The sequence below is a fragment of the Meriones unguiculatus genome, chromosome 3, assembly GCF_030254825.1.
Source record: "Meriones unguiculatus strain TT.TT164.6M chromosome 3, Bangor_MerUng_6.1, whole genome shotgun sequence".
NCBI lineage: Eukaryota > Metazoa > Chordata > Mammalia > Rodentia > Muridae > Meriones > Meriones unguiculatus.
The window spans coordinates 146900580-147169255 of record NC_083351.1 but is presented as its reverse complement, the minus strand read 5'-3'; the positions used below and the strand labels follow the sequence as shown (position 1 = coordinate 147169255).

The 268676-nt window shown below is 44.4% G+C and overlaps 3 protein-coding genes and 1 long non-coding RNA gene across 19 annotated transcripts; 1 reads left to right on the top strand and 3 right to left on the bottom strand.

Moving 5' to 3' along the window:
* The first annotated feature begins 27046 nt into the window (after window positions 1-27046).
* Fryl (FRY like transcription coactivator) lies at window positions 27047-249965 on the top strand. 12 transcript variants are annotated; one of them, XM_021653945.2, is made up of 66 exons: window positions 27047-27185; window positions 64898-65073; window positions 90475-90602; window positions 136409-136608; window positions 145935-145988; window positions 149009-149148; window positions 150085-150181; window positions 154600-154679; window positions 155379-155459; window positions 157280-157448; window positions 157703-157795; window positions 159657-159755; window positions 161041-161142; window positions 164194-164238; window positions 166756-166859; window positions 167144-167252; window positions 167671-167757; window positions 169636-169807; window positions 170170-170302; window positions 173414-173521; window positions 177813-178050; window positions 179160-179345; window positions 179630-179716; window positions 181059-181327; window positions 181905-182100; window positions 183022-183146; window positions 183926-183983; window positions 186154-186245; window positions 188844-189016; window positions 191258-191418; window positions 192069-192179; window positions 193230-193384; window positions 193677-193776; window positions 194693-194861; window positions 196759-197018; window positions 197331-197471; window positions 199059-199227; window positions 201457-201541; window positions 202239-202351; window positions 203501-203651; window positions 204260-204363; window positions 205853-206038; window positions 207146-207347; window positions 208351-208472; window positions 209443-209633; window positions 210980-211074; window positions 212014-212621; window positions 213020-213117; window positions 217814-217984; window positions 219446-219586; window positions 221907-222104; window positions 222720-222881; window positions 222991-223065; window positions 223374-223550; window positions 227200-227403; window positions 229916-230080; window positions 231654-231770; window positions 235753-236000; window positions 238205-238412; window positions 239538-239687; window positions 240503-240601; window positions 243246-243314; window positions 245689-245706; window positions 246485-246595; window positions 247491-247681; window positions 247823-249965. In XM_021653945.2, the coding sequence occupies exons 4-66, from the start codon at window positions 136489-136491 to the stop codon at window positions 248079-248081; spliced, it is 9201 nt and encodes a 3066-aa protein (XP_021509620.2). In that variant the 5' UTR covers window positions 27047-27185; window positions 64898-65073; window positions 90475-90602; window positions 136409-136488; the 3' UTR covers window positions 248082-249965. The 12 variants fall into 12 exon arrangements, with proteins under 12 accessions (XP_021509620.2, XP_060236726.1, XP_021509619.2 ...); XM_060380743.1 differs by lacking the exon at window positions 90475-90602 and adding an exon at window positions 73599-73663; XM_060380744.1 differs by lacking the exons at window positions 27047-27185; window positions 90475-90602 and adding exons at window positions 28015-28238; window positions 73599-73663.
* Window positions 114364-128706, bottom strand: LOC132653169 (uncharacterized). Of its 3 annotated transcripts, XR_009590913.1 has the most exons (6): window positions 128557-128706; window positions 121919-122134; window positions 121122-121382; window positions 120954-120998; window positions 117690-118974; window positions 114366-116636 (listed from the first exon to the last, which is right to left on the bottom strand). It is a non-coding gene; the product is annotated as an uncharacterized LOC132653169 (long non-coding RNA). The 3 variants fall into 3 exon arrangements; XR_009590912.1 differs by having other exon boundaries at window positions 114364-116636; window positions 117690-120998; XR_009590911.1 differs by lacking the exons at window positions 114366-116636; window positions 117690-118974; window positions 120954-120998; window positions 121122-121382; window positions 121919-122134 and adding an exon at window positions 127786-128301.
* Window positions 246547-256741, bottom strand: Zar1 (zygote arrest 1). 3 transcript variants are annotated; one of them, XM_021653941.2, is made up of 4 exons: window positions 255862-256724; window positions 254111-254203; window positions 253959-254033; window positions 252776-253131 (listed from the first exon to the last, which is right to left on the bottom strand). In XM_021653941.2, exons 1-4 carry the CDS (start codon window positions 256624-256626, stop codon window positions 252982-252984), a joined length of 1083 nt encoding a protein of 360 aa, XP_021509616.2. In that variant the 5' UTR covers window positions 256627-256724; the 3' UTR covers window positions 252776-252981. The 3 variants fall into 3 exon arrangements, with proteins under 3 accessions (XP_060236730.1, XP_060236731.1, XP_021509616.2); XM_060380747.1 differs by lacking the exons at window positions 252776-253131; window positions 253959-254033 and adding an exon at window positions 246547-246840 and having other exon boundaries at window positions 255862-256741; XM_060380748.1 differs by lacking the exon at window positions 253959-254033 and having other exon boundaries at window positions 252734-253131; window positions 255862-256731.
* A 459-nt stretch (window positions 256742-257200) lies between these two features.
* Window positions 257201-262773, bottom strand: Slc10a4 (solute carrier family 10 member 4). The gene is made up of 3 exons (XM_060380746.1): window positions 262009-262773; window positions 261171-261381; window positions 257201-258311 (listed from the first exon to the last, which is right to left on the bottom strand). Exons 1-3 carry the CDS (start codon window positions 262581-262583, stop codon window positions 257799-257801), a joined length of 1299 nt encoding a protein of 432 aa, XP_060236729.1. The 5' UTR covers window positions 262584-262773; the 3' UTR covers window positions 257201-257798.
* Between the last annotated feature and the right edge of the window lie 5903 nt (window positions 262774-268676).

Below are 268676 nucleotides of genomic sequence, written 5' to 3'. Positions count from 1 at the left end.
ATCCCTGTTTTGTAAACCTGCCTAAGACATTATACCTGATTGGTTGATTAAAGGCCTATACCTGGGCAGTGCAGAATGGGGTAGGTGTGGCTAAGGTTCCTAGGTTTTAGAGAACAGGAGAATTACAGAAGAGAGATAGAAAGAGAGGAGGTAGGAGGACATCATGATGGGTACTGTGGAGAAGAAAATATGTGGCTTAGGAGGAAGGACTCCAATAATGGTGTGAAAAAGCCCAGATAAAGAATACAAGCAAGTATTTATAAGATTATGGGTGGAAGATATCCCAGGTGAGGATGGATAAGGTGGATGGCATTGGATGGGGGCTGAGACAGCATAGGTGAGATATCTGCCCGGGCCCAAGGTAATCAGGCAATTATAAAACCTACCAGATGTCTGTGTCTTATTGTTTGTGATGGCAGGTTAAAGAATACCACCGCAATAATTACAGGGCTAATAAATAATTTATAGCCCAACCCTCATTTTTATTTTGTACAGCACAAATTCTATTAGCTATAGTCAGAAGCAACTGGCTCTTCTCAGTGTCTACCTCTGTAACTGGCCTGTTTATTGTTTCTTCCTGTTACTGTGTGCAGCTCTCCTGCAAGTGAAGGGTCCATCCCAACTTCTCCCATTGCTCAAGTTTTACTCCCTCCCTCCCTGTGGTTGTTGATGTTGTTGTTTTTTAATCTCTTTTCACTGTTGGAAGTTTTCCGCCAGTTTATACCTGAGCTATATTTACACAAACATGCCTGGTGCCTCTGAGGGTTAGATGAGGGGTTGGGGCTTCTGGAACTGGAGTGACAGAAGGTTGCTCACAACCTTACCATGGGTGCTGGGAACTGGACCTCGGTCCTCTGAAGAACAAGCCCCAAACTCTTTGTACTTGTATAGTTCTATTTATTTTCTTTTTTTTATGGTAAAATTCAATCAAATAATTTTTGTACTTTCTGTGTACAAGCACTCTCCTAGTCCTCTTCACCCTGAGTTAAGTAACACACATATGGAGAACTGAGCAAGGGACTTATCGGAGATTCTTTTTCAAGGGGCAAAGCTGACTTGGAGTAGGCCCAGAAGGACAAAAATAATAGACAGGAAAGTTTCTAGTAAACTTTATACATCCTTTTCAAACAAACCCAGTGTAAGCTAAAAAGGTAGTTGGATAAGGATTGAAGTCATTTATGATCTAAACAGTCCCCTCAGGTGGTGGAACAGTTTGGGAAGGAGTAGGAGGTATGGCCCTGTTGGAGGTATGTCACTAGGCGCGTTGGTGCTTTTGCAAGTTCAAAAGCCTCCGACATCCCAAGTTTGCTCTCTCTCTCTCTTTATACTTATGAATCAAATGTAAGCTCTCAAATATTTCTCTAGCACCAGGCCTGCCTGCCCCTGCCGCGCTCCCTACCATGACAGTCACGGTCTCTAACTGTCTCGAATCATGATCCCCAAATTAAATGCTTTCTTTTATAAAGTTCTTTAGTCATGATGTTTTGTCACAGCAGTAGAAAAGTAAAAACATCTCATTTTCTCCCATCTTATTTGGAGGGTTGGGGCTGTGGGAGTGAGCTAGGTCCTGGCTCAGGGTCTCCTAAGAGGCTGTGTGGAGATGCAAGCTGGGGTTTCAGTCATCTAAGATCATCTATTGAGCTGTGTGGTCCTCTTGCAGAGCTGCTACTCAGAGGTTCATGTCAGGGCTTAGGTTCCTCCCCTTAAAGATGCTTGGTGCTCTTCTTGATCAAGCGTAGACAGGGGGTGAACAAACAGACTGAGGGGGAACCATCAGTGACCCTCACAGTCTGCTAGTAGAGGTCACTTCATATAATCAGAAGCCAATCACTAAGTCCCCCCACATTCAAAATGGAGGGGAAAAGAGTAAAGCTCTCTTTCTTCTTTTCTTTAAAAACTATTTTTGTTAGTTATTTGAGAATTTTGTATAATGTATTTCCATTACATTCACCCTAGCTCCTCCCAGATGCACCTTCCCATTCCTCCCAATTTTATTTTTCTCTTTTTAAAAAATTAGTATTGTTACATATCTATATATACATATATACATACATGTACATGTATATATATAACAATGTTAATTTTAATGCATGCACATAAATATACAAATAAGACATGCTGAGTCCACTTGGTGTTTAGGGCTGACCACTTGGTATTAGATAACTGATCAAGGGGCTCATCTCTGGGGAAGACTAATTCTCCCTGTCTCAGTCATTAATTACCTGGAGTTCTTCATCTATGGGTGGGTTCTTGTGAAAATTTCCCCATCCATGTTGGCATATCAACTGCCGTTCTCATTGCTCAGGTCTTGTTTGGATAACGGTCATGTTGAGATTTCATGGGGTAAAGCTTCCCTGTTCTATGTAGAAGACACAATCTGCTCTTACAGTCTTTTGGCCTTCTCTTCTGAGATGTTCCCAAAATCTTAGGCATTAACAACACAGTCTGATTACCCCACAGTCAAGGTTTTCTCTGCATTTTGACCAGTTATGCATTTGTAATGTCTCTTCTGCTACAAAATGAAACTTCTTGGAAGAGGGGTAAGAACTACAGTTATCTGTGGGTTTAAGCATAAGAATTAATGCTTAATGAGTTCAGGAAAATGGCAGTAGCAAGTTCTCTAGGCTCCATGGCCTTACTATGGGTAGTGGGTTAGGTTTGCAGTAGCAAGCATGAATTACCTGCTACTGAGAGGGGAAGACTATCAAAGGCTTGGTGAGGATGTTTCTCTGGCTTCCATGTGCCCCACTGTAGGCCTGGGGCTGTCTTAAGCTGTCTTCTGCCTGTTCATCTCTTGTCCAAATTTCTTTCTGTTTTTTTCAAGTGAGAATTTAAGGTTTATCAGATTAGAACACACCCTAATGGCTTAATTTCAGTTTGATTACTAGATTAATGTAGTCATTTAATTTTAAATGATGTGTCTGTGAAGACATCATTTCCAAATAAGATCATATTCTGAGGCTTTTGGAGGGTATACTTTAATCCATAACAGATAGCATATGCACTTTCCTGAAAGGCACTGCCAAATGTTGTAGGATATTTAATCCAATTGTGAACCCGAAGACTGTGAAGTGTAAAAACCTGTTTTCTTGTTTGGTGTGGCTCAGCCCTAACATACACCTTTAACCCAAGAGCTTTCTGTACACAAGATTTAATAAAGTTAACCCTAGGTCAAGAGGCAAACAAGTAACCAGCTGACAGGGATTAAACGGAAAGGAGGGACATTGAGAGAAAGGTATTTAAGACAAAGTGGACAAGAAGAAGGGCTTTTTTCCTTCTGGGACACGGGCTGAGTAGGAAGGCCAGCTGGTGTCTTCCCTGCCTCTCTGAGCTATTAGACGTTCACCCCAGCATTTGGCTCCTGAATCTTTATTGGTAAAGTCGAACCATTTGACATTTTTTTTTAAACAACAGCCACATGAATGAGAAAGCATGATAAATTGGAAATAATAAAGTGATGCTATGAGAGGCTACTTCACAAATCAAGAAGCAGTTGAACATTAATGATGCTAAAATTAATATGTATATATATATATATACACATTAACATAAAATATACTAATTCCAAATATTTTTAAAAAGTTAGCATATTCTATGAGAGAATCTGCTGCACCATAGCAAACAATTATGTTGCTCCACTTGCCAGACCCATTTCTTCCTTATTTTGGTAGCAATGTCTAGAGCTTCCTTTGTTCAGTTTGCTTTTGTGGGGAGCAGGAAGCTAATCCCACTCTCAAGCACCTTTACCTGTGGAGCCATCTTGTCAGTCTTCTTTCTTCCTGAGGGTGAAAAGTAAAAACAAGGAACAGTCCTTAACAATAAATAAATCCTTAATAAAAACAAGAAGAAAATATGTGTTCATATTTGTAAGTTTTTATTTTGTGATTTCAACCATGAGAGGAAATAAGACTTTAAAGAAAATAGGCCCTAAACATGTACATACTTTTTGTTATGTCACCTTCCCCTAGATAATGCAGCATAACAACTACTTGTCTAAGTTTTGTATCTTAACAGACATTCCAAATAATCTAGGGATATTTAAGCATAGAGGAAGATGTGCATTGGTTCTGTGCAAATACTTTGCTGTTCTATAAATAGGAGTCTCTGAGCCCCCATGGATTTTGGTATCCAGGAAGGCCAGATTCATGTACTAGAATCTACTGCATTCTTGGCCATTTGTTACCCAACAGCCATTGCTGGGCTAGCCAGACCATAGCTTGTAAGCTGCTCTGGTAAATCTGCTAGCCTGGAACCAAGGTCCTGCAGATACCAAGGGATGACTGTGATGATGCATTCAGCAGTATTGCTCAACTGCTCTGAGAGTCTTAGCCATTTCACACTGAGATTTGGCCCCAGCTAGCATGCGTGGGAGCCAGAGTGAGGGCTCCGTGGGTAAGGTGTTTGTCATGTAAGCCTGATGACCTGAGTTCAAATCCCAGAACTCACATAAAAAGTGCAATCTGAGATTCCATCACTCCTGTCATGAAATGGGAGGTAGAGACAGAAGAATCTCTTGAAGCTGGTGGGCTAACTGGCCAGACCTATGCAGTTCAGCAAGAGAAACAGGAAAAAACCTGCCTCAAAGCAGGGTGGAAAAAGACCCCTGGAGAGTTGGTCCCTGACTTCCATGTGCATATGGTTCACACACCCCAACTGCCCTGAACAATTAAAAACAATTTTAGAGAATGGTGCATTAGCTACTTTTCTGTTGCAGTGATGAAACACAGGGACTGTGGTGGCCAGTGTTGACCACGTCTGGAATCAAATAAAACCCAAGCAGCTAAGCATATTCTTGAGGGATTATTCTTGATTGGATCATTTGAGGTCGAATACCTGCCCTAAATCTGGGTCAGACCTTCTGGTGGCAGCCCACATAACAGGACATGGAAGAGGAAAACTTACTAGCTTGTTCTCACTTCTGATGTGAGGTCATCTCTCCTGCCACTGAGGAATTCCTTAACTGCCCTTAGAACCTCCTTCTTCAGGATCGCCACACAGACTGAAGACCAACTGAGACATCAAGTTTCATGTACTGGAATTTACTGGATTCTTGGCCATTTGTTACTCAGCAGCCATTGTTGGACTAGCCAGACCATTGCTTGTAAGCTGCTCTGATAAATCTGATACATGGCTCCAGAGGAACAGTCTGTGTCAGGAGGCATAGTAATAGGCAGGCAAGCAGGAAGTTGAGATAGCCCAAAACATGAAACAGAAATAGCAAATTAGACGTGGGGTATATAAACTCTCAAAGCCTGTTCCCAGTGATGTACTTCCTCCAGAAAGGCTACACCCCTTCCCCAAACAATATCATGAAATGGGGACCAAGTGTTCAAGTAATTGAGCCTATGAGAGATATTCCTCATTCCTTAACCAAAACTACCACATAATGGAAAGGGGAAATGCTGGGAAAGCACTCAGACAAAGGGAACATTTTAAAACAAGAAACATCAATCCTGTGTCCAGATAGCACCCTTTACTTTATGAATGCTGCTGGATTGTCAGAACTCTTATGGGTATGGTTGGCAACTTTTTCCAAACAAGGTAATGCTTAGGGAAATTAAAGAACAGGAATAAAATGATCATAGAATTTGCAAATAACCAAGCTTGCTCTGGAAATGAGATGTTGGAGAGGCCATAAAAGAAGAGCAGATTATTTTGGGCAGGGAGGAAAGTGAGCAGAAAAAGTATGCAGGAGGACAATGGGGGAGGATAACAAATAAAGGATGGAGTACAATGGCTTATATAAATGAAAATACCATTACATCTTTATGTTAATTTAAAAACATTTAAAAGAAGAAATTAAAAAAGGAGAGAACTGGGTGTAGTGGTAAATACTAGTAAACTAAGCACTTCAAAGAACGGGGATTGTAAGTTCAAGGCATGGGATATAAAAGGAGCTCAAAGCAGGCTAGAGAGATGGCTCAGGAGTTAAGAACACTGTCTGCTCTTCCAGAGGTCCTAAGTTCGATTCCCAGCAGCCACATGGTGGTTCCCCGCCATCTATACTGGGATCTCATGCCTTCTTCTGGCAATCACGTATACTTAGCACTCATATATGTTAAATAAATAAATATATCTAAAAAAAAAAAAGAAAAAAAAAAGGAACTCAAAGTTTTGGCTACAAAGTGAGACTCTACTCAAATAAGTAAAGCAAAATGAACACACTGAACCAAACCAACAAAACAAAAAAACCATACAACTGTTCAGAATGCAGAGAAGCTTTTCCTAGAAGTTGCCTTGATAATAATAATATTAGATGTTTTTCCCTCTGACTCATTCTGCAGTCTTTTCATTCCTTAGGGAAATTCCACAGTATTATTTTTGCCCTTTAGGAGTATTTCAGTTTTGACGTTGTTCAGTTTTTATTAGACAGAAAATTTAAATGTGATGTTTACTTGTGAAGTTCTTTAAAAATAACCACAATTCAGGGGACATATAAATAAGACAATTCTAGATTCACATGTGAATTATTATTATTTTATTTTTTTTGGTTTTGTTTGAGGGTGGAAAGGAGCGGGGGAGGGGGGAGGTATTAAAAATATGAAGAACTCTTATTGACCAAAACTGAATAAAATATTTATGACTGAAACATCAATAACGCAAAGAAGTGAAGAAGATGGGGGGGGGGGAGTCTGTGTACACAGAGAGGAGAATGGCCTGTGGCTCTGCAAAAATGGGCAACAGACAGCTGTAAGTAAACCTGGGTGGGAATTGTGTGTTTGTCCTAAAGGCAGGGCAAGAAGGCTGCCTCCAGCACAAAGAGCAGCAGAGGCCATTAAAGGGAATGTTAGGAAGGGAGTGACATTGTTACAATGGCAACAGAGGAAGTTGATTTTGGCAGCAGCTTTGGGAAGGACTTGAGGAGGGAAAAAAATGCAGAAAGGAGGCTTTTCTCAAGGGGAGACAAGTCTGTACAACATACTTAGGTGGAGTCACAGGAACAGAAAAGATAGGGCATGCAAGAGTTGTGTGTTTTCAACTTAGCTGAAAACTTTCTCGTCAAGTCCTCTTCATCAAATTCTGTTTGTCAGCCATCTTCCCACTGTGCTTTGACTTCAGCTTTCATTAAGACTTACTGACTGTCATGATGACAAGAGCACACTTCTTAGACAGACTGGTTTTGCCACCTGCGCAAACTTTACCTTGTGTTGGGACAAGACTCGAGGGGAGCTGATCAGTTTTCAAGTATAAGGATCTAGGCTTTCCAAACTCCAGTCATGTCGCTCACACCTTGAGCTTGAAAGGGTAAGATAAAACAGCCATTCTTCCTGATGCCATTCTGTGTTATGAGTAAATGTTAAAAGGTTGGCATGGTACGAGACTCTTGCTCAGTCTCTCTGATAGCATTAAGCTTGTTGGGACATGAGTTTCAATTCTTTGAACCCTCCTCCTCCTGTTTGTCTAGCACAGTTCATTGTTGGATAAACACTTAGTAGCCTGTAAGTTTTCTCTCCTTTGTGCTTTGTTTCGGTTTTTTTGAAGCTGTTGCTAATTTCATCTCTGCTGGCTGCTTTGTATTTTTAAACTATATTCGGACAAAATGTGAAATGTTAATATGTCTTTGACAGCAATTTCTGGAAATTAAGATGACAACTGTCAAGAAGAAAATAAAATAATACATACACATAGTTATTTTTATGCATGCTTTTTTAATCATGGAATTTAACAAGTTTAACAAACATCAATTGTGAGACTTTTTTTTTTTTTTTTAATCTGGTGACTTTGGTCTGTTAGGGACAGAGCCATTATCACATGAGTTTTTACTGGTGTCATGCAGGAAAGAAAAATATCATCTCTAGGCTGGTGCTTTTCATCTCAACTGAGGATTTCTAGGAGAAGAAGCTATTGTAGATCACATCGCACCACTGGGTGCGGTGCCCAGGAGCCACAGCTTATGTCTCTAAACACTGAAAGCAGCTAATGCAGTGACCCAGTGTTTCTTTTCTGACCCTCTGTGCGGTATGACACTGCCTTTCCAGCTTATTGCAACCAGCCATTCTTTACCATACTTCTTTAAACACCTCCCTCGACCTTCCATCTTACTCATTAAGACATCTGACCCTGGGTGAAATATAAATGCCACCTGCTTCCCAGCATCACCAAGCTGTTGAACATGGCTCGAGATTAGGCTTAGCCACAAATTGCAAGTCAGTCCTTTCTGTTTACTATCAGCCCTATTGTTTTCCACCCTCTTAGAGTCCAAGATTCTTACCTTTCTTCAGATTCAGCCGTTCCTACCTCAGGTCTCGACTTTAGATAATGACCTTCTTTCTTATTTAAGGAAATAAGAGTATTTGGAAGAAAACGGCATCATGTTTCCTCCACTTAATCTGCTAGGCTATGTGCATTTCTTCTGTCTTTGTGTATGCCATCAGTACTAACCTCTGAAGCCAATATCTGCTCATGTACATCACATCTGTCATTTTGCCTCTTCACCTGTTACCATCCTGCAATATCCATGTATTTGTAGTGTTTCCTTCTTGATTATGCCCACCAACACAGCTGGATATAAATCATCTTTGGTGTCTTTTGTTAAATGCTTCATTTTGCTACTTGTTTTTATTGAAATAATATATTGAAATGTCTGTTGTTAATGCTTCAGCTCAGTTTACTTCACCTCCAGCCTTCCAGCATCTTACCTCACTCACTGTATTGCATCATTTCAGCAGCTGGATGCCGGGACAGACAATATCTCCAAGACCATCCCTATTAAGCTCTAACAGGAATCTCTGTGTTGGCTGAGTGGCCAGGTATCAGCTCTCATCCTGCTTGACTTCTTAGCAGCATCCAATTGGATCATTGTTGTTTCCTTAAACATTACTTCACTTTACTTCTGGATCATTGTTCTTCCTGCTTCTTGTACTTCATGGCCATTCTTTCTAAGATCCTTAAATGTTGGAACACAGTATGCCTCAGTCCTTACCTTGTACTCTCTTGCCCTCCCTCTTACCCTTCCTCCCTCTCCGTTCTTGCCTCCTTTCTTTTCTTTTCTCCTTTTTTTGACAGGGTCTTAGGCACTGATACAGCTAGCCCTGATATAGTGTTCAGGATGACCTTGAATTCTGATCCTCCTCCCTCTGCGACCTAAGAGCTGGGATTACAGGCCTGTGTTACCATGCCTATACGCTACTTAGGATCAAACCCAGGGCTTTGTTGAAGCAAGAGAGTTATTCTACTAACTGAGCTCCACCCCTAGCCTGGAACCTTTTCTTTATTGGAGCCATTTATGTTGTCTCCATGATGTTGTCATCTAATACTCACAGCTTTCAATACCATAATACATTGAAGCCTCCCAGATTATATCTCTGGCATGAACCATTCCTTTGAACTCTGGACACATGTCCCAGCTCCTACTTGATAATTTATAGGATATATCTGTTTGACATCTCCAACCTTGACTATTGATTTTCTTCCCCACATTTGCTCCTTACCGTCTGTTCTCAGTGATTTGGACTCACCCTCTTTCTACTGACCTGGGAGTCATCCAGCACTACTCTCTTTTGCTCAGATTAAATCCATCTGAGGCCATTAAAATGTAACTCCAGAATGGTAATGTTTTCTCCAGCCATTTGTATTATTGTTCTCACAGGTTTGTCTGGTTCATCTACTCTATTCTTCACTCAGAATCCAAAATGATCTTTTTTAAATAGCTAAGTCACATCTTCTCATTCACCACAGGAGATCTCTGCCATGGTTTCCTACTGAATTACAATTACAAAGCAAACCTTCCATGTTTTCAAGGCTCTCATGAACTGGTCCACCTCTCTGGCCTCATCACATTACCTCTTTTGCTCCATTAGTCTGACTTCAAAACTTGAGTTTCCTGCTATTCTGTGATGGTACCAAACTTGTTCCAGTCACAGTGGTCTGGGGGGAATTGGGCTATTAAGGAATCTGAGTGTGCTTTTAAGATAAACAAAAACATAGTCTCCTGGCTAATTAAGCATGCTGAGAGTGCCAATGCATCTACCAGTTCAACTACATTGAATTTTTTTATAGGTGATATATATATATATATATGTTTGTGGATTGGTTGAGAGGAGGATGAATTCCATGGATGTGGCAGAAATCTCATCATTATGTATAGCTCTTTAATTGTTGGTAACTCTAGTTAGCATCCATCCAGTCAGCTTTGTTTTGGGTTATTTATGCCACAGTGTGCTGCTTTTTCTCCAGCTGGTTGTGTGAGGAAGACATTGCTCTCACGATTAACACATTAATAAGCACTATGTTAACCAACTCAGGATGCTACTTTTGTCCTCCTCTTTATCTAAAACAATAAGCCATGTAACCTTTCCCATTCTTTCTCTTTTTTTTATTATCACTCTTCTCCAAAACTTATATGTCTGTGTTTTCTATCTAGTTTAGTCTCTAAACAACCTGGGGGTGGTGTTACAGCTACATTCACAGAAACTAGTGCATTTGCTGGCAAACAATTGATATTGAAAAATAAACGTGGGATAAGAGTACAGATAGAAAGCAAAAATTCCAAAGTTGCACTCATGCTCTCAAGACTTCCTAAAGAAAAGAGCCAGTCTGAGCAGAAGTATACTGGTGCAGCCAGAGAGGCCTGTTATGTTTAGAAAACCCAGGAATCTGCCTTAGGAAGCTTCCCAGAAGTGAGTGATATGTCAAAGGTGTAATTTCCCATCATTGTGTCCGTCACTGTGGGCCTTGGCTTCAACTTGACAGGTCTGAATTGTATTTGCCATCATGCTAATAACAGAAGATCCACTGCTCAGGACTGTCCTGATGAACTGGAATTTGTAATAATGGTATATAAACCAGAATGCCAACTTACTGGTTTATAATGAGAACTCAGATCATCACAGGAATCAGTGCATGTGAAGAATATATAATTAGTCCCTGCCTGTAGGTAGACTTTATAAGAAGCTATATCAAATAATAAGGGTTCTTGCTAAGTAGAGATTGGAGACTTACCATAGCATGGCGATTAAGACAAGACAGACCTGAACTTCAGAGCCTGAGTCTGCCAGTGACTTTCTGTAGAATAGGAACTTTGAGAGTCCCTACTTGTAGCTGATGGCTATGGAGATGTCTTCAAGGACACACAAGTTCGATTCTAAGAATAACCACTTTCCCTGCTTCTCTCTCTTAGAAATGTGGATCTAGTGTCCCTGTTTTATTATCAGGACCTTGCACCACTATTCACCAGTACAGTGAGGGCTAGACACCTAATTTAGGTAGAAGCAATCAGATACTCTGTCATAGGAATTTGTGATTTATTTGGTTCTAATTAATTAGTTAATTAAATTTATTTTTCAGTGCTGGGGATTAGATTTTGGGCCTCATGCATCATAGCAAGTGCTCTACCACTGAGCTATACTGTAAGCCCAGAGCTTGAGGTTTAAGACATAATAGTTCAACCTCTTCTGTTTGTCTGAATAAACTGATGTGAGCTTGGGACCAGTGGCTCTCTCTGTAGAGAGAGGATACCAAATCATGAACAGCCATTTAGTTGAAACTGTGCCAGCAGAGAAGAGGAGAGATCAATGAAGCAGAATTATCCAGAGTAGCAGAGACTGAGACCAGCCTGGATAGCACCTGGAAAGACAGCCTGGATAGCACCTGTCGCCATCCTGTTCCAAGCCCTTCAGAGGCTCATCAGCTTCACTTTTCATTGAGACATCTCTGTGTTTTCCCATGAAGTGGCCCTCCTTGCTTAAGCTAACCACGCTCCATTTCTGCCATTTGGAAAAAAAAAAAAAAAAAAAGACCTTGGACAACAGCCTACCACTGTATTTTTAAGTGAGTAGGTAGAGAGACACAGATGATAGTCTTACCTAGGATGATGGATTGATATTTTCAATGAAGACATCCTAAGGGCACCTAATGGTTTGGATGAGGGTCACCAAAGTATTCTGTGACTTAAAAAAAAAAAAAAGAAAAAAGGAAATCCTTTGCCTAATTCATCAATCACCTCCTTTTTGATGGACCGTATTGCCTTCTGATATATAGCAGCACAGTTACTTTTTCAGACATGTGGGGTAGGGAGCTATTCTGTCCCTGCTGTGACTGGATTTCTCTGTGCATGATTCTGAGATGATTTTTGACCTTGCTAATTCCCATAACCCTTAAAGACACTCCAGTAGAATCCATATGCAGTAAAGTCAGTTATGTTACAGTTGCCCCACACATTCATGAGAGTGTAATTGGAGGCTCTCTGTGACCTAGTCTTCCTCCCTTGACTGCATTTTAGGCTTCATAGGGCCTCTCACAGGGTTCAGCCAGACTCCTCTATCTCCCCAGTGCTACCATTGTTAAATATTACTCACTTGCTTTCTGGAATTCTCCTCTAACCTTCTTAGACTCCACTCTGCTGAGACTTCCTGAGGCAGGCAAAGAGATTGTAGAACCCTGGTGGAGAGCATTGGGACCACTCTGATTAAAATACCAGAAAACAATGGGAGATTATGCTAGAAAAAACAGGCTGAGGCATACGCTGTAGTGCCATCAGACAACAATACAACAGCCATGACCAGCCAGACCCTCTGGGGTTAGAAGACCAGGAAGGGGAGATTAGCGTGGAGCCCCTTGGAATAGCTCAGCGGTGACTTCTGTCTCCTTTGTGCTGGCCACAAAGAACGGCTGCTTTCCTATTAGCCCTGCCACTTAGGTGGCATTTGCTTGCTATTGTGACCGTTCTTTTCACTGTGTTTACTGGAACCTCCTTAGTCACAAGTTCTCCAACGTGAAGGACACTTCTGATGTCAATACCATTTTGGAGGCTAGCACAAATTGTTTTCTTACTTGCATGAAAATTACCAGGCTGACATTGTACAGGCTAAAAATGTTCACATAGCAGAACCTCTAAAAATAGATCCAAGATACCAAATTGTGTCGAGTAGGACTTCATAACAGCCACCAGATACATACATAAGGTTGTAAAATCTGTCTGTGAAAAATGTGACCTGTTAAAGTACGGGGAGGCCCAAAGAGAAATCTTTTTCAGAGGAGGCTCAAAACAAAACAAAACATCAAAACTTACAGATAAGCATTTAATTGCTTCACCAAAAGACAGAATGATAATAATTCCCTAAAGGCAATGTGTCTCGATGGAGGCCAATTTAGAATACTGTTCAGTTGCTGTGAAATTTTTTCCTCATCCTGTGTCACAGGATAGTTTACTGGAAGGGGGTTTTTATCTTTTCAGTTGGTTAATAAAATATTTGCTATGTTGGGACTCCAACAAATGTAGCAGATAAACAATTTTTAATGTGGCAAACACCTGGAAAATGATAAAACAATTCCATGTAGTTTTGTTACTTGAACTTGAGCCTCTGTCTTGTTAACATGTCACTGGAGTGGCTACTATGTTATTAACATGTTTATCATCTGCATAACTAATATATGGGGCATTTATGTATGGTTCAGGAAAGGTGAAACATGAAGGCTTTATTTTTATTAAACTTATTTATCCTATTATTTGTGTGTGTATGCGCACACACTTGCAGGCATGTGGAGGGCAGAGAACAACTCATACCAGTTAATTCTCTCATTCTGTCTTGTGAGTTTCAGAGATTGAACTCAGGCTGTCAGGCTGGGTGGCAGCTATGCTGTCTGAGGGGTCATCTTATTCGTCCTATGAAGTTTTCATTTGAATATTTAAAAAAAATAAGCACTACTCAACAATTGACTCTATTGCTAAGAATTCTGACATAATTATGGAAAGATGTTTTTAAGAGTTTCTGACTCACCAGGTATGGTGGTGAGTGCCTTTATTCCCAGCACTTGGAAGGCAGAGGCAGGTGGGTCGCTGAGTTTGAAGCCAGCCGGGTCTACAGAGTCTAACAGCCAGGGCTGTTACACAGAGAAACCCTGCTTTGGGGGAAAAAAGGTTTCTGAATCAAAATTACTGGCGAAATTCACTTTTCCACTTTGCTACAGCTTACTTCGCACAGGTAGTTGTTCACCTATTCTGTTTGTGTAGTGATTATTCTAGTGAGCTGACAGCAAGGCTAGACCCACCTTCTGCAGAGTGCTTCTACTATGGCATGTTCACCTAAACCTTTCCCTTCCTTAACAAAAGCAATTATCTTCAGTTTTGACCTAGACTTAAGGGCAAAATAATTAAGCAAGAACTACCTGGAAAGCCGAATAATCCTGAATAATTATCCTGCAGTTATTTGAGGTAAATTTGTAGGATAAATGAAAGGTAGTGGATTAGGGTCCTGCAGAGCCCAGCTTTAAATGTCTTCCAGACTTCTTCACTCTTACTTCAGGAGATGGATCCATCCACGTGTGTGTGTGTGTGTGTGTGTGTGTGAGAGAGAGAGAGAGAGAGAGAGAGAGAGAGCAGGTGTGATTTTGGGCATGGGCATGCTGTGATGCTTATATGGAGGTCGGAGGACAACTCTCCAGAGTTGGTCTCGTCTTCCACCGTGCTGAGGAGGGGTCTCTCTTATATCTGTGTCTCTTGCTCCTGAGCGGTGAGTTGGTCCTCCTGCTCCCACCTCCTAATTTGAGGTAGAAGTAATGAGATTACAGATGGCCGCCACAGCACCTGGCTCTTCACAGGAGTTCTGGGGGTCAAGCTCAGGTCATCAGGCTTTGTTTTGCAAGTGCTTCAGTGAGCCATAGTTCTGGCCCTATTTATTATTTGCTTCCACTGGGACTCAACCCCCAAACTTCTCACATGCTAGGAAAGCACTCTCTTATTACTTACTGTTTAAAGAACAGCAATGCTTCTTTTTTATAAGGGTGGTCAGCCTTACTTTTTGAGCTAGATTTAAAGGCAGAAAAAAATAAGCCAATATATTTATCTGAAATCAATAATATAATCTAAAATGATACCTACTAGTATAATTTTTGAACTATTAATGTCCCTTTTTATAGGGAAAATGTAGTTGAACTTCCCTTAAAAAAAACCTGATAGATGCCAGGCATGATAGAGCATACTCCTTTAATTCCAACACTTGGGAGGCAGAGGCAGGCAATCTCTTGAGTTTGAGGCCAGTCTGGTTTCCAGAGCAAGTTTCAGGATGGTTGGGCCTACACAGAGAAACCCTATTTTGATTAAAAAAAAAAAAAAAGAATATGCTGATGGAAGTTGTAGAGATGGTTCCAGCAGTTAAGAGAGCTTGCTGAGGGCTGAAGCGGTGGCTCAGCAGTTAAAAGCACTGGCTCCTCCTCTTCCAGAGGACCCAGGTTCAATTCCTAGTACCCACAAGGCAGTTCACAACTCTCTGAAACTCTTGTTGGGGATCTGATACCCTTACACAGACATACATGCAGGCAAAACACTAATGTACATAAAATAAAAATGAGACAGAAAAACAGAGAGAGAGAGAGAGAGAGAGAGAGAGAGAGAGCTTGCTGCTTTCTAAGAGGAACCAAGTTAGGTTGCCTTCACCCACATCTGGTGTTCACAAGCTTCCGAGGAACTGAGACCACTTACCTCTGGTGGTACCTGCACTCATGTGCTTAGACTCACACATAGATCAACACATTCACATCATTAAAAATAATAACAATAGGCTGGAGAATTGGCTCAATGATTAAGTGCACTTGTTACCTTTGCAGAGGACCCCAATTAAATTCCCAGCATCCATGTGGTAGCTCACAGCTGTCTGTAGCTCTAGTCCCAGGGGACCCCAAATCTTCTTCTGACATTCAAGGGCACTGGGCATGTATGAAGTGCACAGACATGCATACATGGAAACATATGCATACAATAATAAACTGAATACATTTAAAAAGATAATAAAATAAATCTTAAAAAAGGACTATGCTGCTGTATGCAGTTATGAACAGGTCATGATGAAACCCAATTATTCTTTACAATAATCAAAAAAGAGAGGAACAGAAATAAGATGATGTCACTGGTAAAACTGGCTATGGTGGATATGACAAAAAAAGATTCCCTGGCTGTTTTACTAGGTAGAGCAGACTGGCCTTGAACTTAGAAAGATTCATCTATCCATGCTTCTGAGTGCTGGCATTCATAACCACACCTGGATGTTACCTTTTTTTTTTTCATTCTGGCAAAAGAAATGGATACCACTGCCAAACAACAATGTTTTTTTTCTCAACTGTTGGCGTCTCCACTCTTCTTTGGGAGACTCTCAGCTTGTATTTGTTTGGAAAAACGACTCAATAAGCAGTTGAGACCATTAGATGTCAACTGATGAAAAGCTTCTGAGAGGAACTCAAAACTGCTGACCTTGGGAATTTGCTCTAGAGGAGAGAAATTCTTGGCCACTGAGAGAATGTTGGAAAGACGAGGAGAGAAAAGGATGTGTCAACAGAGTGAGCCAAGCCCAGGGGACATGGCAGAGCGCCACAAGAAAGCTCATGAAAGAACTCTACAGATGAGAATGTACAAAATATGGTCATCCCTCATTGCCAGGATTAGTTCTAGGACCCTTCCCTAGGGCACCAAAATCTTGGATTGCTTAAGTCTCTTTATTTTTTATTATTTATTTATTTATTTCTGAGACAGAGTTTCTCTGTGTAGCCTTGGCTGTCCTGGACTCGTTTTGTAGACCAGCCTGCCTCAAACTCATAGAGATTCCCCAGCCTCTGCCTCCCCAGTGCTGGGATTACAGGCGTGTGCCACTGTGCCTGGCTTCAAGCCCCTTTTATAAAAACAGCAAAGTGGACTAGGGGTGCTCAGTTGTATTGAATGTGCTAAGCATGCAAGGTTCAGTACCCAGCCCTAGATAAGGGACAAAATAGAACAGTATAATATATACATATAACCTAACATACGTGCCCAGATTACTATTTTAATATCTGATATAACGTAAGTGATATACAAATAGTTATTTGTGTTGTTTAAGAGGTAATAAGAAAAAAGTGAGAGATGATGTCATAAATGTGGGCTGGTCTTCTACTTGGGGAGTCAAGCACGTCCCAGGGGTGGGATCACAGGCACATAGGCTTATGCAGTGCTGGGATCCACCCCAGGGCTTTCTCTATGCTGGGTGAGCACTCTATCCAGTGAGCTACACCGCAAGCCCTTTCCTGAATATTTGAGCTGGTTAAGTCAGTGGGAGCATCAGTCACAGATAGAGATGCTAAATTGTATGTCAGACAAGGCTCTGAGCTGTCTGGAAGGCTGAACCTGACGGGACACGGTCCTTTCACTTCCTAGCTCTCCTGTGAAATCCACTCCACTCACCCTATGTACATTTGTTACTTTTCCAGGTGGGAAAGTGTGAGAAGTGAGTCTTGAGGGTGAGAGCATGAGTTTGAAGGCAAAGGGGAAAACTGAGTGCTCCATTTTGTCTCCGTGGTTCCCAGCATTTCCCCTCGGACCTTTTAGATTTGTATACTCTATTCACCCCAAGTTTCTGATTCTCCAAGGGCCAGGTGTCTCCAGCTGGCACCCAGAGATTTACGGGAAGGAATGTTTGCTTCTTTGAGGTTGCCAGATAAAACGCAGGATGCCCAGTGAAGTCTGAATCTAGATAAAGAGAGGATAAATACACACTAAATATTGCACTGGGTGTATTTGTGTTGTAATGAGTTCTCTCATAAGAGCTTCTACAGATGCCCAAAGCAGCTGCTTGGCTGCATTTGGGCCTCATTCCCAGAAAACAATGTGATTTCCTACCAGGGTGTAGCAGAAGTGCAAGCCCTGTAGAATGCCTCTCTGTCATTTTCTTCTCCCTCTTCTACCTGTTTCTTATCTTTCTTTGTCTGCTCCCTCCACCCCGATCCTATAGACTGACTTGCAAGCCATATGAATTTAACTCCTTAAAAGGCAGGTAACAGTGCCTACCGACGACCCTTGGAGGAGTTGTGTGAAATGTCGGTGAGTTGGTATATGTGAGTCATTATGAATCATGCACCAGCCACCAAAGCAACGGCCTGAGTTTGGTGCTTCTGAGCACCAAATGGTTAAAGGAGAGAGTAGACTCATGTAAGTTGTCCTGTGAGAGTACCTGGTGTAGGTAAAATAGTAACATCTGGCCTATCAACTATAGTGCAGAGTCTAGAGTCTAGATGTCTTTGAGAGAATTTGATCACTGTAGCCATCACTTCTTTCACTCACTAACTCATGATCTCATACATGTTTGTGTTCTTTGGAAATTTTGTACAATGTGTTTTGATCCTATCTACTTCTCCCTGACCCCCTACTCTACAAAACCTACCCTCTTCAGTGACCTTTAACACTGCAAATCTGACCCATGATTTAAAGCTTTCAATGGCTTTCTACGGCTCTGAGTAAGATCTCCTGGGCACTGAACATGTTTCTTTTACCCAATGCCACAGTTTCTCTGCTTGCCCCTTTTCCCTTCACTTTGTATTTTCCAGGCACACAGGCCTCTGAGGACCACCACAGCACCCCAGGTGCTAGACTTCCTATCTACAGTTTTCTTCCTGCTCACCTCTTTAATGTCAGTGCAGTTTTCAGTTTTCAATCTGTGTCAAAGACTCCTTCCTCAGAGAGGCTGTTCCTGACATCCTGGTCTAGATCACAATTCAGAGTTTAGACCTCTACTTCTTTAAGGCCATTAAGCATATAATAAGATATTTGTCTGACCATTCTACTGTAAGGGATACAGTATAATGGGGGTCCATAAGGACAGGGGTCATGTTTGTCTTATTAGGCATGATAGTTGGAGATCCACAGTCTTGGTCACTGTTTTGTTGCTGTGAAGAGGCACTATGACCATGGCAACTCTAAGGAAAGAAAGTATTTACTTGCAGCTTGCTTACAGTTTTAGAAACCTCAAAGCCCACCCTTGTAGAGGGTGGCATATTAGACTCTAGAGGGCTTCTCTACCCCAGCTAGTTCCCAAATCACCAAGATAGAGACCTTTTTAGATTTACAAAAAGCTTTGAGACAAAACAAAACAAAAAACAAAAAATCTCAAAAAGCCCAAAATAATAACAACAACAAAACTGAGCAGATACCAACCCTCTAAGCTATTTTGTTCTTTCCCAGCTCTACACCCCAAGTTACTGCCATAATTGTTCCTGCCTGGCCTACTTCTGTTCCATTAGGCCAGCCCTCATGGTCACGTGCTCATGGTTCATACAGCCCCATGGCGACTTCCTTCTCTCCGATTTCTCTCCAGTTTCTTTCTCCTGCCTTGTGGTCCTCATCTGACCCCAAGTCCAGGAACCTAAGCTCTGCCTGCTTCTCTTCTGCCCAGCTATAGGTTGTCAGCAACTTTACTAATCAACCAACTTTAAATTGTGGGGCAAGGTTTACACAACATCACTTGGTATACATAAAACTCTCTTTAATTAATTGTCTGGATAGCAACCAGATCTTGGGGTCCAGTATTTAGCATTTGAATACCCAGCAACAGACAAACTCTCAACACACCCCCAGCAACACAATTCCTCCAAGTCCACACTAATTCCAATATGGCCATACTTGTGAATCCTCAAGTAGTGCCATTCCCTGATGACAAAGCATTCAACTTTAAGAACCTATGGAAGCCATTCCTATCTAGCACTTAACAAAAGGAATAAACCAAACCAAAAAAGTTTAAGAAGAGGTTTATTTTAAATATGCATATGAGCATATGTATGTGTATTTGTGGGTGTGTACATGTGAGCGCAGCCTATGGAGGACAGAAGATGTTGGATTCTTGGGAGCTGGAGTTACACACAGTTGTGAGATGCCCAGTATAGGTGCTGGGAATTGAACCTGGGTCTTCTGGAAGTACAATAAGTGCTCGTAACTTCTGAGGCCTCATTTTAGTCTCCAAACTGGTTAATTTTGTTAGTTTTGTCCGTTTTGAGGCAGGCTTTCTTTAGCATAGGCTGACCTTGAGCTTGTTATGTGGTCAACAATGACTTTGAATCCTTGACTATCTTCTTCTACCTCCAAAGTGTTAGAAAATACTGGGGTTTTTTGTTTGTTTGTTTGTTTGTTTTAGTGAACTAGTTAGATGAAGGACAACCCAATCCACTTTATCACCTGAATTCGTAAGAATGATACGCTAAAATAGGTTGTTTTTTTTTTTTAACATTTTTTAATTCCTGGGGAGAAAAAAAAAACAACAAAAGAATAATAATATTCTATGGCATAAAAATGAAATTTTGTAAGAAAATTTAATTTTAGCATAGGTGAAGTTTTATTGTAATAGAACCTGTGTTCTGGTCTACTTCATCGGTTTTGGTCGCTTTTGCTCTCCAGCAGTAGAGTCTAGCTGCAGCGGAGGTCATACATCCTGCAAAGCTCAACACGTCTACACTCAGATCTTACGTGAAGGCCTTGTCAGTCCCTATGTGGGACAACAGTATTTGAGATCTCTGGGTACCCTGTGTTGAAAAGTCTCTTGCAGGTGGCATCGCTCAGTTGTCAACTGTTTTCTTCTGTTGCTGAAACAAGTGTTCTATTTATTTTTCCTTAGCTGGTGGGATTAATTAAAGAGAGTTTCATTTGTTCTTTGTTTTTCTTTTTCTCTATCCACAGACACCACCCCCACTGTGGCACATACACACACAAAGGAGATCAGTGTTTTGGCCATGTAACTATCCACCCACCCCCGATCATATTTCCTAGCTCTCTGGTTAATCCATGAAATCCTATTCAAGATGAAAAATTGATAGGTGGTAGCAGTCCCTTAAAATAAGATGCCTGTGTTTTCCTATTGACTCTCCTGTAATTAACACACTGGGAACAGACTGAATATTGCTTCTTGCCATCTTTTAAGTATTCTGTCTCTTCCGTACAAAATCATACCTAGCATGGTACTTGAAAGTACCTGTTGAAGCCTAGCAAGATTTTTGAGCTCATTTCAAAGTGAGCACTAATAACCATCAACATAGTGACAGAGGAGCCAGGTGTGGGACACACAACCTCAGGAGTTGAAAGGGGGAAGGGAGCAAGTTCAAGTTCAACCTGTCTGAGAGCTGTTCCGGATGGGTGGGTGGGTGGGACATGTGAGCTGACAGTACAGCTCTTGTCTTGAATACATGAGATTGGAAGGTCAATCCTCAGTCCTGCCAAAAAGAAAAACAAATAAACAACAACAAAAACTAGTCACAGGAAAGCAAGCCATTCAGTCTTTCAAGTAATTTAATTAAAAAAAAAAATCCAAAAATGACCTACAGCGTGTGATTTGGGTTGCTGGATTCAGTGGTACTCTCATGGCAGGGTAGACAACAGGGACTGAACTGCATCTGTGTGTCTTTTCTATGATACTTTCTTTAGATGCTTTCTTTAATTCCCTCTGTGATGGAAAAACAACAACAACAATAACAAAATCACAACATATTAGAACAACCAGCAGTAAAATACTTTGGATAAAGTTACAATATTATTGGTAAAGGCACCTCAATTAATAATCATGCTTTTGTTTGTTTGTTTGTTTGTTTGGGGGGTGTTTTGAGACATGATTTCTTTTTGTAGCCCTGGCTATCCTGGAACTAGCTTTGTAGACCAGGTTCTCCTCAAACTCAGAGATCTATCTGCCTCTGCCTCCTGAGTGCTGGGATAATAGACTTGTTTTTGTTTATTTGGCTGGCTGCTTTTGTTTCAGACAGGGCCTCTTGTAGCCCAGGCTGGTCCTGGAACTTATGTAGGTAAGATGACCTTGAACACCTTATCTTCCTGCCTTTACCGTCAGAATACTGGGATTATGGGTGTATGCTACCATTCATGACTTTGGAAAGGGCACTAAAATATGTAATCTATAAATGATCTAAAAAAGATATAAAGGGCTGGAGAGATGACTCAGTGGTTAAGAGCACTACTGATCTTCCAGAGGACCCAGGTTCAATGTCCAGCACCCATGTAGCAGCTCACAACTGTCTGTAACTCCTGTCCCAGAGGATCTGACACCCTCACACTGGCATACATGCTGTCAAACACCAGTACACACAAAATAAAAATAAATTAATTAAAAAATATATATAAGAGCTGAAGTAGGACAAAATACATGCTATTTTAGTAATTGAAGACAGTCTTATCTGCATTTATCATGTACTCCAGTTTAGAATATAATGTTTCCAGACTTCATCATGGTGTTGGGAGTTTCTTTACTGGTTGGTTAGCCATTATAAACTATCCTACCATGAAGAACTTATATCTGCTTGGTTTGTCTCATTGCAAAATGATTTGTATTTATATCACCCAGACATTCCTTCACATGCTTCAGCGTGGTTGGCATTATCATACCATCATCCTGTTACATAGGATAGACAGACATGGGGCAGGAACCTAAGTGATTAAATGTTGAAGGAAAGAGTGTGCCGTGTACTTAAGATGTTATTTATTTACACTTCATTTGTGAGTGTGTGTGTGGGGGAGCAGGGATGTGCATACTCATGGGTGGAGATGAGAGGAGACAGCTTTGGGGAGTTCTCTCCAAAGCCTTGCTGAGATGGAGTCTCTTGTTTCTGCCTTACTGCATACTTCCGACTCCTGCAAGCTTCCACTAGTCCTGATTCACCTGTTTCTGCCTCCCTGCTCACTTTAGTAGTACTGGGATCATAGATTTGTGCTACTACATTTTTTTTTCATATGGGTTCTAGGGATTGAAGGTTGTTGGGCTTTTGTGGCAACTACTGTCACCCACTGAGCCATCTTGCTGGCTCTAAAAATATTTCTTAAAAAGAACAGAAATATTTATTATATTCCTCCTTGACAAACAACAGGGAAATCCCCTAAGGATTCAAAAATTGTTTTTAAGAGCATCAAGGTTTCCCAAGAGGAGGAACTCTACGAAACATTGCAGATGAAAAAGGAATCCAAGACTTACTTGCAAAAACCTCAGAAGCAGGGGTTAGAGAGATGCCTCGGCAGTTAAGAGCACTGGCTGTTCCTACAGAGACCGGGGTTCAGTTCCCAGCTCAAGTTTCATGGATCCAAGGGATTTCTACACACATGCACATGCAAAATGCATGGGCATACATGTACAATCATGTATATACACATGCTCACACAAACGCATGCACACACACACCCGAATAAACATAAAAGGCTCCAGAAGAAATATGATTTTTCTCATATATTCTGAGAGGAAGCAAACAGTATAATTGTGATGATTCAGTAATATTTACTTACAATAGGGCAAAATAAAATAAAATTTTTCTCCTTATAAATATTATAAGGAAATATTTTTTCTTATTTTTCAAGTAATTTCTTTTGTCCTTCTGAATACTATGGGGGAAAATGCTAAGAATATATTAATTTCCAACCAACTTTTTAGATAGGTCAAAAGAGCCATAGAAATGGCTCAGGAATTAGAATGCTTTTTGTGCTGGGCATGGTGGCTCACACCATTTGTCCCAGCACAAGGTAGGAAGAAGCAGGTGGGCCACTGAGTTGGAGGGTAGCCTGCTCTTCAGAGTGAGGTCCAGGTCAGCCAGGCCTAGCCAGAGTGAGGCCCTGTTTTTGTTTTCTTTGTTTTAAAGATTCTTCTGAGTTAGGATCTTCAGTATCCATGTAAAAATCCAGGTGCATACTTGTAATCCTAACACCCAGGAAGTGAAGACAGGAGGATGCCTGGGGCTCACTGGCCATGCAGTCTGGGTTCACTGAGGACTTGGTTTCAAAGAATGAGGTGCACAGAGATAAAGGATCACATTTAACTTCTGTCTCTGGCCTTTACATGAACACACATGCATCTGTATCTGTACATATGTGGAGATACATGAACATTCCCCACACAGAGGCACACACACACACACACACACACACACACAAATGCACACAAAACAGATGAAAGGGAGGCTTTGAAAAAGTAGTGTAAAATGCAAAGAATATTCTACAGTCACCCAGAGATCCCTGAAAGTTCACCGTAATATTAGCACATTCAATTAAAAACTCATTGATTCTAAAGAAACAACTTTCTTAATTTTTGTTATTAAAATGTGTTTATTGCCATGCCTTTAATCCCAGCATTCAGGAGGCAAAGGCAGGCAGATCTCTGAATTTAAGGCCAACCTGGTCTACAGAGCTAGTTCTTAGGCAGATGGGGCTTGTCTTGAAAAACCTTAAAAACAAAAGTTCTTATGTGAAATAATGTGAAGAATGGGACAGAAGTTTTATGTGTATTTACGAAGAGTTGATCTGCTTTCTGTTAGTACCGTAATAATATCTTTGGATACTTTACAAGTGTCTGAAATAAAAGGATATGGGAGGATAACTTGGGTAACACATTTAGACCAAAGCTAGATTTACAATAAAATATTATGAAATTGCATTGTTCTTAGGATGATATTCAGGCCTAGAAGGTATTTCGCTTGTGGGATAGCTTTTGTTGCTCATCATTTCAGTTTGCTGGGCATTCAGTGAAAGCCTTCAGTTAGGCCAGATATCAGGTTAAATGGTGTGGAAGCAAAGACACATGCGCATGGCCTTGAGCTTCCAGAGCAAATAAGGGTTGCACAAGAGACAGAAAAGAAACATCTAGCTTCTGTCTTCAGTGTGATGCCTGTCATCAGAATAGTACACAGTCAGTAAGAAAGGAGCACAAAGGAAAAATTGGGGAGGGGGTGCAGCCAGGGAGGGCCTGGTAAGGAAAGTGAACACCTGTGTTGGGCCAGCCACTTGGATGGCTAGGAAAGTCCTCCAGGAAGGAAAGAAGGGAAGGTCAGACTTACAAAGGCCACCGTATGGCTGAAGGCACAGAGGCTTGACTGTCAGGTGAAGAATGATCAGTGAAGAAACTTGAGAGGTAGCCTGGAGTCAGTTTAAGAAGGGACTTCTTTGTTTAGTCAGAGTGTTTAGGCGATACTCAGCTCGTGCCTAAAGAAACCCTTGAAGTATCATATGTAAGACAGAGTTGGAAATCGTTCTAGAAAGTCCAGGCCTGCCCTTTTTTTTTTTTTTTTTTTTTTTTTGTCTCAGTAAGATAGATGAAACTGTTTTTAAACTGGTAAGTGCCACGTTTTAATGGTGCTGTCAATGACTGTCAGCTATTTTACAGGGAAACACATTTAAATGTGGAAAGTGGAGGACTCGGGCCTTCTTTAAGAAACCAAGGAACTCTTTCCAGAGGTTTTGTTCTTATGCTATTTTCAAAATATGTATTTTAATTTTAAATTTAAAGATAGTAACTACACTTATTTTCAGCTGTGTTTATAATATATTAAGATCCACCTATGGTGATTGGATGGAAAATATTGGGAGGATGGGCCATTGAAATTATTGCTGGTATGTACTGTGTAGTAAGCTCCACCCTGACTGTGTCTGTACTGGACATGTACAGACTTTTTTTTTTTTTTTGTCATCACTAAATGATTACCATGGCACTGACGTTGTATTAGGTATTAGAAACACTCCAGAGATTATTTACAATATGTGAGAGGATACAGCATGCTACATGACAAGGGCATGTGATTTTATATGAGACTTAAATAGTGGAAGATTAGGGTACCCTGGGGGAGGGAGGCTCTTCAAAGCAATTCCCTTGCAGATATGGAAAGGAGGAATGACTTTCTAGAGGAGTAGGTTGGATAGAGGATTAGTTAAAGGTATTTATTAGGCACCTGTATTTGTGAAGGCCTTAGAAACTAGCTAATTTCCCGTCTCTTGTTTTGGCTTGTGACACCTGTAAGGGCTGAAGCTTTAGTTCAGTGGTAGAGGGCTCACCTTGCATGAACGAGTCCCTTGAATAAATCCCCACTACTGCAAAAATGTACACAACTCAAAACCACCCTCAGACCCAACCATGTCCCCCTCTGTTATTGCTCCTCGGGATTCATAGCTCCCGTCCCTGAGCGAGAGATAAAGTCTTATCTCTCAACTCTCTACGCTTATTTCTCTTTCTGAGCTGGATTGGCTTCTAGGGTGTCGCTGAGCACAACCACGTTTTTGGCATCACTGGATTCCACTGTGGGATCTCTGCACCTTTACGGATGCCCTGAAGTCCAGAGTATCCCAATGACCATCGCAAATAAGGGGAGAACACTTGACTAACCCGTTCGTTAACATTTCTTGGCGGGTCCCAAAGCCATAACCAGGCTCAGTTTTTCTGGAAATAACTTTCGCTTCTTACATCTGGGGTGGGAACCTGGTCCTACGCTAATGCAGACCCCGAGGCTGTCGCAGGGTCCCTCTGCTTTAATGTGCAGGGGGTCTGCCACAAGGTCCGCTTTTCCTGACAGACGTCTCCCTCTTCCTTTGGGTAGACATGCTTTTCCCTGAAAGGTGCCACTGGCCTCTCGTGTCCGCATTTGTAACAAGAGGGAATTTGAGAACATCACCAGAGAGAACAAGCTGTTTAATCTTAAAAATTATATATATATCGTAGCTCCCGCGCAAACGCCAGTACGACACACAGGACGTGACCTAAACGGAACTTCTATTGGAAAGGACTTGCTTTTCTGTATGTCTGATTGCAAGACAAACAAGGAAACTTCTAGGTTTGCAGACACCTTCGTAAACTCTTCCGGGTGCACAAAGCCAGAAAATCAAGCGTGAGAGCAGAGTGGACAGGGGGTGCGAACTTGCTTAATTCGCAGGAGCTAGTACTAGGATTTCAGGTGCTCTCACTCCTGGAGACAGCAGGGTTGGGTTCTCAGGACCCCACAGCTAGTGTGATGTGCTCCTCATCTGAAGATTTTTGCATCCTTTCCATCTCCATTTCCCGCCTTCCTTAGTATAGGCTGTTTGTGCTCGACCCCTACCAACATTTAAAGGGAAAGAGGCTTAGAGGATGCCAAAGTGGGGAAGACTCCACGGCTGTCTTTCAGCCGTCCAGGGAGAGTGATAATAGGTAAGAGGCGTGCAGACTTGCCCTTTCCTGCCCAATCAGGTGCACAGGAAGATGTCTTTCTACCAATAAAAATAAAGTTCGCTTTCCGGAGGCGGGAGGGTGAGCCTTGACTGCCAGTTCTCCAAAGCAACGTTGGAGGCGAGGAAAGAGAGTGATTAGAGGTACGTCCAACCCGGGGAGGGGGGCGGGGCGAAGGTGGGGAAACTCTGAGCGGCGGGGGGGCCGGCCAGTGGAGGACGAGGATCGCTGTTCCTGGTGTAGCGTCCCTCGCCAATCAGGAAGGCCAGAGGGTGGGCGGGGCAGGGAAGGGGTGGGCAGAGCTCGCAGCACCGCCGGGCGCCCGTCGGGCTCTGTGAGAGACAGAAATCCGGTTAAAATCAGAGTCGGAGGGAGGTTTAACCACGGATCGGTCCCGATCGGATTATTCCTTAAAGGGGACGCGCCATTGTCAAAGAGAACGGAGCCTGGGGCCCGAGGGCGGGGACCGGCGGCGCTGGAGGAGCGAGGCAGCTGCACGGGACTGGGGACCTGGTAGGTGCTGCCTGGGGAAAGGCGCTTCATTTCACTTTCTCTTCCAGCGCCGGGGCAGGCGCCGGGATGCGCGTCGGCCGTGGGATTCCGGGTCTCCGGGCTTGGTCCGGTTGCCCTTCTTGCTGCAAGCCGCGAAGGAGGCGGACCGGGATGGGCGGCTGCGTCGCCGGCTGGGGAGGCTCCTAACGGACGCGGGCGCGGCGCTGAGCCGGGGTCAACCGAAAGCCCGTCGGAGCTGCGGTAGACCCGTGGGGAGCACCGCGCGCCCCGCTCTGCTGCGCGCCTCCTTCCCCGCCCGTGCCCGGCTCTGCCCGCGCGCCCGGCCGCCCTGGGCGCGCGCCGTCGTCTCCACGCGCGCTCCGCTCCTCCCGCGCGCCCGGCTGCCCTGAGCGCGCGCCCTGCGCCGCCCGGCGTGCCGGCTGGGTTCACACGCCGAGGGGGCACGGAGGCCCCGGGAACCGCCCGGCGAGGAAGCGGGCGGCGGGGCGGTGGCGGCAGGCGCTGCGGCGGCGTCGCGCTCCCGGCCGGGTTGAGCGCGCCGGCGGGCGGCCTCGGGAGGAGAGGCGGCGGGCCCGCGCGGCGCGCCGAGCTGCCGGCCGGGCCGGGCATTGTCCGCGGTCCTCCGCCGCGTCTCTCCGCCCACCGCCTGCGGCGCTGGGAGGGGTGCGGACCCGGGCGCCGAGCCCGCTCCGCCCGAAGCGACGGCGCACCCCCGGACCCGAGCCTTCCGGAGCCGGGGTCGGCCCGGCAGACGCCGCAGCCACCGCCCGCGGTCGGGCCTGCGCAGCCCGGGCCACCCGCTTCGCCGACACCGGCGCAGGCTGTCCGCGGGGCCGAGCTCTGCCGTGCAACTTTTCTTTGCCTTTTTTGATGGGAGTTGTTGCTTCCGGGCGGCAGGTTCTGCGGGCCCGGCCGAGCCTCGTTTCTTGCGTCTGCAGAGGCGACCTGGGGCCTGAATGCTGTCGGTCTTTATTATCGGTCCAGCTTTGTTCCTCGCCACCTACAGTCGCTCTTCTTGTGGAATTTTGAGGATATGGGACCACTAAGCCCCAGGTTGCGGTCTTAAAAGAATAAATGAGGGGTGACCGGCTGAGGGGCAAGTGCTCCAGACACAGCTAAATTTGCCTTAACCTTTGAACTAGGGAAAGTGTTACCTGGACTCTAGGCCAGAAGCTCTTTGGGGAGGGTAGAGATAAAATACAGTAAAAGCAGGTTACCAGGGTCTGTAGGATTGGGGGCGTGGGAGAGGGGTGGCAAACGCTGTGAACAACTTTTGATGGAAATAAAAGTTGGTTTTATAAACTGCTCTTCTGCCTAGCAGGTGCCTTTCATAAAGTTGATATCCCTGCTGAATGCAGGCATTGTAACGACAGGAAGGCAAGCACTCTTTCTACTGGTAAATCAAATAAGAGGTCTTTGCACTGTGAACATTATACCCGGTGTTGAACTTGTCAATACTTGCAGCAGAAATCATAGCTAGAAACAACACATCCCCTGTTAGAGTCCTTATTTAGAAAAGAATGTTTTCATAAGCCTTCATTTTGACAGTTTCTTGAGCAATGCTTTGTAGAGTAGTCGGAGGCAGCAAGTTGCAACCTTATAAAGGAAGTAGCATCCGGCGTGTTATTCTTTGGGCTTATTTTTGTTACTTTATTTTCAAAAGTAGCATCTGATTCCGGTTGCCTTGCTCTCTGATACAATACTTTGTAAGACACCTTGCAGGAGCGAATTTTGTTGAGACAGCGGCCTGGTTTTTTGTTTGTTTGTGTTCCCCCTTCAAGGCAATGTAGATTTTAAAATTTGTTTATCATTAAGCTGTCAAATAACTTTTGAATGTTTGAATGAATGTTGAAAGTTCTCAATCTCAACAGTAACAACAGAGAAACTGTATTTGGGAAACAACTTCAGCCATTGATACTTGAGAGAGAATTCTTTGCTCTGTTACAGAGGCTTGGAAATAAAGTTTCAAAACCTTACCTTCATTTTGATAATCAGTCATTGTTCCACCTTATTATTTTAAATCTGTGCTAAAAATATTGGGCAATATCTGGGCATAATTTCCTTGCTTATCATAGGAAGTAGGTATTTAAAACAAATGTAAAATTTCCTATTTTTATTTATTTAGTGGCATATCTAGACAATGGACTTTCTAATCTTTAAAAAGAGCACACAAGAAGAAAATATTCAGGAAGAATTGTCTCCGCAATGTCTATGCTCTCTGTCCTTAGTAGCATGTGTTTTTCTGTATTTTCTGGGTACTGCATACATATTTCTAGATAAATTTGAGCCTTAGAGTGTGTTTAGAGATTCTTGGGAGAGCTGGATTGTCCCCTCTCTGCAGATCCAGGGTGTACCTGCATACCTGATAGACACACTGTTTTAGGTCTTTCTGACAGAAAAAGATTCTGTCTTACAAAGGCTGTGGAAGATACTTTTTCCTCTGACACATGCCATGCAAATATGCTGTCCCACTGAGCTATATCCCTAGACCTGATGGGATAGTTAATAACAGGCACAATTCCTGCAGTAGGCATTGAACCCAGGCCTTCTTGAATGTTAGGCAAGACTGGACCACTGAGCCCCAACCCTCACCTCGCCCTATCCCCACTGAAAAAAATACCTACACAAAATACTTGTTTTTGAACAAGATTATATCAATGCGCAAAAGTGGTTCCATGTTGGACAACGCTCTCTTAGTTTCAATATTCTTCGTTAGTGTATAAAATTGTGACTTAATTATATAATATCCGTTAGATCTCTTCTATGATGGCAGTCACTTATCACAACATTTAGAACTAGGCTTGATCTACCATCAGTGTATTTTAAGTGCCTACATTGTTTAAGTATGAGGAGATAAAATAGAAATAGGTGACAGTCTTATTCAGAACATTATTGGAGACAGTCAAAATTACTCTCCGTGGGAGAAAGACGGGTGTCCAGAGTATCAGTGACTAGGAACCATGGGTAAAGAAAAATTAATGGAAGTAACCCAAATGATGTGGGAATGTACTTGGGGCTTTAGCAGATTTCATTGTGTGTGTTAAGTATTTTACATAGACTATTTTTAGATGTGGACTGGGTATGTATGTTACTGTTTTAACTGTAAATCTCTTAAGTATTTGGGGGTGCCAGAGCTTGAGCTGTGAATTCAGCTGTTGTTACCCTTCAGGATAGGCAGGTCCCTTCCATCTCAGGCCGAGCACATCACCTTGTCTGCAAGTTTGCTCTCTGTAGAGGAATTTTAGTCCAACAACATGGCTACTCTGGCTGGAACAGAGACACACCTTTAATCCCAGGAGACAGAGGCATGTAGGTCACTTCTACTCAGTGCTATTCAGTCAGTTTGGTTGAGTCAGTGAGTTGAGAGGCAGTGCAGGGGAATTGAGTCCTGGGCAGTTCAGTTCGTGGAATCCAGAGGCAGTTTTTACTGGGAGAGTTTTACAGAGAGAAGTTGAAGGGAGAATAAACTAGACACAGGTGAAGAAAAAACAAAACAAAACAACAACAACAAAAAAAATGAGCCAGAGAATGAGAAAGAGGCAGATGATTAGAACAGATTGTTAGAGTTAGTTTGAGGCCAGGCTGGGCAATTCAGTCAAGAGGATGAGAGAGAGGCCAGATTGAAATCAGTCAGCTTGGAGAGCAGTTTGAGCCAGAACAGCTGAGTTGAAACAGCCAGCCCGAGTTCAGAAAGAGGTAGAAAGGGGTACGCATATTAGTTTTAAGTCTCAGAGGCTGAAAACATTCTAGGCCTAGATTAAATGGCATGAAGGCTGGAAGCTTTCAGAACTAGGCCTAAGTTAGCAGACTAGCAGACAGAGGCAGTAAGCCTTCGAGACAACAGTTACAACAGGCCGATAAGCGTTAACTGTCCTCTTCGTCAGAAGTGATTCTCTTTACTTTGGAGCCTAAAAAGTGCTCTTACAGAACAAGCCTTTTTCTTGTCTGTTGGTTCAGTATGGCTGGCTGTATATTTCCATCATTAGATAGTAGAGGTTGGCTGAAGTTGGAGCCTTAACATATTTACTGCTTCCCAAAATACCCAGGCAGTTTTATTAGCCCGCCAATATTCTATAAACCAGGAAGTGTAAAGAAGCCCCAATACTTGCTTATATTTGGAGGAAAGTATTTATGTGAGTTTAAAGGAAGCACTTTTTCTTTTCTTTTTTTTTATTTTTTATTTTTCCAGAACTGAAGACTGAACTCAGGCAGAGCACTTGCCTACCAAGCGCTCTACCACTGAGCTAAATCACCAACCCCAAATAATTTATTTAATTTTATTTTATGTGCATTGGTGTAGAGATTTCAGATCACCTAGAACTAGAGTCACAGACAGTTACAAGCTACCATGTGGGTGCTGGGAATTGAACCTGAGTTCTTTGGAAGAGCAGCCAGTGCTCTTAAACAGTGAGCCATCCTTCTGGCCCGGAAACACTTTTTCTTATCACTAAAGTTCCACAAGCCCATTGATAAGAAAGAAATGTCTCGACATTCAGAATGTCCCATAACACTGCTCACCCTCTACTCTGCAACCCATGTTAGGATGTTACTGTCTTCTTTTTCCAACCTTTGTTCTTAGATGACAACCTCAGGACCATCTTAAATGATTTTTCTTGAAAATTTTAGCAAGTTGTTATTATTGTGAATGAAAGAAAATAATATTTATTTAATTCTTATTAATTCTCCAGGTTCTGTAAGTTCTTCTCCCCACCCCTTTTCATTCAATAGAAGATAGAAGGCTTCCATCAGTCAGTTTGTTGTGTTCAAGGTGTTCAAGAATTTAAAGAAAAAAAGAAAGAGAAAGCGATCAACTACAGTGTGCTGGAACATTTACCTTTCTCTGCCCTGTATTTGTTTTAATATAACAGAAAGCGTTTCATTTATTTATTTGTTTGTTTGAGTACAGGCTAAGCATAGTTTCTTGGTATTTTTTGATTCATGCAATCTCGAGTGAGAACTTTAAAAAATTGCTTTCGAGCCCCCAGATTGAAATGCGGATTTGTTCCTCATCAGATCACAGAAAGGGTTCTGCTCTTAACTTCAGGTGGCCCGTTACAGACGGGGAGCTATGGTGTAGGCCGATGTACTAGGTGAGTCTATTGTTCTAGGTGCTGCTCTGTGTGGCTCCACAGAAGTTGTCCATGAGGTTTCAAAATAGAAAACACCGCTGCTGGCTGTCAGGTGGCCTCATCACAGGCCGGTCTCCATTCATTAGTAAATTTGGGGAATTATGCCTGCTGTGGAGGCTGGGGGGTGGGGTGCTGGCACAGAGGGTTAGGTTAAGTCCTTCAGTCACCTGTTTGGGTATTGCTGTGAGTGGCCTCTCTCAGGTTATCCTGGTGGCCCCACCCCGCCCTCCTAGGAGGTGGGTTCAGGTGTGTGGTGCTTGGTGAAGTAAACCTGTGAGCCCTCAATTTGGTTTCTGGCATTTCAAACACTGCTGTTCCCCGTAGACAGGATTTCTCTGAAATCCTGCATAGACCATGTCTTTCCATTTATTCAGAGAACACGATGGTGTAAATATGTCTGTACCTAAACAGGTTCTTCATATTTTGCTGATGGAGTAGCAACACATTTCTTTGTAAGCTGAGACACTAAAGTAAATCAGTTCTTTTGCTACAATTGGTGGATTATTTTTTTCTGTGAAAAAACATTTTTGAAAAATCACTTGTGAAGTGTTTGACTTACACAGGGGCCTTCCTTGCCAGCTTCCCTTGACCTTTCTGTTCATGAGGGAAAGAGTTGAACTGTTCAGAAACAAGGGACCTTGAAAGTGTGAAAATTGGGTCAGTCTGTCCAGGCAACCATCTGAGGGAGGGTAGACTCCTATGGCGCTTGATTATTAAGGTAGCAATTTTGATTAGTCAAGGTTTCTGAGGGTGAGCTGGAAAGGGTGCTTCAGTTGTTAAAAGCATTTGCTGCTCATGTAAATCACCCAGGGTTGATTCCCAGCATGCTCATGGTCGCCCACAACCATCTGTAACTCTTGTTCCAGGGGATCCAACACCCTCTTCTGGCCTCCATAGGCACTGACTACTGGCAAGCCAACATTCACATAAAATAAAAGCAAAATCTTAAAGAGAAAAATATGTGCAGAGTTACAAAAATTTTTAAAAATTAAAAAACATTTTCGACAGCTATTCATTTATTTCATGTGTGCATATATGGAGGTCAGAGGACTACATGTGGGAATATGTTACTGTTTTTTGTTTGTTTGTTTGTTTGTTTTGAGACAGGGTTTCTCTGTGTAGCCTTGGAGGTCCTGGACTTGCTTTGTAGACCAGGCTGGCCTGGAACTCACAGAGATCAGCCTGCCTCTGCCTCCCTGAGTGCGGGGGTGCTGGAGTTAAAGGTATGCCCCGCCACACCTGGCAATATGTTACATTTTTGTACCGTGTGGGTTTGTAGGCTCAGTAAAAAACACTTTCAAGCAGTGAGCTATGTCACTGGCCCAGGAATTACAAAATTTATGCAACAGCTTTACTGAAATTTCATTCACATGCCATGTTCACCTATTTAAAATTCAGCACTTTTAGCGTATCCCCCAGATTTGTACACCATTACCACATTTAGCCTGAGAACTTTCTGGAATCCCGTTTTGCTTCTGTTCTCCAGCCCTAGGCAACCTTGATCTACAGTGTGTCTTTATACTTTTGGTTCTTCTGAATATTTTGTCTCCATAAAAAGTAACAGTGTATTCTGTTTGTTTAGTGCGTTTAAACCTTGGGAGTAGAACCATGTCAGTGCTTGTTGTGATGTGTGTAGCGCAAAGACTTGCTCTAAAAAGAAACTATCCAAACCCTAATTGTGTCAGAGACTTGAGAATAATGGGAAAAGATATTCCGCTTAGACAAATCAGTGGATTCAGTTTGGTAATACTTTTTCCTACCAAACAAACTGTGTTGGTCTCACATTCTCTAGATGGGGCTTATAGGACAGTCCTTCAGTGTGTTCTAATCCTGCTGCATGTGTGGCCTGTGGATAGTTCAGAACTCTGCTTCAGAGCTTGATCGAGCCCTGCTCTTCATGTTGGGATGATCTGGGCTGCCCTTAATAACTTTTGGGTTACTGATCACTGTGATCCACAGATGAATTACTATTTTTTAATTGAAAATAATTTTTATATATTCTAATCTTAGTTTCCCTCCCTTTTTTTCTCTCTAATCCTTCCCACCGGTCCCTCCTCCATGCCTTCTTTGTCTCTTCTGAACACATACTCCCCCCATAAAAACACAAAATTGGAAACCATAATGTACAAACAAAAGATTAAGAAGGTAAAAAAAAAAATGCCCAAACAAAGGAATATGAGCCAAATATTCTTCAAAAACACCATTGGGTCTGTTTGTGTTGGCCGTCTACCGCTGGGCATGGGACCTGCCCGTAAGTGGGTCTACAGATATTACTAATCCCTCCTGGTTCTTGTTTTCTGACTTACACAACTCATTGGCTGTTTACTCAGTGGCATGGTCGCTGTTTTGTACATACTGGCTGGGAAGGCAAAAGGCATGCATGATATTTTGGGGGAGTTTTTATCTTCCCCATTGATTGTCGTTTCATAGCTTTCTGTTCATTTCTTTGCCCAGTTCTAAGCTGTGCTGAGGATCAAACCCAGGGCTGGGCAATCTCTCTGCCAACTGAGCTGCCTCTGAAGCCCATTGCTTTGTCATTTGGGGATTACTTAGAATGATCCTTTTTGATGAAGCCCAGGTCTTCCAGGCTGTTGTTTGCCACATCTTTCCAGTTACAGGCAGAAGCTTCTCAGCAGCTGCATCGTACATGCCAGCCATTGTCAGACACATGTCTATTTCAGAACACCCTCACTGAAGAGGTGTTGAAGTATTGGTTTGTTTGAAGGCTGTCTAAAAGTTGATTTAAAAAAATTGCATTAGTTTGTTCACTTAAATGCAGTCTCATATTTTATTATTCATTCATTTGTTTATTTTACACTTAATTTGTGTCCGTGTGCTTACATGTTTGTCATGGTACGTGTGTGACGGTCATAGGATAATAACCTGTGGGAGTTGGTTCTATCCTTCTATCATTGTAGGTCTTGGGGAGTGAAGCCAGGTTGTCAGGCTGTGGCCATAAGTGCCCTTGCCTGCTGAGCCACCTTACTGGCTTCAGTATCATATTTCACATTGTAAATATTCATACATACTTCTTGCTGCATAAATGGATTTCCCTGTACTATTTCAACCTCTTAGAACTTGTTCTAATGTGTTTTGTTCTTTTGTTAGGCTATCTTTATTTCATGGTGATATTCATGTATGAATTTAGTTCAGTATGAAGGACGCTGGGATCATAAGTGTAGTTTATAGTTTTCCATTTTGTTTTATTTTTAAAAAATGTTTATTTTTATTCTTCCGTGGATGAGTGTTGTGCCTGCACACATGTCTGTGCATCTGTATACACAGTGTCTGCTGAGGCCAAGAGGAGGGTGTCAGATTCTCTGGAACTGGAGTTACAGACTGTCTGGGTTCTGTGAGCTGAATCTGGGTCTTCTGCAAGAACAACAAGAGCTCAAAGACTTCATGCCCATCAATTCCTGACACTCTGTATCACTGTCAGATGCTGGAAAGCAGTTGTCCTTAGAGCTTCTAGCGGCATGTCTCTCTGGACATCCTGACTTTAAGCCCCGTGAGACCCATTTTGGGATCTAGAGTGGTGAGATGCATTCCTGTTGTTTAAGATACTAGTTCGGTGATGATTTCACAGTATTGTCATTGGAAACTGATTTGGCTCTGCACACACACTAGGAGCTGAGCCTGCATTTTATTTTTTTCCTAAGAACCTGTTCCAAACACACTTGGTCCTTCCTCTCCAGAGAGCTGGGGGAATGCCCTTTATCTTTTGCTCACTTGAGTGCCAAAATCCCATTCCAGTCTCTGGCTCTGTATGTACCTGCATCTCTATTGTGCTGTGTTGGGGGTACTCACAGAGCCGTCATATTTGGCGAAACCTTTGCTTGATCCTGCTTTCAGTACCCACACTTGGCGTCCCTCTGACGAAGTGGATAGCCTTGTGTGTCTGTGGGAGCTGACAGCTGCAGTGCTTCATAACTTTTGGTCCAGCTTGGCTTTTCGTGGTACTCAGTACTGTAAGCAGCATCACTGCTTGTGATGACAGAAAGGGGGAAGGGGGACTCATTCCCTGAAGGATCTTGATGTCAACAGCAAGTAAATAATTAAGGCGTCTAAGGGTAGGAAGTGTCTCATGACTGAGCTAGCTGTGGAGACGGTAGCAGGTTTCCTGAAAAGGCCATTTCCAACTAGACCGATGCCTGAATATCTTGTGAAAGGGATGACTGAGCGAGGCTTTTACAGCCAAAGGAACTGGGGAAATGGGTTTCAGTGAAAGGGTACCCGTTACGAGGAACACAGATGCTTGCCACTAGGTTGCCTTACATTTTGTAAACACATGGGAGAAAGATTTGTCAGCGGTCATGTGTAGGTGCTGGAGCACAACTCAGGCCTTCTATGAGAGCAGCAGGTGCTCCTAACTGTTGATTTGTCCTCTCAAACCCCAACATTAATTATTCCCCCCTGTGTAGCCCTGGGTGTTTTGGAACTCCCTCTGTATACCAGGCTGGCCTCGAACTCACAGAGGCCCACCTGCCTCTGTTGGGATTAAAGGCATGCTCCACCACTACCTGGCTAGCATTAAAGCACTTATTCTTACTCAAGTGCCTTTGCAACTGAGTCATGTCACTGGCCCTTAATTACAATAAAAAAGGATTTCTTTATTATGTGTACAGCGTTCTGTCTGCATGTACACCTGCACACCCGAAGAGGGCACCAGATCTCATGATAGATGGTTGGGAGCCACCCTGTGGTTGCTGGGAATTGAACTCAGGACCTTCTGGAAGAGCAGCCGGTCCTCTTAACCTCTGAGCCACCTCTCCAGACCCCTTAATTACATTTTTAAATGAAAGTACTACATGAGCCAGTTAGACAGTTGTGTCAAATTAACTTGCTTTTTTTCTTCTTTTTTTGGAGAGAATATTAAAGTCCAGACAGGAGGATGTACAGTGTACTCTCTCTCTGGAGACAGGAGAAGAGACAGTGTAACTGGCCTTCAGCCAGACAGTCAACACTATTTCTCTGTTGTTGGTAGGGTTATTGGCTAGAACACTGACCATATAATTAAGTAGATAATGTGGTTAGTTGAGTCATACTTGTAAAAGTTCACTAGTAATAAACCAGTGACAAGTGGGTGGAAATCTCTACAGTGTCATGCTGAAATAAATAATGTGTATTTGTGTCACACACACACACAAAATGAGCACTACGCCTATCAAAATGTTTGGGTGAAATGAATTTTATGGGGTTAACTTAACTGAAAATAGCAGCCGTGGCCGAAATGTCAAAGGCTACATGCTGTTTTGATGGGACAGGATGTAAAGTCACATGCATGGGTTCAGAAACCAGCTGCTCGGTTACAGGGGTGAGGGAGATGGGGCTGAGTGCAAACAGCGCTGGTATTTTAATTACCGTAATAAGCTCAGTGCAGACAGAGAAAGCAGAGCGGCTGCGGGTGGGTTCACAGCATGGCAATCTGGTTGATCTGGTGATCTAGTGTTACATTGCTCTTGGATCGCAAACAGCTCGGGACACGGTTGGCACACTGCGCAGTGTAGAGGCAACATCTCCAAATGGGCCAGGAAACACAAAACAACGTGTTGATGAGGAGACAGAGAAGTTAAACCGGCATCCATTGCTGTGGAGATGTAGGACGCCACAGCTAGCTGCTGTGGGGAAACAGCTCTGAGTTCTCTCCGACAGCTCACGTGGAGTGCCCATAGGCCTCAGACCCCCCCATTCCTAGGTATAACCATCAAAAATGCCAAGCTATTCACAAATGCTTTGGTCAGTAGGCACCAAATGTAGTTAGCAAGGTGATAACTCATTGGCACAGCTGTTAGCAAAAGCCACGTGATGTGGCTACGGTGATGAGGAAGGAGAATCTCAGGCACTACAGGTGGGGATGTATTTGAGCCTTAATGGGAAACATTATGGGATGGCCTCTAAAAACTGGGTATGTGTTTTTGGTTTTGGGAAGAAGTATTTTGGTTTTGGGAAGAAGTATGTACTCTCTCTTGTTGGGAAATAGTTTAGCTGTCCATCCACAGATGTGCATTTTACCTCAGTGTAGTACAATTCATCACTAAATAGAGATCAGTTAAATGGTATTGAGAGTCTGGAAACACAGCCCAGCATTTATGGACCTTTTTTATTTTTTTGTTTTGTTTTTTTTAAACAAGGGTTCCACATAGGGAGGGAATGTATAGTAGTCTCCATCAAATGGCGCAGGATACCTGGATTTCCACATCATAAACATGCTATAAACTATTAGTGAACTGGTGATCTCAGTGTGAAATATTGAAATTCCTTGGGTGGGGGGAAACAAACAAAGCATGACCTGTAATGACCTCGTGCCAGGCAAAGCCATTTTGACTAAGGCCCAAGCCACGAGCAACAAAATATTAGTTTCCGTCGAAATGAAAGGGTGCTATCAAAGTGAAAAATGATGCACCGTATGGGAAGCGGTGTTTGCAAGCCGTCACTCGTAAGGGACCTGGTCCAGAAGATAGAGGGCCTTGCACTGGTTCAAGCCAGACGAGATCTTACAGACAGGGAAGTGGGCACCGGCTCACGCCCGTAACCAGAAAGCTATACACGATTGGTATCCGCTTATAAAGGAAAAATTAGGCTCCTTCAGTGGAGTCTCACTTATATTACCCACACTTCAGTCACACTTCAGGGCAGGCCCCATGCCCAGGAGTAGAGGGCCAACCCAAAACAAACCCAGTGATATTTCTGTAGTTTTTTTTTTTTTTTTTTTTTTTGATGCATGTTGCTTTATTTGGAAAAACATTTTATTGGTCTTTTGCTTGTATATTTTGGTTTCCTATTTTATGTCTTTGTGGTTCTGTGTGTGCTAGTGTTTGGTTTTTCTAAATTTTTATTTGTTTTTTAAAGAGAGAGAAGGAAAGTGCTTGGAGTTAGGCCAGTAGGGAGGAGCTGGGGGAAGAAAGAAAAGCATGATCAGAATATATTGTATGAAAAAAAATTTCTCAATAAAAAAGGCAGCTGGGCCTCGTGGCACACACCTTTAATCCTACCATGGGGAGGCAGAGGCAGAGGCAGGCAGATCTCTGTGAGTTCCAGGCCAGCCTGCTCTACAAAACAAGTCCAGGACATCCAGGACTACACAGAGAAACCCTGTCTTGAAACAAAACAAAACAAAAACAAACAAACAAAAAGCCCCCCGAAGAAACAAATAAAAAGGGGGAAGGTACCTGGATTTAAAATGATTAATAAATTCCATGGAAGAAGAATCCTCAGGAAAGACTGTTAAACAGATGAGTCTGGTAGGGTATTCAGAGATTTCTAGTCTCATGATGGAATTGAGAATTGAAATCCTCCTCTCCCTCTCCAACTTCCCTCAGCAAGCCGCAGGCAGTCATTCCTCAGTTCTATACTCTTAATGAAGTCTTCGGGGCTTTGCCTCCCTGCCAAGCGTGTTTGTTTCTTTAAATAAGCACACAAGTACTTATTTCCGACCAGTGAGTTGCCGTTACAGTTCCATGCCAATAACGTGTCTAGCCTCGGCGTTGAGCAGGCTTTCCCTTTCTTTTCCAGGTTTCATGTGTTTGTAGGGTGTGCACTTATGTGTATGTGGGCACACATCTGTGGATGCAGGTGCACACACACGTAGCATGACCTGAGGCGGATGTGGGGAGTCATTCTTGATGGCCTTTCTGCTTTGTTCATTGACTCAGGGTCTCTCAGTCACACCCAGAGCTTGCTCCCTGTCCCCCGTTTCTGAGATGGAATTACTGGCAGACTGCCATGCCTTCCTGCATTTACCTGGGTCCTGGGGATTGGAGCTCCCTCCATTCCTCACAGTGCCCGTTACCCCTGAGCCATCACCTGGGTCCTCAGAGGCATCCTCTTATTTGTAGTCATCAGGTAGTTCTCTCTCTCTCTCTCTCTCTCTCTCTCTCTCTCATCACCTGGGTCCTCAGAGGCATCCTCTTATTTGTAGTCATCAGGTAGTTCTCTCTCTCTTTCTCTCTCTCTCTCTCTCTCTCTCTCTCTCACACACACACACACACACACACACACTTTTCCATACCTGCCACTGTGTCCCATCTTTCCCCACCTATGGTTTGGGTATTTGGACCGTTTTCACCAGATTGTTGACCTGTATGTAGGTCACTTGTGACTTCCTGACTTTTCTCTTATTGCCAGTGGCTTCTGAGGACCCAAGCATCCCTTTCTTGGTTAATGTGTGGAAGGGTGGGCGTGTGGATAGGGTAAATGATATGTTTTGGATCTTTTCTCCCCACCCTGACTCCCCACCGCAGACCCCTGTCCCTCTTTCCCTGCTTCCCCAGTGCTGGGATCACAGAGCCGTGTGTTTTGTGGTGCCAGACTTTTTACATGGACTTCAGGGATCTGAACTCAGGCCCTTATGCTTACACATTGCAAGCTCTTTACCAACTGAGCCACCTCCCCAGTGCGTCTTCTCCCTTTACAAATGATTTCCCACAGATAGAGTAGTGGATGTCTGTAGTTAACTCTAGCACCTAAAAGGCAGCTGGATTGCTACCCATTTGAGGCCAGCCCAGGTTATGTAGCCAGACCCTATTTTAAAAGATTAAACAGAAAACAAACAAACAAAATGTTTCAAATTTAAAGACAGGTTGTGAGGTGGGTGATGTGCATTGCCGTCTGGATGCTATTTAGATTCATTTGTCCAGAGCATTAATCATGTGAACTTCTTGCTTTTTTGACCTTTGAGTATCTAAACACATCTACAAGTTTTGATTTTGGTCAGTCTTTTTCTGAGGTGCACTAGTTTGATGGTCTTCATTATGACTTTCATATATATGTATATATTTACTTGTAATATAAGACATATATGTATATATATACCTATCATATATAATATATATAAAATGCATATATGTATGTATACTGCCCTTTATTCTCTTACGTTCCCCCTTCTCTCCTCAGTCCTAGGATCTTTTCTCTTTCTGTTTCCAAATGCTTTTTTTTATGTCTATATGTTTTTAAATCTAGATTCTAATGTGAGAGAAAATACACTTTTTGAGTTTGTTTTGTTTTGCTTCACATGTTAATCTCTAGTTCTATCCATTTTCCTGCAGGTGACATGATTTCATTGTTCTTTATGGTTGAATAAAATTCAGCAAGTGTTTTGAGAGAAACTTACAAATACCATGTGTCTTAGTCAGTGTTCTGTTGCTGTGAAGAGACACCATGACCATGGTGACCCTTATAAAACATTTAATCAGGGCTGCCTTACAGTTCAGAGGTTTAGTCCATTGTCACCATGGCAGGAAACGTGGCATGCAGGCAGGCAGTCACAGTGCTGGGGAGTTACTTGAGAGTACTACTCTGCATTGGTAGGTAGCAGGGAGAGAGAGAGAGAGAGAGAGAGAGAGAGAGAGAGAGAGAGAGGCAGACAGACACTGGGCCTGGCTTCAGCACTTGAACCCTCAAAGCCCACCCTCAGTGACACACTTTCTCCAACGAGGACACATTCCTAATAGTGCCACTCTCTATAAGGCTGTGGGTGCGTTTTCATGTAAACCACCATTCCCTGATTCTTTGCACTTAAATATTTCATCATATATCACTCCAAAACAAAGATTCCCTCAAGTGATCTAAAGCAATGATTCAATCCTGAGCAGGATTGATGTCCTGAATTTGTTTTTTTCTCTGAGCACCATGTCTTATACAGAACAGGCTGGCACAGGTGAAGCTGCCAGACTGTGGTCACCTTCAGTCCACTGGCACCAGGGGCTGCCCTGAATCAAGATGGTGCTAGGGGTTTCTCATCCCGAACCTCCTTCTTTCTGAGGACTGAGCTGGAGCTGGCAGTCTGGAGAACAGTGCTAGTCTCTTGAAAACCAAGTTCAGGTTGGGCACAGTCAGTGGCTAGCAGCCCCAGTTAACCACACTGCCCTCATGTAGCAGTGGGTATTTCAGATGTGAGTGGTACCTCCATGCAGCCCATTTTTAAACCCAGTGACAGCCAGAGGACGACCTCCACAACATTCTACCCTTCATCATTTGTGCAGTTCTTCCAAGGTTCTCCCCAGCTGGCTTTCCTATGTGTTTCCACTGGATGGGAGAAGCTGGGTCACTATCAGTCCATCACTGTGGAAGGAAAGCCAGAGTAGCAGGGTTAATTAGCTCTCTAGTACCTCATCCCATGCGTCTGAGGGACCCCAGTCACACATCTGTCATCTGACACCCGATCAAGAAGAGTGGAAAACTGAGTTCCTTAATACAAATAAGAGTGGAATGGCTGTGGCTAGCCAGCCAGCAGCATTCTTGTGGAGTTCTCTGTGCACATCTTTTTATTCCTTAATTGAGAAAAGAAGCTGAATTTTTGTCCTTAAGCCAGCCTCCTAATTATTCTGTCTTTTGAACAGAATCCATTCCATTCTTCTTCCGTGGAGTTCACCAAATTTCTGATTTAATAGGATGAATTGTCTCTCCTGCCTCCCAGCTGCCATCCTGGGACTTGTTTCTCATTTTGTTCTTGGATCGTGGCCACTGTTCCTTGTGTATCTCAGATCAAGCTTTATTCTTTTTCACCCCAGTTTTGCTCAAGGACACCTTCAAGGAAATGCATTTATTCCTCCTCCTCCTTTGACTGACGGTTTAGATAGAAAAGTCTATGTGCAAATAATTTCATTTGGATTCTGAGACTTTGTCCTCAGCAATGGTCTGATTTGAAATTTGGTGTATTTTTATTTTATGTGAATGGGTGTTTTGCCTGCATGTGTGTCTGTGCACAGTGTGTGTGTAGTGCCTGTGGAGGCCGGAAGGGGAAGTAGGATCGTCTAGGATTGCAGTTATAGACAGTTATAAGCCACCATGTGGGTACTGGGAAGTTGGTCCTCTGGAAGAGCAGGCCAGTGTTGTGTCCATCATTTCAGCACTGTGAAATTGTGCTGTTGATCGCCCTCTCCTCTCAGATTACTTACGGTTGCCCTGGTTTTGTTTACTGCGAACATTTCACAGAAGCCCACCCTCATGGTCGTCTTATTTTGTACCTCTCCTTACTACTGGTCTTGTAATCTGGGTGATTTTTCTGGCCTGTGGTTGGTCTGTAGGATACCCTTGACCTAGGTGACAGCTGCCTCATGAGTCCATTCCTCTTTGCGCCTGAGCGGGGAAACGTTGAGGTGTGTAGGGCTCATGTGTTTCCCAGGCTTCTTCTTGGCCTAGAGGCACAAGGTCAAGTGTTGTGTAGCCATGTCGATGTGCTTCATTTTCCTGGCAGTGGACAGTCCTGTGTGACATGCGCAGAAGCATGCTGGGAGCTGGGTTTTCCTGAATTAATGAAGGCACACTGACCGGTCTTGAATGTTGTCTGGTGAGCCTGTAGTCCTTGGAGCTGCTGCAGCCTTGTGTTTTTAAAGGAGATGGTAAAGACAATGAAAAAAATAATACTGCTCAAAACTGTCAAATGCGGACCTCAGACTAGCTCTGTGCGTATTATTTTTCTGTGGCTGTAATACACAGATATTGTGACTTAGGAAGAGTTTAGTTTGGTTTACCATTCCAGAAGGAGAGTCACTAGCGGCAGGGAAGGCTTGGCATGGGAACAGGAAGCCAACTGATCACAGTTCATCCATGCATAGAAAGAAGACAGGCCGGGAAATGACAGAAGGCTGTAAGGCCCGCCCCCAGTGGCACACTTTCTCCAGCAAGGCTCCACCTCGTAAAGGCTCCATAACTTCCCTGGACAGTGCCATCAACCATGTGCTTAATTAACATGGCCCTATCTCTAACTTCCGTATTTTACATTCTGTTCATTAGAAGGTCTTGTAGGCTCATCCTTAGTCTTTTCAACCCTGTGCAGTATCTTCTATTTTGCTCTTTCTGCTGCTACCACCCAGGTGCAGGGCACTCTCTCTGACTGCCTGGGCCACTTCAGTAGCACTTGGGAGGGTACAGCACATGCTGGTGGCAGATTTATTTTAGGATATTCCATTCCCAGCCTTCTTTCTCCTTAAGGGTCCTAATCACAGACTGTACAGGTTCACCCTAAACAGCACACAGAGAGCATGTGTGCTCACTTCTCCCTCAGTCTCCCTCAGTCGAAGCTTGAGGGGAGAGAATGAAGGTCACCTAGGTTGGCTTATGCTTAAGGGGCATGAGAAATATATACATACATGCATATATATAAACTTCATAGATATAATGTTTTTATTTTTATTTGTTTGCCTGTTTATTTATTTATTTATTGAGAAATGATCTCTCCGTGTAGCCCTGGCTATATTGGAACTTGCTACGTAGACTAGGCTGGCCTCAAACTCAGAGATTTGCCCGCCTAACTGTGTGCGTCACATGCCCTGCTGAAGTCATGGTCCTAAATGACGGTCCATGAGCGTTCCTTCAGGACTGCAGCTGACGAGCCCGTACACTTCACTGGTGGGTCATTTGGGCAGCCCTGCCCCGGGCACACACCTGTAAGTTTTCAGGCAATAGTCTGCATAGTGGGGCTGACTGAATCGGAGAGCCGTTTCTTATACTGAAAGGCAAGAGCTGTGCTCACACTTCAGTCACAAATGACCTCCTGACTGCAGATCTGCCCGCCATGTGTTTCTGTCCCGCTCCTCAGCTTTCCCACAGCTGAGCCTAAAGATCATGGCAGGTTATGGCAGTAGTATGACTTGTTTCTCCACACTAAAATGTCCTTATTCTTGCCTCAAACATCACCTTCCCTGAGAGGTTGACTGCAGCTCCTGCTTGCTATGGATCTTTCCTACTTTCTCTCTCTCTGTGTCTGTCTGTCTCTCTCTGTCTCCCAGTTTCTTACACTCCAGTTATTTACCTGTGATTCACTGTCTCCTGCCTGTAGAGTGCTGGCTACAGGAAGTCTAGGGTTCTTTGTTTCCTGTGCTCCTGCTACATGTCTACTCCTGGGGCAGTGCTTGACACCTATCTGATGTGACATATGTGTTACATGTGTGTGTGGTTTGAATAGATGGGCATGTGTTTTCCACATATGCATATGCCTGGGCCAGACCTGGTGGGCTGACTCCGCCTTCCTTGCCTGGGATATTCTAGTGTTCAGTGAGGGAAAAGGAAAAAGGCCAGGGCTGTGAACACACACATGCAGCCTGTCACTATTAGTTTTTATCAACTTGACAGAAACCTAGGCACACCTTGGAAGAAGGAAGAAATTGCCTCCGTCAGGTTGGCCTGAGCCTTCAGAGGACATTTTCTTGATTGCTCATTGGTATGGGGGGACCCAGCCTACTGTGTGAGTGGTGTGCCACTCCTGAGGCCTGGTCTCTCTAAGAAAGGTAGGTTGGCCTGAGGTGGCGCACACCTTTAAGCTCAGAGCTTGGGAGGCAGAGGCGGGCAGAACTCTGTGAGTTTGAGGCCAGCTTGGGCTACATATCCAGTTCCAGGACAGCCTGGACTACAAAGAGAAACCTTGTCTCGAAGCAACAATAAAAGAAAAGAAGACCGTGAGACTGGGAGCAAGCTAGTGAGCAGCTTTTTCTCCATGGTGTTGTTGATTATTAATATTTATTATTGATTTATCTTTTAGTTAAACAGTGGTTATTCCTATATAACCAGCTGTATACCCAAATCACCACACAGAGATTAGGATTTATTTAATTAACCTAGAGCACAATGCTGGGCGATAGTTACTCCATCCTAAACCTCCAAGCCTGCCTAATCTCCTACCATTCAGATTTCCCACATTATACTTGCTTATAGTCTTATCTTAGGTCCGGTTCATTGCTCCTCATGTTTCCAGGTCCTCTCCTGCCGATCTCTGCTCTCCCACTCACTTCTTTCTCTTCCTCTCCAGGCCAGGATGCCCCACCCTATTCTCTCCCTTGCTCAGCATTGGCTAGTTGTTTCATTGAAACACAGAGAACAAAAGGTAGTGTGTTTACACAAATTTGAGACTGGTAATGCTTAGAATAAACACCATAATGCAATGCCTGGATTGAAACCAGATAGTAGGGCAGAGAAATCAGCATTTGAATGAACAAGGGCAAATTGTATACTTTCCATAAGAACATTATACTAACAATGGTCTCTGCTTTAGTTCCTGCCTCCTGGTTCCTGCACTCACCTCCCTCAATGTTGGACTACAAAATGGAAGATGAAATAAACCCTTTCCTCCCTGAATTGCTTTTGGCCAGTGTTTTGTCACAGTAATAGAAACCATTCTAGGACATATGCCTTCCTAGAATGGCCAACCTTATTTCTCATATCCTTTTGGCTAGGAGATGGTCAGACTATCATATCCAGTTAGAGATGAAGCTGGGCAATGTAGCATGTGGGTAGATGGCCATGTCTACACAAAAACTCAAGTGTCCTATTGCTAAAGAAGGGAGAGTAGCTATCAGGATAATTTGGTGGGTAATAATGTAAATAAGTGGATACTCGGTGCTTCCTCTGTGTGGTCTTTAAAAATACCCACATGTTCCCAAGAACTTCTGTAGAAAGTCCTTTATTTGAAGGGGTGGAATGAAAGTGAATCTGGTGCACACACATGCATGGTGTGCGATTGGAAGGCCGAGAACAACTTCAGGGGGTGGTCCTTGCCTCCTTACTTGCGTTTTGGGGACAGGGTCTTTGTTGTGCTACTGTATACATCAGGTTAACTAGCCATGCGGAGAAAGGATTCTCCTGTCTCTGCCAGGATACCATGTCTCCATAGAAGTTCTGCGATTGCAGGTGTTCATGCTATGTGTTCAGCTTTAAGATGAGTTCAGAGATTTGAACTCAGGTCCTCAAACATTTGGAGCAAGCGCTTTTACCCACTGAGCCATCGCTCTAGCCTTTAGCATCTCCTTTTGATAAGTACAGATTTTACAAGTCACTAATTAGTGGGAAGACTAGTGTTAGATTGTTTCATCGTCTTTGAAACACAATAGAATGCAAGTTTTACAAGATTTGAAACAGTGTTTCCCTATTGCTTGAATGGCAGCCCAAGATGTAACTATGACTGGTACCTGGCCAGTGGTGTATGCCTTTAATCCCAGTACTTGGGAGGCAGAGGCAGGCAGATTTCTGAGTTTTAAGCCAGCCTGATCTACAGCATGAGGTCCAGGACAGCCAGGGCTACACAAAAACACCCTCTTTTGAAAAATAACAAGCAAGCAAGCAAGCAAACAAAAAAGATGGGGTGGAAAGAGCTGAAATTTGAGGCAGATGAGGGACTCCTGCTTCTTTGCAAGAACTTCAGCACAGGGGAAAATTCTGCTCAGAGGATGATTCTTCATTGACTCATGTGTCTTATTGGCCGGTTAATGATATAGATGATTTAGGTAACAGCCTTATCTAAATGTCAGGAAGAATGATAGGACCTTACAGATTTTTTTTTTTTTAAATCTGAAAATGTAGAAATTTGAATAAACTAAAAGAAATCGTCAGGTTTTTGGTGAATTTTGCAACTCCACATGTGATTTACAAATCAAGGATGCCATTACCCAACTTTCTCCCTTGAATTAAAAAAAAATTTTTTTTTGGGGGGGGAGGGTGTATTTGTGTGAGGAAACTCAGTCTCCTTTCTCCTTGACTTTTTCTTGAGCTCCCCCACTGACCTCCCCTCTCCCCACTGCCATTTTCCGTCACCCTTTCTGTTCCTAACTGATCTCCTCTCACCAACTTTCTCCCCACTGTTGAGTCAGGGGAGGATTTTTACTTTGTTCAGTAGTTGACCTTTCGGTGCTATCAGTACCGCTGTGTGATAAACCACCCAAAAGTGGTGGTTTGAAACCAAAACAGTCATTTATTTTGCTCACAGATACAGGGTCTGCGTCGGCTCAGGCAGGCTTTCCTCTTTTAGGTTCGCTTTGGGGCTGCCTGCAGGGCAGAAGGCCGGGGGATTCACAGGGCTGGGACTTGGGAGCGTTCCCTTCACAGGGTCCCTACACAGGGTGGCCTCAGGAAAGCAGGACTCCCACGGAGGCGCTTGGCTTCCAGGGCGGTGCCCAGTGAGACCTTCACTGCTGGTAGCTGAGTGTGGCCTTTCTGGTATGCCTCTGTTCAGACCTCACTCAAGCCTTGTTTGTGGAGCCTTGGTGAAGGGGAGGGGACATGGGTCCCCCTCCTTCCCAGGCACATCAGAAAATTTGCAGACCTATTTTAAAACCTCTGCCTGGCTCTTCCTCTGTTCTTTGTTCAAATTAGACCAGTCAGGACTGGAGTCATCCAGTTCCTTTTGCTGTGCCGCCTAACTCTGGGGACCCACAGTGCGGGGGGGGGGGGGGGGTAACAGTATTGTATGTCTGTGCCTTTGCTTTATTTAAAAATTTCCTCCGTGACTTAAAATCCATTTAAGGCAGATGCACTGGTGCACTTCTGAAAGGCCAGCACTTGGGAAGCTGAAGCAAGAGGCTTGTGAGTTTGAGACCAGCCTAGTTTAATTAAAAAAAAAAAAAAAAGGGAAAAGTTAGGCCTGGTGGCACGTTCGTGAGACTAAGGTAGGAAGATGGTAAATTGGAGGTCGGCCTGAAGTACACATTGAGATCCTGTCTCAAGAAAATGATCAAAGGAAACAAACCTATTTCCTTAAAACGTAATGACTGTGCTGCTGAGATGGCTCAGTGGGTAGGGGGCATAGCGACCTAAGTGCGGTCCCCAGGAGCCACACGATGGAAGACCAGAACCATCCTCTGCAAGTTGTCCCCTGACCTTCACATGTGTGCTGTGCCACATACACGCCCCATACATGTATGTGTGCACCCACAAAAATAAAGTGAAGATAAATTAAATAAAAAGTAATTGCATGTATTTGTTGAGGTGCCCTGTGTCATTTCACTGTATAGTTAACGTGTAGTGGTCAGCTCAGGCTAGCTGGCATATCCATCAACCCAGACACAGTTTCTTTGTGCTGAGATCATTCAAAGCCTTTTAAACTATTTTTTTCCACAATTTCTAATACATTTAATTCTCTTCAGTCCTTCCAGTTTCTAGTTGAAACTGGAAATAGTTTCAACTATTAATAGTTTATAGTTGGCTCAAATCTTGTAGGGATCCAAGATGGCTTCCTTTTAGCCACTGTAATTCTTAGTCCACTCTCAGACACTGAGAAGTCTGTGAACCAGTTATCTTTTAATTGATCGTCTCTGGGCCTCTCGGTCTGTCTCCCTCCCCTGCCACTCCAGCATCACTTAGGGCGCCAAACCACCATCCATCCTACAGCTGTTCCTTTCTCTGATACCTGCTGTTTTAGTGTGGCTTTCTAAAAGTTGATCATAACTGGTCTTGCTGTCCTAACTAAAAGCTCCCTGACGCTGTTGGTCCAGATTCCCGAACATACACACACATTCCAATTTTATTATGATTTACTTCTAGAAAAACCAGATCTTAATTCTCACCATTCTCCACTAGCTTTTTTTTTTTTTTTTTTTTTTTTTTTTTTTTTTTTTTGGTGTCACCACACCGGATTTCTCACAGTGCTTTTAGCTTCCTGTTTCTTCTGTTATCCATTGTCTCCATTTTGTATTGTATATCTGTATGTATTGAGTGTATATAGGAGTCTGTGTGCACTATTTGTAATGTCGTCTTGTTAAAAAAGTATTTCTTGGAAGGCAGCTCTGTTACCCCTATTCCCCTAGCACACCACAAAAGTATTTCTTTATATTGTGTGTCACGTAATTTCTTGCTCTGAAGGTGTGAGCTATTGAGGATTTTGACAACACATTAATATCTTAATCTTTTGCAAATAGCAACATTGTGGTAAATATAGTGAGAAGCTTTCATTATTTGAAATGATCCCTGTAATTAGACTGAGTGTGGGACAGTTTTGAATTTGTTAGTTATTGCAAGTCAAAGATTTTAAGTCCTGTAGTTTGTTTCACTGTTCGATAAAGACACATCCCCTTAATGTATGTAGTGTGTCTGTGTGTATGCTGTGCTTTCACTATTAGACACATGCCCTTAAAGTAGGTGTGTGTAATACTTTATTTTGTATTCATACAGTTTGGGGGTGGGCAGCCCATGTAGTCCAGGTTGGTTTCCCATGGTTTACCCGTCTTATCCTCTTCTTCATGTTGGGGTCCAGTTGTGTATCTCTATGCTGGGCTGGCCCATTGCAGCTGATCTGTCAGATGTCATAGCTTTTATTTCATGGCTTGTTCTGCAGCCTTTGATTTTTTTTTTTTTTCTAAACCAAGCACATGTAACTAATTTGTTGGCTTTCTTTGCTATTCTATCCAGTAAGATTCTTTGAGGCTCTCTATATAACTTAATGACTTTGAACATGTAAACACTAATTAACTTATGAAGGGGCTGACATTTTGCCACTGTTATTTATGATGTTTCTAAGTTTCACAGGCCTGTCTCCCCCCTCCCTCCCACCTCTCTTGTATTTAGCAACTTTATTTATAATTCATGTGCCATAAAATCTACCCTTTAAAAGGATGTCATCCAGGACTGGAAAGATGGCTCAGCAGTTAAAAGCATTCACTGCGCTTACAGAGAACCTGGGATTTGGGGTTCCCAGCACTCGTATGGCGCCTCAGCCGTTTGTAACTCCAGGCCTAGTGGATCCGACACCCAGTCCTCACCACCTGGGCCCTGCATGTATGTGGTGCACATGCAGGGCCAACACTCATGCACACAAAAATAACCAAACTTTTAAAAAAGAACACCATAGAATGGTTCTTGGCATGTTTACAGAGTTGTATAACATTACCCTTAAATTGGAAAACATTTTAGAACATTTTTTCACCCCCCCAAAGGAATCCCTTACTCATTAGCAGTTATCTTTTCTACTAATATCCTATACTGTGTTTCAATAGGTTGAGTCACAGGCTCTCTTCATATTCTTAGTGTACTTATTACTAGTCAATTGCAAAAGTCCTTCTTAAGTGCTCATTTGGATTATATTAGTGAGAGTTTGCTAGAGCAAACTCTAAAACCGTGAGTGTGTGTGTGAGTGTGACTATGTGTGAGTGTTTATGAGTATATGTGAGTGTATGTGTGTGATTGTGTGTGTGTGTTTATGTGTGTGTTTTTAAGTGTGTGAGTGTGTGTGAGTATATGTGAGTGTGTGTGAGTATATGTGAGTGTGTGTGTGTGATTGTGTGCGTGTGTTTATGTGTGTGTTTGTAAGTGTGTGTGTGTGTGAGTATATGTGTGTGTGTGTGTATGTGAGTGTGTGTCTGAGTGTGTAGATTAAGGCAGACGTGAGGGTGTATGAGAGACCTTCAGCTTTTAAAGAACCGTTTCCATAGAGACTAGCACGCCTGCAGTCTGCAGAGTAGGCTGGCAGGCTGGGGACCCAGAGACTAGTTTCAATTTGGTCTGCTGGCAAAATTTACCAGTGTTCTGGAAAGATCAGTGTTTTTCCATTCAGGTATTCTCCTGACAGGAGGATGAGCACCCACAATTCCCACAGTTCCCACAGTTCCCAGGCTGTTGGGGTTTTTTGGTTGTTGTTGTTGTTTGTTTTGTCTTGAGATGAGGGCCCCTTACATTGTCTAGACTGGCCTTAAAACTTTCGGATACTCTGACTCAGCCTCCTGAGTAACTAGAGTTACATGCACCACTGTGCCTGGCTTGGAGGGCAGTTAGTTTTCCTTAGTCTACTAATTTAAATATTAATCTCACATTAAAAATGTGTTTAATCACCTTGCCACCATGCCTAGCCAAAAACCAACACATAAATCAGCCGCCATACAGGTAGTTATGGAGATGTTTAAAAGAGACAAGGTGGAAGAATCAGTGGCACAGAGCATGTCATTGTGCTTTCACCCCTCCAGGAGGAAGCCTTGACCACAGACCAGCCTCTTTCTTTTCTGAACCATAAGCTTTCCTGTCTGTCAGATGGACTGTGTGAATTTGGATTCTTCCCACCAGATAATCAAGATAATCAGCCACAGTCGCAATCAGAGACTAACCTAGCCAGACCCTTCCAGGTGTGCCTTGTGACTCGGCTCCTAGGTGATTTTTAGATCCCGTCAAATTAACAAACACTAGCCGAATTAGCTGGAAATAAGGCTTCCAGGGTACCACGCTGTCAAGGTGTGCGTGTGACTGTGACCTTCACTGGCCCGTCCTCAGCTTTCTTCCCTAGTTCTGTTCTTCATCATGCTGGGTGCCTGAGGACTTGGCACCCAGACCACCTTTCTGTCTAAAATACTGTCTTTATGACAATTGATATAGATGGAGATTCTGTTATTGCCCACTATGGTCCAAGTTGAGTTTCCTAGTAAGGGGAACAAGGACTGTCTCTGACATGAACTCAGTGACTGGCTCTTTGATCACCTCTCCCTGATGGGGAAGCAGCCTTACCAGGCCACAGAGGAAGACAATGCAGTCACTCCTGATGAGACCTAATAGACTAGGATCAGAGGGAAGGAGAGGAGGACCTCCTGTATCAGTGGACTTGGGGAGGGGCATGTGTGGAGAAGGGGGAGGGAGGGAGGGATTGGGAAAAGAGGAGGGAAGGAACTACAGGGGGATACAAAGTGAATAAAGTGTAATAAATAAAAATTTAAAAAAAGAAATGAAAAGATACAAAAATAGAAAGTAAATCATTAAAAAAACTCAAACTAAGAAAAAACTGGAAATGAAAGAATCTAGGAACTCAAACAGAAAATCTTAGGCATTGAAATAAGATAGAAAAATGTATACCTCAGTCAAAGAAAATATTAAATCTAAAAAATTTCAGGAACAAAATTTCAGGTCGGCTTGGTACTCCTAGCCGACCTTAGTGTTGTATGCAGGCCACCACAATCCATTTATTAGTATCTGTATATGAGTGTGGATACTATCCACTATGTCAGTGAAATAAAACCCTCCCATAGACCAATATTGGGTGTCTTTCCCAGTTGTTCTCGACCTTGTTTTTTGAGACAGGGTTGCTCACAGAACCCAGGGCTCACCAATTTGCCTGGCCTGGCTGGCCAGTGAGCTCCAGGACCTGTTTGTTTCCACCTCCCCAGAACTGGGATTAGACTGGATTAGAGCCACATTACCTATCTTTTTAGGTAACTCTAGCCCTCGTGTGTGTGTGACCAGCACTTTACTGATGACTGAGCCGTCCTCAGGCCTTGATGTTTGCATAGCAATTGCTCTTGCCCTCCTGAGCCACTTCCCAGCCCTCATTTGTTTGTGTGTCTTTATGTATTTTAAAAATGTATTCATTTTAATCTTCTGTATACGGATGTTTTCCGTGCATCTATGGCTGAGCACCATGTGTATGCCTGGTGTCTGAGGGGGTCAGAAGAGGGTGTTGGGGTCCCCTGGTACTGGAGTTATGAGCCACAGTGTTTGTGTGCTGGACTGTGACAGGTCCGCTAGCAGAGCAGTCCTGTGCTCTTAACCACTGAGCTGTCTCTCTAGCTCCCTTATCTGCATTTTTAATCACTTCTCTGATCATCCCCCAAAGGAACAGCTATCTTAGAAAGCAAGTGGTTTTCTTGGCCTTCACACCTTTGGTTCAGAAACTTGCTAGGGCCACTTCTGTTGGTGTTACCCATTTGCTGGTCTTTCTCTCTACCAGCTCTCCTCACATAGGGAGTGATGCCCTTACACACATTATCTCATGCTGGGGAATTGCCCCAGCTGTGGCATTGCCTGGCTGGGGCAGAGTTTGTATTACTTCTCTCCTTTCTCTCAGGGATAGAGTCAGTTGAAGATTGCAGTCTATATTTATCTTAACAAATGGTGGAGGGAGGGGTTGAGTGTGGTCTGTTATCTTCGGGGGCTCATCTTCGCGAGATGTGAACTGGCAGGAGGCTATCAGACCATAGCAGATAATAACTGGTCTGCAAGGTGAGAAGGCTGCCTCTGTCTCTCTTTCATTCTCTCTCCTTTCTTTCTTTCTAACTTCCTTCCTTCCTGTATTCTTACCTTAAAGTACTACTGTAGAAAGTCATGATTTGGGGTCAGGGCGGTGACTTAGCAGCTCAGGGCACGTGCTGACAAGCCTGTGGACTTGAGTTGGATCTGCAGACCTGTCTGGGTGGAAGGAGAGAACCCCCTCCCCAAAGCTGCTCTCTGACCACTACATCTATGCCATGGCATGCATGTGCCTTGACCCCTAAACAAACAAAAAACCAAAACCAACAGACTCAAGTTGAGGTGCCGAGAGTGGTGTTATCCCTTTCTAATTTGTAAACTGCTGTTCTCTTCTGTGATGGTCAGCTGTGGCTGGCGTTAGAACAGGGAGCACGCTTATCTGAGATTGCCCTCCAAAGCTTGATTACATGTAGCTTGACTCAGTTACTTCAGAGGAAGAAGAGAGGATCCAGTTTAAAACCCACCGTTTTCTGGAGAGTTCGGGTTGCCTCTCAGCATGGAAGAAAAGCCACACAAAGGCATTGGCTTCAGCAGTGAAGATTTCAAGCAAGCTCAGCTCTCTTGCAGTCGCTCTGCTGATTAACATGCTTCAAAAGCAGCCAAATGGAAAAATGTAGGGCATTGCTAATAGTCAGTATTCATTTTATTGAGTGAAATGTTGGCAAGACACTGAATGTTTTTAAAGTTAGTATTATCACGGGCATGGTTTGCCTAAGCAACAAGTGGTTATTGAGCGTGGGAGTAAGGAGATGTGCCCGTGATGGTAAAGGGCTGTTCTGGGAGCTCCTGCTTCGTCAGCCGGACAAGTGTTGACATTGGATATAGAATGCAGAGTCAAGTTATTGGGAGCAGGTCGAGCAGCAGTTAGTTTTGGGTGGGGTGACGGCATTTGCACTGGTCTAGATGCAGGGAGGGACCTTGCGCACAGGCTCTCTGGGAACTTTGTTCTAACTGGAAAGCTGGTGTGACTAGAGTAGGGGAAAAGAGAGCTCATGTATTTCCTCATGGATACAGAACAGCAGGCCAACAGGGTGGTAAGCATGGGCTTGAGCCAGAGAAGACACTGCGGCTGACTGAAGCGGCAGCAGATGTGGAGAGGCGTGATCAGATTTGGGGAAGATGCTCCTTCAGTGACACAGCTAAGAGAAGAAATGTTGACAGGTTGCTGGTGGGAGCATGTCTGGGGTACCTGGCTGCAGCAATTTGAAGAACCATGGTGGTGTTGGCGAAGGCACCGCCCTAGGGACAGGCAAAGATGTAGGTATATTTAGAGTTGAGTTTGGGATCATTTAGTCGAGTCCAAATGAATAGCTGTGTTTGCAAGGCTGTTGGTTAGAGGAGAGGCCGGCCTTGGTCAGAGATACCAGCTCTGTGCTGGCATAGTCAGATCTGAATGTAAGTTCTCCTGGCAGGTGGTCACGGAGGGGTAATGTCGGTGGGCAGGATGTTGGAGGCTGACCTCTGGCTGTCCTGTCAATCAGAGTTGGAGAAGAAGCAGAGGAGGGGTACTTGGGGGGTTGAAGAAATCTAGGAGGGCTGGTGTGTGTTGAGGTGGCAGGATGGACTATGAAGCCAGCACAATCTACATCAAAGGATCCTTGTCTCATAAAACAAGAAAAAAATTAAATAAATAAAGCCAGGATAGGGTGTGACATTTTGCAGTCCAAGTGAAGGAAGCATTTTTAAATATGGAGAGAGACATGCTGCCTTTGAGTACACTGAAGATCTGGGCTTATGAACTGTAGAGGGCTTTGAGAATATTGATTCCGGTGGAGCACAGGTGGGATGGGGGAAGGAGAATGAGGAGGAGGAAAGCCAGGGGAATACTAAACAGAGACCAGTGTTGGGAGGGCAAAATGCCCCAAGTGTCAGAGAGATTTCCCTCTGCTCCTTTGTGGCAGAGGGGATGTTGGTAAACTATGTGGACATGCTTATGGCTGTGACCCCTCCCTAGGGAGGAAGAAAGAAATGAGTTTTTGTCACCTTGAAACCTCCATGGTCGGCCTCAAACAGTAGCCAGGAGATGTTTGTGTTGGCTTGGTAGTTTTGACTCTCCTCACCTTCTTCAGGGAGCCGTTGCGATTTGCTTTTCTTCTTCTCTTTTTGGCTTGCTCAGTCTCATTGTGTATCGTGATAGATTTTTATCTCTCTCATTTCTGGTAAGTGGCGATTATTAGGAAGTTGAACCAATTGTGTGTGGAAAATGCAAAGGCATTTAGCTGGAATGTGTTTCTCAAGGCCCATTGTTTCCCACAGAAAGGAAACTGCTGGCTTCTTGGCTGCATGGCTGAGGATAAAGTTATTTTCTGAACACAGTACTTTTTTTTTAAACTAGCATTTTTCATACTGTGATCAAAAGAAATTACTTTCTGAAAACAACAGTTTAATAAGACATGTAGACTTTGATTCTAAGTAGGGATTTATTAGAAGCCCTTAAAAGAACCCCATTTCTTTCCACACTATTTTATATTCTTCTAACTGTAGAGGTAGTTTGCATCTTTAACTTGGGAAGAAAAATATCTTAAGAAGGTTAGGAATATGTACTTATTTTTTCTTTGTTTTCATTTCTGTTTTTTGTTTGTTTGTTTTTCCTTGAAACCTCACTATGTAGCTCTGCCTGCCCTGGAATTTACTCTAGACCAGGCTGGCCTTGAACTCCCAGAGATTCATCTGCCTCTTTCCTTGAATGCTGGGATTAAAGGTATGTACCACTATACCCAGTTGTATTTAGTTTTTAATAACTTCAAAGCATAATAGTTTCAACCAGCCAGAAGGGAGAAAATGAGCAATGTAGGATGCTTCAGTCCAAAGGAAAAGGTAGTAATGCATATTTGTGTATATGCAGCTTTTATTTGTACCAGTTACTTTTACGTTGCTGTGACCACAATATGGGGCAGAAACATTTATTTTTGGCTCACAGATTCAGAGGATTGCAGTCCATCACAGTGCAGGAGGCAGGGAGGAACAGCTCAATTGATGGTGCTGGAGGCTGTGGCAGGGACAGATCAGGTCACAGTGGAGCAGACATCAGAGAGCTTGATAGGGGCCAGAGGCCAGGTTATGACCTCCTGAGGCCCACCTCTAGTGACTTATTTCTACAAGTTAGACCTCGTCTCCTAGTGACCTCACAACCTCCCCGAATAACACCACCCACTGGAGAGCAGAAGCCCCAAACTTGAGCTCATGGGAGCCATTTCAGATTCAAACCATAACGATATAAGAAACGTATTGGGATGTATATACTCTTTTTCAGCCTTAGTCACAAAAAGAGAGTCTTCAGGTGGTTTAAAAACGAAGAATAGAAAACAAGGACGCGATAGGTTTATGTTTGCTTTTCTGAAATATTGGATTTCTGAATTAGGTTTTTATCGTCTGTCTCTGTGTTTTACAGTCTGTTTCTGTATCTAGGAACGAACCCTAAGGGTAACCATGCCTTTTGCTTTCTGAGCATCCAAGAAAATCATCCATGGGCAAGAGTTTCAGAAGGGCCGATGATGTTTGGGTTGTAAGCTGTGTAGTCCATGGGTAATTGTGGGTGGAGTAGTGATGTGTGGATGCGAAGAGCTCCCGTGTGTGACTGGCACGCGGCACGGTCCCCTTGTGACGTTTGCACTTACCTGTCTTCCCCCTTCCAACCTCCACTCTGTCCACCTTGGGTGGGTTGAAGTAACAGCGGCTTCTGATACAGACACTTAAGGGACTGAAGACACAAAATACATACAAGTTTGTGTCAGCCAGTGAGAAAGTTCTATGATGAGAACAAAGTGGACACAGGGTGTGAAAGATTGGCCCAGTTCACACCGAGAGCTCTTCAGAACCGCTTTTCTCATCTTGGTTGGGAGTCACAGTAAGTACCTCCTTAGAGCTGTGTGGGCTCGATTAAAAGGTGTGAGAAACGCACCCCATGGAGTACCTGGCATGTTGCCAAGTGAGGGGTGTGTGTCCGCCCCCTTTCTGAGTCACCCAAACCTTCAGGGCAGTGCCAGTAACGTACGTGAGTTACAGTGTACTCAAGCCCCGTCCTTGAGTAGTCTTGAAGATCTTGTTGAAAACTGAAATAACACACATAAATCTTGAAGACGCTGTGCTTGGTGAAATAAGCCAGAGCCCCCGGAGGGCAAGTAGCTGTGATTCCAGTGGTATGAGGTACCCCAAGTCAGTGCTTCATTGCAACCGCCAAGTGGGTAGGTGTCTGTAAGAGGCCAGGGCAGGGTGACGGGGCATCACTGTGTCATGGGTACTGAGTTTTGCAAGATTAAGAGGGTTCTGGAGACAGATGGTGGTGGTGGCGGCTGGACAAGAGTGTGAATAGGCTCTGTGCACTGAGAAACAGACATGATGGCAAAGGACATGTTGAATGTCCATCATAGTTAAAAAATATATATGCACATACATAAATGCACATACATATATATATATATATATACACATATAGGTAAATGTATGTAGAGTGAAACGACTCCATTTTGTCCCTATCCTTCTTTTGCATATGTACTAGTGAATCAAGCAACTGACCATCAAGTAGTGGTCTCTGTTCTGCCATCGTGTGTTAGTGAGACTCCCATAAAATGAAAGCTCTGTTGGAAATTCCCTTTCCTTCTCAGAGGTGTCAAACCTCTGAGACTGTTCTTTGTGGAGAGCAAAGAGTACAGCATGGCTGGAAAAGGCATTTTCCATTGTTACGTGGATAGAGAAAATATTTCTTGGATTCTCATTGTGTTCATGGGACAGAACTGTTGAGTGACACCTGCCAGCTATTGTTCTAAGTTCACACTGAACAATACTCGGGATCCTTTGATAGTCCTTGGAAAGCTTTATGAACTAGCCCCTGAAAGCATTGTTCTCATTTTGCAGCTGAGAAGCCCGAGGCTCTTGAGTGGGTAAGTGGCTTTCTAGTTTAAAAACATTTTTACAAGTGTTTCAGTTGATAGACACAAAGGCAGGACATTCCAGATAGCAGAAAGGGGCCGGCAGATGTGGGTGGGGGAGTGTGTGGGGTGCCCTTGTCCAGAGCAGAGTCTAGAGAACACAGGTTGGTGGTTTTGTCTCTCTTCTTACAGCCTTGACTCCAGGACAGTGAGGCTCCCAGCTGTTTGGCAGGCAGAACTGTGCCTTGGGAAACAATGGCTGAGATACAGTGAAGTCCCCAAAGAAGAGAGGGCGGAGACTCCATGGGACTCCCACATAGCCTTCTGTTGTGGTCAAGTGGAGGACCATGTTCTATTTGAGGGCTCCAGGGCCTGGGAGTCATAGCTGGAGACAGGTGGCTAAGCTGGGTGACAAGAAAGGCAGGTTGCTGAATGGCTCAGCAGGTAAAGGGACTTGTTGCCCAGCCTGAAGACCCATCTTGGAACCCATATGATGGAAGGAGAGAGTGCCTTTCTTAATAACAGCAACCCAACGATACTAAGTGTGAGGTTTTTGTTTTTTTTTTTAAAGGTGAGTTGGAGATGTGTGGTCCTGGGCAGGACATGGGCGCCCGTGGAGCATATACATGGGTGTAAATGAGTGAGGAAGACTTTTCCAGGGCTCTGGGCCTTTTCTTTTTGTCACCTGAACACAGACCTGAGATGCAGTTTAGCTTTGCAAAAGGAGGCTTAGAGGTCAGTGAGAAATGTCTAGAAACTGAAGTGCCCAGGAAGGGGATACTTGAGTGGTCTGAGTTAAGCCTGCAGAGTTGACACCAGGCCACGGTTTCATTTCTGCTCGAGGAGATGGGGTGTCATCGAGATGGTGGGGATGCAGTTGGCGTGGAGACCTGATGGGCTCAGAGTCTCAGGAGGGTGCTCAGTAGGGTCAGGCCCTTCCTCTAGTAACACGATTCTGTGCCACTCCTTTTAAAGCAAGATTTCTTTCCTTTTTTTATATGCATGTGTGTGTTTTGCCTTCACATATATCTGTACACCATGTGCCTGAATCCAGAAGAGGTTCTGGAATTCTCTAGGTTACAGACAGTTGTTAGCTGCCGTGTGGCTGCTGCGGATTGAACCTGGGTCTTTTGCAAGATAAGGCAGTGTTCTTAACTCCTGAGTCATCACATTTAGTCCCTATATTAGTCTCTGAGAAAAATAACTTACATAGCCAGGCATGGTGATGATCCTAGTACTTTGTAGGTGAAAACAGGAGGATTTAGGGATTCAAGGCCAAGGGCACATGACTTAGGTGAAACAAACAAGCAAACAACCCACTCCCACACCTTCAATAACTCCAGAGGCTTCTTACACAGCATTTGCTGTATGATATACTGGCAGTTGGTTAATTTAATAGAGAACTTGTTAAGGGGCCTGGGGAGATGGCTCAGATAATAAAGTACTTGTCAGGCAAGCATGAGGGCCACGATTGGATCTCAGCACTCATTTCAAAGTGGGGCAGGCGTGTGGGCCACCTGTAACCCCAGTGCTTGGGGGGCAAAGACAGAGAAGGCTGGCCAGCTAGTGTAGGCAGAAGCGATGAGCTCCTGATTCAGGGGGACCTCATGTCAGTGAACAAATTGCAGAGAGACCAAGGGAGCCATGTGAACAACTTCAGGTCTCTACCAGCACATGTGTGACGAGACATGCACAGACACTACACACACACACACACACACACACACACACACACACACACACACACACAGAATAGGAAGGAAAACTTGTTTGAAATAAGGTAGAAAGTACATTAAACATTCTATAAATGTGTTAAATTTGTCAGTCTTTTGAAATACATTTAAGGCATTTTCTCTACAATGCTTTTGAGAGTGATTTCCCTTAGATCATAAAAAGTTCATTTTTAGAGACAAAGCAGTTTCTTTTCACATTCCTTCTTGATGTAATACTTGACCAAATTGCATAATTATATTAAATGCAACTGACCTCAGCAGATTTTAGAACAAATTTTATTTATGGCTGGCATGTAGCTGTGTTAGGAGAAAAATAAGATTGGCTCCTCTGATTCCAGTGGCCTGTATGGAAGCTGAAATCTAGAAGCCATGGCCTCTCCATGCTTCTAGGGTTCACAGGTGTCTCGTCTTATGTTTAGACCCAAGGCCTTCCCATTCTACAGAGGTCCACAGTAATAAATGATGTGGATGTAGGGTTATTGGTAAAAAATTTGAGTAGAGCTATTTTTTTGAAAGAGCTGTTTTTTGAAAGAAGCAGTTTCATTGAAATATAGTTCACACAACGCTATGAATTACCAACTTAAAGTGTACAACTTGTGGCGGCTGCGTATTCACAGGCTTGAACACCCATCTCCACAGCCGATTGTTACATTTTTATCACTCCCCTCTTTTCTTCTGTTCCTCAGCATCTGCTTATCTACTTTCTGCGTAAAGGCCTGTCTCTTTTAGACGTCAGCTTGTTTCACTTAGTATACTTTACAGATCATCCCTTGTGTGCTGCCTATCAATACATGATTTCTTTTTGTGGTAGTGTGATAACCAGTGCCAGTTTTAGCTCTCCATTCATTGGTAGGCAACATTTGGGTTATTTCTACCATTTGGTTATTATATAAAATGGTGCAATGACCATGAAATTTTTTTTTGAGGGGTGTGTATATTTTCATTGTGTTTGTCTTTTTTTTTTCCCTTTTTTATTTTTTTATTTTTTTTATTTTTTTTATAAGTTACATTTTATTAACTCTGTATCCCAGCCGTGTCCTGATCCCTCATTCCCTCCCAGTCCCTCCCTCCTGTGTTTGTCTTTTGAGGAACATGTAGAATTTTCTGGAATGGCTCCCTGACTTTTTGTTCCCATGAGCAGTGTGTGAGGGTTTTAGCCACGCTCTTGTTACCTGGCGCAATCAGCCTTAGCCGGCTCAGGCTATGGCAATGTCATACCTTAGGATGATGAGGCCAGTTAGTTTCTCACCATTGGGAGGTGGAGAAGTCCACGGTGAAGGCCAGTCAGGAGGCTGGTGAGAGCCCACTTCCTGTTTCCATAGTTAGAGGAAGCAACCTCTCCTGAACTTTTAGTAGCGGTGTCATTCCCATTCTGGGGACCACGCCCTCAGGACCTGACTTCCCCTGAAAGTCCCCATCTCCTCTACTGCAGTCATCGTGTCAGAACGTGAATTTAGGGATGGGGCAAGTACATTCACCCGTAATGCCATCCTTTTGAGGTTTTACTTTTAAAAGTGGTTTTTCTGATCATCACAATAACAAATGTTTGGGAAAAAGTGTAAGAGAAATCTCACTTACTTAAAACTGCTGTCTAGGAATAAAAGTATTTTCCCTCCATATTTTAAATTTAGTTTGGCATTGTGTATCTCTGGCCGCCCCTGAGAAGAACCCTTCCCTTGCTACTGGTAGCAATTCAGTGTAGATTGAGTGCATACTAGTTCTATGTACGTTAGTGAAGAAACCAATTTTTAGGTCTTGTTTTTTTGTTGTTGTTGTTTTTGTTGTTTACTAACATTTTTGCACATTATCTTTGAAACTATTTTAAGTTTACCCTATTAAAGAATGGCTCTTTCATTCTGTCTCTCTCTCTCTCTCTTTTTTTTTTAAATTTATACTCTGTTAGAACAGTCCAGGCACAGAGTAGAAACAGAGAAGTTTCTGTTTGCAGTAGATGGCAGTTACCACAGACCCACACTTTGCTAGGGCACTGAAAACATTAGACTGTAGACTGCTCAGCCTTAAAGGAACATGTATACTGACTCCTTCCTTGCAGGGCTCAGGGATCACTGTGAACGAGGAGTAGATAGTATAAGAGCCTGAGGCAGGCATGACCACGAGGAGACAATGCCTCTGGACACAGCAGGGCAGCTGCACATGTGAACTTGCAGGAGTTGTGACTGTATAGACAAGATCTGTGCAGACCCAAGCCAGCCCAGATCCCAGCATGGAGAGGGGAGCCGGGCCTGAGAGCCCACGAGTAGCCGTAGAGCTATGGGCAGCTGTTAGGTGCTGGGCGAGGGAGAGGGTAGCCCTGGCAGGTTGACCATAATCCAACGGAAGGCACCATGTTAAAACACAAATTGGGCTTGATGAGTTTAAAAAACAAAAAGGACTCAAAGTTGGGTAGGTGGGGAAGCCTGGAAAGAGTTGGGAGGGAGGTGACTATGTATCAAAACACATTATGCACATTTCTCAAGGAATTGATAAAAATGACAACTCCCTCCCCCCAAAAAAATGTGTGGTGAATCTATCATGTTCAGCTGCAAACTCTAGGTTAAGAGTAGGCTGGTGTGTCTTCCCAGAAAACCATAATTTATTTTTTTCGTAATCCAGATGTTCACATTTCCTGCTCCATTTTTTTTTTTTTTTTTGGTGGGGGGTAATATAAGCAGCATTTGCATGTAGAATTCTGCAAGCCTTCTGAGTCCTCGAGTCAGAGCTGTGAACATTTTAGAGAACATGTCACATGCTGACGTGTTGGTTGTCGGTCCCAGAAGTGTGCCTTGGCGCCTCCCTAAACCTTCCCCAGCAGCTAGGACATGGACAGCATGGGGGTTTAGGGTACCCAGAATAGAGCTTGCAATTTCACTCAATGCCTGGAGGGCTGGCATCCAATCGGCACTCGGTATGCTGGATTGCTACCAACAGCAAGGGGATTCCCCCTCCCCCATGAGGAGGGAAGTGGCCCTTGGTGTTTTGTTTTGTTTTGTGTTCAGAAAAGTGAACCTGGGGTACCTGACTCTATGAAACTGGAAGACTCTTCTTTTGGGGACTCCTTTTGATAATAAAAGACTATTAACTGCTCCAGTCCCTAGGTCTTTACCATCCTCTGTGGTGATCATTTGACCCACTTCTAATGAAACTTTAAGTGCTATAGAGACCACCAACCCCATTTTTTGAGACAGGGTCTCCGCAGCCTGAGCTGGTGTCTTAACGCGTTGTATGGGGCTTCTGACTCTCCTGCCTCCACCCCCGATATGCTAGAATTACAGGCATGCGCCGCTGCGCCCAGCCTAACAGGCTGTTTTCTTAAACAGGGAATATGACATAGTGTTCTGTAGCTTGCTTCTTTAATGTAGCCAGGTGGTCTTCGTGGCTTTTCACAGCGCATCTGCATTTCGCAGCTGTGTGGAATGCGTAGGCAATTTTTATTTTTTTTAATGCATCCTTCTGGGTTGTTTTCTGTTTTACTTTTACAAATGACCCTACACTAATCTTGCCACCCAGCTGTCACTCTGCATGTGTGGTTTTATGGGTAGGATGGTATTTCCGAGGTCACTGGTTAATTGCAGACCCCACGGTGAGCATATGGACACCACCTCCAGCATCTCCAAGCACCTGTGCCTCCAGGGGCCCTGCATAGGAAGAAAGGTAGCCCCAGGTCATTGCCCTAAGTCCCCACATGCTGTGTCCTCAAGCCAAAGAAATACTATTATGACCCCATTTCCTCAAGAAACAAGTAACTATGACTGGCATTTCCTTTAAGATTGTAACACTCGGGAAAGATGGTAGCAGTGGAAAAGTAACATTGAAGTTAGAGCCCCGGAAGGTTAATGCTCATTGTTCCATATCTCCATAGAGATAGTTGGAATACTTTTTGTTTTTGTTTTTGAGACAGGCTCTTACTGTGTAGCCCCGGCTGTTCCGGAACTGGCTATGGGGACTAGACTGGCGTGGAACTCACACTGAGCTGCTTGCCTCTGCCTCCTGAGTGCTGGCACCAAAGGCGTGGGCTACCACACCCGGCCTTGAGATGCTTTTTTAAAATTTCACGTTTATGCTGTTGGAGATAGAAGCTTTGAGGATGCCTGCTGGGCGAGTGCAGTCCTGCGGTGATTTTTCCTTTTCTTTCTTTCTTTTTAAACAAGCAAGTTCTTGATCAAATTGCAATGTTAATCTTATTAGTGATATGTTATTCAGCAACTGCTAAAGTGCTGTGAGCTTTGTTTCAGACCTGGCTGTCAGGAGTAACCGACTCCGCGCTCTTTCTTGTCTTCCAGCCTTTGACATTTCTCACTCGGCTGCAAACATGGAGCATCACTGCTGCTTTTTCCCAGTGTGCCCTCTTCAGTGCCTGTAAAGTACAAGCTCCAGGTTGAAGAAGCTTCTAGATGGATCCTTTCCAAATTTGGTGTCTTTTCTACAAACTCTGTGCCTCAACATCAATTTCTAAGTGGTAAGGATATGTACTTTTAAAAAAAGAGATTGAAGTTCACTTACTCTGTGAGTGTGTATGTGAGTGGGGCCGTGCGAGCATGAGGGTGGTGTGGGAGTCAGTATGTCCTTCCATCATGTGGGTCTTGGGGATGGAACTCAGGCTGGCAGGCTTGGTGCCTGCCCCTTTCTGGGATGATGGAATTGTTCTTTAGGCTGCCTTTTCTAGGTCTTCTCTTTTTATATATAAGTCAGTTATTTTTGATAATTTCTTCTGAACTATATCTAGAAGTAGCAGTAACATAGGGTTTTAAAACAGCCTTTAAAAGCTTTAAAACAGCTTTTCTGTACTACCTTACTGATAGAATGTGAAACCCAACATCAGTAAATAATACATATAAAAATAGTTGCATTGGAAAAAAAATAGTTGCACTGGTCACTTTTCATTGCTATGACAAAATACTTCAGCAAGCCAATTTAAAAAGAGGAAAGATTTCTTTGGGCTCATGGTTTCGGGAGCCTGTGGCAGAACCATCTAGGCAGAAAGGCATGAGAAAGGGAAGTAGCTGGGAAGCAGGGAAAGTGTGAGCCCGGAATGGCCACTTTTTTCTCCAATTGTTCCACTGAAGTCCTCAGTTTACTGGACAGTACCCCTCATATTCTGGGCAGGCCTTGCATCCTTGGTTGCTATCAAGTCATGTGACTCTGGAAACCTCCCCCCTCCCCCACACACCTTAAGAATGCTTTAATGATTTCCCAGGGGAGAGACTCAGTGTGATCACCCTGAAAGCCCAGAGTAACAGTCAAACACACGAACCTGATGTGTTGAGAGGCTTTGGTTCTCCATGATTCCTGAGTCCTGGTGATGGGAAATTATGCACACGCTCATCAGAGAGGTGTTGTGATATCTGTCTTTTCAATGCTTGGCCCTGCATGTGCCTTTTCATATGTGCACATCTTTGGGCAGAAAGGGCAGGGGGGAAGATTGAGCAGAACACATTGCTGAAATGAGAAAAATGAACTGGTTTGAAACAGGCCCCCTTTGTGGCAGTTAACACATTTACCAAATGCTTGCTGTTTATGAATGAAGATGCACAGAGACTTTTAGCATAATAAAGAAGTCACCATATTGGAAGCCTGGCATTAGATAGGATCCTCAGCAGCAGAGTGGAGAAGGGTCCATGTGGTTCAGCTCTAGTTGTTACCATCAACTACATAGGGTTTGTAAAAAGTGCAAACTAATTAGCCTTAGACATCACTTTTCTCATCCATACAATGAGTCAATTAAATTATTTGTGAGTTTACTTTTTAATATATTTTATATAGTTACTTGTTACTTAATTGAATGAAATAAAAGTTTTGATTTTTTTTAATTGAGGATATGTTTTCTTCCCTCTTTCATCTGTTTAGATGGCTTTGATCTATTTTGTTAGTAAGTTATGAGAGAAGCATAAGGTACCTGCTTGTCTTAGTCAGTGTTCTATTGCTGTGAAGAGACATCATGACCACAGCAACTCTTATAAAGGAAAACATTTAATTGGGGCTGCCTTACAGTTTCAGAGGTTAGTCCATTATCATCATGGCAGGAAGCAAGGTTGTGTAGGAGCAGACATGGAGCAGGAGAAGGAACTGAGAGTTCTACCTCCTGATAGGCATGCAGCAGGAAGGGAATGCCACACTGGGACTGGCTTGAGCATCTGAGACCTCAAAGCCCGCCTCCTAGTGACACACCTCCTCCAACAAAACTGCACTTCTCTAACAAGGCCACAGCTCCTAATAGTGCCACTCCCTATGGGCCTGTGGGGGCCACTATTTCTCAAACCACCACATTGCTGTTAGAGTATATTTCACTTGAGCCTCTCTTTGCAGGTTGGTGCTTTTCATCTTTTTCTTCCTTCGTTCTAAGTCTTCTTTTCTATTGGCTTCTAGGCCTCTCCTTATTTGAAACCCATATGTTCTTTCTTTCCCCTTTCCTACTGCTCTCTACTGCATTAGCGGTGCTTGGATTTCCTGGGCTTGCCTGGTATCTATTATTTTCACTTTAGTTGTTTTTCAGGGTCAGTATATCTTAGATCAGTGGTTTCAGCCCTAGAACCCTTAAAAATACATTTGTCTTCTGAAGGCTAGGAATGGCTGAAAGCAACTACCCCACCAATGTTCGTGCTCTGGGACTGAGCCCCACATTGGTACCCTTTTCACTCCCCCTCTTCTGTCTTCCTCCTCATTATTTCTTGGGACTCCGGACTATTCCTATGGTATCAAAATCAAGGTCTTCATTTTTAGAAAAACAATTTATTTTTATTTTATGTGCATTGATATGAGAGTGTCAGATCACATGGAACTGGAGTTACAGACAGTTGTGAGCTGACATGTGAGTGCTAGGAGTTGAACCCGGGTCCTTTGGGAGGGCAGACAGTGCTCTTAACCACTGAGCCATCTCTCCAGCCCAAGGTCTTCATTTTAGTTCAGGTTTGTTTTTCCTTATATCTGAGGAAATTTTTTTTTTCTTACACTATTTTAAAATCTCCAGTAGTGAAAAATTAAACTGTACATGAAAGTAGACTGAGAGACGGGTACCCTTTGAGTCCACCATCCAGGGTAGGTAATTATCAGTCATAGGTAAATTTGTTTCTCTTCATCAACTCTTCTTTCCTTCCTGTATTATTTTAAAGCAAACCCCAGGCATTTGCATTTCAGTGTGAATCCTTAAGTCTCTGTCTTTCAATACCTGAGACTGCAACACTGAGGTTACACTGTCATGATTGAGTCCTGAGTTCTTTCCTACTGTTGTAAAAACAGGTGGTCTGATTGGGTCAGGACTGGCAAGCTCCTCCTCCTCATCGAACTTGTTTGATCCTCGCTCCTCTTTAGATGTGGAGGTTCCTGACAACATCCTGTGGGCAGATGTGATAGTCTTACCCTTCCTTTGTGTCCCCTGGTAACCGGAACAGAGCCTGGGTCGTGGCATGGTGTGGTTACTTTTTTCAGGTCTGTGTCAGCCTAGGGCTTATGCCGAATGTCGAATCTCCACCTCCACCCTAAAGCATTTCCTACCAAGGGCAATCAGGTCAGGGGTTGGAAGATTTTTTTTTTCCCCCAGTCAGGTTAGTTTGTATTTGAAGACCTTAACCTTCCCTCTGCTTGTGGCTTAGACAGCTGCTAAGGTAAAAGGAAAGCAACTAGACAATGTAAATGAATGGCCACAACTATGTTTCAATAAAACTTTATTTACAAAAATTGGTTTTGACACCCTGTTTCAGGAGCACCTGACCAGGGGTTACAGAACAGTAGTCTTGAACACTGTAGTTGTATTAGATAGAGCTGTATTTGCTACCACCAGTAGGGATAGCTTCTTCAATAGCTTATCTGGGGTGACATTTCCTCCTCATTTCTGGTGTCAGCAGTCTCTCCGAGGAATCCTAATTTTTTTTTTTTTTGTATAGTGGCGTGCTTTAGGGGTTCTCATACAAACTAGTACTTTCTGTTTAGTTTTAGCATCCTAATTTATTTTTCATTGTATATTAATTCCTCTCAGCTAAATATCTGGCTCTTAGTGGCATCAGGAATAATATGACTAGAACATTAAACAATTATCTATATACAGCAGTCTCAGCAATAATAGAGTCACAGTCTGGCATTTTTTTCTTCTTCTTAATAATGTATCTGTGACTTTGGACACGGTGACTCATTAACATTATACTTGAGAAGCTGAGGCAGGAGTGGGTTTAAGGCCAGTCAGGCGCATGTAGCAAGACCCTATCTCAAAGCAAACTAGCTGGGTGTGGTGGTGCATGCTTTAGTCTCAGTACTTCAGAATCGGAGGCAGTTGGATCTCTGTGAGTTGGAGCCAGGTTGAGCTATTGTGAGTTCCTAGACAGCCAGCCCTGAGCTACATAGTAAGACCCTGTCTCAAAAACCAGACATACACCTCCAACCAACCAACCAAACAAACAAACAAACAAAACCCTACCGAAATTAACAAACGATGCAAGTGGCTCTGAAATACCCCATTGTGTGAACGGTCTGTGGGATGGATTCCCCCTGCTGACATGGATAAGAACGACAGTTCTTTATCCATGTAGACTATTTCATTGTGTGAAATGCCACCATTTGTTTATCCACTCTCCAGCTGATGGAACAAAGTTGCCCCAGATTCCTTTGGTAGACGTTATGTGCTTTATTTTCTCAAACATGTACTCCGTCGTGGAGTTAGTAAATCGTTTTTGGAAGTAGGGCACATGCCCCTAAGAATACTTAGCAAAAGTACCGAGTGCATCTGTTATCTGCTGGTCTGTAAGTACCTCTCCTCAAGTGTCCCAGCTTACCACAGTCAACACCGTTATGGCACAGTTGGTGTCAGTCTGGTTTTTCGGCGGGTGCAGCTTTGCTGAGTGTTTCTATCCAGGGCCTCTTACCGACTGCCCTGGTGATATTTCCTGGGGCCACCATCATTTCAGTGGGGGTCACAGAGCCTTCTGTGCTGTGCGCCTGCTCACTCTTGTGTCTTGGCAGGATTGAAACCCTCTGTGGATCTTGGTCAGAATTTCATTTCTTCTTCAGCGCCGGGGTTCGACCCAGGGCCCCACTGGCCAGGCCCGCGCTTGCAGTCTTCCATTGCACACAGAACAGCAGCTTCCCACCTTGACCGTATGTACGTGTACAGGGCAATGACAATAAGGTGCATTCTTGCTGCTGCAGCTCAGTCATCGTCCTCTCCATCATCTGCAGAACGTCCCACAGTCGAGCTGACTGAACGGACTGGACTCACCCCTCGCCCATACCTGCCCCACACAGCCGTGGCTCGACTCTCTCTTGAGCGTCTGAGTGCTTCGTAAGTGGAATCATAGCAGCGTTTCTCCTCCAGTGGCTGGCTTTTTCCCCTCAGCATAATGTTATCAAGGTCATTTATGTTCTGGTGTGCATCAGAACTTTTTTTTTTTTTAAGGCTGAATGGCTGCATTGTGCTCAGATACCATTAAAATAAAACCCTCTGCAGGGACTGAGCTGTTGCCTTTTTGTTTTGGTTTTGTTTTGTTACTGTTGTGTTGCTTTTCTGTGAACACTGGCATTCTCCTGCATTCTGTGTTCACAGAAAAGTCTCCAAAACCACTCCACGCTAAAGAAGGGGGATTGTATAGGGGTGTGAATACTGAGAGGTGGGGGCCGTTGGCATGCCTCTCAGACATCCCATAATATTCTCTGTGTAGCTTAGCTAACACAACTGGTTATGCTTCTTTTATTTTGAAACATAACTTCTAAGACATAACGTTATTTTACAGTCATCAATAACAGTTTCATGGGTCCAAAGACAGAGCCACAAAACAAGGTATAATGAAACGAGTTACTTCCTATTTTTTTTTCCCTCTTATAAGAAACTATTTGAAAATTTCCGTTGATTTGCTCAAGTATAACCAGGTGGGGCTGGAAGATGGCTTAGCAGTTAAGAGTCCTTGCTGCTCTTTCGTCCCACCACAGGGCAGTTCCCACAAGTAGCAGTTGGTTCGCAACCCAGCTTCAGGGTATCCAAGACCTTCTTCTGGCCTCTGTGGGCAGGAGAGCATGCGAGTGCACACATGCGCGTGTACACACACACACACACACACACACACACAAATACACACAAATAAATTTAAACAGGCTCTGTTCTTATCTCTGTTTTTAATATAAATTATAATGTCTTATACACCTTGCTTTCTACATTCTGAACATCATTCCTTACCAATTTTCATTTATCTTTTCTACAGCAGTATAACACCTCATTGAATGTACCCGAATCTGGGTTGTTCCTGTTCTTTTGCTAATATAAAGTGTGCTGCAGGGAGTTTTTATAGTCTCACACTTTAGGCAGGTGCATAGAGGTGGGTTAGCAAGGTGTGAGGCTAAGTGAATTTGCGGTTTTATTACATATTGCCAGATGTGTCCTGAGAGTTAGATTGGTGTTCTCACCAGTGCAGTGGGTGCCTGCTTGTGTGTACCCAGCCATGTCAGAAAACATGCTTTCAAACCTTTGCAGCTTTTGTTAAGTTGATTTCCACCCTCCTTTTGAATGAGATGGATTTCGAGTGGTAAAGATGTGTTTGTATTTCTGCTTCGTAACTGTCCATTCCCTTAGCCCTCCTTTCTTTGGGTTTCTGGTGTGGTTTCTTTTTCTTTTTTTGCTTTATAGGCTCCTTTATTATTAGGAATATCAACCCTTTGTTTCCTTCCTGACAACAGAGATATTCTCTAATCTACTTCCTGCCTGCTTCATTTCTTTCTTGTCCTTTCCCCATTGGTGGTACACTTATTTTTCTGATCATTTGATGGTTGATAGTTCCTCTTTATATAGCCCAGACTCCAACTATTTCTTTAGATATTCCCCAGGTAGAATTTGACTTGATCCACAGAACCAATATTCCAGCATCCCCTTTATCAGTTAATGGTGTGGGTGTCTTCCTAGATGAGAAAACAAAGGTCCTTTGTGGCTGTCTTTAAAATGAGTGCAGTGAGTATTGGTGGAATACTTGCCGAAGTTTGAAGCCCTGCAGCTTGGCACTAGGTAGCAAGTCATAATCCCAGCCCTCAGGCAGTGGTCTCCTGGGGGAGTCCATACTAAAGACAGCTCTAGACGTGTGGTTAATGTGTCAGGAGGGAATTCAAGGGTCGGAACATTATTAGATTGGGGAGGTTATGGGTTTCAGTTCGATGAACTGATGTTTAAGCTGAGATTTGAGGGATGCTTAGGCTTAACCTGATGAAAAAAGTCCGGGTAGCAGTTTGCAGACACAGGAAACAGTAGGGAAGCTTGCTGAGTCAGAAGTGAATTGTCCAGCAAACCCCTGGCTAGCTTGAAGGAGTTATCGCATTTGCTTTTTTTTTTTTAAATATATCTTCTTCTCCCACATTCCCCGACCCCAAGAAACTGAGGCTCAAGGCTGGGGCAGAGAGTGAAATGTGAGGTCAACCTTCTGTGGCCCTGTGATAGAGAGTTCATCGTCATTATCAACCTGACTGGACAAGGATGGCACACATCTCCAAGTGCCTGAGCATGTTTCCAGGGTGATTAATCAAGGAGAAGAGACCTCTCAGGCCACCATCTCATGTGCTGAAGGCCCGGACTGAATAGCAGAGTAGAAAAGGAGAAAGTGAACTTGAACTGAGTACCAGCAGCTCCCCCTTTTTCCTGGGCTGTAGAAATGTGAGGAAGTCACACTTGTGAGCTTCCACCCAGTGTGGGCCATAGACCTTACTTCTGTCACGTTGCTTGTCACAGCACCGAAGAGAAAAGTCACCAAGGCAACCTGTACGACAGCTGGGAAAAATACCCTGCCAAGAAACTTAAAGAATGTACAGTCCATTGCAGTGGGGAAGTAGAGGCAGCAGGAGCTTAAAGCGGCTGGTTGCATTGGGCCTGAGACCTGTTGGTCAGCTAGCTCACTTTCTCTTTTTTTAGAGTCTATTTTCCCAGCACAGGGAATGGCTGCCCACAAGGGCAGGTCTTCTTTAACAACCTTTATAAAGATTCCCCACAGGCTTGCTCACCTGCCAGGTGATCCTGGATCTTGTCAAGGTGACTGTGATGATCACATCCCACATTTATGTACTGTTTTGGAAAATAGGCGAAGGTCAAATATAAGGGAGAAAAGGCACCAGGTCCCTGCAGCCACGTGGGTCGTCTTTGGGAAGATGTCAGTGGTGGTTTAGGCCAGTAGCCGTAGAGACTGTCGTAGCATTTGTGCAGTGATGGCTCCTGCTTGATCAGTTGTGAAGTTCTCTTAGTTCTGCCTCAGGACCAGGTCTTCAGAAAGAACTCTCTAGACTAGTCAGATTTAAAACAAACAACAATCAAACATTTGTTTTAGTCCTTTACCATCTAATCAGCTTCAGAAAATAACTTAGAAGTGACAGGTCATTTAATGGCTAGGTCTGTAGCTTCTTGGTAGCTTGCTTGCCTGGAATGTCTTGGGTTTGATCCCCAGTAACACATGAACAGGGTGTAGTCTTGTATCTCTGTAATTAATCCCAGCACTTGGAAGGTGGAGTGAGGAGGATCAGCAGTTCAAGGCCAGGGGCTCTACGTGAGACCCTATTTTTTCTTTTCTTTTCTTTTTCTTTTTTTTTTTTAATACAGCAAAACAAGAACATAACAATAAAACCTGTTCTTTTCATTTAATGCTTCCTTTCTCAACAACTCCGGGTAGCTCCTTCACTGGGGCAGAATGGTGTCCTGCCTGGGACTGAGGCATCCTGTATTTTAGGTCCCTGATGCTCCCTTCTTGTGGGTGGCCAAAGGCCCGTCATGTTTCCCCTCCCTCCTTAGCGTCTCCCATCACTGCGTGTCTGCCTGTAGACTGTGCACTCCCTTTTTTCTTGTTTCGTAGAGGCTCCCTCCTAACTGTTCCCCTAATCTGCTTAAGATCCCGTCAGTCAGACTGATTTATTTTTGACCTACATACCCTCTTTTCCTTTGTTACTAACGTCAAGCCTAAGATCACCGCGGTCTTTGTTGTGTGAGAGACACTCCTGGGTTTATTTGGAGTGAAAAGAGCTGTGTATTTTTCATTTCAGAGCTGAGCTGTGTGAGATTAGGAGAATGAGTCAAGGGAATCTCTCTAAGAAGAGGCACGTCTCAGGTACAGTGCTGCAGGCGCCTTGAACAGAACCTTCAGGAAGTGACCTTATTCCAGACAAGCCTTGCTTGCTTTTTGAAGCCGTCTTTCCACCTCAGCACACATCACATAACGCTTGACTCTCCACACTGATTTGACAAAGTATGTTTCTGTGGCAGTATCGGCATTTTGGGGAGCAGTATCCAGTGTTCCTGGTGGCAGAGATTGGCCAATAAGGTTGTAAATATGCAGTATATTTAAATGTACCTGTGGACCTGTGGTCCCCCCCCCCCCGCCACTGTCCCCAGTCATCATGTAGAGGCAGTGTCCTCCTGGCTGATTTCTAGATGAAGAGTGATCATTTGCATATTGACAAGCTTAGTTTGCTCAGTGCTCACACTGGATTTTGTTTGTATATCAGTCAGCAGGCTGCTTTTGTGAAGAGACGGTATGGTTGCCCCTTCTAGGTTTCTTCTGGTTCACATCTTATTCCTCTCCTTGTCTCCCCTTCCCCGCCCCTTTTCTTCTTTTAAATGAGGGTGTTGCTTTGATTGGGTTGCGTCTTAGTATTCTGTAACTGTACCACTTATGCACAGCTATGTCAGATGAGGCTATTTCTCTGAAATCATAAAGGAATTTGTTGTTGTTGTGTAGGGGTGATGTTTGCTGATTTATTTTATACCAAAAATTTCAGATATTAATCATTTTGTTTCTTTGGCCCTTCTATTGAATTAAAGAACTGCTTTTTGTTGTTGTTTTGTTTTGTTCTTTTTAGTATTGCTGGATGTAACAAAAGGGTTGTGTGGTTGTAAAAATTTTGGTTCTTTACCAGATGAGACTTTATTTTTGGGACCTGAAATGTAGGAGAACATAAACCTTTTTCAACCCATTTAAAAAGCGAATTCCCTAAAGACATATTATAGTTTTTGTTTTTTGTTTTTTTTAATGTTCCAACAATGTTAACAATAGTGTCTTTCTTATATTAAGTTCAAGTATTATAATGGAAGTTTTAAATGAACTTGCTAAAAATGAAATTAGGATTTTGAGGCTTAGTTTCTGGATTTTAGAGTTTTGAAAAATAATTTCGAAGTATTCGGTGTTCACAGGTAAGAAACAAATTACCATGTGCTACTGATCATCAGTAACAAAAGCTTTAGAGTGGATGGAGAGTCTGCAAAACCAGCAAGCTGTGTGTAGCTCCTGGCTTGATGGGTTTATGAACGGCTTATAAGGTAATGTTGTCATAGAGATTGCAGTCCACGTAGGCCTTATGTAACTGGCAGCCTCTCTGAAGAAGCCTGCCAAGGTGGGAGACATGACTCAGGGCCTCACTTGGCCCTTTCCAAGTCTCCCTTCCTCCCCCAATTTTAGATCCACGTGAGAATTAGCTTTTAGCATAAGCACAGTGTGACTTCAGAAGCATGGTATATTAAAAGATAGCGTTTGTCTTTTGCTTTTCCAACAACCACATTTGCACAATTTCCTTAACCCATCCCACAAATAGGTTAAGAAGGATGGTCTGAGAGCCGGGCGGGTCACACACACTCAGGCACACCTCTGTACAGACCCCATCCCACTCTATATTTGCATGTTTTCTGTGTAGGGCTTGGTGGACAGGCGGACTGCTTCCGTGCCTTCTTCTGTTCCTGGTGCCCAGTTTCTAGATGGCTTTAACAGCATCTTCCAGTTAATGATTAATGTGGCCTTACTGGGATTTCAGCGTATGTTAAAGTCTTCGGTGACAAGAGCAACGTAAGCTGGATAGCAGGGCTGGTCCAGAGGCCATGCTCCCGGGAAGGGGTTTATTCAGATGACTGGGGTAAAGCAGAGGGGGCCTGAGGAGAGAAACAGTGACCCCAGTGGAGAGATTTACATATAACGCACAGGGACCACAGTTGGTCCTTTCCATACCTGTCAGGCCCTCTCTCTAAGGCGGGCACAGCTGACATGCGGACAGTATCCTTCTTCAGGAAGTACGTGCTTTAGACTGGAGGTTATTTTTAGGAGTCATGGCTGAAATGAGGCTCTTGTTTCCCCTTCATGAAGCTGTTCACCAGACTTGAATAATTAGACCTCCACAAAAAGGATTGGATGTGGTCTATGAAATATAAGATAATCTGATTCGTTGGTCATAACATGGTTTCGTTTAGTTTGATATGGTGAATTGGTCCATTTCACAAAGTATTTGGTAGAAATTTTGTTTCAATTATGTTTAATTATCTTATTTTGAGAGTTCCGAAGCACAGCCCACGTTAAGAATGTGTTGGAATCGCAGTGTCTGATGTAACTCCATACGGCAGCTTGTTTTTTCTGTTAAAGGAACCAGGTGCTCGGTACCCCAGGGCCCATCCACCAGCCTTTTCAGTTCCCCGTCTGTGAAGTTGAACATGTACACGGGTTGTGGTTATTGGGTTAAAATGAGGTGTGCATACGGAGCCCCAACTGTAGCTAGCCCCACCTAGTGGGCCGTCAGTGACCCGGCTGCTGGTGTCGTTGTTATTTTTGGATTCTTAATAGGCTTGAATTTCTAGGGTGTCATTTCTTCGGGTGCAGTGAACCAACTCTGAATTCTCCCCTCCTATATTTGTAATTTTCTTAGACCAAAGTTAACCACCATGAAGAGTCCAGCCTGCTTGTGGGCGGAGTCGGCTGGTGGGTGTTGCTGACTTCCCCTACGGGGGTTCTCTGGGTTTCTGGTTGTGCTCCCCAAGGGGAGGACTAAGTTTTGTGGCGTGTTTGTTCTATATGGTCATATGTAGTGACCAAACCGACTTGGAATGTCTTGTTACTAACTTTGAAGAGCGTTGTTTTCTGCACAGGGGATGTTGATCTGAATAAATTACTTATTATCTTTTACAAATTTCTAGGGAGGGACCATCAGTCAGTACCCAACACAATACTTTCTTTCATAAATGTGGGAAGGAGGCAGTAAGCAGATAGCCACTTCAGAGGGCAGAGCCAAGAGCTGTTATGTAACTTGGGTACATGATAGCATCTGGCTGTAGGGCCAGGCACCCTGGGAGTTGTGTTGGGAAGACTTACAGTGAGGCCACACTGTGTTTATTGAGCCTGAGAGTGTCACTTAAAAGGCTTCTAAAGAATCAACCTCTTGGAGTGGAGATGAATGCGGGAGGAGTTAGGGGGAGGAGTGGGAGTTGAAACATTGTATGCATATGTGAAATCTTCAGGGAACTAAAGAATTAATCTCATTCTCAGCTCTCCACCTAGAAGCAAGAAGCATTCGGAGCTATACGTTGTTTCCCCTGTTAGTCTTTGAATAGGGAAGGCTGTCCCCTCCTCCACTCAAACTGAAGCCTATCTTTGTACATGACTGCTCATCTCAGATGTAGCCATAACTTCTGCCAAAGCACCTGAATTAAATGCATGTCTACTATTATCTGCAGACCCTTTAAAGGTGGCTCGTGTGGCTAAATGCCATTTGCTGTAGATTGTAGGAGCTGTTTGATGGCTAATGCCTGGGAGACACACTGCTCCTGGCTGTGGCAATAACCAGGTCAGAGACACCCTTGAAAACAAACAAACAAACAACAAAACAGGTTCTCAAGCAGCCTGGATGACCTTGATGTGGCCATGGATGACCTTGGATTCCTGAGCCTCTTGCCTCCACCTTTCAAATATGCTGGGCCACACACGGACTTGCTCAGTTTATTAGGTCCCTTGGACCAATCAAGCCAGGGACTTTGTGCTTGCTGGCAAGCGTTCTGCTCCAAAGATAGCTTTTCCCTTCAACAGTCCTTGATACTGGTTTCTTCCATCTTCAGGCCATCCTATTATTCTTATCTTTCTTTTCTTGCCAATGCAAAGTTTCTATTTCTTTTCTTTCGTCTTTTTTTTTTTTGAGTCAGAGTCTCTCCCCCTCCCCCTTCCCTCCTTCCTCATAACCCAGTATGTCCTGGAATTCACTCTGTAGACCAGGCTGGCCTCAAACTCACAGAGATCCACCTGCCTCTGCCTCCTGCTGGGATCAAAGGTGTGCACCCAGTTTCTCTTTCTTGAAGTGCTTCTCTATGAGGCTTTTAAAAGTCTGTTTCATGTTAGTGGCAACTCCCGTTTAGAAAGGGAGACTGAATTGAAGCAGGCTGTTTGGAAGTTGCAGAAGCATCTTCATTTGAAAACCAGAAATCACATTTTTTGTTGTTGTTGTTGTTGGCAAATTCTAGATATTTCCAGGTAAGTTAATTAAAAATATCAAGTTCATAGAAAGGTAAATTTGTGTTGTAACTTTCAGGAGATGATGAAAAATGTTATTATTATAGTGTCATAAAACTATAAAGAATCACCTTATTATTTTTATCAAATGCATGATTGTGGCCCTATGTCAATTAGATCCTAATGAAGTATTGAGAGTTAATGCATATAGGAAGAACTCTAATGCCATTGAGGATTTTTGTTTGCTTTTGAACAGCTGTTGTTTCTGAGAGGAAAAGTAGAGGGGGCTGTGCAGCTAAGGGCAGCTTGACTGGGGTCTCATGTAGGTCACAACTGGATTGTGACACTTACTATTGTGTTCCTTTGTCAGAGACATGGGTTTCTTTTTTTTTTAATTTTTAGAAATTTTATGTGTATTAGTATGACGGCATTACAGACAGTTGTGAGCTGCCATGTGGGTGCTGGGAATTGAACCCTGGTCCTTTGCAAGGGCAGACAGCACTACTTAACCACTGAGCCATCTCTCCAGCGCCTGTTGTGTTCCTTTGTATGGGGCCTATGACCTTGTTAAGTTTTTTTTAAAGTCATGAACAATGAATTTCATTAAATAAACAAGAAAAAAAATAGTATCATAAAAACTGAAAGCTGGTAATTTGAGTGAACTTGGAATAGAGTTAAGTGAATTCATTGTTCTTACTTCTTTTATGGACACATTTGCTTTGTGCTTTTTTTTTTTAAACGTACGTCACATCCATGTGAACACACACACATACATGTATATTTTTAAAACAATTTAGAGTTTTCAGATAATAGGCAATATGATTGTTCTCTGCCCAGTAGTATTTGAGTACCTTATATTTCAACAGTGAGACTTTGACAGTTATGCACAGTTTGCATATTGGCAGTTGAATTCAACACATGTTTGTTTCGTGCTTTTCTATTTATAGGATAACCGCTTTGCTGGTGTCTGTGGGAAGCGAACTGGTGTGCGCACCCTGAAGGGGCCCTCAGGGCCCCCCAGCTTCTCAGAGCCACAGGGTTTTCCAGGAGGAAGAACCCGCAGGGGTTACTCTCTCAGGAGTGTGACTAGACACCCTGAATTCCACCCGCTGTACCCTGTCTGTGGCTCAGCGAATGGGAGGAGATTTAGCCCTCACCCCTTTCCAGTTCAGGGGAATTATTTTTATCAGAGAGAGATGGAAACACCCCCCCATTTAGATACAGTGCTGCAGGGTGCTCCAAATACCTCCTTGTGCACCCATGCACACTAGCCTGTGAAAGAAAACATTCTGTGAATAAAATTTTGATGTTTTCAAAACTGTGATGAAGAGCTTGAGAAACGTTGCTATTCTCCCACCCTCTTGCTGGTCAGACCTGGGGTGCAGCTCTTGTCCCCTTTGTCCTTAGAAAGGCCACTTAGTTCCCACTCTTGTCACCTGACTCCAAGGGCAAGTGCTTTCTTTTCACAAATCAGGATATTTCACCGTAGTATTCTGGTAAAGGATGCTCGCTGACTCTTTAAATGCTGGCCTAGCTCACCGGCCTCTGGCTACAAATGAAACTCTTTGCTGTCGCAGACTGCCTATCTGTAAGTGCTGTTTTGACGTGCCCAACTTGGTACCAAGCTGTGATTTAGGCACCAAGAGAATTTGGATTATTTAATCCTGCTACATAAGAAAATGACTTATCAAATGTTCACGTGGGCACACACAGAGGCGTGATTGTGCTCCTGCAGTCCACGATATAAATACTGAGGTTGTCCCAGAGAGCTGGCATGGCATGCTGAAGGCATGGTTTGGAAAAAGGCCTTGGAGTAGGTTCTTCTCTGTGGGAGCTACTGACAAGTACAATTGAGATTCTACAGCTGAGATTCTAAACGCTGTAGCTGTTTACTTCAGTTTTGGCTTTGCCTTCAATAAGTTTTGGTCTTGTTCTTCTCACAGTCATTGATTATATGCCTTCAAAGATCTTGGTAGAAGTGTTTTTCTAGATATTATTTTGATCCTTGCATCCACTTTTAAAGATTAAAAAAGCAAAAAGAATTTGGATGGAGAGGAGAGGAGGATGGGTATTGGTAAGCCAGCCCCTCGGCTTACATTTTCCTCCAGTTCTTGAGGCCTTTGCACCATTTTTTTCCGTAGCCCTTGACTGCTTTGTATGTCCTCTGTCACAACACTCCATCCATAAATATTTCTGTGTGGATTACTAACAGACAAGAACTCCCCATTTTAGCTGATGAAGTAGAATCTTAATCTTTTTGGAGAATTTAATAGAAGCAGAACACTAAAATTTAGGTGGGTGGGACCTTCTGTAGCCGTCTAAAGGAAAAGAGAGAGATTTTTGTTACATGTCTCTTCATGTGTGTGCACATGTGCCTTTGGAGGTCAGAGGTACCTGGTGGGAGCTGTCCTCTCTTTCTACCACATGGGTCCAGGGAACTGAACTCAAGTTTTCAGACCTAGCAACGAGAGCGTTTACCACAGAACATATTCACTGGGGAAGAAGGAGATCTTTGAAATGGAATAATGGAACCGAGAAATCCTCAATGAGCCCTTGTACCAGAAATATAAGACACACGTTACAATAAAATGCCAGTGAAGGCTTTTAAAGTACAAAGTGCAAAGGAAAGGAGGGGAGAGGGAAGAAACCAGCCTTTTTGAGCAGGCCGTATGTGCTTATGTGCTTATATCTCATATAGGTTAGTCTGGGAGGAGACCAATTACATCTCATACCGTGTGAAATAGCAGTTATGTTTGAAACTGTATTCTCCTCTCCACACCCCCGCCACCGATATGGTTTCTCTCTGTACCCTTGGCTGTCCTGGACTAGCTTTTTTGTTGTTGTTTTTTTTTTTTTTTTTTTCAATGCAGTTTATTCAGGAACCTTGAACAATCATCGGACCCTGGGGAAAGCCAGCCCACGGCTTAAATAGCCTCTGGGTAGCCAACCCCAGCGTGCCACGTGGGCAATGCAGATAGGTCCACATACATGGAAGCAAGCCAGATCCTCAGCCTTAGCCAAATGTGGAGTTGTTTGTGACAGAGAGCACTCACCATCGGGAAGGTGGAAGGCGGAAACCAGCTCCATCTTTAAGGCGCGGCATTCTGCAGCTCTCTACAGTTCCCCCTTTTTGTTTTAGACGCATCAGGCAAGAGTAGAGGTCTGATCTCTGATATTAGAAATAAATTGAGACTTTGTACCGATGTTCATTTAGGTGTCATCCACCCAAAGAGCATCAGACCCGCTGGACTAGCTTTGTAGACCAGGCTGGCCTCAAACTCACAGCGCTCTGCCTGCCTCTGCCTCCCAGAGTGCTGGGATCAAAGGCATGGACCACTGCACCAGGCTCAAGATGCATTTTCTTGAGGAGGAAAACTATGCACACAACTGCCAATCACAACACTGCAAATATTACACCTAGCCGTGAAGAATGGAGCTTAAAGCTTAACAGTAGAGAGAGGAGCAAGTAAAGATGATATTGCTCAGTAACCAATAGAAATAGAAGGGAAATGTTCTAACTGTTGAAAATGTTTAATGTGGCCTATGTTGTTGTGCATGCCTTTAATCCTAGTGCTCGGGAAGGCAGGGGCAGGCAGATCTCTGTGAGTTCGAGGCCAGCCTGTCCACAAAGCTAGTCCAGGACAGCCAAGGCTACAAGAGAAACCCTGTCTCCAAAACAGAACAAAAAACAAACAAAAAAAAAAGTTTCATGTATAAAAAACCTAAACAGAGTTGACCAAGATATTGCTATGAACCCAGAGTGGTTATCTAAAGGTGTTTAGCTTTTAAAACTATATCTTGGGGCTGGAGATATGGCCCAGCTATTCAAAGCACTCATCCTTTTAGAGAACTTGGGTTTCATTCTGGCAACCACATGGCTGTTCCCAACCTTCTGTGACTCCAGTTCCAAGGGTTCTGACACCCTCTCCTGACCTCTGTGGGTACCAGCCATGTGTGCGGTGCTCATACACACGTGTAGACAGAACACTCATACATAGAAGATAAAGGTCTTTAAAATGTTTTTAAAATATTTCTTTTTGTATATATATTTTATGTATATAAGAGTTTTGTCTTCATATATGTGTTCATTCTATGTGCATGCAGCACCCACAGCTGCCAGAAGAGGGCACTAGATTCCTCCCCCCCACCCCCCAGCTGGCGGTTGTGAGGTGCCATGGTGGATGGGCACCAAACCCCAGTCCTCTGCCACTAGGCCGTCACTCTGGCCTGGCAAGTGTTAGAGTGTGACACATTTTTATTCATCACCTTACTGGGGGATCGTTGCAGATTTTGTTGTGGTCAGCATCTGCGATAATGTCAGGCACTCCGTTAGTACTTCTCATTTTTAATTCTCACCGTGGCCCTGAGGGATTTCGTCACCCTTATTTATGGATGAATAGATGAGTGCCACACAGATGGAGTCACCCCTTCGGTGTCTAGCCACTGTTTTTAAGTGTAATCTTATCTTCATAACTGGTAAGATACCACAAATATGTTAATTTTTTGTATCTTTGCACTTAAAAAACACACAGTGAGTTTCAGAGTTAGTCAAGATTGTATTTGGCTCTTTTTTTTTTTTTTTTTTTTTTAGCTGGATGTATTTCATTTTGTGAATATATCAATTTTTTCCTTTCCAGTTTGTCCTTGTTTTGTTATTTGACCACTGCAATATTTCATTCTTCCTAGGAATAAGCATGAATTGGATACCCTAAACTTTTCTTTAGAATTTTCAAGCATATAATGCACTGTAAGCCTATTTCCCTCAGGCCCCTCTCCTCCCTGCCCCTCCTGTTGGTTCTCTTTGCCTCCTGGACAGTGTTGTTTCTACTTTCACGTCATCTGTACATACATAATTTTACGTGTCTACGTAAAACCTGGGAACCACAATTGACAGAAGCCTGAGAATGGCTTCATTCGCTTGGCATGGTTACCCCTAACTTTATCTCTCTCCCGCAAAAAAAAAGTTTCGCTCTTTTTATTTTTTGGGAAGTTCTCACATTTCATAGAATGTGTTTGGATCAGACCCTACCCCTCTCCCCTCCCCTTCAGTTTCTCCCCTACTTCCTTCCCGTCTTCATGCACTCTGCTTTTAAACCCCCGAGTCCACTTAGTGTGTGTGGTGCAGGGCCATACACTGGAGTGCCAGGAGCCTCTTGGGGTCTCCTCCCCTGGCAGCCATCACTTTCCAGAATCTCCTTAGCTAGGGAGCACTTCACGTGCCCTTCTCCTGTCCGTGCTGGGATTTGGGCTGTCTCCTTGTGCATGCAGTCACAGTTGCTGTGAGCTCGCATGTACACATGTGTGCTTTCCTGCAGACATCTACTAATAAGGATTTTTTTTTTGTTTGTAACAGAGTCTCATTAGGTAGCCCCGGCTGGCCTTGATATGTAGACCAGCTTGCCCCTTCCTCCTGAGTGCTGGGATTAAAGGTGTCCACCACTGAGCCCAGCGAGGGTTCCTTTTGGTGAACATCCTTTAAAACAAACTTGTGCGTGCATTTCTGATTATTTTTCTAGAATTCTCCCTGAGAAATGTCATTACTGGATGAAAGATGATAGACACCTTAAAGCCTTTTGATGCCAAATGGCAAGACTGAAGGTGACAGATATCATTCTTTGAGTTTAGAGAAGTTGTTTCAGCGCAGTAAATCTGGGGAGAAGTAGGTCATCTAAATCTTCAGTAGGCATTCGTGCTCTTCTGGTTTCCTTTATGGATGTCAGACTGTGCTCTTTTGGCTTGTTGGAAACAATAGACGGAAGGAGGAAGGGAGATTTATTAAGCCGTGGCCATCGCCTGCTTTGTGACCTTGAGCTGCTTAGTTCTCTCCTTCTCCTTAGTTTAAAAGTTGGATTAGCCTAGAATGGCTCTTACTGCTGAGCTGGGGAGATCACTCGCTCGATAAAGTGCTTGACTTGCAAGTCTGAGGACCCCGGTCTATCGGTCTATCCCCAGGACGCACGTGAAAAACCTGGGCCTGGTGGCTTGTGGTCCCTGTGCTGGAGAAGCAGAGACAGGTAGATCCCGGGGCTGAATGGATGAGCTCCAGGCCAGTGAGAGACTGTATGGAAAGAGGGGGAGAACACTCCTGACTGCGGCACCTGAGGTTGTCTTCTGGGCTTTACATACACATGCATGTATGTGTATGAACATACAGACATGTGCACACATACCTGGGCTCACATAGATATTAAAAACTCATGTTGTAAATTACTTGTGTAAAAGCATATAAATTGTGCATCTGAAAATTTGCATGATTTTCTGTGAATTTTTTTTTTATCTTACTGAACCATGGGGTCGTAGTTACATAAATTAAGTTCTAATGTTTAATTTTTAAAACTATAGATACAACATACGTACACCTTAATCAGGCGTCTTAACGACCCAAATGTGTCTTAACATTTTTAAATAAAAAAGACACCCCGCCCCCATGGGTCACACATTCCCTTTTTGTGACAAGCAGGAACCAAAGCAGTTCGGCTAATCAGTTGGTTGTTTTCAGGCTGGCTGCATTGCTCAGTGGGAAGAAGAGCCTGCTGCCAAGCCTGAGGACCGCAGCTGGGGGTCTCAGGCCACGTGGAGGAAGGAGAGGGCCGATCCCTGCAAGTTGTCCTTTGACCTCCACACGTGTAGCATAAACGATGTTTTTTGTTTGGATGGTTAGGGTCCTGCTGTGTGTTTCTCTTGCGTGTGTCTTCCAGCACCTCTGGGGGTAACTTCTGTGAAGACTGTAACTGTAGGTTTGGGCCATAACTTAAGGTGCGCAGAGAACGATAAACGAGACCAGAAGGTTAGGCTCCATGGGAAACTGAGGAGGTTAGGCTCAGGTGATGCTGGGAATGGCAAGATCACTGCTGTCTTGTTTAGGAGCCCAAAGCAGTGTGGACAGAGTAGAAGAAGAATGGTCTATTGAAACTTGAAGGCTGCTCTCTGCAGCACAGACAGCATAATTTGGGCAACTACTGTGCGTGGTAGTTGTCAGTAGTAAGGGATATGGGTTTTTTTTTTTTGTATGTGTGTGCAAACATGTATGTGCTAGTGTGTTTCCCCCATGCATGAGCATGCACAGAGGAGATCCAGGCGCCTTCCTCCATGTCTCTCCTTGTTTACTGAGGTAAAGTCTTTGACTGACCCTGGGGCTCATCATCTCACTGAGGCTGGCTGCTGGGACCCGTCTGTCTCTGCTCCCCAGATGCAGGGTGTCACAGGCCCCGGGTGGCCATGCCGTTCTGTGACGGGGGATCTGAACTCCTCTCCTCCTGCTTGTGCAGAAAGCACTCATACCCGCACAGCCACCTCCCCACTCCCTAGAAGAGGGCGTCTTACTTTGTAACTGTTGGTTGTCTCATAAACACTCTCAACGCCATAAAGTTAGGTCAGTGTGTATTTTAATCGTTTTCACTTATGTATGTTTTATGTGCATTTGTGTGAGTTTTCCGTGGGCCTGTGTACACGTAAGTGCAGAGCCCGAGGAGGTCAGAGGTGTCAGATCCCTGGAGCAGTAGGTGAGGGTGGTTGTGAACTGACAGATGTGGGCGCTGGAACCTATGCTTGGCTCTTTGCATTCGTCTCGGGTAGAGTTGAGAAGCTCTAAACTCTCCACGACAGTGTAAGTGGTGGAGGCTAGGGCAGCGGTTCTCAATCTGGGGGTCGAAACTCCCTTGTGGGGTGAAGGACGCTTTTTCACAGAGGTCATGTGTTAGCTCTTCTACATACCAGTTACTCCCACCGCGGCTCATAACAGTAGCGAAATGACAGTTACAGAGTAGCGATGGAAATCATTTTATGGTCGGGGTCAGCACAGGCAGTATTGCAGGGTCGAAGCTTTAGGAAGGTTGAGAACTGCTGGTCCAGCGGGTTGGTTTTCTGTGTCCACACGCCTTCCATTTTCCACAGATGGTTCTAGTCCATAACCGGTTATCAGAGGTGTAGCTTCTGTCAGTTTATGTGGGGTACGGTTACAGTCATGGGTTTTTAGCAGTTGGGGGTGGAAGGACATTTGTGAGTTGGAGACACGGTCTACATTGATGGCTTCTTCGCCATTGACTCCCCTCCCCCAAGGTTTTCTCTTGGTGATTAAACCTAGGTGCGAACACAGATTGTTTTTATTGATACATCTTGGATCTCATGCCATCCTCCCCACCCCCGTGCCAGTGTGGAAGTATGTTGGGAAAAATTTTTACTAAAAATACAAACTCATTCATCAGTGCTTAAGAAAATGTGTGCACTGGCGTTTTCATCTAGTTCAGTCATGAAACATTTCTAGAAAACTCCCCAACATTGTGAATGGAAAAATCTGCTGATTGCTCTCCTTAGATCAAGTACTATGACACTGCTGTTCTGGCTAAAAAATGCAAAATCAACAGAATGTTGACAAATGTACCTGCTGAGAACGTTGCTCTGTCAGCAGGAGAGTCAGAGGTTTTTTTAAAAATTCCTTTTGTGGTGCTGCCTGGTTATGCCAGCTCAGATCGTTATACAACATCTTTATCAGGTTTCGTGATACAATCTGAGATTATACTCGGTACAATTTGTTTTCACATTCTTTAAAATTAGGATTTTGGGGTCAGCAAGATGGATCAGTGGTTAGAGGCACTCCCTGCTAGGCTGACAACCTGAGGGCCTGAGTTGAACCTCTAGGACACACATGGTAGAAGCAGAGACTCGACTCTGCAAGTTGTCCTCTGACCCACCCCCAAAACACACATCAGTAAATGCAACAAAACCTGATGGGAGGCGATAAAGTGATTGAGAAGTTTAAATAGAAACTCACTTTTAAAAAGCTATGAAAACCATAGCATATCTAAATAGACCAAAAGTGACTAGAAATTTGAATTGTGAAACAATTGCTATTAGTTTTATGAATCATTAACTTTCTTTGGCAACTAAATGGGTGGCAAAGCTGCCATAACATTTTCATCTTATGATTTCTTCCCGGTCTCACTTACAGCGTGTTTATTCCCCACTTGGTTATTTGTGAGTGGGTACTTTGTATTGTATACAGTCATTGGATTAAACTGATCACTGCAGTTTATTCATGTTTTTCGTACGGTGTTGTACGGTGTCACAGTCAAGAGCTGTGATGATTGCAAGGGGACATGAGCACTGTTGCCTCCTTACTCTAGAAGGCCTTGAAAAGAGATTTATTTTTATTTTTAATTATGTGTGTCTGCATGTTTGTCATGTGGGTGTAGTGCCTACGGAGGCCAGAAGGGGGCAACAGAACCCTTGGAGCTGGCATTACAGTGGCCAGTTCCTTCGAAGAGTAGAGAGTGCCTCTAACCCTCCCCAAGTCATCTCTCCTGTCCCCTTATTTTAGAAAGTGCCTCTAACCCCTCTCCCCTTATCGAGTCATCATTTTTCCATACCTTGCAGGACTCTGGGGTAATATTAATGATAGGCCAGAATTTCATGTCTTACACATTGCAGTTCTAGGTTACCTAATGTTTGGTATTCAAAAACAATACAAAGTACATTTGTGGTTAAATTTAGAGTTTCAAGTTGGGATGGTCCAAGTAATTTACCCTGGTCTTTTTTTTTTTTTTAAGCTTGGTAGGGTAATCCTTTGTATAACAGTGCACAGGAATGCTAATATTTTCTACAATACTGCTTTAAGGATTTATTCGTGTTGTTATGTATAAGTGTTTTTCTCGCATGTGTGTCTCCACACGGCATTTGTGTCTGAGCCTGTTGATGTTAGGAGAAGGCGTCAGATGTCCAGGGTCTGTTGAGGACCCTCCTTGTTCCCTTTCCACACGCTGACATATTCCATGTACACAGGCACTGAGAGAATGCTAAAAACAGCCTGCAGCTTCATTGCCTGTCATTCTCCATTTTTACTCTAATGACTTTAGCTTTTCATTTCCTCCACGAATATGTACCATAGAGACACACCTCAAACATCCTGCTAAAATGAAGATAATTAAATCTCTGGCATTTGTGCTGTAATTATTTCAAAAATTGTCTCAGAAAAGAGAAGATTGAAGGTGTTGCTTGCAGGTCCAGCTTAGATTCTGGGTTAGAGCAGAGCTCGGCTGGCCTTGGAGGACCTCATTGGAACCACCCTTGTCCTCATTCACTGCGCATCTAAGAATGGTCCCTGCCACTGCAGCTGAAGGTCACGTCGGTCGGGCCTGCCGTTCTTTGGCTGGGTATAGAATTCTCTTTAGGTTTGTCAAACCCCAACTGGCCTCTTGTTTGACCTTTTAAAATTAAAAAGCAGGACACTGATCTCATGGACAGCTTGACCATGGACAGTTAGCATAACCTCACTGACCTCTGTTGTCTCAAAAGCAACATTATAGAAGTAAGAAGTAAAAGTGACTTTCCTTACGGGGAAAAAATAAATGTTCAACACACCAGGAAAGTAAACTCCATGTGAAATGGTATGTAGAGAGACAAAAGGAAAAGCTGATTGACGTGCAGAAAAGCTGCCAGCCACCCAGACAGACAGACAGACAGACACCTCCAGAACAAAACAACCTTGGATACAGACACTTCTCCAAACCCCAGTCCTGATAAAAACTATAAACACCAAGGAAAACCAGGGAATTATTAAGCAGGTACTTTACTGGGCAATCACAAATTTATCTATTTGTTCAAAAGCAAGAAGTGTGGGAAGGTTGCGTGTCCGCTGAGGGTGCTGGAGGCCGCAGGAGACATGCTGGGTGTTCTCGGAATGAGAGCTGCTGATGAACCGTAGGGGCTGGAGACGCTTGCTGTGTTGGAGTGCAGGAGAATGAGAGCCTACCTGATGGCACAGTACGTCATCCTGTTTGGAGTTGTAGCTTCCCTCCTTTGCGTTCTAAGTTGTTGTTGTTTTCCCCTTTTACCCAGTTTTAATTTATTATTTCTGAGTATGGCTGTGATGTGCACATCTGAATGCCGGTGCATTTATATATCATTTTACATGAGTAGAGGTCTTAGGGCAACTTTGTGGAGTTGGTTTTCTCCTCCACCTTTACATGAACTCTAGAGATCCAACAACTCAGATCCTCAGGTGCTCATGACAAGCGCTTTGTGGCTCGGCCATCTTGCTGGGCCTGGAGCTGTCGTGGTCCTCCAGTCTTTTACTGTAACAGTCACCCGTTTTGTGAGCAGTCTTGAAAGAGGAGGCAGAACCTAGCTTAAATCTGACGAAGTGGTATGCAATGTGTGACTGTCCCAAAAAGACAGACTTCGTAATAGGGGTTTTGTGAGCTTTGAGGGAGAAAAGATGTCCTGATCCAAAAACAAAGAAAATATCAAGAATAGGTAAACACCCCCCCCCCCCCCCCCGCCATGCCCCAGACAGGGTCTCTACAGAGCCCTTGCTGTCCTGGAACTTACTATGGAGACCAGCAGGCTGGCTTGAACTCAGAGATCTGCTTGCTTCTGCTTCCAGAGTGCTGGAACTAAAGGTGTGTGCCACCACACTCAGTTTGGGTACCATATATATGTATGTGTATAAATATATATATATATATATAAAACATTATATATATATATATATACACACACGTACTCTCTCTCTCTCTCTCTCTCAAATTCAGAAATGCATGATGGGAAACTAAAACATTTCAGAAAGTCTCAATGATTCTGACTATGAAAAAGTGGAGATTTGACCTTTGCTATGGTTTTGTTGATCATGCTTCTTAGGAAACGGAATAATATATTTCATGACTTAACTAAAGGAATTTCATATTGAGAGTTTTCAGTCCAAAGATAGCATGTCAGAGTTAACCCTTTGTTGAGTTGGATGGTAATGTCACCAAGAAAAAAAAAGGTACGATTTAAAATGAGGCTGATTTGAGTTACAGAGACATTTAGAAACTGGCCCATGGAACTGATGAAAAATGCCAAGGCCCTCAATGGTAGTAAAACATGGAATACACATGGCCACAGCTGAGTCCTTACAAATGGCAGAAGGACAACTCTCTAGTCTCTGCTTTCATTTTTAGCAACTTTCAGAGAATTGCAGTTAGGCACAGTAGTCCATTGTTCAAGATCTCACCAGGTTCTATAATTAGATTTTGAAAACCTCACATCCTAAATATCTGTTAAGCATGGTGCCTAATAGATAAATGAGCTGTTTGGCAGTACTGTACTTTAGTGAGAACAAGGCCACGTTACTGAGTTAGATGTTGGTGTCTATAGGAAGCCAGTGATTGGTTTATGAAATCACTACTTGGGGAAAAAAGGGAGAAAATGAAAGCTTCTAGGGGTCACACTTGCCACTGTCTGGATTCTTTCAGTGATTAGAACTGGTGGTTAAAATGACCCTTGGAAATTTGAGCAATGACTGGTTGGTGATGTTAGAGAGAAATTATTAGTAGGCTCGCTTATGTTAGAAAGTTTTTTTTTTTTAAGAGAGGTGTGTATTGTATTGAATCATCTATATGCAAAATGCTTGGATGTGTGTCTTTTTGTTTCAGAATAATCCAGGGCATGGGTGGGATATGAAGCCATAAATGAGATACAATAGTCTATGAACTAATTTTTACATTTTTTATGATATCATTTGCAATAATTTTACGCTTGCTGGAAATTTCCCAAAGTTTAAGGAAAAAATAAGTAATGTGTGGTGATTGGAGGAGATAGTAGAGGTGGGGATGGCTGCAAGTTAACACAAAAGCGTTCTCCTTACAAACATCCCTGAGAGGCAAATGTTGTGTTCTGTTTTTCTTTAGAGACGAAGCCATTTATTTGCATCTGGGCAGTTAACCTCTAAATGCTTCCTTCTCCAAACTGTTCACGTGTCACGCAGGACTAGATGTTCCATGTCCCGACCAAGAGCTTAGTCCGGAGTGGCACGACGGTAAGACCCCAGTGAGCATTACGAGTGAAGTGACTTAGGTCTGGAAAGAGGTTTAAGTGCCGCCTTTCGGCTCCCAGCTTCGATTACATACGGTGTCTGTGTTAGTCACGCGTCTGTCACACAAACGATGCACCTGACACGATCAACTTAATTTCGAGGAGGCTGACTTGGGCTCATAGTTTCGGGAGTTCTGGTATGTGAATTGCTATCTCGTTGTTGGGGAGCCAGGATCCCACTGTTTCCTTCGAGGAAGATGCTCCAGTGCTTGAGTCCCTCCTGGTGGCCTCTACCTCTCAGCAACCCAATTCGGGACTGAACTTTAGATATGTGGGCCATTAGGAGACCTACACGGTTTTAAAAATTATTATTTATTTTGTTATATTTTTAAAATTATGTGTGCGGGTGTTTTTTTTTTCTGCATGCACCTGGTGGTCATGGAGCCCAGAGGAGGTCATCAGATCTCCTGGAACTGGAGTTACAGGAACTGGAGTTACAGGCTGTAAAGCTACCAAGCAGTTGCTTGGGAATCAAATCCTCTGCAAGAGCAGCCAGTGCTGTCAATCTCCCAGCCATGCCCCCTGCCCCACTGGGGGACATTTAAGATGTGAGCAAATAGCAGATTCAAGGTTATGATACTGACTTAGTGCTGAGAAATACCAACAAATAAGTGGGTTTTTGTGACCCTTTCTTCTCAGACTAAAACAGTAATGGACACAGTCTTGCCACTGGAATGTAGTGCTGTCAACAAGGCCCTGTGTCTCACTCAGGGCAGGTTTTCAGGTAGCTGGTGGTGTAACTCCCAGGCGGTTTGCCAGGGATCAGCCAGGAAGCAGAACGACAGCGTGGGTTCAAGAAAGCATTGCGCTACCCTGCAGGGAGAATTGTGGCTGTGACAAAGGATTCCCCTTCTGAACCAGAAGACTTGTTGGAGACCGAGGGAGCAGATCTCAGAGGCTCTGCACCTTGCGCACACCATCGTAGACACTGCTCAGCAAACGCTTGAGGGATGAGGGAACTCTTGAGGTCTCTTTTGTGGCACCCAGTGCTTGCCTTTCTGGCCCTCAGCCCCTTCCTTTCTGAGATGCAAAAGTGAGCTTGCGGTTCATAGGGACCCAGCAGGTGGTCCTGTGTGTCCTGAGCAAACACGAGGGCGGCTTCCTGCCTGGCATTGGTACGCTTCCACAGCGCGGTGTTGCAGGGCTGCTGAGATAAGAGCCCACAGAGGGGCCCAAGGCAAACAGCAGGCAAATGGGCGTAAAACCCCTGAGGGCATATTTACAAAGGGAACACAGGGAAGGGCTCTGAGAGCTTCGAGGGTAGGAAGCCCCACAGCTTATGGTTATGACACCGTCCCCTTGTTTGTGGGGATCGGGTTACGGAAATATTATTATTTTTCCCTGTGGCTCAGAGGAAGCTTGGAGAGAGAATGTGCTTAGAAGTGTTTTCTAAAGAGATGAAGTACTGTTTTGGGGACAGAAATTTAAGTCTTCCTTCCCTGTTTTTCACCTAGAAAGAAATTCCCCCATCCCATCCTACCCACCCTACTCCACCCCCTCTTGCTAACAGGGTGGCCTGAAGTCACTGTGTAGCTGGAGATGACTTGGAGTTTCTGATCCTTTTGCCCCGGCCTCCACAGTATACAGGGTCCTGGGGATTGAACTCAAGGCCTTGGGTGTATGAGGCAAGGAAGCACCCTGCCACCTAAGCTACATTCCCAGCCCCCAGGTTGGATTTAGATTACTCTTAGTCATGGGCCTTTAATACTAAATTAAAGCTCAACTGTGAGGGACCTTCAAACAGTATCTTTCAATGGATGAAATAGTCACTGACCCTTTAAGTCCTATAGTCTAGGAGTAAGGACAGGAAACGGACTCACATCGGACATCAGTTTGCTCTTCTCTTGCAGTCATTTCCCCTGCTGTCTGTAGGGACAACTTTGCTCTGTCTTCAGAAATGTTATAGTCACATTGATTTTTATGTCCAGTGCCGGAAGAAGGCAGTTGTGCGTGCACGCGTTTTACTGGCGTGATTTTTGAAGTTATTAAAATACGTGTCCTAACAAACACAATTACCCAGGGTACTTCCACCTTCTGTGTTCCCTTTGTCTTCTTCCTCCTCTCACCGGTGTGGTTCCCTCCAGCAGACAGGCAAGAGCAGTGGATTTAGATCCTCTCTCTCGTGTGTGTGTGTGTGTGTGTGTGTGTGTGTGTGTGTGTGTGTGTGTGTATAGGTAACACTGTTGGGGTGGGCTTAACCACAGGTGCTCTTTTATCATATGGAATAGAATGTAGTTGTTTTGAAAACAAATGATACAATATTGACGACTATACTTGTTACACTTTAAGATTCATCTCCAATTCTTTAGCATTATGTTTAGATGGATGTTTTGTCAGTTACCTTTGGATGATGTATTCGAGGTTTTCTGCTACTGTGAAGTCTGATTGTAAAGGGGATTTGTGTGTGTGTTTAAAAGTCTGAAGTTTTCACTGGCTCCGCCTCATGTTCTGTGTAAGCTGTGAGATCTGGTAGTGAATTTTCAAAATGATAAGAATTATCTTTGGAGCCCAAATTACTGTCTCATGCTTAAGAGCTTCAGTTTATTTGAGAGAAAGGTACACCCCAGAACAAAGTGAATTTAATTTTTACATTTTTGCTGCCAAGGCTGTCGGAGTCTTGATGTTAAACCTGCTCCATGCTTAGCATTTTATGGCAGGAGTGCTACCGTTAACACCCACTGGAGAAGGGCATGCATATATGGCCTGCAGTTTCACAGACTGGAACTGTTCAGCTTGTTATCGGCACAAACAGTAAAGTCCTAAAAAAAAACAGCTTCCAAACAGCTGGTGGCTGACCGGCTGGGCTTTAGTACCGCCTAAGCTCACATGACGTCTCTCTGCTCTTTGCCTCACATAGCAAAGCCCTTAATTGCTCATCAAGGAAGTTGGTCCCTGGACCTTTTCTTTGTGCTTCTGGCTCTAGTAATGTAGAAGAAGCACCTTGAGATGGATTTCTTGAAGAGAGTCGTGCCTCCTGTCCTTTCGGGAGACCTGGCTTTGGATGCCAGAGATGAGATCCAAGGAAATTCCCCCAGGTTACTTAAGGTGCGAAGACTGTGTTCAACGGCCTCTGAGAGGACAGTGGGTGACCCTGACGTGAATCAGTTGTGTGGAAATCACAATGACAGAGGTCCACATCAACAAATAGGTAAAGTACGGAGGCCTTGCTTTCAGTTCTTTCAGAAATTGTTTCAGGAAATAAAGTTATTTTTTTCCAAATAAGATTTAAGTATTAAAAAATGTGTAATAAAGTAACTATGTTTAACCTAAGTCCTTGAACATTAAACATTTCATTTTGGCTTAGAGGGGGAAGCAAATGTTGTTAAATATTATCAAATCATCAAGCCTGATAATTTTGACGGTCTTTGGGAAATATTCTGAGGAAGTATTGTTTTAAAATGTTATCAGTAAAACCCATGGGAGAAACAAATAAGCTACTGAGTCTGATCTGCCCACTAGAAAAATGACTTACGTTTTTGCCGCTTTGTTCTGAAGATAACAAGTATTTATTTGGGTAGGCTGTACCCGGGTGGTAGAGCACCGCTCCGGAGATGTTCAACCCTCCGCGAACGAGCCAGTACGGAAGGATTACTTCACCTCACACTACCTGTTGCTCCTCACGGGGCACCTGGCCAATGGGGGAAATGCGCTGTTTGAAATCTGTGATTGAGACGCTTTTGCGTCTCTGCTGGGAAAGTTTAAGCAGCAGCTTTCTGAAGGCCCTGGTGCCTGCTCTGCTGCAGTCTGCCGCACAGGCGTGTCTCTGTGTCACCTAACGCGCGCCTGAGCGGATGGATACAGGGACGGTAGACCCTGTTCGTTCTTTTAAGTGTACCCCGACTCCAGCTTTGAGCCACTGAATTGTTATGCAATTATTCGTTTCTATGTCGGTTCGTGTCTTCCGGTGACTGCTTCTTTCTTAGCGTCGGTTTCCACGCACTTTTAAACCATGGGCAGACACCGTGATGTCACCTGTAAGAGGGTTTCCAATTTAAGCCTCAGGCAGGATTTGGCAGCCTTTTACTTTATATTCCCCCCAGAGTTGTTTCATAAAGAGTACAGTTGTATTTATGAGAAACCCTGATTTCTATTTAAGTATACCGATTATAAAAAAGGATGGGGAGGTTCTTTCTTTTTCTTTTCCGTAAGAAAGTAGGTGCTAAGGTTCGCAGGCCTGTAATGCCAGCACTTCAGGGGCAAGCCAGAGGCTCCAGACTTGAAGTGTGTCCGAGACCTCTGTTGGCCTAAGGTCCACCTGGGCTGCACCAGGGCCTCTGTCCAGACAGACAGACAGACGGAAGAGCAGTTCCCCTTTGGTGGCTGGCAACTGAAGAGCTCTGTCGCCGCCCACGATGTACTGGAATCAGGTGTTGGTTGTTTTGATGTCTCTCCCACTTCTACATGGTGAGGAGGCGGCGAAGGGACTACGTGCAGCCTCTCAATTTGAGTTAAAAATCCGAGATCCAGCCAGCACACTCCCCTGTTGCGCATGCTCATGTGTGCAGCTGTGCCAGGAGTTCGAAATTCACTTTTCCCCGTTTCGCTTTCAGTCCCGAGACACTTAAGTTTTTCCTTATTGTGTGCCACACCTGACTTGATTGCAGCTGGCATGGAACTGTAACTGTAACATGCCGCGCCTCTGCAGATGGTCCCTTTTATTTCTGAACTTGACCTGCGGTGGTTTCTTCAGGGGGTCACACTTCCTGGTGCGGCTCACACGTTACAACATACACTAATCAGATTCCTGCGGGTAATGCTAAGTAAGGGCTGACTACGCCAGTAAGGTTTTCTTTTTTAATTTTAGTGATTGTATGTGTGGGGACACAGTAGGGAGGTCAGGAGACGCTTGGCAGAGTATAAAGTTTTCTCCTTTCACCTTTATGTGGGAGGAGCTCAATTGTCAGGCTTGTGTGGCAAGCCCCTTTACCTGCTGAGTCACCTTTCCAACAGCATTGTTTTTTTAAAGTTTACTTATTTGTCTACATGTGCGTGTGTGTGCGTGCGTGCGTGCGTGCGTGCGTGCGTGCGTGTGTGTGTGTGTGTGTGTGTGTGTAAGAATGTGGGTATGCAACACAGTCTTCATGTGAACATAATAAGATGAATTTTGGGAATTGGTTCTCTTCTCCACCATGGGACCTGGGATTCTGACTCAGCTCACCGGCTTAGCTTGGGGAGTGCTTTTCCCCAGGGAACCATCTCAAGGCACCCCTCCCCTTTTGAAGATGGCCCTGCACTTAAGAGCCCTTGCTCCTCTCTCAGAGTGCCTGCTTCAGTTCTCAGCACCCACATGGCGGCTCACAACTGCCAGTAACTCCAGTCCCAGGGAGATCGGAAGCCCTTCTGGCCTCTGTGGGCATCAGGGGTAAACATGATGTGCGCCCATGTATACACATAAAGTAGCTCTTCCCTCCCCTCTGCTCCCTCCCCACTTCCTTCCCATTTGCTTAGTCAGAATACCTGAGAAAAGCAGCTTAAGGAAGAAAAGGTTCCTTCCTGCTCCTGGCTGCAGTCCACCATGGCATAGGTGAGCAGTGCTCACCACGCTCTTGGTGATGCCAGGAAGCAGATAGAGTGAATGCCTGGACGGGGCTTCTCCTCTTTCCTTTAATTCTGTCTGGGATCTCAGGCTGTGGAGGTGGAGCTAGCAGCTGCTCTCAGTTTTCTCATTCTGGAGATGCCAGCCAGGTCAGTTATGACAAACTCCCACAAGGACTCAGTTTACTGATTAAGAGTTTGTGCCGCATGTATCTTCTTACTAGCCAGGGTTAAAACAACACACTTAAAGGCGCGTGTAAGGATCTGGTACCTACTCACATTTCTTTTCTCTCTCTCTCCCTCGCTCTCTGTCTCTTTCCTTTTTTGAGACAGGGTCTCACTAGGTAGCTCTGACTGTCCTGAAACCACTATGTAGACCAGGCTAGTCCCTCCTGCCACCTATCCCTGCCAAGCACTGGGGTGCACCATCACGTGAACAGCTGGTTCACGGTTCTAGGGGCGCATTCTAGTAAGCGTTCTTTGTGGAATAACTCATGCCCATCCTGCCTCATCAGAAAGAGAAATCAGCTTTGGAAATGACCTTCTTGGCTGATTAGTATAGAGGGATTTGGCTTTAAAGTACCAGGTCCTTAACATTTCAGTTACCCGATGAAAGACTGTTTATTGTAATTTTTATTGGGAAGCATGCAAATTGTACCACAAACATGTTTATTTATTTATAAAAATTTCTGTGTGTCTGTTGGTTTCTCTGTGGCTGTTTGTCCACTCAAGTCCAGGATATGTGGAAGTCAGAGGCGATCGATCGCCCTGGTGTTGAAGCTACAGGTGTTATGAGCCACTTTACATGGGTGCTGGAAACTGAGCTCAGGCCTCTGCAAGGGAAGGGGCCTAATCTTAGCCACTGGTCCGTGTTGCCAGCCCCGTGTACACGTAAATAAATATTCTTCTCTTTCTCTGTAGCTTAGGATGATCTTAATTCTTAATGCTGTTGTCTTCATCTCTCAAATGCTAGAATTACACGTGTGATTCTCAACCCTGATCAGTAGTGTAGATTTAAAGTACATGTTAATGACTGTCCTTACACCCAGAGTTTAACATGTTTACGGTCCCTAAAGAAAATTGCTTTTAAAAATGGCACAGAGCTGCCTCTCAGTGCACCCTTCCTCGTACACACATCAGGTCAATGTGGCTTCCGACCCTCACCTGAGAGCTTCTATTTGCAACAAGTGGTGATTAATTCAGACCCACAACTGTTCAGAGTACAGAGGAAAAGAGACTACTGGGTGCTCAGCGCTAAAAGGAATATATCTTACCTCCCCCCGCCCCCAGGCTAAGGGATCATTGGGAGAAGGGTTGGCAGAAAAAAAAAAAAAAAAAAAAAAGAGTAAAAGCCGGAAGTTGTGAATGACTACAGGGAAACATCTGGATTTGAATGAGCTCAAAACCATTGTGGTAGTGTGCACAAGACCGTGCAAGCTGAAACCCGACCCAGTCGCAGCGAGGAGCAGAGAGTTAGGCACACTGTCTCACCCCTCTGCCTTCTGTCATAGTTTTATCGTCTTGTCAAAGAGTGGGTCTAGAAGCAAGGTTTCTTTGACTCCACAGTATGCTTTCCTCTCTCAGACGGACTGCCATGCTTCAGAGGTTTCTGGTTTCTGGCACTCAACCGTTCCATGCTCCTGCAAGTCCTTGATTGTATTTTATATCAGAATAGAAACAGAAGTTAAGGTTCACTTATGCAAGATACGTGTGAACTGGTACAGTAGTGTGGCTAGAAGCTATGAGAAGTACACCTAGAACCATTTCCCGAGGAAGTGTTGGGGTTTTGTAACTTATCCATTGTTTTAAGATAAGGCATTATACTGGACTGGCCAGCTCTGAGCCTCCTCCCGGGTGCTGGCATTAAAGGCGTGGCCTGCTGTGCTAGGCTAGTTTCATTCATTTAGTGGAAGGAGAAATTGAGTGTATGGAGAAGTTCTATTTAAATAATGGGGAAAAGGTGGTGTGCCTATTCTTATAGAAAAAAAACTGGTATAGAATACTATATTCTTTATTTAAAGAATATAATATAAATATAATAAGTGAGAGGCAGAGACAGGTAGGTAGATCTCTTGTGAGTTCTTGGCCTGCCTGGTTTACATAACGAGTTTCAGGATAGCCAGGGCTATGTAGAGAGACCCTGTCTCAAGAAACCAAATATATGTGTGTGTGTATATACATATATGCATATATTATTTTAAAATTGCATGTATCTATTGTGTGTATGTATGTGCATGTGTGTGCATGTGAACATGACATGGTGCACATGTGGAAACCGGAGACTACTTGTGAAAGTCAGTTCTCTCCTTCTATCTTGTGAGTGTCGGGGGCAGAATCTGGGTTGTCTGGCAAGCACCTTTACCCACTAAGCCATCTTACCAGTTCATTGAGAGGTGTTTGTTCCTAAGGGATATCAGACGAGGTTGTGCTGTAGATTCGTAATTGTCCTCTTGTGAGAAGTGCCACTGAGAACAGGCTGAAATATTACCTGTGATGGCAGACTTACTCTCCATGCTTATGGCTGGACAGAAATATGCATGAAGCTAACATGGCAGGAAGTAATAATTCGGGGGACACCTCTGCTTTCAGTCTTTTTTTTTTTGAGCTTTGTGTGATGAAGGACTGAAAACAGAGCTACAGAGGGATTTGACTTTAGCAGAGCTAAAGATTTGAGCAGAGCTCTTGCTCGTTTGAGAGCCTGAGTTCAATCCCACAGTCCTCAAAAGGAAAGAATGGGAAATGAGCTTCACAAACATGTGACAACTGGAGCAGCAAGAAAATGTGACTTACTGGTTGGGAATGCACCGTACCCTTTACTGATTTTTATTTTTTGCCAAACACCATGTCAAAGCAGCTCTGATTCTAAAAGTCAGGCTGTGTGTTCCCACACACTTCTTTGTAGAAGTGGCAGAGTCTGGTATCACCAGCATCGCATTATTTTTCTACCGATAGGGTCAACCTTAATTTTCCTATTTTTAATGCTGTTTGGAGTCAAGACTAAGTGTTAACTCGGAGGACAAAACTATGGCATCTTGCTGTGGTTGCATTGCCTTTGGGGATGCTGGGACTGAACTTGTGGCTGAGCAAACATGTTACTGCTGAGCCATATTCCCAGCCCCCCAGCCCTGTTGTACTTTTAATTTTGAGACAGGTCACCCTACATCGTCTAAACTAGCCTTAAACTCACTGTGTTGCTCAGGCCAGCCTTGAACTCAGCCTCCAGGAGCTTGATATAGGCATTTGCCAGCAGGCTGATGAACACTGATTTTTATAACCAACCAAGAACAGAGGCGGCGATAGGTTGAACTGAACTAATACCAACATTTAGGATGGAGGGAGCGTGTGAGCATGGGGTGTGCCAGGCCCTGCTTCATTTACCATCAGCTGCACTGGTCTTCTTCAGTTCCATGGCCTGTTTCCCTACTCAGACCAGACTGTGAACTGAGCTGAGAAGAGAGGCATCCAGCTGAGATCCCAGCACTCAGCCATCAGAGGGAGGGTGAGTTGGAGGGCAGCCTGGACCTCACAGGGGGGTTAGAACCCAGTGGTTGTTTAATAAATACTCATTAGTTGTGTGAGTATTGCTGATCTTGGTTTTCATGATTATAGAAAGTTAGCAAAAATGGTGGGTCGTTCAGTGAGTGGTGGTGAAATTACTTGAGGAACTTAAGGTAGGTTTGAAGGTAGGTTGATTCACTTTAATTAAAAATGTAGCCTTAGAGCACTGCATCATAATGCATTTGGTGGGGCTGTGGATCTCCATCTTTGATTCCACGGGATTCCAGAGTGCGGTAGTACCTGGTGTATAGGGCTTTTCTGCTTCCTCCTCTGTCTACACTGTGTTTTCCTCCAAATGGCCGTTGTCAAGCAGTTGTGCGATTCAGAAGTTAGTGTGACCGTATTCCAACTGTAATCTCTCCTGGCTGCTTCCCAGCCTGAGGACTTGGTAGGAAGGTTTTTTTGAGACCGTCTCTCCAGGCTATCTGTGGACGCAAATGGACAAAATGGAAGCACTTAACTTCGAGTAGCGTTTGAGTCAGGATCTTTTTTAATTTTCTTTGGGGTTTAGAAAGGATTTGTAGGAAGTGTACATGAAGTAAAAATGCATTTGTTTCCCCTCATTTCTTTTTTAAAGTCTGAGATATTTGTTTTTAATAGAAACCACAGTTTCTTTTTTTTATTTTTATTAATTACAGTTTATTCACTTTGTATCCTAGCTGTAGCCTCCTCCTTCCTCCCCTCCCAATTCCACCCTCCCTCTCTCTTCTTCTCCTATGCCCCTCCCCCAGTCCAATGATAGGGGAGGTCCTCCTCTCCTTCTATCTGACCCTAGTCTGTCCAGTCTCATCAAGGGCTTCTTTGTCTTCCTCTGTGGACTGGTAAGGCTGCTCCCCCCTCAGGTGGAGGCGATCAAAGAGCTAGCCACTGAGCTCATGTCAGAGACAGCCCCTGTTCCTATTATTGGGGAACCCTCTTGGACACTGAGCTGCTATGGGCTACATCTCTGCAAGGGTTCTAGGTTATCTCCATGCATGGTCCTTGGTTGGAGTGTCAGTCTCAGAAAAGACCCCTGTGCCCAGATTTTTTTTTTCTGATGCTCTCCTTGTGGAGCTCCTCTTCCCTCCAGGCCTTTCTATCTCCCCTTTCTTTCATAAGATTCCCTGCTTGTTTCCCTTCTTAAGGGACCCGCCACAGCTTTCTGTCAGTTCTACTTGCTGTGACTGACTGAGTAACGTGGCTAACACTGAGCCAGTGTGTATTGCTGTGGTAATGCCGGTGGTTAAAATATTGTCACATACCGTGTGGGGATGCTGAGGTCAGTTACGGACTTGTGGTGACGGTCCTATAAGAGTGATCACTGAATAATGTCATAGCTGTCCTGGTTTATGTAAATGCCTTCAGTCATGCTTACAGGGGGGAAGCATTTCCTGCTACCACAATTCTCTGATTGTTGTTGGCAATGCATGCCTATTCTCATTGTTATGTGTGCCTATTCCCATCATTGGCAGTGGCTGCCTGTATTCCACATATCCAGGTGTTTCACCATTGCTCCAGATCTACTTCCCATTTGCTTCTGATGTTTTAGTTCTAATCCACCCAGGACCCTCTGAGACCAGTGCAGATTTTATTAGCTAAAAAGTGTTGCCTACCTTTCTGGTGGATGGTTTATGTAAGAAGCAAAAGGAAAGAGGTATATACTCTAAGGTTAATTGAAGTGGGATCAGACAAATATATAAATGAGTATTAAGCATTTCTGAAATGATATGATCTATATAGCATAGATCAAAAAGTCATAAAAACATGCATAGGACAATAAATACTTATCAGGGAACTAGTCAGATACTGTGGTGGTGTGCCTGTACTGAGTTCCCAGAAGTCAGAGTCAGCAGATCTGCTTAGGGGTAGACATTTGAGGCCAGTCCCCGTAACACAGTAGGACCAAGTCAGACATGAGCAACCACACACAGCCAGAGCAGAAAACAAAGCAAAACACACTAAAGAAGATGATAAAGATGGGGTCAGAGGCTAGGCAGTGGTGAGCAAAACCAAATTTGAGTTGAAAATGTAACTACAAGAATATACTAGGAAAATTAAATAAAAGTCCAGTGTGCTATAAAGAGAACTCAGGAAGCAAGGCACATTCCAAGAGCTAACTCCACCCAGGTACAATAGTGGCCTTTGACAGACGGCTGTTGACAGTTACAGCCCCAGTATTAGTGGCTTCCTCAGCTAGAATTCTGCCAGGTGTCTGGGGCATACAGCTCTCTAGTGTGAAGCCTCCAGGCTGGTCCCCTGACCTCACTTCTTGGCCAGCTAGCTCCTGTTAGTCTAGTTAATATAAGGAGGAGTGAGTTGGCCCGGCTTTGTGTGGAGAGCCTCAGAGCTCAGTCCTGTAACCCAGGGCTGAAAAGCATCTTGTGAGGGCTGGTTGAGGCACTGGAGGCTGCTGTCCATGGCTCCTGTCTTGTACGTGCCAAAGTAAGCTTCTACTTGCTAACCAGAGCAGGCACCCGATGCCGCATTTAGCCCACTGAGTTTTCCTTCCTAGCCCTACAGCACGTTGCCCGGTGGACAGCGGGTTTCTGAGTAAAACCAGCCCTTCTGTTAGTTCCAAAGTAAAAACAGACAAGCAAACAGTGGGGGAGGGGAACACCCACGTCAAGCATATCTACGGTAGCTGACTTTCTGTGAAAGCCCAAAGCATGAGTACTGTGGGGCTTGGAGGCTGCGTGTCTCTATTGTCAATACCCAGCCCAAGCTTTGTAGAGCCGGGGCAGGCATGGGTGACTCCCAAGTGACTTTGTTTATAGAACCACAACAGGTTTGCCCCGGGAACCAAAGTTCCCTAACAGTTAAGATATAATAGAGAAAAGAATATCGCTGAGGTCAGAGGGCTGACTTACCTCGACATAGACACCGGAAGCTTTGAAGAGGTCTACTATAATATTTCCTTGTATTTTATATGACCCTTTCAAGGATGCTTTGTCTGTAGCAGGTGTTCAATGAATACCAGTCCCAATATCAGTTCCCTCACATTAAACTTCGGAGAATGCGATAAGTGATCATAAAAGTCCCTCAAACTTAAAAAAAAGAAAAGAAAGTCAGACCCCTGGGATCCTGTGGCAGTTTTAGCAAGGCCAGATGGTTTATTCGTTAAAGGTTACATCTGTTGGCTCGAGGCATTCCCTTTCTGCCCTCAGTGCCCCCTTCGGGGTCCTGCTATTGTCAACCAAGCTGTTCAGTGTCCATTTCACATCGGAACCCTTTGTGTACCGGGCGAGGATTGCGACTCCCCCGGCCCTCCCTGTCCTGACATTTACATGGATAGAATGCACGCTACCATTTGTTTTTTTCAGTCATAAAATTTATTGAACCCAGTCCTTTGTTAAAAATACCCATGCTGGGTGTGGAGGTACTCACCTGTGATAGCAGCACTGGGGAAGTGGGTGCTGTGGGACTAGGGGTCCACAGCAAACTCAAGGCCAGCCTGGCCTATGAGAGGCCCTCTCTCAGGAGAAAAGAACAAGGAGAGGGGAAGGGAAGGGAAGGGAAGAAAAGAGTCGTTATAAAGGGACGTTCGTCCCAGATGAGTGTGGATAGGGAGCACTCAGAATCGGACTCGGTCTGCTTGCCTTTGGAGGTTTTTCTGAATACTGCCTCTGTTAATTTAAATCGTTAAATAACACAGGTGTCTTTGTCTGCTCTAATTTCTTCTTCTTTCCTGTAGACCTCTGAGGGATTTTCTGTTTTTAGTGAGTAATTTAAGCTTAGGTTGGTCAGACGGCGATGGCCTTTTACATTGTGTACAGAGGAAGCGTTACCTTGAACATATTTCCAGTTCCCTTGATGAAGAAACTTGTTACAAATTCTGAGAAGTTCTTTGTAGGGAATGTAGAGATTCTCATTATTCTTAGTCTTCTGGAATTTCCATTCTATGTTAAAATAGAGTATATCAGAGAGGTAAGAGTTGGGTTGGAGCAGGGCTCTGCAGTTTACATCATTTCCTGTATTTACAGGGGATCCGAGCCTAGCACCCACATCAGGTGGCTCAGAACTGCCTGTCACTCCAGCCCTAGGGGATCTGATGCCTCATCTTGTCTCATTTGACAGCTATACGCAGGAGGCTGCATTCACACACACACACACACACACACACACACACACACACACACACACACACAGAGAGAGAGAGAGACAGAGAGAGACACGCACGCGTGCAAGTAAAATAAATGCTTAAAATGTTACTATAAGCACATTTTAAAATACTTCTTTTTGAAAATACTTGTCTGTATTGTGTGTGAGTGCGTGTGTCCGCTTACACAGCCTTTGGAGGTTTTTCTGAATACATGTACGCACATGTATATGGAGGCCAGAGGTTGCTGTCAGGCGTCTTTCTCATGGGTCTCCACCATATCTTCTTGAGGCTGAGCATCTCTCGGAAACTGGGGTGCACTGCTTGGCCAGCAAGCCCTGGGGAGCAGCCTGTCTGCTTTTCCAGCATTGTGACTACAGGCAACTGTCTCACAGGTGGCAGGGATTTAGCTCTGCTCCTCCTGCTTGCGCAGCAGGTGGTTCATGGACTGAGCTGTCTCCCTAGCTCCCTTAATGAAGATTCACGCAGGAGCCACATATGCCTATAACGTGTCCCAATACTCTGTAAGTAGTGGCGGAAGGATCACAGACTCAAGGCCAGCCCAGGTAGAAAACAGTATGGTATCTCCAAATACAACCAAACAGAAGCCAAAACAGGTCACTCAGGGGGTCCTATGAAAAATAAAGTACTGTTAGAATGCTTAAAACAGGGCTTTAAAGAGTATTAACAATTTGAAGTTAAGCTTTTTGGTTCACATTAAGCAGGCATGACTCCCTTTTCTGTTTTGGACTAGCCTGTTTCAGCTAGCCTTTTCCTCCTGATCATAAATAGTCCACTTTGCCAGTGTGAGCTGGGTTTATTCTGCTTGTTTTTGTTGTTTTTTATTTTTCAGTTTCCCTTTTCCAATCAAGTATTTGCCCTTTCCCAGAATGGCTGACCAGTTGTGGTACAGGCCTGTATCTCTGCTCCATCTGTCTGTTCAGCACACAGGTAGAAGTTTGCTAGACTTAGTGATCCTTTCACTGGGGGCAAATTCACATACACGTTATGTGCTATGCAAATATGCGTAAGGCTAACAGTTTTTTTTTTTTTAAATATAACTCTTAAAATCTAAATTCTTGCTTAACATTGTGTTCAATACTTATTGCTTCAGGCAGTCAGGATTCTGCTGGAGGCTTTTAGGATCCCCAGATGCACTTGAAAGATGCGCAGAAAGAGCAGATTTTGGTTTCATTCAGAAATGTCTTAGTGTTGTGCCAGAGGATGGCGAACCAGTATAGTTTGCAAGGGCAAAGGAGAAAGTATGATTACAGGGTCTGCACTGTTCCTTTCAGAGCAGAGGAAGCAATTTTAAAAAAAAATGTGTAAAAGGTTAAAAACAGAACTGAAAGGAAAAGCTTGGAACAAGTTCAGCTATTTATAAACACTTGAACGAGGAGCACACCAGTGAAGGTACCGGAGGGCACCCAGAAGGAATATAGTTGCTGCTCCATTCATGCCCACTCCTAGAAGTGACGGCTAAGCAGGACAATCAAAGTTTGGATCCCATCATGCACACCAGCTAAATGTGTTGTCTTGAGCCTGAAACCCCAGTGCTGGTGGAAAGGAGAGGCAGGAGGATTACCAGGGCCGGCTGGTCAGGCAGTCTAGCCAGACTGTGGATGCCAGGCCCAGAGACAGACCCCCGTCTCATGTAGTAATTTGGAGAGCAACAGAGAAAACACTTGATGTTGCCCATTGTCCTAGCCCAAGCACACACGCATACTGGCATGCACAGGCGTGCACGCATGCGCGATGCTGACATGCTTACACGCAGATTAAAATGATGCCTCTTTGTGGGTTTTAGGTTGTTTGTTTGTCAGTATGTAGATGTGCTTGTATGGCATGTGTGCCACTCTGTAGAAGCTATCTTTATTAGAAACTAGATAGCTGCGGTCAGAAACTGGTCTACTCTTGTCATTAGATTAGCTACTTTTCTCCTGCTCTGATACAACAGCCGTGACCAAGGCAGCTTGGACAGGAAAGAGTTTATTTGGGCTTTACAGTTTCAGAGTCCAGAATGGCAGGGACAGCATGGTAGCAGGTGGCTGACATGGCGACTGGAGCCAGAAGCCAGGAGCTGAGGGATCTCACATCTTGGAACTGCAGGCTGGAAGAAGAGAACAAGCGCACCGTTACTGACAAACTTCCTCTATTAATGCCAAGCCTCCTAGGCCTACACAAACGCTGTCACCAACCGAGGAGCATGTGTTCAAATGCCCAAAACTATGGGGATCTCTCCCGCAAACCACCACAGTCGTATAAGCAGTTAATTTTGGACATGATGTGAAACTTGTATAGAAATTCTGGGCAGAAGTTGGGTTCCCTTTGGTGTGTGGCTTATTTTGTCTTTCATAGTGCCACATTTGAACCACTCTTCTTGCTTTTGTTTTCTTTCATGTTAGTTGAATCCATTAGCTTGTGGTTATTGTAAAGCACTCTAGAATCATTAGTTCAAACACCTTGAAAGCTCTGAGGGGTTGTTGCCTGTCTAGTCTTTGCTGTCTGTCTGTCCCCTTGCCTTCAGCCCTAGCATCTCTGAGCTTTTGAGGTTTATGTAGGCAAAGTCTTCTCAATGGGATCTACAACTGGCTACCCCACTCCCATTGCTGCGAGCCCTTCCCACACTCTCGAAACCTGAATGAAATGATCCTTTTTTTTTCCCCCATCAGACTCATCAGGAGATATCAAGTAAAGGAAAATGGAATCTGTCCTTATGGCCATTTAATATTTTCTCTTCTTTCTTTTTTTTTTTTCCTTTTTTTTTTTTTTTTTTTCCGAGACAGAGTTTCTCTGTGTAGCCTTGGCTGTCCTGGAGAAAGGGTTTCCCTGGGTAGTCTTGGTGGTCCTAGATTCACTTTGTAGACCAGGCTGGCCTTGAACTCACAGAGCTCCGCCTGCCTCTGCCTCCCTGAGCACTGGGATCACGGGCGTACACCTTAACACCTTATCGCCATTTTTCTTGCCTTTCTCCCTCCATTCTTATCAGTATTAAAAAAAGAAAAAAAAATCATGGTCCCTTACTTTAGTAATTTAAATTCTTTTCCAAACTGTCTCCAAATAACCTGAAGTGGCCCTTTGACCTGGTTCCTCTCATGACCTTTGTCTGCTATTTTGTTATTTACTTCAGTATTCAGTCTGTGCATTTTTCAGTTCTCTCAGTGGGAGAGTCTTGGAGTAGCCATCAAAGCTGCTCTAACTCTGCCACTCACTTTATCTATGATTGTTTTATTTTGTTTTCTGATTGTAAACACAAAGGTTCATACTTCCTTCGGGTTGAGACGTTTCATTGACAGTCTTCCCAGAGAGGCTTTTCCTCTCCTTTCTGCCTTGAGGGGACTCTGGTTTTTCCATCTTGCCTCATGCTTAATTGCAATTTGTAATTTCATAAGGGCTTGTTTGTATGTGAGAATCCCCACTTTGTGTTCCCAAATGATTTCTCTGTCCAGGACATAAGGATCTGTTTTACATTAAGTTGTCCATTGCACTTTTTAGACCATTTATATTTAATGTAATAATTGACATAGTTAGGGTTAAACTGTCTTGTATAGGTTCTATAACTGGTACTTACTGGTGAAGGTAAAATCAGTTTATTTAATGGAGTCTCACTGGGTATAGTAAACACATTTCAGGGCAGGTCCCATGCCCAGAAGTAGTTGGCCAACACAAAGCAAATTCAGTGGGATTTCTGTAGACCTTTAGTCTCATTTTGTTTTGTTTGGCTTTTTTTTTTAAATTTATTAGTCTTTTACTCATTTGTTTTAACCCTGCCTCCCTCCCTCCCTCCCTCCCTCCCTTCTTCCTCCCTCCTTCCCTCCCTTCCCCCTCCCTCCCTCCCTCCCTCCCTCCCTCCCTCCCTCCCTCCCTTCCCCCTCCCTCCCTCCCTCCCTCCCTCCCTCCCTTCCCTCCCCCTCCCTCCCTCCCTCCCTCCCTTCCTTCCTTCCTTCCTTCCTTCCTTCCTTCCTTCCTTCCTTCCTTCCTTCCTTCCTTCCTTCCTGTTTTTTTGAGTCAGGGCTTCTCTGTGTAGCCTTGGCTGGCCTGGACTCTTAGACTAGGCTAGCTTCAAGCTCAGAGATCCACCTGCCTCTGTCTCCCTGAGTGCTTGGATTAAAGCATGCACCCTCATGCCTGGATGATTTTTTTTTTTTTAGGAGAGCAAAAGAACAAAAAGTTGGGTGCGTAGGGAGGTAGGGGTGATCTGGGATATAGTGGGGAGGGGGAAACATGATTAAAATATATTGCATGAAAATTTTTTTCAATAAAAGATAAAATAAAAATAAAGCTGTTTAGCCCCCTGCACATATGTGGCCAATGGGCAGCTTGGTCTTCATGTTGGTCACCTGGCAAGTGGTTTGGGGTGTAGGGGGATTGTTTCTAACATGGCGTCTATTGCCTGCTTTTGGATCCTGGCAGCACTGCCTTGCCTGTTTTAGTGGATGAGGATATGCTCAGTCCTGGTGTGCTTGGGAGGGTTGATATGGGTGAGGGAGACTCCCCTTTACTAGGGTAAAAGGGAGAGGGAAAGGGGAAAGGAGAGGGAGGGGAACTGGAAGGAGAGGAGGGAGGCTACACCCTTGGGATGTAAAGTAAATAAAAATAAAAATAAAAATAAATTGTTTAGTTTTTTTATTTGTCATGTTACCAACCCCCCTCTTTTTCTCTGTTATCTTTTAGATTTCGTATTTTCTAATACTCAAACATATTATACTACTGGCTTATTTTCTCTATCGCCTTTAAAAAGTAGTAGCACTGAAGTTTACAAAACAAATCTCAACGTATCGCAGACTTGACCTTGCAATGACAGAGTGGTGTTTTATACATGGTGAGAGAATTGAAATCTTACCTTCATGTTTCTTCCCTGCCTCCTTTGTGTTGGGCTGATGGAGTAAATTATTTTTTCATTTTTATTTAAAAATTAAAAAAAAAACCCAACAATGTGTAGGCGTGTATGTCTTATGGAGGTATGTGCATGTGAGTTCAGGTGTCCAGGGAGGGCCAGAGCTGTTACAGCCTCTGGAGCTGGAGTTACAGATGGTTGTGACCCACCTTACGTGGATGTTGGGAACCAAACTCAGGTCCTCTGGGATACTGCTGAGCCATTTCTCCAGCCCTGGAACAAAATTTAAATGTCTTATTTGTCCCCAGGGATGCATTGTGAGTCACTTTGCTTTAGCTAATTGTTTTGCTTTACTGAATTGATGGTGTGTGCTAGGGATTGAACACAGAGCCTTGCTCCTGACTCCAAGCACTCTTTCAGGAAGCTGCATGCTCAGCCTGTCAGCTAACTTTGTGAAAACATTTAAAATGAGAAATATTTTCTCTTCATGGCATCTGTTCACTGCCTCTGGTACCCTTTACATGACTGCATGCATGCGAGCTTTTAGCTTCTTGATCATTTTTCAATCTGTAGAACTCTTTAGTACTTTTTGGTCATTTTTTGCAGTACAGATTTGTCAGTGATACATTATTTTACATTTGGTCTGTAATGTAAAAGTTTTTACTTTGCTTTCTTTTCTTTCCCCTCCCAAAGATATTTTCTGTTGTATAGAGTTCCAGATCTTTCTTTCTCTTTCTTTCTTTCTTTCTTTCTTTCTTTCTTTCTTTCTTTCTTTCTTTCTTTCTTCCTTCCTTCCTTCCTTCCTTCCTTCCTTCCTTCCTCCCTCCCTCCCTTCCTTCCTTTCTTCCTTTCTCTCTGTCTTTTTTTTCTCTCTCTCTTTCTTTCTGTCTCTCTTTCTCTTTTTTTCTTTTGTAAAGCCATTCTATCTCAGGCCTTACAGGCTTAGATGAGAATCGCTTGTTAATTTCAGTCTTTGTTTCCCACATATGCAGTTACTCTTTTTTTTTTTTTATTACTTAAAACAACAACAACAACTTTATCGTTGGGTTCACCATTTTCCTTTGGAACTTGCATGCACATGTGAGTTTTTACTTTGGATCCATGGGTTTGTACTCTTACAAGTTTTAGAACATTTTGATCATTGTCTCTTCTGGTGATACTTTCTGTGTAGTCCTGCAGAGATGCCAGTTCTGCTTAAGAGAGAGCCATTGGCAGTTTTCTGTCAGTTGTTGAGGCTTTGTTTATCCTGTTGTTGTCATTTGACTGTATTCTGTTGTCTGTGTTTCCCTTTTGAGCAGTGGTTCTCAACTTTCCTAATGCTGCAACACTTTACTACAGTTCCTCATGTTGTGGTGACCCCCAACCATAAAATTATTTCGTTGCTACGTCACAACTGCAATATGGCAACTATTATAAATCATAATGTAAATATCTAATATGCAAGATGTCTGATAATGTGACCCCCAAAGGGGTTGCAATCCACAGGTTGAGAACTAGTGCTTTGAAGAGTGTATCCACCCATTTATCCAAGTTTACTGATTCCCCCTCCCCCACATACACCTGTAGGGTCTGTAGCCATCTATCGATCTAGCCCAGGAAGTTTATTATTTTAGACTCACCTGTTCTTTATCCATGACTTCACTTTCTGCAGTTTCTCGTGGCCCAAAAATATTAAGTGCAATTATAAAAATAGACAATTTATAAGTTTGCATGGCATTCTAAGAGGCGTTGTGAAACCTTGGTGGGCCCTGCTTCATCCCACTTGGCACATGAGTCATGACATTGTCAGCATGTCCATCCTGCATATCTGCATACGCAACCCAACTGTTGGCACTCAGTTAGAAGCCAGCTTGTTATCAAATGGACCGCTGTGCTCCTGAGTACTCGTGTTTGGATAACCGACATGTGAGAGCCCAGAGCTGGGCTGCAGCGTCCTTCACCTCACTTCTTCTCACCATGTAGGCTTTACTGCACATCACCTCAAGGAGGCTGTCCAGAAGATTTTTAGAAAGTGAGCAAGGGAAAGAGACCACATTCATATAACTTTTGTAACATGGTTATTCTGTTGTTAATCTTGTGCTTGGTTTAAAAATTAGAGGCTACTCTGGTTATTTTTGTATAGGGAGAAAAATGGTGTATACAGGACTGTGGTGGTTTGAATGAAAATGGCCCCCATCCGCTCAAGTGAGTGGCACTGTTAGGAGGTGTGGCCTTGTTGGAGGAAGGCCACTGGGGGTGGGCTTTGAGGTTTCAGAAGCTCAAGCCAGGCCCAGTGTCACTCTCTCTTCCTGTTGCCTGTGGATTCAGATGTAGGCTATCAGCTACCTTTCCAGCACCGTATCTGTCTGTCTGCATGCCACCATGCTTCCCACCAAGACCATAGTGGACTAAGCCTCTGAACTGTAGGCTGGTCCCAATTAAATGTTTTCCTTCATAAGAGCTACCAATAGTCATGGTGCCTCTTCACAGCAATAGAAACTCAAACTAAGACAAAGACTCTTTGCTACCCGCGGCTTCAGGTGTCCACTCTGGGTCATAGAGCATCTTTCCTTTAATTAAAGACTATTAGATGTGTAAAAGAGTGGGGAAAAGACCTATAAACTTAGTAAAGTGACAATAACAGATAATAAATTCTACTGGTTCTTTAAAAGGCCAGATTCAATGATATAGAAAAAGAGAATGAAAAGATTGAAGAGGAAAAAAAAGAAGCCATTAAAAAGATTCAAATAGAAATTTGAGAGACAAAAGAATTCTGCTTAGTAGTTCCTTCCTTATTCGTAGGAAAGATGGATATGTGATGCAACATTGCTGTACACTGGATTTTGCTACATTCTTTGAAAGAGGCAGCTTTCTTTCTGGATGGCTAGTACTGGTTCTTTGATGCTTGTTTCAGAAGACTATTTTGAAATGACTTTCAGGAAGATTTAGAGTGATCTTTAGCCAGCTGCTGGACAACAGCCCTCCTGCAGTACTTAATTAGCCTGGCTAATCAGCAGAGACTAGCTTTTCATGGGATCCAGTCTCTACCGCGGGGCCCTGAAACTCCAAGCCGAAAGAGAAGACAGTTCCTGTGTTTCTTCGTATTTGTTTCTCATCTCTCAATGGCCTCTGTTTATAGGCCAGTATCTGATTACTGCAAGAGTCATATGTAGTAGAAGAGACTACACTGTCTAGTGCAGCCCAAAGCAGGAGTCTGGAACAAGTTCATGAAAACTTCGCACACTTTATATGAGAATTGTACTTGGATATCAACTTTATTTTGGAATACTTTCAGATTTATAGTAAAGTTGCAAGCACCGATGTATATATACCCTGTACTCAGCTTCTGCTGTTGTTACCACCTTTTGTCATAATTCTGCTTAGCTGCCCCTCCCCCCATTCTATTCAATGCCTAATCTAGGATACTACTGCACATTTACTTGCTGTGCTTCCTAGGTCTCTTTAGCATCCAAAAAAAAAATTTTTTTTTCTTCTATTGCTGGGTTTGTTCCCTAGACTCTGCCACCAAACTGCATCTCCAGCTTGCCCTTGGTTTAAATGTTGTATATTGTTTTGTAGGTCATCTTTGCATTTTTTCTTCTTCTTCATGATTAAACTGGGCTTTAGGTTCATGGAAGAAGGAAATGGATGCAATGCCTTCCCCATCATGTTCTATGAAGAGCTAGGACCACTACCACCAATAAAAACATTAATGCATCCAGCTGGTGGCAGCTCACACCATTAATCCCAGCACTCGGGAGGTAGAGGCAGGCAGGTCTCTGCGATGAGGACCAGCCTGGTCTACAGAAGGAGTTCCAAAACAGCCAAGGCTGCACAGAGAAACCCTGTCTCGAAAAACCAAAACAACAAACAGAAGACCTTGATCTTCCGGCTGAGGGAATATCTTCCAGGTTTCTCCCTAGTAAAGTCATCTTTTCCTGCCCTTTTCCATCTCACAATAAGAGAGGCGCAACACGGCAGATGAAATGGTACTGGCCCCGGAAGCTCGTTAGACACTACCCAGGGTTTATCCAGGCTGATCATGTTGGCATCCCATGCTTGGCATATACCCAAACCCTGGAATCGAGGACTGCAAGCAGGTGCTAGTTAAGGGAACCACATTACATGAATGATTGAGGTGCAGTGAGCCACTCACAGCAGTTCAGGTGGGGCAGTCTGAGAACCTGAGCTTGTAAATGTCACTCAGAGGCCAGGCTTGCCAGGCAGCCACCTGGAGGGGAGCAGTCAAGCCTCCTCCTTTCTGCACAGTGAAAGATTTTCCTCTTCCTCCTATTTATTTGTTCACTCATTTATATCAGTGCCTTAGTCATTTTGTGTTGCTCTAATTAAGCAGAAATGGAGGTTGGAAGTTCGAGACCAGAGTCTGCATGTGGTGTGATCCTCCTTGCTGGCAAAGATGCCCTGCAAAGTCGCAGGTTGTGCAGGACACCAAGAGTTTAGAGTCTTAGTTCAAGTACCCCCCCACTCCCACCCCCTTGAGACGCAGCAGTCTCCTAGCATTAGCAACCTACCCGCATGGCCTCCATTACCTCGCAAAGATCCTACCTTCAAACAGCATAGTTTCTACCCTCTTAATATTTTACAACAGGGGTTAAATTTTAATCTGAGTTTGGGTGAGGCCACTCAACCCATAGCCGTTAATACAGATTTACACACAATTATTTTATACTTTGGGTTATATTCCAAAAAGGCTTTGGCTTTGGACAGCTCTATAAATTGGCCTCTCTCTTCTTTGCTGAGCCTGTTCTGTTTTCAGCTCTTCCTTTCCTCCCTAACACTCCAGATGTTTCAGGTTTTTTCTTATGTGTTTGCTGTCCCAGCTCGGAAACCTAACCAGATCCCTTGCCTCTGCTTCGTAGTGACGCTTCAAGACATCAAACCATCCGTTGCAGAAAAGTTGGGACATAGAAAAAGAAGGAAGAGGGATGTAGGTTAGGAGTGAGCACACCAAGAACTCAGTCTCCGCTAGAGAGGTGGGTGGATACCATTAACATCTTGTTATTTAATGAGGTCTCAAAGCAAAACAGGAGGCTATTTTTGTAGCTTTTTTTTTTTTTCCCTGTTGCATTTCATGTCTGGTAATTATGTAACAGACTGGAGAGCATTGCTGGTTCTTCTAAAGCCTTTCAACCTCTTTTCTAAGCTCCCTTCAAGAGGCAGGAGTCTGTGGGAGCAGAAGGAGGTCCTAGGAGCCTTTGGAAGGCGAGGTGACGTTTTCGGCACAAGAGCTCACATTCTTTTGGATACCAGTGTTAAGAGCTTTTGAGATATTGGCGAAGCCCCTACCATGCGGACTTATCCTTACACTTGTGTTCCTTTCCTAAAATGAGTTTAGTAGTTGAGGAATTCTCTCAGAACATTACATTCCAGTGGAGACTGTGATATTTTAAGTTAACTCAAACTTCACTAAGTACCAGGGAACATTCTGTTCAGGTCCCTCCCTTCCAGACAACAGTGTGCTCTACCCTTTCCTGAGGGTTTTGCTGGTGTTCCTTCGCACGGAGGCTACTCTGCTGGAAAGGAAAGCAAAGCCTCTTGGCAGGGCGTGGATTAGTGGAATCTGCCTCCTAACACCTGGAGAGCAGAAGCGTTGAGCTCATCGTTTGTGCTGGCTGTTTACTACAGCGCGTGGTGGGAGGACATCAACAAGAGACGATGGGTTTTTTTTATACATGTAATATTTTAAAGAACTTGTTGAGAATTTCATACAGCGAGTGTTAGTCATTTCACACTCCTCCCCCGTGCCGCCCACATCTTCCTCCCCGCCACCTCCCAACTTTGCGTCCCTATTCTGTTGGTTCTGTTGGCATTCCACTGAATTCAGTTTGTGCTGCCCGTCCACACTCACCGGCGTGGGGCCACCTACTAAAGAGTGTGGTCCGTCTACCAGGGGCCACACCTTAAAGAATCCAGACACTTTCTTTCCCAGAAGTCATCAGCTGTCGATAGCTCCTCAGGTAGGGGCTGGTGTGTGTGTGGGGTGGCTTCTGCGCCCCTCCCCCATCAATGCTGAAATGTACTGTCTTGTTCTTGAGTAGGTCTTTCATAGTGAACCAGAACTGCTGTAGGTTCATGAGTGACATGCTTCCGTCATGTCCAGAGATAGTTCTGTTCTGACCCTCCTTGACATCCAGCTCTCGTAGTCTTCCTGCCTCATCTTCCACACTGGTCCCCGAGCCTTGGGAGAGGGGTGTGATTAGATGTCGGGTTTGTGGCCGGCAACTGACAGTTTTGAGAGCTATACTATTTCTATGGGTCTAAAGATATGAATTTAGGGGGCAGCTTGACAGCACGTCTTCTTAGCAGAGTAATAGATTTTCCTCCGTGGCCTGTGAGCCCCTCAACCCTGTGGCCAGAGTTGCAGTACTAGGCATATTTCCTTCTGTAGAGAAAGCCTTAAATCCAATCAGAGAGTGGTTGGCTTACCCCTGTAACATTTGTGCCACTACTGCACCCATTGGCATATCTTGTTAGGCCAGTCCTTAGTATAGTTCATAGGATTCAAGCTGGGCAAGACTGTTGATGACTGTCTTCGCCATTTATCAGTCCCAACTTGATTTCTTCATGTCCTGTGACCAATGTGTGTGGTGTCTTCAGCAAAAGGGTCTCGAGACAAATGGGAATAACCTGTTTTGAAACTATGTATCTCTTACATTTCTGAAGCTGGCATGATTGCAGTCTAAAATGTAAGGAGTATAGCTAAGCAATGTCCTGAATTATACTTGTCTGCTTTACCGAGGCTGCACCATCTAGAAACCATATCTGTAGCTGTCTTTGTGGCAACAATATGAAACTGTACATGAGTGTATGTAAGTCAGAGGATTCTGAATTTGTAAAGTATGAAATGAAAAACTGGCATCTCTGGCAATCTAAAAAACTGACAGGTTTTAGGCTATGTCTTGGTTGTTGTCATTAATTAGCAGTTTAACAAGAAAATACTTGAAGAAAAATGGCAGTGTCCTTATTTGTAATTTAAAAAGAGGGCTAGTCATTGCGGGATTGAGAAAGGAATTGGGTTACAGTGGGACTCTTCTGTGGCCTTCTAAAAGGATTGCTGTGTGTGTGTGTGTGTGTGTGTTTTCTCCAGGTAGTAGTTTGGTAGTTTGGATAATAAAAGCATCGGAAGATGTAGAAAGGAAATGCTCCATTAAGTAAGTATTGCTATGGTGTTTGTGAGCAGGAGTTGAAAGAATAACACTGTTTATTGTGTTCTTTGTACTTTAGAATAACGTTTGGATAGAACCAGGCTCTGCCCGTATTCTAGCTTAGTCTAGATATAAGCGGAAAGCGCCATTTATACCTACACTGTATTTACAGCAAGCTTCTGAAATAAGTGTGTGCATACACACTCACACACACACCACACACACAAACCGGTCCTCTCATCCTGTTTAGGTAAATCACACTCTGGCTTACTTTTTTTATATATATATCTGTATAGACAATTCTGTTTTATTTATTTATTTATTTTTCCCAAGACAGTTTCACTGTGTAGCCCTGGGTGTCCTGGAACTCATTTTGTAGACCAGGTTGACCTCGAACTCAGAGATCCACGTGCCTCTGCCTCCTGAGTGCAGGGATTAAAGGTGTGCACCACCGGCTATGGCTGTATAGACACATTTAAAAATGAAAAAAAAAAAAAAAAGTCCAATTTTAGAGTTATAAGAAAATCACCTATTACTTACTCCTTGCTCCCCAAAGTCACCAAAGTGACTTTCTATACCACTCTTGTGTAGTAATGAAGGTTCACTGGGAGTGAATTCCACTTCCTCGGGGTGTTGTGGTCAAATGGTAGCAAGCTTCTTTTAAATCTTGGGTGAGCTCAGCCCAAGACGGGTAGCGAGAACACAGCAGAATGTCTAGATGCTGTGTACAACTCATCAGCTGAGGTCTCAGTGCTGAGCCTTGGTTGTCAGTGGTGTCCTGAATGTATGGGTTTAGGTCACTTCCTTCCATAGAATCTGTTAGCAGGTCTGTTGAAGAAAGGATTGAGTAGCAAAGTTACTTTAGGGAATACTATAGTTAAAAGCAAAGTGCGAATTGACTTTTTTTTTTTTTTTTTTAACCATGTCGTCTTTTGCAGTGTGGACATTCATTGTTAATGACAAGAATGGAATGTGGGAGAAGGTGAGGATTTGGGATGGCATTAGTTCATTAGACACATGGAGGCCTTGGTTCTTTTTGAAAGATGAGAAACTCTGCTCTTAGCTGACCTTGAGAACTTTTTTTATAAAGATGATAGTGATGTAGACCTGGGGTTTGGTATTGGTCAGCCTTGGCATCTCAGGATGGAATTAAGGTTCAGGATTGGCCTGGCACATGTAGTTAGGGTTCCATGTTGGTCAGCTTTCACAACCTTAGTTTGAATTTTCTTGTCAAGTCTATTTAGGAATTAGAATGGTCCAGACTTACATCAAATTTCTTGAACTGTTCTTTAAAAAAAAAAAAAAACAAGAAACAAAAACTCCCACAGCCTCAGACATCTGCCCCTTATACTATTACAGCTGAATATGTCTTAATGAATGCAGTTATCCTCTTGTACTTAGTGGATGGTGTTCATGCATGGAGAGATGTTATTTTAACCTCTAACACAGCGCCCAGCAATTTGACCGTGAGTGAACCTATTCAGCCATGACTTTGATAATTACACTTACTCTCTGTGGTGCTTAAAGAATGCAGTACTGCAGGTGGCTCACTACAAATGTATTTCTACATATGAGGAGGGACACTGGAACACATGCAGAGATGCACACAGTAACCCAGTTGGCATCTAAAGTGTTTTTCTTTTGATATTGACATAAAATGTAATTTTTTTTTGGTTGTGCAGTGTCTCTTGTCAGTTCCCCCCCTCCCCCCCGAAGATTGGTTAATCATTTTACAGTATGTTTTCATCTTCAGGCCTCTTCCATAGATTGAAGTTGTCCAAATGTGCTTATTGACCAGCGGATATTTTGGCTCTTCACTGATATTTTGACTGTCAGACTATGTTAAGAACGGAGAACATTGCTTTAAAACAACCCCCATACCTGGCAGTTATCTCTTTAGAGTAAGTTGCATGCATCAGAAAACAACTTTGTCCTGAGCTGAGCAGTTTCAGAGGCCAGTGGAGGTTCAGCCAGTGTCCATGACATCATCCCTCATTCCATTAGGCAGCATTATCTCCAGTGGGGTAAGTGGGCCTGTGGACTCTATCTCATCATAAGCATGCTGAGTAAACCACAGCTGGGCATGGATCAGGGTGGAATGAATGCACTGCTCAGATCCCCGAGGAAACTGCTGCTGATTTTTTTTTTCTCCCTTTCAAAGAGGACACCAGCTATTAAAGGAAGACCTTTAAAGATCTTTTGCCAGATTCTAATTCAGCTTAAGAACCTGTGTTTCTGAGGCCCTTTGCCTGCGAGGAAAGTTGGCATCGAAGGGCAGAGAGCAGCAGAAGGTGTCAGTTCACTGGCAGCACAGATGAGCTGAAAAGCTGCTCAAACTGGCAATCTGAATACAAACAGGGCAGGTCTGGCTGGCCACATGCAGGTCTGCATAAAGAAAGGTGAGGGCGTCCTTCAGGGCACTTGTAATAAACTTGTAAGCTTTAATTCAGCTGGGTACCTCATCTGCATTGAGCAGCGCTTCCACTATAGTTGTGCGTCACCACGAGACTGCATGATAATGAAGCCAAGGGACTGTGGGCCAGAACTCTGCCGCCTGCGAGAGGACAGCGGCTGCGAGCCACAGAATTGCTGCTGTTGCTGCTGCTGCTGCTGCGGCTGCTGGGCTGCCACCCCTGCCACTACCTCTGCAGCCGGCCAAGACACAATGTTGAGCCTACAGGATTCTCTGTTTTTTGAAATTAGCATAAAGTCCTTGTTAAAATCGTGGAGCAGCAGCTGTGAGTATAGACGCCTGCCTTGGGGGAATGCTGAGTTGTGAATATTGTTGCCATTCCTTGCATGCCTTCTCTCCAGATCCCTCCAGATCAAATCAGAGCCTTGCAAATACCCTGGAGAGTGAGCTCTCTAATGGCCATCAGTCAGATGAAAAATCTTGAGGTGCACACGTGAGGCAGTTGTAATTCAGGTAGTTACGTTTTCTTTGACTGATATTTCCCGGCTTTTGGGTTTGCTGTTAATTGTGCTATTCCGGCAAAGTTTCTCATAATCCATCAAAAAATCTGGGAAGAAGACAATCAGCTGGGATTCCTTCGGTGGTGTGGATTCCAGTACCGGTCCACAATGCTCTCAGCACAGAGCGTGCATGTCGGCTGTCCTCAGGCGTCAGGCAGTTTCATAGGATAGCAGTAACTTTCCCCTGCTGGAACTGAAGTTGCAATGGGTGAGAGTCATATGTACTTGATTTTCATGAGAAAGAACACTCAGGATGATGTATTTCCAAATCACTTAAGTCAGGAAAGCAAGTGCCATTGAGCTGTGAGCCTCTCCCCGAGTCCTTCCCTCACATAAGGATTTGGCAGAAACACTGACTCATTTAGTATGTTTCAGTGGTTACTTTTGCCCTGAAAAATCTCAGTGCGCCTTGATAAGATTTATCACCCCCGACACTCTACTTCTCTGCCAAAATGATCATCACCATCAATTTAGGAGATCAAACTAACAAATCAATCGAGCTCCAGCCCCGTTATTGGGATTGTCGTATGCAAAGGAAACTGAAGCAGAGAAAAATCGTGACTCCTCCAAGGTCATGTGGTAGCAAAGAGCTGGGGGCACAGAATCCGGCTGAGCTCGTTCCCAGCTGTGCTGCTGGTGCCCAGGCAGCCTAATGAATCAAACATGAGTGATTACGTTTAAAAAGTCTTCCCTCCCCAGCTCGCCATGAAAATACTTAATGGAGTTTTGTTTCATAAGCAAATGATACACAAATCCAAATGTTAACCCGAAAGGGCGCTCACTCACTGAAGACAATCTGAGGGAGTCCGTGTGTGCCTGCTACATGGCTTTTGGGTCTGCGTCTCATTGATTTCTGATCTTTAAGTACTTTTTTTTTCCCCGAGTGTAGATACTACCTTGCCAGATGGCAGAAAACTTAGTTTTAGGAAAGTTTTTCAGTGAGTGAACGTAGTTAAAATATTGGTTAACCGGTGATGGTTAATTAAGTTAAATACTTTTAGGAGTTAAAAGCTAGTCATGTGGAATATGCCTTTGCAGAGATAGATTAGGCCAGAGTTAGCAATCTGACTTCCCCTGTCCTCATCATGTATTCATCTATAGTAAGCCTAGAATGAAACCACAATTAACATGCCCGCATGGAAAAACAGTCCATTAGGTCACCGTAGCCTGTCACAGAAAAACCTAGTGTGTTTATTTGTGGTGATTTAAATATTTCTACACATCATTGCCTGGACCCTGTAGCCAGCTAAAGCCATATCTCATCTAATGGTATTCTCTGACTCTGACAGTGAAAAGCAGATGCTCGCAAAGCTTTAGGTTTTAGCTGTGCTGGTAGGAGAGTGATTCAGTCTGTGGGTAACCCATTGCCCTTGGGCATCCATAGTGAAGATGTTTTCAGTTACAAAGCAAAATGTTAATACTGAAAATAAATGGCTAGTGTCACTATTTAGTGACTTCCCTTTAGTGCGGCCCTGTCTTAGGCTTGGAAATGGGAGAGTGTTTTTAATTTCACCAGCATCGGTGAATGCCAGTGCAGTGAAAGGTGAAGGTGCTGAGAGCTGGGAGAGGATGGCAGCTGGGTGTCTCTTTTTTAGGGATGTTCTCTCTATATCAACACTCCTCAACCAGCCAGCATCGATTGAGTGTACGCTTTGGGAGACATCCCATGCTCTCCCTGAAGATGCTCACGGAGGGATCTTTGCTCTCTGTGAGCGTATTCAGGGAGAGGAAGCCTAACACGAAAGTTACAGTGAGGCTTAGTTGAGAGGTGCATGCCCCGTGACTGCCAGCTGATGGCGGCGGATGAAAAGGCCTGGGAGAACAGTCCTGGGAGAAGTGGCACAGGAATAGGGGAGATGTGGAGGGGGAGCCTTTTCTGCTCTTGGTTTGGAATGCTAGAATATTCCCTAGGCGTATAGACAGTGTCGGCATTCAGGACTTGGTGAGCCGGAGGCTGGTTAGTAAGTCCTTCTCCACTCTTTCAGTCAAGGCCCAGGATTTGTCACTTCTTCTGGGAGTTCTTATTATCTCCTGACTGTGCTGGCATGTCCACAGCCTTAACTCAGCATCCCCCCTCCAGGGGTAGGTAGATGGTCAGGTGATTATCTCCATCCTAGCCCATTATAGCTGTTTGTAAATCCTTTTTACTGCTGATGGTTCTTTTAAAATTACCTTCTCTTAGTGTCCTCCTCTTTCATACTCCAGTCTTTCTGTTTCCTATAGAATAAAGAGTTTTTTCCCAGTTAGCTTCTGTTTGTTTCATCTGTCTCTTCTCTTGCTATCCTTACCCCACTCTGCTGTGTCTTTGTGGGTTCTGTTCTCATCACCCCGCATACCCACCCGTCTCCTTCACAGCGCACCATGTCCTCTCTGCTTTGCACGGAACACTTAATCTCCATTCACCCATCCTTGGAGTCAGTCAGTCAGTTAGTCAGTGCTGCATCTGCTCTGTGTTCCCTTTGAGCATTGCTGGCCACTGTCACCCCTTCTTTTCCTTCTCTGCTACTTGAGTGTGCCTTCTTCGAGGTATAGATTGGTTGGCTTTTTGTTGTTCTTTGTATGCTTCATGATCAGTCGAGCTCTGGGGAAATGTCTAGGCACCTAACAGAGCAGGTAAAAATGCAGTCATTTTTATATATGTATAATAATTCAAAAGATAATTAATTTGAGATGAGAGACATGGAAAAGCTGGGGGTAGAGGTGAGGGAAATGAAGTGATCATGTAGGAAGTTCTCAAAAAAATTAAATTATAAGAAAAAGGATAAACAGAAACAACTTAAAAGTTTAAAAAATACCTTATGCTAACATTGCCCCTCAGGGGAACAAGTCCTAAAGCAAGTTTGTGTAAAATCATTCCATCTGATTTTTAAAAAGGACTAATTCATTACATTCTATTTAATGACGTTCTTGGGAAGAACAGAGAACAACTCGATTTGTTAAATATCTTTTCTTAAACAAACAAACAAAAAAAAAACAAAAAAAGGAAATGAAAAAGAAACCCACTAAATTTGTATTTCAAATGTTCCCCTCCCCTCAACCCTCCTCAAGAATAAAAGAAAAAAACAAGTCTACAGTTTCCCTGACTCGCTGGACCTTAACCACAGTGCCTATCATTGACAGTAACAGTCTATATTTACATGATGCGCTTGCCTGGCTACTCTTGGGCCAGATGCTGCCTTGGGTTCTCAGCGGGGAGGCCCTCATAGGGACTGCTTAGCTGGCGGAATGTTGTTGCTGCTGCCGGCTGAAGTTTGATGAGAGCCGAGCCTTTGTCTTTCAGTAACAATGAAGCGACATCCATGTGGCCTAAATTCAGGGTTTTGTCTCTGAGCCAACACTTTCAGGCATTACTCCTTAAAAAAAAAAAATCGGAGTCAGGAACATTGTGTGCAGCCAGCTGTACAGCAAGGATGTATCCTTTCAGAGACTGGTGGAGTATTAGTCCTGCCCCACCCCCCCAAAAAAAACAAAACAAAAACTGATAAGGCCAGGCAAGCTTCTGCCTATCTCATTATTATCTGCGGTGCTGGTGAAGATGGCAATGCTTGGAGGTACCTCTTGTGAACATATTTTTAGAGTTACCTCTGTTTACATAATTTTACATGGTGGCTCGTACTTCAAAGGATTCAGTTTTTATCACAGACAGTAGACTAGGTAAATTGACCCAGTTTAACCATTTTGTCAATTAGAATATGAATTAGATGTGGTTTGTTAAGGGACTAAATTTGCATAGATGGCTTGGATTTGCACAGTGGAGTAAGTCTTAGATAGTTTTTAGTACTCAGAACTGATTTTCCTGGATCTCAGATAGAGCCCCCCCCCATTATACTTTCTATCTAAATTTGTTAAAATCGTAAGGCTCTTTGGCTGAAAGTAAAACTTTGCATTTACCAAGCAGGACTTCTGGTATCATATATGGTATATGTGTGAGTACCGGTGTGTGTGTGTGGACATGCATGCGCTCATGTGACATACAACATATCCAGAGCCCCTAGTCAGTCATGATAGTCCTAAAAATAGCTCTGTCATGACAGCCTTCACATAGGATAAAACTCCTCCTTTTATGGTATCTAGTTTTCCGTGGCTTAGCGTATTCCTAAGGGTGTGCAGCCACCACCCCTCTCTAATGGCAGAATATATTCACACACACCCCCCGAAAAAAGCTGTGTTCATTCCTCTGCTTTGTATACTGTGGCTCTTCGGCACTCTGTGTGGCATCGTCACTCAGTGTTAGGGCATGCATTGGCACTTCATTGCTTTTCATGGCTGATTAAAGTCCATTGGGTGAATAGTGAGTAGACCACAGTTTGCATTTCCGTTCATCAGCTGACATATTTCTGATTTTCTTTTTCTTCCTTTAAGGCCCAGATAACCCAAAGAACATAACCCCCCCAAACCCACCTGCCCTCCAATCCTCCCTCCACTCACCTGCTTTAGCTAACTTCCTTTAGTTAGTGGGGGCTTCTGTAGTCCAGGGCTACTTGAGCAAAGTTTGAAGGAAGAAATAGTTACTAGTTGAGGGGAGGCATGGAGGGAGAGAAAAGCTATCACGTGCAGGAGGCTGGAGGAATTGTGGCTTGCTTTGTTGGAGCATTCAGTGGTGGGGAGAGCCACGGGACCCTGGTGTGGGAAAGGCAAGCGGGACTAGACCACGCAGGATCTTGAAAACCTTCTTAGGGGTTTTGGCCTTCATCTTAAATGAAACAGGAAATGTTGATGACAGCGGTTGAATCAGTTTATTCAAAATTCCCATCTGTTAGGGGCTGGGGGAGGAGGGAATAGGAGAGAAGCACCCTGTGTGGCTGGCGAATAAGCTGTGTGGCTTTCGCAGTAGGCCGCATGTGAGACGGCTAAACAGAGCACGGGCTGTGTTTGACAAGCAGATATTACTACACGGAAGGCCCATTGCGGAATATTAGCTCATTTAGTCATGAATACAAGAAGTATTGAAGAGGTAGGGACATTATTAGTCTCGGTTTAGATGTAGGAGGTGGTGGGCACCGTTACGGAGGTTTCTCCGAAACCAGTCTTGCGGGATAGTTCGCATGTTCGTGGCCATTCGTGTCAGTGGTTTACTGTTAAGAATGTCCACTGGTCATAGTGGGGAATAATCACCTCCTCCCTGCCTATTACCCAAATGCCCTGTCATCCCTTCAGAGAAATCTATATTTTAGATGATGGATCCATATATTTTAGAAAATGGATCCATATATTTTAGAAAATGGATCCATATATTTTAGAAAATGGATCCATATATTTTAGAAAATGGATGCCATGTGGGTTCTGGGAATTGGACCCAAGTCCCCTGGAAAAGCAGCCAGTGTTTTTAATCACTAAGCAATTTCTCCAGACCTTAGAAGCCCTATTCTAAGTAGCTTGAGCTTTCCTTTGGAAGATAGTGAATTGACCATGTGATCAGAGTTTGGGGGAGAAAGCATCTAAATTGCTTTATAACCTGTGTTTCCAGTTATGTTGTTAGTGAATGCTAATTAGCGAAGGTCTTTGTAAAGAATGAAGAGGTGGATAATAATTTGTAACAGATATTTGACTGACAGTGTAATAGCAAATGTAGACCCACACTACATACAGTAAATGAAAACCATTTTATTTAAGATGTTTCTCATAAAACTCTGGAACAGGATATGAGTGAGTCATTTTTAATATAGGGAGACTGAGAGGGAGCCTTATTCCAATACAGTGGTCTTGGGTGCACTCATGGATAAGGCCACTGCTCTCTGTGGCCGGCACACAGAGCCTCTGGTGGGAATAGAAAGTGGTCTGCCCTTCTCCTCCTAGAGTAAGAATCTGGGAAAGCATGGAAGATGTTATACTACCTTCTAAACTTAAAAGCCAGCTGGCTCATCAATGACAAGTACTTGCCATGTGAGCATGGGCACGACTTCTGATCCACAGAACCCACAGGAAAGCCAGGGAGGTATGACAGCTGCCAGTAATCCCGGCACATACACTTACACATACAGGCAGCTCCCTACATGTGACTACGTATGCACCCCCCGACACATCAGGTTAAACACTGGAGTAATAGGGTAGAGAATGGAGTTGATAAGTAGACTAGGTATGGACTTTGCAGAAGGCATAAAGAAAATGAATAATGATTTTTAGAGTATATGATTGAAATCCTGCCCCTTGAAATCACAGATAATGATAGGCAGAAGGAGACAGAGCACTAAGATCAGTGGCTCAAACCATGGACAATGATTAAAACCTTAAAAAAAAAGTCAGTTCATCAAGGTTTCGAACATGAAGTAAGAGAACCATATTTGTATTTGTGTTGTGTCTTACTGGTTCTGTGTTTTTCATGCTCAGGCTCTGCTCCATGACATACACCTAGTTAAGTATTCCCAAACTCCCTGGTGGGAATCACTTGTCATATGACATGATAGGTTTCTGTACTAATGGAGCTTTAGAAACATAGTGATCGAAACTAATTTTAGATGAAGTCACTGTGTAGGGCCATTGTTCTTCTTTAGATTAGCGTAAGGCAATGGTCCTCCTTACGTTCACTTTAGGAGCTTCCAGAAACTTAGTGATGCCAGGACCCTGACTCCGGTAAGTCTGTTTCTGATTTAAGAGCATCAAGTCAGAGGACTTAGCTTTGCCAGAAGGCTGTCTCTCAGAGGGTGGTGGAGTAATAGTGAAGTGTTTCAGATAGATTCCTTTTAGGGGTTTGGCAGGTCCCTAGCTTACTAGGAGTGACACGCCAAGTGGATGGTAACGCCGCAGCTGGCCTTGAGTAAGCTGGTGTAGAGTGGATTCTCATTTGAAGGTTGCATAGAGACATGTGCAGGCTGCTGCGGGGCCAGCGTGCTCATGGTTTGTGCAGCGCTCTCACGTCCCTCACGAGGCGGTGCTCAGGCGGCATTCGGCTCAGTCAGCAGTGTGTGAAGTATTATAATGCCTTGCATCTTTCTGTTTACTATCCACCAATCTGATAAATATATTCACACACACACACACACACACACACACACACACACACACGTAAATGTCTATATATTCCATTGCCAAGGGAGTTTGCATTTTCTAGCTCGTCCTAAGTTTGATATTTTTCCCCCTTATTTGTTAGGTCTTTAAGTTTGTTTTCATGTGAGTTTTGTCCATCTGCTGCCTTTTTCTTGTTCCTTTTGAATAGATCTTTGAATGCTTTCTCTACCATGTCTGAGTCCATGTGGGCAGATGCACTTTTCAAATTGTTTTCATTACACTTTTACTCATTGGTGTGTGTAGGGATATGCGTTTCACGGTGCACCGCAGTCAGACAGTAAGTGCCAAGAGCTGGTTCTCTCCATCTACCATGCAGGTCCCAGGGATTAGCTTTGATGGAAAGTGCCTTTACCTGCTGAGCCATCTTGCTAGTCCAGATGCAGTTTTCTAAATTAATAGTTTGGATTTTTTTTTTTTTTCTTCAGTCTTGGCTAGTAGTCCTTTCTTGCCTGGATTATACATGAAAACCCTAATTGTCTGTAATGCTTTGAAAAATTAATTTTAAACTTCAAATCCATCTGTGCTTTAGTTTTTGAAGCATATAGGATCTGTAGTATTTTAACAGTCTATTTTGGTTATTGCTGTATTTTTATTATAATTGTAGTGTTCTCAGATTTAGAAAATATTCATTTTTTTCAAACAGGGTCTTTCTACATAGTTTTGGCTATCCTGGAACTCACTGTGTAGACCAGGCTAGCCTTGAACTCAGAGAGATCCATTCTCTTGCCTCTGCCTCCCAAATACTGGGATTGAAGATGTATTGTTATGCCTATCTATTCTTTGTTTTTTAAAAATATAATTTTTGTGGCATGTCTTAGACACTAATAGGGTTTCCTCCAGTATCACCTAGACAGAAATTATGTGGAAAATTTGGTTGAAATTATGCTAATATGTTAATTTTGTGGAAATCGGTATTTCTGTTAAGTCGTCTTATCTAAAATGTCTTGGCTTGTGTTCTGTTCTTTTATGTCCTTTAAGAAATTCTTGTAGTTTCAATGTGTAAGTCTTATAAGTCTTAATGAGTTTTAAAGAGAGTTCTATACTTTTTATATATTGAGAAGTCCATGTATATGATGTATTTTGATCATGTGAACCCCACTGCCTCTTGGTTCCCCCTGACCTTCCCCTCCAACATGTCCTCCTCCCAACCTCATGTCTTCATTTTTGAAAAAGAAGTAACCCTTGATTCTAATCAGTGCTGCCAGTGTCTGCAAGACTGTGACATCATCCATGGGGCACAGACAACCTGCCAGTTGCTGTATTTCCAAAGCAGAGTGACTACTCCCCATCCCCACCCAGCAGCCAACAACTGCCAATAGCTCTTCAATTAGGAGTAGGGTTTTCAAACTCTTCTCCCCGCCCTCCCCATCCCGACTGGCCTGATCTTATGCAGGGAACCGTAACTGCCTGAGTTCATGAGCACAATGGTTGTGACACGTCCCGAGGACAGCACACACACCCCCTACCTCCTCCCACATCCTCTTTGCGGGATGTTCCCCAAGCCTTGGTAGCATGCCGTGTTTATGGCTAAGACTCACAGTCACTTATCCCCAGCCCTCTGACTAGTGTTGAGTCTTTGCCATAACCGTTGCTCCCTGAAGGAGCTTCCCTGACCAAGGCTGAGACCAGCATGTGCATGGAACGCATTCCCAGCACAGCTGTGCAGAGTTAAAAGGTAAACTCCTCAGTGCTTTTCTAACCCTTTCTCCACTTATTTTCTATTTGTGAATGGAATTTTTTTTAAAGCCATCTTTATTTCTTGAAAAATTATCGTATAGAAAGTTTTGTGTATTTTTAAATATTTATAAGAATGATTCAGTTTTCCTTTTTTTTTTTTTCCCTGGCTCTTCTGGAACTTACTCTGTAGACTAGTCTGGCCTACAAACTCACAGAGATCTGCCTCCTGAGTGCTGGTATTAAAGAATACACCACCACTGCCTGGCCAATTTTCTCAATTTTGTTGTATTTTCTTATATCATGGATAGCCTCCAGAATGGTGTTGAATAATGACATAAAATCAGCATCTTTATTTTGTTTCTATTTTTAACAGAGATTGGTTTTATGTCTTAAAAGCATTGTTAGTCAGCTTTTCATCATAGTAACAAAATGCCTGAGACAATTGCTGATAAAGAGAAAGGGCTTATTATAGTCCCTAGACCATGATTGGATGAGCCCACTGTTTCTAGGCCTGTGTTGGGTCACACGGTAAAGCAGAAACCAAGAAAAGAAGAGCAAATGGCTAGTTAGGGCCCCACAGTTCCCTAAGGGAATGCTTCTAGTTAAGTCACTGTGCCCTCCCTCTTCAACAGTACCTTTCAAATCTAGCCCATAACACATTTATCATCTAAACTGTAGCGTTCTGATCGCAACCCCAAAGGTTTATATCTATGTCACACTGTAAAAGGTGTCCAGTCTATCCCCAGGAGTCCCTGAACCGTTATAACACTCCAGCATTGTCCAAAAGCTCAAGTTCATGGTCTCCTCTAGGACTGAAGGCAAAATCAACTGTGAGCCTCTGTAAAACATAAATAAATAATAATAATCAAACAGAAGCACACATATACTTCTAAGTTACATGTTTAGGCAGGCACAGAGCGAGATGTTTCAGAAGCCAGAAATAGGCAAATGGTTAAGAGGTGCTGGCCCCAGCAAGACTAGAACAGCAGAGTAAGCATTAAATCTCAAAGCTCCCTGTGGAGGACCTGGACCCACTGTGGGGAATGGTCCCCAAAGGTCTGGGCAGCTTTGTCTCTCTGGCTTCCCTCATTACCTTTCTCTCTTGGACAGGCTTTGAGGGTTGTCTGCAGCTTCTTATAGTAGGAATTGTTCCACGCCACACCTGTGCACCTGGGCCGTCAAGACTTCCCAGTTGACTCTGCTATGAGCCAGCTGAAGGGAACTTACCGCTCCCTGTTTGACCTGCCAGAATGCCCTTTGGAATCTTGGTGCAAGCTGCACCAAGGTAGTAACTCTCTACCTTTTGCATTCCTCATGGGTGCACAGCCAGCATCATGTGGATGGTGCCAAGTACTGTTGTCAGTACCAGCTGTACTTGGGCCTGTCCCAACCACAGCCATAGCATCCTTGGAACATTTTATTGGGCAGTCATGGAGGGCACCCCAACCCCCACCCCACCTCTGTTCTGAAAATCACTCTACCCAGGAAAGACTTTGAAACAAATTTGTATTGCTAGCATTTCTAAGCCTGAGGTGGTAGTGGCCTTCCTGGTTTGGTGGCTACTCCCGAGGCAGCTTTCCCAGGGTCCCAGTGCAAACCCTATGGCTTCTTTTTGTCTTTACTGAGGCTAGCAACTACACCCTGCTTAACTGGACCATGGCATGCACTGCTTTTTCAAGGTATAAATTTCCCAGAGCCTTTCACAATGCCCTTTACTTTATTTGAGATCAAGTCTCATTGTGTGGTCCAGGCAGTGAGCTTGCAAGTCTTCTGGTTCCATCTTTATCTCAGACCCTTTCCAAGTTCATGTATTTTTTTCCTTGTCAGCATTCACTGAGTCTCTTTAGTGCTGTACTTATGCACATGGGTGTGGTGCCAGCCACTGGAGCATGGCATCCTACCAAGAGCTACACCCCTGAAGAAAACGGACTCTCCCTGCCCAGCAGCCATCACCTGCTAATAGTGCTCACCTAGCTGTGGGGCCTCATGATCCTCCCAACCCCACCCTACAATGTCCAGCATATTCACTAAATACTACCTTATATCCGGGGTTTTAGAATAGTTTCTGAGCCCAGCTTCTGAAGGCTCCAAAGGGAGTCAAGAACTGGGATTCTCCAGAAGAGTAAGTAATGGGTGATTTAGAAGATGGGTCACTTTCGTTGAGCTTTGGAATATTTCTGTGGTTGACTTCAAATAAAAAACATTGATCACATGCCAGAGATGTCACAGGACTTCTATTTTAGAAACTGTTTTTAGTGGGAACAGTTTAGCTTAGGATAAATAAACATTTTCAAATAGCTGTTCATGGAGGAGGCAAAGGCTTTAATTTGTTATCCATTACAATTGAATGGGAATAGAATTAATAAGATACAGACAGGTGTTCCTAGTAGGGAGTATGCCAGGTTCTGACCATGAACTTTATTTATTTATTTATTTATTTTATGCTAGGTTTCACTGTATAGCCCTGGCTAGCCTGGAACTCCCTATGTAAACATATCACAGAGCTATGTCCGCCTTTCTGCCTCAGTTTCTACCCACCTGTCTCAGTCTCTGAACGCTGGGATTAAAGCTATGCACCGCCGTGCTGGCTAGAAAGACTTTTCTAGTCTAAAGATGCCAGTTTTTTCCAACTCAATATGCAGAGATATGTATAACCATGGCAGGATGAATGGCAGTGAATTTGGTATGTAGGAATTTGTGTGCCATGAGAGGGCAACACTCTCTCTCCAAAGCTACGGGTAACTAATAGGACAAATTCAACACAGAAACAGATTGTTAGTAAGCAGGACAGTAAGCCCAAATGCACATTCCAGCATGGATTTAATTTATGGTGCTAAAGCCAGAGCAAAAATTTCAGTAGACAAACCCAGAAGAAATGAGCAGAGAGAATTACAGCAAAATACAGGTAGCTGTTAATCTGTCAAAGTGAGCCTCTTTTCTCTTTTTAGTCCTTTTCATTGTAAATAAGTTGAAAGGCCCAACCAAAAAGTCTGATGTGGTAAACAGCGTGATAGCGAGTTCTGAGAATCTCACGCTCCTCATTTCTTCTCCCATATGACAAGTCATAGTGATTCGGAACTAGTTAGCAGAGTGATTATGGTGCGCGCCTTTAATCCCAGCACTGGGGAGGCAGAGGCAGGCAGATCAAGGCCAGCCTGGTCTACAGAGGGAGTTCCAGGACACCCAGGGCTACACAGAGAAACCCTGTCTCGAAAGTTAGAGAGAGAGATTTCCCCAGGAATTTGATCAGCTGATGGTTGAACGTTTGGTCTTGCTCATGATATGCTTTGAAGATTCCTGCATCTTGGAAGGCAAAATGGCTTGGCGAGTAATGGTACTTGCTGCCAAGCCTGATGAACTGAGTTCATTACCTAGAACCTACATGGTCAAAGGAGAGAACTGACTCTCATGGGATGTCCTTTGACCTCCAGATGGGTGCAATGGCACGTGGAATGCACTTCCCCATAATAAATAAATACTACAATAATTTAAAAAAATACTCTTCTTTTTTTTGGTGGCCTAATGGCCAGTTTCATGTAAGTGCCAAGTGCCCTTGTGTGGATGCCTCCGTCCTCGCACTGAAGAGCAGCTGTTTTGGTGACTGTGAGCAGGTTGTGGTGTGAATGTGCAGTTTAGTTCCTGCAGGTGAAAAACCATGGTCAGTGTTGACCTTTGTAAGAAACTAACAGGCCTTCTTCCCAAAGCGCTCGTCCAATCTTGCATTCCCGCCAGCAGTGAATGACAGTTCCATCTCTGCTTGTCTCACTCTTGACTTCACCAGTGGTCCACTTGGGAGCCCTGCCAGTCAGTGTGGCCTTGCAGCGATACTTTGTTGTTGGTAGTTTCCTGAGCACTTAGCAGGATGAGCATCTTTTCACCAGCCATCCGTGTGTCTGCTCTGTGAAGCACCTGTTTTAAGTTTTGTTGTTGTTTTTGTTTGTTTTTTACTGTTGTTTATGTACTTAGCATACAAATCCTTTATTAGATTTTTTTTTATTATCATTCCTTAGGGATAATCTTTTGATCCTCACCATTGATTGCTGCATTGCTAATGTTGTTAATTTTTTTTTTCTTTCCATTCATAGATCTTTGTTTTGGTGTCTTTATAACAAGCCCCAACTGAAATCAAGATCACATAGACTTTTCTCCTATCTTCCAGGTTATAAACAGATTTGCATTTTATGTTTAGGTCTATATGTTCTATTTTCAGTGAGTTTTTATGGAAGGTAAAAATTCTGTTTAACTTCTTTTGCTTTTTTTTTTCCTTAAACATGTGGGTGTCTGGTTGTTCTAGCTGCATTTGTTGAAAAGTCTTTCTTCGCTGCATTTCCTTTGCTCCCTTGTCAAAGATCAGTTGACTATCCTTGTGCAGGTCTATTTCTGGCCTGTCTGTTCTGCCCCATTGATCTGTTTGTCTATTCCTTTGCCAGTAACACAATGCCTTGATTACTGTAGATTTATAATAAGTCCTGAAGTCAGGCAGTGTCAGCCCCCAGACTTTATTCTCCTTCCATATTGTGCTGGTTGTTTCCAGGCTATTTCTCTTGCTGTGCAAACCTTAGAATCCGTTTATTGGTGTCCGTGAAACAACTCTGTGGCCTAGGTTTGCTTTTTTAAAACTAATGTTGCTTTTGAGTTATGAGGTCTTTTTAAAAATTTATTTATTTAGGTTTTTAATGATTGTTTTAAGGCCATTTACCTTCTTGTGCCTTTTCTTAGGTTTCATCAAAACTTATTGTTAGGTGGTGTAAGAGACAATGATTTTAACAGTAAGCAGCTCTGGTGCCATTACATTTCCAGACCACGTAAACCTCCATAGCAATGTGTGTAGTGGATGTATCTGAGGTATATAGGTCTGTACCTACAGAAATGTGTGCATGTGTGCACACATGTGTGCGAAGGGGCCAGAGGTCAACGTCAGGTGTCTTCCTACATTACCGTCCACCTTCTTTTTGAGAAAGAATCCGTCACCTAACCTGGAGCTCGCTGATTTTGGTGAGGCTGGCTGGCCAGTGGACTGCAGGGATCCACCTGTGTCTAACCCGCAACGCCGGCATCACAGGTATACACTACCATGCCTGGTCTTTACCCGGTGCTGGGACTGAAGCGTGGTCCTTGTGCTTGAGCAGCAGTGAGCCATGCATGCACACAGCCCTGAATCCCACTGTTGTAATGACCCCAGAGACACAGCAGTTCAGGGGCTATGAGTCTTCCTCCTTGTCCTTTCCCTTTGACTGAATTTGAATTTATCAGGGGACAGGTGTTGTATTAATATGACAGGTGTTTTAGTGTATATACTATGTCAGCACAGAGCTATAGAGTATAGAGAGTGACCTATATAAAAAGTACTAGGGTTTTTTGTTGTTTTTTTTTTTTTTTGTTTGTTTGTTTTTTTGGCGTTTAAGAGAAAGAATAGTAAAGCTGAAATACAAAATGTTCAAGCCTTGCTTTGTCCTGATACAGCTATTCATGGTCAGCAGATTTATAGTCCAAGAGTGTTTAATGTCACATTGGAATTTTCTGTTTGAAATTCAATGCCTGGACCATATTCTCAAAACTTACACTCTAACATTTATATGCTTTTCTTCCCTCATGGGCAGAATTCTATAATTGCATGTAGAGAAATACTACTATTTGGGCTGGAGAGATGACTCAATGGTTGAGTTCATCCTGATCTTCCAGAGATGTGAGGTCAGTTCCCAGCACCTGCATTGAGTGGCTCACAATGACCTGCAGCTCCAGTTCCAGGGGATCCAACACTCTTGATTGCTCCATGATCACTGCACTCATGTGCACACACACTCACACAGACATCCATATACATAGAGTTTTATTTAACTTTACAAAGTATTTAATTCGGGCAGTCATGTGTCGCTGAATATCTTGGTTGGGGTTTCTGTTGGCGTGATAAAACTCTGTGAGGGTAGGTAAATGGTTTATTTACTTCACTGACACTTTTAACATCCATCGATGGGAGAAGTCAGGGTAGGAAGCCAGGTACAACAGGCATCTGGAGGAAGGACTGATGGAGAGTCCACGGAGGAGCTCTCTGTTTGCTGGCTTGCTTCTCACGGCTTGCTCAGCCTGGCTCTCCCAGCCCTTTGACAGAAGACAAATGCTGTCCAGTTCTTACTTGTTATTAGGAAATCAGTAAAAGTGGGTATGTTATTGTGCTTATTGGGCTCTTTATTTATCAATCCTTTACACCTGCTCATTATATTCTGTTCTGTTTTCTGTCAAAAGTGTTGGCAGTTTTCTAATTAATTTCATTTGTGCTTTGTGGATGGCTTTGAAAGTGGCTAATTCTGTTTAATATCCTACAGGTATTTTTCTGGGTTTCATTTTGGTTTTGTGTATATATTCTTCTTGTTGTTTTAAATCTGACATTGTATTTTGCACGTTTTCAGGCCATTTGGTAGTTTTGGGTCATATCATTTCAGTCCCTTGTGCAGGATTCAGTTAATTGGGCTAAACAAGCAAGTTCTAACCCTCTGTTATAGGAAGGTACGTGTCATACCCCTTCCTTTTTTGTAGAAATAAATGCTACAGGCACACTAAAGGATACATTGAAATATTGTCTTGACTTATTTAATCGTAAACACTGGTGAAATTTTTAGTCAGGTTAGAACTAAAAATTTTCTTGGGACCTTGACTTATTTGACAAGTGTCTTTCACTGCACAGTCACGAAACCTCGGGGCAGTGGCCCTCGACCGTCCTCATGCTGTGCGGACCACCAACCATAAAGTTATTCTCGTTGCTTAGTCTTGTTACTGTCACGAATCTTACTGGAAAGATGCCAAAGGGGTCGCGGCCCACGGGTTGAGAACCGCTGCCTCAGCACACTTCTTTATGATCACTTTCAAAATGGGTAGACAGCATAACGAGAGCTGTTTGAGCTGACACGTGTCTTTGGCTCTTAAGGGGCCAAAACCAATTTTTAGAAATTTAAGAGCTGCTGCTTTTCCCACAGTGACACTCGTTCATAGATTCCTTCCCTAATAATACACAATGTTGGATCGTGATGCACCGTAGACAAGTAGGTCATTGTTTCAGATAATGCCGGCTGTGTTCCAAGGACTGTGATTTGTCTTGGATGGTTTTTGCGATACAATTTTAATTATTCTAGAATATAAAATGGATTTTTAACTTGGTGCTAATAAAAGGTACTTGTTTTTAGATTCAGTATTAACAGTTTGCAGTAATCTTTAGGTTATTGTTGTGAATTTCTGTCTCTTTGCATGCTGTGTTTTATAGGACAGACTTATAACGTTTTGAGACATGCACCCTCCCTATTCCCCGCTCCATGGCCTAGGCTGACTTAGCAACAGCTTTCCTGCCCCTGCTGTTGTTAAACTCGTGACCCTAACTGCCTCAGCCTTCTGAGTACTGGAATTGGAAGTGCGTGTCACTAATTTAGTCTAGCTTAGAGTAGGTTTCTTAATGTAGGTTTTGCAGTGATACACTTTTTTTTTTTTTAAACAAATTTGCTGTCCGGTGGTGATGTTTAGATCTGCAGCTATTCAGTGTTTGAGCTGTGTTCTGTCTCCCCTTTGCAGAGATGGAGTTAGTCATATGCCAGTTCTTTATACGGAGAAGGCAGGAGCTGAAGAGCAGGTTGACAAGAAGCACAGGCTTTTGGATTCCAGAAGTCTGTGGTACTCTAGGTCAAGAGAAGTCATGCAGGCTGAAGTTAGAATATAGTCGATATTAAGCCTCAGGCTGGGAGGATGGACGTGACTGGATGGGTTATAGGCAGGAGTGAGGTAGGCTTGTGCTCTTCCCATCAAGCCTGTTTGGATTTATGCTACTTGGCAGATAACACATCATCCCCACCTGAGAAGATGGCCCCAGCCTCCTCTGAGTGAGTCAGGAGAGGATACTGCAAGTGACTGCTGATTCTGGTCCCTCACCTCAGTACCGCAAAAACTGGACAAGGCTCAGAGCCTTTCCTTTTAGCATCCTCATAGACAAGGCTCCAGCCACCTTGCTGGATTTCTGTACTGGCGTCCTGGTGCCATGTTTGGGTTCCTCAGTGTCACTCTCCAGACAAGCCAGAGCCTATCCCTTCCCACCTTAATACTTTCCACTAAACATTCTTCACAGAGTCCTAAAGGGCCCCCTGTGTTCTGAATCCCGACCTCCTCCATGCACCCCTCCAACCCTGTGCCTGCCCTTGGTCTTTTTGTTAGTGTGTGCTCAGTCTTGTGTGTTCTATTCCCGATGCTCTGTTCTGCGCCCCCTTTCATCATTGAGGCTTGCAGCTAGGTGTAGCTTCTTTAATGAAGCCTTCGTGCACATGCTTTCCAAGGTGGCATCTTTTGGCTCCAAATCCCACTCCTGTTTCATGTATTCATTTCTTTTATTTCCTTCATTTCTCTGGACCAGTGGTTCTCAACCTTCCTAATGCTGTGAACCTTTAATACAGTCAGGTGTGGTGACCCCCAACCGTAAAGTTATTTTCGTTGCTAGTTCGTAACTGTAATTTTGCTACTGTCATTAATTGAAATGTAAATATTTTTGGAGATAGAACTTTGCCAAAGGGGCTGTGTCCCATGAGTTGAGAACCACTGCTCTGGACACTCTGTCCAGAATCCAGTCATTCAGTAAATATTTGTTGTGTGCCTGAAGTGTGCCAGGCACTATCCTAGGTGCATGGCAGTCATCTAGGCCAAAACAGATCAAATGAGAATATCTAATGTTCTGAAAATCAGATGAGTAAAGTGGAGAAATAGCCAGTACATAGTAAGCATGACACATGCCATGCTGTGGACGTGTTAGGTAGGCGTTAGAACGGCAAACATGAAGGAAAGCCATGAAGGATGGTACCTGAGATTGGGAGATCCAGGAAGGGTGAAGATGTGTATTCACCGAGGAGAGTGGAGCAGGTCCAGGTCCCGTGGAGCTGGTTATTAACACAGAGCTCTTTTGTTTCTCTGACTTCTAGCTTCAGCACCAGTCAGCAACGTGAATAAGTTCTGTGCTGCTTCCAGCTTCCATTCCACTTTGGGAAGAAAGAACACCATCATGTCAAACATCACGATTGACCCCGATGTCAAGCCTGGTGAATATGTCATCAAGAGCCTCTTTGCAGAATTTGCTGTTCAAGCTGAAAAGAAAATTGAAGTTGTAATGGCCGAACCCTTGGTAAGTGGAGCCATCTATAAATCTCATTTTTCTTCTTTTCTTTTTTTTGACTGTTGCATTAACTGGTATAATACAAATTTTCCAAAGGGAGTAATATACTTGAACACGTTAAGTGTTAGGATTGTTATAAAGTGCTGATCCAGACAGCAGCAGTGGCTTCAGAATCTGCTTTGATAACTTCTTGGCAATCACTAAGGAAAAGAAATGACTGCACAGGTGGAAATCATGTGGCCACATATAACACAACAGGACCTAAAAGAGAATCTGGAGTATTCTACAGGTTGTTGTAAAGACTATAGCCAATGTAAATTAGTGAACATCTTTTTTTTTTAATTGATTGTTTTTGAGTCAGAGTGTTGTGTAGTTCAGGTTGGCCTTGAACTTGCTATAGTCAAAGATGACCCTGCACTCTTGATTTCAAAGTGCCAGGATCATAGATACATGCCACTGTAGCTGACCTATGTATTTTTACACTCATAATGCATGAGAAATGCTCAGGGAATAGTGAGTAGGGGCTGTGATGGGGAGAATGCCCAGCAGTGAATGTTTAGATTAGATTCTGCCAAGTTATAAATCAGTGCCATGATAAGTGGCCTGGGGGCTAGATCCATGAGGAGAGAATCGTGTTTCGTTCAGTCCGGAACGAACCAGGGCCTGGACAGTAGAAGAGGAGGCAATACAAAGAATCTCTAATATTTGACATGTGTTAGGTAAGAGCAGTCCAGCAGTTGCAGTTAAGAGCTGCTGCTGTTTGGGGTAGCAGGGAATGGCAGGGTAAAGTACACAGGAGCCTGCTGAGACAGTTAGGTAAATAAGATCGTTTTTCATGTGAGTGCATTAAAATGCGTGGAATTGCTTGAGCAGTGGCTGGGAATTCTTTTGGAGATCTCCTAAAAGATGGTGATGAGTGTGAAAGTGGTCATTGTCTACCCAAAATCTGAAAGAACACTTGCTATCAAAAGAAATTAAGGGCTGAATAGAAATATCCCCAAATATGCAAACGGTTCAAGTTAAATGGTTTCCATCCAGTCCAGTCTTTAAGAGAACAGTCTCGGTATTGGTTTGTTGAGGTATTACTGGAAATGCAGATGTATTTTAGCTTGCCCTTTGGGTTTGAAGGGCGGGAATATGAGTCATGCTGCAGGAAAGCTGTAAGGGCAAGGGACCAGTGGTGAGGAAGATGGAGATGGTAGCTGCTGCAGACCCATTACTCCTGCCCAACTGGACGAGGGGTGGGTACTCACTGCCAGTTGGAAGGACTCATTGCTCATCTGAGGCCAAAAGCCGGTGAGCGGTGGAGAGAGGCATAATACTGGCTTCCTCAGTCTACTGCACTTGCTCAGGGCAGAGCACAAGAGAGGGACGCTGATGCCCTAGGAAATTGGTGGCGCCATCATCACATGTGCTCCGAATTTCCTTAGATATGAACCTGATTGCTAAGCTTCTAGTCACTAAGTAGAGAAAGCTGCTTGGCAAAAGTATCCATGAGGTGATGTGTTCTGGGCTTCCAAAACCAGCCAGATCTGTATTCCAAAACTGTGCACATCACTCCAGAATTACTTTTCACATATCGGATTAATGCTTTTCTTATACCAGCATACAAACACATACATATTTTTATAGCAGGTGCATCATATAGATTGATTTTTACTTTTGGTTTTGTTTTGTTTTGTTTTGTTTTTCTTCAAGGCAGGGTCTCACTGTGCAGCTCTGGCTGCCCTGGCACTCACTACATAGAGCAGGCCAGCCTCAGACATCCACCTGCTTTTGCTTCCCAAGATCCTGGGACTAAAGGCCTGCACCACTACGCCTGGCTTAGAGTTTTGTTTTAAGACATAAGGATTATAAAACCTTACTGACATAATTAACAACCATAAGCTTTAATTATAAATAAGCTGAATCTACAAAATGTTAATTTTCTTTTCAGTGCTCTTTTAATGATATGATGAATAGCTTTTGGAGCCGTCTTGGATAGCACAGAGTTAAGAAAAGGAAAAAAAAATTATGAGAAGTTTCAAAAAGATATTTATAGTATATCAAATACCCAGGACCTATCACCCAGCCACAGTTTTCTTCTTGCTCCACACACCATGCACTTAAAAACACTAATCTGTTTTGCCAGGCATGGTGTCACACACCTGTAATCCCAGCACTCAGTGAGGCAGAGGCAGGTGGATCTCTGTGAGTTCCAGGCCAGCCTGATCTGCAGAGTGAGTCCAGGACTGCCAAAGCTACACAGAGAAACCTTGTCTTGAAAAACAAACAAACAAAAACAAAAAAAAAACCCACTGCCTGTTTCATAAAAATCTTGACAAACAGTTTCATATGTCATGGTCCTATTAAAGTCTCAAATAGTCCATATTCCCCATTTATTTGTTTGTTTAATCACTTTACAGTCTGATGCTAGTCTCCTCCCAACCTCACTCTCACATCGTCATATTTCAGATTCATGAAAGAATTTTAATTTTGAAATTCTTCAGGTCCTGGGGATTAAAGGATGGGTGAGAGGATGACTTACTATGACCGAGTCTCTAAATGAGCCCCTAGACCCCCTTTAATTGGTAAAACCTGAGTCATTACAGGTCTTGCTAAGTGAGATTCAGTGCCAGAACATGTAACCTCACAAGGCAGCTCATCACGTCATCGCTTTCCTTTGGCTTATTCAGCTTTTCCCCGTCTACACACACACATCATCACCATCCTGCTCCGGGGCCATCGCTGAAGATTCCTAAGTCTCATTTTTCAAATGTTTTGGTTTTTTTTTTAGCAGTGTGCTAACCCACCTGAGCATCCTCTTTGCTCCCTCCAACACAGCGACCCTACACTAAGCTAAAGGTTTTACTGTAACATGTTGTCCATTTAGTAATGTGCAAAACTATGTGTCAATATGTACCTATACGCATATACACACATGAATATGCATGAACATATATACACATAGGTATGACCATGTTGTATCATGGCTGGTTACTCGTCTTGTCTGGTGTAGGTTACTTGGTGCCAGGGACCAGGTGTCTGTGCTCTATTAGGATAGCCTGTGGTTTCACAGAGGTTTTCATTCTACCTTGGTTTACCCCTAAGAGGCACTGCTGTGTCGAAGAAGACACAGTGCCACTCTTCAAGGCAGGGCTTCTCATAGTTCCTTCAGAACTGTCCGATGCTGCTTTGTTCATTCAGAGGTTATTTCACAGGTGTCTGCTACGCAATCTTAAAGTGCAATTATAAAATTAAAGTTAACATGATAGAAAGTCCATCTGAGGGGCTGGAGAGATGGCTTAATAGTTAGGAGCACTTGCTGCTCTGACAGAGGACCTGGTTTGGTTCCCTGAACCCATGCGGTGGCTCACTACCATTTGTCACTCCAGTCCTAGAGAATCTGAACCCTCTCCTGGCCTCTCTAGCACTAAGTGCACACGTGGGGTTGTGTGTGCGCGTACGACACACACATAGGCAAAACACTCATGAATCTGAGATAAAAATAAATAAATCTTAAAAAATATTCCTTTGCAACATGGATGTTACTTTCCCCTCATCCCGCTTTGAAAGATGAGACATCCCTGCTCATTCTCCCCGACACAGCAAGGGTGCCCCCCTAATCGTCATCACAGCTTATAGATTTTTTTACTCATGACACACTCCCGTATACCAAAGCAATTCCTTCTTATCTAGGTCAGTACCCAGGCAGCTCCGTTTTTATTTCTATCTGGGCCTAGGTAGATTGGAAATCCATAGCATCAAGATAATGAAGACACATAGACTCTACTCCCGTGACAGAGCGTAGAAGATAGCTTTGGGTGCCTCCCTTGAAACTTCCTCTGTCTGCAAGCTGTTTCTCTACCCTCTGAGGTAGTAAGCGGCTGTGCACGTGCTCCCTGTCACGTGGTCAGTGCTGACCTGGATCTCGGCCCGCCGGGATGGCAGGGCTGCAGAGGTGCGGCAAGAAGCTAACCCTGGGGGGAAAAAAAAGAATCTAACCCTGCCGGTGAAATGATAGACTCTGTCTCTCCATTCCCGTGTCAGGAAGGAAAACAAATGAAGAAAAAGAGGAGCTGGGCTCGGTGTTCTGCCTCTAATTTCATTTTCACTTTGGAAGGAAGATCTGGGAAGGGCAGGCAGTGACTGACATTGCCTCTTCCATGCTCGGCAGTCCAGTGATATTTGCTAAGAGAAGATGGATCGATCTCGGCTAATGGCCCAGGCCTTTCCAAGCTCACCTATTAATTGTGTCCACTGTCAGTGACTAGAAAGGAGATGGAGGAAAAAATATGTGAGCTCGTCATCTGCTGATTCAGATGATTCAGACTGTCCGTGCTTTGTTTAGGCTCCGCATCTCAAGAGAGCTCAGATTGACATTGTTGTTTGTGACTATTAAAACGTGTGCATTTTATTATGTTCAGTTGGTTGCACTGTATCTTTACGTTGGTCCTTGTCACCTTCTCGCATGTTTTCCAACATAATTTTAAAATATTTATTCAATTTTTATGTGCACGAGTTTGCCTGCCACGTATGTGTGTGTGCTGCGTGACTGGAATCTGTGGAGGCCAGAAGATGGGGTCAGATCCTTGGACTGGAGTAACGGATGGTTGTAAGCCACTGTTTAGGCGCAGGGAATTGCCCCCTGGGTCCTCTGCCATTGCAGCCAGTGCTCTGTGCCACTAAGCCACCTCTCCAGCCCCAGCAAGTTTATTTCGGCATGCTCTTTTTAAGAATGAAGCTCTAAACCGCTTACCATAGGCACAGCGCCTGTGGACCGTGACCTTCCCCTGTCATCCCTGGAATAGGCTGTCAGCTCTTTCTCCGGAGGCCCTTCAGGGTCTCTTAAGAAGACCCGAAGAGTCCCGAATGGAACAGTTTAGGTTTTGGGTAGTGTCTTAGTCTCTGTTCTGTTGTTGTGACAAAACGTGTGAAGACCACAGCAACTCTTTGAAAGCTTTAAAGGAAAGCTTTAATCGGGAGCTTGCTTACAGTTTCAGAGGCTTAGTCCATTCCCTCATCATGGTGAGAAGGCATGGTGGCAGGCACGGCAGGCGTGGTGCAAGAGAAGCAGCTGAGAGCTACATCCTGATCTGCAGGTAGAGAGAGAGGAGCAGGGAGGAAGAGAGACTGGGCCTGGCATAGGCTTTTGAAACCTGAAAGCTCCCCTTCCCCTCTAGTGACACACTTTCTTCAACAAGGCCATACCTCCCCTCTCAAATAGTGTCACTCCCTGTGACTAAGCTTTCAGATATATGAGCCATGTGAGCCTGTGTGCTTCATTCTTATTCAAACCACCACAGCTAGCATGGTGGGGGGTTTGCCGGAGTTAACTCCCCTGTCAGTTAACTCCCCTGGCTTCTGGGCAGGACCTCATCCTCAGTTGTATTCTCCAGTTGGTACCTCTCCATTTTGCCTCTGCTCTGTGCCTACAGTGAAAACATCTCAATCTCCCTAATAAGGTGGACGGTGGGAATGGAAGGAGAGTCTAAAGTTCTTTCAGACACTTCTTCAAAACAATTGTTCAACCAGCCCTCACCCCAGCCCCCACTGAGACAAGGTCTCCAGCAATGAATGACCTTGAACTTGTGGTCCTTGTGCCTCTGCTTTGAAAGTGCGGGGATTCAAGTATGCGTCAAGTATGATTCAGGTATGGAGTTGGAACTGCATCCCGGGTTTTGCGTGGTGTGCAGCGCGGAACCGCACGGAGCCCTCTTAGCTTTAGCCTCACTGTAGCGGTCCCTCCTTTCAGAATACCCCCGTTCTCCCAAGTCCCGAGCCTTTCAGAACATCAGCCAGGTGTTTCCTCACTCTCTGCCCAGAGGACATTTTCTCCTCAGTTGTTTCTGTCTGAAATCTCAGTCCCACTCACCCCTTGTCCTTGTGGGTCTCCCACACAGATTCCTGCTGCAGCCTCCGGGGTCAGCTGCATGAGGGTGGGGCTTATTTTCCCTTCTGCTCATGGTTGTTTCTCCAGAATGCCGGGCACCCCGCGAGTCCCTGGATGGGTGACTGCTGACCCAGTGCAGGAGCACATGTCTGGATTCTCTCTTGCTTACCCAAGAAGGGATCATCACTGTTCAATGAGATACTGTCCTCCCCTGACAATTTTTACCTTCTCTTTCCAGCTTTGGTTTGAATCTCTATGAAGGATCTTTCAGGTACTATTTAAGTGGTTTAGAAGCAAGCTAGAGTGTAAAGGATTATGAGCCCCAGAATCATTATTAATTTTTATATTAAGAAAAGTGAGAGGACCTGGGAGAAGGCTCAGCAGTTAAGAGCACCTGGGTTACCAGCACCTACATGGAGGCCCACAACCATTGGCAACTCCAGTTCCAAAGGATCTGATGCGCATTGCACAGACCTACATGAGGTCAAAACATGCATACACATAAAACAAAACAAATAATGTTTAAAAATCATGAAAAAGTAGAAATACTTCTAAAAGGGGAAAGGAGAATTATTTTTTCTTGAGACAGTATCTCATGGAACCCAGACTGGTCTTGAATCCACCACGCAGCTGAGAGTGACCTTGAACTCCTGATCCTCCTGTCTCCCTGCCAAAGTGCCAGGATTACAGGCTTGCACACCACACTTGGTGCCAGCTATCATTTTTCATGTCTGTTAATCATCCATCTCTTTGGTACTTGCCACCTGAAACTGCACACACACTTGATCTTAACAAAAAAAGATCAAAACAGTGCGTCTTTCATCTCTCTCTTACTGTGCCTACTACGTGAATGAAACCTTAGCACCGGTCTTCATAAATACACAGGAAGAAATTATATACTTAGAGTTCGGTGCTCTCAGAGGTCTTAGATCCTATCTGCCACACAAAGTAGCCTGTTTGATAACTGTGGCAAATTGACTTGTGATTTTATTTTGATAAGAATTAAAGAATTAGTCACAAATGAGGGAAGGAAACTCAGGGACTACTGTATCTTTATTTATTAAATTCTTCTAATTGCTTGGAGGGTTTTTGTTGTTCTTAAACAGTAGAAAAGCTGTGGACTTAATTCATTTTAGTTAACTGAGCCTTTTGTAACTTCTTGCTTTTCATTGTGGCTATGCAATATTCTGAAACCGTCTCTCACGTTCTAAGAGACTGGAATCTTTGCTGGACCTCACAGCCAGAGTTAATAAAACACTTTGAGGTGACTTAAGACGTAAGACTGCCATCCTACTGTGCGCTCAGCCTGTTTGTTTAACCAGCTCTGAGAACAATGTAACAGCCAACCTTACTTGCCTTGCATTTCCCATGTAAGTAGCTCTTTCACTCCAATCGCTACTTAAATTACACCCTAAGCTATAATCTTAAATTTTCTACTCTTCTGTGCCCCTGCTCCAAAGTGATGCTGGTGTGTTCTGATACCTGTGTGCTAGAAGCAGCAACTAGGCAGAGAAAAACCAAATCTTATCCATGGATATCCGCCATAAATATTGAACATAAAAGGATTTTTGTAGTACTGTTTGTTATTTCTGTCAGTTGGGGTCAGTTTGGAGTCAGCGACTTACTCCCTTGTCAAACTCAAAGACTTCAAGTGTTCCTTGTCCCTTCCCCATGTGAAACTTTCTCCTCTGTCCATTAAACACAGAGTGAAGCCTTTGTTAGGAACACTCACTGTCACACTCAGATACGACAAAACACACACACACACACACACACACACACACACACACACACACGGACAAACACAGAGTCACAAGACAGCCTTCAGGAAGGCACAGACCCAAACCCACACAGTAGGCAGGACAATGGAAGACGCAGAGAGAGGAAAGTGGAGACTTCAAATCTGAGGTCAAATGACACCAAGGGGAAGTGGCTTTGATTTCTTCAGTGTGGCATCAGGGCGTTATTGGTGACCGAGTTTATTAATGTGTTCAATGGTGTGTGCAACTGTCAAGATAGAGACAATTTAACAAATCCTACACATCTTTAAGAATCATTTTATTATTATTTTTTCACTGATGTGTCTGTGTGTTGGCATGTATGTGTGAGTGCAGATGTTCACAGAGGCTGGGGACATCCCCTGGAGGGGGACTTCCAGGAGAATCGTCTGTGATGTCCACTCTGGGGGAATCCCACACCTCGGGCCTCTTCGGGCAGGCACCTGTAGTCACTCACTCATACACACAATTAAAAATAAATCTGTTTAAAAAGGAGTTCATGTACAAAATGCCCGTTTCTCCATCAGTCCTCCTTGAAGAGGAAATCATTCCTCAGGAGAACTGACTTTGGCATCATGTATACATCTAAGCAATGTTTGAGGTGGGGGGGGGAGGGAGAGGAAACTCATTTTCTAGAGCAGTGGTTCCTAGGCAGCCACCCACTGCTACTGCTGTTTCTCCTCTAAACAGTTTCAGTGCACAGAGAGAACTGGGCAGTCCCCACACCCCACCTTAAACTAGCTTATTTCTGAAAATACCACTTAATATGTTTGTTTGTTTGACTTTCTCCTTTCTTTCCTTCTTTCTTTCTTCCTTCCTTCCTTTCTAACTTTCTTTTCCTTCCTCTTTCTTTTCCTCCCTCCTTCCCTCCCTCCTTTCCTCCCTCCTTCTCTCCCTCCCTCCCTCTCTTCTTCCTTCCTTTCTTTTTCTTTCTAGGAAAGCAAAGCTCAGAGATCGCAAGCCCTCCAGCAGGCTTCCAGATCAAGCTACCTGGCCTCACAGGCCTGGCCACACCCCCTCGCAGTATGAGGATACTGTTCATAAATGCCCATGTTCCCTACCCCATCTCCTTTGAGACAGGGCCTCATTTTGTACTCACTTTGTAACCCACCCTGGCCTGGAGCTTACTGTATAATTCAAATTGGTCCCACCCCCCTCCTGCTTCAACTTTCCCAGTGGCGAAAGGGCTGAGCCACTCCACCTGGCAAATGAGCTTTTCCTTCCTGCCCCTACATCTCCTTGTTTTCCTCTGTCTCTCTGTCTCTGTCTCTTTCTTGCTCTCTCTCTGGTGCTGGTACCCAGGGTCTTACACTTATTCTACCACTCCTAGCCACCCCAACCCAGCCAGCACTGGTTGAACAAACAAACTGACTAATAAAAGCATAATGATTGACATTTGAACATGAATTTAACCAGGTCCTTTGTTGAACTTTAATTCCTTAATCCAAGAATCATCATTAACAGAATGACTTCATTTGGACAGTGGCTGTGAAGTCCCTTGCACAGGAGAGGTTAGCATCTTGGGCTGTGGTGAGGGCAAGGTGGAGGTTTCCCATTTTTTGAAAGCAAGCTATTAAAAAAAATGAATCAAGCAAAACGAACTGTAAGCCTAAACTGTTGATCACATTGTGGTCCTCCAACATTTTGTATTTAAGCTTATTTTTTTTTATTTTTTATTATTACAGGAGAAGCTGTTATCCAGATCTCTTCAGAGGGGTGAAGATCTGCAGTTTGACCAGGTATCATAATTTCAGGAAAGAGTCTTTCTTTGAAGAACTATGTCTGTCCTAATAGTTTAGTTTGCATAGGTCCACCATTGAGAAAGTCCTTCGTCTTGTGTAGTGATCCTGTATGTTCCTCTGTGGTAGATTCTTCCACAGTAGAGCAAGGAACTGGCTTGACTTTAGTTTGCTTGGTACTTTAAGCCTTTTTGCTTTTCTTTATTTTCTTTTTTTTTTTTTTCATGTCTTTAACATGCCTTTGAAGTTTTCCCAGGAAGCTAACTAAATCCTTCCACCTCATCGTATATACTGGTTTGTTTCCACAATTTGTCTGTCTACCTATCTCCTATCTGTCTGTCTGTCTATCTGTCTATCTATCTATCTATCTATCTATCTATCTATCTATCTATCTATCTATCTATCTGAGGCGGGGAATCATTGTGTAGGCCAGGCTGGCCTCATACTGTCAGAGATCCACCCGTCCCTGCCTTCCAAATGCTGGAATTAAAGACATGCACCACCACTCCTAGAATTTTTGCATTAAGTTATCATACGATTTAACCTTAACAGTTTAACATTACTTTTCAACCCTTAACATATTTTCACTTGTGGTTCTTAGAAACCTGTATATAGACTATCAGTATCTAAAGTCTGTTCTTTTATTAATTTTTCCCCTTTGCTGAGATTAAATGTTGGCTCACGTTTTATTATTATCTTTTTTTTTTTTTTTTTACATGTTGATTATTTAAAATAACATTCTGGTGCCACTGGTGTTCACGGGCCTTTTTACACAGAATCCAGTTTCTATTGGTGCATTGGTGTTAGGATGGCAAGCATGGCTAACTTCCAAACTATTGTGTCTAAGAAAAGGAAGCCAGTGCTCAGATTAGATTAGCTGATCAGATTAAGCAGACTGCTTAGGGCTGCGGGCTGAGACTCGCCAGAAGCCTGTGCTGCTGGACCCTACTACAGTTTTCCAAATCTTCTTTCCTCAAGAGAGGGTTCTACAATAGAGCACCAGCGTTGGCGGCCTGTTCTCCAGGAGCCAGCGTTCTGCACTCACTGAGTAGACGGAGGCCGCAGGCAGGAAGGTAACGCCTGGTTACTCAGTCCTTTCCAGGGCTGAACTAACAAGACCATTAGCATCTGGCTTCATCAGAGAGATATAATCAGGGTTTGATCTCTGACTCAATGCCATTATCAGGAAATTTTCTGATTTTTTTTTTTTTTTGGTAAATGGTCATTAAAAATTGCGAATAAGCCAGGTGGTGATGGCACACACCTTTGATCCCAGCACTCTGGAGGCAGAGGCAGGCTGATCTCTGTGAGTTCGAGGCCATCCTGGTCTACAGAGCAAGTTCCAAGGAAAAACCAAAAACCATAACAAAACAAAACAAAAACTGCAAACCAGTGCTAACTGGTCTGCTTGAATAGAGATGTGGCATGAGTTGTTTTATTATGTTTAGAAGGCAATGTTTTATTCTTCTTAGATACTAAATGAAGTTTTGTTTGAGGCATACTAATTTTAGTAAAGTGTAATTTTCTAAACACTAAACAATAGAATTAATATCTCATTTTGACAGTAATTTCCAATATTACAGCGCATATCTAATCATAGGAATATATAATAAATGGAGGCCAAAATAAGTCAGAAATCATGAAGAAGCCTATAGGACCTAAATAATGAAAAAGAGCCTGTGGAATGAAATAAACCATGCCATTCTTTTTTCCTGGATAACCTTTATTTTGAAGTTTATGAACAGCATGAAACACCAGGGGATTAATTTGATTTCTCAAGATATTAATTTATCTTCATTAGCCAACGCTTCCTGCCGTCACAGAGCTGAACAAGCCCCTGACTCTTCTGCAGGCTGTATGTTTTAGATAAGGTGACAAAGTTCCACAGAGCATTGACTATACACTGTTATAAAATGTTAATTTTAGGAGCAGTTGGTTTAGTCAGGTGTAGAAATGCCCTGGAAGGGAGAATATTTTCTTGGAATCCTTGATGATCTATGACCATAGGGCTACTCATTATAGCTAGTCTGGGAAAGTTGGGTTTATTCAAGAAAGGAAATCAATTGGTGCTTATCTTGGTGATAGTCAGCTCTCTGTTGCTGTGATAACAGAGTAGCTGAGATAATGGAAGAAGGGTTTGTTTTGGCTCAGGGTATCAGAGGTTGCAGTCCACGGTCACATGATCCTGTTGCATCCTGCTTGTTGTAGCTTGTGATGGCTAAGAAGTAGAGAGAAACGGGGGCAGGGCTAGACTCCCAACATTCCCTTCAAGGGACTGTCCCCAGGTGATCCACTTCCTGCCAAGAGGCTCAAAGTACCACAGTTTCCAATGCCAGCCCTCGCTGGCCACTAAACCTTTGACACACGAGCCTTCAGGGACATTGCAGATGCAAACCGGCGCGTTCAGGCAGCATCAAGGAGGCCCCTCATTTTAACAGCCCTCCACCCTACACATCATCCACTTAGGTGTCACTTGACGTCTGTTCTCATGTGGCTCCACCATGTTATTTTGTGGCTGTCAGAGCAATTGTAGTTCTTCTGTCGTCACAGCCCTTCCTGCCACCCTCATATAATGTAGTCTCTTTGTCTTTGAATCTCATCGGGTCACGGCACGAGTAGAAATGATATGAAGAAGGTGTGGGTAGAACGCTTGTGACAGAACACCAGTGGCTCACCTGTGTGCCTCACTGCTCTCCAAAGATACCCACGTGTGTAATCAGGACTGTCGTAGACAGACTTGATTTTACACACACGAGTGGCATGCGGGTGCTGGATGATCGTAAGCTACTAAGCTAAACTGAATGGTTTGAGATAAATATTAACCATGACTAAAACTTAAGCTGATTTTTATTTCATTCCATGGCTAAAGCCTTGGCTTATCTTTGAGCTCTGAGACGTTTTCTGTCATGGAAGCTGCGGTTTCTCTGTGGCTTCCACCAGGCGGCTCGTGGAGTGTAGCGGGGAGATGGCTGCCGGCTGCTGTTCTCTCCTGTTATATTTGGCTCTGTCTTGCCTTTCAGCTGATAAGCTCCATGAGCTCCGTCGCTGAACACTGTCTCCCTTCCTTACTCCGAACCTTGTTTGACTGGTACCGACGCCAGAACGGAACTGATGATGAGTCCTACGAGTACAGGCCCAGGTCTAGCACAAAGTCTAAGGGGTAAGTGGCGTGTTTAACTCCATCTTACACGGACTTGAGAGACTTGAGGAGCGGGAGCGGGTTATCAAGGTGAGATTGTGTCACTTGGCTACTGAGCACGGACTGCATCAGAAACAAGGTAGACTGAGTTTGTGCCTATGTATGGTAGTAAGAACAAAGGAGAGTTCATGCTTAAACTTCAGTAATCTACTTCATGAGTTGTAGGTTTGGGGTTTCCATCCCCGGGATAGTTAGACAGAAATCACAGGAGACCCATCCCAGAAATCAGTGTGGAGCTCACAAGGGCAGTCTGAGATAAGTCAGTGGTCCTAACTCAGGAGAAGACCCAGCTTGATGTTGGTAAAGGGAAGCACAGCAGTGCAGTAAGAACGAAAGAACTGGTACCCAAAGAACTTGTCTGCTCCCTCCAGATCTCACAAGGGAACTTGGGCTGTGTAGAACATCTGCATCGAGGCAATTGTTGGAGGCTTAGTACAATGCTTTGGTGCATCACGTGTAACCTGTCACCTCAGATCCCACATTGCGTTTTCATCTAGAAAAGTTAGCAGTTCTGTTTAGTTCATAACAAAAAAATTTTTAAAGCTACCAATGAACTATGAAGCTATGCTAGATATTCTAGATGGACACTGAAGTCTTTTTCTTCCTCTTGCCGACTCTTCTAGACCAGGCTTATTTCTAGTAGATAGAGCAGTGAGGTGCATGTATCAATAGCCAAGTCTGACAGAACACGCCAAGCACGCATTGTCCCCATGCCAGTTGGTGCTGAGCGCCCCACACATACTCAAGCACTCTCACTCACACTTACTCATACTCACACTCAGCACTTCTGCTTGTGCTAAGGAGGACCACAGTAAACAGCACAAACCAAGCACTGTACAGTAGCCATTTTGGAACTTGGAGTCTCAACACAGTCCTCACTTTGTGTTCTTGTTTTAGAGACGAGCAGCACCGTGAAAGAGATTATCTTCTGGAGCGGCGGGACCTTGCCGTGGATTTCATCTTCTGTTTAGTTTTGGTTGAAGTTCTAAAGCAGGTAAGTGCCTCTCTATCCCAAAGCCTGAGTCTTTTGCGCCCTCGTGTTTCTGGTTCTTGAGGGAGGATGTTATCTCCGATTCTGACCCACGCAGTTAGCCAGATCATTTAACCTAATTGCACATCTTTGTGCTGCCTGGGGCATGCCTCCTCTGTCCCTGTCTGTCTCTATTCTTTTTACCTTCGCATGATGCACAGTCATGTTACCAAGAATGAGCTGCGTGGAATTCCTGCTAGGTAGGGACTTTCAGCTATGAAGACTGTCTGTCTGTCTGTCATTTGGCTACTTCTTCCCCTCCCCTTCGTTTCCATGAGGTGGAAGGACAGATGTAAATAATGTCAGACACAACATTTGTTGAAAATTAATAAAGGTGTGCATACAAGTTCTGGTATGGATTGAAGGTTGTCTTTTTTTTTTTTTTTTTCAAGTTTGTAGTCTTTAAGACATCTTCATATTTCAAGCTATGGACTGTGGTTTGAGAAACTTAGAAAACTGAAAAAAGAAAACATATTTTCCTTATGTAGTGTTTGGGAAGGAGTTTCACTTCTGTTACTTAGGATGGCATATAAAAGAATAGCAAATGCCAAATCTAAAAGTAATCTGCAGTCTATTTTGATTTCATTAATATATACCTGGATTATAGGGTCATTTATGCGCTGTGTTTGTTTTTACAATGTATGTGAGCTGACAGTTATTTGCAAATAAAAGGCATAACAAATACATAAAAGAGATAAATGAGTTAATAAGTCAAAGTCACCTTACTGTATACATTTTGTAAAGCTTGTGGGGGCGGGGGTGGCTTTTTAGTAGATCTGGGAATCAGATTTCCTCTGTAACTTGTTCTAACAAGCCAGATTTGGTTTCTCTGATCTCTGAGTGTGGCCAGGATGCCAAGATGCTAAAGCCAAAGTAACTAGGGCAGGAGAGCTGTGAGGAGAAAGGGCCCAGGTCACAAGTGAACTTGATTGTACCCTGAGGCTGACTGCTTGTGTCATTTCTGTGCTGACACTTGTGTGGTGACTTGGTGTGTGTGTGTTCACTATTCCTGCTCTCTCTGGTGCACTTTGGCATGGCCCTGAGCTTATGAGTGGTAGGGCTTCAGAGCTGTGGCGGTTGTGGGGGGGAGTACCCTCCCCTGCCCACATCCTGGCCTCTCCTTCCCTTTCCTGTCCCAGCCTCTCCAGTTCACACAGCTCTCCTAACACAGGGGAACATCAGCACCAAGAAGCATGGGCCATTTGGAAGCTTTCCTAGTTGGCTCATCTTTCAAGATCCCTGTGCAAGGCCTTGCTGACGCACTGCTCGCAGGGGCTCAGGTGTGAGGCGACAATGTGCAGCCTCTGATAATGACCCGGTTTCTGGGGCCACATTGTCCCTCCCAGCAGGACCCTTCCCTCAGCCTTTACTATCTCTTCATACCAGAGTTCAGACATCCCCAGCCAGAGAAAAGTGAGTCGCTGAGTACACAGGAACCTTCTTCTAAAACTAACTGTTTGTAGGGATTCCTCTCCACAAAAAGACAGAGTTGTTTCTCTTTCTTAGATTAGTTTCTCTAAGCTCATGGAAAAATGAAATAAAAGATCAATAGAGATTTCTAAAATGTCGTGACTAAGTAATCCAATTTTCTTGTGTCAAAATGACATAGAGCTTCATAGATCTCTAGAGTAATCGACTTAGGGCCTTGAATTTTCTAGGGCCTTTGCCTCTGTCAGGCATAACAGATCCACACTAGACTGTAACTCTGTTATGTTGTGTATCGGGTACTGGAGCACCAGTACACCATACTCAGTGGTGACAAGGAGTCACTGCTCATGTGACTTAGTCCCTGACCCTACAGGGCAAATTGTCTGTCCCTGGCTGATACCCATGCCCTGAACCCCCCTCCCCACCCCATCCCTGTGCACGAAGGAATCTGTAATCTCTGAGCCAGCTGATTATTGTCATTGTTGGGAGGTTGCCAAGGCACATAGTAATAATCCCAGCTGCCTGTCTTGTTTGCCAGGGCACTCAGGCTAAGTTGTTTTCCACCAGCCTTTTGTCCTCTGCGTAAAAGGCTGGGAGAGGGTACCGTTGTTTCAGTAGGCCTCGGTGGACCGGAGATTCCCAGGCTGACTGCTGCCTTCACAGTGCAGACTAAGAAAAGCCCTCAGTAATAGTGACGTGGCAACAGCCATGCGGTAGTTCTTTTGTTTCTAAATTTGCAGGTTCGCCTTTTAATAATAAAAAGTTGTTATTTTTACTGAAATCAGTGCTGTTAAATTGAGTGAGGATGGCCAGGCTCTTTTCAAACTGATTGTAACAAGTTTTAAAAAAGAATAAGTTAATTTAAAAATGAAATGAATGGCAGTGATCCATCATGGGATCAAAACCAACTCAAAATTTAAAAAAAAAATTTTTTTTAAATAGTGAGAAGAGGGGCTGCGTAGATGTCTCAGTGTGTAAAGTGCCTGCTGTAAAGGTCCATGAGGACCTGAGCTCAAATCCCCAGTATCCATCTAAAAACTGAGTATGGGGGCAGGTACCAACAACCCCAGTGCTTACACCAGTGGGTGTAAGACAAGAGAATCCCTGGACCTCATCAACCCAGTAGGCTGGATGTACCCAGGTTGACCGAGGGACCCGTCTCAGCAAGTGTGTTGGAGAAGCTATCGAGGAGGCTGCCTCCCATCAGCTTCAGGAGAACCGGGTGTGGTAAAGGCCGGCTGTCGGCTTCAGTGCTGTTCTCAGGGCTTCGGGGTGCCCGGCAGAATGGTGTCTCACCAGCACATGGGCAGTTAGGAGCTCTGGGACACACTGGGCCTTGTGTTGACTCTGTGGTGTTTGCTTTCTCTCGGGGCTGGAGAGAACGTGTCTTAAACTGCATGTGCACTGTAGAGAAAGCAGAAACTCAAGTTCATATAGCAAGTAAGAAGAGAAACTCAGGCTTGAAGAGTGTCGCTTAGCGCTCTGCTGCCATCGTGATGGGCATCCTTTCCTGGGAGCAGCAGTGACTATCTGCAAGAGAGACTTAAAATGGGGTCTGCAGACTTTTGGCATTCCCTCACAGAAGGAAGGGGTAGGGGGTGTGATCGGACCCCCTCCTCTGAGGTTCCAGCCACGCCTGCCAGTGGCCTGCTGGCTCTGAGAGGTCATAGAATCTGCAGGAAGTGGAAGGCAGCCCATCTAAGCAGCTCTGCGGACTTCAGTGCTAGAATTCTGGGACACAGGTGTTGTCAAGCATTTTCTAAGAATCTGAAGCGCCTGTGGTTTTGTTTCTCTTCACACTGGACCTCAGTTCTCCGGGCGTGGATAAGCCATGATTCTGCTCAAAATGCAGTTAGCACGGATATCTTTGTGGCTGTCTGTGCTTGTTGGTTTTAAATGTTTGCATGCGCGCGTGCTGCTGAGTTTGCCAGCTATAATTTAAACCTAATCACATGGGTTTCAAGTCCAGTCCTTTGCTGGCCTCCTTTCTTACTCTTCCACCATTTTTATAATCGTCTCTTAACTTAAAATGTTTTATATGTGTTTCAACGATAGTGGTTTTCTTGATGTTGAATTAAAAAAAAAAATGCTGTTTCTTATCATCTAGTGCACTTTTTCACTTATACTTAGTTACCGAGATCAGCCAGTGTAACTATTACTGTGTTTGTAGGCGCGAAGTTGTCACAATGAAAAGTTGGGAGAGTGGGCTGAAGAGTCCGCTCTGTGGTTAAGAGCTCTTACTGTTCTCGGAGAGGACCCACGTTCTATGCCCAGCACCAGTGCCGGGCAGCTCACAACTGCCTGTAACTATGGCTCCAGGAGACCCAAACAGGAAGTGAAGGTGGAAAGCAGGGTTAGACGAGTGTTCGTAGCTGAAAAGGAAGGGATCGGATTCCTAGGGCCAGGGGGCATGTTAGCGTCGGCCGACAGCTGTTAGTGGGCCAGCTTTGCAGCCCCGTCCCTGCGCCGGCAACCTGACTCCAGCAATAACGTGAGTATCATCCCACCAGTTCAGAAGGCCTTCCCTCCTCCGTCAGGGTGAAGTCCTCCAGAAACCGAAACTCTCACCCCAGCTGTAGACAGCAAGTAGGACAGAGCTTTTTCACGTCGGCCGACTCTCGTCTGCCCTGAGCTCAGAATAGTCCTCACCTCACAGTGCCGCAAGTGGGGAGCGAGGTGCGATGCCCCCACTGGATTGCCAGCAGTGTCTAGGAGGCCTCGCTTACTACATTATCCTTTCGACTTGCTGTTGTCAGCCTTGACGTTTTCCCGTCAGGTGTAGTAGTAGCTGATGTGTAGTAGTAGCTGATGTGTTTTCCTTGAGTTACTTATAAAATGCTTACTGTCTTACGAGTAAATTATTGGTAGTGTCGAAGTGATGAGGCTATTAATTGAAGTCTGCTATGCTAATTATGTCTTCCTGATGTCATTTTTTTTTTCCCTTTAAATTCTAGATTCCTGTTCACCCTGTGCCTGACCCCTTAGTTCATGAGGTTCTAAACCTAGCTTTTAAGCACTTTAAGCACAAAGAAGGGTAAGTATAACTAACTTAAGGCTGTTGCTTTTTCTACAGTGCAGATTTGGGCTATTTAAGTAAGATTTGAACTCTCTCCTCACCACTCCTGCTTTCGTCTGCCTTAAGGTTGCTGTGTAGGTTAGACTGGCCTTGACCCTTTTGCCTTGGCCTCCCCAATGCTGGAACGACAACCATGCGTTGCCATCTCCTGGCTCTCAAGTTTGAATCTTAGAATGAGTTCAAAGCAGTCATCTCCCAATTGTTTTCAGCCTTTCCTGAATATAAGAAAAAAAAATTGTAAAAATAATTCGTAGCACTGAGGATTGGATTCATAAAAGCCAGAAGGTTAAATTTCATGGTCTGTTAAAAACATACACAGAAGAAAATGCATGTAGTTTTTACCCTCTAAGTGTTCAGCAAAGATGTTATAAAACTTTGATAAGGAATTTTATTGTTGACTTGTGTTTTTCCTCTGTCTGGTTTTGTCTTGGTTTTCACTTTGCTTTGGAGACAGGTTTTCACTGTATAGGCCAGGCTGGCCTGGGATTCACTAGGTTGCCCATGTAAGCCTCACGCTGTCTTCATCCTCCTGCCTCCGCTTCCCAGGTCCTAAGATTACAAGTGTGAGCCAGCACACCTGGCTTTCTGGTAAAGAACTTTAAGCCTACCAAGAGGAAACACTCACTAAAACGCCGCGCCGTTCTGCTGTTGTTGTAGATATTCTGGAACCAACACTGGGAATGTGCACATCATTGCGGATTTGTATGCAGAAGTGATCGGAGTTCTCGCCCAGTCAAAGTACGCTCTGGAAGCCATTGTCTGTGCTGTGCTTTAGAGTGATTCGTCCTGAGGGGCACTGCTTCTTTCATACCTGCCCTTCTCTTCCCAAATTGTCATTGAGGCGACCTGTAGAGTCCCTTTCGCACTGCCCATCCCTGAACTGTGTGGCCTGTATTCGTTTATTCCTGGTTCTCATATACATGTGAATCAAGGCAGACTTTGTCCAAAAGAGTCTGGACATTGCTTCAACCCCAGTTTTGTTTGTTTGTTTGTTTGTTTGTTTTTGTTTTAAGGAATTCTGTAAGAAAAAAATATTTTTTTTGAAATCATTCATTTAGAGCTCTGGGCAGAGCTAATTAATTTTATTGCTTTCCAGTTGAGTGCTTTTATTTCCTAGCCTGCACTGAACTGAATTCTAATCATCTTGTTTTAATACAAAATAGTTTTCAGTAGCTAGGAAAGATACCAAGGCAGGAAGGCTAAAAAGCTCCTGATCGCTCCAGTGCAAGCTCTTGCTCCATAGGGTGTACACGCACAGGGTTTTACTGAACTTGTCTCCCGTGGACTGTAACGTGGGCCCGTGGTTGCTCCAAAAGCTGGACACTTAGCCCACAGTGGTTCCTCAACTCAGGTGAAGGGCCACAAAAATCATAGAATAGAAACAGTGATTAAAGAGAAAAAGGTGTCTTAGTCTTAGAAATGTCAGTGAGAAATTCTGAGTAATCCAGTAGCAAGCTAGATTCTAGAGAGTGCGAAGTTAGTTGTCCAAGTTAACTGTGTGGCGGAGATAAGGAGTCTCAATGGCTGGGAAATGTATAGTACCAGCCGCTCTCATTTAGTTGTGAGTGAAAGAACTACAGCGCTGTAGACAGTGCTCCAGTGTGGCCACTCATGCGTGTGAGGGTCATGGGGAGACGTGAGGCTCACGCCACATCTCACCCAGGAGACTTTCACCCAGGAGGCGGGATGCATTTCCACATTTCCACCAAGGAGGGAGAGGGAAGGCTGATGGAGGCTGGTGATGCCTTTGAATCTTGTCTGGAACCTTTCTTTGATTGTAGCGATTTGAACTCACTCCTTGATTGTTTCTGTGGAGTTTTGGTTGCTGGTGTTTGTATTGGTGACAGGGTCTCACCGTTGCAGCCGAGGTTGACCTAGAACATGCCCAGTAGCCTAGTTTGGCCCAGACACTCTTGGCAATCCTCCTGCCTCGGCCTCTGATTCTTTCCATGTGCCCGAGTGCCTGGCTTTGGATATCTGTTTTAAATATAAGCAAAGAAACACTAGTCACACAGATTGATGACTCGAGCTCAGGACTGTGTTCACAGTGGACAAACCTGATCCTTGTCACGCAAGGAGATCAGCAGCCTTTTTTCTATGTCTTCACACACACGGGGTAAGGATTTTCCGTTATAATCAATGCCCTACAATTGATTGATTTGTCTCTTTGAATTAATCTGTGGTCCCCGATCTGTTCCCCATGTAACTGTCATAAGAAACTTAGAAAGGGGGTTTAAAATTGCGAGACAGTCTTATTTCTATGATGATGTTTTCTGAGGATGTTACTTAGTGTTATCTTATTGCTAGTAATAAATAGCAGCAGCATAAGAAAATGTCCTTTCTGATTTCTTCTGTAGGAGCTCCTGACTTTAAAATAAACCTGGAGTGCATTAGCTTAAGTCACATTTTCCTGAGTGTGTTTTTCTGGTGGTTTTGATGAGGGCAGAAAAAGGAGATATATAAATCCCCCGGGTACACATCCTTTGCTTTCACCTTGAAGATCATTCGGGAAGTTAGTGTTTCTGATCAGGTCCATGATGTCTGCACGTATATTAAAGGTTTCAGGCTGTGAGGAAGAAGTTCGTGACTGAATTAAAGGAGTTGCGACAGAAGGAGCAGAGCCCGCACGTGGTCCAGAGCGTCATCAGCTTGATCATGGGGATGAAGTTTTTCCGAGTGAAGATGTACCCCGTAGAAGATTTCGAAGCATCCTTTCAGTTCATGCAGGTGATGGTCACACTCAAGACCGGCAGCTACAGTTAGGCCAACACTGCCCATCCTTATTCCTTTTTCTACCATTATTACTGATTTTTTTTTTTAATTCCATGTATGATAACTATCTTTGGTGTAGAGTGACTCTGTTTTAGCTTTAGGACATCTTGCCCTTAGCTCTGTGACAGGATAAGCGAGTGATCATGGAAATGTAATGTTACAAATTCTTCAACCTCTTGTAAATCTAAACATCCCCTTTTCCCTTCAAGGAGTGCGCTCAGTATTTCCTAGAAGTAAAAGATAAGGACATAAAACACGCGCTTGCTGGTTTATTTGTGGAGATTCTTATCCCTGTAGCCGCTGTAAGTATATACATATCTATTCATACTATGTGTCTTGTGAAAAAAAAAAAAAAAACAAAACAAAAAACGTGCTTCCCTTCCTCCCCTGAAAACTCTCACAAGGCAGGGAGGCGGTGCCGGTCTCACTCAGTCCCTTTGCTCCCCAGTCCTCAGAGGTCAATTGGTTATGTTAACGGATGTAGATTGTTTTGCACATCATTTCATAGATTTTTATTATTTTCCAGTTATTATAGAAGATAGGGCAAATCTAGCCTCCTTTGTCTTGGCCAGATATGAAAGTTAATTGTATTTCACTCAGATTTCACTCTACTTAGAATTTTAGTGAAGATATTTATTTTTGTGTTGAGAAATAAAGCTGTTCTGGCTTTAGCTTTTACACATTGTCCAGTGGCCTGTGTGTTTTTTGAATTGCCTCACTTGCTCATGCAGTGCTTCTGAAACACACTTAGGAACGGTGGGGTGGCCAGAGATTGATTTTTCTATCTATCCAGCCATCATCCATCCACCCACCCACCTACCTATCTATTTATCGGTTTTTCAAGACAGGATTTCTCTGTGTAGCCCTGGCTGTCCTGGAACTCATTCTGTAGACCAGGCTGGCCTCAAACTCTAGAGACCTGCCTGCCTCTGCCTCACAAGTGCTGGGAGGGCTAAGATTTTTTTTTTTTAATGAAGTTAAGAAATTGGGATATTAATGACAGTGGTTGGTATAGCTTTAAAAACTGCCTTGCTATTAGATTAACGCTAAATAAGGAAGGTTCCCCTCCTATGGGTACAAATAAAAGCTGTGAATTAAAGATTTGCAGATGGCTCCAGTCAACCTGCTCATCTTTCATCCCTGTGTTTAGTTCCTTAAACTAGATTCACTTTATTAACAAAGACAAGGCTATCGCTCTTTAAAAACCATGACAATAACAAGTCAGTCATCATATGTTATCTACAGTGGCTTTACCCTCAAGTCCACTCAACTCCTAAGTATGTGGGGGGGGGAGCCTCTACATAGAAACGCTGTAGTGTAGGGACATACCTCAACCCATAACTCCAGTCCTCTGTAAAAGCAATGTGTGGTTCCTGAAACATCTATGCCTCCTTTCCCTCTTTGCCTGGCTGGCCTGGCTTTCTTCCTTCAGTATATGCTGTTTTCTCGTGTACCAGGGACTCATCTGTGCCTAGAAAATAGGCAGCAGCAAGCTAGGACGAATTCTGTGTGGTTCTCAAGCTTATTCATGGCATGCAGACAGAGGATAAACTTGGATGCAGCATATGCTAGCTGTCATGTTACGGCAGGCACTGTGAAGAAGTTACGTGGGTGCACAGGAGGGACCGGCTAAGGACGGGAGCTGAACTCTTAGATAGAGTATGATTATGTAAGCACCATCCTGAGGGAGATGGTGACAGCTGAGCGAACACTAAGGGAGAAAGACAGGCTCCGTCTGGGGAAGGAGCTTCTCAGACTCCCCGTGTGGGTGTCCTGAGACTGTTGTAGGGGGAAGACGCCAGGAAGATGCCAGGGCTTGTCCCCTCTCCCAAGGCCAAAGCTGTAGGAGCCACGGCTGGAACGGTTAAGTGTGAGGCTTGTTCACTCACTTTCTTATAGAGGTCAACCCAAAGGGCCCTTGCAGCACCCACAGGGGCCCAGGTGGCTTGTCCTTCCACACCTGCTGTGTGTTCTCACCTCCTGTCTTGCTGCTTGCATTCTCTAATTATTCCTGCAGGTTTACTTTATAACATTTGGTACATAGGACTTCTATGTAAATCTCAGTGAATCATTAACTTATTTCAGACCTTGTGGGAAGGTCTCAACATGCTTTTATAGTTTACCAGTAGTAACCGTTTATCTCTGTCTTAACCCTTTCCCTAGGCTGTTAAAAATGAAGTCAATGTCCCCTGTTTGAAAAATTTTGTGGAGATGCTGTATCAGACTACGTTTGAACTAAGTTCCAGGAAGAAGCATTCACTGGTATTGAGAAGTGTTTCAAACCTTTGTGTACTTCGTTGGGAGTTGTAGTAGTTGACTTATGCCTCCTGCAGATACTGGACAGAAGTGTAAAATGTGAAATTGTAACATACCCAGGACTGAGAATACTTTGCACATGTATTTTCTCCTGTTCCGTTTTAGATTTTCTACTTTTTATTATTAAAAGAAAAAAGAAAGTTGCCAGGCACAGTGGCGCATGCCTTCAATCCCAATGCTTGGGAGGCAGAGTCAGGAGGATCTCTGAGTGTGCAGGCCAGCCTGGTTTACATAGAAAGTTGCAGGATAGCCAGAGCTAAACAGAGAAACCCTGTGGGAGAAGTGGGGAGGCAGGAAGTGGGGAGAAGGAGGAGGATGTAGGGAGGAGGAGAGAGAAAAGAAGGAGGGGGAAGGAGGAAGGGGAAAGGGAGTGAGGAAGGGATAGTTTATTGAGTAACTACAAGGCGCCTGCTGGCTGAGTAATAGCTGGAGCCTTGTCTTACAGAGATGGCTTGTTTTACTGCCTCTGTGTTTAATGGGTTCTTCAGACTTCCTGCCCAGTGTTTACCTGTCTTGACAGGTGCCTTAAATTTTATTTTATGGTGGTATATATTGAATATAGTTTTATATTCAACCATAAATTCTGTTATGTTATTTTATGCCATAAAATTGTATTCTAAAGTATCGTGTTTTAAGAACCCATTCCCTGTGTAATTTCATCACTTCCGTTCTGAAGCTGACGGCCTTTATTTTCTCCAGTAGGCCCATCCGCTTCACATTGCTTTTCTGCAGTTCTGGGAAGTGTGGAGAACTGGCCAAATACTGAACATCTACATTAGAGATAAAATAATCATGACTCTTAGTTGTGCCAGACGTTGCCTCTCATTCTTTGGCATACTTCAGCCTCACACCTCAGTAGGACATTTTGATTATCGCCTCTCACTTAGGAAAATAAGCTGCGATAGCCATGTGGTTAGCTGTAATCAACTGGGTCTCAATTGCCAGGCTGAGCCTTGGGTCTGTTCAGGAGCTTCGTCGTGGGGAAGGGATGAGACGGTCCAGGGAAAGGGAAGAATTTGTTCTAACTTGGGAGATGGTGTAAGGAATTGGTCTCATGGAATGCAACTTTTTCTCATTCCTTGTTGGTCGAGGAAATGACGTTTCCTATTGAAAATGGGGAAGTTGTATAAAAAGTCTGTCCTTTTTTTAAGAGCGTAAATGAAGCCTCCATTCATGAGTCCTGCACCTTTTCCATGAAAAATGTTAATTCTCTTTTCCCTATCTCTCACAGGCTTTGTACCCACTAATTACCTGTCTTTTATGTGTCAGTCAGAAACAGTTTTTTTTAAATAACTGGCATATTTTCCTACAAAACTGTTTGTCGCATTTAAAGGTAAGACATTGTTACATCTCTGACCTCTGGATACTGGCTGTGATGTGTTCATTTCTGTATGTCCACTAAACAGTAAATCACAAAACTCTGATTACTCTTGGTGCATTTGAATATAGTTGTGATAGTCTTTTGTGGGCAGTGCTTCTGTAGGGAATCAGGTATAGAAATGAACGAGCCTTTGCTTGAACATTTTAGTTTGTTTTAATGCAGAATTGTGTGTTTTCAAGGGTCATTGTATCATCTTAGATTTAGTGACGTTTACTTATAAAAATATTTATCAAGGATTATGAATGAACTATTACTTAATCTCATAAAACCCTCTGCATACTTATTTTTTTCTTTTGTTTTAAAAAAGACCAGTAATATTGGTTCAAAACTGTCACTAAATCCTCGACAGTAAGTATACCCAGCCAGATCTGTACATTAGGGGAACCAGGCCCCCAGTGTGTAAGCTCCTGGAAGTGTGACTTGAGTGGAGGGCTACTTGTTACTGGTACTGTCTGGCACGTCCACTCTTTTCTTTACGTGTCAACAACACGGCCTTGGGTTTGTGGAGAGACCGTTTTCTTCCTGGTATCCTCTGCTATCCTGCTCCTCACTTCCTCCTTGGCTAGGAACCAGTGTCTAACACTTAACGGTGTGACTACACATCATGTGCTTGTCATGTGAACACAAGCTTACAGATATTTATTTATTCAGATATTTGCTTATGAGTTTTATAAGAAGTGTAATCGACCTGTCATTTTCCTTCCTGTTCTCTGTCTGAGTTACAATGGAGACTGAAAGGCTGATGTTTTGACAATAGTAAATCCAAGGCACAGAGAGGTTAAATGAAGGTCTCGGGCCATGTAACTCCTTGGATGGTTGTGAACAACAGGACTCCGGGAATAGTCCTCCGGATATACTTTTCAGTATCTTTTTCTTGATCTTATATATTATCTTCAAAACCGCTTTGACTTCATAGTAAGGTATATGGAGGGTGTAAGTCTTCAAAAAAATTTTTTCCTCTTACCCATATGTTCATTTATAATATTCCCTCTCAGAGAAGAATTGAGATGCCTTCTTTGGTTATGAAAATCTCCAAGACTAGGTCACTAGAGTTGATTAAACTCTTTATGTCTTTCAATCAGGGGAGAAACACAACCAGTTATTTACATGGTGACTGTTTCTGTCCTTACTTTGAAGGACATCCACATGGATATAGGCACTGAAGGGGAATGTGTTCTTTCGTGAGCCCATTTTATGGCTTCGGGAAGGTTCTTCAGATGTGCATTTAATGTTTCTGGGACTGTGCTCTGTCCCACGACAGTTCATACCTCTCTGTTGCTTTGTTGAAGTTTCTTCCTTTCCTCCTAACATACTTATAATGCATTCACAGTACCTTAACCCCACCCCCTTTTATTTTGTCTTGAGGCTTCCATTTATAATGCTGTTTTCTTTGAACCCTTACCTCCTGTTTAATATGTCTGGCATATTGTCCATGTAAGTTAATGGCTGTATCAATCTGCCAGGCTACAGGACATAAGAGCCACTCAGCATAGCATGAATGTGTAGATTACAGTTGTCTTGGCCATTAACCCTTAACTGACATTAAGGCTCTATTCAGCAGAAATTGTGTGACTTGGCTCCTGCTCATTAAGCTTCCGAGAATGTGGCTGTTGTGCTTAGTTATATGAAAGGAGTTTTAAACATCCTAAGAAAAGTTGTGCTAGCTATATGTCGTAACAAGTTGTATTTTATTTCTCCTACTTATTGGAAAATTAAATGAAAGGCTTTTTCTAATCAATTACCTGATTCAAGTTAGTCTCCTGATTAAAAAAAAAAATTTACCCAAAATGTTGTTATTTAATCACCACCACTCCTTCTTAGGATTTATTTTTTAAATACTTACTGGATGCTAGATGGAGTGTATCTTGTCATTTTCACTGTAGCTGAGGCTGAAAGAGGAAAAAATGACCTGTGTATATGTCACCAGTACTGATAGACATAGCTCTGCATCCACAGTCATGCAGTGTTATAATGCTTGCTCTTTCCGGTCTGCCGTACTTATCCTAGAATGTGCTGAAAGGAATGCTGGGTGTTTTAAGGAAGCATCTTGGCTGTAGTTCTGGGATATTGAGAGACATTGTGCTCCAGAGTCATAAGAATAAGTAGAGTGTATTTTCTAGGCATTTAGAACTATTTATTATACAGCTTAAAAAAAATTAACCATATGAGGCTGAGGAGTTGGCTCATGGTTAAGTGTTGCAGCATGAGGACCAGAAATAGGATTCCCAGAACCCATACAGATGTTAGGTGGGCATTGCAGCTTCCCTAAAATCCACTGCTTGGAAAGATGGAGACAGGATGGATCACTAGCACCAGTTGGCCACCTAGACTAGAACAGCAGCTTCAAGTCAGTTGAGACACCCTGCTTGTCAGCTGGGTGATGTGGAAAGTGATGGAGGGAAACTCCAGAAGTCAGGCTCTTACGCGCACGCGCTCGTGCATACACACACACACACACCCTCACCCTCAAATATACTCAAACAAACAGTTACGTCCCACACTGAGACACATGCAAAGAATGCTTTAAAAGTTAGCAGGCCAAGTTTAAATAGACTTTGTTGCTATATGGTTACTGTGTGTGAAAGAATGGCGCTTTATTTCCAGTGGACAGTTAATTTTAAAATTTTTGTCCTTTCAACAAGAATAGAGTAGGGACCATGTAAAAATAATCCAGTTATTTGGGGCCCCCCAATAATTTATATGCAGTTTCTTTCATTGGAATTTAGTGTCAGGAGGAAAATCAGGTCATGAGACATTTTAGTTTTCCCCCAGCTTAAGTGTTAACAGCATGCTCCAGGGCACCCAAACCCTGGGATTGCTTTTTGGTTTTGTTTTTATTTTTGTTTTGTTTTCTTAGCATTTCTGGCCACTGCCTTGGAAATGTCAGATTTCTTCTCAATAGAGACCTTGGTGAGGAGCTGTCGTGTTTTGTGCTTATTTTCATCTAACACGCATGTGCTGCATCTCATGTTTATGTTTGCTGTCTCACGTTGCTTTATTTAGATGCCATCTAACAACAGTATCAGAAAACAAATAGAAACCCTGCAGGTGAGTTGTGTTGACGTCACCAAGTAAAGTATTGCTTTATTTCCTTTAAAAGCGGCATTTGTGTTCTTTTGTTCTGTTTTGTTTTGTTTTGTTTTTCCTTTGCCCATTGTTGCCATTGCGCGTCTGAAGTATTTGCCCCAACCTGCTTTCACTGTGTGTGGAAGAGTAGCCCACAGAGGATGCCCCCTTCAGAAGGTCAACTGTTCCTGCAGTCCCGAGAAGATATATCGTAGAGGTGGGGGTGATGGCCAAGGCTGCCCATTGCCAGAGTTTATAGGTGTTACTGCTGTGTCTAATTTACGTTCTTCAATTGCTCTAAATGAAGACATTAAAATATATATATATATATGTTCCAAAGAAATTAAGGAGATAATAGCTTGGGATTTTGATATGGTTTTGGTGGATGAATTTTTAAACTTTTATCTTGGGCTGGAAAGATGGCTCAGAGCTTAGGAGCACTGGCTGTTCTTTCAAAGGTCCTGAGTACAATTCCCAGCAACTACATGGTGGCTCCCAACCATCTATAATGAGATCTGGTGCCCTCTTCTGGCATGCAGGCAGAATACTCTATAAATAATAAATAAATCTTTAAAAAAAATAAAAATAAAAAATAAACTTTTATCCTATTGGTTTGGGTTTTTTAAGAAAGCATTTTTTTTTAAGTTCACATTAGAAAAAAGGAAATACATACATTAAAGTGGTTGCTGTGGGGGTCAGTTTGACTGGTGTGTAAAAACTTCGTGGACTACTAAAGTCCTTTTTTATGCAACAATCTGATTGCTCTGATTTGTAAGAATTTTACCTAGAGAATTATACATCTTTGTTTAAGGTCTAGATCAATTTAAGTTATCTTTTGTTATTCTAACATAACAGCAAAATTAATTAATTCCTTTCTGTCTTCCTCTCTCTTTTCTCTTCTCCCTCCATCATGGATACACTCTTCTTTCTGTGGGTTTCCACAAATGTATGGTGCTTTGGAGCTATCATCACGGAGCCCTGCAGACTCTGTGTCCTCCGTGTTCTGTTTCTCTTGCTCCCCCCTCATCATCTTAATTTCTTGCTGACCTCATATTGTCATATCTGATATATGGTATTTAAATGGTAGAAAGGAAAGTTATGTTTTATTGAAGACATTATTATAAAAATTTGGTTATTTTCTTAGTAACATTTATGAATTGCTTGTAACTTTGGTTACTTTAGTAGCAAGTAGAAGTCTGCTCCAAGGGGGAATGTTTGACATTTGGGTTCACCATGAACCCTGCCATCGTGCAAAGGATTGGCATTGAGAGTGTTTGAATTTTCCAGTCTTAATTTTATGTAGATGTATGGAAAGCCTCGTGTGGTAGATAAGTCTCTTATCAAACACCCTCCATCTTTTTTCATTGCTTTTAGTTATTGGTAGTAAATGCCTGTTATTCTAAACCTTAAGATAAGATAGAACTGCTGAAGTAAACAAAGTATTTTTAAGCATTCTCACTGGACGTGGCAGTAGACACCTTTTAACCCAGTCCTTCGGAAGCAGAAGCAAGTAGGGATCTGTGAGTTTGAGGCCAGGTGGGCGTATGTAATTGCTTAACAATATAGAAATCTTCTAGAATGAATACTTTAAAATGTGGGCTTTTAGCAGCCAATCAGCAGATGGTAGATAAAAGTGTTTTCTGCCACATTTTCAAAATGTACAATGTCTCATTACATGACTGTGATCATGACAACAGCTAGAGTGAAGAGAAAAAAATTTCCGTGGTAACACTGGCTGAAATAAAAGAGTTTTCCCGTTGTAAATCATAAGTTAATTTAAATAATGCTGTGACTCTACATAAAAATTAGGAGTAATGCGCTTAGCGCTGATTGGACGCTCAGCAGGTGGCAGACACTGTCACCAGCGATTTGTGGGCTCTCTTCCGTCCAGTTAAAGATGAGGACAGCACAACACAAGCAAAGTGATGACAAGACGTCCAGGGCTTGGGTTCGATCTCAGTGTGTCTGATTTCAGAGGCAAGCTCCCAAGTCTGTGGTCTGTCTTCTCTCTTTCTTTCTCTCTGTCTCTCTCTCTCTCGCTCGCTCTCTCTTTCTCACACACAGATGTGCTCACTAATGTTTGGTGTAATTTCACAAATTCATGTGACTAATACTATTTGGCACTTCAGACTTGATCTGCCTATGGACCGTGAATGATTTAAAGATGAATGGCTCATTGGTTGCGTCAGTATTGTGTTATGAACCACTGATCAAGTAGTTTGATAACGTGTGTTGTTTTGAAATTCTCAGAAATGTTGACAGGATTCTGATATTTCCTCGTATTTTGGAGCATAATGAAGAGTTCAGCTGCTTTATTGATGGTCACTTTTGAGCCATCTGTACTTAGCAGAACTAAATGCAGACTGACTTATTTAAACTTCTTAGACTGAACAAAACAGGGAAGGTGGGGGCTTTTAGTTGTCAGAGAATCTGCTTGCTCTTAAATGTTTACCAGTGTTTTTAATAAGTTTATTCTTGTTTTCTTCTGTTTTTAAACAGAATAAAGACCCTAAAATGTCTCGAGTTGCACTGGAGTCTTTGTATAGACTGCTGTGGGTTTATGTAATTAGAATAAAATGTGAGAGCAATACTGTAACTCAAAGGTGAGTATTCTCTTAAGGTGCTCTGTCTTAAAGTGCTTCTAAAATAAAACCAGGTAGAATATGGCTCACAGATATAGCAGGTGCTTAGCACATGCAGGGCTCCGAGCTCTCTCCTCATTTCTAAAAGAAATAAGTTAAAGCTTGTTACCATCATACCAGTGGAATTTACCGAAGCATTGTAGAGAAGAATCTGAATTCCCCTGATGGAAGGAGCAGGAGGAATTCTCTACTAGAGAATTGCTGTTCTGGTCCCATGGTCACTAAGTTGTCTTTTCTGCCTACAGTCGCCTGATGAGCATAGTGTCAGCACTTTTCCCAAAAGGCTCCCGCAGCGTGGTCCCCCGTGACACCCCTCTCAATATATTTGTGAAGATCATCCAATTTATTGCTCAGGTGGGTTCTTCACCTCATTGGCCCTCTTGTGCAGGTTGCCAGGGACAACCGTTTTAATAAATGGAGGTTTTTAATCTCCCACACATTTAGAGGCATGTTTTTAAAATATTAACACTATTCAAAAGCAGAAAATATGTACGCTTAGAGAGTTTTCAAAAATACAGGATGCATTTGTGACGGACAGGTATTTAAGATCCACCCTATTCATTTGGAACTTATATCACTGATATTAGATGATTTGTTTTAAACATCTGTTTTATTAATTTATATATATTTATCTTTTTCATTTGGATATATAGACTTTCTAAGGACAAAATTTTGTATTGTTTCCTATATATTTTTTTTTCTCAGATAACTGACTTTATATTCTAGCAAGGTTCAATGATTAATTAATTAATTAATCAATTAATTTCCTTAGGAGCGTTTGGATTTTGCAATGAAAGAAATAATATTTGATCTTCTCAGTGTTGGAAAATCTACTAAAACTTTCACCATTAATCCCGAGGTAAGAATATAAAAACTTAAATTGCAGCAATGATGAAGCTTTCGTAGTGGGAACAGAAGAGTTGGTCCTCCTAGGGTTTTATGTGATCCTCGTCAATCAGTCCATTTGGGAGGACAGCAACAGAATCTTTTTAAGCTTTGAACACCAGTCGAATAAAAACTAGATAAAAGAATGCATTAACCCATTTACTTAAATGCTTAAAATCAATGATACACTGAGGAAATGCCCTGAATAATCCAACCACATGATGGAACTTTCTCTTTCCTTCACAGTCTCTGTGAATCTATGACTGTGGCTCTGTCCCTCTGATGTGTGAATTAAGGGAACACGGGAGTACTTTGTCTTATCTAAAAATGAATAACACTTTAAAGCTTTATCTTCTTTACATAGTAAACATGAATGAACATTTTGCCATCTTCTTGGTGTCCTGTGTACTGCATTGCTACCCACTGGCATGCCTATCCCTGCCTTATTAATCTCTGGGGCAGACCTCACAGAGTGACATGCGGGCTGGGACAGTAGGATGCGGGTGGAGGAAGGCAGAACACAGAGAAGCAGTCAGGTCTGGGAGGAAGATCATGTCGGTCTAACTCATAGCATCTTGGGACATCTGAGGTGTCAGGCAGATCATAAGGCGTGCACTCAGAGGGGGTAGATACAAGTTTTGGCAGTCTGGAATGGGCAGTGGTTGATGCTGTGTTAACCCATGTACTTCCTGTGGGAGAGAATACAAATGACAGCAGGCAGCTCAGGAGGAGATGACATGGACAGGAGGAGTGCAGAAGCAAGGGAAGGCGGTATTTGGGAAAAGAGAGTACTTGATCCCACCAGTATTATGGAAAGTGAAAGAAGATGCACTGTGGCCCCTGATGAGGGAGAAATGCTTCCAAGAAGTGTTGTGGGGGACGTTTAATGCGTTAAGATAGTTGAGACATATGCTGTGCTTCAGAGTTAAGGGACATGGATATATGTTCAGTTGGAAGAGAAATACTGAGGATAAAAGAAAGAGGTTGTTGTCCCAATGTTCTAGAAAGTGCAAGAGCCCATTATCTTAGTCACCGTTCTATTTCTGTGAAGAGACACCATTACCAAGGCAACTATTATAAAGGAAAGCATTTAACTGGGACCTTGCCCACAGTTTCAGAGATTTAATCCATTATCATCATGACAGGGAACATGGAGCAGTATCTGACAGCTACATTATGATGCCTCAGCAGAGAGAGACAGAGGAAGACAGGCAGGCAGACAGAGAGACAGAGACAGACAGAGAGAGAAGGAGTATGGGTTTGTCATGGGCTTTTGAAACCTCAAAGCCGGTCTTGAGTGATACACTTTCTTCAACAAGGCCATACCTCCTAATCCTTCTAATCCTTTCAGATAGTGCCACTCCCTAGTGACTAAGCATTCAAATATATAGGAGCCTATAGGAACCATTCAAACCAGCACATTCACGGAAATTCTAACAAGTCCAGGAAGCCATTACCCTCTACACTGTGAGAAGTTCAAAGAGGACAAAAAAACCTGCATGTGACTGTCAGTAGATTGGTATGGTTTTCTGAGAAGAGGTTGAGTTGATTCAGTCTTTACATGTGAAGGAGAAAAGTGGTCTTAAGAGAAGGGAGGGAGACTTGAAAGAGTCATGGAAGTTGAGAAATCTCAGAGAGGTTTCAAGTGAGCCTTAGAGAGGAGGAGAGACAGCTGACCTTAGAAGGGTAATGGGTCCCATCTGGGGATTTGAAACCACAACAGACTCTGCTGCCAGGGCTGGTTCACAGTGTTGGACAGAAAGATTAGGTTCTGTCCTTCTTTCTCCCAACCCGCTTAGCATATATAATGCATGGCCCTGATTTCTCCCTCTTGGGTCTGTTCTCTCTGAAGAGGATGAACATTGGCCTCAGAGTCTTCCTTGTCATCGCGGACAGCCTACAGCAGAAAGATGGTGACCCTCCCATGCCCACCACAGGAGTCATCCTTCCCTCAGGAAACACACTTCGTGTGAAGAAGATTTTTCTTAATAAAACCTTGACAGATGAAGAGGCAAAAGTCATAGGTTAGTATTAAAGGGGAATGACTCAGTTGCTGCTGTAACACCATTTTGCACAAGTCCATAGTCAGATCTAAAGCGTGTCCATTGACAAATGTGGCCACCCTGGTTTTACATTGATCTGGTGATGGTATTCGCGTCAAGGGATCTTCTTGCTAAATTGTATTTTCTTGTGAGATGCTGTTGAGTATGTGCTGTCCTTCAAATCTGGGTTTGAGTTCTCTGCATAACTTGTATGTGGCATCCCTGAAGAGCATGTCACAGCTGGAACATCTTCTGATGAGATAGCAGCTCACGGACAGATGAATGGGTCATTAGGACGGAAAGCGGTTTCTTGCACTATTGTAATGGTGTGCTTTCCCTCGTAGGAATGTCGGTTTACTATCCTCAAGTAAGAAAAGCATTAGATAGCATTCTCCGACATTTGGACAAAGAGGTTGGGAGACCAATGTGTATGACCAGTGTGCAGATGTCCAACAAAGAGCCTGAAGACATGATTACGTACGTAGTACATACATGCTCCACTGCTATTCCAGCTTGCACAGAAGAGCAACAGAGGTCACCTGTTCCCATACATTTTCTCCTAGACTTCTTACACGTGGCCATTTGCTGTAGTTTTCAATACAAAGATTCCTTCCACATGCTCAGTTTTGTTGTTTCAAGTGATGCCCAACTAGTGTTCGTTATGCAAATCCAATAATGAGCCCTGTTTTCATTTATCACATGAATAATCATCACTTAGTGCTGATGTGTATAGTATGACTGTCTTATGAAAACTGTCAAATGATCCTACATACAGAGTCCTGCTTTTAAAACAGAAGAAGAAGAAAAAAGGCCAGGAATGCTGTAAATCTGAGCTCTTGTGTTTCTGTTCTAGGAACCTGAGAATGCGGAGGGCAGCAATGTGTGGGCACCTCTTTTAGAAACGGCCCCATATCGCTCCCCCATCCCCCATGCTTGTTACCCAGCATTTTTTTCTCCTTATTGTTAGGTCCTTCCTCTTCATGGGGTAGGAGGTTTTATGATAGCCATGCCCCTTGTTTGCCAGCAAGTATCAATATTATGTATAAGGGAGTTTTTAGATATAAATGTAGACTTAGATACTGAACTGTATTTCCATTGGACATTTTGCTCTCTGGACTTATTTAATATATGGCTATTGTATAGCGCTGTAGCTATAATGTGCTGTCTAGAGAATCTTCCAATGTGGAGGTTTTCTGTGTTTGACTTCCTCTGAGACATTTCCAGCTTTTTACCACAATCCCTCTTGCATTAACGGCAACAAGTTTACATCTAGTTCCTCCGATGGTCCTGTGAGAGCTGCGAGTGACTGCAGCGTCTGTCCCCTGGTCGGCTTGCTCCCCTGTGTCTCCTTTTACATTTCAATTTGAGTTTTCCTTCCTATAATCTGTAAATAAGGACACATGGTGGAAATAATTTATTACTTAGAGGTACCAGAGACTACACAGAGCTCCTGGAGGTCACATTGACATTAGAGACTTTGTGTCGAGAAAAGGACCAACGTCTTCTTGGATCTAGTATTGCCTAAACAAATTTTCCTCATAGAGCCTTAATTGGCCTGTTTCAAAGAAGCACTCACACTATGGCAGAGAGACAGTTGCTGTGCCATGTCTGCATGCTGCATTTGGGGATGGGGTCCAAGGGCCAGTCAGGGTGTGTCTAGCTGGTCCCACGGGGCATGCTAATTCCTGGATTAATCACACCAGTAATTGGTGGTAAAAGGGAGTAAAAAAAGGTGGTTAAAAAAAAAAAAAACCAAAAACAGACATCATTAGGGTTTCTGGGATGTGCTACTAGAATGAATCCAGTGAAGCTCATAGTTAGAGAAGATGCTGTTACAACATAAAATTGTAAGAATTTGCTGATTTTGTTGTTGTTGTTCCCCCCTCCATTTTTATCTTTGTTGGCCCCAGCTTCTCTTAATTGTCCCTTTTAGTAAACGTCACATTTTGGGGACAAACAGTCACATACTTGGCCGAGCATATGAACTGGGTGTCAGGTGTACACGGAGAAGTCAGCATCGGTTTGACAGGCAGATTGTGACTGGTCACCCATCAGGGTGTCATCTGCTATTTTATTTAAACAGCGTCTTTCAGACCACGGAACCAGCAGCAACATCTGTGCCATTGTTGATCAGTCTAATCAGTCCATTTTAAAGCCACACAAAGCAACAGATGTGTAGATATCTCTATAAAAGAGACTGACCCAAACTCTTAGAACATTTTGGTTACTTTCTACACGGGGATTATCATTTGGGTAACTAGAAAACAACGAGGATGAAATTAAGAAGTTTTGGGGCTGTAGAGATGGCTCAGTGGTTAAGAGCACTGTCTGCTCTTCCAAAGGACCCGGGTTCAATTCCCAGCACCCACATGGCAGCTCATAACTGTCTGTACCACCAGTTCCAAGGCATCTGACACCTTCACATGAATGCACATAAAATAAAAGTTAAATAAATTATTAAAAAAAAAAAGAAATTAAGAAGTTTTTCTTCCAGCACAGGTTAAAAAGAAAAACCAGTCAGGCACTCAAAGTAAGATCAGTAAGAAACTTAAAGAAACCATGGTAGAGGAGGTGAGAATGTAGCTCAGTGGCAGAGATCCCGCCTAGCATGAGGAAGGCCATGGATTTGGTTTTTAACATTGTCCCCCATCACAGACACATATATAGTAAAATTAAATTGTGTTAAACATCTGTTGTTTAGAAGGGACTGGGATATTAAAACATCAGTGCATTTTATATATATGTGTCCTCTGTGTGCCACAAGCAGACAGGAGCAAACAATATGAATTCTGATCTATGAGAATATCTGATTATAAAACTAGTAATTTCAGTTATTTAATAGTATCAAAACTATTTACATTAGTTACTTATCTTGTTGCTGTGACAAAGATACCTGATCAGAACCACTCAAGGAAGGAAAGGTTTACTTGAGTTCACAGCTGTGGAAGACGGTCCCTCCCGGTGGGGAGGTCACGGCGGCAGGAGGTTCCGGCAGCCGGTCACATTGTGCTCACAGTCCGGAAGCAGACAGCAATAAACGTTTGTGCTCCACCAGCTCTCGCTTTTCCATGTAGTTCAGGACCCCAGGCCATGGAACAGTGCCTCCCACATTCACAGTATGTCTCCAGACCCCAATTAACCCAGTGCAAGGAGTCCCTTAAGGTGTTCTCAGAAGCTCTTGTCTTACATGATGCCGAGTCCTGCAAAATTAACAGCCCGTGTTAACCATTACACACCTAGATCTGATAGTAACTAGTATTTAGTTATGTTTGTGAATAGCTAAGTTCTGAAAAATTAAGACTAAAACTTTAAGTATTTAAAATTATAGAGTTGCTGACTGCTTCCTAATTAATGGAGGGTAATTATTGGCTGTCATTTCCTGAATGGCCTCCATCCTTTCGCTTACTTATTGGTGGTAGCTAGCAGCTGGGTCTGTGTGTATTTGTATTTGCACATGCCTCCTTTTCTACGGGACCCATTAGCCTTGCACCCCAACTTCTGTACCATTTTTGTAAAACAGATTTGTCTAGCCTGTGTGATACGCTTCTTACTCTGTTTTTGATTTTGTTTTTGTGGAACATTTTTCAGGGGGGAAAGAAAACCCAAAATCGATCTGTTTAGAACTTGTATTGCTGCGATTCCAAGGTTGATTCCTGATGGCATGAGCAGAACTGACCTCATTGAGTTGTTAGCGAGGTGAGTGACATTACTGTCTTGCTGTGCTTACCACAAAGGCCGCACCAGACAGTTGTGAGCCATCTGATTTACTTCTTAATTCTCCTCATTTATTTTCGATTCTCAAATTTTTTTATTATTTATTATTTATTATAATTTATTCACTTTGTTTCACTTTTAACATTCTTCCACATCCCCTGCTAAGCTCTGTTTCCCAGTTCCCTGTGAATTAACAGTTCATTGGCCAATAGCCCTTACATAGGGGCCTCATTGGTGCTCATGGATGCTTACTCCTGTGGTCATCCCGTCAGCATCTGGAGTAGTGACCAAGACCCACTTAACCGTCCGCTGTAGGAGAGCCTGATGTGTTCAGGTGTTTGCTTCTTTCTCCATTAGCTACAACATAGCTCCATACAGTGAGTAAATAGTGACCACACCTAAATGTCACCCAGCCTAACTCTAGGTCAGATGGCAGCCCATCAAGGCGCTGCCACGTGGACGCCATTGGGGAGCGTGCAGTTAGGGATCGGCATGCTTTCTCCTTGAAAGACCAGACAGGAAACTTGTTCTTGCCATAGTCTATTGGTTCTCAACCTGGGTCACGACGCCTTTGGTGGATTGAACAGTCCTTTCACAGACATCGTTCTGACTATCAGAAAACACAGATTTTTTTTTTTTTTTTTTTTTTTTTTTTACATTACAACTCATAACTAGGAAAATAATAGGAAAGTAAGAAACAAAAATAGTTTTGTGGTTGGGGGTCACCACAACATGAGAAACTGTGTTAAAGGGTGGCACCATTAGGAAGGTTGAGAGCCACTGCCATAGTCTGTCTGGTGTCCGCATTCCCCCCGTGGCATTACAGACACAGCCAGACCACACTGCAGGAGCGAACATGACTGGGCATCTGCCTGGAGTCCGCCCAGAACCACAGTTGGCCAGCCACACCCTAGTGGAAAACCAAGCAGAGTGACTGTTACCAACCGTGAATGTTGGGCTGTATTGAAAAGTGTTTGCCGGTTGCTGGGCAATCACCATATTGTATAAATAGTGACTCGATTGCTACAGCAACCTGTTCCAGCCCTGGGCGAAAACACCTGGCATTTCGCAGACAGGCTTGTACCGCCCTCGGGTGTTGGGACCATGGATACGGTGGTATTTTTCTCCTGTGAGGGGCACAAGGAATCAGAGGGGCTTACTTGAAGCTGCACCTTTCCGTAACTTCTCTCTCTTCCCCCTGTGCCCCGTCATTGTTTTGTGGCACTGAACAGAACCTGAAGTCTTGTACCTGTTAGGCAAGTACTCTCTGGCCGCAGAGCTGTATCCCTACCCTTTTGTTGACATCACACGTATATACGTGTGTATGCTTCTGAAATAAGGTCTCACCGCGCTGTCCAGGTTGACCTTGATCTCTCTGTATGCCAGGCTGGCCTGAACTTGGGAATCCTGCCTCAGTCTCTTGAGTACCTGGAATTTGACGTTTGTGACAACAGGTTCAGCTCTCTCTTAATTTTTTTTATTAATTTAAAAAAATTTCTTAGTACCATATGTGCATGTATGTGGTGAGCGTGCGCATGTCATGGCTCAGTGTTCAGAGGGCAGCACTGTAATAGGGCTTACGCCTTTACTTCCATCTTCGTGTGGACTCAGGTCCTCAGGCTTGCACAGCTAGTTTTTTACCCTCTGAACCGTCTCCCCACCCTTCTCTCTTAATTCCTGCCATAACATGACCTCCCAGCACTCCAGAGCCAGGAGAATTAAGAATTAGGGGCTAGACTGTGTTACATAGTAGGATCCTGCCTCCAAAACGAAGTAGGTAAAATCTAAAGAGGGTGCAGAATTTGAAAGTGGCTTCCGCAGCAGGTATGTTAAACCTGCCCTTCCGGGTCCCACCTCAGCTTCACCTGACCTACATCTGTGTGGAAGGTGTTCCCGCCAGATGACTCTCCCACCTCGCCCCTCTAGCCTCCCCCAGAGGGAAGCTGTGCCTGAGAGGGTCCGGCCTAGGGATGCTGGGGAAAGATGGAGCCAGCCTCTGAACAGTGAACGGCAGCTTAACTGCTATTCATTTTACTTTCTTTCCCTTTAGTTGTCATTTTTAATTAATTTACCTCCATGGCCAGAAAGATTCTAGAATATGTTTGTTTGGAATTATAGTGTCTAACTCTTCTTTACTCAAAAGCAAGGGAAGCTAGAAAACAATCCATGAACAAAGGGGCATGTTGTGAATTTATAGACCTCTGTGAAGTCTCTAGGGAAGGCTAATCACCTAACTTTAATTAGCCAGGTCCCATTATTATCGCCTTGGCGCAAGGCGTCATTAACTCGGACACATATATATCCTGAGCCACACTGGTGTGAGATACTTAGTCACGGATTTAAAGGCCGTGGAAGTAACTAGTGTGGATAGCACTGTTACCATGCTCTCCACAGTATTTTCCTCGATGTCACCGCTGGACAGGACACTGGGCTGCAAAGGTGCAGGCCCACCAAGTTGGCTTTGAGGTACGCTGTAGCTGCGTGTGGCTTGCTCCTAAAACCTGTGCAGCTGCAATGGATGTCCCTTTAGCGTCTCTGTCAGTTGAAGGCTGGCTTAGCGAAGACCAGATCTGAGTTCAGAGAACTGTGATACTCCCTTCTTAAGGACATGACATCCTCCTTTTGGGTTGTGGGGAACTCCGTCTTCCCGTGTATGCACGCACATAGATTGTACTCTTTAACTGCTTATTCCTTTGGGTCATTTCTAACTTTAATGTTTTTGCCTTTATTGTTGGCCACTGAAATAATCTTCAACTCCAGATTACATTTTTTTTTTTTATTTCATTAATGTGGTGGCATGCCTTAGAGCTTTGGGATTGCAGTCATTTTACAATTTTATCTTTCATTTGTAGCCAATGTTTGCTACTTTGTGGGTTCTTGTTTCTTCCACCCTTCTCTACCCCTTTTCTTCTACCCTTTCAACCTCCTAACACTAGCTAAGAGAGGAAAAGGATAGAGGGGAAAGGAAAGATCCCTGAATAAAGTCAGGGGTCGGAAAAGGGTTGACATTATCAGTATACTGCTCATGCTGATTGGAGAGACACATGAGGCTCTCTGAGACAAAGTTGATCTTCATTGTCAGGATATCTAATTTCTTCTTTTTGTTGTTTCTTTGTGCATGACTACTTAACAAACTGTGACCAACAGCACCCCTCAAATATATATACCCTCTGAAAAGTCCCCAGAATTCCAAATGTCACACAGTCACAGAAACTATCTGCCACTGGCAAAATCGCACCTCTGCTAGAGCACAAGGCAAATCATAGTCAGCTGCTCCGAAGCAGCCCCATATCCCCACACCTGGGATTAAAACGAACACATATTTCAATATTTCTGTGTTTTTTTAAAGAAGCCAAAATTCCAGAATTGTCACCACAATAGTTTTCTCATTTTTTTGATAAAAAATCTTATAACTAAAATTATGATCATTGTACTGAAGTCTTTAAAAAGTAATTTAACTTTAATCAATTTAATACATTGTTCTGCCTGCATACCAGAAGAGGGCACCAGATCACATTATAGACAGTTGGGAGCCACCATGTAGTTGCTGGGAATTGAACTCAGGACCTTTGGAAGAGCAGCCATGACTCTTAACCTCCAAGCCATCTTTCCAGCCCTAATTTAACTATTTAAAAATGTAATTAATACATTCTGACTTAGTGAGCCCTAAGCTCTCTGGGCCTGATTTTATTTTCAAGGTGTGGACCTTTCCTTATATTACTCCTAAAGTTGCTTCCGTTCTCATCCTCAGGAATTATTTCTGTTGATTCCATCTTTTTTATCACCTTTGTAATGAGCTGTTTATATTCATCTACAACCTGAAAGAAATGATTGAGTTTACTTATGTCCTCCAGTAACTGAATAAGTATAAGTTATTGCTAAGATCCTGTGTGGTTGGACATATTTTTATTGATTATAGGACAGCATTCTAAACTATTTTAAGGGTTGAAGAGGTTTGAAATGGATTTCTGATGTCATCCGTATTCCTCCACAACATCCTATCAATTAAATTCAAGATTTACTATCCTGAAACTGAGAAAAAAAAAAAAAAAAAAAATCAATGATTGTAAGTAGATTTATATGGAATTTAAACTATATAGTTTAAATTAGCACAGACAGGGAGATTATAGCATGGCAGAGTGAACACGGGCCTCTGTCTTCATATTCCCACAGAGCATTTGAAGGGACAGACCAGGTTATCTCACTTTGAAGTGTCAGGCAGCGGCAGCACGTTTTGTCCCAAGGCCTGCTAACGGGATTCTGTTGCCGGTAGGCTCACGATCCATATGGATGAAGAACTGCGGGCGCTGGCGTTCAACACTCTGCAGGCCCTGATGCTTGACTTCCCGGACTGGCGGGAGGACGTTCTCTCAGGATTTGTGTACTTCATCGTCCGTGAAGTGACCGACGTCCACCCCACGCTTCTTGACAACGCCGTGAAGATGCTGGGGCAGTTGATAAATCAGTGGAAACAGGCGGCTCAGATGTATCACAGGACCCAGGACGCCCAGGTACCACATGCTCCCCCATCATCACTTGGGGTGTGATCAGTAGGAAATGAGCGGCTGTGGAGTTAACCGGCTCAGACTGGCACCGTCCAGCTCTGCAGCTGTCTGGCTGCGGTGCCCTTGTGTGGATGATAATCCCTTGTTCTGGACTGTCGCCTCAGCCCGTGTACTGGATACCGAGCGTTTGTGTCCTACCTTTAGCCCTCTCTGTTTGGTAACAGGCTGTTTCATCTGAGGTAGGAGTCGTAGGGATAACTCTGTCATGAAGGTGTTTCCAACGTCTCAGAGCTCCTATATGGAACCTCTGTCATTTGGATTGATTGTTTTTGCACCAGTTCCTTGAGTGCACAGGTCGGTGCTCCTTCTCTGTGGAAGGACGGAGTTGATTTTATAACACTGCAAACGCCATAGAACCCCAGCAGCTTAGAGCTGGACCACCCAGGGCAACCCAGGGTCCTTAATGGGCATGCAGATCCAGAGCACCGAGGAAACCTGCTTCTGACCAGCTCCAGGTGATGCTCTGTACCCAGCCTGTATCTACATATGAATAATGCAGTCCAGACTCTCATTTCCTGAGTGTAAACATTGCACCGAGAGTGACTGAGTGATGGTGGCAAGGCCACAGGGCAGTCAGCGTGACAGAAATTGGGCATATCCTGTTCAGACTGCCGTTGGCGCACTTTATTCTCTGCGTACTATTACTGTATTATCTTCTGTGCAAATATGAATCAGTTGCACTCTGAGCCTCCCTTCTCCCACAGGAGCACTACCACTGAGATACACACCGAGACCTGTTTTTACTTTTTATTTTGAAACCAGGTCTCTCTAAGTTGTCCAGGCTGGCTTTGAAGTCCCTGTGTATCCTACACTGGCCTGAAACTTGGGACATTCCTGCTTCAGCCTCCTGAGTTGCCAAGACAGCAGGCCTATGCCACCAGCCCCAGTCCACACTCTTATGTTTTTATAAAGTAGATGATGTTTGAATCACTGGAGCAGAGGCAGCCCTGTTACCATAAGGCTTGTAATTTGCCTTACTGGATATTGTTTCTTTTTCAAATTCATACATTTTTTAAAAATTTTTATTTGTTTTTAACTTGCATTTATTTTTCAAGCATGGCATCGCTAATGGAGGTCCTCATCCCCCTCCTCTGGAGAGGAACCCGTATTCCACTGTGTTCCACGTGGTGGAAGGCTTTGCACTGGTCATCCTGTGCAGCAGCCGGCCCGCCACGAGAAGACTGGCCGTCAGTGTCCTCAGAGAAATACGGGCTTTGTTTGCACTTTTGGAGGTACCTAAGGTAAGACTGAGGTGTTTCATACAGACATCGCATGGAAGGGTTGTAAGACTGGCCTTCTGTCCATTCTGTCCGTCCGTACTCCATGCAAGTGTCGCTTACTTTATGGCTGCCTGCTAGAGTACACCTGAGGCAAACCCACCCCACCCAACCCTGCATCCCAGTTCTTCACAAGAAAAGAGTGTGAACTCAAACTCTCCTCAGCTTGGCTTCCTGTTGTCTACTCTTCTTAAGGATTTGTTTTTTTTTTTTTTATTTATTAGACATAACAGTCTTTTTTTCTGTAGGGTGATGATGAGTTAGCCATAGACGTGATGGACAGGCTGAGCCCATCCATTCTTGAGAGCTTCATCCATCTCACGGGGGCTGATCAGGTAACTGGAGGAACTTCTCCTCCATCTTATTTTGGGGCTTAAGGCAAATGAATACACGTGTGTGCATGCATGTGTGTGTTTGTGTGTCTCCTTAACAAATGCAGTGATAGAAAGTATTTCTCAAACATAAAGGGTCCTAAAGTGGTGTGGGCTAACGTGATTAGTTCTTGACGCTGTTAAAAATAAGTTGATTTTGGTAAAATGGTCCCTAAGACGTTTCCCTTTAATGTGATGTCACCGGACTGTGATTTGCTGCCTTGTGGTTACAGTCATGGGAAGAAGTACTCTTGAAATCAAAGGCAAAAAAAAAAAAAAATTACTTTCCTTTTTCACTGAATATTTTATTTGCTTTATGAAATTAAGTAGATAATATGTTAAAATGTAGAGAAACATTTTATCAGCAGACCTATCACAAAGAAAACTGGTGGTATAAATTTCTTTTTTTTTTCTCCTCCTCCTCTCTCTCTCTCTCCTGCCCTTTCCCTCTCCTCTCTTTGCTGTGCTTGGGATAGAGCCCAGGGCCATATCCAGTCTAACTCTTTTAGTTTTTTAAACTTCTTTTAGTTTTATGTAGCATGGGTTGGATGGGGAGGGAAGTCAAGTCAATATTCCAAGGTTGATATAGGAACAACTGTGAAATTTACTACTTGAGTTTTAATTCTCCTATTTTGGATTACCTAGATGAAAGATTTATTTGCTTTCTGTTCAACACCTGGTTCTTATAACTCATTTGTTATACACAACCTAAGGCAGGTAATAATAAAAGTTTATGAGACTAAGACATGATTAAAAATTATACAGTTAAAAGAACTGTGTTTTAGATCATTAACCTTGTATTATGGTAACAAATAGAGTAGTAAGTGACTTAATAATGTCCTAAACAGTACTTAATGAATAAAATGAAAAAAGGTAGATATTAATTTCTTTAAGAATCTGAATGTTAAGTTACAAAATTTTATTGATGTGTACCTCTGGAGACAGCACACATTGCAGGCTGTTCCATTTCATCAGCATGAAAGTGAATGGTTTTTGGTTACGTCTAAAGAGTTCTGTGGACCCACAGAAGTTGAGTATCCGCACAGCCGTCACTGAAGCTATGGGTCTTACCCTGCTTGGTCCACACAGCCTTTTGAGATTAACAGAAGCTACAGCATGTGTCTCTTGAGGATTCACCCACGTGGGAATGTCAGAAATTCACTATCCCCCCAAATCTACACCCAACCACACTTCATAGCTTCTATTCCAGGAAGCACTGATAGTCCACTTCTGACACAAAGCACCTCATCTAAATGGATATAGAAACTTCTCAAATGCGTGATAAGTATTTACTCTCTCTCTCTAGACTACGTTGCTGTATTGCCCTAGCTCAGTAGATCTGCAGACACTGGCAGAGTGGAACTCCTCTCCCATCAGCCACCAGTTTGATGTGATCAGCCCCTCACACATTTGGATATTTGCACATGTGACCCAAGGCCAAGACCCATGGATTATTAGTCTCTCCAGTTTTCTAAAGCAAGAACACCTTCCTAAACACTGCTCCACAGCTGTGAGCTATGCGTGGATGTTTGCGTACACGAGGCTGCAGCTGCTGTCCCCCCAGGTCGACATAAAGTAAGTCCTTTGAGCGTATTTAAAACGGGTAGTCAGCTTCTGCGATGTATGCTTTTGAAAAGTGACATACACTGGTAATTCTCTAAGTCTTGAGCTATACTAAACTGCTATATTATGGAAGGGGCAGGGGAGAGGTGCGAAGGATGTAGACTTACTGAGACCTGTCTGATCTATTCTGCCTCACACGACAAGCATCTAACACTTCACTCATTTCTCTCTTTGGTCCTCCCACAAAGACCGAGCATTTGCAGTAAAAACTCTATGCCAACCATCATCCTTTAAGTTGGTAGACAACTTGGCATTAGTTACATAAAAACTTTCCAAATGTGTTGTGCCCTTGGTAGTTGCTGAGGAGAGAGATAGTCTCTCACTTTAGGGAGTGGCCGTTATTAGGTGGCCTATGACCCAGTGTATGGTCTGAGTTCTTAGTAATGGTGAAGCATAGAAACGAAAGACACCGTTGGGAGGAGGTAATGATGCATGAATATCAACAAAATACTTTGAATAGATTGTGAGATTTTCCAATAAAAATATTGCTTAAGATGTACGATTTCTGGTTTTTTGGTTTTTTTTCTAGTAGCCCCATCAATGCTAAGAAAGTAAATACCACCACAAGCAGTGACTCGTACATCGGCCTGTGGAGAAACTACCTGATTCTCTGCTGCAGCGCAGCCACCTCCACCTCCCCTTCAGCATCCGCAGGCTCCGTGAGATGCTCTCCTCCTGAGACGCTGGCGTCCACCCCTGACAGTGGCTACAGCATCGATTCCAAGGTAGGCCTTTCTCACCCTCCGTACGGTCCCAGTGATTGCACGAAAGGGATGGTTTTGATTTCTTCCCACGGAAAACAAAGTACGGTGGTTCAAGAAGTTTTTGAAAGGAAGGACGGGAGGAAGGAAAGAAAGAAAGACTCCAAGAAATTCTATTGTTATATTTGTGGAATCCTACAAGAATAGGGTTTCCCCTTGGCAAAAAGGGACCACGTTCATAGCAATAGCATTGTGAATATTCTAAAGGAAATAATAAAACACGTCACCCTGTATTCTGCTTCCCAAGCCCTTATACTTCCCATTTTCAATAGGGTCATTCATTCATTTTTTTAGTTATATGAGACAAGTCTCGTAATCCAGGCTGGCTTAGAACTTACTGTGTATCCTTACCTGGCCTCAAACTTACAGCAGTTTTCTTATCTCAGCTGCCCGAGTCCTGGGATTACAGGTGTGAACTACCACGCCTTGGTCCAGAAGTCATCATCTAAGTAATGTTCTCATTACTTAGATACAACATAATGGACACTCGAGAATAGCTCTTAAATAGATTTTATGGTAGGAAGCCAGACATCATGGCATGGTTGAAGGAAACTTAAGATCAGGGTGTCAGAATTTTGGTTTTTTTTTTATGCTTATGGACCAAAAGATAGAAAATAATCTGATAGATCCTTTGGACTGCTATGTGGTGGTTAATCACTCTAAGAAATACAGACACCCACAGACAAGTTCTGTGAATGAACTTGCAGTAAGCCAAAGGACATTTAGCTTTTCCAGGTCATGTGACTGAAAGTGAGTTTGACTGAGCATTTGTTTGCCACAGAATCGCCATCTGTGCATTGTCTTTAACCAAAGATTGTTGAAATGTCAAGTTATTTGATTGGCTATCCAACTGTAAGTGGCTCTTCTGTTTTCTTTTCCTCTCAGATTATTGGCATCCCATCCCCTTCATCCCTGTTTAAGCACATAGTCCCAATGATGCGCTCTGAAAGCATGGAAGTCACAGAGTCCCTTGTTCTAGGTCTTGGCAGGACCAACCCGGGAGCCTTTAGGTAACTCTCTTCTTACATTTTCTCTGTGTGCTAGAATGACATGTAGTTCTAATAAGAGGGTGGGGAGGAATGAAATGGAGTTTCATACCGCCCTGACTTCTCCACTCCAAACATCCTGATGGCAAGTCAGTGTATTTGAGCCATCTATTTTTCATCTGAATTGAGAAAATTAAAACTTTATTTTCTCCACAGAATTGTTCTCCTGACATTAGCATTTTTATATAAATGATCAGACCGTGTGTGGATTTTGTTTACCTGGGCTTTTAATTTTTTTTTTTTCTCAGTCCTTTGCAACAAGCACATTTTCAGTTTAAATCAAAATGTAAGCCAGGTCCTATCTAAGCTTCTGTTGCTACAAATACTGGGTCAGTAAGCAACTGCATGTGTAAATCAGTTTCCTTTGCTTCTGATCATCTCCCTAGGAAAAGCAGGCTAGCCTGCTGGATGGTAAAATGTTATGAGTCCTAGTGTGCTAAGGTAAAATGACGAAGGCAGATCATTTTATACACAACCGTGTTTCAACTCCATAAACCATTAGCAGTTCACAAAATGAAATAAAAATAGAATGACGTTTTCTTCTTTCAATGTAGAGGCTTCTACCATGGTCTGCAGTTTCCAAGTGTTGTATTAAATAACTGTTTTATAATCAAAGCATTAATAACTGTTTAGAACAGCAGGCTTAGGGTTAATACTTGTCAGTTTCTGCTATTTCAGTTTGTATTGGCAGATTCTGCCTACTTGGCTGCCAGTTCCAACAATGTACACCATTTTTCTTCTAGGGAACTAATAGAGGAGTTACATCCCATAATTAAAGAAGCACTTGAAAGAAGGCCAGAGGTAAGCTGCTGAGTTTCCCATCATTACATATTTATATAGTAAGCATTGTCCCGCTGTACCCTAACTAGTAGAGTAAAGGGTAGAAAATAAGAACTAAAATAAAAGATGGGTGTGTTTTGTTATCGTTTGTTTTCATTTTATGGGCAGGGTCTCACATCACAGCCCAGTGCCATCTGGAACTTACCATGTAGACCAGACTGGCCTCAAGCTCAAGAAATCCATTTGCCGGTGCCTTCCGAGCACTGAGATTGAAAGCATGTGCCCCCATGCCCAGCTGTCTGGGTAGTTTAAGCTTGTCTTCTCATATGTACATTGTCTCCCCTGCCCAGTACAACACATGCAGAAAACCAGGACGTAGAGCAGTCGGAAAGTCACCTTAGCATCAGGGACAGCAGGGCATAGGATCTGCACGGAGTTGGCAGGCTTTCCGAGAGTGACCGCACGATGAATGCTCTCGGCACTGCCAGCCTCACCTCTCTATGGCAGCCACTTAGTTGCCTTGGAAGCGTGAACACAGTCATAGACTGCTGTCGTCAGCAGTCAGCTGTGGGCGCCTTCCAGCAAACTTTCCTTAACAGGCAACAAGTGGCCCAATTTGACAGTCCTGTTCTCAAAAATCCCATCTCCAGAACTGAAACATTCAGAAAAACAGTAGGAGTTTAGGAGTATGTAAATTATAATTGCATCCATGTGCTGTGACACATGGGTATGAGCTTATAGAAAGGCATAGGATAATGCCTCAGGACTCTGCCTGCGTTGTTGAGAAGAGCTGATACATGAGCTGATCTTGGGAATATTTTTTTTTTCCCACAATGGACAAAATCATTGTAGGTAGAAAACCAACATTTAACAGCGTTATAAAAGAATCTTAAAATTGCTCCTTTTATTATTTTATTTTATTTTTTACAATGTCTTCTCTTTATATCCATACTGTAGTCCCCTCCCTCATCTCCTCCCAGTCCCAGGCTCCTTCCTTCTTCCCCCATCCTCCTCCCTATTCCACTGATAGGAAAGGTCCTCTCCCCCTACTGTCTGACCCTAGCCTATCAAGTCTCATCAGAACTGCCTGGATCCTCTTCCTCTGTGGGCTGGAAAGGTTGCCCTTCATTGCTTCATGTAGATATGAAGCTCTCCTGAGGAACTTAAGCAGGAGAAGGAGCTGGTGACCACTGCTGTCCTGTAAAGAGAGTTTTAAGCCCCAGTATTGCTCCTTCCTGTGTTTGCGGCCACCCAGTAGAATGGAGGTAGTGTTCCCCCTTGGTTACGGGGTGTGAGGATTCGGTGAAGATGTCCTTGAACAGCAGCTCTGATTTGAGAGCCTGCAGCCCACCGTCCTCCTGTGGAGAATAACGGGAAGCCTTCGGTCGGAACTCCGCAGACGTCCTTGAGGGCTGATGGCAAGCTGTCCACCTCAGAACGAGTCCCCATAAACTTTAAAAAAGATGCCAAGGAAGCAGTAAATGGGACTGAGTCAGCAAACCGGCTGGCTTCTGGAGGGCAGGAAGATGGATGGGCATGTGGAAGTGAAAGATTAAGGGGAAAAAAATGTTTTAATTGCTCCAGATGAGGAAAATTACTTTGTAAATGAGAGGAGGTGGATTAGAAAGTGATACCGGAGGCGTCCCTCTTACTCCTGTTTGACTGCAGGAATCGGCACTCTGGTGAAATGTTTAGCTGTTATTTTATCCATTGCTTCCTGTGTCTACTCAGCCCACAATAGGCCATGCTTTCCTTTGCTTTTTGTCTATACTTCCTGTTGGAAAAATTAATTAAGTGTGAGGCAGATGTAGGCAAAACCGTAGTTTTTTTAATTTGTTGGGATTATTTTCTGAGCCTAGTTTTCTGAGTCTTAGGGACTCCTCATGAGTCAGTGATAAGACTTCTTTAATTAGCTCTTCTAAACCAGCAGGCTGGCAGATCACCCACAAGTAGCTGTCGGATTTTATTTCTGCCGCACCTAGGAGGGGTCAGCTTATTAAATGCCCTGTGGCTTTGTCCATAGGCCTGTCCCTTTGAGACAGCAGCTGGCAGCACCCTCACTGCGCCAGTAACCCCGATGAGCCCACGCCTCTCCCTGGCATTCACACTGCTGACTTCCAGGTCATGCTGGCAGTTTCCCACGAATTTCTCCAGGGTCTTCTTAACTCACATCTTTATATGTTTGGAACAGAATATGAAACGGCGCAGGCGTCGAGACATTTTACGAGTACAACTGGTACGGATATTTGAACTGCTGGCGGATGCTGGTGTTATTAGTCACAGGTCGGTGTTGGATTCTGACTTTCAAAACTTCGGTAGGATGAGAGAATGTGTTTTCCCCTTGAAATAGGTGAAAGTGGAAAAGCACCACGGTAACAAAAATGCTTGCCTAGTACACATGTCAACCTCTGAGAATATTAGCTACCAATTAAAGAGTCATCTAGCACATTAACCAGAAGTGATGTACCACCAGAAGCGGAGGCAGATTGCCTTGAGTCTGAGGCCGGCCTGAGCTACAGAATGACCAAAAGTCTACGAGTACTAGTACTAGTAGAAGTAATAATAATAATAGAAATAATAGAAATCTACAGTCAGCACTCAGTTGGTCAAAAACTAGCTCTGATATGCCCATGCCTTTGATATTTGGTTCTAGGAAAAGGCAATAGTGGTGGCCTTTTCTTGACAGATTTATAATTTCTTACCTCATTTTGAAGATAAATATCTTTTGGGCTTGAAAAAAAAAAATGCCTCACGTGTTCAAAGGCTAAGTATTAACAAGGTATGCAAATTTATTCTAATGAACTGTTGCTGATCCTGCTGCGGAAATTATGAACTTTACGAATGTAACTCACAGCTGTTTTTCCACTGTTCACAAACTGTCAATCCTAGAGGTGCTCTTGACAGGAGGAAATAGACCCTTGAGGAAACTACCGTTAGCCCTGAGTTGAAAGTGGACAGTTTTCTTAGGAGGGTAATACATTGGCAGCACCTGACCCTTAAAGGCAAAAAGCAATGGACCTGACCTTGTACTCGAAAGGTAACCGGAAGGAAGTTTTGATGGAAGGAATCTGTCGATAACTTGACAAGCGCAGTGATAGCATATGCTAGCTAGCATTTGTCCTTGCTGTTTGTTAGCGAGCCTAACACCTTTCAGGTCTGCAAATTAGGGGCTTAGTGGAAGAGAATTCTAAAGCCCTAGATTCCCTTTTTTTTTTTTTCATTTTGAATGGAAAACAAAAAAACACAACAAACAAAAACAAAACATATGATGGAAGGTCATCCATTTGAAATTATGAAAAATAAAATTGAGATTTGTGGGCTTGAGACAAAACGAGATGAACGTGTATGATATGAGCCTTTTGTGGTCCCTTTGAATGTGGTGGTAGAGAGTTGGAGGCTCTTGGAATCGTTGTATTTTGGATAACTACCAAATATTGGTATATTGAAAATGAACTGCAGAAGCCATACCCACTACTGAGCCATCATTGTTTTAGGGGGGAAAAAAAAGCTATTTCGGTTTTGTTTTGTTTTTTTTTTTCTAAGAGAACATTAATAAATAAAATGTTTTTTCCTGCTGTGGACTATGTCCTCCATCCCACATGGGTAAAGACGGGGACATTTTGAATGCCAGAAAGACAGCGAACCCCACGTGCCTGGTGTGTACGGTAGCCACTTTGGATCTTTAAGTGAACTGATGTTCTTTTCTGGGGTGGGTTGCCGCCCACTAGTTGGTCATGATCTCAGGGTAAAGAATATTCTTTCAGGCAAGTCAGAATTTGGGTCACCAGTTCACGCAGAACATGTTCATTGTTATAGATGGTTTTGTTTTGTTTTTTTTTTTTAATATGGCATTTTAAACACGTAAATTTTGTTTTGTGTGATCAGTATCTTTTTAAAGTTATAACTAAGAAAAGAATTATTTTTTTTACTTTAAAAATATTAGAAGTACTTTCCCAATACAGCAAGAGTTGACCTTGCCAGATGGAAATGTAATGTCCTTCGATTTATATGATATGAGCCTTTTGTGGTCCCTTTGAATGTGGTGGTAGAGAGTTGGAGGCTCTTGGAATCGTTGTATTTTGGATAACTACCAAATATTGGTATATTGAAAATGAACTGCAAAAGCCATACCCACTAGTGTGGGTATGTGTGATGCATATGTGTGGGTATAAGTGCTTGCACTTACTGTCTCAGGGTCCTCTTGCAGAGTGCCTCATGTGGGCTTTTTTACTGAAACTGCTGTCATGGTCCTGGGTCTATAACTAAGAGTCGGTGGGACCAGACAGGAGTCTAGCCTCTGACGCTGAGCAGCTCATGGCACTCTTGCCTCTGTACGAATCCCAGAGAAAGGCTTAGGGCAGGTCCAGGAGCCTAAAGCAGTCTGAGGTGCAGCACTGTGTCCTGGGAGTCCCTTTAGATACACACTTACCGACACCTGTCCCTCAGAAGGCCGGGGATAAGCGCCTGGTAGATAAGCAACTATGCGAAAGGTGTGGCATCACGAGCATCGGAGACTGGCTGGGACCGGCCTCCCTTTCTGCACTGACACATCCCACCCCCAGCCCGCCACTGCCCCCAACAGGCCTCCTTACCACAAAACTGTATGCAGTTGGAGCGGCGGTAATTTTAGTTGTTATAAAAGCTGGGTATGAAAAAATGAGCTGCAGTGTAGCACCCACCGTGATGAAGAAGCACCACCTGCTTTTTACATGTTAAGCCAAAAGAGCATGTCTTTCATTTTTGTGCCTCAAGTGTCACCCTGCCACTAGCACACCAAGTTCACCATGCATCACACTGATTGTGGCGAACGGGTTCCGGGCTTGTTTGGGTTGGAACCAAGGTGACGTCCTCCCTGTGTTTCCTTCTCTTCGGCATTCTCAGTGCGAGCGGTGGCCTTGATAACGAAACGCATTTCCTCAACAACACCCTGTTGGAGTACGTGGATTTGACCCGACAGCTTCTGGAAGCGGAGAATGAAAAAGACTCCGACACGCTGAAGGACATCCGATGCCATTTTAGTGCCTTAGTGGCGAATATCATCCAGAACGTTCCAGGTAGGGCCTCAGCTTCTCGGAGCTTCCTGGGATGTTAGGAGACCATCCCTACCCTCTCCTCCCCTTCAAGGCTCTATTTTAGGGAAGTCACTTGTGGGTCAGTGGGGAAAGGCACTTCCTGTGCAGGCTGATGACCTCGGCAACTTGCCTGTGACCACCACACCAGTTTGGAGGCATGTTCCCACATGCACACACACATACATGCAGACGCGTAAATAAATAAATAAACGAAATATATTTTCTAACTGATTTATTTTTATTTTATGTGCATTGGTGTTTTGCCTGTACGTATGTCTGTGTGAGGGTGTCAGATCCTGGAGTTACAGATAGTTGGAAACTGCCATGTGGGTACTGGGAGTTGAACCCCAGGTCCTCCAGAAGAGCTACCAGTGCTCTTAACCGCCGAGCCCCACAAAAACTCTAACATGTGAGCATCCTGGGAAACCGGCAACACAATGTCAATGGCAAAAGATTTTATTTTATTTTTTATATTAATTACAGTTTATTCACTTTGTACCCCAGCTGTAGCCTCCTCCCTTCTCCCCTCCCAGTCTCACCCTCCCTCCCTCATCTCCTCCTATGCCCCTTGAGATTTTTTTTTTTTTAAAAAAGCCTCAAAATTAGTGTCAGTAACTAGAAATCAAGAAGCAACCAACCAGCAGGGATTATCAACAGCCGTCAAGACTCTGCTACAATATTCGGAAGGTACCCATTGGGATAAGCCCTTTGGACGAGTTTGTGGTAGATATAGCTTGCAGATTGAAGGAAGAGTGCAGATGATGGGTATACATTAAAGCCAGTGGACAGTGCTGCTGAAGGATTCATTTAACAGGTGTGTGCCTATTTTCGAACAGGCACTGAGAAATGTGCTATGAAGATTGATCTATACAACTGTGCTTAAAAAGTCACAAATTCTTTCCAAATACAAGAGTTAAAAAGATTGCTGTAAGCTTTTCGTATGCAGGATAAGTGTTTTCTCTCTCTCCAAGTATGGCTGTTTTGTTATTTTAAGTAATATATACTAACCTTTGGCTTTTAAACACGTGTTGTATTTTTAACAGGATCTTTTAGGTACGTAATTAGACTTGTTAATTTTATACACAGGAGCTTTTTTTTTTTTTTCATTGAAAGAAAAATGACTAGAGGGTCAAAAGCATGTGTTTTTCCTTTATATTTTCTGTGTGGAAAGTGGCTACTGCAAAGATAGATTTAGTTTTGTTACTGTGCACTTTCCCTACAGCTTCCATCTTGATTTATTGAGATATTGTTGAATTTTTTTTTTCTCTTGTGGTTTTTTTTCAAGCCAGGGTTTTAAAGTTTCTAGGTGACGTTTCTAAGGACAAGCAGGCTGGTCTCGAACTCACAGCGACCTGCCTGCCTCTGCCTCCCAAGTGCTGGGATTACAGGTGTGCGCCACCACCACCTGGCCTGAATTTCTTAACAATTCTTGATGCAGAGAATGTGTAGGGTAGGTGCGCTGGCTAGTTTTAGGTCGGCATGACACAGTCTAAAGCTATCTGAAAAGAGGGAACCTCGACAGAGAAAATGCCTCCAGAAGGTCTGACCGTAGAGCATTTTATTAATTAGTGATTGATGAGGGATGGGGGCACAGCCCATTGGGGGTGGCACCATCCCCGAGCTCTAGTGGTCCTGGGTTCGAGAAGAAAGCAGGCGTTGCTTTTGGTCTCAATGTTTCATCACAGCAATAGTAACCCTAACCGTCCTAAGGCAGTAGGATAGGATTTGAAAGGTGAGGGGTTCCTCTAAACTGGTAGGTTCCAAACCAAAGAGTTTGGCAGAACCCCACAGGCTATGGCACCATTGCAGGGCACACAGACGGCTGTCTGCACATATGACTTGGAGACGATCTGCTCTTCTCTGCTCTCATGTCAAGATGTATGACATGTCATCCTTTTTACAAAAGCAACTTTTTTTTAACTGGGGAAGAAATAAAAAATCTGAAATGAGACATTCCTAGTCAAAAAGCCCTTTTTTAGTATGAATCCAGCCGTTGTGGTTAATGTCTTCATGGAGTTCGTCAGGCAGCCGGGAAGAGGCTAATCCTGACTTGAGCTCCCTCCTAGATTCCTTGCAGCATCCTGCCTGGAGGCTTTAGGTAAACTCAAACGCAACTTCCTCTTTCTATTTTCCAGCCTTCGGTTTTTATAAGTGACAAGTTGGCATGCACATTAAATAAAATGAGCTGGAAGTAACTATGTCTACCTGTGTTTATGTTCACAGTGCACCAGAGAAGAAGTATCTTTCCTCAGCAAAGCCTTCGTCACAGTCTGTTTATGCTGTTCAGTCACTGGGCGGGCCCCTTTAGCATCATGTTTACGCCTTTGGACAGATACAGTGATAGGAACATGCAAATCAATAGACATCAATACTGTGCGCTAAAGGTACTTCCTTAGACCCCTGATTTCCTTTTACTATCTTGAGAGTTCCTTTCCTTTATTCTGTCTCCCGGGGTGTGATATTATGAACAGAAAAGGATTTCACCAGAGCACCGAGAGTTTTAGGGTATGGATTTGTCTGCTACTTTGGTAGCTTTTTTGAGTACCTAAGGTACAGTGCAAGAGTTCCAAACATCTGTAAGATTTCATCATCGTTCTCATAAAAGATGAAGGATTTCCACTAAGGAATACGTATTGCTCATATTCTAGGCGTTCTTCCTCTTGGTCTTCTTGTCTTTAAAGTACACGGTTAATTTCGTATGGTGATAAACTGCTTCACTTTTAAAAGTTACTGCTAGGATAGGGGTAGGAGAACAGCTTTCTGGCAGAGTGCTTGCCTGGCTCATTTAAACCCTAGGTTTTATCCCCAGAACCACACATGAAAAAATTCCTGTTATATACCTACATATAATAGGAAAAAATTCCTGTATATATCTGTATCCATATACTGTTGCATATATTTGCATCTCACATAATATCTTTGTGGAAGATACGGCTAGGTTCATGTGGGTGGAAATGTCTCGCCTCTTCTCATTAAGCAGTGGCATTTAACCTCTGAAGTGTTTTAAATGTAATTCTGATATTATCATTTGAAGGCTATGTCTGCTGTACTGTGTTGTGGCCCTGTTGCAGATAATGTGGGACTGTCTTCAGATGGCTATTTGTACAAATGGCTGGATAACATTCTGGACTCTCTGGATAAAAAGGTAATTTTGACAGCTTCCCTTGACGTCTCCCAATAAACTACCATCGCATGGTTTGCAGGGGTTTTTTGGTTTTTTGTTTTGTTTTGTTTTTTGTTTTGTTTTGTTTTGTGGACCTCTGAAATCAGTCCTCCTTAAAAATAGGATAGAATTATATGTATGAAAAAAACGTAAGGGTGGTGGAGATAGCTGCTCAGTGAGTGAAGCACCTGCCAGGGAAGTGTAAGGACCCGAGTTCAGATCCCAGCCCCCGTGTAAATGCCAAGCTGATGTGGCAGGCTGTTGTAATTCCACTGCTCAGAAAACAACTGGGATTGCCAGAGCAAGCTGATGAGCTGGACCAACAGTATTGGTGAAGTCTGGGCACAATCGAGAGGCCCTGCCTTAATGAATTAAGCAGATGATGTAAAATTAGTATATATCACGAAAGAGAGTTGGAACTATTATTACCCATGTAGTTATTTTAGTTTCCCTTATATACTGTAGGGTTAATATGGTGCTGTATGTATATCTTGATATGGTTTAGTCTAAGTGGCTAAAATATGAAAGTGGAGGGCATTGCACTGCGTGGAGAGGCATGCCCTTTGCTGTGTTTCCTGTCACTCTTGTGACCCCTTTTGAGTCAGTCATTTTTTCCTGCCCTCCCTCCTCTGAGGCCCCTTACCAGCTTCCCAGTACAAAGTGTGGCTCACCTTCCCCTCCCCTTGAACCGAGTTATTGCAAATAATAATAAGACTTGCTAATTGTCATCAAGGAGGGTCCCATTTATTTTTCTAAAAGCATGTAACCATTGTTCACATCAGCTGCCTTGGGGCTCTGTTGAAAGAGACACTCAAACTCAGAAAGGCTTGCAGGACAAAGAGAGAGGCAGAGACTCATGTGGTTCCCAAACCTCCCACCACACCACACCCCACCCCTACCCCCAGTGAGTAACCTGGGGTTTGCTGAACAAAAGGTGACCGTGTTTGTGATGGGACAGTGAACACGGGCCATGGCCGCAGCAGGCCTCCTGTCTTCTGACTCCCCTTCCCTGGGGTCTCGCCCTCCCCGCAGGTTCACCAGTTGGGCTGTGAAGCAGTCACGTTGCTGCTGGAGCTGAACCCAGATCAGAGCAGCCTGATGTACTGGGCCGTGGACCGATGCTACACTGGCTCGCGGAGGGTGGCAGCCGGCTGCTTCAGAGCTATCGCCAACGTGTTCCAGAACAGGTACCCAGTCCTGCTGCCGCTCAGAGGCCTGCTGCAGCGGCCGTCATGTCTGCTTCCGAGAAACTTTCAGAAGCATTAAGAGACTGTCTTTTCTCTCCTTGAATACTAATGCAATGTAGCCAGTAAAGGGTAATGATTCCCCCATGAGTCTGTTGTCTTAAAAACAAAAAAAAAAAAAGGAAGTCGCCTGTAGCCTTAGGGGACATTCACAACCTTGCCCGTTGTCCGTCATGTTAGCTGCTGTGAACATTTCCGACTGTGGCCAATCCTAACTTGTGACGTTTATCCCCAGGGATTATCAGTGTGACACAGTGATGCTCCTAAATCTGATACTGTTTAAAGCAGCCGACTCTTCGAGAAGTATCTACGAAGTTGCTATGCAACTCTTACAGGTTCGTGTGCAGTGATAGAAACCTAACTTTATTCAGGGATTGGCGACATGATAGTTCTACCATTAACGCATAGTGACACTTATAGGAAGGTATGGCTCCAAGTGCTGATTGCCAGCAGAAATGCAAGCTGAAGATGGGATAGCTATTTAAATCTTTAAACAATACAAAGTATTCAAAGTGCTCTGCAGAGGGCTATATTAGTACAAGGAAGAGTATTTTGATACTTACAAGGATTCACTGATTAGGACTGACACACAGGAGAGACAATTTCTGTTTGACAGCTAAGAATGATGAGAGTGGAGCGATTTGGGTTTTTCTGCTTGAGTGTTTTGAGAACCACGTAATTGACAAGATGCACTGATTTTTAACAAGGCCTTACAGTGGGATTGGAGTAGATGCCGATGTTTCCAAAGGCTCTGATTTAGTACACGTGCAGGCCCAGCTAAGGAATTGCACCCGATTTTTTCCTTTCTTCTTCTTCTTTTTTTTTTTTTTTTAAATGAAGAAGAAAGTTAGCCTGCTCTCTAATGCTCCATGTAGTATAAGTCCAGGCCGGTCAGTGCATACTCTGTCTAATGATCAGCTGCTTCAGGGCCTTTCCCCATTTGCACATATTTTGTGCAGTTATATTTTTAGCTGGAAAAGTGATGAATCTTTTTCCATGTCGTGGCACAGTAAGTTGCTAAGCATGTTTCAGACTGTACTGTGAACCCGCATCAGTGGTGTTAGAAACACAGAATGCAAGTCCTTCCTAAACGCGGCCACTTCAAGCACTAGAAATTAATATACGAATATGGTGTCTATATACATTTTAAACTGGAATAGTATTAGAGAGTTTCTTGTTTTTTAATTATAGCTGAACTTTAGGGGACCCAGAAAACTGCTAACTGAAGTTGACGGAATTACTTTCCTGTAGATCCTGGAACCGAAGATGTTTCGCTATGCTCACAAACTGGAGGTTCAGAGAACGGATGGAGTCCTCAGCCAGCTGTCCCCGCTGCCGCATCTGTATTCCGTTTCTTATTACCAGTTGTCTGAGGAACTAGCCAGGGCGTATCCAGAGCTCACTCTTGCCATATTCTCAGGTTGCCCAATGAAATGCTTTCTGTTTCTTTTGCAATCAGTCCAACCTAGTGTGTGTGTGTGTGTGTATACATGTATACATAAAAGTGTGTGCTTGAATGTTACATGCTGTCACAGTGATACAGGCTGGACTCTTGTCTCTACCTCCTCAGCTTCAGGACTAAAGATGGTGCTACTTTGCCCAACTCCACACTCCCATTCTGATTGATGTTTGCCTGACAAGCATTTTACCGACTGAGCTTCCTTCTGGCTCTGAGAGACTATTTTTAGAGAATTCAAAGCATTAGAAATGCGAAGTTGAATCTGAACATGTCAGAAAGAGAAGTTTTTTTCTTTAGTAAGAACTAAACTCATCTGTCTTGCTATTTAAATCTTCTGATGACATGGTCTCGCTTATTAGAAGAAAGAAAAAGAGGGCGTGGTGTACAGTTTAGGCTTTTTGGTTTGTCTTGTTTTTAAACACAGTAGCCCCTCACTGTTGTCAGCTCTGTGGCTCCTCCATCGCAGACAGCTTGGCACCTCTCCACAGCGCACGCCGTGAGTGCCCAGTCACACACCATCCGCCGGCACACCCACCGGTTCTTGTTCCCAGCCCCCTTCTCAGGAGGCCTTTAACTCCGTTAGTGTTGGGTTTCTGTCTGAAACTCACTGGACACCTTCTGGCTGCTAACCAATCTGTGACTTCTAGCCCTCAGCCCCTTGGCTGCTACAGCCGTGATGTTAGCTGTCCTCTGCTCCTCTCAGTTTTGTTCTGTTCAGCCTGGGATGGCGTCCGTCCCCCTGAAGGAGCTCAAGCCTCAACATGGCCCCATTTCCTACACACTGCAGTTAGGATGTCTTTATTCGGTTTCTTTCAAAGTGTCGTCTTGTTTCTTATGCTGAAAAACATTTTGTATAGAAACCACACAGACGCTCCGTGCATGTTGTGTATCTTTGTCTGAAGACTATTCTTACTGTCGCCTTGCTGGTCTCAAAGGTGCAGTTCAGAAATGTTAACCATAAAACGGGCCTCTAGAACCTTGTTGATCTTTCAGAATTGAGACTAGCCCTTACTCAGCACTCCCTCAGTTTTGCTGCCCTTCCTCTCCTCATAGCCACCATGCCACCATTCTTGCCTATGTTTTATGAGTTTGACTACTTTGGATAGATAAGCGGAATCATATTAGTAGTTTATGTATGTGGCTGGGTTATTTCGCTTAGCATACTCTGTTCTGGATTCCTCCTCGTAGCATGGAATGGGTTTTCCTTCTCTTTTCAGGCTGTGTAGTATTCCAGTATCTGGGCATCATAGTTTGTTGACCCATTCTTTCATCTGTCAGTCATTTCCGCTGCTTTTATTTATTTTTTCTTTTTTTTTTTCCCCCGTTGCTTTTATGTTATGAATGCGGATGTGCAAATATCACTTTGAGCCTGTTTTGAATGGTTTTAGATATATACTTAATACTTAGATTACTTGGCTGGTAGAGTAGTTCTCTTTAATTCTTTGAGGAGCCACCATACTGATCTTCATACAAGTATTCACTGTCGTGTAATCTTATAGTCAACAGTGTGAACACATTTATTTAACTGCCAACAGCACTTTGCATTAAAAAAAACAAAACAAAACAAAAAAAACATGGCTGTTTGTGGTGGCACATATTTGCAATCCTTAGTACTCAGGAGGTGGAGTTCAAGGCCAGCCTGGGCTACATGGAGAGAAACTGCATCGGAAAACAAATAGGCTTTGTGTTAGCCATTTCTGCTTATTTGTTTTTGTTTTATGATGTCAGTGAGGAGACATTCTAATATTTGAGAGAGGGCGTTCATTGTATGGGAGATGGCATTTAACTGTGTCTTCCTGGTGATCGAGAAGCCTGTGGGATGATGTTGGTTCTCCTCTTTGATATGCCTGGAACCCAGAGATCAGCCAGCGGATCCAGACGGCCCACCCCGCAGGGCGGCAGGCCATGCTTCATTACCTACTGCCCTGGATGAACAACATCGAGCTGGTGGATTTCAAACCTCTGCCTTCTGGAAGGCGGCAGGACGGCGAGGAGGAGGACTCACTGAAAGACAGAGAGCTCATGGTGACGAGCAGGCGCTGGTTACGGGGAGAAGGCTGGGGATCCCCACAGGCCACCGCCATGGTGCTGAACAACCTCATGTACATGACAGCAAAGGTACAGGGGTCTATGCTTGTCATGACTGTACAGTTTGGGGGTCAGGAGGAGGAGCTATAGCTAGAAACGGATGCTGAGCTGGCCCTGGGACAGACAGACCAAACCTCTAGTATCCACCCCACTCTTCCTTTGATTCAAGCCAGAGGTGACCAGTGACGCTGGTACTTAAGTCTCCTGGAAGAAATGATCATTCCTTCAATGTTTGGGAGAGATGAAACTTCCTGTAGGAGCCATTTCCCAAAGCGTCACAGGGTGACGAGTTCGGCTTTTACTACACAGGCATTTCTGACGTGTCTGTCGTGTGTGTTTCAGTATGGTGATGAGCTCGCCTGGTCGGAGGTGGAGAACGTGTGGACCACCCTTGCAGATGGCTGGCCAAAGAACCTGAAAATTATCTTGCACTTTTTGATCAGCATTTGCGGGGTGAATAGCGAGCCAAGCCTCTTGCCTTACGTACGTATTCAGATCCATTTGTCTTTTTTAAAACGTTCACATTTCCCGATGACCTGTCAGGGTATGGATGGATTGCCCCCACAGAAGTGATTGAGAGTGAGGACAGCCGGGAGCAGTGTGTAGACACTGTCATTGATTCATTCAGCCACTGCCACCACGTGCTCTTCCAGGCCAGGTACTCTTGCAAGTAGTGGCCTTCCAACTGAAGGAGAATGCAGGCTTTACCCTAGGTGACCAGCCACTTAGTAAGTGCAGCTATGATACGGGGTACAAAGGAAAGCCATGAGCACGCCTCGACTGGTTATCTGAGAAACCCCAGATGAAGGCTAACACTTGCGTGGTAGTGATGTAGGATCCACCGACTGAGGTTTCCCTAGGCTGACATTTGGTAAGACAGCTCAGGGCCTGGGTGTTCCAGAAGGAAGGGAAAGTTTGGGGCTAGGTGGGAAAGGAAAAGACATGTGATGTTCTTTCTTGCCATGGGGGTGGGGCGGAAGAGAAAAGCTTAAATCCACCTGAGTTGAGACTGGAGAGATGGCACAGTGGTTAAGAGCACTCTTCGCTCTCCCAGGGGGCCTGGGTTCATTTCTCAACACCCACATGGTGGCTTACAACCGTCTGTAACTTCATTTCCAGGGTATGGAATGCTCTCCTCTTGCCCCTACAGCACCGGCCACACATGTGCTTCACAGACTTGCAGGCAGGCAACACACCCATACATATCAAATGAAAAATATAGTCTATACTTTTAAAAAAATTATTCACATTAACAAAACAGTAGGAACAATGAGGTCTGAGGTGAATGTCCAGGTGTGCACACAGGTTTGTGGGCGGGTGCATCTTCCCAACGTGTGCCCCACAGCAGGCCAGTTCTTCACGAGGTTGCCATCGAAGTCCTTGCACACCTTCCATAAACAGTGGGATGGTATGGATGACATAAGTGACGGATGGAAGCATGCTCCCCCCAGGAGGTGGAGTCACTTCTGGCTACTTCCACGCTATTAAAGATGACTGTACTGTTAAGCTCGTGTGTGTGTGTGTGTGTGTGTGTGTGAGAGAGAGAGAGAGAGAGAGACAGACAGACAGACAGACAGACAGACAGATGCTTGCCGTGAAGAATGAGTAGCAGTCAGAAGGCAGTCCTGCCCTGATGACCGCCCAAAGCTTTTTCCATTAACAAAGAAGTTTTTATGGAAAACTTCCCCCCACCTTTTCTGCCCTCCCTGTGCTTATTCATCTTTCACAAACTGCTTAACTTTATTTTAAAAAAATAATAAAATCTGTCACAGTGGGGACAGGAGTGATGGCTCAGCAATCAAGGGCACTTGTTGCTCTTGCAGAAGACCAGATTCAATCCCCAGCACCAACACTGAGTGCAAAACCGACAGTAACTCCACCTCCAAGGGACCTGATGCCCTCTCTTGGCCTCCTCACGGTGCAGAGCATGAAAATGGTGCACGTTAATTCCCTGAGGGAGGCGTGCACGCCTGGAAACAAACAAGCAAATTTCAAGTGTCCGCCTCCCCCAGACAAAGCCATGACATTAAAAAGCTCGTTTCTCTCTCCTCCCGAACGCCTCCTCTGCAGGTGAAGAAGGTCATCGTTTATCTGGGAAGGGACAAAACGGTGCAGCTGCTGGAGGAGCTGGTGAGCGAGCTGCAGCTCACAGACCCCGTGAGCTCGGGCGTCGCGCACATGGATAACCCGCCCTACTACCGCATCACGCCCAGCTGCAAGCTCCCCTCGGTCACCTCAGGTGAGCGGAGCCCACGTGCCCTCCACATTTCATCACCGACGAAACAAAACCAGATAGCAGGTGCGCATGGGGACTGATTCGAGACTCGGCAAATCTTAAATGAGGAAAGAAATTTCAGTGTGAAAATTCTTGCTGTTACAGAGAGAAATAGTGGTGGTTCTTGTGTACTTTTTCAGGAATGGGGTACAAGTTCCTAAACAACAATTTTTGCCATTTTTGTTGGTGGTTGTTGTTTTTTAAATTCCTTTATGGTGGTGGTTGCTGTTGCATGTGCTTTTAATGAACAGAGTCACCTTGTTTTATTCAGAAAAACACTTATTTGCTAAAACTAGTTGTGTGATTCCATGATGTAATTATTCGGGCCTGTATTATGCCTTGTAGCCAGTCAAGCGAATGAAAGTACCGTTTGCCATCAATAGACTTGTCCTATGTTTATGAAGTGCAGAGTGATGCTGTGATTTGTGAATGATGCAGTATGGAGTCACTGAAGCAAGAGTTCCCTCAAGTACTTGGCGGTGATCTGAGTGGAAGCAGTTACGTTCTGCATGAATAACTTCCGGCGACGATGCAGCAGTATATCTAGGCCAGGGGTTCTCGACCTTCTAACACTGCGACCCCTTAATACACTTCCTCCTGTGTGGTGGCCCCCCGATTGCTACTTTGTAACTGCAGTTTTGCTACTGTTAGAAACTGTACTGTAAATATGTGATAGGTAACCCTGTGGGGGTCGTGACCCACAGGTTGAGAACTTCTGATCCTGGCTGTTGTTGAAAAATGCTGTAAGACTCAGTCACCCGGTGTGTGTTACAAGCTCGCACTTTGTCGATAGCACTGCATCGTTGGAAATATTTGACCTTCTATCTTCATAATTTCATTTTTCTCTGTGTTTTTCTTTCACCTCCTACTCCTACTTTCTGCCGAAACTATGTCTTCACTTCTAGCTTTTTCACATACATAAACAAGCATTTCATCCCAGAATGTTTATATCTGGAATGACCTGCTAGTCGTGTTTCACAGTGGAACTTTGTTTTCCTGTCGTCGATAGCTGATGGCTGTGTTGCTGTGTTCTGATGTGTCATAAGACTTCCCTCGACGGCCCTGCTCCTGGGTCTGCCTCGTGGTGGCGGGCAGTGCCTAACGTCTGTAGGAGGGCGCTGCCGGTGTCCTTTGTTGGTGGCAGTCTTGCTGATGTCCGTCTCAGTGTATGAAGCCTCTTCCCTCGGATGGATCAGACCTCCCAGGAAGAGTTGTGTTGATCATCTCCCGAGAGAAAGAGTGTGGGCATCCGTGTGGGCATCCGTGCGCCTGTATTCACCATTCACACATAGCCTCCTGGAGCCTCACAGCCCATGGCTACGAAGGCTGCATGGCAGGAGACGCACATTCAGAGCATAGTGGGAGCATGCTCACTTCTCCCCTCTGTCACCCCTCAGTCTGAGCATTCTACCTCAGCTCTGCTTGGTTTGCCCCTGTCAAGCCTTCTCTTGATTACTCTCAGCACAGAAGACTTGTGCTGTCAGTGGGAAGAGACAGCCATCAGCCACAAATGGTCATGGAGTTACACTTTGGAGAACGACTACTTTTAAGACAGATTTGTCAGACAGTCCTGTTTTTGGCACTGTTTCAACAACAATATGGAAGCCTCTTCATTTCTCCCACTCCCTGTCTTCATAACAATTATTTCTTACCCATTTATTTTCTTCTTTTGTAGTGCATTTATTTATTGCACAGTAGGGGCATATGCATGCCACCGTGTTCATGGGGAGGTCAGAGGACAGCTCCCAGGGATCATCTCTTTCCACTGTGTGGTCTCCGGGGTCAAACTCAGGTCATCAGGCTTTTTTTTTTAGCAAGTGCTTTTACCCGCCGAGACACCCCTTTTGCACCCACCATCACCATTTGTTTCCTCATAGTCAAGAATATGACGGTCCCGGGGCTGAAGAGACGGCTAAGTGGTTGAGAGCACTGGCTGCTCTTCCAGAGGTTGCGACCACATGGCAGTTATAACTGTCTACAACTCCAGTTCCAAGGGATCTGACCCTCACACAGGCATATATGCAGGCAAACCACCAATGCATATAAAATGAGAATAACACATCATTAAAATATTATTTAAAAAAACTTAGAAGGCAGTCATAAGCATCAGCACTTTGCTTTTGTGTCCGTGGCATATTGATGAAAATATTTATTTCTTTCATTAAGCTAACAGGTATTCTTTTTTTCTGACAGGAACTACTTCCAGTAGCAATACAATGGTAGCTCCCACAGACTGCAACCCTGACTGTAAGGCCCTCAAGGAGAACTTTGAAGAGAGGTGAGTGTTTCTGCTCAGGCGTGCATAAGTCTCTCTGATAGGGTTCTAGGGAAACATTCATTTCCATACTTGGACATTGCCACGTTGACTCCTCAGCATCCTACACTCTTTGATACACCCCACCGATAAAAAAAAAATAAACTGACAAGTCATTCTATCTGGAGAGTTTTCTAAATGAATATTGACTCTGCCTGTCTCTATACCTAGCTCTCCCCAGAATCCCTACATGATTGGATGCTTAGAGAGGAGTAGTTGAGAGCCTCAGCTTTTGAATTCTAAGGTAGAAATTGGCGTGTGCCTGATGAACTTCTCGTGATAATTTAAATAAAGTGTGCGTCTTTTGCACGAAGAAAGCAAAACATAAAGTGGCTGAAGAGACGGCTTGATGCGTAAGCCACTTGCCACACAAGCCATGAGGATTAGAGTAGTGATTCTCAGAACCCTCACAAAAGCTAAGCAGGCACGGCAGCCCACCAGTAACCCCAGCACTCAGGAAGGGGAGGTGCAAAAGGCATCTCTAAGACTAACCACAGAGGCAGGGCCTTAGTCAGGAAAGAGAGTAGAGAGCCATTGAGGAAGTCAGCCAAGGTCAACTCCAGCCTCCACGTGCTCAACCAAGAGAAAGATAAAGCGAATGATAAACCAGAAATGCTACTTCACTGTGATAGGCTCATGGCCCTGATGGTCCTTCCCGCAGCTATGTGCACCTGGACATCTACAGTGGGCTGAACAGTCATTTAAACCGGCAACATCACAGACTGGAGTCTCGATACAGTAGCAGCTCCGGAGGGTCTTACGAAGAGGAAAAAAGTAACCAATTCTCAATGCTCCTTAAATAACCAGTTTGGTGACAAGTGTTGGTAACTGTGTTAATGTTAATGAGTTTGTTTAATGAGGTTTTCTTGGGGGTGGGGTTGTTGGTTTTTTGTTTTTGTTTTTTTTTTTTAACAAGGAATTGTTTTAAAATTATATTTGACTGCCACTAGTTCTAATGTGATCCAAGGTGACTTGATTTTAAGGAATGAATTTATTAAGCAATAGTAAGTTGGGAGATTTTTGTCTGAGCTGCAGGTTCCCTTCAGAAAGCATATAGAATCTCTTCTCAAGAAATGTCAGAGAGCTGAGCTGGTCCACGCTGGCACACGCCTTTAATCCCAGCACACCAGAGACAGAGGCAGGCAGATTTCTGAGTTCAAGGCCAGCCTGGCCTACAGAGGGAGTTCCAGGACTGCTAGGGCTACACAGAGAAACCTTGTCTCAAAAACAAAAACATTAAAGAAGAGACATTGGTTACAGTCTGGCCGTTGTTCTTTAAACAGATTTGCTTATTTTATGGATCCACATTTCCCCAGAAACATTTTCTCTTCTACTTCCAAAGTCATCAATCCTATTCAAGTAGCACTGATACAAGAAGGATAGGTAGAATAAAAGCACATATATTGTAACTAGATTCAGACTCTGGAAGATCTGGTCCAGTCTCCTCCTTTTGTGCATCATGGAACTGAAGTCCAGAGAGGTTAAGTGACTTATCCACGTCACACAGAATTCACATTTCTGGGTGTTCGTTCTGCACCCGGCATGCCAGTGTGGTACAGCAGATTTCTTTCAGAGGTAGGTTTGTGTTGGGCCCGTCTCGGGAAATTTAGCACCACTTATCTTGCTGGAAGATCTTTGTGTCAAGGCAGTTTTACTTACGGTCTCTTGTTCAGCCTTCAGCTGGGGAGACATAGGGACATGTCAGTATGGTTTTGCTTTGCTGTATAAAGGATGGAGCCTCAATCAATAAATCAGTCTCTCAGTCTCTCCCCCTGCCTCTCTTTCCCTCCCCCAGAGCTTATGCTATTTGTATGTAGGTCTCCCTAGAAAATGTATATCAAGATAGCAATGCTGTGTCTTACTAGCGCTTGTTTACGGCAGAAATTAGATGGTACCGAAAATGAGACCGTTTTATCTTGCTAGGTGACGCAATGCCACTTTATTCTAATTGGCGCCTGAAAGTGATGGAGCATAACCAAGGAGAGCCACTGCCCTTCCCACCAGCTGGAGGCTGCTGGTCACCACTGGTGGATTACGTGCCTGAAACGTCATCTCCCGGATTGCCTCTGCACAGGTGGACTAGAGCGTCGCTCCTCTCTCTTACGGACCCCCTGGTGGCTGAGCCCTTTCAGCTTCCTAGACACTGCCTGACAGTGCCGCATAGTGGTGGTGGTCCTCGCTGAAAGATTCAGAGCCGTGTTCTGAGCGCACGAAAGTTTCTAAATCCAATCCTTCTGCTGCTCTTCTGGGTGTCTGGCGTAGTTACTTGACCTTTCTACGACCCAGTTACCATGTCTGAAAAAAAAACAGTGACTTTTTTGTGGTCAGCACGTTTTTGGTTTGTTTTTTTTTTTAATTCAATTAACCTGAATTCTAGTGAGTAAAACCACAGCAAAGCAAATCTCACTACATTCTCTCAGAACTTATCAATGCACCAAACACATACCGACCACCTCCTGGGGCAGTTGGCATATGTGGTAGGTCTGAAGGTTGGAGATGAGGAGCCCCAAGCCCTGGGCTTTGTGCTAAGGTTACCGCTGTAACGGTTCCCTCGGCTGCGTGTGGGTTCTCCCCCGTCTTTTTCCACTCTGGAAAAGTGTGTTTCCGTAGAATACTCAGGTCTTGGAGGAATTCGTATGGGGTGTGTCTAGCTCGTTGCTAACAGCACTCTTCCTGTCACAGGTGTAACATCGCGGTGATCCTGCTCACAGACCTGATCATTGACCACAGTGTGAAGGTGGAGTGGGGAAGTTACCTCCATCTTCTCCTTCATGCGATTTTTATAGGTAACAGGTTCTAGTCCCTCCTCCCCCACTTTGCACTTCCAGGACCATTTTAAGCTGGTTCTAACGCTTGATCAGTGGTTCTCAACCTGTGGGCCGCAGCCCTTCTTTTGGGAGGGGAGGGTGTTGGACAACCCTTTCATAGGGGTCGCATATCAGAATCCTCTGTATCAGATATTCACATTATGATTCATAGCGAAATTACAGTATGAGGTAGCAAGGAACTGATCTTTTGGCTGGGGGTCACCACGACATGAGGAACTGTATTAAAGGGTCGCAGCACTAGGAAGGTTGAAAACCGCCACCTAACATGCTTCTGTTTCTTGTGTTTGAGGGTTACTTTCCTGAGACTCTTCACACTCTCTCAGTCCAGTGTGGGAAGCTGCCCTTAACCTGACCACAGGCATGCCTACTGCCTTTCACTGGGGACCGACCTCCGGGCCGGGGGCATGCCAAGCAACCCCGTTACCTCCCAGCTTCTCCCGCAGACCGTAGTGTCCCTCTTCTTAAGTCTATTCCACGGCTCCTTGTACCCTCAGCAAACATGCATACATTCTACAGTGGGCATGGGCGGGCGGGAGCAGGGAGTGGTCGCTGCAACACTCTTTTGCCTCAGAGATGAGAGCCTTTCAGAGTGGAGGGAGAGAGTAAATGCATTAGTCTGAGGACAGCATGTGTCCTTGGTGGCAGGTCTGGACTCCACCACATCTATAATGCCTCTTTTCCTACCGTGAGCATGTCTGTACCGTGTTTGGCCCACCGAGTTCCTGTGGCAAGTAGACATTTTGTCTTCCATGCCAGGCAGCATAGACTGCCCGCTTTCTTAAACGAAATCATGGCCATCCGGTGTTACATAGCAGAGTCATAATGTTTAAGAGGCCGTGAGGTTTTTGGCATGAAGCAGATTGAAAAGTAACCTTGAGAGCCGAGCAGAGGCAGGAGGATCTCTGTGAGTTCCAGGCCAGCCAGGACTACACAGTAAGCCTGTCACAACCACAACAACAACAACAAAAAGCACACAAAAACACTTACCCCTGATTCTCGCTAGGCATTTATACAGTGGAGCAGAAAGGCATTATAAATGTGGTGGGGGGACTCAAGACCATTTTAAAAATAAGCGGTATCATACACAGTATTCCTTGAAAGCTCTTGCATACAGCAAGCCCTTGTATGCTTGGGCTCTGTGTGCCTTTGCTGAACCCACCACAGTTTGCACACTCTCTGACCTCAGGATATACGGACTCTTTCCCTTGCCACTCATTAATGTCTGATGAGTACTGTAACCACTCCCGATCTAGTATTTCCATTCTACTCTTGGTAATCCTGATGCGATTTGGAGTCTCTGGAGGGTGGGGGGGTTGGTTACATGCACGTGCTACGTCGTTGCACATTAGGACCCCTGAGTGCTGCCCGAGGGGCCGGTTCCTCGTGTGGGTCTGGTGGCTAGCACGCTGCCCTCCAAGCTGACATACTTCCGTCCTGTCCTCTCCAGGGTTTGACCACTGCCACCCTGAGGTGTACGAACACTGCAAGCGCCTGCTCCTGCACCTGCTGATCGTGATGGGACCCAACAGCAGCATCCGCACTGTGGCCTCCGTCCTCCTCAGGAACAAGGAATTCAACGAGCCCAGGGTGTTGACAGTCAAGCAAACTGCGCACTCAGATTACACCTTCACAGGTACTGGCCGACCTTGAGGCCACGGCTTCTGAGGTGGAAACACAGGTTTTTCAGTTGGAATCCTGCTGCAGTAGCGAAAAGTCAACCAAGGGACAGTGAACATGTGCAGACATTTAAAATGCAGTTGTATCATTTTTAAGTAGCATCTGAAACCGTGGTAACCAACCAAAGAATGCACTGAAATGAATAACTCAGGCTCTTATGTCTAAGGCTCTCTAGCAAACGAGCTTTAGGTTGGGAATGTATAAGCAGAGACAAGAAGTGCTTAATTAATTGATGACCAGTTTTTTTAAAAAAATGATGCTGTGTGAGACTCCTCATAATTTCTAAAGCTTGGCTGGCCTTTAAAAATCTTTTAGCCCCTTGGTTATCCTGGCTGCATTTTAAAATGTTTCATTTTTAAAACTAAGGGGTCCAAAATTAAGGAGGCTTTTATGGTGACGCTTATTTCATTGTGTCCTATGTCTGTGTTAAGTTCTGTTTTCTTTATGCTCACAGTCCCAGTTTATTTATTTCACTCACTAGCAAAGCAGTTTACAACATTATTGTTTGTAGGAATCAAAGCACATTTGCCTTTTTATCTAATCACATGTCAGACACATGAGATTTTTAAAACTGTGGCTAAAAGACAGATCAAGGGCCAGGGTCTATGTGGTGGAGGAAAAAACAAACAAACAAACAAACAAAAGAACAAGGCCCATAAATTGCCTCTTGGCCTACAAACATACATACATACGCACACACACCTAGCATTACGTGCATTTGCACATCCCAGCATACACAGAATTAAATATGAAATGTAACTTGAGTTAATGAAGCCGAAGAAAAGCCTGGAATTGCTAGGACTTTGCTCCTGTCAGTGGTCTTCGGCAGATGGCAGCAGAGGACTGCTTAGTAAGTGCAGCTAAGCTCTGTGAATGCAGTTTCTTGTCTCCAGAGCTTTTGCTAGGGTTGCGCCCGTGAGGCTCAGCAGAAGATGTTCTCCAGCCTTCCCCGTCCCCCATGTATCGCATGCCATGTCTGAGAGGCGCTGCCCAGGGTAGTTGTGCGCTCTCCTGTACATCCTGCTGCGCACGTCTGTTCACGGCTGGCTTTCTCTCCCGGCAGGCATTAGCGATTTTATACCCGACTACCAGCCCTCCCCCATGACCGACTCAGGGCTCAGCTCCAGTTCTACCTCCTCTAGCATCAGCTTAGGAAACAACAGCGCTGCCGCCTCACACCTCCACTCCACCCTCCTCGGCGAGGTGGGCCTCTCAACGGAGCAGGATGGGAAAGTCAAAACCCTCATGGAGTTCATTACCTCAAGGTAACCGCGCGGCTCTCGCTAGCCCAGCATTTGTGTTGAACTAGTCTCACACCCATTGAAAACTCGGGTATGGTTTACTAAATGCCCGAAGACAACCCTGTTACCTGAAGGCATAGCACGGTAATCAGCCACCAAATAGTTTTCTATGGTCTATATGCAGGACTCTAAGGGATAAATAGACGGAGAAGCGGTGTGATGTCCCATGTGAGAGCCAAACCGAGAAGCAGGGGGCGTTTGGCAGTGGTGAAGAGGTTCTGGCAGTAAGGCTAGAGAGCCTGGGAAAGTTTGCACTGGAGAGTCTTGAAAACCTATGGCCCATGGTTATGGATTACATTAAAAATAAAAAATTTTAGTGCAGGCCGGAGAGTTGGCTCAGCAGTTAAGAGCATTCGTTGTTCCTGCAGAGAACCCAGGTTCCAGCCCCAGCCCTCACGCGGTGGCTCACCGCCTTCTCTTAACCCCAGTCCCTGGGGATGTGACGTCCTCTTCTCACCTCAGAGGGCAACAGTAATGAATGTGTGCACATGCATACGTGCATGCGAAAGCACGCATACATATAATAATAAACAGCCACTTTTTAATGGATGGGTTTCACCTGCATATGTGTCCCTCTGATTTCTACCGGTAAAATTGGGAAGTGAATTTTATGGGCGACAGAGTCATCAAAGTATGTAATACAATTAGGAATTAGGAAAATCTACATTAGAGGGAAACACAAAGAGGTTCTAAATTTTAAACTTCCCTTTTCTACAAGCGAGCAGTACCCCTCTCGTTAGGCTCATCTTCCAACTTTTTCTACTGTCTCAAGGCCGCAGTCCTGCCTTCCTCCACCTGCTTTGGGTCCTTCCTTGTCCATGTGCTTAAGCAATAGGAGTAGGCTGTGACCTGTGCTGACGTGTTCAGCCACTGTCCCTCCTGAGCACAAAGGCGAGGTGCAGACGGGTACGAGCATGCGGTTGACGTCAACTCCAGACAAACCAATGTTGGCATCCTCTGTTTTCAGGAAACGAGGGCCCCTTTGGAACCATGAGGATGTTTCCGCCAAGAACCCTAGCATCAAGAGTGCTGAGCAGCTCACCACCTTCCTGAAGCATGTGGTCTCTGTTTTCAAGCAGTCAAACACAGGTATTGTGTTTGATGGATACGCTAAGCAACATTTTGATACAATATCAGTGTGACTGAATTCTCAGTGATGCCAGCTAAAAGGTTGATAATTAATATAATATAGAACTAATTGATATCTTAAAAGGTATACATTCTTAGAAAATTTTTCTTGTTTAATATGTGAATGATGACAGATGTATTGGCAAAGAAGAATTACTAGTTAAAAATAAGATTTCTACCTGTGACATAATAGTCATGTGGATGATATCATAAAGTTGTATACTACAATTAAAAGTTATGAAAAATAGCATTAAAGCAATGGCTCTCAACCTTCCAAATGCTGAGACCCTTTAATATAGTTCCTCATGTTGTGGTGACCCCCAAGTATAAATTTATTTTCTTTGCTATTTCATAACTACAATTTTGTCAGTATTGTGAACTGTAATGTAAATTTCTGATAATTTCTGATATGCAACCCCCAAAGTAGTCATGGCCCACAGGTTGAGAATTGCTGCATCAAAGGGAACTATAAAATTTAAAGCCCTGTATGTAAGTAAAATTTTCTGCAATTTAAAGTGTAATACATTCTGACCAGCTTTGTAAAAAAGAGGAAGTTCCATGCTAACATGGTGCTTTCCTGCTAAGGATGATTCTGCCCCTCCACATCTTTGGTGGTGTCTTGAGTCATTTTTATCCTCATTGTAGGGTTGGCAAAGTAACGTTAAGTACCATTCAGTGCCTAGGCCATCCCTCGATACAGTAAACTACCTGTCTCCCAGCTGTCAGCATTGCTGAGGGTGAGAAATCCTGGTCCCTAGGATCCCTTCCCCGGAGAGCAGGACAAAGATCTTTCTCCAGCACAGACGCAGTGCGATTGCCGTCCGTAGAGTGCGGCCTGCATGGCCAGGGAGTGTGCGGGGGTGCTGGTGGTGAAGTGACTGTGACTCCCTGTGCTGCGCACAAGCACCCATGGTCTCCCCTGTCCTCTCAGAAGGAACACACTTGGAGCGTGATCTCAGCGAGGTTGCTCTGCAGTCGGCACTTTCGTGTTCCTCCCGACACTATGCTGGGAGATCCTTCCAGATCTTCAGGGCCCTGAGGCAGCCCCTGTCTGCAGATATGCTCTCTGATATGCTCTCCAGGCTCGTGGAAACCGTAGGGGACCCAGGGGAGGATGCGCAGGTAAGGTACCTACCACCACCTTTTGGCAATCATCAGCTGCTCCTAAAGGGGAAGGATTCATCTTGGCAGCCAGGTCCCAGTTAACAGCCAGATGGCCATTTAATCACTAACATAGGTTAGCAACAGGCAGAGTGAAGTTTCCTGCTGAGCATTTAAGAACCCGGTTAGGTCATGTGATCTATATTAGAGAAAGCTTTTTTGACACATACATCCACACCCTATCTACAGCTTACTCCACAGTCACCAAAAGGTGTTAGGATATTAAATTTCAACGGAAAGAGAAACAGAGCTTCATTCTTAAAGATAAGTAAAAATGACCCCGACGAAGTCAAATTTGTGCAGTCCAGTGGGTTTGCCAGCTTCAGACCTTGGATCTTCAGTGACAAACAAGACAAGGTCTTGGCGTTCTGGGAATTGTAGACACAAGCGTTTAATCTACCAACGACAGCCCACACAGTCTTCCTTAATGTAAACTGTTGTGAGATCATAAGGTATTGATCCCAAGAGCCACAACACACGTGCACACACACACACACACACACACACACACGATCAGCAAGCGGTGATTTTTAAGGAGGTAGCACAATGAACCAGATCTCGTGATGATCTGCGTTGAGAACACTTCGGGTAGAAAGCAGGAGTCAGAGGGACAAAGGCCCTGTGGCAGGGGCAGGAGGTCTTTTTTGAGTAACTTCACGGACAGCAAGGGAGCCAGCAGCAAACATTGGGAGGATGGCAGGGGCATGACATCACCAGTCCAGAATGCGGAAGGTCTCGTTGACACGACATCGCATCGACAGAAAGTCACTGCCGAGGTTTTGAGAAAAGGAGAGAAGTGGATGTGGTGGAACCGGCTCTTTTCTCCTATTTATTTATTTATTTATTTATTTATTTATTTATTTAGTGCAGGGTCAGGGCTCTCAGTGCCCATGTGGGTTGCTGGGGACAGGTAGCATCAGAGAGGTCCAGCAGGAGGCTGTTGAGGAACCGCAGGCCGAAGCTCTAGGCTCCATTCGCAGAGGCTACGGGAGCTGTGGGGAAAAGCAGTCTGATGTGGGATATTTTTGAAAGTGATATTTTCAAGATACATATAAGGAAGGAAACAAAGACAGTGTAGACTTCCGGCCTGAGCAATTTGTTGCAATTAGAGACACTGCTGTTATAATCAACCTGTGTCATTACTCTGATGAGTTCTCACCAATCAGCAAAGTCACAGTGCTCAGGAGATTAATTATTTTGTAACACAAACACGAGGTTGGTTCTATTTTTAAATCTCCTCGGGAAGTCCATTGCCATTAAAAAAAAAAAAGAACATAATTAATTAAAAATCTGTCCTTTGTCCCCAGGGATTTGTGATTGAACTGCTTCTCACCTTGGAATCTGCAATCGATACCTTGGCTGAAACCATGAAGCATTACGACCTGCTTTCCGCCCTTTCTCAGTAAGAACGTACATCCGGGCAGCCCCTGAGTGTGGGGCTCCGGAGACTTGTGGCTGTGGTGGCCGTGAATGAGGAGTCTAGTGTGGAGTTCAGATGGCGGGCTGAGGATGTAGGTCAGCTGGCAGCCCTCAAAGCCCCCGTTTGGTCCCCACCACCAGACATGGCGAAGTGGCCCAAACGTGGTGCGGTGGCTCCTGCCTGTAATGACAGCACTTGGAAGGTGGAGAGAGACGGGTCAGAAATTGAAGGTCATCCTTGGCTACAGAGTATGCTCGAGGCCGGCCTGGGATACACAAGGCCCTGTCTAAAAGGAAAAGAAAGTCAGCCGGAGGGGGAAATCAGATGTGGGCCGAAGAGATGGCTCAGCATTAGCTCAAGTAGAAGCTGAGTTCGGTTTCTCCCAACCACATCCACCCCATAACTCCAGCTCCAAAAGATCTGATCCCCTCCTCTGGCATTTGAAGGCATTTACACATACATGTACATACATTTTTTTTTAATTTTAATTTTTATATTAATTACAGTTTATTCACTTTGTATCCCAGCTGTAGCCTCCTCCCTTCTCCCCTCCCAATCCCACTCTCTTTCCCTCATTTCCTCCTATGCCCCTCTCCAAGTCCACAAATAGGTGAGGTCCTCCTCCCCTTCCATCTGACCCTAGCTTATCCGGTCTCATCTGAACTGGCTGCATTGTCCTTCTCTGTGGCCTGGCAAGGCTGCTTCCCCATCCAGGGGAGGCGGTCAAAGAGCTAGCCACTGAGTTCATATCAGAGAGTTTTGTTTTTATGTGGAGGAAAAACAAATTCCATGAAACAAAGATGGATTAAAAAAGTTAATTTTTCAGTTTTTTAGAAAAAATTTAATGTAGCAAAAGTGACTTCTCTCTCTCTCTCTCTCTCTCTCTCTCTCTCTCTCTCTCTCTCTCTCTCTCTCTCTCAGAACCTCATACCACGATCCTGTAATGGGAAACAAGTATGCAGCTAACAGAAAAAGCACTGGACAGCTTAACCTAAGCACAAGTCCCATTAGCAGTGGCAGTTACTTGGGCTACAGCAGTAACACAAGAAGTAACTCCCTGAGGTTAAGTTTAGCAGGGGACCGCAGAGGCGACCGGCGGCGGAGTAACACACTGGATATAACGGACGGACGGATGAACCACAGCGGCAGCTTGGCGAGGACTCGAAGCCTCTCCTCACTGAGAGAGAAAGGCATGGACGACAGGCAGCCAACTGCTGAGCCCGCCAACCTGATGGCCACCATCTTCTGGATAGCGGCGTCCCTGCTGGAATCTGACTACGAGTACGAATACCTCCTGGCTCTCAGGCTTCTCAACAAACTGCTCGTCCACCTGCCTTTGGATAAGTCAGAATGCCGAGAGAAGATTGAGAGCGTGCAGAGCAAGTTGAAGTGGACGAACTTCCCAGGCCTTCAGCAGCTCTTCCTCAAGGGCTTTACCTCAGTATCTACCCAGGAGATGACCGTGCACCTCCTCAGTCAACTCATCTCCGTCTCCAAACACTCACTGGTGGATCCGTCCCAGCTGTCAGGTGACATGACTAGAATCCATGTTGATAGTGCATCCCTTTAAGGGGATGTGTGTGGTGGGGCGGGGGTGGGGCTTGAGGACTGAACCTAGCTTCCTGCCCATGCTAAGCAAGCATACAAACACTGAACTTCATCCTCGGCCTGTAGCATTTTACTGTAGTTAGAAGGTAGACCCATCATGTTTGAGGTTGCTAATTTCTGCCAAAAAAATAATAATAATAATAATAGTAATAACTTTTCATGTTAGGTAAGTTATTTGCAAAAGAATGTATAGGGTCAGATAGCCCATAAAAATGAAAATGGTTTCTGTAGACCATTTTAAATGTGCCTTTAGCTTTCCCAATATTGTGCGATAAAGTTGGTTTTTGTTTCCTTTTTTTATTTCGCCCCTGCCCGACAGGCTTTCCTCTTAACATCCTCTGCTTGCTGCCTCACTTAATCCAGCATTTTGACAACCCGACTCAGTTTTGCAAAGAAACAGCTAGTCGAATAGCAAAGGTAAGCAAACGCGATACGGAAGGATCAGGCTTAGAGCACTGTTCTGTCTTGCACACCGTCTCATTGTTCTTCTCTCAGTTTTGCCTCTCCTGTTTATCCTGTTTCTCACGCAAAGGAGTTGCACGAAAGCCAGCGAATAAAAATACTTAATCTGAGTGACCCTCCTCTGAGTCTGAGTTTTTTTCTGCTCCTTTTCCTACTTTCCTTCTGTACCGCTCTGTCTGTCCCTCTTTCACTTACTTATCTACCAGGAAATCTGGACCCGGCACCAGGTTGGGTGCTAGAGATACGATGAGTGAGGGAGATAGAACTGTGCTCCTCGAGGGCCTTGGAGTGCGGGCAGAGGCACGGAAGCCAGAGCTACCCTAGAGTCTGGTGAGGCTCCAGCGCCCCCTCCCTCCGGGGCACAGGCAGCAGGTGTCTCTCTAGATGAGGTCCTGTCTAGCCGTACGCTGAAGATCAGACAGGAGCCACCGAAGTGAGACCCCCCCAGGGGGGACTGTGAGTGGGTCAGCAATTGAAGTTTTCTGAGCAGAAGAAACGGCACGTGCAGAGAGCGGGAGAGATGCTTCACCTGTTAAGAGCCCTTGCCCCTCTTGCAGAGGACCTGAGCTCAATTTCTAGCACCCACACACATACAGCATACACACACTCACACAAGTTAACTAGAACTATTAAAGGAAAATAACTACCTGTGCCCCCCCCAGAGAAGTCATAGTTCCTTAAAATTCTTTCTACTTTTTCTTTAACACTTTCTTTCGTCTTTTCTCTCCGCTCACACTTATTTTTCCTTCCCACTGCCCAGTTCTGAAAGCAGTAGTATAGCTGTTTTTATGTCATCTGTTCATGTGTTGAAAATGCATGTCTCTTAATTTCATAAACTATGATTTTTAACATTTTATATTTTTAATAATCTCCCATCTGAACAGCTCCCTAAAGATAAGAGTTGTGTTTACGTATAGACAAATGTATGTATGCCAGTCTTTGTCTCTTGCAGGGGGGATATTTTCAAACTCAAATCTTACAATTATCAACAAAAGTTAGATTAGATTCCTTTAAAAATGACGTGCGCACTGCAGTAGAGAAAGTGAACTGGGAGGAGAAGGTGAACGACAACAGTTAACAGATGAGAGCCCCGGAGGAAAAGCCACAAATTTCTAACAGAGAAGGATGAGTAAACTGCCTGTTTTTGAAGAGCTTTTCACAGAAACAGGTTTCTTAGGATCTGTGATGCAGGTGGCAGGCATGCAGGACCCAGTGACAGGAGAGCCTCCTATCAGCTGCAGAGTGCAGACTCTAGAGGGCGCTAAGCAGCAAGACAGCTGTCACGAACCTCAGAGCTTTTGCGTTACCTTGCCACGCCATGTAGTAGACAAGAAAACGCTTAGGCAGGGCATGGCGGCACTAGCTGTCAGAGAAAGTCACCACAATGAAAGGGCAGCTCGGTCTTCCTAGCGGTTTGTAGGACAGCCAAGGGACATAATGAGACCTTGCCTTGAAAAACAAACAGGAAATGATAAAAGATGTATTAATAAATGGCATTGAGTCCCTCCCCACACTTGAATTTCTAAATTTACTATAATTGATTAACTACAAAGAAATTCTTAAGTAGCCAATTGTAGGTCACTCAGCTTGTCATTGTTAACAGGAACATCTTAGTGTCTTAAAGCATGGTGGCTTATGTCTATAATCTCACTACTCTGTGAGTTTGAGGACACCACATGGTATGTTGTAAGCCAGCTTGGGGCTACAGAGTAAGACCCTATCTCAAAATAAGAATTTAAAAAAATCCACAGTCCTGAGCTGGCAGGATCACTCAGTGGATAAAGGCATTTGCCTTTAACCCTCGTAACCTGAGTTTAATTCCCACATGGTGGGCAGAAAGAAGAGAACCAGCTCTGACCTCCACACACATGCACACACATATAATGAATGAATACACTTAATGAATTTAAAAGATGAGCATGCATGGTAGTAAAAAAAAGGGGGGGTGTGCCAAAAGTTAATTATTCTTAATTTTTAATAAGTTCAATAGAACATTAAGTATTTAGCAGAAAACTTAATCATTTGAACTAAAATAATATTTTTGGAGACGATGTGCCTAAAATAAACCAACTTTATATGTAGTACTCTCACTGATGAGGATTTAGGATGATATAGACCTTATTAAAAACATTTTCATATCAATATTGTAATGATGCATCATCAGAAAAAATATAAACAAGGTTCCCTCCACACACACACACACACCACTGCAATTGAGGGGTTAAAAGGAAAATATGAGGGGAAAATAGATATTTGACTTAATTGGAATTTTTAAGGAAACAAAAAGCACAAATAGGGAAATAGGAACATTTAATAGATGTAGCCAGAGTGTGTGCAGTAGCCAACCTACTAAAAGCTGGATCACCGAGAAGCCGCGCCTGCCTAAAGGGTGCATAGCCCCTGAGGAGAAAGCTGCCTATGTTCTGACTTCAGCAGGACACAGGAAGTCCCCACATAATGGTTTGGGGTTTTGGTTTTGGTTTGTTTTTTTTTGTTTTGTTTTTTTTTTTTTCATCTTCTTCTAAGAATCCAAATCAGGCCTTCTGTGATTGCTAAATTGTTTTTAAAGTGTGTTTTCTCCTGCAGAGCAGCGCAGGATGGCTCCCTCTGTGTATGCTTTTAGAAGCCTGCAGGATGAGCGTTAAATTGATTTCCTTAATTTATTCCCTCACTTGTAACTGTTGAGAGTAATTTTCCACCATTATGTGCTTCCTCATTATGCAAATATCACTAGATCTCTGTTTGTGCCCATGGAGAGCCTGGCATTTCAGGGCCAGGCAACACTCTTTCATTATGGCAGGAATCATGCAAAAAAAAAAAAAAAAAAGTTTGTTACAGAACATTTCTGTTTTGATCGTTGGACTGTATTTTAACCTGTTGCTTCAAAATGTCAAAATTAATTCTTAGATCGTTTTCTCTTTAATAATAATGATGCACACGAATTCTCTCTTCCTTTTCAAAGATAAATGTTTTAAAATTATTGTTGAGGAAAAAAAAATACCGTTTTGTAAGAATTCAGGATAGCCAGTGGTGGTGGCGCTAACCTAAAATCCCATCGATCAGAAAGCTGAGGAAGAAGGATCACAAGTTCAAGTCTGGCCTGGGTTGTACAACCAGGCTCAAAAACAAATGAAAACCCTCAAAGAATTCAAGAAAACTTTGTTATTCAAGAAAACTTATCTAGCAAGGATTTAAATAGTTATTGTGAAGTTCTAAGATTATGATGTTTTAAATTATTCACTAGGTTGTATATGTTGAAACAGAAATGAGAAATATCAATCAAGGCCCTACCCCATCTTCTTGTTAGTTTTATTGATAGTGAATGAGATCAGCTGCTTTCGGTGAATTTATAAAATAACTACCGTGGTACTTAGTATTTCCTGCAACCGTACATGCCTTAATGTCTCCAGCCCGCGTAGGGATAATGGCTGAGAGGCTCTCCAAGATGTCCTCTGAATTATCAAATTATTTTAAATAGTTAAATACATACGTATATTTTACTAAATGCTGTAGGCAGTCATGAAAATGTATGCAACACATTACTGGTAAAGTAGAAAAACAAGTAAGAAAAAAGAAAAGAAAACTGAAAGAAGACATTATGACAGGCCAGTCTTTCGAAAAGCACGTGTGTACATATATACATCTATACTTACATATATGTAAATACTAGACTTGTAAAACAGCAAGGGCCCTTTTTCCAGTTCTAGATTGTTCTAGAACAATTGTTCTAGTGTCTCCCAGAGGAAGCTAAGAGATGTCTTCACCACTAACCCCAGGCACGAGGAACTAAGGCTGTGAATTCAGCCAGTAAGGTCCCCAAAGATGTGCTGATTCCCGCCCTGTAGCTCTGTCAGGCAAGGAAACGGACATGATATAGGTTGGCCTCCACAAGGACTGGCCAAGGAGCGCAATGTTTACATAGTTTCCTGAAGAGGGGTTTGATACCTGGCTTTCAGATTGACACCCGGGAAGGTGCCACAGCTCCAGTGGAGTCCCGTGACCTTATCACACATTTTGAAGCTGTGAGCTAATCTATAAGATGCTCTGACACAGCAGCCCTGGACCATCCTGAGGGTCTCAAGCCTCAAGCCTGCCTGCTTAGGCTCTTGGGCACTAGAGCACTTTGAGTTTGACAAAACAGTTATAAAGTCATGGGTAGGGACTGTAAAACCATAGATGGTCGTTTACCAGAGACAGGTATGGACTGAAAACGCCATCCAGTGTTAAACCCCAGACAAGTATTGGAAATGTCACTGCCTCCTTCCGTCCTTTCACTGCCACGGTTCTCAAACTTCCTGATGCTACCACCCTTTGATACACTTCCTCATGTTGTGGTGAGGCCCCAAACATAACTTTAGCCTTGTTGCCACTTCATGACTGTAACTCTGTTACTGTTAGGAATCGTAATGTAAATATTTTTGGAGATAGAGGTTTGCCAAAAGGGTCTCCCTCCAAATCTTGGGAACCGCTGCCCTATCACAGCTTTCTTGGCAGCGCCTTGTTTTCTGCCATTTAAATCTACTTACCTTGTTTTGAACTGAAATCCATTGGGACTTAAATATGCATCTCAGGTTATTTCTTTTAAGTAAATGCCTTTGGGCTAAACCGGTTTAAGTTGTAGGCAAATGAAATGAGCATGTGTGTCCCCCAGGTCTGTGCAGAAGAGAAGTGCCCGACACTGGTGAACCTGGCTCACATGATGAGTTTGTACAGCACACACACCTACTCCAGAGACTGTTCCAACTGGATCAACGTGGTGTGTCGGTACCTGCATGACTCCTTCTCAGAGGCGACCTTCAGTCTTGTGACTTACCTGGCAGAGGTGAATTGAGGTGGTTCTGAAACGCTCAGGGGTGAAATGGTCGAGTGGCTGCTTATAGAGGCAGCCCTGTGGTACTAACTAGGCTTGAAGCCAAGAGTGCGTAGAGAAAGCATCAGAAAGTAGAGAGTGTGTAGAGATACAAATGATTCCTTTCAAGTACAAATGTTTTCCTCCCATTTCCAGTATTTAGTTCCTTAGTCATTGCCTTAGTTGACATGGAAATAAATGTCTTTTTTTTTTTCTTTTTGGTTTTTCTTGAGACAGGGTTTCTCTGTGTAGCACTGGCTATCCTGGACTTGCTTTGTAGACCAGGCTGGCTTCAAACTCACAGAGATCCGCCTGCCTCTGCCTCCTGAGTGCTAGGACTAAAGGCGTACACTACCACCACCCTTTAGAAGGAAGCAAATGTCTCAGAATTTCTGTTGCTGTGGTGAAACACCATGGCCAAAGGCAAATTAGGAAGGAGTTATTTTAGCTTACTGTTCCACATCACAGTCCGTCATTGAGGAAGTCAGAGTAAGAGCTCAAACAGGGCAGACACCTGGAGCGGAGCTAGTGTAGAGGCCATGGAGGGGTGCTGCTCACCGGCTTTCTTGGCCTGCTTGTGTTACCACCCACGATGTGTTGGGCCCTCTCACACCAGCTTCTTTATAGGAAAAAGAAAAAAGGAAAAAAAGGCCCACAGACTTGCCTACAGACCAACCCAGTGGAGGCATTTTCTCTACTGATGTTCTCTCTCCTCAAATTACTCTAGCATGTGTCAAGTTGACACAAAACATAAAAAAACTAGCCAGCGCAGTAATTAACCTCTTTACAGAAAATGGGAAGTGTATTTTGGGTGGTGTTTATCCTACAGAATAGATCCAAATTGTACTTCTTCAAAATTTGTTCTTGGAACCTAACCTCACACCTGCAATCACAGCAGTCAAGAAACTGGGGCCAAAGGTTTGGGGGCCAGCCTGGGCTACACAGTGAATTCCAGAAGGAAGGAAGGAAGAGAGGAACAAACAAACAAATACCCAAAAGAGGATAAAATCTTTTTTTTTCTTTCCAGTAAATTGCATGTTTCTTTCTGATGGTCAGAGTGTGTTTACTGGCCACGGAGGGTCCAGGTGGCAGTTACTCATTCAGTTTTATAGGATAAAATCTTGTGCAAGATCAGTTAGCTACTACATAGCTTAATGAACGGTGGTTCATCATTCCTTGGCAATAGTAATATAGTCGCTTTTTTTTTCTTTAACCTAAAATAAACTCATTTATTATTGAAGACTTATTGAAATGACAGTCATCCTTTCTGACAGAAGGAAAAATAATACATGTTGTTTTGACTGTAACCACTTCCTAATTTCTGACAGTTTGAACAACCTGACAGATTAAGCCTATTTGTCTTTCAACTCTATAAGTAGGGTGCCAAGCTTTTGTTCAGCCTGATTAAAGCCTGCATTTTGATGTCACTTTTAGCTGTTAGAAAAAGGACTGTCCAGTATGCAGCAGTCATTGCTACAGATTATCTATAGTCTGTTGAGCCACGTTGACCTGTCTGCAGCCCCGGCCAAGCAGTTCAACCTGGAGATCATAAAGATTATTGGCAAATATGTGCAGGTGAGTGACCGCAGACTTGACATGCAGCTCTGTTTAATTTGAGATAATGCCTGAGTATAAGGACTCTGAAGCACTAAGTACGCAAGGGTAGGGGATGCCAGTGATGCTTCCGGGAGTATTTACTTCACAGAAAATGCCCTCAACACCTGGCACAGAAGCACCATCTGGGTGATCTCACGGGTGCAGTGCTTTCGTTAATTTAAGTCATGTTCCTGCAACAGCCGGAGAGGGCGTGTGTATGTGCACGGCAGTGTTACTGTCTCTGAAATTCAGGGCTGGGACTTATCTTACTCTTTGTATGACTCTGTGTTAGCCAGGTACCATATACTCAATAAAAACTTTTAGAAACAGAAGGCACAGAAGGCTGCTTTAAAAGCCCATTCTTTAATGTTGCCTTTTTTTTTTTTTTTTTTTTTTTTTTTTTTTTTTTTGGTCAGGAAGTAGCAGATATTTAGAAAGCAGGAAAGCAAACTTTGTTTAAATGTGAATGGTGATGAGGCAGACTGCTGTGTATCTCACCATCTGTAAAAGAAAGGTACTCTTACGTAAAGTATCAAGAGAGGGGCTGGAGAGATGGCTCAGCAAGTAAGAGTGTGTCCTGTTAGTTTCAAGCACACGCACCAGGCAGCTCACAGCTGTTGTCACTCCATCTGTCCACGTCTGTCCATCTGTCTGTCCGTTTCCCCCTACACCTCTGTCTAGACTGGGGCATCTGCACGCATGTGCACATTCCCACTCACAGACACACACATACCAAATAATTGAAAAATAATAGTAATAAAATAAGAATAAAGTATCCAGAGAACAAATACATCGAGAACCCTCACAGACGAGTATTTTGAGCTTGTATTCCACAGAACTATGCATTCAGTGCAGCAGAACTTTAAAAGGAAACACTGGGGACTGGAGAGATGGCTCAAAGGTTAAAAGCACTGCCTGCTCTTCCAGAGGTCCTGAGTTTAATTCCCAGCAACCACATGGTGGCTCACAACCATCTATAATGTGTTCTGGTGCCCTCTTCTGGTGTTCATGAATACATGCAAGCAGAACATTGTATACATAATAAAATAAATAAATCTTTTAAAAAATAATTAAATGGAAAAAAAAAAGGGGAAACACTGAGTCTAAGAAGTTTGTAGTCTAGCCCCAATCTGGAATTGTGTGAATGTTTTTGAGTCCTTAGTAGTACGTTACAATGGCAGAAGTCTTTTTAAAAAATTTTTTCCTGGGTATTCTCTTTAGTAACTTTTTTTTTTTTTTTTTTAATAATTATGAGGGGCTGGAGAGATAGCTCAGTGTTAATGAGCCCTGGCTACTCTTCCAGAGGACCCAAGTTTGAGTCCCAGCATCGACATGGTAGCTGATGGTCATATGTAGCTCCAGTTGTAGGGGATCTGAAGCCGCCTTCTGACTTCCTTGGACACTGCACACATGAGTTACAGAGCCATACATACAGAGTGGGCAAAAAATACTCATACAGATGAAAATAAAAAGTTTTTTTAAAAGTTTATAAATTCTTTGCTAGGCATTGATTATTTTGCACAGACAAATCTGCCATGTCAATCACTCCTAAATCATATTGTAGGAATATATAAAACTAAGAGAAACAAAATGATGGGCACTGTGGTGAGGAAACACTTCCTTTGAAGGTCAGCAGTGCCTGAGAGTATCACCTGAGTTTGGGGCCCAGGAGACTTGCCTAGGACCCCATTTTGATTCCCAGCACCTGCAAGGCAGTGTATAACAACCTGTAATTCCAGTTCCAGGGGATCCAACACCCCTTTTTGGCCTCTGTGGACACTGCACAGACATGATGTAGAGACACATGAAGGCAGAGCACCCATACACGTGAAATAAAATTATTTTATTTTATGTAAAAAAAAAATTTAAATCAAAATGTGTTTTAGCATTTGAATATACATCTAATATATATATATATATGTACACATATATATATTAATTGTATCATCTATTTGAAGCCAAAAGCTTTACCTGGAAAGTTTGAATATATATAATTCCTTGTTTAACAGCAGCCAGGTCCCTGTATAAGACTTTCCAAAGTAATGATTTATAAGGTACTCCCTGGGAGAAAAACAAGATCCTCCATTAGGGAGTATCTTTAGATCTATTGTGTGTGATCATCAGATACTACCAAATAACAATTCAGATTTTCCTACGTTTTATAACCCAGACCTTGTGTTAAAAGTTCTCAAAGGAAGAATGATTTTATAGACGTCCTAAAGCATGATGGGATACGCTGTGTTTCCTGTTGGTCTGCATGCACTCTTGTGACTTCCATGTTGACTCTTCCTAAACCCAGAGCCCTTACTGGAAGGAAGCCCTCAACATCCTGAAGCTGGTGGTGTCCCGCTCTGCAAGTCTTGTGGTACCCAACGACATCCCCAAGGCCTACGGAGTAGATGTAGGGTCTCCCGAAATATCCTTCGCTAAAATTTTCAATAATGTCTCGAAGGAGTTGCCCGGCAAGACCCTAGATTTTCACTTCGACATCTCTGAGGTAAGACGCCCCGCAGTCAGTCCAGTGCTGTCAGGAGTTCTCATCTGCCCATTTGCTCCCTCAAGCCTAAGTCAGCAGAACTTGTCCTTCGTGTTAGGCTCTGTGGTAGGCGCTGTGAAAGCGGTTATAAACATGGGGCAAAGGCTGACTCGGAGGAAGCTTACACCGGCTTGAGGAAACAGGCAGATAAGCATGGTGACTGACTGGAAGCAAGACAGAAGTACTCTGGGAAGAGACAGCATGCTCCTCCTTCAGAAAGGAGGCAGCATCTTAGCTGAGTGTTGAAAAGCAGGTCGCCTAGGGGAGTCAATATAAGAGTTTGGGGGTGCCTTGGCTAGGGTTACTATTGCTGTCATAAAGTACCATGACCAACATCACCGTGGGGAAGAGAGGGTTTATTCTTAGAACTTGTAGTCTGTCATTAGGAAAGGCAGGGCCAAAACACAGAGGCAGGAGCCAATGCCTAGGCCGTGGAGGAGTAGCTTACTGGCTTGTTCCTCGTGGCTTGTTCAGCCTGCTTTCTTGGTTATCATGATGGACATGTTACCATTTAACATTTGCAAGTTTCTTCAGTGTGGAAGCATTGAGCCAACACTGGCATTTGTCTCCATGTAGACACCCATCATTGGGAACAAGTATGGAGGCCAGCATAGCGCCGCAGGAAGGAACGGGAAAGCAAAGGTGATCGCTGTCACCAGGAGCACCTCGTCCACCTCCTCCGGCTCCACATCCAATGCCCTGGTCCCCGTCAGCTGGAAAAGGCCACAGTTATCACAGGTGCGTAGCGAACACAGACCAGGATTTGAAGGATCGATATGCAATTGTGCGAACACCTGAGAACTGTCTTAGCTTACCCACACTAACCCTGGAATTTCCTTCCTGTTAGCGGAGAACAAGAGAGAAGCTGATGAGCGTGCTTTCCCTCTGTGGCCCCGAATCTGGCCTCCCAAAGAATCCATCTGTGAGTAATCAGGGGCACGCAGATGAAGGGTGCCAAAGCCACTGTGTCTTGGTGCTCACCTTTCCTAAGTAAGTCCCGGTACTAATCTGGAATAAAAAGGAGATGTCCTGTCTGTTGCCAACACTGGCAGCTCTGGTGATCAGGTGTTGAACTAGTTAGGCATGAAGACTAAGTTGAAATTCTCCATTGATTAAAGGGTGAAGCCAACAGGTTCTTGGGGGGGGGGGCTGGCACCTCAGATGCAGGGTGACAAAGATGGTAACAGGAACACTTTTTTTTTTCTCTCTCTCTCTTTTTTGGGGCATCAGGTCATATTTTCTTCTAATGAGGATTTGGAAGTCGGGGACCAACAGACCAGCTTGATTTCCACCACAGAGGACATAATTCAAGAAGAAGAAGTTGCTGTTGAAGACAACAGTAGTGAGCAGCAGTTCGGCGTCTTCAAGGACTTTGACTTCTTGGATGTTGAGTTGGAAGACGCGGAGGTAAGGATATGGGCTTTCTTGATGGGTATAGATGGACACGGTTGAGCTAGCCTCTGGCCATGCCACCTTCCCTTGGTGAGACTAGTGTCAAGTCAAGAAAGGTAAACCAAATATGATTGCCACAATTAGTCAGTAGCAGGAGGAACCTGAAGTAAAAGAGGAGTCTTTTCTATCTTTACAGAGTTAAAAAAAAAATTCATTAGTTATTTTAGTATATTTATAGATTTAAATGTTTAGCATGAGCTAAACAAATTAATAATAAGTACATATATTAAAATTGATAAAGCATAATTTTCTTGTTTTTGTTCTGAGACAAGGCTTCCTCATCCCTGGCCTGAACCTCATGCCAGTTCTCCTGCCTCAGCCTCCCAAGTAGAGGGAGATGCCCAGCTCAAACATAGTGGTGTTTGTCACTAAAGTGAGCACATGGCAGCTTTGGCTTTCCAGAGCTCTGCCTCTGGCGGGTGCCAGAGGTCCTCTCACTGGCATCGCCAACCGCTTCTTCCTCAACCTGTTTCTTCTGACACCCGAAGGACGTTCTCTTATAAACTGTCTCTGATAACGTCCATCAAGGGTAGCGGTCCTCAACCTGTGTATCACAATCCCATTGGCAAACCTCTGGCTCCAAAAGTATTTACACTACGACTCATAGCAGAGCAAAATTACAGTTACAAAGCACCAACGAAAATGATCATATGGCTGGGGGTCACCACGACACGAGGAACTGTATGTAGCAAAGGTTTGGAAAACCACCAAGTTAGCAGTTTTCTAAGCGGAAATCCAAACTCAAAAGAGCAGATTTGTCTGAGCCAGTCCCAAGGCAGAGCTTTGCATTCAGCATGACTCTGTGAGGCCTCTCAGCCATCTCCATACGCATTCCTCTGTCCTCCCCTTCTTTCCCGGCCACCTTGGTCTCAGGCAGGAGCATGGCAACTGTCACTGTTCTGTGACCTCATATGCCCACATAGCAATGTTTGAGGCAAGTAAAGTTGAGTTCCAGGCATGGCCTCAGGAGAGGGGGACGTGGCCTTCCCAGATGCTCTTAGCCTTCGTGGCCCATAGGCCCAGGTGGAAGCACCTGCTGGTCTCTGAAGCAACCACCATGGTAAATATAAGGGAGACTGCCCCATTGTCTCCCTTAGTTGGAATTCAGTTCCTTATAGCTCAGGTCAGTTCCCCAAAGTGACAGTCCCTTAGACCCGAAAAGATTATAAGAGATCCAAGTTGTTACAAATATACATTAATAAAGAGAAAGATGAAAATGCTTCACACCAGATGTTCTGTACCACATTTGAATATTTCATTTTCAAAAGAGTTAACTTGGGTAGCTCTTGGGCATCCGGGAGCTGTCAGGAGCAGCTGTTCTCTTTGGCTGCCTTATCGTAGAGTTGGCCGTTAACAGGAGACGGTGTACAGAGGCGTTTCCCTTACCATGCTCCAGTCTGCGCTTCAGCCTCAAGGATATGAACCCGGTACTGGTAGCCACACACATGCCAATTGACTTCAACCACCTTTTTCTTTTTAATGTACGAGTGCTCTGTCTGCATGTGTGTCTGCATGTCAGAAGAGAGCATCAGATACCATTTTAGATGGTTGTGAGCTGCCATGTAGTTGCTGGGAATTGAACTCAGGACCTCTGGAAGAGTAGCCAGTGCTCTTAGCCACTGAGCCATCTCTCCAGCCCAACTTAAGTTACCTTTAAAATGAAAGTTTTAAACCTTTGTTGTCTTATTCTATGCATATTTCCCATTTTTCTATTTTCAAAGACGGAAGGATTTAAAAACCCCTTTGAAAGTGTGTTCACATTCGTCCTTTGAAAAACTTATTGAAGGAAGTATAGGACAGGCTGTCACAGCCAGGAGCAAAACCGGATGGCTTGAGCCCCGGCTCCCTGAGCTGCATTTGTGAGCAGCTTCTGAATCCTTCTGCAGCTACTTGGTTTTTCTTGTTCAGAATTCAGATTTCTAAAGGCTCTTGACATTTTCTACTAGTTCAGGTTATTATTTTTTTGTTTGCCTTTTTCCTTGTAAAGAGCTCTGGGAATGCGTTTGAGTTCATCCAGGCCCCTGAAATGTCAGCCGGAACGCCTCCAGCTTTTAACAGGTCTTACAACACTGAAGATACTTACTGCCATTCTGCCTTTACTTCAAGTCACGGTCATCTAGCGGGAGTGGAGGGACACTGACCTGAACCCCAGAATTAAGCAAGCCAAGAAAACAATCCTTCTACATACACTCACAGTTAAGATATAACACTAGAAAATACTTGGATTGGATGGCTAAGACAAAAACAAACAAATGAAACTCCTAAAGATTCCCTGGTTTTGAAAGCCCACAGTATTCATTCATTCATTCATTCATTCACCAAACACATTGTGAGGCCAGGTGTCATTAATGTGCTATGCAACATGGTCAGATTGACAGTGTAAGTTCAAGAATGATGCTTTTTAAACCCTAACCTTGCAGAACCCTAGAGCATCTAAAATACGTTAAGAAGGAGCCAAGATGTGTCCAGGAGCACAGTGGGCAGAAAAGTGTGGGTTTAATCTGTCAGTTTTTCACAATTAACTTCCACCTAAAATTCCACTTGAAAGAATTCCTCTGTGTAGGAAAAGAAAATTCCTTTTTGAAAAACCTCTATTTCAGACGATCTCTTCCATGTAAAGGAATATAAATTAATCATGTTTTGCCAGCTTAGTATAATTTGTCACGCCAGGACTTTAGGCTACTAAGATTTATGTTTTTCAAAAATGGAGGTTCAGCACAAACAAAGCGTAAATCCTAACTGGAGTGGAGCTGAAATGTGTCATCTCTCGGGACCTTTTTTTGAGGTTGGCAACAGTTGTGTTTTGATAGCAGTGATCTTGATTTCAAAGTTACATTGAAAAACGACCACTGCGTTTAACCTCTGCTGTCCCACAGAAGAAAATACCTGTAACCCTGTATTGTCGTCAGTTGAACGTGGGTACTTTAAGTCAGTTATTGCATCGTACCAAGTATTGCTGTGTAAATTTTGAAGATTTTTGTAAATTTCGTGTTGCCAAAGTGTACCACGGAAACATTGTTCTGCGTGTCTGTCTCCGGCTCTTCCCCAGTTCAAATCACATGTTGGCTTCCTGCAAAAAGCTAAATCCAGAGCTTGCATCCGTCTTTGGGTTTGAGAAATCACACACTTCTCCCAAAAAGCGTAGCATATATTTGAATGTGCGTCTTCGTTCTTTCTAACTCTGTGTGTTTTCCTTTTTGCTAACCAGGAGCTGCAGGTAAGTTGCAGCCTGGTGTTGTGTGGTTTGTGTCTTCGTTGTCGGCTGTGGTGTGTCTGTCCTCCGTGTGGTCTCATTCGTGTCTGTGTATTAGAGTAGCAGTGACCTAGAGTGTAGATCTAGTTGGTCCCCCAGAGGTGCAAGATGGATTATCAAGAAAATGACTTAGTCAAAATGACCAAATAATTTTTAATCTCCATAAAATAATGAACATTTGGTGACGGGTTAACCGTTCAAAGAAACAGAAGAGCTGATTGAAACTCTGCTTTTGATAATGCATTGAGTAATTTTTTTTTCATCTTGGTGTATGTTTCCGGGTGTCTTAACCTCTGCAGCGTCGACAGGCATGTTAGCCAAGTTCTCAGGAATCGTGTCTTGCTTTTCCAGGGGGAGAGCATGGACAATTTCAACTGGGGAGTCCGCAGGCGCTCGCTGGACAGTATTGACAAAGGAGACACGCCATCCCTCCAGGAGTACCCATGTTCTAGCAGCACCCCGAGCCTGACCCTGACAAACCAGGAGGATACTGACGAGTCCTCGGAGGAGGAGGCTGCCCTCACAGCAAGCCAGATCCTATCTCGCACACAGATGGTATCACTCCCATTTTTCTGTGACATAGAGGGGCCTCAGCTTCTTAGCTTCCCATTTAAAAAGATGGCGTCTGCATGCCTTCTGGTTGCCATCTCATTGCATGCAGAATGCATGCACCAAAATAAGTGTTCCAGTGCTCGTGACAAAGATCAAACTTACAAAGCTGGCCTGTGTGCCTTGTGGCAGTTAGAATGCAGCCGTCTCTGCCAGTGAGAATGAGTTGCTCTGAGCCCCTTCAGGGGTGCCTCTCAAATGACACACATCTTTGGTATGGGTTTAGGCCACTCCTGCCTCTTAGTCCACAGCTGCTCGACTTTCCTGGTGTGCAGAAGTCATACTTTGTTTATAGTGTGTAAAAGACTGAGCGCAACATTGGCCCTTGTCAAGATTAAGTAAGGAGACCATAAAGAATGACTCAGCAACTAAGAGCATTTTCTCCTCTTCTAAAGGGACCTGGGTTCAGGTCCTAGGACCTACATCTGGCAGCAGCTCTAGCTTCAGAGGACCTCACACCCTCTTCTGGGCTGGGTGGACACCTGCACTCACAGGCACACATGGACACACATAACCTTTGTGTTTCGGGGGTGGGGGGTGGGGGGGTGAATGTTGGTTATGTGAAGTTCTGGATCCCAGCCCAAGGGCTATGTGGTCAACTTAATGAGTGCTCGTGAACAAGGCTACAAGGCTCATCTATTAATTCAGAAAGGCGTGGGTTGTCAGAAGGCTGAATTTGCGGGCATATGAAGGTCGGACTCCGGAGACAGCAGCATGGAGAATAGCACCACGGCACACACACACACGCTTCAGAAGTGTCCCTAGTGTTGGCGAGGGTTACCCCATGCTTCCCTGAAGGCCTTTGTCATGCTAAACTCGGCCTGCTTCCCTTTAGCACAGACCCCTTGCTCTACACTGCCTGTGGGTCAGCCCTTGCCACGGTGTTGCACTGAGCAGGAAGAGCAGAGCGTCACGCTGTCTGTCTGTGGTCAGCCTCCTGCCCTCGCTGCTGTTCTGACGTCTCATTATTAACACAAATAAGTCTCTCCATTGCTGCCACCATCACCACCCCCCCCATATGGGAAGTGATTGCTGAGCCCTCAACACATGCTGGGCTCTCCGAGGTCTCTTACCAGTGACCCTGATTCTCACCCGCAGTCGGGGCTAATGCAGCTCTGAGAGTGAGTGGCATGTCCCAGAACACACAGCTGAGGAGTGGCCTGGAGACATGGCGTCTACCTAGAGCACACTCGCTTTCACCATGGCACTGAAGATTTGTGCCACAGGGGGCTAGTTTAGAAGAACGAAGCTCCTGGCCAGGGGACTGAGGCAGCACCCATAGAGGCCAGCCATATGCTACAAAGCTGGCTCTGCCTCTCGCTGATCGTGGTCAGGTTACACAAGCTGATAATAAACTCAGGGGCTGGCTTTGCCCACTTTGTAACTCCGGAAGGTTGTGTTACTGTTTATTAAAAATAGACCCCAACAGTGGTGCCTCTCATGAGTGAGTCCTAACAATGGCTCTTAGGAAACGCATGGGGCAGAGCTTGCCTACTCACTAACAAGGACAGCACCAGCTTCAGTGGGTCTGAGGTAAAGAAAATCACTTAGGACTGCTTTGTCTGCATAGAAAGCAGTTAGTATTTGCCTCTGTGTGATCTAAATCAAAAGCTTGGTATCGTCCCCTGCTGAATACTGAGCCAGAGGAAATAGTACCTGTGCTGAAGCCTCACGAATGATGCTCTATCATCACTTTGTTATCAGCTTTGTTACGAACAACTTGACAGTCTTCCCTTGCTGTTTTGTCTTACTGAAACTGTGCAGTTGATTTTTGCGCACCCCACTGGGGTACACTCCATCCATCACACATACCCGCCCCTCCAGAGTTCCACCCGTCAGAAATCCTGGCTGAGATGGAGCTCAATAAATACTTGGCCTGGCATGTGCAGGGTCCTTGGTTCAATACCAGCACCGCAAGAATAAAGAAATCCTCAGAGTAACCAAAAGGTGACTTATGGGGCTGGGGGGGGGTTATAGCTCAGGGGGTCGAGTACTTGCTTAGCTCACAGGAAACACTGTGTTTGATCTCAGTCACCACATAAGCCGGGCACAGTGGCACATGCCCGGGAGGTAGAGGCAGAAGGACCAAAAGTCCAAGGTCACTGGCTACAGAGAGTTTGAGGCCTGCCTGGGATACATGAGAATCTAGCCCCTGCCCCAAGGCGGGGTGGGGGGAGCAAATACATAAAAAATACAAATTTTGGCTCAGCGCTAGTATAGTTCCAGATAGCTCTCAGCTCTTTCTCTTTGCTCAGTTGGCAACATTTAACCTCTGTGGGCACGTGCTCCGTGGTGATCAGCTGCTTCCATTCACAACCCATTCTGATACCTACTAGATGGGGGAGAGGGCTCACCAGGAAACCCCAGAAGCTCTTTGTAACCAAACCCGTAAAACATCTTGGTGACGCATGCAGTTTCCTGCAGCTGTTGCTGCTAACCAACGGCTCTCTCCCCTCAGCTCAACAGTGACTGTGTGGCAGATGACATGCTCCCCGAGCACCAGGACCTGCTTCAGTCCCAGGATTCCGCCAGCAGCTACACCACAGAAGACGTGCTGCAAATCAGAGACGAGACCCCCAGTTTGGAGGCCTGTCTAGATAATGCTAGCCGCCAGCTGCCTGAGGTGGGGAGAGACGGGGCTGCTGCATGGCCAATCTAGGCTCCGCTCAGTGGCACTCTGCCAGATCCCTCGCTTTTCCCCCCAAAGAGTTTTCAGCTGACATGCTGCTGATTATTTGATTTGTTTTCAGTATTTCTAACCTGTTGGGTTGTTTTAAACAAAACAGTCAGACCCGTTTGGGTTGTTTTATTATATGTGTGTGTTGTGTGTTTCTTTCTTTCATTCATTTTTTTTTTAAATTGATATGTTGGAAACAGCCAACAGGTTAAAAATAATGTGAAGTGTGTCAATGAGCATTTTGCGTTGCAGAGTGTGACTTGGTTACTGTGCAAGCGCTTCTCTGGGGACAGCAGGCCTCGCCCGGGTGCTGTGTTTCTGTGAAGGACTGCTTCTGTGTGTCCCTCCCCTTCCCTTTTGCTTTGTATGGGTTTCCTGTGATTGGTGCTATGACTGGGTTAGGACCTCAGGCTAGCTGTGTTAGCAGCCGGTTCAATGAACCTTATCAAAAGACTTTGGAACCACTGCTAGTATTATGGTTTTTGGAAAGGCCTGTGAGAAGAAAGGCCAGATTCCAAGCTAATGAATGACCCAAACTAAGTAAGTATTAGTTGTCTTAGTTTTTTTTTTTTAAGATGATTATAGATACTTTTTTAAGAATGTAACTATTGCTATATTTCTGTCCTAGAAACTGGTGCATTTTTGTTTTAATGAAATCGATGTAGCAGCTACACCTTGACTGACATGGTTATTAGATTGTATTACTTTTGTAAAGCAACAGTGTCTTGTTGAAGGCTGAGAATTGGACCCTCTTTAACAGTGAGCAGATATATTTTGAAATGGAAGCACTTTCCTCCCTGATCCACCAGTTTTTGAAATGCTAACAGAGTGAAGATGTAGATGGCTCAGTCAAGTATTCATTGTGGTTTCACTAGGTGCCAGAGTTCCATCGAAGGGCCAGAAAGAAAGGAGATGATGGTATTTACTGTCTACATAAAGGAAGATTGAAAAGCCATTTGCAAAAAAAATATATATATATATATATAAATACACACAAATTTCAGTACAGGAGCTCAGTAATACATTGAAGGATTTGTGGAAATTCAGAGAGTGATCAGCTGTTTTTGGTGACAGGGATAGAGGACAGGTTTCAGGGTATTTCGGAAGTCTCAGGTAGGGGGTAGCATACGGCAGAGATGGTATGTAAACTAGCATGATATGGTCATTTAGCTGTAGGGAGTTCAGTATCCCAGGGAATAAAATGGTGGAAGAGGGAAACAGGAGAAGAAGTGAAGAAAGAGTGGCCTGTGTAACAATCAGGGTGGAAGCATATACCAAGCTAATCTGTTGACCATGACCTTGAATGAAACAAGCAAAAGGGAGGGAGGAGAACAAGGTCCCACAGTTCCCTTCAAGGACACACCCCCACCAAGCCCACCACTTTTTTATGATACCATGATGGGGAACAAGCCCTTACTTCCTGGACCGCTAAGGGATATTCCAGTCCCAAAGCAAAGCAATAAGCACTGTGTTGGAGCCCTAGAGAGAGGCAAGCATTCATTCATTCTTTTTTTTGTAGGCAGGGTCTTGCTATGCTGCCCAGGTAGTTCTTGACTTCACGGCAGTCCTCAAGCCGCAGCTTCCCGAGGGCTGGAACTGCAGGTGTGAGCCTCCTTTGCCAGCTCAGCCAGTGCTGGTGAGCCCCCGTCCCATGCTAGAGATTCTCCTAGGCTCTGGGTGCATACAGCAGGCAGCTGGTGGCATGGACCGTAATCCTAACAGAAGGGACAGATGACAAGTGGTTAAAACAAGTTTAAAGAAATGCAAGAAAGTGGCCATTGTATTAAATATTCTCCAGAAATTTAGCAGCAATGTGGATTTGAGTGGGCGAGAAAGGTAGCCTGTGAGATGAGGCCTGAGTAACTGTAATCTCATATACATATTTGTATACGTGTTGAGGGGGTTATCTTTGTTTGTTTCTTGGCTGTTTGTTCAGACTGAGTTTCAGGCTTTGTGAGGGGGAGTCTCACTGTGTAGCCTAGGCTGGCCTAGAACTCACTGTGATCCTCCTGCCTCAACCTCCCAAGTGCTAGAGTTACAGCCATGAGCCTCGCTTAATCCAACAATATGTAATGGACTAATAGACATCCTTCCTAAGCACCTCAGAGTTCCTGGGGGCATCATTTCTACCAAAGAAAGAGCACTTCAGTTTACCGTTTTCCTTTCTTCTTTAATAAAAGGTTCATTCTCAGTATGCACTCTGTACCGCTAAAGGACGAGAATGAAAGGGTTGTTGTGAAATGCCATCATTCCGTTTATCAGCAACTTTCCTTAAAACTGTCAGCCAAAGAGCAGCTCTTACAAAGGACTGAGAGCATTGCATCTGTGAGCTGGGCTGGCGTTTTTCCCTTGTCTCTAATACAGTGTCCAGTGTTCCGAAGTTGCCCTCTAATAAAGAAGCATAGCAAAGCACCAAGATATTAAAATCAAAGTTGGTTTTAAAGTAATTTCTGCAAGTATTACGTTATTATTCATAGGTGAAATGGCTTATGAATTATAGGAACAAATTACTCATAAGTCTTTGCCTGAAGATTTCCCTTAAAGTATGCTAATATTGGGAAGGTAAAGGAGGTTTCTTAATTGCTGTGCTATTGTTGTAAAGAGACACTGTGACTCAGACAACTCATAAAAGTAGGCATTTAATTGGGAACCTGCTTAAAGTTTAGTGCATTCTCCTTACATTGGGGAGCATGGCTAAGGCAGGCATGGCGCTTGGGCAGTAACTGAGAGCTTAGATCTTACCTGAAAGTTCCAGGGGGGCGAAAGAAGAGAAATAGTGAGAAACTAGCCTGGGCTTTTGCAACCTCAAAGCTCTCCAACAAGGCCACAACTCCTAATCCTCCCTAAACAGTTCCACCGACTGGGAGCCAAATATTCAAATACATGAGCCTACGGAGGCCATTCTCATTCAAACCAACACAGGAGCATGCCATGGCAGAGCAGCTTCTCTTTGACTAAAAACAACAAATCACTCAAGGGCAAGAGAGATGAGTCAGCAGTTACGAGCACTTGCTGCTCTTCCGGAGGACCTGAGTCCAGTCCCCAACAACCATGGCTGACAGCACATACCATCAGTAACTACAGCTCCAGGAGATCCAATGTCTCTGACCTACCAGTGCACCTGCTCTCATGTGCACATAACCACATTCAAAACACACACACACACACACACACACACACACACACACACACACCTAAACATCTAAAAATAAAAGTAATCTTTAGAAAAAACTTCCTCTCTGCTTTCTTCAAGACACAGTCTTCACTTGATTTCATTCAAGAAAGCTTCAGTCATGGGCACAGAAAACCTTGCACATAGAAAAATGAACCTTTAAATGTAACAAAGCAGGTGTGTGTCCGTCGTTGTGTGACTGTGGAATTGAAGAAAACAAGTCTCATAGTCTGGGCCTCAACAATGGAATCCATTCTACTAACCCGGTGTACTCCTCAGTGACATCTAGGGGAGTTGTATACTGAATAATATCTCTAATAAAATACCATTTGGAAATTATGCTTTAGTAGTAAGTGATAGCCATATATCGGTACACGTTAATGAAAAGGGGGGTCTCACTCTGCCAGGTTTGGGTGCGTAACATGGGATGCCCAAACTGGTGTAGAGGGAAAAAGTGATACAAATGCAATCGTAGGTATAAAGACCTTTCTAGCAGTGTGAGACCATCTTTCTAGATTGCTAGTGCTGTTTCTTCACGTAGCTAAGACTTCAAAATCAAACTCCAGAAGGAGCCAAACTCCAGATATAATCCACTGGAATGGCTTACATCCTACTGTGTGAGGTCAATGTCCACTGCTCAGCTCCACCCCTCTGGATCCATCTTTCCTTAACATAATTCCTGTTTCTCTGCCATATTTCTCAGCGTTTGAGATCTGCTGTCTTTCTTTGGAATACCATCCCTAGCCACCTTTCTCTAAGCCCACCTTCAGCTGTTTCCTTCAAAGACTGTTCTCAGTTGCCCCAGAGAACTCAGCTGCCCCATGCTCTTTCCTTTCTTTGGTTGGGTACCGGCAGACATTGGCATGTGGTTGATGCTGTTCAACATTTGAATTTTATATGCCAGTGTATGCTGCTGCCTTTTGCACATTAGCCTACTCCCACTATAAGAATATAGAATACATGATTTAATTTGTAGCAAGGCACCTGTCTAGAATGTGCTCACAGTTCTTTTCATGGATGAATTTTACAGAAGAGTGAATTTAAGGCACAGGCTAATCCAGGGTCTCTAACTTCTGCTTGCTTTTCACATTTTGTAGGAAATTTTTCATTTTTAAACCATAAAAGAAATGTTAAAAGCCAGGTGTGGTGGCACACGCCTGTAATCCCAGCACTCAGGGAGGCAGAAGGAAGTGTATCTATGTGAGTCTGAGGCCAGCCTGGTCTACAAAGCGAGTCCAGGACAGCCAAGGCTACACAGAGAAACCCTGTTTCAAAAAGAACAAGAAAGAGAGAGAAAGTGAAAGAAGGAATACTAAAGACTACTGCAAATATAAAGTAATGTAAGTCTACTAAAAAAAGAAAGAAAGAAAAATGTTTATCTTGGCTTTTAAACCAATGCTACTATTAGTTAAAACTCAAACTGACCAGACTAATATTTATGCAGATTAGGAGTGTTGACACCATTACAACTGAACATTTATTTTTGACATGTTTTCTCTCTCTCTCTCTCTTTTTTTAACAGTCGTTCATTTATTTAGCTAAAAGGTTTCCACTGTTGGCAGTCACAGCAACGTATGTCAGCGTGTTAGCAGTGGGTAGCAAGAGACTGACTTACCTGCCATTATACTCTATAGCATGTATTTTCATTATCAGTCTTTCGCTGAAGGTTAGGGATGTGCAGCCATTCTTGTTTGAGAAATGAGCTTGTAACTCAATTAATTTCAGAAGTTGGCAGCTTAAACGTTTCATAATCTTTGGAGAACTCTTAGCTTTGAGGCTTTGCTGGGTCTCAAAGTTGTAATGAGCTATTGACTTATTACCGGAAGCCGACTCTCCACATCACCCATAACCAGGGATCTGAGTCTTTGGGTTCTTTGGGTTGAGTGTCTTTGTGACTGGTCAGTGTCCATTTCTGACTTGTAGCCAGCCCAGCCCCACAGGATCAGTGGACTTCCTCCTCAACCATCTCCCTACCTCTAGCCAGAATTTACAGTGTTCTGGTAAAATGACAGGAATGCTAGGGTAGTTCAAATAAGAGAGACTTTATAGTAACAATGCCAAGATGAGAGAAGGTATTTTCCCAAAGTTCATAGATTCCAGTCAACACCCAAATCCGTAAGTGGGAAAAGGAAAACAAAGTAAAAAGGGTTTGGTGTTTCCATATAGCAGCTGGCTGTACATTGTAATGTTTGAAATTCTAGGGTAGGGGTTTGAATCAGTAGTAGACTCCTTGACTCATGTGTAAAGCCCTGGGTTCTTCCATACCAGCAAAAATGGGGGCAGGGGGAATACTGGGACCATTTTAAAAAGACAGTTGTATATATTCACAATTCAAAAACTGTACAAAGTAGATAATTTAAATGGAGACTTGGCTGTTGGCAGTCCTTTAATGCACTGATAAAATTCTTTTAGTGTTGAAGTCTGCTAAACCGTGGTTATTTCACAGGATACAAGTTCAGTGTTAAAGGAGGAACATGTTACAGCCTTTGAAGATGAAGGGTCATACATTATTCAAAACCAGCCGAACCCGCTAGTATGTCAAGGAATTCTTGATTTAGAAGAAACTGACATGCCAGAGCCTCTGGCCCCCGAAAGCTACCCCGAGTCGATCTGCGAAGAGGACGTCACCTTGGCTTTGAAAGAGCTGGATGAGCGGTGTGAGGAGGAAGAGGCTGATTTCTCTGGGCTGTCCAGGTAAGTATAGTCACACATACAGTAATGAGTCCCCACTTCACTCCCACCACGTCCCAAACACGCCCCTCCCCCATTCCAGTCTATGCATTTTGATTTATTGGTATTTAGTCTATAATCGTACTGTCTTTATTTTTAAAGACAAGGCATACTTTGTTTGTTTGTTTGTTTGTGTTAGCGTTCACCGGCAATAAAAACAATCCTTCCCTAAGACACCATGTTAGAAGCACACTACAAGCCTGTTTGGACAAAATACTAAACGGCCGCGTGTTAAAATGAATAGCAGAAAGAATTTCTGGGCTACCAAAATAAACCTAAAATGTATCTAAAGGTACCTAAAAGATACTTTTTATGATAGATCTAAAATGTATCTTAAAGAGGTCATATGTGAGGTTAGATCCGTTGTCCTTCAGATGTTTGTATTCTGCACATTCAAAATGTAATACCGGAATGAGGAGAATGCTCAAACCAGACTTTTCTCCCTTTGTAGGTTAGGCTGAGTAACTGTTACACATAAGCTCTTAAAGGAAATTCTGGTGGCTCTTAGTAAGTTTGCACGCCACTGTAGCCCCGTGGTCTGATTTAGGTGACTGCCCGACGTCTCCTGCGTCTCAACAGAATGACTGCACAGCGATACAACCGGGAAATGCGGTGGTGCAATAGGGAAGGTTTCCCAGGGCCTTGCCCCGTAGAGGAAGAACTGCAAGCCATCAGCGGTTGATCAGAGAGAGGCGCGTCCTCTCCGGGGACGAGCCCCTACGGGATATGTGATCCCAGCTGCTCAGCCCTGAACACGTGGATAAGAGCAGCACTACATGGTCACTCAGCACGCCGCGTGTGCTAGGGAGAGGGCAAACCGTGGAAGGAAGAAGAGGGTGGGATAGAAATACGTAAATTCGGTACTCATGCATGAAGTTTTTTTCAGCCACCGAAGTGGCTTTTTTAACAGAATGTGCTACCGGTGTGCTAGACCTGTGTGTGCAGTCGACATGCAGTGTTCTATTCGGTTGTAGGAAAGGGCCGGAGTGAAGTATTTTGCTACTACAATGGCATGTCAACTAGTGTTGTCATGGGGTTTTCAGCAGACAGAGGCCTGACCTTTCATCCGACCATTTTCCTTGTAGAGTCTAGCAGATACTGCCTAGCAACAGGCGTTCTCATCCTCCGGCTCTTAAAATCTTCCCACCCGCTTCCTCCATGCTCCTTGAGTCTTGGGTATAGGGATGCCACCTTGTAATTCGAACCATTCAGTGTCAGAACTCTGGGTTTCTCTATGGAGTGTGTGGCTCAAATACTGAGCGTGAAACACAGCTTCATTTTTTTCTCAAGGCTCCAGTACTATGCTTTGACCGTCTTGTGTAGGAATAAATTCCTGTGATGAAATAGCCACCCCTCTCTCCACTCCCTTCTCTGCTTTACTGCTAGGCCCATGCTGGTGCTTCTGAAATAGCTGAACCGAGTATAAGCCGTGGCCGGTAACATGGGCTTTGGGCCTGTGAGTATGTGTACCTGCGCACACGCGCACACGCACACACACACACACACACACACACACTAAAAATATGAAACCAAATTAATAAAATTTTATAGAATGAGCCAAAGTAGGTAACGATTCTACTTCAGCAATTTGAGACAGGACCTCTCTACGTAGCCCTAGTTGTCCTGGAACTGTGTGGCACAGGCAGGCTTCGAACTCCCAGAGCACCACTGGCCTCTGCTTCCCAAATTCTGGGATCAAAAGTATGCGCCACCACGCCCAGCCCTAATCCCTATTCTGTGAGATGTAGCTGGTGTTAATCCAGCAGTAGCAGATTGCAGGCTTGGGCTAAGACAATTGCTTGAAGGGAGAGTTCTGAAACAAGGACCTGCAATCACTTGTGCCGCCCCAGGGAGTTGAGGCTGCGTTCTCTAAATCGGTGGTTCTCGACCTTCCTCATGCTGGGACCCTTTCCCACAGTTCCTCGTGTTGTGGTGACCCCCAACCGTAAAATGTTGTTGCTACTTCGTAATTGTGATTTTGCTACTGTTACGAATCATAATATAAATATCCGCTGTGTGACCCCCAGAGGGGTGGTGACCCACAGCTTGAGAGCTGCTGCTCTAAGTCAGTTTGCATCTGCGAGTCAGAATAGTCGCCTCTGAAAGGTGGGAAGTACTGTGTCTCTTCTGAGACAGTGTGCTGATTACCGTGGTTTTTGTGTCTGCAGTCAGGAGGAAGATGAACAAGACGCTTTTCCAGAAGTGCAGGCGTCGCCTCCCCCAACACCCTTTCTGTCTGCCATAATAGCAGCTTTTCAGCCAATGGCTTATGAGGACGAGGAGGAAGCCTGGCGCTGCCACGTCAATCAGACGCTGTCCGACACAGACGGCTCCTGTGCAGTGTTTACTTTCCACGTGTTCTCAAGGCTGTTCCAGGTCAGTGGAGGTCACGCTTCTCAACTCCCGGTAATCTGGCAAAGCTAGGATTCCTTACTCTCCATCTCAGGCTTTAATATCCTACTGACCTTCTCTGACAGACGTGTTCCTAGGACTGGGACGCTTCCTTTATTTGTAACGCCATACACAGTGTTCCTGGTAAGTCAGTTGCCTACCAGTACAGATGTGAAAACCCGCAGTGAAACGGCCACACAACTCCAGCACAAGGTCTGAGCCGTTTTCCGTAGTGTGCTGGGTACCGGAGAAGCAAAGGCACGGTGCTGCAGCTGCCCTCCATCAGCTGTTACAGGGAGGTGCACGGTGGCCGTGAAGAGGTGCTAGCTGACACCCCCTCGCTGTGGGAACCCAGCAACTAAGGTTGCTTTCCGCCCTGAGGCCATAGCCAAAATATGTGAGTGCCCACCCTGTGCCACTCACTAGACACTTCTCAGTTAACAGTCTCACGCGGGTACCATTTTGAGCACTGTGTGGGGAAGGAGAAAGCCTAAGGCGCAGGAGCCTATGCCACTCCTATTAACTATCCGCCATCTCCCCTGCCCATGCACGCCAGCCTCCAGTTTCCTCCCTGGGCAGTCTTCCATGCTCAGGGGTAGGAGTTTGAACTTAATCTTCTGCACATCTCTCGGCTTTCTATTTGTATTCCTCATTTACCAGTGATAGCAGCAGTTTCCCAATGCTTTTTTCCTCCCTTCCGTCTTAATGTCATTTAGCAGCACCATACACATGTATACAGATAAACATTTCCTACACCCAGCTAGTTCCTACACCCCGCTGGCCCACCTCTCCTCAGGCAACCTGGTGGCCTCCTGCTCCTGGGAGGTTGCTATTCACGCTGATGGTCATAGCTCACTACAGGCCAGAACTCCTGGACTCAAGCACTTTTCCTACCTAACCCTCCTAAGTGGCTGGTAACATAGGTGTATGCAGTTGCATCCAACCACATTAGCTGTGTGTTGACGTAGCTCCAAAAGAAGTACATAGAGACCTAATAGAATGCTGTGCATCATTATGGTAATTTAAGTTGTAACACTTCCTTACATAAAAGTGGAGGAAGGCCTTCTGTGTGTGTGAGCTACAGAACTTTTGTCACGCTTTTCCTTGTAGACAATTCAAAGGAAGTTTGGAGAGATAACCAATGAGGCAGTGGGCTTTCTTGGGGACGGTCTGCAGCGCATTGGTACCAAATTTAAAAGCTCGTTGGAAGTAATGATGACGTGTTCTGAATGCCCCACCGTCTTTGTGGATGCCGAAACGGTAAGCTGGGCGTGGTGGTGCACATGTGGAAATCCCAGTACTTGGGAGGCTGAGGGTGGAGTTTGAGGCCAGCCCAGGGTGTATGATGAGTTCAAGCCATCCACTTCTGTATAGCAAAAGCCTGTTTCAAAACACAAAACAAATTAAGATGGCTACACTGGAATGACCATGTTGGTTTATTGGCCTTTTGTAAAAGCAGTTCTCCATTTTGAATTATGAGAGTTAGTACCTTAACCCTCAGCTAACTATTTAGCAAAATGTCATCCCAGCCAGGCATGGTAGAACATACCTTTAATCTCAACTTTGAGGAGGCAGAGGCAGGCAAATCTCTGAGTTCAAGGCCAGTATAGTATACACAGCAAGCTCTAGGACAGCCAGAACTACATAGTAAGAATCTGTCTCAGAGATGGATGGATGGATGGATGGATGGATGGATGGACGGACGGACGGACAGACAGATATAAATCCATTCCAGTATATGAAATGCTGTATGCAGTTTGGCTGATTCTGCCCTTGCCCTATACATATAGAATCCAGGATGAGGAAGCTGAAGTGTCATAATCTAAAGATGTATGTTCTTTTCCTGTTCTTGAACAAAATGTGGTAGGAGGTGGCTACACCTCTCGTCACAAACTATCCAGAGCCCCTTGATGCTCCCTGACTCGCAGCGAACACTCACGGGCTGGACAACTGCATGTTTAGAGGCTTGAGGGTGGCACCTTTGAGGTGCACACTGGCCTGACAGGATGCAGAGGGTGTCCACTAAGCAGCTGGCGTGTACTCGTAACCCTTCAAGGCTGTGTCTGCCTCCACAGCTGATGGCGTGCGGTTTGCTGGAGACCCTCAAGTTCGGCATCCTGGAGCTGCAGGAACACCTGGACACTTACACCACCAAGAAGGAAGCGGCCGAGCAGGTCAGTCTCCACCACGCCCGGAAATCGTTTGTTTTGTGATGCTACAAGCGTCGACCCCAGACAAGCAGCTCTCCCACTGGCCTTAGCGTGTGTGTGTGTGTGTGTGTGTGTGTGTGTGTGCTCGCGCTGCGATGGCTCTTTTCTATTCAGAGAATTCCTGACATGGAGCCTAGAGCACAGTGGGAGACTGCAGCTGAGGTCAGCATGGCGAGAGGGGCAAGACAAGAGTGTTGGGAGGTGCGAGTGACAGAGCAGTGGTGCAGAGGGTCCTCCCCGTTTCACCGTGGCGTGGGGAGGAGGCAACAGGCCTGGGGCAGACTCACGGTGGTTGTCTGCTGCTAGGAAATGGATCCGCAGTTCTCGTCAGCCGTTTACACACTGGCCCAGTCCCTAAGTCAGCCCAGCGTGTTTTTGAACTGACAACCGCAGAAAAACAAGGGTGGGGGGGATGTGCTCCCAGACAAACTTTAGGCTTTTGGATGAAACTTTCACTGGTTACTATTAAATATAACCGAATTTAAAGACAGACCTATGAAAAATTGAGTTGAAAAAAACAGGCCCATTGTGATAGTATAATTTATAACAAAGATGTTACTGCATTCAGAGGGGAACACTGTTCTTAGTGCATTTTTCTGAGAGAGAAAAAGGAATTGGCTCCTCGGGATCCATCTGCCCCTTCCTTACCCACACGGTCTTCATATCTCACTGTTTTCATTGTCCTTTTTCGATCAGTGAGTATTTTTATGCAGTTTCTCTATTAGCTTTTGGTTCTGTTTTTATAGAACTTTACACGTGCCAGGGTGAGGGCTCCACGAGTGAGATTCAGGCCCTAACTAGTATTTCTGGTTCACATTCGGTGTTTCCATCCTCTAAGGAGTAAGTGGGACAGCCTGAGGTGGTAACCAGGACCTCACAGGCTTGGAGGGGCCTGGACATGTGTCTCCCCACATCAAGGGCCCCACAAGGGAGCTGCCCAGACAGTGGCTCGCACGGTGGCGCTTCCCTTTCCTCATCAGCATCTCCGCTCTCGCCACCTCACTAGCTGCGGGTCACAGCTCACAGGAACCTTAAGGCATGAACCTGGAGCTACCATGTCTGTCCACCCTCTCCAGCAAGGGACAGATTCAGGACTCACTCCAGGATTTACCGAAGTCCCGGCTGATAGTTCAGTGCTTGTCATTGGCTTGGACGATTAATTGCTTGTCCATAAGCTGCTCTGTCACACCCAGAAACAGAGCCTCTCTCCGCAGCTAAACTTTTCACCTTCATTTAAGCAAAAAACAACAACAAAAAATAGTGAGCAACTAGGTAGGAAGTAAGGATTCGCTGCACTGCTGCATCTCCACAGGCTTGTAGGCAGCCATGGGACAGTCTACTGTGGATAAAATCAGACATCATTACACTGGTGTTCCCTAAGATGCTCAACAGAGTATGCAATATTTCAGATGTTTAGAATAGGCAGTAAATAATCAACTGCAACGCCTTTTCCATTTTACTAGTTTACTTGGACAGACTGGGCAAGTAGTTAAGTGTGTACGCATTTTAACATGTTGTGTAAACAGGGCTTGAAGCATAAATTCCGCTTCTGACAGTGGCTGCCCCCAGCCATCTCTTACCGGAAAGGTTCAACATGTTTTCCTTCCAAGATGCTGTCAAGAAAATAACCCAAGGGCCAGTGTTGTCTGGGCAGCTGTGATAAAAGAGACAGAAGGTCAAAGAGGTTGTTTTTGAAATAATTATCATTTCTAATTTTAATTCTTTACGTGTAGAACACTAAGCTACAATTGAGAATTTTAAATATCTGTCACTAAAATATTTTCCAAAGTTACTTATGTAGATGGTGGGTTGGCTTTCTGTTTGTTTTTGTTTTTCAGAGTGGTTAATTTGATGGCTTAATTTTACAAACACACACAAACCAGTTAGCCAGAAGAAGTTGCAGCGTCGAACTGCCAGTGCTCAGGGGCTTCATCCAAAGCCCTTAGCTCTCACTTTGGAAATCCTGTGACTCCATTTTTTTCTACAGATCCACAATGCTACTTTATTTTAAATTAGTATCGACTTAACCCCTGGGTAAGGACAGCCCACATCCAAAATGTCTCAGAGAGAGCACGCTTATCATTTATTGCCATCCCCAAAGAAAGAAAATAAATAAAAACAGGATTTAGATGGATCGTGGTTTCTGTTTCACTGATTAAAATTGTCATGCGTCTTCAGAAAACTAAACTTTGGATGAGCAGACAGCCCTGGCTCATTTTTCTGTAAGTTGCCTTTATTAACTTGACCAAAGGGAAAGCGAATCTTTCATCTTCCGAATCTCACACTTAGATACAAAGGTCAGGGAGAGACAGTGAAGACTTCCAATAAAATCCACAGCGCGGAGGATCTTCCGATGTGGGACAGCACGGGTCCGAGAGCACTGATTCCATCCTTGTTAATAAACTCACGGCGTATGCATCCTGTTGCACTGATCCCGTGTTCATTTGCTCCATATAAAATTATCGGCCTTTAGTGGGGATGAAATTGTGTCTACAGCCGTCCTGGCCTTTCAAGTCAGTTTCTGGTCTTATGGCTACAAACTTGTGATGGCCCTGGTTCCGTCCATTGCAAAGCAAGTACTCACATTTACCCTTACTTGTTTCTGTAGTGGCTAGACAATTGTAAGAGGACATTCGGTGCCAACGAAGATATGTACAGGATAAACACCAATGCGCAAGTAAGTCTTCCTTCTACTTCCTGCTGCGTGCCGACATGGAATAGCATAAAACGGTGCAGGCATGCTACTGTCTCTGCTTGACATCCCTAGAAAGAATGCTGTGAGAAGCTAAGCCCTTTTCATTTCGGTTATCAGAACGATCTTTCGGAAAGTTAGGGTCAGTGAAATATTGGCTTAGTAATGAAAACTTCCCTTTAATAAAAATGAGCAGCCAGCCCGCCACTGAAGCTTAATAACATTTAGAAGATAAGCTCGATGGGTATCTAGACGGTCCAAGTTGGCGTTTAGTCACATCTGCCTCTCAGGAGAAGAAGAAATGGTTGTGCATTAGTATTCTGTGGATCTATTGGCTGGTGAGAAAAGCAAACCCCAGAGCAGATGAACCATATCCGTGTTACTCTAAATGTGAAAGCGTGGGTCTCTTGTGTTCTCCTCTAGCCGCTTTTAGCAATAGCATTGCGTTTTCTTAGAGAAAGGTGCATCCACAGGATGGATTACATCCGTAATCCTCCAGGACTGACACGTTAAGACCCATGCGTTACTGCAGTGGGAGCACCCTCGTACAAGGAGAACGCCTTCAGCAGCTCCGCCATCTCCTCCCCCGACATTTGAATTCCCACCTCAGCTACATTTATAACAGTAGATGTCCACAATAATAAAAGTCTGAAATGTGGAGAAAAATGAAATCTTGATAAAAAACATAATTTAACTGCTAAGCTTTTCAGGCATGATGCCAATACATTTTTTTCATAATCATATCCTCTCCTTGCAACTTGATTAACGGTGCCTTAATTATTCCCACTGTGAAGATGAGGGAACCAGGGTACAGAGGGGACAGTATAGCAGAAACCAAGATTTACACCTGGTCAGGTAATTCTAAGCTCTGTACTATTTTAGAGGAAACTTGAAAGCATGAGTAAAGGAATGAGCTGAGGTAGAAGTTAACTCTAGAATTGAAGCCAGTGGGTGCCTCTGATGATACCTCGGGCATCAGTATAAACAAGGTTCTTATATTCCTGCTGCCTCCAAAACAATCCCATGATCTGCAAGACTTCTGACCCAATTAACAGTTTGAGATTTTTCTGAGTGAAAAGCGGAGACAGTACACCCGAGAGTGATTTGTATCTCCCCTTTGTGCTGTGTGGCAGTCTATACACGCAGTCAGCAGATACTGAGTTAAGACAAAATCTACCATGTAAACATCAGTGTACTTAAAATGTGTGTATGTGTCACCTTCAGAGTCTGCTTTCAGTGCATCGAGACTGATTTTGATAATTCACAGCTGCAGAGTTTGTGCCTTTGCCTGTAACTCTAGTAGCCATAAGCTTTATCAGCGCATGTCAGAACCAAACTGTGGGCATGCATGTGTAGAATCAGTTCCACTTATCGTGCTAACAGGAATAAGGAAAGGGATTTAAAACCTGAACTCCCACCTGAAGTCAACTACATGAAATAAACCTCCTGCTACTGTCTGACGTTTGGATTGCACTCTGCTAATGTCACTAGGCCACTGTTTGCATAATTTATGGTCAGCTGTGTGGAGCTAACGTTCACCTTTGCTTAGCAAATCCTTTCTAAGCCGACAGGAATAAATGTGGCTAAAAAATAGCCCTCCCGAGGAAACAGTTCAGAAAAGCAGGTAGTTCTAGGAGCACCATTTACATACCAACCATCTGTTTTCATTCAAAGTGACTCTTCTCAACGCTTCCAAAGCCGTTGGCTGTGTATTTCACATACTTGATCTTCCCTTGACTCAAACCCAGTTAGGTCAAATTTCTGACCTAAATGGCATTTGAAGTATAGCATGATACATACCAGTCCTGGTGTTCTGTCCTGTGGGCCCACAGCATGAGTGAGACAGCCCAAGAGCTAAGTAGACACAGGAAAGTCTAGAATGAGCCTCGCCAAAGAGCCCGCTGCTGGGTAGGGCAAGCTTTGCCTGTGTAAGATTCAGCCAATCCTTTGGTAATATAATAATGGTAAATTCACTTAATAAGGTTCCCACTGTACTCACAGAAATGTTATTACAGTTGGGGTTTGGGGACAAAAAGAAAAACTTAGATCATAGTACACTTACAACAGCTAGGGGCCCCAAGATCACTCTGTTCTGTTTTGTTCTTTGTGGCCTTAAAACAAACTACAGCTCGAATTAATCTTCTCTGCCAAAAGAAAACACGCAGAGCCTGCCCTGGGTTCCTGCAGTAAACGCCTGGAAAGGGGCCATTTGAAAATGACTTTATAAAACTTTCTTCGGGGTATAAATGTGTTCTGGAGTTTGTGTGGGGCATCTGTAACCTCAGTTACGGTGGTTTCTTGTACTAATTCTTGATCTCTCTCTCTTTGTATTTGTTTGTGACCCGATCACCTTGCTTAGCAAATGGGAATTCTAGCAGTAAGTGGCCTGTCTTTATAGATTCCTTATCCTTGCGAGACAAACTGGTTTCCATCTGCCATTTGTCCCCTTGTGCCCTAGCAACGTTTTGCCATTGACCACTTTGAAAGTAGTGTGTGCTTCAGTTTTGCATTGTCCTAATCCATGACACGTCGGTCCTGTAAAATGGTGAAAGTGGGACTTTATGACGAATCCATACACGCACCTAGGAGTTGCGTTCCTTTCTCCCCCTGTATCTGACTTGCCTCCCTTTACATCTCAAACTTTAAATTGCACATGCCAGCTTCATAGTCTCATTGAATGAGGTCACCGAGTGGTTGTCTTAAGAAGAGTCCATTCCTTTCAGAGCCCCTTCATTGTGGTAAAAGGACACCCAGTTTTGCTCGGCGCCTCTTGACGGGCGCTTGGAGAGCCTCAGTGGGCTTGAAGCCTGTACACGCACAAATTCTTCCCCGTCGTCCACCTAAAGTTTTGCATTTGTGTTTGAGTCCTCCCCTCGAGAGCATTTCACATATCGCCTTCTGACAGTGTCTGTCCGGTGTGAAAATGTGCTTCCTACTAAAAAGGAATTCCGTAACCAGCAGCGAGCCTTGTTATTTGACCGCCAGCCCCCAAAGCTCCTTTCCCCCGCCTCTCATCAGCTTCACACCGTATTAACTCGCTTGCCGCAGAAGCGCAAACGCGGGCGATCTTAACAGATGTGTGATGTCTTACCGAAGTACGCCGTCCGGTCGGATCCCACGCTGGGTTAACCTCCGTTAACGCTGCTCATTTCCAGGAGCTGGAGCTCTGCCGGCGGTTGTACAGACTGCACTTTCAGCTGCTGCTTCTGTTCCAGGCCTACTGCAAACTCATCAACCAAGTAAACACCATCAAAAACGAAGCCGAGGTAAATCCCAGCAGGCACCAGGGATGGCCCTGGGAGTTGTGAGTCCACATAGGCACCGGCGCGCGTGCGGATGATGTGCTTATGTGTATCCACTCCTTGTTAGAAGGCCGAGTCCGAAGCCATTGAGGTTTTTCCCGGCTGATCAATGAGCTCTTTTCCAAACTCATGTGATACGTCAGACCATCGTGGTAAATGAGAGCCGATTTCCAGAGGGGCAAGCCTGAGGTTGAGTAGCAGAAACAGACCTGTAACGGAAAGTAAAGCGTGCATAAAGTTGCCCTGTGGAGCCCCTACATCTCGTCTGTTTCTGTAGTTTCGTGAATGCACACAGCATGAACGCAGAGGTTAACACACAGGTTCACAGTTACTTGCCTTAATCGTTTTTTTCCCCTTCTTACATGCTGGTACTAAAATTTTCATTAGGGAAATAAATTGAATTTTTACAATTTTATATAGACATAGACACCATGTGTGTATGATATTTCTATAAAGTATCCTGGGTAAATAACCTTTTAAAATACACTTTCCTTCACTGTCCAAAAGCAATTATAGTCTTCCAAAATATAGTATAACCATGTACTGCAACCTGATTTATCTAGAATATCTAAGCCTGGTATAGGGATACATACCTGTATGTATGTATGTATGTACACATATATGTGTATATATACATGTGTTCTGTAATACCCAGTACTCAGGAGGCTGAAGCAGGAGGGTCTCTAGTTCAGAGTAGCCTAGGCTTCATGGTAAGAGACTTTGGCCTCTTTGTTTTTAAGTCTTTTACTTGGTGGCTAATTTCTTTCCTGCTGAGAAGAACGTTGCCACCATCAGCTGATTAAGCTCCCCTCTTGTGGCTGACTGTAGGAACAAGTCCTTAATGATGCATTTGCTTTAGGTCATCAACATGTCGGAAGAACTTTCCCAGCTGGAAGGGATTCTCAAGGAAGCTGAGGCCGCTTCGGAAAACGAAGAAATGGACATTTCCAAAGCTGCACAGACCACAATAGAAACTGCCATCCATTCCCTGATCGAAAGCCTGAAGAACAAGGAATTTGTGTCAGCTGTAGCCCAAGTCAAGGCTTTCAGGTAAGCTGGGCAGAGACAACCCGACACCGTAGTGCGGGTACCAGAGTCTGGCCGGGCAGCGCCGTCCGTAGGCCCTCGCCTCAAATGTGGGCTACGCTGTGGTGGCACACACCTCAGAGCTCTAATGGCATGTCTTTCCAGAGCGCTCTGGCCCAGTGACATCTTTGGCAGCTGTGAGGACGACCCCGTGCAGACGCTGTTGCACATCTATTTCCACCACCAGACGCTGGGCCAGACGGGCAGCTTCGCGGTCATCGGCGCAAACCTGGACACGTCGGAAGCCAGCTACAAACTGATGGAGCTCAACCTGGAGATCAGAGAGTCTCTCCGCGCGGTGCAATCATATCCTCTCCTAGCACAGGCCAGAGCAGCGGGAAACGTGGCAAGCACTGGATTCTGAGTAACTTCCAATACTCGACGGGGAGGAAGCTGAAGATGGTCAAGGATTATCAGCCGAGCACCTTTTAGGAACCCTTGTGAGTCACTGAGAACTTTGGGGCAGCACCTTCAACTGTAGTCTACTAACTTCAAACTGTTAAAAACAAAAACAAAGAAAAATACCTAACGGCTTGACTGCTGCCTAGACTTCTACAGTGCATACATGATGAAGAAAAACAAAAAATTTTTTAATTAACTTATGTGAAAAAGAAAAAGGGCTAAAAGCGATGCATACAAGTGCACAACCCTGGAGGAAGAAAACAGTTCCAAGGATGTTTGCAATAAATGGCCTCCAAGACATTGCAGGGCAGGGGAAATGAGGCTGGGGTTGGGGCCAATTCATTTTAGCTGAAGACCTGTGCCTGCAGAGCCGCTTGGATTTCTAGCCATCACCAACATAACATACAGTTGACGCTCAATCATCAACATGACCACCCATTCAGACCCATAACAAAGACTAATTGGCAAAAACCATTGGGTCTGGAGTTTTGGGTTTTTTTCGGTGTTTTTTTTCCCCCAACTTATGGGTTAAGGGTATATGGGATGTTTGGGTTTTTTTGGTCTGTATAAGGAATTGTGTGTGTGTGTGAGTGTGAGTTGGGGTGTGTGAGTGTGTGACAGTCCTATTTTCAAGGTGTGGGTGTCCGGTAACAGCTTCTCAGAGCATGCCTAAAAGAGCACTGCAAGATTATTTTTGAAGAAATTTTATTTTATTAGATCTAACTCTTCATAGTGTGTAAATGTTAGAACACTTTAATAATATTTTAAGACTGGGGTTTTCCCAGTGTCTCAAAAAAAAAAAATAATATATCTGTTAACGTTATTGGACTCTGCTGCTCAGCTCTCTGATCAGTGCTTATGTTGATATTGTTGATAACTAACCAAAGTAGATGCCTGCAGAGACTTTTAAAGTGTAAAATAAAAGATGTCCGCTGCCCGTCAGCGCTTCTCATTAAACAAGTTAACTTATTTTACTCCGTAACGACTATAGGCGCTGCATAGACTAAAACCTGTATTTTCTTGTTCCCTCGTGCCATGCACTGTTACACCAGAGCACGTGTACAAAGCTAAAAGTTGTGGTCACTGATGGTGGACTGTGTGTTCTGCTGGCCCTGCGGGCTGCAGACGTCAAGAAAAGAGGTGCAAACGACCTGTGTGTTTATGCAGGACTCAACGTGTTTCAGGCTTGAAAGAACCTTGGGGCTATGGGGGAAAAGACAGGAAGCCTGAAGACTGACTCCCAAAACACGCAATATACTTCTCCACTGTCTGAGTCTGTAGCCTAACACAAACTGGATCCTCTGTCTTTTTTTTTTAACTAGCATTTTGTAAAGGAAATGAATGTAGCCCCACAGCTCCTCTGATTTGAAAGGAACACCTTGTATTTTTTATATGCATCTCTTTTCCACTGTGACTTTTATTTTTCAAACTGGGCTCTGTGGCTCCAGAGTTTGGAATGTAGAAATGAATTGCTCAGCTTTGCCTTTTCCCGGGGGCCATGGACCCTGACAGAAATGTAATTATGCTCAAGTGCGTTCGTCGAAGGCACTGGGCATGCCGACGGACTGCTGGCCGTAGTTATGTTTCCTGTAAGATTCCATAACTGGTCACAGCACATTCATAATCACTGTATTTTTTGACCCAGATAAAAGAAAAAAAGAAAAACAATTATTTTATTGGTGTTCTGGTACTGTAAATGGTGTCCTTTAAATTATTAATAACTTTTGGGCTGGGGGGCAGGCACAGGGATGGTGTCCAAAGACACACCACACTTCACATCCCTTCTCCCGTTTTTCTCACCCTCCTCACATCCTTTTTGTTAAAAATAAAAAAGCATTGTAGCTGTTGGTTTGTGTGGTGTTTTAAGAAGAACAAAATAAAGTTAACTATAGATGACATCATGTTACCTGTATAGTTCTCACGTATAATTTTACTTTTAAAAAGGCAGAAGAAAAGTAGATTGACTACCCAGACTTTTTAAGCAATTTCTATATAATTTGGTATTGATGTGAAAAAAATGAATACGTTTCCAAAAAACAAACACAGAACCGTTAGAACTTTTCTCCCTATCACACGTACACTTGACGCGCCCATCTTCTGACTCCAGAGGTTGCAGATGGTGACAGGATCACTAGTGCTTAATTTTAATCAGCTTCTTTCCACGAGAACCTAGTGTTTGCTACACACAAGCCTGTTTGCCGAGTTCGTCATTTTTAGTTAAGAAATGAGAGTTGGACAGTTTCCTGGTGCTACGCTTTAGGAAGCCAGAATACAGTTGCAGGGTTCGGAGCTGTATCCAGGTTTACTGACTCCGAGGAGGGGCTGTTCTCTACCACCTGCCTCGGCCTTAGCATTGCTAAGGGACCTTTTAGGAAATAGTGCCAGAGCACATCATCTGCATTTCAGGGATAAGACTTGATAGTTTCCATGTGGCTTCCTCTGGCCCACCCCCATCTCTCCCCATCCCCAGTTTTCAAGGTTGTCCACAGTTTGGAAAGTGCAAAAATTACATAATTCTTTCAACATGCAGAAGCGGTAACTGGAGTGTCTCCTACCAGCCTGTCAATCTCAGGGTCTGATGCCCTCTGGGCTTCAGATTGCACCCATAAACAGTGTGGCAGGCCTCAGTGCTGGAATGCCAGCTTTGTGTCGCTTTGTTCAATATCCAACTTCAGTGCCCACATTCTGATCCTTGCCAAATAGTATTAGCAAATAGTATTAGCTGCCCTGAGAAAAATCAAGGACACTATTAAATTTAAAGATGAATTTCACTACCTACCTTAGCAGCCAGTATGTTTGTCTTAGGACTCTTTGCAGGTAGAGTTTAGTCCATCTACTTGGCAAGTACTTACTAAGTGCATATCGTGTCTTGTCCCACCAAAAGCACAGGGGTCAACTGGATTATCTTTACCTGGACCTAGTCCCAACTCAGTGAGACAGCCCCAAGAGAACAAGTGGAACCATAGCCTTGGCTGTCCTGGCCTCGCTTTGTAGGCTGGCCTCGAACTCAAGAGAGCCCCACCTGCTTCTGCCTCCCTGGGTGCTGGGATCACAGGAGTGCGCCACCACACCCCTGCTCTAAAGTTTGTTTTGTTTTCTGTACGAGAGCTTTATCTGCATGTACACCTGCAGGCCAGAAGAGGGCATCAGATCACATTATAGATGGTTGTGAGCCACCATGTGTTTGCGGGGAGTTGAACTCTGAAAGAGCAGACAGTGCTCTTAACCACGGAACCGTCTCTCCAGCCCCCTGAAACTGCTTTTAACCACACAGTTCTTAAGGTTCGCTTCTCTCCATCTTAGTCCTCAAACCTCCTTACCCGTCTGCCTTTCCAATGAAAACACCGCGGGCACCTGCAATCTACCCTCATTAGCCACTACCCACAACACACATTTAAAATGTTGTGACCGGGCACGGTGGCTCACGCCTGTAATCCCAGCACTCGGGAGGTAGAAGCAGGTGGATTGCCATGAGTTCGAAACCCCCCTGGTCTACAAAGCGAGTCCAGGACAGCCAAGGCTACACACAGAAACCCTGTCTCAAAAAAAGTTTTGGTGGAGACTTGAGAGATGGCTCAGTGGTTGAGAGCACTGGCTGCCCTGTAAGAGGGCCTGCCGTTCAGTTCCCAGCGCCCACACTGTGGCTCCAAAGTCCAGCTCCCATCCCACGAGATGCAGCGCCCTCTGGATTGCTTCCTCGAGCACGCAGACAGAACACATATATGCATAAAATAAAAATGGATAAAACCCTTTTTAGTGACTTTTCTCAGAAAACTGCGTAACGGCCAGTCCCAGGCAGGGCCTGAAAAGCTCCCCCATCTAATCTTGCTAGTTTTATCTGCCATCATCTACTCAGTATTTGCCTTCTCTGGTTCCCTCTGCCACAGGATCTTTGCACATGTCCCAGCATAAAAATACTTTAATCAAACTCAACTGACTCAAAAGTTCAGCTCAGTTGATCAATTCTTCATTGAGGCTCTCTCCGCTAAGGAGAGCTTCTGCATCATTCAGTCCTGGGTCCTGTTTTCATAGAACTGACAGCCCCTCTCAGAATCACCGGGAGTATTTGCTGCGCACTGGGATGCTGTTAAACGTGGCCCCTCCCTCCGCCATGAGGGTCAGGGTGATGGCACCCTGTACACGCATCCGCTTGATCCTTCTGGGCCCAGGTGAACCTGTCCCCCAACACACAAGGCCACTAGAGAGTCCTCACGCCCACTCTGGACTGCCCACCTCACTGTGGAATGCTAGCTGAGCTGGCATCCGGGTTCTGGGGGGAGTGGGTTGGGTGCTACTGTAGCAAATGTTTGGGAAATTGGAAGAAAGCCGTTTTCACCTGGTTCCGACTATGATCTTTGTGTTAGGCCAACCACCGCCACCTGTTTCATGAGAGGCACCTGCGGCTGCACGCCGGGCCCCGCCATCAGCCAGCGGGCCCTCAGGGTTTGTTGTTAGGAGGCCCGATTTAAATTCGAGGAGCACGACAGCGCTATATTAAGCAGGAGTCTGTTGGTCCTGCTTAATAACCCTCTCAGAAGCTTCCGACCTACAAACTGAAGCTGTAGCTTTCTTGTCCGTGAGGCCTTAAGTGTCGAGTCCGGCGCCCGAAGCCTCCCTGAGTGTGCCTGGCCCACTCTGCCGACCACAGACGTGAAAACCGCACAGACTTTCAGCAGGAGCGCGCCTCAAACCGAGCCATAAACCGGATAAAGCTCAAACTCTTTGCAAGACCTTTTATTCACAGGCTCTATCAAAGCACGATGCCTTTTCCTGAAGTGTTTTGAGAAAGGGGGAGGGGAGGGGGCGCTCGAGAGTGCTCGCGGGTCCGCTCCACCGACCCCATCTAGCAGGGGCGGTTCTGACTAAATGATGTATTTGAAGCTGAAGGTGTTATCACAGGACAGGCGCTTGTCCTTGCATCTCCCACACAGGTCTTGACGATGGGGGCGTTTGGGGTCCACGTGGCGAAGGCGAAGTCTGACTGGGCAGGTACATCTAGTCTGTTTACAACTCTGAAAGATCAGAGTGAAAGGTACAAAAGATGAAGCCCCTCCCCCCTGGGTTCTTGGAGCTTCAGAGCAGATAGACTACAGAGCACACGGCGCATGTACCGGGCACTGAAAGCCAGGTACGCAGTGGCCTAAGGCACCTTACTGTGGAATGGTGCCCGCTATCCCCTTACCCTAAGCTAGTTAATTCCGCAATTACCAACACCAGTGTGTTGACTGGACTCTCAAAAACAGACGTGGGAATTTCCTTTAGCTCCGTGATTCACATGAACAGGTAAATGTTGTCACTTCTTTCTTTTAAAGATTATCTGAGCCACTTGGCACAGTGCTAAATTAATGGTAAGCAGGCAAAGGCTTAGCAGCCATAGTCATGGGTGAACCACCTAAGGCTGGACAATTTTGCACGGTCTTACAGGAAACTCCCTTTTGTGAACTCTCAAGAAAAGGCTAAATCTCAAGTCCTTCTGTTTCACACTCTGGCTCGGATACGTGCTTCCTGTGTAGCACTGAGGTACCACCTCAAGCTAGCAGAAAGGTGCTCTGTTTTGCAGTATGGTTTCCCTTATGCCAAGTGGAGTGGCAGGTAAGCAACCTTCTAGACTGCAGACGAGGTAACGGATTCAAAAGAGCCTGTGGCGTCAAGTTTTTGCAAGAGCAGAAGAGAATAAACGCCCATTTCACAATGCGGGGGACTTTCTACCGCCCTTGGGAGGGGGTGGTGGTGATGGGGAAGCAGAGCCTGAGGCCCCTGGGAACTGGACTCTCTTTTAGAAAATATATTCAAAGAAGTAGAGAAAAGCCCTCTCCCCGGGGGCAAAGGTGTAATTTACTTGGCAGGTGACGTCCTCCACTCGGTAGGGGTTGTAGGATTTCTGACACTCCCGGCAGAACTGTTTGAAGTACACCTGCGAGGAGAAAAGGCAGGGCGTGCGGCAGCCGCTCGCCGGCGAGCAGGACGGGGCGGCGGCACCGCGCCTCTTACCTTGTTGGTCCCCTGCACGCACCACACGTAGGCGCTCTCCCAGCGGATGTTGCAGTCCTTGCAGTGATAGTAGCCGTACTTCTGCTCTAGGAACTGAACAGCAGGGAAGCAGACTTCAGCCGAGCCATGCCGGAGTTACTCTCCTTTCAGAACCCGGGACAGAGGCTAGTCGATACTTCAAAACTTCCGCCGGGCGCGGTGGCGCGCGCCTTTGATCCCAGCGCGGCGGGAGGCAGAGGCAGGCAGATCTCTGAGTTCCAGGCCAGCCTGGTCTACAAAGCGAGTCCAGGATAGCCAAGGCTACACAGAGAAAGCCTGTCGGGGAGTGGGGGTGGGGTGGGGACAAAACTACCAAATTTCATTCTAGATCATAGTGGTAAGTAAGAGGTGGTTTGGGTCAACCTCTAATCGGGCGAGCAAACCATTCAATCAAAAAAGTATGAGGACAGAGGCCAAACAAAACAACTTCTATACCAGGGGTAAACCAAGTAACCAGTGCTGTCTGGGGCTCAGGATTCTTTCATTAGGCCTCTTTTATGTGGGATGCGCTTAGGACATTCACAGATGAAAAGTAATTAGAAGACACGAAATTCTCCGCCATGCTTAGTTAAGTGTCCGAACGTCCCGCTACTTATTTGGAATTATAACTCACCCACTATGAGCTGTGGAGTGTTGGCACCTGATTCTTAAACTTCCCCGTCTTCCCACTTAGTGACAGATTGGGAACAAGTTTTTACCATTAAGCCTTTAGGACAGGTAGGAGCCTAAAAGAGGACCTAATGCAATTTTGACAGGTGAGCAAGCACCAGAAAGCTTAAGATGCTGCCTCAGATCACACCCAGCTGTGAAAAACGCCCAAGTCTTGCATCATCTTCTTCCCTCCACTTTCCACCCCAACCCCTAACACCAAACACAATCTTGAGTCTCTCCATTTCCTTAGGGGTTACAGCTGCCCTCCTTGGGCCCCTAACTCCTGGTTTGGCTAGCGTAGGCAGCAACTCAGGACCACCCAAAGGCTCAGCCGTGCTGGTGGCTGGCCTTCTGGATGGAGGAGGGGTGTTTGTTTGTTTTTTGAGCAGAGCAAGTCGGGGAGGGAGAAGCTTCGGTTGACAGCTTCGGAAGTGGAGGGAAGGGCCTGACAGAGAAGGAGAGAAGGCAGACAGCTGATAACAGATTTTCCACATCTGGAGGGAAAATGAGAAGGGGGGCCTTGGGAATCGGCTCTACCGCGAAGCTTTTCGCCAGCTGCAGTTCTGCTGTGTGCGCCCTTCTCTTCCGTCAGCCCTCCAAAGTCCGGCCCAGACCGGACCGTGTGCCTTCACCACGGGGTTATTTATGTTGTCCACGTGATCAGGATAAAACAATTACACTGGCATCTCCCCAAGAACGGAGACTGTCAGTAAGTCAGGCCACTGCATGAAGACGCAGCAGCGGCAAAAGCCCGTGTGCTGGAGAGATGGCTCCGCTAGCAAAAGCACGCCCTGCTCTTCCAGGGGGCCCAAATTCAACCCCTAAAACCCACGAGGGGGCTCAAGAACGCCCGTCCCAGGGGACCCGACGCCCTTCTGCTCCCATCTCTCCACGAAGTACACATCCACGCAGGAAAGGAAAAAAAAACCCATACACGTAAAAAAAAAAAAAAAAACCATCCCACACACTGATGGCTTTGGAGAATCCTACGCCCTGCACCATCCATAGTCTCCGGCTTAGGCCCAAGAATACCCCCGGTTCCGGAGCCGTCCAGGCCTCACCTGAAAGCGGAGGCGCTCCCTGTCCTGCTCGGGGCTCTGCGGCGAGGCCCCGTCGGCGGCCGGCTCGCCGGGGTCCCGGGCCGTCTCCGCGGCAGGACGCGGCTCGGGTCGCGCGGCCCCGGGCTGCTCCGCCGCCGCCTCCTCGCGGCCCGGGTCCTCCCGCCGCGGCTGCTCCGGCCCCGCCTGCGCGTCGGCCGGGGCGTCCTGCTCTGCGGAGCGCGGCTGGGGGGCCGCCGCCTCCGCCTCCTCCTCCTCCACCCCTCCGGGCTCCGGCTCCGGGGTCCCCGCGGGCGCCGGCCTCGCTTCCCCTCCTCCCTTCGTGGGCGTCTGCCCGCCCCCCGCGACCTCCAGCGAGGGGAAGCCCAGCGGCGAGTACACGGCGACGGGGCGCCAGGAGCGCGCGGGCCTGGCGGCGCCGGCGGGGCTGCGCGGCCGGCGGGGAGCGGGCTGGGCGTCGGGGGCGGGCCGGGGCCGGCGCCGTCCGTGCTGCAGCGTGCGGCGCCCGAGCGAGCACTGCACCGAGGCGTCGCGGCGCGGGTTCACCTGCACGGCGGCGTCGCGGCTGCTCACCGCCCGGGGGCCCGCCCGCGACAGCAGGGCCGCGAGCTGCGCCCGCCGGTAGCTGTCGAGGTAGTCGGCGGCCGTGAGCTGCCGGCAGCCGGGGAGGAAGGAGGGCGGAGCGGCCCGGCAGTCCCCGGCGCCCAGTCGCCAGCCATGCCGGGCCTTGGCGGCGGCCGGGTAAGGCACTGTGCTCGCTGGGAACATGCCTGCGCCCCTTCGCCTCGCCCGCGCCAGCGGCTGTCGGAGCCACCCAGCTGCCCGCCACGCCGCGTTAAATAGGCGGCCCGACCCTCCCCAGCCTCTCCCGGCTCCGGGGAGAGGAGAGCCTCCTGGGGGAGGCGGAAACACCGCCCTCCTTGCTAGACAATGTAACGATTTGCAGGTGAACTCGCACCACCTGGACAAGCACAGCCAGGTGAGCCCCGGGCCCTCCTGGCCCCAGAGGTCTGCTGTGAGGAAGGCAAGGCCAGGCCGGGGGTCTGATGGAGGGAGCAGAACAGCAAGGTTAGGGGCCGGCCTTGAGCCTCTTCTCTGTTGTCTCAGATCACAGCCCACGAGGCCCAGAGAGGTGGGACTGTCCACCCACCTTTCGGGAAGGGTCATGCCTTAGGAGCTTGTAGCTACAACCCTTTCCCGGAGGTGAACAGAGGTCCCCGTCTCCTCGCATCTGGAATGAGGTCTACAAATGTCCCCTCAGACGATAACTGGATCTGAGATGCATTTACACAAATGGAGGAAACGGATGAAGGAAAAAAAAAAAAAAAGCCTTAATTCCTGGAAAATGTTGGTGGTCGTTTACAGTAGACGCTAGATCAAGTAGTCACATACATTAATGTGACTTTCTCTAGCTTGTTAGTGGCTTGACAAGGGAATCTTATATTGCAGTGTTGGACCCGCGTTTGGACTTTTCCCAGTACGGGCTACAATCGGATTTCATCAGGTGTTTGTAAGCTGAGCAAACACGTGTTTGTTTTACAATTTTACTCATCTATGCACCAGACACCTACATTTCCGACCCCATTTTTCTAATACAGTGCTTTCTATCTGCAGCAATGGTGGTGGAAATGGGGAAAAAAAAAACAAAAAACAAAAACAGAAAAACAGACAAACAAAAACACCAGACGGCGCGCTTAACCGGAGGAAGCGGCGCGCCAGCCGACCCAGGTGTAAGGCCTGTTGGAACACTGACTGGTGATTTAGAAAAACACGTGGCTAAGGCTGCTACAACGTTACTAACGTTATCTGGGGGGAGATCAAATCTGTTACAGGAAACGTGAATCCGGGCTCCTCCTGGAGATGAGCCGTCCGCACCACCGCGACGTCGCAGGCAGGAAGCGCTATCTCGGCCAGACACAGGCTCCCGAGCATCTCCGGGTTCAGAGCGAGGTCTGCGTGGTTTCCATCATCACCAAGTCGTCCGCCCCCACGGCGCCATAGGAGGTGTCTGCCATCTCCTCCTCCTTCAGCTTCTTGTAAGAGATATCCGTGTCCTCATCCTCATCCGGGGCATCTCGCTTGTGCAGCATCTCACTCCCGTACATCTTGTAGACTAAGACGAAAGCCCCTGCTTCCGCGGACTGGAAGAGGGCGTACAGCAGGGGAAACATGTACATGCTTCCTATGAGGCGCGGCGGGAAGGCCAGCTTGAGGATGGCCGTGCAGAGCTGCACGTTCTGACTTCCTGTTTCCAGGCACACCGTCCGCTTGCAGTTGGGCGGGAGGTGGAAGAGGGTGGCCAAGCCGTAGCCCGAGGCGTAGCCCGCCAGGGGCATAAAGATGGCCACCACGTAAACAGCTGCAGGGATGCTTGCCAGCAGCTCGGGGCCCAGCATGGTGCCAGTCAGGATGAAAAGAACCACCAGGGTCACTAACAGGGACCACAGGGAAACCTGGTAAGAGAGAACAGAGGGGCAAACTGTCAGCCCTGACCTCACCGAGGAGGGGCTTCAGGCGAGGGGATAAGCTATACATCCGTTCTAACCTCCCACCAACGTGGCCAAAGCCTGGAACTCTGTATTAGACGGGATTGCTCGGGAGCCTCGCCTAATGCCCAGTGACTACTTCTCTGGCCTCTGGCAATTGCCTTGGATGATGGAGCAACAGGAGAACACCTGAAAAGGTCTTGGAAATGATAAGCCAGCCATGAGGGGACAGCTACTGTCTCCAGGCACACTGTCCCTCAGCCCCTTAGCTTTGGTCATACAGCTCTTCCTAATCTGCATGTGTGTTTAAGTTCCTGGCATGCCTCCCGGGAATGGAGCAGCTAAAACAGCACAAGAACCCTCCAGTTCTGAGGACTAGACCGGACCTCTCACTCGTCATCTCCCTCAGACGCCGTGCTTTCCACACGAAGCCAGTCCTCATTTGACACAAAAGACAAAGGGCTGTTAAGGTTTCCAATAAAAACTAAGCTGGTTTAGGGTGATTTTAACTTTCAAACTACCATTCCAAAGATGGTAACAGCATGGAAACAATTATCAACTCATTATATTGGAGGAAAAGTTTAAGTGTAAGATACGATGAATTCTCTGTGATTCCGAAACTTTGCTCTTCAGTTTGTTCATGAGGAAAATCCTGCAACTGTACGTTTCAAAGGATTCTTAGTCAGTTTTACAATGGGGAGGTTTTAGATGCACTGCTATTAACTGGGTAAAGTGTGCCCTCTTGATGTTTTGACTGGTACATTTCACTCACTCAAGCAGAAGAAAACACACAAATATAAGGAAGAAATCTGAATTCCCTAGTCCTCTTCAGATAGGCTGCTCGTTTCCACGGGATGTGAGGACAGTAATGAGTCAAGAAAGCTGAGAGTAAATTCTGCCCCTCAGAAAGCGTCTGTCAGGGAGGCGATCCCCCTGCCGTCTCTGAGATTGACATGCACTGAATGCCCTTTAAAAATACTTAAAGTTAGCTGGGCATGGTGGAGGAGCTCTATGAGTTTATGGCCAGCCTGGTCTACAAAGTGAGTCCAGGACAACAGCCAGGGCTACACAGAGAAACCCTGTCTCAAAACAACAACAATAACATTTAAAATCGATGTTGACTGATCAAAAATTCTACTCTAGAAGATACTGAAATAATTTCCTAAAGTATACAAAATCACATAACACTGAATCACATAATACTGAAATAATTTCCTAAAGTATACAAAATCACATAACACTGGTACAGAACTGTTACAAATCAACACTCTTGTTAGTTTTCAGAGTGTATCACATTGCAAACACTGACAGAAAATCAATTCTTCATTGGGAGGATTCTAGCTACAAAGTCTCTTTAAGCAATTTAAATGTTCAAAAAAGAAGAAAGAAAAGAAAGATTTAAAAAAAAGTCATTATGGGCGGGCACTGAGAGCCAATGCTCACTTTCATTGTTTGCAAAGCCTTGAGTGGCCGAATGGTTGCACTTACTAAATCTGAGGAGATGTGTGTGAATATAAGTATGTGCTATTACATCCTATATTGGTTGTTGAATAGGACTTCTTTCACTTAGGGCTAGATCTGTGTGCAGAGCCGAACCCTACATTTCTTTTGTAAGGGAAAGTTGGCTCCTTTGTATAAGTGGAAAATAAGTCAATACAAAGAAAGCAAAAAAGTTTCTGTGTTCTAAAGTCTCTATAACTGTACCACTAAAATGGCTCCTTTTTATTTTAATCTGAAGAGAGTTGTCTCTGTACTTCAGTTAGCTATGTATTTCAGCCAACATTAAATGAACATTCTGTTTATAGTATCACTTTTTTAACTTTTCAAAGGAAGTAAAATTAATTTTCCCTGGTCAACTATTAGAAAGTTATGTGTTGCTAAAATATCTGTTTTAAAATAAATCAGTGTTAGAAATACATTCTGGTAATAGTAACCCCTCATCCTTAACTTGAAAAACCATATAAAATAATGCAACAGGGAGGAAGAGAGATACTCAGGTTTAAAAATGACAGTATAATTTACACTATCCAGGACCCAGCTTTAGATTCTGCTCTGAGACCAACATTTTGTGCATTTTCTCATACTGACACACAGTCTTGCTAATTTCAACTTTTTCCATTAAGAAGATGCTTAAGGGTACCCGTTTCAGGGTTGTTTCCTCGGAATCAGAGTCCCGCTCTTGAAAGTACACGCATGCATTTCTGAATGTTTTGAATACTGTTCTTGCCTCTGCTCTGGATTTTCGTGCTATTCAGTCAGCGGGAAGTGCTTGCCATCTTGTTGTTAGTTTAGTTTGAGACAGAGCTTCGCCATGTAGCTCTGGCTGTTTCGGAACTCACTCTGTAGTCCAGGCTGGCCTCATCCTCACAGAGATCCACCCGCCTCTGCCTCCCAAGTGCTCCGATGGAAGGCACGTGGCACCCTGCCCTGCAATGCTTGCCATTTGACAGCATTGTGTCTCCATGCGTGTGTCTCTCTCCCCCAGTGATGACTAAGAGATCTCTTGCCCTATTCTTAATTTTCAGAGGTGGTAGGTAGTAGTTGAGACAGGCCCTTGCTTTGTAGTCCAGGCTGGTTTCGAACCCAGACCCTCTTGGGTCAGCCTCTGAGTACTGGGATTACAAACCTGCACCGTTATTAGAGCTGTTAACGTAGGAATTTCCCAGCGCGGACGTTCGGCTTGTCGTATAAACTTATTAAGCGTGTCCCTGACAGTCCTTTGTCTCCTTCACGGCTTTCCAAACCTCCTAGCACGTCAGCCACTCTTCAAAGACCAGACCAGACTCTAGGGGGAGGGGCCGGCGGAAGAGACCAGAGAGACCCTACCTTCACGATGTAGTCGGCCACCCGGTTGTATTTGTAGCGGATGAAGACGCCCAGCCCAATGGGGATGAGGGTGCTGCAGAGCGTCAGGGTGACGGCCCCTAGGGGGAGTAACTGCACCAGCGGGGTGTTGATCCAAGCCCGGCTGTAGATCCAGAGGCAGAGGGGCATCAACACCAGGGCCAGGAGCGTGGAGGAGATGGTCATGATGATGCTGCAGAAAGGGGACGAGGAGAAGTCACCGAGGGCTCCGGGGCCTCCCTTACCTGTTACGCGGCGGGGAGGGGGCGGGGCCCTGCGAGCCTCGGGGCTGAAGCCTGCAGAGAATCTATCTCGTCCTGTCGCGACACAACCGTGAATCCCAGGCGAGGCCATGACCTAGGGTTTGGGACCCAGGCCGGCTGCCCCGGGCCTTCCTAAAGCCTGGGAACTGGCTGGAGAAACCTGTCTCTAAACCTTTCCAAATACCTTGCGCGCTGCCAAGATTGCTTTCTCTATGGGGCTGCAGTTCTGATGTGCCTTTTTTTTTTTTTTCCTTCGAGCCCTGGCTTCAGACTCCCCCCTTCTGCTTGCCTCCCAGTTAACTGGGGACATGAGCTCATGCCCCGGTCCCTCCGGGAAGGGACCGCACGTGGAATCCCAGGGCCTCTCAGCAGCCAGGTCTGGGTCCGTCCTCCCCGACACGGACACACAACCTCTCAGCGTCCCCCAGGGATGTCGAGGCCAACCCCTCCTCCCCACCCGACCCCCGTCCGTTCGTCCTCAGGGCTCCATCCCAGACGGCCCCACGCGCCCCTCTCGCTGCGAGCCCTGAGGGTCCGGGTGAGAAAGAGGCCGATACCTGAGGTTCATGTCGCCGTCCACCAGCAGGGACATGAGGTTGGAGAGGTTCCCGCCGGGACAGCAGCCGCACAGGAGCACGGCCACGGCGGCCACCTCGTCCAGCTTGAAGGCGAGGGCCAACGTGAAGGCCAGCAGCGGCAGGAAGCCGAACTGGCAGAGCGCGGCGAGCAGCGCGCCCACGGGCCGCCGGACGTGCGCCCCGAAGCGGTTCACGTCCACGGTGCAGCCCAGGCCCAGCATGGTGATGCACAGGGCGGCGCCCACGAACACGTTGAGCCCGTGGTTGAGCGGCGTGTCCCAGAAAGGGGGCTCATGGGGGACCCAGGGCCGGGGGAAGGCGGACGAACCCTGGCCCCCCACGCCGCCCGCGGGCGCCGGGGTCAGGGTGGGCTCGGGGCTGAAGGAGACGCCCGGCCCCGGGGACAGGCTGAGCGCGGGGCCGGGGCTGGAGGTGCCCGGGGGAGGCGACAGGGCGCCGGGAGCCAGGGTGAGGTTGCCGGGCAGCAGCGAGGACGCGTCCGGGGGCAGGGTGGCGTGGTCGGCGGGCAGGGTGGCGTTGTCCGGGCCGTCCATGGCGCGCTCCGCGGGGGCCCCGCGCCTCCTCGCTCGCTCCCGCGGCCCCTGCCGCCCGTCTGCCCGCTCAGGCGTGCCCGCGGCGGCGTCGGTGCGCCCGGCCGGTGGCTGCTCCGGCCCGCATGCCGCCTGCGCCCCTGTCGCCGCCCGCCCGCCCGAGCCGCAGGCTCCGCCCTGCCGCCTCGCCCCCTCCTTCTAATCACAGCTAAGTGGTTCTGTACCAGGGCGGCCAGGGGCGGGACAAAGACCCGACAAAGCCCAGGGGGGAGGAGGAGACTGCCCATCAGATTCTCTGATGCTCCTGCCTCCTTTTCATTTTAAATCTTGAAAAAAAAATTTTTTTTTTCCTAGCTCAGATGTTAAATTTGAACGCTACGTCCCATGCAATGTTTGGATATATGTACAAGCTTGTCAGATCACGTTGAACGTGACTCCTTCAATGTTTTTTTTTTTTTAATGAAAACATTTCAAATGTTTTCCCTTAGCTTCTCCAAATACAGGGCACACAATTATCTTTAGTCACCCTGCCCAGCAGCCGCACACCAGAACTCAAGGCCTCTTTGGTAATGAAATCTGGAGGGCCAGACTCATTGAATAGGGAAAAAAAATAGCTTATCCGTGTGCACGTCAGTCACAAACACAAACAGTTTAAACAGCCCGCAGCCCTGTCCACAGAGGGACCCGGCTTCGGGTGAGCCAGGCTGGAGACAGCACGAGTCTCCGGTTTGAATTTGCAAACAAAAGTGTTAAGCTTTTTATGTTCGGTCTCAGTAAAAAGCAGCAGTGATGACTGTGGCCTTTGGAGTCCGGTGCTGTTTCAGAGCCAGGCCGAACAGACCCCTGGGTTCTGTACTCTGCCTACACAGACCATTCATTTTTTATTGACGGATTGCCACTGTGTACACCTATTTTGTACAGAGAAACGTTTTTAATCACACACACGATGCTAGTGATCAGATCAGAGCCGCCGGCACACATTTGCAATGTCTCTGCTGAGGAACACTGAATCCTCTCCAGCCCCTCTGTTAAAGGTCAGCTGCTTGCTGCCAGCCAGTTCCCTTTCTGTGTCATGCCTGATTCTCACAGAAGGCAGGACACCTCTGCTCCCCCTACCAAATTCCCAACAACTGGCTGGCTCCATCTCCACCACCTTGGGAAGGTGGTCTGAGAAGTCTCCATGAAAAAAAAAAAAATGTGTGTTAAAGAAGCCATGGGTAGCTTCCACTGCGAAAGCCTATTCTAACTGTTCTCTAGGTAGTATAGACTTTGGGTCTGGACTGTTTGGGTGTGTGAATTTTTATTTATTAGCGTGTGTGTGTGTGTGTGTGTGTGTGTGTGTGTATGTAACATTTTAAAAAATTTAAAGAAGCGCCATGGCAGGTGGGGAGAGGACATTTCTGTGGTCACAGATTTATGAAGTGCTGTGAGGGAATTCTCTGCACCAGGATTAAAGGACTGAAACAAGACAAAGTGAGGAGACTCCTGCCTTCAGACAGGCTAATCCCCGGACAAATCAAGCCAGAGTTTATAGGAACAGGGACCCTGCACTGTGGAGCCCATCACTCCATGCGTGTCAGAGCAAAGGAACTTCCCTGCCCACGGTGTATCTCTCGTGGAGATGTGAATATTCCTGTAGTAGCCAGTGACAGCCAGTTGAAAGCCAGTGTGGGGATGTCTGGCCTAAAGTTGGGGCCCTGGCTGGGGTTCCTCCTGAGCAGAGCCAAGACAGTGACTCCCCCCCCCCATAGAATGATTCCTGTCCCCTTCCCAGAGACACAGGGTGACCTCCACTGCCCAGTAATACACTGAGCCCAGTCTTTGCATTTCTTCCTCCCCAAGTCTCATGGGAATGGTGGGGAATGTGAAAAATAAGCCTAAATTCATACTCTCTCATGTACTGGAGCACACGTGGCTTTCTGCTCCTCCACTGAAGGGTTATTAACTCAAGGAGAGTGGATCTTCAGGAGACATGTAAGAGCACAAAGCATCCAGAAACACTACACTCAGGAAAGGAGCGTGTACTTCTGGAGGAAGCAGGCTGTGATAAGAAATATTCCAAGTCTTCAAGGCCGGTAAGGTAGAAGACAGGCAGATGTTAGTGAGGTGTGCTGCTGAGAAATTGAGTCCATCCTGACGGTGCCACTGTATCACAGGATCAGGGCAGCGCTGCTGAGTTCCGCTATGATCGAGGTCTTGACTGTCCCCCAAAGCCCCCATGCTAACGGCTCAGTCCAGTCCAGCACTGTTTAGAGGCTGGGGGAACTCTAAGGGGCAGGGTCTATTGGAAGCTCTTGAATGCTTGCCAAAGGAACTGGGAGAGCCCAGCCCTGTGCACACCCTTTTGATGTCCGCCTATGAGAGGGACGAGTCGACTCTCCTCTGTACTCCCGCCGTGAAATGCACCTTGCCAGATGTCCCAAAAGCAACACAACTAAGTAACCGTGGACCGAGTCCTCCAAAAGTCTGAGTCCACATGAACCTCTTTGTACACTGACTATCTCAGGTGTTTCATTATAGTGATGGAAAGGTCACTAGCACAGGCTTTTATATTCTTAAGCCACAGGAAGAGATAAGCCAAGAAGATGGCAGAGGCTACAGCTGAGGCTCAATTGAACAGGCACCGGGCCTGTTTGCTTTAGAATGCCTCCTCCTCATGTTAAAGATATTAAAACCCACAAATCAAATAAGCAGTAATTACAGGCAGACCAACCAGCTCCTCTTAGGGCTTGGGGAGAAATCTGGGAGGCAAATTTGTACAATGGGCAAAGGATGAAAACAGAAAAGGCTGGACTGGAAATGAAAAGCACCAGGATCCTTCTGAGCCTGCAGGTGCGGGGGCTTCGTGGGGCCTGCAGACCTGTTTCCTCTCCTGCAATGGCTGCTTTCACAGAGTAAATGAAAGCAGCTCTTTTGCCTACCCTATTATTTCTGACAGCATCTCGCTGTTGAGGGGAAGCCTCCAGGATGGGGAGACCGAGCTCAGACTTTAGGTAGGATCTCAGTGGTAGAATGGCTTGGGTCATTTCACATCCTCCACTGTCTTTGCTTGCTTCCACTGCTGCTGAGGTGGGCCTGGCCCACCCCAGGAGAAAGGGCACTTAGAATGGAGAGATAACACACAGAACTCGGAAGGCATCCTTTTGGGGGCAAGACATTGAGGCTCGTATCACATCTTGTCCCAACACTAATCCCAGGAGGATTGAGGGTCAGTCCTGGTAATGACAACCATGAACAAAACGCAGGGAAAGTAACAAAAATTTATCTCACGTGGCGTAGAGAGCAGCATCTAAACAGGTGGCTCTCAACCCGCGTGTCCCAATCCCTCTACAGGTTGAATAGCCCTTCCACGGGGTCGCCTAAAATCATTGGAAAACACAGATTTTGTTGCTGCCATTGTGTTGGGTTGTTTTGTTTTTTGAGACAGGGTTTCTCTGTGGAAGGGCCCTGGCTATCCTGAAACTTGCTCTGTAGACCAGGCTGGCCTCGAACTCACAGAGATCTGCCTGTCTTCGCCTCCCAAGTGCCAGGATTAAAGGTGTTTGCCACCACCGCCTGGCACAGATATTTTTTTACCTTGCAATTCATAACAGCAGCAACATTATGACGTTGCAATGAAAATAACTTCATGACCGGGGTCACCACAACATGAAGGGCAGTATTAAAGAGTCGCAGCATTAGGAGGTTGAGAACCACTGTTCTAAACCACAAAGTTGAGGGAAGAGGCCCTAACGGGACACCCAGTAAATACAGCTGTCTAAAAACTTTAAATTTTGATATAGTGAAAGCATACGTTAAAAATCCAAATCAAATTATGAAACAAGAAAAAAACACCTTCAGCGTGTGTTAATCAAGAGTTACTATCAGTAATTTACAAGTATTTTTACATCTTACTAAGAACAAACCGTGGCGGGATGCCGTCAGTCAGAGAATGCTCATTTAGCATTCATTCGCAGGTCCCTGGGTTCATCGCCCAGCACTGAAACACATAACATGACAGTGCAACAGGAAAAAATGCAAATGAGAGGAACGCGCACAAGACTGCAAGAAGGAATGCAAACGGGTGCACTTCCAGAAAGCACTCCATGCACCATAACCAACTAAATCAAATTGTAGGCAGCAGAGGACATTCTCTCAGGTTTGGGAAAGGGTCAAGTGAGTAAGACTACGTGGTAGGACAGGGGTATGCGGCAACCAGCTCACATTCATCTTGTCAGTTTCTCTTTTCTAGAAAAAAAAAAAACCATCGTGGCAGTGGATGGCACCTGCCCTGCAATGCACGTCCCCTCTGACCCAGGAATTTTATCTACAGGGGTTTACCCCAAGGACACGATTAGGGAACTGAAAACAAGAGTGACCACGTGAGCCTCTCATTTCGTCTTTACATCCGACGTCACAAGTTCGACACAAGGATCGAAAACAGACACAGGACCACATACACCAAATATGCACCAGTGGATGCCAGCGCATTGTCCTGTAGTCATATGAACTGAGAGATGGTACTCTAGGATACTGCTATGCAGACACCACGTTTCATGGGCTTTGCACCTGGAGGTATTTTCTTCCTTTTTTGCAGTGCCCGAGATCAAACCCAGGGCCTTACATGCGCTACCGTGTGCTCTACCACGGAGCACCTCAACAAACGGAGTTCTTTCTGTATGTCTTATTGTGCATTAGTTGCTTTTCTTTATGTGCATGTGTGTGCACCTGGGTAGGTTCATGTGCTCGACATTCTTGGAAGTGCTCTGGAAGGCCAGAAGGCGTCCAGCTCCAGACAATTGTGACCCACCTGATGTGGGGGCGGGGAATCGAATCCAGGTCCTCTGAAAGAGCAGCAAGTGCTTTTAGGCAGAGGCATCTCTCTGGCTCCTAGGAGTTCTTAATCTAGCACATGGACGAACCCAAGATTCTACTAAAGTGCTGGGTCTGCTTTTTTTGTGTTTGCCCTTTTCTTTTAGGGAGTGGATCACTGCCTTTTCTGATTCCTAAGAGGGCCCAAGACACATTTAGAATAGTTAGTGGAAGAAAAGAAAAACCACTAATATTTGAATTGATAAGCTGAAAAGCTATAAGACCACAAATGTGTATATTCAAATAAATAAATATATTTACATGCTAGGAAATATCTTAAACATTTTGAAATATATATTTTTATATTTATAAATATATTTATATATAATATATTATATTATAATATATATCATTTATATATTATATAATATTATGTTATTAATATTATATAATATATTATATATTATATATACCTAATAAAATATATATATTTCAAAGACTTTAAAGACTTTAAAAATTAGGATTATTAGCCAGGCAGTGGTGGCACACTCCTTTAATCCCAGCACTTGGGAGGCAGAGGCAGGAAGATCTCTAAGTTCTGAGTTGTAGGCTAGCCTGGTCTACAGAGTGAGTTCCAGGACAGCTAAGGCTACACAGAGAAAACCTGTCCTGAAGAACAAAAACAGACTGGGATTATTTCAGGAGACGAGCCAGGAATTCTGAATCAAATCGGGTTAAGCTAAAAGAGAATATTGCCTCGTGGAGCTGGTGAGTGTGGCTGGCTCGAGGCTCGGAGTCTGACACCAGCTTCTGGCTCCTACAAACACCGAAGCGAATATATGTGTCTCTCACCACAAAGACACGGAAATGCTTTATTGTAAATTTTCTCTCTTGCTTCAAGAAATTAGCTGACTTTAAAAAATATGCACAAAGATAAGAGCATGGGAGCATAAATAAATAGAAGCAACCAAAACACCCAGTAACATGCAAATTATTCTTCATTCATATCACGGAACACGATAAAGGTCACAGAATACATTTTGATGTGAAAAAGCAAGTTATGGACAGTCTGATCCGATGACTTTGAAGTTCTCTTTTGTCAGTCTGTTCTTGGCTGTGTGTATGCATGTGTCTATATGTAGGTGTGTATTAGATAGGATGCTTCTTAAACTCAGGACCTTTTCCGAGGGGTTTGCAAGTGTTCTACCACCAATTCACAAACACTAGAATGCATTCTTTTCTGAGTTTTTAAGTTATGTGTTTGTTTATTGGGGGGGGGGGGGAAGAGGACCGCATGCCGCGCCT

Coding starts and splice junctions, on each gene's coding strand:
- Fryl (XM_060380737.1), top strand. CDS start 118,186: ATGCAGGTCTGCATAAAGAAAGGTGAGGGCGTCCTTCAGGGCACTTGT. Junction 227,404..229,915: donor TCCTATCTCGCACACAGATG/GTATCACTCCCA, acceptor CTCTCCCCTCAG/CTCAACAGTGACTGTGTGGC. Junction 230,081..231,653: donor CTAGCCGCCAGCTGCCTGAG/GTGGGGAGAGAC, acceptor TTTTTTTTGTAG/GCAGGGTCTTGCTATGCTGC.
- Zar1 (XM_060380747.1), bottom strand. CDS start 256,626: ATGTTCCCAGCGAGCACAGTGCCTTACCCGGCCGCCGCCAAGGCCCGG. Junction 254,204..255,861: donor GGGAGCGCCTCCGCTTTCAG/GTGAGGCCTGGA, acceptor CCTGCTGTTCAG/TTCCTAGAGCAGAAGTACGG. Junction 246,841..254,110: donor GCGTGCAGGGGACCAACAAG/GTAAGAGGCGCG, acceptor TTTCCGTTACAG/GTCTGTTTCTGCTACTCAAC.
- Slc10a4 (XM_060380746.1), bottom strand. CDS start 262,583: ATGGACGGCCCGGACAACGCCACCCTGCCCGCCGACCACGCCACCCTG. Junction 261,382..262,008: donor GACGGCGACATGAACCTCAG/GTATCGGCCTCT, acceptor CCCTTTCTGCAG/CATCATCATGACCATCTCCT. Junction 258,312..261,170: donor TGGCCGACTACATCGTGAAG/GTAGGGTCTCTC, acceptor CTCTCTTACCAG/GTTTCCCTGTGGTCCCTGTT.